At 42.2% G+C, this 288,358-nt stretch overlaps 1 protein-coding gene and 2 long non-coding RNA genes across 7 annotated transcripts; all 3 read right to left on the minus strand.

The window, feature by feature from the left end:
* Window positions 1-11,622: 11,622 nt before the first annotated feature.
* On the minus strand, window positions 11,623-152,680 carry ZFAT (zinc finger and AT-hook domain containing). 5 transcript variants are annotated; one of them, XM_075085876.1, is made up of 17 exons: window positions 152,411-152,680; window positions 135,670-135,845; window positions 92,788-92,958; window positions 86,818-87,066; window positions 75,671-75,844; window positions 65,339-65,489; window positions 63,599-65,067; window positions 62,203-62,435; window positions 51,936-52,023; window positions 47,883-48,032; window positions 45,796-45,969; window positions 41,275-41,363; window positions 38,327-38,465; window positions 29,779-29,897; window positions 27,948-28,074; window positions 25,691-25,821; window positions 11,623-12,855 (listed from the first exon to the last, which is right to left on the minus strand). In XM_075085876.1, the coding sequence occupies exons 2-17, from the start codon at window positions 135,680-135,682 to the stop codon at window positions 12,616-12,618; spliced, it is 3,717 nt and encodes a 1,238-aa protein (XP_074941977.1). In that variant the 5' UTR covers window positions 135,683-135,845; window positions 152,411-152,680; the 3' UTR covers window positions 11,623-12,615. The 5 variants fall into 5 exon arrangements, with proteins under 5 accessions (XP_074941977.1, XP_074941976.1, XP_074941979.1 ...); XM_075085875.1 differs by lacking the exons at window positions 135,670-135,845; window positions 152,411-152,680 and adding exons at window positions 107,545-107,647; window positions 107,772-107,863; XM_075085878.1 differs by lacking the exons at window positions 135,670-135,845; window positions 152,411-152,680 and adding an exon at window positions 107,301-107,380.
* Window positions 111,817-130,463, minus strand: LOC142053778 (uncharacterized). Its single transcript, XR_012659318.1, has 3 exons — window positions 123,892-130,463; window positions 116,746-116,896; window positions 111,817-115,177 (listed from the first exon to the last, which is right to left on the minus strand). It is a non-coding gene; the product is annotated as an uncharacterized LOC142053778 (long non-coding RNA).
* LOC142053775 (uncharacterized) lies at window positions 143,182-151,949 on the minus strand. The gene is made up of 3 exons (XR_012659317.1): window positions 151,578-151,949; window positions 145,949-146,036; window positions 143,182-145,579 (listed from the first exon to the last, which is right to left on the minus strand). It is a non-coding gene; the product is annotated as an uncharacterized LOC142053775 (long non-coding RNA).
* Window positions 152,681-288,358: the final 135,678 nt, after the last annotated feature.

Raw genomic sequence — 288,358 nt, forward strand, 5'->3', positions numbered from 1 at the left:
CAGAATTCAAGCCTTTCAAGAGAGATCTCTGCCACATTAATATGTTCCCCACATCACCACCACAAAGTGGCTCTACCCACTGTAATACGCTGCAGTCAGAAGAAATGGCTCATACCTCAGGTTCACTAGATGGTCAATTAAATCAAGCTGATAAAGCAGATGAATTCAGCCAATGGACAAATTAAGCGGCACAGAAGGTATTGTTGCCAAGGTAGAAATGTAACACAGAGAGCAGATGCAGAGACGCTGCTGTACTCCCAGGGAGTGCTGTGCTGGCCAAAGCAACAAAACGCTACCAGAAATTAATGGCAATACGGCCTCCATGCTGAACAAGAAAGCCGTGCCATGAAATGCATGGCCCAAACATTGTGCTTGATACAAGTAAAAATGAGAGAGAGGGAGACATTATTCAAACGGTAATCCAGCAGGTAAGAGTTTACCATCTTTTATGAAGAGTTGATCACTGTAAAAAGGTTCCCAATGAGAGAAGAAATTAATTGCAGTCAGTGTTGCTGCCGTATAGGCAGAAAGGTCACCAAGGGTCTGGAGCAGGAGCTGCACAGATTGAAGTTTCTATTACACAGTGTTAGACGGAAATGCAGAATAATTACTTTTGCAAGCTTGCGAAGGATTAAACAGATTTAACTGGGATGAACCTAGCTACAGCCCACTGCATCAGCTGTGTGACAGTAATTAATATGCAGATTAGAAAAAAAAATTAAATAGAGTAATTTACTTTGCTTTAAGGCAGTATCTTCCTTTCAAAATTTCAGCAACATCTCAGGCCTTAGCATAGATGGATAGTGTGGAAGATGTCTTCCAATGCTCAAAGTTCTTAATTTACAGAGGAGTCAATTTTCCAGGCTTCTCGTTAATGTCGGACAACTTAATTTGGGACTTAAAATTGAAGCTTTAGTTTTACACTACAAATTTAAAAAGTGTTTAGGAAAAAAAATGTTCAAATTACCTACAAATACGCATAATGAAGTTGGGATAGATGTACTTGCTTTGGCTTGTATTTTGTTATTTGTGCTTTGCAGCTACATAAAGGCCACAGAGAGCATTAGACGTGCTTAAATTGTCAAGCTAATAATTCCCAAATATTCATACTGATGTAGCACTCACAAGCCCATCACGCACTAGAGTCCAACTGCTTTATTCAGTCTGTCAGTCAGACCCAAAACCGCATGGGCAGAGCTGGGGTGGTTCTAACAGGGCCCATCAGCAGTCCCAGACAAGGCACGGTGATGAATCAGGTCCAGGATTCACCTAGGGAACGCGGTGAGGAACCGCAGGAGACTGCACAGGAGGCACGGCTGCAGACAAAGCTGCAGTGTAGGTCTGAGGCCCATCCACGGGACGGGGGCAGAGGCCGGACTGGAGACAAGCTACCTACAGCCAAGATCCAAGGTCCTTTTAGGAAATGAGGCCAGACACGTCTCCAAAACATCCATGACATTTTCAGTGTTGATCCCAGCTTCCAAAATACTTCAGTTGCCTGTTGGTTTTCTGCTATACGGACTTAATAGGCGTACTGTTATACCAGTCACGACGTAGGCACGTACTCTTGAGACCCATATTAAGAAAGGAGAAACCAAGGCTGGAAGCCCAGGTTGTGTTACGTACTGCTTGATTTTCAAAAACTTCAGAGGGCATGCAAAGTACTCCTCACCTCTGCTGACCAGACCTGGGCATTTAGCTCTGGGCAATCTCCAAGATCATCATCCTATGAATTTCCTTTTTAAGATTACTAAAAATTCATTTTCAGTCAAAAAAGGAATTGCATCCTTATTTAAGTTGTAGCTACCTGTCACTAACTAAACACAGATATTTCTTTAGCCTCTACTATTTTTTTCTTAGAAAGGACAGAGAAGGATGGCAAGAACAATTCAGAAGGATTGTGGGACTTTGCAGTCAGCAGACAACCTTATTATAAAGACAGCTTCACAAGTTTTGTGTAACTGAATGTGAGAGAGTTACGTCTAGGGAGAAATGCTTTATTATTAGTTGTACATTTCTGCTAGGATAACGTACGTTACCGGTGAGATTTTTAAACTCTCTCTGACTGGCCTGATTTCTTAGAAGCTCACCCCTGCCTACACTACGAAAACAAAAACCATCACGAGGACACGTGGCTCAGAACACACGGCAGCATGCCGGGATCTTTGCTGCCGTTGCCTGCGTGGAGAGCTGTTGCAATGTTCTGTTTTATGCAAATAAGACTTGACCTTTGGATGCTGAGAAACTGGCAGTGCAGCTCTTCAGCAAGTCCTGAGCAACTCTTCTGCATCTATTTTTACAGCAGTTTCATCTCGTATTCCAGCTATTGCAAGAGTCCCCCAGCCACCTGTGCCAGGAGCGCCGCAATTACTACCCAGCTCCCACCTCGACCCACCGTGCGGTTGGATGTTTACTTAGTGGCGATGAGCCCCCAAGATCATCGGCATTGGAGAATTAGTTCTGTTGTTTTTGTGCTGATGCTTTATGATCTCTCCATATGCATAGCTAATTTTGTTTTTAACCACACTAGCTGTTCCTCTCAATCTCTAAAACCTCCTGAGAAGCGGTATAATCCCATTGGTTCCCATTGCCATGATCCATGCTCCTAATACATGCAATTACTACATGCATAATTGCCAGCTCACATAGGCTCAATTATTAGTTGCTAAATCAGGTATTTAACAAGTCCGTCTAAATCACTGGGAGGGTAATTTAAACTCAATTTCATATACCCTTGTGGTGTCAGCCTCAGCAAAATGGTTTAGGTTCACTGTAAATCACAGAGTAACCAAGTCTTAGTGCCTTCTGTTTTATAAGCAGGATCTATCGTCTCAGAAGAAGTAAAATCCTTTAACACAGAGAATCCTTTTACATTTCTGGTATGTGGATAAAGCACACTGCTTTGAACAAAGGTTGAAAAATGGACCAAGCTAAGCATTCAGCATAACAAAAGAGCATCAAGAGATCTGAAAGCAGAGCAAAAGTGGCAAGGCACATTCTTCTGAATATATAGCACAAGGGAATAAGCATGAATGTCCAATTCAGATGGATCTTGGCTCAGCTTGGAAATACACAATTAAATGACAATCTGGCTTTATGCTGAGCTGTGATGTAGGACATCTAGCATGGAAACCTTATTGATGCCTCGCAGCACTCGGTGCCCTGAAGTCTTTGTGAACCAACTTAAGCATAAAGTACAGACACTAACTGCTAGCGAACTAGGCAGTGCGAAGAGAGAAGAAAGTAAAAAAGTTTGTAGCTTAAGACAATACACTTTCATTACTTCAAGGGGTGAGCAGAGGGGAAGAAGCCCTGGTGGCTTACCTATATAGATAGCATAAATACAGAATTTTGCTGCTAAACAATCAATATTTTTAAATCAAGACAGACGTACTTCTCTCTTGCAACATTACAAATTTGGGCTTTCCAAGACTATCTCTTAGATGTGAGCAAGCTGTGTTTACACTTGCCTTGGTGTTACACTCCTACCTTGGTATCTACTAACATCTACCACTAGATACCCTCAGCTGCCTCCCTGAGGTTGCCCCGTAGCTCTGTGAGCAGAGGGCTTGGGTGAAACTCTCCAATATGCTTCAAGGGGAGTGTATGGGATTAAGTTAATGCTTCGAGAAAATTAGAGGGCTCCTACATTTTTCTGCTACTTTTCTGCTGTCAAAGCTATCGAGTAACCTCTAGCAAATGAAGAGAACAGCAGCTGAGGACCATACTGTCTTTTTAGTGACCACCTCTAGGTTCAAAAGTTGACATCTGTCTGGCACTTCAGTAAATAATTTTGGTAGTTTCAACTGCTACTGTCCCCCAGCTGTTTTCTGACCTCACAAATCTATGCCCCCAGAGATATGGGGTAAATTTGGGTTTGTCCTGTGCAGGGACAGGAGTTGGACTTGATGATCCTGGTGGGTCCCTTCCAACTCAGGACACTCGATGTTTTAAAACAGCACAGCTATGCCAGAACAACTTACAAGTACTACGATTTGTAGTAAAAAGTTTTTGCGCTGTGGCAGTGCCCAGAAGGTCAAGTCAACACCCAAACAGAAATGGAAAGCAGCTCCACACTCGTGGGACTGTGCTCTAAATTGACACGGCTTCACATGCAATTCATTATTTAAAGATTTAAAATGCAGCCTGAACAGCTAAAACCAAACTCCAAAAAGAATGTCACTGTCTAGGCTAACTTTGTGGCAAGTGAAGGATGGCTGCTTCTGCTCAATAAATGGATCAACCTTTGATCAAAGAGTAAGAGGTATGCACAGAACAACTCCAGAGTTAAAGGCAGGCGATAAATCATCCAGGCTTTTTATATCAGTTGGAGAATTATAATATACTGAGCATCACTCTTACCCTATTTCTGTTGAGCCATGAACGGGCTCTTGCTGTAATGAGACAACAAAAGCCACAATGTGAAAACAACAATGATTATTTTTTTTTCATTAAATTTGGGTGTCTACTACAAGTCCTGAGCTTGTTACATGATGAAAACTGATAATATGATCACAAAAAAGGAAGTTTCTTTATCCGTCTTCCATTCCTTTTCTAGTCCGAAGTTCTTACAGTTGCACTAATATTATTTACGTCCCACTCTGATTCCAGACCCACTCATGAAGAGTGCTCTCATCAGCATCATGTTCTCTTTAAATCATTTTTTGTTTAATTCCAATTCTGGCAGCTTGGACTGGATGGTTCTAACACAAAATATCTCTGTACTGGATGTTAGCTTGCAGACAGAATAATCTAAAAAGCCAACTATCCGACACTTGCCATCACCAAAATTGTAAGACGTATTTTCAGAGAAGAAAAGGCGTACCAGAGAACTTGCATCGCAACAGCCACGTTAACTTTCCCACTGATCAACTGATGTGTTATTCAACTACTCCGAGGATGACCTAAATTCAGGCTCCACATGGTTGCCTGAAGTTTTGTTGTTTCACTAAAAACTGACATGCTACTTCATTCCCAATTTCATGGAGAGTTTTTGAGTTGGACCTTTTCTACTGTATCTTGGATTTGACAAGCTATCTAGCACCAAAAGAGTCTGTACTCTCTTTTTAATACTCCAAGCCCATTCAGCTTTCAGCTTCCAGAAAGTATTTTCACTCCTAATAGTAGTAGCAAAATAAATGCTCTCAAGGCTAATCAAAAAGGGGAACCATTTCCAAAACAAATTGTAAAAACATTGACTAGCGCTGCAATCCAGTGGGGTAGTTTGTTCTTTATTCGTTGCTAGCCCATAAAGAACATTATAAATGAATTTTCATATGTGTTCCTGTAAAATACACTTACAGTGTATTGCATTTGGGTGCACGACACAAAACGATCCCTTATTTTCCAGAAGATAACATTCACAGAATCACAGAATGGTAGGGGCTGGGGGGGACCTCTGGAGACCACCTTGTCCAAACCCCCACTTGAGCAGCCACACCTAGAGCAGATCTTTCAACTGAAGAAAAAAACATAACAAAGCCTGTTCTATGAATTCCTACTAATTGTTTGATTTCATTCCAAAACACTGAAGACCTTTTGATCCCTTGTAATTTACTTAGGCTGATAAAGTCATTTCCATCTTTTCAGAAAAAATATATAGCATTTAAAAAATCAGGCAGAGCTCTGTGCAATGTATTGACTGTCGTTTCCCTCTTCATCCACTTTTAGCAAACAAGACTATAAAAAGTATTTTTAGAGAAAATAAAAAGGTCATTTATAGCATTGTCAAAGACATTTATTTTCTGTGTTTGTATTTTACTGGCAACCACTACTCACTTCAAGTCTTGCACTGGACCTTTCATGAAGAGTAAGTGGCATAAGAATGAGAGAATATAAGTGACAATTCTGCTCTTATTTAACATCCCATCAATGCCCATCCCATCAATTCCTTCAGAGTAAGCTCTGACAAGCACCCTTCTTAGGTGTGGCTCTGAATATAAAACAGGTCTTATGCCATTTTGTCCTCCTTTGTTGTTATTAAATGCCCAGAAATCTGTAGTGTAAGAGAATCCTTTGAGGTCAGCTGCCCTGTTCTTCCCACAGGCCCAGTCCTAATGTCTGGCTATATTTTACTCAATGCAATAATACAGCAACTCAAGAAAAGAAGTTTCTACTATTTCAGGTACTACCTTTCAAGCTAATAGTTCTCCCCAACAGTATGTTAATAGTGTTATTTGGCCTAATATTTCTTTTGCTCATTGACATCACATCTTTTCATGTTCTTCTATCACACTAAGCCCTGCCTGCTCTCCTCTGGTTAAATCCTTAAATATTGTTGATCACTGAACACATGGGCACTTGGCATCAGTCACCTGGTCAACCTACGTAAACCCAATTCAAGAGAGGGGAACGTGCAAAGAACATTTTCAGTAATCCTTATCTCCAATTTCTTCCTGTGTTGGTTTCTGAGGTGTTGTAGGCTGATATGGAACCAGCTGAACTCGGCAGAAAAAACCTCACTGAGTTTAAAAAAAAAAAAAAGCCAAATCCAGTTACACCAAGCTCTACTAAGTGTAGCCTTCCCCTGAAGAAACTATGGCCTGGGGAGAGCCCAGGCGGGAGCAGGGGGTCCCTGAAGGGCTGCAGCCCGGGGAAGGGCCCGCGCTGGAGCAGGGAGGGGTGTGAGGAGGGAGGGGCGGCCGAGAGGGGCTGGGATGGGCTGACCGCAGCCCCCATCCCCACCCCTGTCCCGTCGGGGTGGGGAGAGGAGTCGGGAGCATGGGAGCAGTGTGTGCGCTTAAGAGAGAGACTTTTTTTATTAGAACTAGAATAACTATTGCCATCCCTTTCCTTCATCCAAACAACTTACAAATTAATTTATTAGGCACCTTAAACTTCATTTAGAGAGCAGAGAGAGGAAAATAGGTAGCTGCACTAAAACAAGCAAACAACTCTTGAACTTGTCGGCTGAGGTCCCCTCCTGCACATGGTGCCATCAGATCAGGAATATACTGCCTGGCTGGAGTCACTTGCCAACCAGATGCTGCTGCAGCTGCAGTAGTCTTTCCAGCATTCTTATGTCAAACTTTAGCTTTACTGCAACCGAGGGCTCAGCTGACAAATACCTGTCATAGCCGATGGCTTTCTATCAACGTGGCAAGTCATTCCCATAAGCATCAACACATTCTGTGCTCTAAAACATTCTGCTGGTTAATCTGAGAAAAGGCGATCAGGGTGGTCATTGGCAGCTCATTCTGAGAAAGAAAAAGTCATTCTGGGATGGTGAGTTTGCACTGTGCTCTGCTTTGTACAGGACTGGAAGGAATTATGTTTACATATAAGCAGAGTTTTTTTATCCATTAGTATTTACCAAGAAACACGTGACGGCTTCCTTCCTCTGCCTCAACCTTCTCAAAGATTGTCAGAGAGGAACACAACAGACTTTAACAGAATTTTTTGTTAGGAACATACAAGAAGGGCTCTGTAATTTGCACTGTCCTTTGAAACATGTGGCACTGCTTTTAATCACTTAAAGCCCAATACAGGTAAGTAGAGAACAGGAACACATGAAAGATTGTCTAACCAATTACCTGTACCTTGTGGAATTATAGCAGAGATTAATATGATACTGCATATTTATGTCACAATATTAAGTTTGATGCTCTCAGGATGTGCCAAAATACATCTCTGTGACTGAGTGAACATGAAAGTCTTCCAAGATGAAAAGCTGTTCTCATTTCAATAGGAAAAAAAAAGGCAAATGGAGTAGCGCTGCTGTTGATGGAAATGATGTCCGGTAACGATGGGAAAGCTGAAAATGCAAATTGAGAAGCTGTCAAGCCATGTGCAGTACAACTCAGTAACCTCATTGTCATCATATTACAAAAGGGAAAAGAACACCTGCAGTTTATCACATTATGAGCAAAGACTCTATTATTAGCATTACCTAAAGAAATCACATTTTTGCTAATGATGCATTCTGCAAATGAGTTCATGTCTTTCCCTGCTTGAATTTTCAGATACAGCTCGAACGTACCTACAGAAAGCAGGCACTGTAACCTGGTGTAAAAAAAACCAAACCCCACAAACCACAAAGCAAACTATAACAATCCATACTATGATTTTCTGTACGCTATCTGTTTCACTCAGCTCTGCTATGTGCACTCTGATAAGTCATTATTTTCAGATCAAAAAAAATTAGAAAATAAAAATCAATATTCCTTTCGATTCCACAGTTGCACAGTCCTCAGTTGAACCACTCTGTTCTTAGAGAAATACAACTCCACATTTAAGCATGACAAGACAAGACAGACGTGCAGTCTTCTAAGGAGTAAGACTGGTTGATATTCCTCCTACCTCCATAAAAAATTAGGTGTGACTTTGGAAGAAAGTTCTCCCAAAGTGGTTAGTCTCAAGTATTCAGTATGCTTTTATCCCAAGAGTTTCATCTTCAGAAGGGCCAGGTACTTAAAACTTCCTCACTGGGTGAATTTTCACATCTCCATTGACTTTACTGAAGCCTTAACAACCTGGAAAGCCTCCTTCATAGGCAGGCATGAAGAGTTCAAGCCAAAAGGATTCTGCAGTTGAACACAGCTCCAAAAGGTTCCCTCACGTGCCAAACTCTCTGCCCACCTGGATCTTAAAACATTTATTTGAACATTTCAATATCTTGCAATGTTATTGCTGCTACTTTATTCCTCTCTCTGCTGTGCTAACAGTACTTGCTTATTCCCGAGATGCAGGGGGTTGTGTTATGTGTTTTGCTTTGGTTTTTTAAGTTTTTAAAGCACATGTCCATGTTGCGAGCAAATTTATCAGAATGTGAAAGCATTTTTCTTTTCCTTTATTAAGACTGAATGGATTAAGTGCCATGTTCTGCATGGCAGCACTAGGGTGCTGTATGCACTCAGAACTTTATAACTTCAGAAGGAATTTATTAAAACATTTTGAAAATCTCAGGCTTGCATCAATGTAACTTCTGTATTCTTGTTTGAAAACATGCCATTAAAAGCATTCATTTCAAGTATATATACTCATGGAGTGTAATTCCTTATTATAGCAGGAACAACTGGTCTAACACAATGATAACCTCTGTAGCACTCGTCTCTAGCTGTGATTTGATACAACCCAAAATTTGAGGTAAAACAGCAAAGTAGAAGTATGCAGTTCCTTTCTCTCTTCATCCCACGGATTTTGCAGAGAAGTGATACAGATCCGGTACAAAACATCTGGTAGTGCAGCTTCATGTAAGTCAGGATGCTACACCGGCGGGTTAAAGTCACTAGCATCAAGAAACGGAGCTGGGATCGAGAGGGACCACGGCCAGCCACAGAAGTCAAACCACATTAGAAAGAAAGGCAGATCCCATCTTCTCTACTCAGGAAAGAGAAGTTACCCTCTGTGGATATAACAACCTAGCGACATAAAAAATTTTGGAACCTCCATTTCCCAGAGCCTCTCCTCTGCCTTTTGCCCTACGAGGTCCAAATTTTCCCCTTGGTGTACAGATGCTTATACCATTCTGTGACATGCGGTCCTTCCAGAACTGGTGTCCCTAGTTAGTTTCTATAAGACCTTTCAAAGAAGTCAGCTCCAAGCGTCATAACCTTACCTTCCATTAAATCAGACTCTGGGGCCACTAAAATTATTTGCAGCTTCATTTTTTCATTTTTTAAAACCTTTGCAGATTCCAAGACCCATCTCCCCTCTGTGCTCAACACTTTCCCAGAGACATTTCATGTGTTCTTAGCTGTGCAGATCAGTTAGACCATCGCTTACTCGATTTATGCATGCATTAGCTTTTAGAGAGTAATATTTGCCAAGCGTTAGCCTCAAGCCAGCATACTCCTCAGGTGTCAAAGAAAGAGGGAAAAACAGAAGATCATATAGTGTAGCAAATGCTAATGAAAATCACCAGTGAGTGGGAAGAATGTATCATCTTCAGAAACAGAATCTACTTGACTAACTTTAAACTGTAACTGCTTGTCTCCACTGAACTGAAAAGGTCACTTAACCCTCAGAAAAGATTAATTGGATAAAAGGAGTTGAATCTACGCTCAAAACAATCTGTGCTGTTTAGGTGATAACAGACGCAGAACTTGCCAAGCAAAAGATCTAATTCTTACCTTTTTGGTTGTTCCAAATCCAGACAAAAGACAACTGTGGCCTCTCAAAACAAGCGCCTGGTATAAACAAAGCCCTCTTTGTTTTCTTTATGCTTCTGAAAAAATGCAAGTCTTTGGACATTCACTTTGCAAAGTACAATGGCTTACATTAAAGAGGAAGTACGTATCTCCTTGTACTATTACAGATGTTGTATATTCTAGAAAGGAGAAAATGTATTAATTATGGAGGCAGGCAATCAATGTGCGGTACTCGAAACGGCTGAAAGTCCTTCCTGACTCTCACCTCCATTACCTTGCACCTTACACTTCCCAACCATTGCATTTCCAAGCAGAGTTGGGAAAAAACCTGGAACTTAAGAAAAGACCTGAATTGAAAAGTAGTTTTTTAAAATAGAAGAAAAATAATACAGAAAAGTCACTAAAATGTTTATGCTTTAGTGTAGGAAAATGTGATATAACTGGTCAATTATAAATCAAGCCTTAAATTACAGCAGGTATGCACGGCCGCGACGTAGGGGAATTAAAATAAACAAAAAACCAAAATCAAAACCCTTCCTCCAAGTACAGACACACCTCTCAGACAGAAGTACTGACTCTATCCGTAAACAATTTACTTAAGAATTCTTGAGGAATGCCTAGCAGGACACTCTTCCATTTTCCCCCCGTAGTCAGATAATAATACATTGTTGAACTGATTCAGAAAGGTTTTACGTTAAGAACTTAGCTGTTACCACATATAATCATGGTGCTCTTCCAAATGTAGTTTTAACAGCAAGTGGCCCATGAATATTTCAATAAACTCTAAGAAAACTTTCTGAGACTCCTTTCTTCTCTTTTAGAAAATGCAAAGCATTATTCTTGCAAATCAACACTTCATTTTAACCAGGACTTAGAGAAACAGAGTTTCTTATGGAGATTAATCAAGTTGATACATTCGGTGCATCAGTTTCTATCATCTTGCCAATGCTATTAAACACTTCACAGCTCACTCCAGGGCAGTTTACTGAACATATAAGAAATCAACACCGACATCTGTGACCAGCTCCAGCTTGTTACAGAAAAGGTCTTAGCAGAAAAGGTCTCCATCCTACAAACGTAACATCCCTGGGGCTTCTTGTGCACTATCAAGATTAAGCCAGAGGAAACATAGCTACCACCGAAGTAAAACGATTTCCAGTTCTTTTCCACTAACAAATTTAAATTCCCTACCACCACAGTCAAGGGGGAAGCTACCAGTACCTGTCTGCACCCTGACTTTCATTGCACTAACAGACACTAACAGAACCCAGCACACTTCGAAGAGGCAGAGAGCCGACTCACTACATTACACTAACTTAGTCAAAAGCTTTTTTCCACTTTTCTACCCAGAACACCCATAAATACGTTCACACAGAAAGGTCTGTCTAGACTTCGTTATGCTACTTTCTTGATTAGAGACTACTGCCTGGAGGAATAACTTCTCAGAGTCAATGCAAAACAGTGTTTTTTTACTTAGCTGTGAAAGGGAAGCCAACACTTAAGAAATTAGAGCGGTAGAAGAAAAATATGACAATTTTGTTATTAATTAATAACTTTTATAGCTCAAATTTAAAAATATTAAATCAGAAACAATTCAAGATTCATGAAGAAAAATCTGAAACTATATACATGCATAATTAAGAATATCTAGATTCTGGTCAATATTTACTTAAGTTTTTTGTACAAGTTCTTTCACACAATCATATTTACAAGCATGTCTTTAAAACATATGAACATACATCTCTCATAGCATTTACAAATAATTTGAATATAATTTTTTTTTTCGGAAAAACAAAAGAATACTTCATTGATTTGACAGATTTGGTTTCATCATATGGTACTGGTCAGGTATTTACCCAGTGGGATGGGAAGAGTTATCATTATTCAATTATCTAAATAACAGTCACCCTGCTGGTACCCAGAATTATAACATATGGCTTTAAATACCTCCCAAACTCAGAGGATCATCTCACAAGTACAAACTACAGGCCATCTGTGGTATGTTTCTAACTGAAGTCTTGAGCCTTTTTGGGGGGTTAGATCCACAACTTGGCAAACACATTGTAAGCATGTACTCAGAAATCAGAAGCTCTTCTAATTAAGAAAAAACAACTCTGCTTCCAGTCAAGTCAAGCACATATTAAGTATGTATAAAATGGGCTATATGGGCTTTTCTAGACATTTTAGCTACCTTTATAGATGTTTTATTATTGTGGGATAACACAGTTTTGAACAGACAATATTTGTGGGGATTTACAAGAATCAAGTGAGAGATCTTCTAAGAAGGGGAAGAATACGTTTTCCTCAAAATATGAACACTTTTAGGAAAAGAAAAGTCTGAGGAGGTTTTGTACATACTACGTCTAAGTTACTGATACAATCCAACCAGTCAGATCACTATCTAGTAAAAAGGTCTCGCGTCACAAATTAACTGAAAATTTGTCAGCTTGCTTGCTTTTGCTAGGAAACAAACCCCAAACTTTTGGCTTTGGCAAATCAAGTAGCCACCTCCTTTGTACACTGTTCTCTAGAGCTCCTGCACCGATTGTTCCACAGTTTGTTCTTCTACAGGCTGCATAGCTTCCTGAACGTAAACTATGAATTCTGAAGCCTCTCCACCCTGCGTATAGACAGTCACCGTCTCAATTCCCTCCACTTCATCTGATGAGACTACCAGGTGATGCTGTTCAGACAGCTCCACTGAAGCCTGCTGCAGTGTCTCTTGAATCATCAAAGTGTGATTGGCTGATTGCTCCTCTTCTTTTACCTGCAGGGAAATTGAAGGGGTTACAGAAATTTCACCTTTCCAATAAACACCTGGTATTGCGATGATTAATGAAAACACAGCACGGAAATTAGAAATCAGGTAGTTTTGAAAGAAAATGCCAGTTTTACACAGAATTTGTAGTGAACACTTTTGATTAATACGTGTATAGCTAGACTGAATACTGAAAGCAGTAATACAGCATCTCAGTTATATGCACAGAGAGCTGCAAAGTTCCAGGAACATAGGTCCTGGGAGACAGCTTTAATCTCTCAGCAGTCATTCATTCAAAACCGCTCTCATTTGAATAAATCTGAAGTCAAACAATTCCTCTAGCAGCACTGAGGTGAGAATCCATCAAAAACCACATGAAAAAACATCTACTGTACCCATTTCATTCTTTTTCTTCTATTTTTTTTTCCTAGCCAACTGAGTGCTCACAGAAGTAAAACTTTCATTGTAAACCTCAATGGCCTTTTATTAGAAAACTGTGAAATGTAAATATTACTGAAATAGATCCCCAAGACCTACTGTTTTTGAGGCAGCAATTTTTACATTATTGGAAGGATAGTGACAACTGAAAATAACAGAATTTTTACTTAACGTTTTGCTTCCTGTCAAAAAGAAAAAAAAACCCAACACAATTTGGTGTCAAATTCCAAAGAGTTCAAACGGCTGTCAATTACTAAAATACAGTTCTTACTAGAATTCAAGGACAATTCTTCATTCTTTACCAGATCCATACAAAATTCCTATGCACAGTACTGCAGGCCAGTAACAAGACATCAGAAAACTGTAAGTCATGTGGAGGAAATGCATTCTCTCAAGTGCCAGTGATAAAAGAATGTACTTTTGAGGAGAGCATAGAATTTCCTGATCTGAAAAAGGCATCTGTTAGGTGTTTTCAGTACAATACCACTCTCTGTGTCCACTGAAGAGAGCTGGGATTTTTTCTGGATCATCAATGCCAACCCACCAGCAACCGCAACACGCAGTTAATCAAATCCTCTCTTCCTTCTCTTTTCAGAAAATAGGTTGGTTTTGTTAAGGCCTGTTTCTCTTTCATTTAGGCTTAGCCAATGTTTTATGAACTAAGCTTCTGGAGATAAATCATGTTTATTTCTCACTGTAAGAAAGTAGCTGACTGAATTTGTAGGAGGTCACATTCTCTGTAACAAATACTTTTTTCATATCATCAAGTGCATCTATAAATTGTCCACTTACACAAACAGCACGGAACGAAGACAGAATTGCTGGCTCACCTACATCTCACGATGGAAAGCAAAACTCCAGGGTATTTCCAATAACTGTACAAAGTGTAATAATAAGAAGAGAACAAAAGACTCATAGATACCAAATGACTGGATCTCAGTGTACCCTTGTATCTCAGAGCAGTATATGGTGTGCTCTTGGCAGCACTGAGCTCGTAAGTGATTTTGAAAAGAATAGGTCAAACCTGGCAGATTCCAAAGCGTGGAATCTGAATTATGTAAATTAGAAAGGGGCTATTTTTTTTAATTAGAAGTTGATTCAAAAGTTCTGCAATTCTCATGCATACAACATTGTTTTGTAAAGAGTAGCATTAGAACAATCAAGTTCAAGAGAATATAATTAAGATCAGTATTGCTGCTTAAGAGGGGAGCAGGGGCAGAAGGGAAGAACTACAGCGAAGCTTTCATGTGCGTGTTTGACTCCTTAGAGGCCAGCAAGGAGAAAAAGAAGTTCTATATATTTGTTTTCCTGATGGTCTGTTCTAATTTCATTTTTTCCCCCTAAGCAACCATTGCCATTGTTGTACACTGATTGTTTTAAAACTTTTTTATTCCACGTTTAAATTATCTGTCAGATGAGGATTTCAGAGATGCATAAACCCCTTAGGATTTCGTATCACTTTGGACTTTCACTCAATTCATCAGGCTATACAAAGCTTTTTCTTGAAGAATAACAAGTATGTTCAGGTGTTAAATTATTCAGAGGTCCCAGAGTCAGTACACCTCTAATATATTGATGAAATATATGTGGATTTGATCTGGTGAAAGATTTAACATCTCAAGAGAATCTCGCCATTGTCATTGACCTACTGCACAGGATTCAGATTATAGGGATAAAACTACAGGAATGGGCTGAAGTCCCTTCCACGTTCTGTGTTTTTTACCAAGCAGATCTGAACATTTTAAATGGAAGTTACTTTAAAGAGCTCCTGCTGAAGTTCAACCTCAACATCCTACAGAAGCGGGAGATGCTGGATGCTTGTCTTGACAATAGAGTTTGCAACCACCCTCAGAAAAAACTAGTTTATGTCGTCACAAAATATGGGTTTCACCAAAGTACCCTTTAGTAAATGGAAGCTTGAGCCTCTCTTCGAAAAGCAAGGACCTAAATCAAGAAAAGGCAGACAGCACTGTTAACTTTCTGCTCTTGTTCTCTTGCTCCTTCCCGCACACCCTTTTTTTCTTTTTAATTATTAAAGAAACGCAAAGTCCTACTGAAAACAATAGGAACTTTGTGAATCTATACACAGCACTCCCTTTTTGTAACTGTTCTCTCCTCTTTCCTGAGGCTACCTGCTCCAGTGTCAGCTCCTGTGTGAAAGGAAAGGACATACACAGTTCTGCTAATGAAGATCATAACAGGCAGTCAAGTCTAATTACTAGTGAATGCAGACACGAAGCTGCAGTTAAAAATGTTAGGTAATTAAAATCTCACAGCTTGTTACGAATCAGCTCAAAATTACAGCCCTTGATGCTAGAGATCTTCAAACAAATACCCAAATAGGGGTGTCTAAAATTTGGCCTTTTATTTATGCAATGTACGCTAACTTCTGTGTTAGCGCACTATCCGTAATCCTCTGACAACGTGCCTCAGCCAGAAAAATTACACTACATTCGCTAAGGGCTGCAAGAATGCACAACACAGTCTGAGATGAATCTTGTACAGTCTCACTTTAGTCACTCTAAATCAAAATCCATAAATAATTTTAAATATAGTTTTGTGAGCGTACATAAATAACAAAGAAAGGAAAATAAATAAAGCACAGTTGACACGAAAATGAAATGAAACCAGAACCTCATTCAATCCAATAGCAGCAATCTAATACTTGTTCAGTTTTATGTGCTTTTGAAATGAAAATGGCCAATAAAGAAAGTTAATTTAACCTCCCTACCTGACTTTATTGATGTGGTTTTATTACCCTTGTCATGCAGGGTAAAGAAGACTAATGCCATTATTTCTGGTGTTTCTAGCTTCCAGTATCTTTTTTGGACAGCTATCTGTAATCCCTTTAGTTTGACAAATCACCACATTATTTTGGATATTTACATTTCAAATCAGTTCAATGTTTACATGCTGCTGCTTGGTTCCTATTAGATTGTTCCACAGGGAACAATCTCAAAACATTAATTTACATCCCTCAAATTGATGAAACAGTGGGACAGCTGCCATCAGAACGAATGAAGTCACTACACTCAATTCTTTTTATTGGCATCTGAAATCTTTTGAAGAGTAGCATCCAAGACCTCTTTTCTGTTTGAGAGCCAGCTGAAAAGCATCTGGCTGCTTATCCCTTGCTAAAGAATGACAGCAAGAAGCTGAAGCCACACACAGCTGGCGTATTAAATTAATTGGGTACCTGCATAAATATTCTTTACCAGCTAAATGTGTGTCTCACAAAAGCCAATGGGCCTTGCACCCCCATGGCTTCATAAGAAGCTCAACATTTCTAAATTATAGACGTTCTTAATTTAAATATCCGAGGACCATTCAAATACATGTAAGTGACATTAAAAATGGGTATCTCTTAGAGGAATCTCTTCCTCTCAAAACAAGCAAGTCTTTTTTAATTTGAGAGAAATTAATTCAAACCATTAAGGAAAATATACTTCTTCCCTTCCCTGAAAAGGAGTAAAAAAAGATATTTGCAGTAAAATGCTAAAGCTGCTTTCTTATTCTAGAGCTCATCCTGAGAAATAATGAATATCTTCAATTTTCTTTGAAGTCAGCAGGAGTTGCAGGTCCATAGTGTTTAAACCAGTCTTGGTGAGCTTGACCCAAAAACCTCTACAGAATCTCTCCCTTGATTTCAGACTGAGTGCTGCCTTTCCATTTACCATGAAGAAGAAAAGTTAATCACAGAGATCTTGCAGGATCTCAAAACCCTACACTAGATTACAGATGCCCCTATTTATATCCTAAATATATCGCAAGAAAATATACAAAATATGTACAGAAAGGATTAAAAGGAAAAGTGAATACAATGCATTCTAGATCACAAAGACCACCTGGATTTGTGATGTGCCCTTACGTTGGTGTCTACAAATCTGTCTCTACCATTTTGTTCAGTGCCATTTCAGTAATTTGAACTCTCTCAGTTCTAGTTTACATGTAGATTTATTGTGTGAAAAACACTGTAATTTGATCACATGAACCTCTGTAATGAGGTACAGAAGAAAGACAATCTGGTGCACAATAGTTTCAGAATAATAAGAGACTTGAATATGAAAGACTTGCTTTGCATAAAATATAAAACCCTAGCTAGCAAACAGATCTTCATACTAGCGATGTAGATTTTTAATAAGTCTTAGCAACTGGCTGGTTGAATATATCCTGACAGAGAGACTGGCATCTTCACTCATCTGGCAAAATACTGTATGACCAATTTCTTTCTGAGAAAGTACGGTAACATTGCCATCATTTCGAGAGCTCTAACAGGACAATAATCTTGCTATAAGGTTTTATCTATATGTTACACAGATGACAAGAACTCCACAGTGGCTGAGAAAATGGGGCCATCTGCCCCAGCTGAAACTTTCTTTTGCTGTACCATCACCTTAAGCATCAAATCCCTCCATGTCCTAAAGCAACTGCAAACCTGACAATCAACCTATATATAACTCCATGTATTGGCAAATTTTCTAGATGAACACCAGCACCCACATCATGTAGGTACTAATCAGAGCCAGACTGAAATACAAGATGAGCTGCTGAAGCACAATGTGCAGTAGCCTTTGACATGACAGCCATGCTGATATTATTAGATATTTATTTTTGAGGATGTGTTACAGTATAAAATTCTGTTCTGTGATCAGCTTCAAGCTGATGTGTAATCTTTGCTGTGCATTGCTACAGCTGTCACTGTGAAGAAAGTGACTGTTACCATGGTAGGATTTTACTGGAGCCTGAAGTGATCACAGAATAGAAGGATGAAAGGAACTAAAATAAAGGGTGAAATGCACGGAAATCCAGTGTTTCCTTTAGCCTGATAAAGATCTGCTTAGTTAGTGAAACAGTTGATATACTTACTCTTCAGAGCAAATTATGTAGAAGTCGAGGTTGAAAACAGGTTGCTATGCTTTTCAGGAATAGCATTAACCCTACACTCCAAGCTACAGAGGTAGTAAGAATATCAGTCCTGCCTCTTATTTCTGAACGGGAGAAAGAAAGAATGAGTTCAGCAGCCAATTGCTGCTCTTTATTGTTCATATTAATGCAGTGTTTTGGACCAGGACTTGGATTCTGTGAGGTGTGCTACACAGAAAAAGTATTTTATGCCCCAAAGGCCTTATAATTTCAATATAAAACAAGAGACAGTAGCAGACAGAAAAAAGGGAGGTGGTGGCGTACAACATAAATGAGACAGTGGTAGTTTTGTGAGACAGGCATCCGTATCAATATACCAATAGCCTAACCGCACATAACTACTGTCATCCTATTTTTGAAGATTAATTGAGAGAAGACAGTGAGGTATAAATAACTCTTCACTAAAAATCCACGTAACTAAGCACAATACGGAAGGAGGCATTAAGAAACTTCTTTGAAAAAAGTAATGAGTAATTAAATCTTCATGGACTGAGCAAAGGTAGGAGTCAAAAATTTTTACAGCTAATGGGAAATGTGACACTAAGTCAGGCAGGAGTAAAAAGCCTTGGAAATTAAAACAAGCTTTTGTGTGATGTGGCAAAAAAGGAACATCAAGCGAACAGAATAAGAGAGGGTGATGTCAAGGGGGGCAGAGAAAAGTAATCTTTGAATTTCTCTGAAAGAATACAAAAGGGGAAAAACGTAATCTGTGAGTGTCAGGAAAAAGACTATCAGAGTTAACTGTAGCATAAAATAACGATGGCTTGGACAACCATTTTAGCTAAGTGGTTGAAATAAGAGACCATATAAAAGTCATCATGCAGAACAAGTCAGCACTGTTTAGCTAATCACCTGCATGCAAGGCCCAAGAATCCTATCTGAAAGGGCCATCAGCTTTCTGGCTTGAATAACAGGAAAGACATCCCATAGGGTTGAAGAACAAAGTGAGCTACTTATGAACAGTTGTACAGAAAGACTGATATCATCGTCTTAGTGTTTAATGATAATTATTAGTGATTAATACAATCATCTTAGCCATCTTCGGAGTGAGCTTGAAGTGATGGCTCTAGAGAACAGGAAAACTTTAGAGGATAGATGCAATCTTTACTTGGGACAGGAGAAGACTGTCTAGAGTGGCGGTGTAATTTTGCAAACAGATGCAAAACAAGTTAAGTGTCTGTGTATTACTTAGTTACTGGCTTTTTGACTTAAGCTTTTACATGCTCATGTGCTACATGTAAGGTGGCATAAAACTGTCTGTTTGCAGTGCTCACCCAGATATATCGTTCAGAAGAATTACAAACTAAGGAAAAGAACAGGAGTGGCATGGTGAACAAGACCATGGGCACAGGTTAGTTGGTTTTCTGGGGTGCTGGTTTCATTTTGTTAGAACAAAGGCCACCGGCTCTGCTCTCTAGCAGTTCTCTGCATACAAGGCAGTCAGCGTTTGCACTGATGAAGATCTCAGTGGCTTGCTCAGACAGCAAAAATAATACCGAGGAAAAGATTTGAAGTGTTACACAATCATCTGCTGATATGTTTCTCACATCAGGACAATAACCTCTGGTCCAGTATGACACACAAAATGTATTACAGGCCTAAACGTGGCAAATTAGCAGCACATTTTTCTATCAGTATCTAAATGGAAAAAAATCTGAAAAACAGATAACATGCAACCAAATTTAACTGGTTACTATAGTGTACTGATCTGAAACTTTGGTTGAGACTAAGAATCCAAAAATCTACTGCTCTGGTTCAGTAATTTGAGGCAAAAAGAAAAAGCCAGATTTGGACAAAGAACTGTACATAGTTTCTATCTTTTGTTTCAAAGAGATTTGGTATAAGTAATACACTGCATTTACCAAAAATACATTAATTAAAACAGAAAGTATCTTGTTACCGTTACACATTCCTGCTAAGAAGCACTGGAAATGGAAGAGCAACAACTCTGACAAAAACTAGAGCTGACGGACACAGACCAAGAAGGGGCAACTCTTCTGATGATCGGGTCATTGCACCGAGGGATTCAGGAAATAAGCTTTTAAGCTTTCAGTGATGTTCATACTGTGAAACCAAGAAAATGCACTTTGAATGTTGTCTCGCTGGAGAAAAACTTAGATACATGACACATTGAAAGAAACCCCTCTTCAAAACGTAAGACAAAAGGGGCTCTCATTTCTGAGGGAGATGTTTCTTCATCAGAAACTCTGTATTTAAACCAAACAAATGTTTAACTTGGAACAAACTACTACTTCAGGATCAATGAATACCCTTATTTGATGTACATGCTAACTGAAAGAAATAACTATACATCAAGGTAGTTTGTAGTTAAATATTCTCCCCCTCTCTCTGTTCTAGTCTACATACAGATATATTGTGTGAAAAACAAGTCCTGGAACACAGACCTGCAGCCACTGTCAACCAAGGGTGGCTGTGATATTGGACTGCTCAGCCTCCAATCCTGTCTTTATATTCAGCATGTGAGCTATGGAAATAGTCCACCTATAAAATAAGGGGCTGAACAGCCTCTGCTAGCAAAATCAAAAACCAAATGAAACACTCTCCACCGTAAGGCATGAGGGCAAAAGTATATCTGTAATAGTACACAGAGAGTCAAAAGCTCAAGAAAGTGAAGTGACTTGTACTTTTCCAGTCCCTCCACCTTGCTATGTGCTCTGTTCCCACAAAACTGCTTTCTCCCCAATTTCTTGTGTTTGCCGTCCACTATGAACAATATTTCCTGCCTTTGCTAAGCATTTCTTAGCCTCTTTCCTAGTCATTCTTCAAACTTAGCACACTCTGCTGTCACTTTTTCCCCACCTTGTTTGATCTTTAAGCACTGCAGAACAACTCAAATATTATGCCATAAAGAAATATCTTCATTAGCTCTGTCAGAAGGAGATCCAGACCAGATCACCAGTAACTGAAAAGGATTCAGACTGACAAGGATACACTTCTCCTGCCATGCTGTGATCAAAGCTTCAGTGTGGATTTTTGCCAGTCTCAGATCATACTGGTAAAACCTCACATAATTAACTTTTCCTCTTGGGCATTTGGTGTGTATTACATTCCTTAGCAGCTGTTTGTTTTCATAGCTGTCTCGCAACAAGATTTCTCCCAAATTAGATACCAGAAAGAGTTTAAATTTAATAACAGGTTAGTATACTGACTCCCAGGCAAGAATGAGCTAAAGTCATTTCAGTCTCTAGACACAACCTCTGAACAGCCTCATATACATGGCACTGTCACAGCCAACAACAATTCTCATTTCCCAGTCTCAATCCAAGCTAAATAGGGCTAACTTTGCATTTTTGGCATTTAAAATCATAAGCTGAATCCCAGTTCAGGCTGGGATTGGTTATTGCTATGTTGTCAAAGTGTTTTCTTTTTATAAAATCATTCCTACGAACAAAAAAATGTAGAGTTTCCAAAGTCAAAACTGAAATTTTTTTATTTCTCAACACCCATTTCAGGAGTTGGGAGCTGTGAACAGACTCCCTGATCTTGATTTCGCCTCCTTTTTAACACGTATTCGTGATTTAAGATACTTGCTATAATTTAACAGAATAACACCTCAAACGTGGTATCCTTTCTGTCTTGTGACTTAGTAGAAAACAATTTTAAATATATACTAGTCAGACCTAGCTAATGCACTGGCCATCTTGCACTATGCTGGAAAGGACTTACGGACAAAGAGGGAGTTTGTTTCTGCAGGCAAAAGTCTTGCATTAACCTGGCGCACTACAAGAACTGCACACTGAAGGTACCTCAGCACACAGGTTAGGGGAAGTGCTAAAGCAGATACATCTGGATTCACACATAATTTTAAGGATCAAGTGTAAATGGCACTTTTATGGGTGAGAAGTAAGGAAGAGAACAGCTGTGGGAGAAAGTTCCAGGGAGGAAATGGGAGGCAAAGATAGCAATGATATAGTGCAACATTTACAGAAAAAAAAAACTTTTAAAATGTTCTAACAATTTAGGATTTTGAAGAAATTTCTTGGTGCAAATATAGAAATATGAAAGCAACTTCCAAGGGCTATCTAAAACTGAGGTATGAAGGTAAGAACGTCCTTAGAGAAAGAGGAAAGAAACCCAACATAGAAATCATAACAACTACAATAAATGTTGTTAAGGAAAAAAATGGACCCAAGCTGCTAAGCAAGGACTCAGCGAGTCCATTAAAGAACAGGAGTAGAAATTCAGTGACAGATGATGCCAATATATTGCTGACACTCTGAACGAATTTTTTGTCTCACAATCCACAAGAGAAGCTGGAGGTCACAGAAGAAAGTGTGGAATAAATTTTCCAGTAGGAAAGTGAAATATGAACATGTCTTAAGATCACTTCAAGGTTAACAATTAGGAACTCAGCATAATTAAAACCTGACAAAGTCGTAGGTACAAATGAGTGATATCCCACAGAAGGCAACTCAGTACTGAAGAAAAAAAGAAATGCTGACAGTTCTGAATAGGAGAGGATTACAGTCACGTTAATAACATTTGAAGACTTATTTCCTTCAAATTGAAAATGGGTGTGGCTGTAATTCTAAAGCAATCTTATGGGGGGAAGGCAAGGACTGGAAACTAACTAAAGGTGTGTAACAGATCAAACAGACTTTGATAAAACAATTTATACGGAAAAATAAAAGAAAAATTAAAAGTGAACTGTTTAAAAGAGAAATCATCATCTACATCTCTCCCTTGGTCCTTGCTCTGCTTCCATAAAGCCCACTAAAGGTAACTAAGCAGCCAGTCAGCTGTCAGTAGGCATGCCGCCACCTGATCCTCCCCTGGGAAATCACAGACCTGCACGCTCCTGCACACGCAAAGCGAAAAGTCACTGAGGCTACCAGAAAAGACATGAGTAGGCATTCCAGTACACGCAAGAAATATGTTAATAGAGGAATGGTGCTTCGAGCATCAAATTAAGGCATTAGTAAAATCCAGTGTAAACAGAGATAGCACGAGATTACTCGGCTTGAGGTGTACTTAAATTCTTCACTGATTTTGCTTCTGTGCAACTTCAAGCTAGGGGAAAAGGCTCTTTATATTAACAAGACTCTAAAGGGACGGGGGGCGGAAAGAAAACCAAAAAGAAAAGCAGCAAAGAAATTCTGTGCTCTGAGAATTCAATTTTTGGTTTGATATGGGAGTGGAGCTTGTAGCAGTTTGACATCAGACCAGTGAGAGCCATTGATGTATACAAGGCAAGGGAAAAAGGAGTGATCAATGCTTAGCAGCTTATAAACTGAAAAGGCTGGAAATATAGATTCAAAAGTGAGGGAGAAAATTAATTTGGAATATAAACATTTACTTACAAAAAGCTATCACCAAACTCAGTCTAACAAGGATGATGATAGATTTTAAGATGAATCATACATTGATCAGATTTAATCTGAGGACGAAGGATCACCGAATTTTTTAAATTACGTATTTTTAAAGTTTAACATTCAAATATCAAACGTAGTTTCTCCTTGGCAGCTGATACTTCAATAGTCACTTTCTCTACCTTTTAGCAAAAGGGCCTCAAAAGATGCATTTTTAAGGGAAGAACAGGTTTCAGTAACATTGACAGACAGTACAGACGAACACCAATGGCTAATACTGCATTCAACCCTTAGATAGGTCATACGTATCGCACAGCACGCATGTTGGCAGTGACTCTACTGTTAAAGTTGTTCTGAAACTGGCACATAATAGGACTAAAATGTCTCTTCTCTTTAATGACTGAATCTAGCTTCCAAATCTGGATCTGTTATTCTTCAAAAACCCCATGAACTTCTTCGGTGGTTGCTACTCAAAATACCTGTTAAACAGTGCAAATGAACATCTCAAAATGCTTTGTCTTGAAATTCTGCCTTGCCTCCCTGACATTTGGGCAGCAAGGTTAGGAATTATCCAAATACTGCCTTCACAGACTGCGACTTCCCACTTATATGGAGCTCTCATGAATTCAATGTTCACAACACTGCAAAAAAACCCTGAATTCCAAAGTTAGTTCTAGCACTCAGAATAATCAGTTTTGGTTCATTTAAATAAAAGGAGCTAGATGAGCTCCTCAGGAATTTAAGACTTCTCACATACTTTCTTCCCTCATCTATCAACCCCACTGAGTACAGAGACCCCAGTGAACAATGAACAGAACGGGAAAGGAAAAGCAGAGAGGTGTAATGAAACAGGGGGAACAAATGGAGCTTGGAGAACACTGTGAGGAGAAATGAAAAGTAACAGCAGCAAAGTTAGCGGACACCTGTAAGGAAGAAACACTGAGCAGAAGTCTTGATGTTTGCACTAAATAACCACCTCAAATTGATAATTTTTTCCTTTTACTTGCTGATTTTGTGTATCTTCTCATTCTTAATTCCTAAAGTGCTTTAGTAATACTGTACATTGCAAATATTTTTAGAGAAAACTATGCTGTACCCAACTTCAAGAAAGATATACGTACTTTAAAGTTATTTCTACCAACATCTTGCACGGTTTTGTCTCATTTTAAGAGGAACTTATATTGTCTACCACAAATTACATCACTTAATTATCAGCTGAATCCACCATTTTTCTGGAGAGGGAATTAGTGCAAAAGCCTGAAATTAACAGTCGATCTTACACTTTTTTTTTTTTTTTTTTTTTTATATTGATCTATATCTTCTGGTCTTGCACAATTTCCCTGGTAACAAGAACATTAACTACAGCTCTTCTCAACCAACTACAACTCAATTTAATTTTTCTTTATTTATCTCAAACGTGGGTGGCCACGCTGACTTTGTCTCACATAAGCAACTGCTGCAAGGAGAATCTGCAACACTCTTCTCGGAGCTGTTACACGCCTGCAGACCACTTGTGTTGCAACCCTTATTAGAAAGGCAGAGTGAACTCGGACTGAGAAGTCGTCTCAATTGTCCCCAGGGTACGTAACTTTAGGACCGCACAAATCTGTCTAACTTCAGCCACAGGACAGCAGTGCAAAGACTAACGACAATGGTTTGTCTTTGGGTATGGTCCTACCGCACTACGGCTGCAGAGCACACACAGCTGTGCACAAACAGCACCTTCTCAGACTCTTCTGTATGTGGAAGAACGCTGTGCCAAGGACCTCCTGATTCTTTTAGATGACAATAGGACTAAATGCCCACCCACAACACAGGTATGCTATTTTAAAAAGCCTGAAAACGCCTGCTAGAAAAAAAAGCTGTACTATCTCACACGCACGCATATATACGTACATATATACATGTGTATTTGGTCACTCATATTTTATATATGTGCAAAAATGTATGCATTTTTATATGTATAAACATGTATGGGTATGTGCGTGTAAACAATCATACACATAACATGTGGTCAACAATTAGTTTAGGAATAATTCTATACATGCCTTGCCCAGTGATTAAAAATTTAGCCCTTGCAAAACAATACTTATTTCACAACAAATATATGAAAATGAAATACAGCTTTTATTAGAAAAGAAGAGAGCTCTTACCTGCTTTACCACTGTCACAGTGCCAGGTGCCATGGTAACAACAGAAGCAACTGCAGTAGCATCATGGGTTTCTGAACCCAACTCAATGATTTGCTGCAGGATGTTTACAGCTGTTGGATCAAGTCTTTCACCTTATCAGAAAGACAGTAACCATAAGATCATTACAGTAAAACAGCTCTAAGGGAATGTGAATCTAAGTGCTACAGGCACTCTTTCCCCTCCTGCCTTAACCCTGACTCACAGCGCTGTTTATAAATTTCAAATAGCTCAATGACATGACACTTTAATAATAGATCTATGGCAGGAAAGTATTCACAAAACAATTTGCCCGAGGAATGCATGAATCAGCAAGTGAAGCCACATTTTCACCCCTACTGGAAAGAGATCTAAAAGAATAAATTGAATAAACAAACAGCAGGTACAACTCATAGCAGTAACTGTAAATTAGGAAGCTGCAAGACTTTACAAATCCAAATGTGTATTTGTCAGACATTCAGCTTAAACAGAACCTGAACTCTATACCTATAACCACAACAGCTATTTGGTATATTATAAGCCTGTGTTTACCATCTGTCCGGCCATCTGCAATACCTCTCAACCTAGAAGTAGTACTGTTATCACTGACACGCTGAAGGGAGAAGTTAATTGCTTGAGAGAGCTCATGCTTATCACTTTATAAGCAAGGGATCAGAACATGTTTGCCCCTTTTTTTTAAAATCCTCTTGATGTGCGTAGCCCTGCCAAAGGAAAGGCAAGTTTACAAAAAAACCCACCCCATATATAGTTGTACTCTCACACTTCTCCCAAAGTGTGAAAAGGAAAGATTTGGATGCTGGGAAATGTCTTTTGTTACGCAGGAATATGAATTCCCCCCCTATGGCCCACCATTCCCACACCGTCAGCATCAGAGATATGCCAGGAAGGGGAACAAACCGTCAGGTCGTGTTAAAGCTGCCTTATATTTGCTGTAGTCACTGCTGGAACTAGGACAAATAGAATAAAGCTCATCTCTTAACCCCAAACCCTTACAAACTGAGGCTGATACTGTAATGGGGATCTAGGTCAGATAATTTCATTTCAAAGAGAAAGTAGTTATATAGGTATATTTATATTACAAAGATAACATAGTAGTTATCTATGTAAGAAACAAGTTTATTTGAGTACTTAAAAATGTTTGCTTGCTTGAGTTTTTTTTCTATTAACTGCCTTTAGAGAAGATACGACTCTTTTTAATACCTAGAGGGAATACACAGGAAAAGTATCTCAAGTTGGACGCACTAAAAAGCAAATCGTTCTACTCTGAAAACTACAGCCTCATGCTGTACTGTTATGTACAGCATATTCCATGATCACATTTATTTTAATTTCAATATATAAAAAAGCTTAAGAAAAGTTTTCAAGAGGTTTTTACTCATTCAGAATTCCCAGTCATTCAAATAAATTAATATACAGAAATTGTCAGTAACACAATTTAATTGCAACATGCTTGGAAATTCCATTAAAAATGGGAGATTTTGAAATATATCTGTATTATGAACTATAAAGAGCACAACAGTAAACAACTGTAAAGTGCTGCCTTCTGAAAGCCAACACATGCATTTATGCGCACGTGCGCAACACGCATTTATTGTATAAGAAACCAAAACATATGAACACCTACTCTAGTCTCTCATGTTTTAACACTCTCAGAAACCTGGACAATTTTATTTTTCTTCCAGGTTTTTTTATTTCCCACTTAGCAATCATTACCAAATCCCACTCCTGCGCTTCCTCAATCTGATACATTATAGCTTACTTCATTTTGTGTACCATCAGAATTAAGTTTGTTAGCACTGTCTTGGGACCACGGTAAATGAGCTATTCCACCGTGTCACTTCTGCAGTCTGGCTGACTTAAGCAGGGAGGAAAATAGCTAGAGAATTGCCATTAGATACACACCATCTACTCTGCCAAGATAGCTGATTTCACAATATATTTAATAATACAGGCAGGAAATTCCACACACCAATAATAAAGCACAGAACAGAGTGTGGTAAGTATTAATGATGTAAGGATACAGAAATTCATAAAGAAGGGTAATGTCTCACTATTCATCCTCAAAGAAAAATACAACCCCACAGAAGTAAGTTCTGGACAACAAATTTAATAATTTTTAATAGTTTCACAGGCGATCACATATTGCTACCTATACTCAGAAGAATTAGGTATTTAGGAAAAAAGATATATTTTGTGTTCCAACCTAAAAAAGGTAACTTACCATTCTCAGGAGTATATCTCAGGTTCTGTAATGCAGCTACGGCAGCTTGAGTGCCTTGAACATCTTCTCCAGCCTCTGTGATATGGAGATACTGAGTGGATGCTTCTTCAGAAACTTCAGCAGTTAACTTGAAGACAAAACCCAACCAAGGCATGACTAATCTCACTCTCATTTTAGCAATTCAGAGAACAATGAAAATTCTGAGTTTGAAGGACTGAGTTTTGGACAACAAATATTGTAACAGGAGTTATAGAAATACTGGGTGAAACAGAATTCAAGAAGAATATTACATGGCAGTTGGGATACCCCAGTTTTCTTCTCAATTCTACTTCAAAAGTTGTTTTAAGCATGCCAAATTTTCTTGACTTCATTTTTGTTGCACCATTATTTTACAACTAGCAACAGACTTCTATTGTATCAGGGTCTAGTAAAGACCTTTTGGGCAATATTAATTTATAATGCATGTCCTTGCCGATCTGGTAAAATGCCTTTGAAGTTTGAAAATGGCATCTTGTTTTAGAAAAATTATCCTTTCCATAACTACGTTTTTCAAGACAAGCTTTATTCTATTCCTGCTGCGAGGAAACGTCTTTATTTATAGCCGTTTCAGCAATGGAGACATGTTTGCATCCTGGGTGTCCTCTTATTTTTTCAGGTTCGGGCATCTACTGTGAGAGTGTGCTGAGAATCGTTTCTGAAATGCATGTGGACACAACACCTTGAAGGACAACGTTTTAAAATGCTTGCCCTGTCTTCTTTGAATACCTGTCCATATAGAACCTACTCTGATATTTCTCAAGGATTTAACATTTTACCTGTGGATACTGAAAACCTGTTCAACAAGAACTGCAGGATGGTTCTTCCAAATGAGGCATCAGATTTGTAATGGGGGCTAGACTGCCTGAAATTTAGCACAACAGTCTTAAACTATGGAGGTCAGCCAACTGCACTTGACTTCTGGCTTCTTCCTCTCATTGAACACAAACAATAGCCCACTCAGGCATTGAAAAAGATTCAGCTTGCCAACTGTAATTTTTTAAATAAAATTGTCTTGATAATTCTGTGGTTTTCCCATAGCTTCTGCCTCTACAGTCAGCTCTGCTCTATAAAAATAACAGTTCTCATTTTAAAACAAATAGCTACACATATGGCAGCAGAGAAAAAGTGTGAAAAGCTGAGCCTTCTCAGGGTATCTGCCCTACCATACCCCAAACTGAGAAAATTCAGGTTGTTGGTTTAGTTTTATCTAACCCAGCTTCTTAGGTCTAACTTAGCTTTTCTTATGGTCCAATCTTAGCAATACTGTGATTGCCTATATACTTTGGATTGAAGCTGGAAACACAGAACAGATGACAGAAGACTTACTTATAACGGCACCATTTTCTCAGCTGATCAATTTACAAAATCAGTTTTCTAGATTCTAACCTTTTGTGGACCAAGACATAAGCTCCCTTCATTAATTCAATATAAGCGTGCAGCTTTGCACAGCTTGCGGTTAACACCAGTGAATATTTAGCATATAACAAAATGCACTAAGTTTTCCAATTTCACTTTTTTTTTTACTAAAACTTTCACCCTTTCTGCTGCAAATAGAGGATTAGAGCCCTAAGATGCAGAAATAAGCCCTTACAAAGTTGTTAATCCTACCAGATATTAAAGCAGTCACGCTTAAGTGTCATAGCAATGTATGCATTCAAAAGGGACATGAGATCACCTGACCTCCTGATTTTATATAAAGTCAAGAAAACGTTTTTGAATACTTCTTATGCTTACTTTTCTCCCTAGAATTTTTTAAAATCTTAGGGGCAAAGCCATGGCAAGTTTCCTTTACCTCCCACTTGGTCTCCCCATCATGTTCCACTAGCTTCATTCCATGCTTGTTTTTAAGATGTCTGTTGAACTCCCATTTTGTACCATAGACAAAGCTGCAAACAGGACACTTAATGCCACCTATAAGGAAACACAAATAAACCCTTGAGTTATTTTCATATAAATTCTTTTTCAAGGCAGTAAGGACCCATTTGATTTGACCCCTTTTCAACCAAGCCACATAACTGTAATTTAGCCATGCGTCCAACATAAAAAAAGGGGGGGGGGAATAAAGTAGTTGAACACTTACAGTGCTTAAAGGGAAATTTTGGATAATGGTAAGGGAAGGAGTCTGGAACAACTCATATATCTGGGAAGGCATAGCAATCCCACTCCCTGCCTGCGCGCTTCCCTTTGGTGGATGTGAAGCTGCAGGAATGCTGTTCCCGTCTCTCCCCACCTCTAAACCTCTGTCCCTGGGGAACTCCTACCACAGAGCAGTTAGAAAGAAAGAGCAGGAACAGACAACTATTTGCATTAGCCTCAGATACAGCATCATTTCTGCAATTAGGTCCCCATAATTAGTATTGGTTTCCCCTCTCAGTAGCTAGATGTTAAGGGAGATAGCCAAACTATAACAGAGAGAACGTAAGCTGCAAAATAAATAACAACTTAGCTACCGGGTGAGAACTTGTGCTTGCTTTGCTAACAAACACCATTCTAGAAGTGGTATGCATGTTAGACATCAGAGAGGGGAAAGTTTTTTCAGGGAATGACAAGTTAGACCAACCTCACCCCATTTTTTTCCTGGCCACAAGAAATACTGCAAACCGAGGGGATGCTTCAGCCTGCGCAGAATCATCCCCACAGTCATGATTCTGGTTGAAATTCACGTTTAGCAGCACCTGTGAAGACTTGTTGTAGTTTCCAATTGAGGTTTTTTGCAAGTCTGAGGGTGTCTATGAACGATGTTCTGCTTTAGGCCCACCAAAAACAAAGCCTAGCATGTTTTAAGTAATTCTAAGCTAATGCTTTTGCCCTGTAAATACTCCTTTATTTCAAATCATAGAGTACCTTAGGAACTAGTTTTAATGCCTGCTCCATTACATATCATTGCAGCTTCAACTGTAAACTGTCCAAAAATCTACAAGATGGGTCTCTGACAAGCTTCAGCCTTAAATACCAGTTCCCTGTTGCCTTACAAAGCCCTGGTGTGCTGGCCTTCAGGTCACAATACAGCACCATAGTGCACTCTACTCTTTTCAGTAAGTGCTTGGATTTTTTTTAAGTGCTTATAAACAACACTGAAGTCTTAATATTTAACATACCGAGTAGTGACACCCTTTAACAATTTTTTTAAAAAATATATCTTCTCTGAGACAGCTGTTCTAGTTTTCTCAAGATTCAAACAAACATTATTAAGTTTTTTGGCACAATATGGCCACTGTGCCAACCAGAAGAGTTAGCAATGTAATGTCATCTTCACCCAACTATCTTTGCTTTTGAGAGTTTCTACTTTTTATGTTAACATCTAAAAATGCAAACCTACATTTTCTGACTATCTTCAAAATGATGCATAGAATGAATTTAGCACAATGTTCACTGTCTGAGGATGCACCATTACAGGTAAAAAACTAAGCGTGACAAAATCATAAGCATCCAATTTTCTACACTAGATTAAACAGCTTTCACTTCTTTTTCTTACAAAAGTAATTTGGTCAAATGTCAGATCTCAGTTGCTTGTAATTATGCAAATAAGTAGTTCTCTTTCCCCCCCCCCATTGTGTAAAGCGGAACAGAAATAATCTGCGTGTGATATATTGTTGCATTAGGTGACCAGAACTCGCTCTGACATACCTAACGGCTGGGGGAGGGCGTTATGCCCCTTTAGGAACTATGCCACCAGATGGCTGTCTCCACATTATCATGGCAAATGATGACTCTTACCCATCATGTTCAAATGCCTCAAATATACCCCCATAAGATGGTTATAAGCCAAGTTCTCATTGCACATAGTCTTTTTTGAATAAGGTGATTAGAACAAGCATTCTGTTTTACAGTAATGGAAACCTACCATATGGTATTCTACCAGGTGAATAGAAATAAACTTTTTATTTTGATAAAACAAAATACAACTACACTCTAGGGTAGGGTCTTTCACTGATGCATTATCCCTCTACAATTTCCCCTTTTTGCTCTCAATATATTTTAAGTCTTCACCATTATAGCAGATGCTCAATACTCCATCTCTATACAAAACTGAAATAGTTTTCCTATCAAGGAGCTTAACACTCAACACCTCACAAAAGCAAAATACCTTCATTCAGATTAGGACAAAGATATTATCAGTTACATAAATTGAAATTAAATATTCATTTCACAGCGATCTGTAGTATTAGGAAAAAACCACTGTCGTGAAAGACAGGACACTTTTCTGCATTGGTTTGATACTGAAACTATTATAACAATACACCAGATAAATTAAAGCTGTAACTTTTGGCATTATAACTTTAACTAAAGAACAAATAATGGAAGCATAGAATTAAGCTGGTAATATATAACTCCACATCAGTGACTTGGTATGAAAGCTCAGGAAAATTAATTTCCAGATTATTCTTTGAGCAAATTGGTAAGACACAGAGGAAGTCAATGAATTACACACCTTACCTACTTTCAATACCAAACCTGATGTTTGCAACAAAATAATGCACACAAATATTATACAGCTCCACAACTTTTTTCCATGATTTCTGCCAATCACACCATTGACATGTGCTCTGCAAATTATTTATTTATTGGCCTAAAATCTCCGTAAGACAACTATTATTTGATGTTAAAAGAAAACATGTGATGATAGTGGTATAAGAGAACACAGAGGCCACAACTGGATCATCGCACATACACTGCACAAGTTGCTGCACACACACAAATACAAAATTCATCTCCCAGAGAGTGCAGAAACACGTACACAAAGCAATGGATGGCAGGGAATACCAGTGAAGAGAAAAGAAACAATTTCAGGAAAAATTTTATGTGTCTTGTCCAGCACAAAGCAAATGAAACTAAAAAAGGAAGCTATCAAATGAGCAAGTAGGCAGGGTCTCACAGAAAAACTAATAGGTAATGCATATATAATAGTCTTGTCCCCTATGCAGAATACATCCAATTCTTATTGTATTTATTTTCCTTTATTACTTTAAAACACTAAAATAAATGTCAGATCATAGACTTCCATTTAAACAAACAAACCACCCCAAAGCCCCAAAACCCCAAGCATTTCTCTGATCCTGGCTGATCCCAATTTCTAATATAAGCCCCAAAATTAAATCCTGCTGTCCGTCCCTCAAAATGGAGTTGCTCAAATGAGTATGTTCCCTCTCCCATTCTATGAATCATTCATTTATTTATAATCTCATTCTAGGAATCTTGAGTAGAGTCCAGCAGTCTATATTCATATAAATATTTCCAGTTAAGATTATTTGCAATGTCTGCAATGCAGTCAAAAACCAGTTGAGAGTAGAGACGAAAAGATGAGCAAGTGTGAGGCAATTCACTCTGGGCTCAGTGGGTAACTTAGAACAAGCAGAATACAACGGAAATAGATATAGACAGCTTTTATTAGACATTAAGCTTTGTTAGTTTCCCTTCTCACTTTTTTCCCAAACCCTTTCACTTGCTGGTTCTCCCACCTTTTCCTTTTTGTCTACATTCCTTTAATATCAAAGGACTTGTTTAATATCAGTCGGAAGGGTCTTCTTCCCCTATATAGATACATGAATAATTTTCCAAAATTGCTTTTCAGACCTATGAATATGGTAAGTGGAAACTTGATAGAGGCTAGTCAGGCAACAAGTTGCAATTGCGAGTGCAAGCAGGTCAGAAACACATACCCTGTCATACTGCATAAGTTTTCCACAATGATCTGTGTGTGCTGTGTGACCCAGATACAAAAGATCATCTCATTCCAAAATCAGGAAAATTTTTATTAACTTCAGTAGGACTCACATTTATCAACTCCAAATGCAAATCCTAATTAACTCAAGTCTCCCACAAGGAGCAGGTTTTTTCCCTAGTAAGATGCCAAGGCACTGAGAAAAACTGACATTTCTACAGTATGGTAAGAAATCTGCAGGTCTTGTGTTTTTATTTTGAGCCCACGTGTAAGATCCAAGGGATGCAACATAGAGCAGCAAATGGAGCTGGCAAAGGAGGTTGCATGTGGGAAAAGTGCACCTTCTAACATAGCTTTCTTCATGGCAGAGTCCTGATAAAAGGCACTGACCTCACAGCCACTGCACGGATTTGAAGCCCCTTTACTGCTCTAAAACTCCACACAGCAGGTGAACACATAGAAAGCAGGCACAGCACTTGTGGGCACAAGGAATATAAATGCTGTATAAGGAAGGGAAGAGAAAGAAGGATGCAGAGATGGAAAGAACAGAATAGAATATTTCAGCTGGAAGGGACCTACAATGATCATCTAGTCCAACTGCCTGACCACTTCAGGGCTGACCAAAAGTTAAAGCATGTTATTAAGGGCATTGTCCAAACGCCTCTTAAACACTGTCAGGCTTGGGGCATTGACCACCTCCCTAGGAAGCCTGTTGCAGTGTTTGGCCACCCTCTTGGTAAAGAAATGCTTCCTAACGTCTAGCCTAAACCTCCCCTGCTATCCCTGGTATCACTGGATACCAGGGAGGAGAGATCAGCACCTCCCTCCCCGGCTCCCCTCCTCAGGAAGTGTAGAGAGCAATGAGGCGGCCCCTTGGCCTCCTTTTCTCCAAACTAGACAAGGCCAAAGTCCTTACCCGCTCCTCACAGGACATGCCTTCCAGCCCTGTCACCAGCCTTGCTGCCCTCCTCTGTACACATTCAAGGACCTTTACGTGCTTCTTAAATTGTGGGGCCCAGAGCTGCACGCAGTACTCCGGGTGAGGCTGCGCCAGCGCTGAACACAGCGGGATGGTCACCTCTCGACCGGCTGGTGATACTGTTTGATGCACCCCAGGATGCGGTTTGCCCTCTTGGCTGCCAGGGCACACTGCTGACTCCTACGGAGCCTGCTGTCGACCAGCACCCCCAGATCCCTTCCTGCAGGGCTGCCCTCCAGCCACTGCTCTCCCAGTTTAGACTTGTGCCCGGCATTACGCCGTCACAGGGGCAGAATCCAGCATTTGGACTTGGTATATTTCATCCCATTAATCATTGCCCAATGCTCCCATGTGGTGGACAAAGCTCGTCCACCACAACACAAATTACAGGCTGTTCTCTCTCATCTCACTCTAATGTCTTCATTATAAAACTACTGCATTCTCAACAACTTTACAGGCTTTTTGTTTCAGAAGTGCATTTATCTGGATCCCAAAGGGGAAGGAAAACTTAACTAGCATATGATTTATTTTATTTGTTCAAAAAGCTATAAATATGATCCTTAATTTCATATTAACAGAATTTAATCTCAGGTACCTCTTCTAAGACTGATTATGGACAAATAATGCCTCACAGTGCTCAGATATTTAAAAAGTTAAACAAAGCTCCCCATAGTGCACAATTCTGCCTTCACCAGCATGACTACATGATCATAGAACCATTATGGACGGAAAAGACCTCTAGGATCAATCAAATACAACTGTCAACCCAACACCACCATGACTCCTAAACCATGTCCCCAAGTGCCACATCTATGTGTTTTCTGAACACCTCCAGGGATGGTGACTCTAACCACCTCCCTGGGTAGCCTGTGCCAATGCCTGACCACTCTTTCTGTAAAGAAATTTTCCCTAATATCCAATCTAAACCTCCCCTGACGCAGCTTGAGGCTGTTTCCTCTCATCCTATCACTTGTTACTTGGGAGAAGAGACCAACACCCACCTCACTACAGCCTCCTTTCAGGTTGTTGTAGAGCACGATAAGGTCTCCCCTCAGCCTCCTCTTCTCCAGGCTAAACAACCCCAGCTCCCTCAGCCGCTCCTCAGAAGACTTGTTCTCTAGACCCTTCACCAGATTCGTTGCCCTTCTCTGGACACGCTCCAGCAACTCCATGTCCTTCTTGTAGTGAGGGGCCCAAAACTGAACACAGTATTTGAGGTGCGGCCTCACCAGTGCTGAGCACGGGCATGATCACTGCCCTGCTCCTGCTGGCCACACTATTCCTGATACCAGCCGGATGCTGTTGGCCTTCTTGGTCACCTGGGCACACTCCTGGCTCATGTTCAGCTGGCTGTTGACCAGCATCCCCCGGTCCTTTTTCTCTGGGCAGCTTTCCAGCCACTCTTCCCCAAGCCTGTAGCGTTGCATGGGGTTGTTGTGACCCAAGTGCAGGACCCGGCACTTGGCCTTGTTGAACCTCATACAATTGGCCTTGGCCCATTAATCCCAGCTGTCCAGGTCCCTCTGCAGAGCCTTCCTGCCCTCAGGCAGATCAACACTCTTGCCCAACTTGGTGTTGTCTGCAAATTTTCTGAGGGTCCACTCGATCCCCTCATCCAGATCATTGATAAAGATACTAAACAGAGCTGGCCCCAACACTGAGCCCTGGGAACACCACTCGTGACTGGCCACCAACCGGATTTAGCTCTGTTCACAAGTCTCTAGGCTCAGCCATCCAGCCAGTTTTTTACCCAGCCAAGAGCACACCTGTCTTAGCCATGAGCTGCCAGCTTCTCTAGAATGCTGTGGGAGACAGTGTTAATAGGCTTCAAGTACTGACAAAGCATATATGACCTCTTTAAACTGCAAGTTCCCCAACAACTTTCACTGTCTGTGAAAATAATAATAAAATTCTACTATACATTCCTACCCTGAAATTTGTATACAAAGATCTACTTTTTAAATTATTCCTGGTTGTTTGACAAAAAGGAAACAAAGAAATGCCATATAAAAATAACACAGGCTCAAACTCCTTAATGTAGTATACATTTCTCCATTATAGTGCAAACATCAAGATCTCAGACTTTGAGTGCCTTTCTGTGTGTCATGATTTCAGTATTATTTTATCATGGATTAATGCCTTTAATAGATAAACGTTCTGTGTTACATGAATAATTTGGAAATACTATTTAGAAATAATGTCATCTTAGAAGAATTATATTTAATTCATTATCTAATACAACAACATTTTGGTCTCTATTCTTCTGCAGCAAAACCAGAAATTTTGAATATCCCAAAAGATATTATAATAAGACTGGTAGTTTCAATCAAAAAAAAAAAAAAGGAAAGAAAAAAAGAAAACACTTTCTAACAGTATCAGAAACACAGGAAGGAACTCAACTCTGCCAACCATTAAAATATTTTCAACACAATTTAATATTTAATTTGGCTTTCCCCTCTTCTTCCCTACTTCCCCCCACACAAGGCACTAGCAATGAAGGAGCTTTGCACCAAAAAAGGTATCTGACTGTGTACTGAATTGTTTGCTTTGGTTCGCTTGCCCGGTGTGCAACAGCAAAGCTACTCAGGGGAGTCAGACAGCCTGTACATGTTCCCTTTGCTAGCACCCAGACACTGCAGGGAATGAGTTGCTATTTGTGATACCTGTATCAAGCAGGAATAAGGCATCTAGTGACAGTGACCATCTTTTCAGAAGGATACAGGACTTCATCTGGGATGAAATTTATAAACGAAACAGCCAGGAATATCACTTTTTATGCTACTATATAAATATGGCAAAACCTACTACAATCTGATTTTCTCTCCCCCCTGGCATTCCATTAGCTCTGACACTTAATCTTGAATTTTTGATCCTCCCCAAAACCCTTTTTGCCTTTACTTAGTTTATCTGTGACAACAATTTCTCTAATTGACCAGGTGTATATATCTAATTAGTTTTATTTATCTTTGTGTGGTAGGACTATAAGTTTTACACAGACAGCAGTAACAAGCAGTTGTTCTAGGCAGAACGAGATATTTAGGCCTCTACCACAGAAACGTGACGTAGAGAAATGCAGGCCTAGTATGACAGCCCTGAGAAGTAGAGACCCGGGATGTGGCACAGGGGAAGGCAGGCATGGAGCGATAAGAAGGACTACACAAGCTTCGCACTGAAGAACCCACAGCTATAAACAACTCAGAAATGATCAGTTAAAAATACGCAAATCCAGAGCTGGATAAAACTGGTTTTAAGGACAACAAAAATAGTGCTTAACATACATGAAGAGCACCATAAACAGTAAATTTGGATTTAAACTGCAGCTACAGACCAATGAAAAAGAAAAGCGTAAATATGTGTAAGCAAACATGTAACAACGGCCCCAATTTTTTGATTCCTTTCAACATATAGTGACACTTCCCTTACAAAAGGAAAAAAACAAATGAAAATGATAAATATGTGCAATAATGAATAGCACAAGCAAGGTAAATCAAAACTTTGGTTCATCCACCCTTAGAAACCAAGAACAAAGGACACTGAATGAAGGATAAAAGGTGGCCATTTCAGAATTACCAAAAAGTAGTAATGATTTATCACTTAATGCCCAATAAACTAAGGAACAATATCATACAAAAGTTTACCTTTACACCAAGTTTGCTTCAGCAAAAACAAACAAACAAGTCTTATATGGTGGAGATGTACCTTGTTGAATAAGGGCTTCTGCTGCAGGCTCCCCAGAACCTACATTTACATACTCTTCATTAGGATGCTTTCTGTTGTAATGCCTCTTCAGGGAACCAGATATGTTGCAGGAATAGTGGCAATGTGCACAACGGAAAGGCTAGGGGCAAAAAGGAAAACGTTAGAATGTACTTCCTGACCTCTTCAGGATACAGGTCTAGGCTGCAATGTTTTCACTCTGAGAAACCACGTTCATTTCTGGTTTAGGCATCTTCCAGGGAGACCGGCCCAAATTCAATATAAATGGAGGTTGTAACTAACTGTTACATAAAATTTGGTACTTTTTATCATGTGCAAGACACCAGGTATTCTCAACATTGTAAGATTATTACCTACTTTTCATAATTCAGTAAACTGTGTTTTCATAATTGATGATCACAGGTCTGACCACGTGGAGACTTTCTACTACAAGGGAATAACTCAGCTGTTGCAAGCTTTGGTCTGAAAAGGCGTAGTAAGAGAGCTAAAGTAACTGGAGGTACAATATGATTGTACAGACACCCTAATTTAACAGATAACCATATGTGACAGGGTTGATGTCTTCCCTTTCCCTTCCTTCTCTCTCCGACATGCTCCCAACTGCTCCCCTTTCACTGGCACTCGCATTCATCTGACCATTTGGTGACTTACGTTTTGGGAACTAAATTAATTAATTTTTAAGAACACACGACTCCCTTCAACTGACAGGGAGAGACATTTCTAAAGAAAAAAGTTTAGGAAAACAAGCATTTGTGCCTAAAGTTAGCCTTTGAGAATAACCCGACTGAAGTATGTCACAGATCTCAGGAAGCTTGGCACAACCACCAGGGTCCTGGAAAAGAACGCAGGCACTGACCAAAGTCCTGGGGGAAAAGTCAAGTACCTCAGAATGGGATGCAAAGTGTTTCATTCACAGCAACCAGGCCCACCTAAAGCTAGTCAGCAGAAAATGGTTGGTACAGAAACATTTATTAAGAAGCTGAATTTAAAGCAGGGCAATGTCTGCAGTCAGGGTCCACTGACCAGTACATTCCTGTAAGCTTGTTACTTATGACCTTCCTTCAGACTCCAAACAGCGAAAATAAGGAAGAAAAGTGGTGTTCAGATCCCCTTAACCTTGCAGTTCAGAGGGTACTCCAACGTTCAGCAATTTGATTTTTCAGAAAGGGGTACCAACTATCCTTTTCGTTTGCTGAAACGGTCTTTTTTTCAAGGAAATAATCCAGACAGACTGCTGTGTTCTTGTACCACTCTCTACATACAGAATCACAGAATCACAGAACAGCAGGGGTTGGAAGGGACCTCTGGAGATCATCTTGTCCAACCCCGCTGCTTGAGCAGGGACACCCAGAGCAGGGGGCACAGGAACGCGCGTCCAGGTGGGGTTTGAATGTCTCCAGGGAAGGGACCCCACAGCCTCCCTGGGCAGCCTGTGCTGCTGCTCTGGCACCCGCACAGGGAAGGGTTTTTTTCTTATATTCAGGTGGAACTTCCTCTGTTCCAACTTGTGCATGTCTTGTATGTTATCTGCTGTCGGATAGCAGGATTGCAAATTCATGGGACTTGGAAATCTGATGAATAAAATTATTATTAAGTTGTTTAACTACTGACATTCCTCCGAGTTTGAATGCATGCAAACGGCTGTCCCAGAAGGAGGCAACGTGTTATGAACAGTCAGTTTTTGAACTCCTTTTTACAAATACTCCTGATCGACCTATTTTAGTGTTTTGCAGTTCTCTTGATAATGCCTTGAATAGCCACACTTATATGCAGGCTGACAGAGGACTGAAAAGAGGTGCCAAGTCAACAGTTCTGATCCCGAGGTCAGAACCAGCTACATTCCAAGAACTGCATTATGAGTACACTCAGCCCGTTAGCCATTAAAGAAGGAAAATGATGCATTTTCATTTACAAAAAATCCTTTTAAAAAGATACATCCACAGCAAAACTACATACTTAAGAAAGAAAAATTATTTGTGCAAAATGTATCAACTCTTTAGACGACTTGCTTCATTTTCTTATATGCCTTGTCTTCCAAAATTTAAACCATGAATCAAAAGACTGTCTTCCTTTCTGCTTTATGGAGGTACATAGCATTGGTACTTATTAAGAAAGGCTGAAGTGTACTCTTTATAGAAGCAAAATGACTTGTTAGATAATGGAAGATGTTGTATATGAAAATAGTATGATGTTTTCAGAAAAAATATGCTCACTGCCAAGATAAAGTGCTACATTAAAATGGACATTTTCATACATACAAAATACTGGATTTTTCTGGAAAACGAAAGGATGTAATTTCTATTTCCTGAATATAACATTTCAAAATTCATTACATCAAGATGTATCATGCTGAGAACCAATGTGAAATTTAGGAATAAAACCATACTACAATTTATTAAAATAAACCATATCTCTAATCTAAACACTTCATAGAACCATTAACAATCTTCAAAACCCTTTCCAAGACATGTTTCAGATAAATGGGGTATTTTAAAATTAATTCTCTTCAATTTTCTTCAAGTATATGAACTCATCTGTAGTACATTAGACTGGCAAACTTTCAGAGAAAATTAAGGTGGGCAATGAACACTGATGTATGGGATTTGATTTCCTACTTCCCCAGAACATTTTAAGGTATATAACAGATTAATTCTCTCAGGGACTGACAGTCAAAAAATCCAATCATGTTTGTTTTATATTGCAACATACGTGTATTTTTGGCAAGTAAAGAAACTAATTACAAATTGTCCATGAACGAAAGGCCCCATCTCAAAAGACTGAATATAAAGTCAAAATTCCTGAAATATTAAAATGTTAAGATGCCATAATTCTCACCAAACAGGAAAACATGTCAGATTTAAAACCGTTGTCTGAAGTTCGATGTATTTTGAAATGACTTATCAGTAAACATGATTTCTATGCTTTCTTACCTTGAAAGAGACGTGTTGTTCCATATGACGTAGGAGCTGTGGTTTTTGGGCAGCTGTATAGTCACACACTGTACATTTAAACTGCTTTCCTGAAATGAGAGCAGAAAACGGAATAACATTTTTCAATTTAAGTTCAGAAAACTACCAATTATAATTCCTCATAAAGACAATTTCCAAAATGCTAACAATGAATGAAAACAGAAGTCTGGCACTTGCTCTGCAAAATTTTGGTTAAATAGAGCTAAGAGCAGAGTAAGGATGAAAAAAGGCTCGAGTGGCATCTTTAAATTATAAGCATTAAACAGCCTAGATGCTCCTGGGACAGTCAGTTGGGAAAGAAGAAAAAGAATCGTTATAATGCAGCCTAAGTGGAAGAAGGAAATCACAATTTGCAAAGCAGATCTGGAAACACTTAACATACAGATGATTGGTCACGTTCACATGTTTTTACCTACTTCTGTCCCAAGCACTGGATTCTTATGATTCAAATACATTTAAATTTTCTTGGGTTTTCCACTCCAAGTTTTCTTGATATATTTCTGGTAGGGTATGACATGACTGATGATTTTTACCACAAGATTTGGTTATGTGTTTAGCACTACTCTTCCAGTACTGACTCAAACTATCATAAAAGGGCTTTCTATACTGGCTTAACCATGGATATAGGGAGAAATAAAATATGCTATAGACAAAAATAAGGTTAGAATGGCAAACAATACAGAGGTTTTTTGTTTCGACCGTTCACTTCTGCAAGTTGCTTTATCAACGTCAGACTGAATGATGCCTGCTTGCCTCGTTCATCATGACATTTTGTCTTTTCTCATTGGAATCTCTGCAGTCACCTTGAGACTCCCATACGGTCACACAAGGCAAGAGAAAGCATGTACCGGAACGAGTTCACACTTTAGATGTGGTGACTTACACGCTAGTGGCTACCAAACACTAGGGATAATGAGTAGGTTCTGCAACCTGTTTTTGGAGAGTGCTGATTCATATTTCTTTCTTTTAATTGGGCACAAATTACCTCACAATGCATGGAGTTAAAGTAACTGTTGGACTTCTCCTCTTCTGCATCAACTGTTTCAAAGACCATAGAGTGGACCAGCATAAACATCGCTCTCTCAGGTACCAACCTAAGAAGTCTTTGGAAGATTTGAGACAGTCTCTGTCTCTTGAGTACTTGGCAAGCTTAAAGTCTGCATTGTAAGCAGGTCTTTTACAGATACAGTCACATAAAGTCAATGCCATTTATATTGCATTGACAAGATTATATCTGAATTTTCTTTACATGTCTGTGAATGTCTTTACATGCCTTTCTAGTCAGGCATCAATACTGCAGGTACGAACCCTCCAACCTGAAACAGCAACAATAAAGCTGAAGAACAGGAACTGGAATTTCAAGTAATGAAAGCTGATGCTCAGAACATTCAGTCTAAAATAAAGTCAATATTTTTAAGAGAGGGCATGATTAATAACTATGACACTTTGCTTAGAAATCAAATGGATGCCCTGTCATATGAAGTCTTTGAATCAAGTCTGCTTAGCCCTTCCTAAAAAGATATACTCAACTTCAGCAGAAATGTGATGCAAAATTATTAGATTAAGTTACGCCTGTACTCTGCAAGAGATTGGACTTCGTGATCCTAAGATCATTAGTCCGAGTCCTTAAGACAAGATGGTCAGATTTTGTCATGATACATTTTTAGGATTCTCTAATGGGAATGAATTCTCTCTGACATTTTTGAGAAATATCTGTTGCTGTTTGTGGCTTTGCAAAAGGTAAAACTCCCAAACATATTACCATTCTATAGGTTTCTCTTACTTTCCCGACAAAGCATTCTCTCTCCCAAATCTTTTTTTTCCTTATGATTTAAAATAACACAGTTTCCTTCCTTCTATACTCTGAGTTTCATACTCCCTTTCTCCATATTTCATCTTTAAAATTCTATCAGTCCTGCTACCTCCAGCCAAATTACAAGGTGTATTAAATACAGAAGGACATCATTCCTGTATTAAATGCCCATGGATGGCAAACTGTATTTGACTGGCGTGGAATAAGTACGTGCTAAAAACTGCTCCAAAGGCAGAAAAAAAGCAGAAGGAAGGATGGAAAAGAATCATGCAGAATATCCTGTATTATCCTGAAAAGACCAGGTTTCTTTAGATTCTGGATATTGCTTTAAAAAGTTACAAGCATTTTATACTGAGTGTGAAAGTTTCCATAAAACAGCTAAGAAAAACCTTAAGACAATTTCTGGTATCCAATTAAAATAATGAAAACCAGGTTTCCTGGTTTATTTCTCATCACTAACAGTAATGCACCTGGACTACTACAGAATTGTTTTCTATCATGCCATTCTTGAGAAGTCTGTCTTCTGAAGAAGAATAAAGCAGACAGAAAACTGCTTTATATTCCACTGGTTAAAGTGCCCTTGCAGGGCAAATATTTGAACAAAAACTGCCTGGATTCGTGAGTCAGGGAGACAAGACTCATAAAGAGCGAAACATCTTTCAAATTCATTTATTTGTGAAATAACTGAAGAACGCTAGATGTGTGCTAGTAAGAACTTTTGAAGTGCTGCCACTATAGGAAGGGACACTGGCAGCGAGAAACTGTCAGCATTCAAGAGGCTGAGAGTCCCTTGACAAATCATATACTACATTCCTGGTGACCGACGTTATCTTATTTTTCACAAGCGTTTGAAATGCATGAAGAGTTTACTGGGGTGGACTTAGTGAGGAAAATTCCTTAAGACTCCACAGACGGAGAGATTCTGTTTCCACTGGAGCCAACGGCAAAGGGCATTTTCCAAAGGTACAGGGAATTTCCTGGACGCTTTTGGAAGTGTAAAAAGCACAGCAAAAGAACCTAAGTCTTGGGTTCATTTCTATCAGTCAAAAAGGGAGGTGCATCAAAAAGGAACATGCAGTCACCTCAGTTATTGCAGAACATGATGAGAGTCTGAAGCCAGCTAAAAAAGCCTCCTGGTAATAAGACTGCCTCTAGAGCCAAGGTTTCTGTCTGACCTAGCAGTAAATGATAAAAGAATATAGTTCCTTGCATGCAATTAAATGTTTAAAACTAACTTCACACCTTTAAACCAAATCAAGACAAGGCTTGCTTCTGCACGACTACAGTGCCATTCTTAACAGTGCCAAATTTCAACTCAGCCTCAGATAAATTGCAACAATTACTTACACATGTATATATTTTATTCAAGAATTAGAGCTAACTCACAGGTAAAAACCAATTCAACTTTCATTGCTGAATTCCACTATTTGGACATGCCAGATGGTGAAAACAAAACAGAATGGTTTTGAAATGAAACCCCATGCAGGGATTTTCTAACAGCAACATAGAAAGAACCTTTTTTTTTTTTTTCTTTATAGTCTAATTGTGTTCCAAATTTCTTTTTCATTCAAATACAACCTGCCTCCTTCCCCCAGCCAGGAATCAGCTGAGGATCACTTTTGGAAAGTAAAATTGTGATTCTTGCATATGAAGTTTAGATGTATGTGCAGCAACTGCTTGTGATTGACCAAATTACTTCAAAATATTGGAAAGTACTTTTTCAATAATGAGGGATTTACTAACTCATGGTGATACTACAGCAATTTTGGTAATACTACAGTAACAATATGCGTCCTATAATATGTATCATATCAATGTAAAAGGGATCACCTCTTTCACTTATACACATGGATATAAGCATACATATAACAAATAACTATCTTTGACTCAAAGACTTCACATATATTCTGAAGCTGTAACAAAGCCTTGTGCGCTTTCTATGAAAGGGCAATGCTAATGAATATGCAAATCTAAAAAACTGGTTTAAATGAAATGGTCAGTAAAGAGTGGAACGAGGTTTCACAAGGTTGCATGATGCGAACCCTGTTGCAAAGATCAAGTCACTAAGTCATAACAAAGGTCTGTACAACTTACCCTGCTAAACCATTTACTTCAGTTTGATAATCACATAAAAATAAATTATTGCTGTATCCCAAAACTTACTATAGAAGATATTTTTCTGGATTTGCATCTTTTTTTCTGTTATCATCACAGAAATATTAAAATTACAGAGCAAACGCATGTGCTGCATGTGTGCCTGTAGAGAACACACGCTCAGGCTTGCCACTGCCTGAGGAGACCTGGGGACACAGAGCTGCAGCAGCCTTGCCTCTACTGGGCTACTCCTAACAATATTCTCACAGAAGAAAGTAATAAGAGACTTAACCACAGAACTATCTGTATTTCCAAATTTCTATTGGGATCGCATAAACGGTTATGAAGCCAACACAAAATTTCAGAAAAATCAAATATTCCAGAGACAGCTGTCTGTCACAGAAATTATTTTTGCAAAGTTTTGAATTATTTCACAAACACTGTCTCCTGAAAATGAACAAAATTTGTAAGTAGCACTTAGTGTTCAACTGAAAAATGCCTGTTAATAAGGTCCTATAGTACAGGCAGTATTTATCACCCTAAAATAAACTTGGATTTAATAAACATGCACTTACCATCAGCAGTATGAAGGAGTTTATGGCTCTTCAAAGTGCCTTTTGATTTGAACTTTTTCCCACACATATCACAAAGGTGCGTCTTCTCAGTGCTGTGACGATTCATATGGGCTTTCAAGTTACTCTTGCTGCGAGTGGCATACTCACAGAGAGAACATTTGAAGGGTTTGACACCTGAAAATCAAAAAATATACTATGAAGCAAACAAGCTGCACCTTTTGATGAGAGGGTGGACATCTGTTTGAAAGAAATATCAGATCATGTGAGCAACATGGACAATGAGGTCAACATTTCGACATTTGGATTTCTACATTTAAGAAATTTCATCTGTAGCTTCTGTGTAAATGATACTGAGCTCTTGACAGCATCATTTAACTTACTAAGAAAAGGAGGGGTTCTTTTAGAATTAAATACTTCCCTATTGAAGGCAGGTACTGAGTTTAACCAAACAAATATTAATACTTCGGTCTTGGTGTGTCCATCCTTCATTTAAGATAGAATCCAGACTGCCTAAGCTGATGCCTAGCTGGTGTACATATTAAATCTCCCTCTAAAAGTCTTCAGATAACTATCAGTCTCTATTTACTACAATAAAGAATGAAGAAACCTGTTTTAAGGAGGATTGGTTCATTAGGTACTTAATATGTAAGCTGGAGTTAAATGTGCAAAGCTGTGTTTTATTGTTAATTAGTATCAGATTTGCTAATGGCTCACGCGGTAGTACTTTTTTTCCCCCCTCATCCTCAGTAACATGCAAGCACTTACAATTTCACTTCTTTAAAACGGTCTAAAGCATGTAATAGACACACAGTATGTCATCTAGCGGAAAGTCTACAAGAACAAAGTAAATCTTTCAAAGCAAAGTTCAATAAATCTGAACTGGCAGAGTAGTTCAACAGTTTCATGAGGCTCTGGCAGTTTTAGATTGATACTCATGACCTTAAAACTAGATTTACAAGCATGAGGAATTATTGTCTACTTTAAGCAGACTCGATTGCATGCTTTGATTTGGGAATAAATTCCTATTCACCTCCTTCTCCTGCTAGTTAGGTGAGATCGGGTCCAAGCTTGCCTGGAAGAATAAACAAACTGTATCTGTGCAATACAAAAATAATTGCTCTAAGCCTACAATTTTACATTACCTAAACTCCTTAATGGAGTAAAGGCCACTGGAGACAAACACTACTATCGTACACGGGCAGGTAAGCTCATAGTTAAAGCATTCAAACAAATATCCAGTACTAGTATAAATGTCTGAATTATCTGCATGGGGACAAACACTTTGGAACCAAAATATCAGTTTGAGAGTACCAAATCCCATTATCCCCTTTATGCAGAGGGATGGCTAAAGAATGCAAAATAATGCTCAAACACCATAGGCTATCTGTTCCACAGATTACTAACTGACTAAAGAGCGTACAAGTGGTCTTCCACCTGTTATAAAAATAGAAGACTGGAGAAACACAAGACTTTACTGGGCATATATTTTAAGTTCAAGATATTTTTAACCTATGTGTTGCCGTATTACTGGAATTCCTCCCTAAAAAGTCATAGATATGATCAGCATTATCTTACGGGTTTTTCATCACCGTGTCAGCTGGCTGCCATGCTCAGCATGATTTAATTAAAATACACCCAGAATGTATATGTATACATCAAAGCAACTGGATTTCAATTTTTTTATTAATAGATTTCCAGACCAAGTATTTTTGGACAAATGTGAAAGAGCAGCAGTTATTCATGGGAAGATAAAGAAAATTACTTGCTTTAAGAGACTGAGCATGTATTTAATTCACTCCTCTTTACTCACATTTATTATAGAATACTGTATAGATGTTTATGAATGAGTTTTGGAAAAAACTGAATTAGAAACTTATTAATTTTATAAAACTTTTAAGTTGTCTATTCATGTTATAAGAGTGCAGTTCCATAAGTGATCCTCAATCTATTAAACTAACTATTTAAACTCTATGGTAGGTTATTTGATTCAGGTATAGCAATAAATTTTAAGTCCTTTTTATGTCACCAAAGCTTGTGTGGAATATAAGACTGATTATATGCCCAAAAGCTTAAAACCAGAGTTTTACCTTCATGAGCCCAAATATGACGTTGAAGGTCTGATCCATTCTTCATAAAATAAAAATCACAGTAGGGACATTTCACAGCCCGTTTTCCAATAAGTCCTTTCAGCTGAACTCTTCTGCCAAGAATCTCAGAAATAGTAGTCATTGAAACCTCTGAGAGAAATGTAAAAGATAATAAAAACCAGAAAGACATGAGGGAATTTGTTCTATAAGTAATATTGAAGAGCTAGATCCAGATTCACTCCAACTTTTTAAAAGCTCTGCTTCCCCTACTGCCACTCAGATAAGACCTCAGCAAAGAACACAAGGGCCTTTTTCCCTTTAGGGCTTCTACGATGTTCTGTCCTTTCTCTCCTGATCTGTGGACTCAGTGTCCCTAACTTTCTGGTTAAAAAAAAAAACAAAAACAAAAACATTTTAAATATAAAAATCTTGGGTGTGCCACTAGCTTAGAAATAATTTTCTAACTATGAACTTCCCCAATAAGCTAGTTTGGTGCTTTTCTCTTCAATATTTTCACAAGACTTTATTCAAGATTTCATCCCAGCTTCCAGATGCCAAGGATCTGAAGACAATCCATTTCAGCCACATCTTATCTTTCTGATCAATCTTATCATAAGAACTATTGATAATCAGCAACTTTAAAGGAAAAAACAGACTCACAGAATAAATGTGACTGGAAGGGACCTCTAAGGTCACCAGCTCCAAGCAGGGCCAACTTTGGAGTTCCACCTTCAAAGTTACATCAGGTTGCTCAAGGTCATATTCAGTCCTGTTCTGGACATATCCAAGGATGGAGATTCTACAATTTCTCTTGGCCTATTCTGGTGTTTGACCACCCCATAGTCAAAATTATTTTCCTGGTTTCTGATCAGAATCTCCTTGCAGCAGCTTCATGTCCCTTCACTGCACAGTTCCAAGAAGATACTGGTTCTGTCCTCTTTTTGATCTCCTGTTAGATAGTGGAGGACAGCAACTAAGATTCCTCCCCTAGCCTTCACTTACTCAGGCTAAACACACTTGACTCTCTACATTTTTCCATCATACAATCTAATGTTTTAGTTGTCACAGTGAAAAAGCTCAGAATAATGAAGTTTTAATTTAAGCGTCCCAAACACACATAATGAAAACATTGCCAAATGGTTTTAAAACCCAAATCCAATTACTCAATCATTTCAGATTAATAAAATGCTAAATATCACAACTCGATGAAAGTACAGGACTTGTGCAATATAAACATTAAGACATGAGAGCTGACGACTTATGCTCAAAATCTTACAAAATTTGAAAGTTACAGTCTAAACTTAGATTTTTACCAAATATGAACTGTCATACCTAGTCTCCTGATGATTGGTCCCAGAATGGTATCAAAAATCCTGCCTGAATTCATACACACAAGGAAAACAACCTCAAAAGGGAAAGGTAAAAGCTCATGAACTGAGCAGAGATATATTCTGAAGTACCCGAGAAAGAAAAATACAGGCACAAGTCTGAACCCTCATCTGCCTTCTATGGCTTAGATCCTTCTTTCATGACTGCAGGCTAGTATGTCTGCTCAGTAGGGAACTGTGAAAGCTGATGCCTCTCAGGACTATTAACAAATATAATATTAAATCAGACAGTGCACAAAAAGGTAGATAATTCTGAGAGCTGGGACCAGAATGCAGGATGACTCCTTCACTGCTGAGTACCCAAATCATTTGGCAATAAAGCCAAGCTCTCTTATCTCTTTGGTTTGAAACACTGCTCTACCAAAGCCTACAGAGATTTTTGTCCCACTGCCTTCATGGGACCAGAATTCAACTCCTATTCTCTGCAAACCTAGAAGAGGAAGGAATACTGTTTTACTATTTTATTTCATACTTTCTACTTGATGAAATAGAAGAGACAAAAGAAGGGTCATGCTGAATGATATTAAGAAAGGAAGGAGAAAGGAGCTCCAAAAATAGCAGTTTAATGATAAATATGAAAGTGTTTCAGTTTAAATTAATTTTTGATATGTCGTTTTAAAATTCAATTCCTTTTAACAGTATCCGTTTTTCCTTTCATCTTTATTCTTTTCCATTTACATTCTTAAAAACAATTGCACTCATTCCACTGCATTACTTCATAGCTTATGTCATCACACCGCTCACATTTATTTGGCTTGTAATTAAGTATGTTGTATGAATAAAGGATTTCCTCCTGATTACAAGGACAGCATGCACAGGAAAAAGATTTGTGCATTAATTCTCTTCCATATATTGAAACGGTGTTGCTGCATAACTACTGCATAGGTATATCTTAGATGTAGTATTTCTTTAGTACCATGGAGATATACCTAATAAATCTGGTATTTTCCTTCCAAGTTCTATTCGCCTGCGATGTATGAATTAAAAATGAGGACACAAAATAACAGGCTGTGCACGTTTTCTTTTTTAGCCTTACCTCTACTGTAACCCAGAGCTTAAAAGAACCCACTTTCCTGGATCAAAAAATTTACACTATACTTCTAAAGGGATTCAAATACCAAATGAATTGTTCAAAAGTATTTAAATGCATGAGTTTACTGCATCAGGGCTCCAGAGTTAACTGGTATTTCTGGACCCCAGACACAGCAAACACTAATAATTCAGCAGTCAATGGACCAACAGCAACCTGTAGGGACACAGTATATAACATACTGCTAGTTCACAGATCACATTATTTAGGGAGGCCTCCTATACTCCCTGGCTGAGACAGCACAAAGGCTTTACAGGCACAGCTCCTGAGATTCAATTTCTATGCTTCCTGGGTGACATACCTCCTGACTACAGTATAGCACAGAAGCCTTTCCTCATCTCAATTTGCTGCATCAGACATGTCCCCTGATGTATGACAAGCCCTCCAACCACACTGTTGTAGAGTGGTCTGCAAATAAAGAGGTTTGGTAACTAAAGAGCTGAAGTGGGAGTTACTCTGAAATTAAAGTGAAGGAAACTGTTTAAAACACGGGTCTAGCACTATCTAGTGGCAGTAGGAAGACAAGAAACTACTGCTTTACCCACTATGTTTTATTTCTGAAAAAGACAAGTTATATAATTTTAACTAGATTTATTCCTCCCCAAGCTCAGTTTAAGCATGGCCAGTATTTTCTTTCTTAATATCAAATTATGTCAGGTGATAAGTTACAAGTTACACTGTAGGTAAGTTTAATTAAAATATGTTGGCCAATGCGATCAACTCTCCTTCAGCCACAACAGCAGTGGGCCTTTCTAGCCACATAACCCAGATGCTGAGGAGGAAAGTATGGACACACCAATGAGTGAGATTTAAAGCAGTCCCTGCACCAGTCACTTGAGCACTTCGGCACTGAATTCCAAAGATTTGAGAAAGGATTGTTTTCTCAGGCACAGCACATTGACTTACCGCATTCATTTTATGTCGTGCTTGCACTGATAAACCAGGGCACTAGAATGCACAGTATAGACAGAGTTTGAATGAACTGCAGTATTTAGCTTGGATCCAGCCAGGCTTGTCGGCTGCAGTTTAATACTGGCCATACTATATCACAACTTGTTCTAGTATGAGCCTTGCTGCAGACTTCAGTGAGCCCTGGAGGTAAAGCCTAGCCACAAAGTAACTGAGGAGACCTAGAGTCAGCTCAGGGACCTCTGCATTCCTGTCAATTACCTACAGACAAATAACGTGCAATAAATCCATTTCTGTCAGTTTATGTGTGGCCAATGGGGATTTTATGTCTTATGGTTGTTACAGGATGTCTATATGCCTAATGCCAAACTCCCCAGTGCTTAATTTGAATTCACCTTGGTCTTCTTTTGGAAGTGAGCTCTTTGCCACATGAAGGCCGATTTCTTAGCACAATTACCTGATACACTCCACAACACACAAGCTCAAACAATAACTTTTTTCACTCTAAATTCTAATATCTGCAAACCCAATGCAATTCTTACTCTAAAACAGTTAAACTAGACATAGACTCTTCTTCTTTGGAATGTAATCACATTACACTGCTCACTCTAAACCTTTATCCATTTATTGCAATAGACTGAGAAATTTTCCTTGATTTTTTCTTACCAGGGTGATTTGTCTTGATGTGCGATTTTATAAGTCGATCTTCAGAAAATGACTTCTCACAAACAGGACAGGAATAACTCTTTTTATCCTTAAGCGAGAAAGAAAGAAAGGAAGAGATTGCATTATCAGTCCTCTGGTGTAATCACTATAGTCATTACTCAGTAATACATGGTTCCCAACGAAGTTATAATTGAAGGTTCAGTTTTTAGGGAAAAAAAATGAAGATATTAATAGTGAAATAAGTGAAGGAGAAATCTTAAAATACTCTAAGCACATCATTAATCCTCATGAATGAAGGGCAGCAAGTTACAGCACATGAGAATACGCACAATAAATGTAAGCATTATCTTCTGACTGACTCTTTAGAGAATCAAGAGTCAAAAGATCAAGTCACACAACAGAAGAAAATGTATTTGATATAAGCAGTAATATTCAGGTTTTTTCCATTTTTTTCACAAGTCCACCCTTCTGAAACCTATGGACCAGATCTCATTATTCTGAAGACATCCACCAGTATGTGTATTTAAAACACTACTTAATGGCCTGAAATTGAGAAGAGTTAACAATGACAGCCGCCATTACTTACCCAGTGCCTACATTTCTAACTACAGCATTTTATGTATTACCAATGAAGTATTATTCTACTATTTTGATTTAAAAACTTACTGACTACTCTGGCTTTTAACAGTGTCCCTAACATTACAAAAGATTTAACACCCTTAAACAAGTTGAACTGGACAGTTTTGACGCAATTTCTTCCTACATGCAGTTCTAGTGTAACTGTAATTTTATTGTTTTTAAAAATGCATCTAAGTCCACGTTAAAATGTAGGAATTTTCTCCATTAATTGGTAAATTACCCCATTTAAAATAACCTTTGCTGCTTATTATATAAATTGAAGAAGTTGTTCTTTACAGAAGCACCAGCTGACACAACAGACTGGATGCTTGCATTGGGTTTGTATGGCAAGGTTTTCATAGCAGGGGTCTGCAGGGGTGGTTTCTGTGAGGAGCTGCTAGAAGCTTCCCCTACGTCTGGTAAAGCCAATGCCAGCCGGCTGCAAGACAGACCCGCCGCTGGCCAAGGCCGAGCCCATCAGTGACAGTGGCAGTGCCTCTGGGATAATGTATTTAAGAAGGAGGGGGGAACCGAGCAATTGCAGCCAGAGACAGGAGTGAGAATATGTGTGAGGAATGACTTGCAGACACCAAGGTCAGTGAAGAAGGAAGGCAAGGAGGTGCTCCAGGTGCCAGGGCAGAGATTCCCTGCAGCCCGTGGTGAAGACCATGGTGAGGCAGGCTGGCCCCTGCAGCCCATGGAGGTTAGAGTGCAGCAGGTATCCACCTGCAGCCCGTGGAGGACCCCACACCAGAGCAGGTGGATGCCCAAAGGAGGCTGTGACCCCGTGGGATTTGATTTGATCGGCAATAAATTAAGCTAATCTCCCCAAGTTTTGCCTGTAACAGTAACTGGTGAGTGATCTCCCTTCTTTACCTCAACCACAAGCCTTTCATTATACTTTCTCTCCCCTGTCCAGCTGAGGAGAAAGAATGATAGAGTGGCTTTTTGGTGGGACCCTAGCGCCAACCCACCACAATGCTCAATCTAATGAGTGGGCTATCTACTCACTTCTGCACTGACCAGATTAACATACGACTGGAGTACCAAAACAGCACATGGAGTGAAGTCTAGCTAGTCTTGACAACTAGGCAGATATAACCAGATAACATATTTTCTGGTGGGAGATGTGTACCTACCAAACCACTGAGGGATCACTGTAAAAGGCAAGCTGAAGCCACAAAACAGATATTTCACTAGTTATTTCAGGAGGACAAAAAAACTTCCTGAAGCGCGTGGAAGGAAGATTACTGTATCAAAAAAGAGACAGATCACTATGTTACAGAAGAGAAATTTGGAGGTAACAGGAGAATAAGGGTCCTGGACTCTATCAGTTTCCGACCTGAGACTAAACAGCATCTCTGAAGAGTGAGAAAAAATGTTCAAGGAGGTTATTATTGTCTATATGCTACACTTATACATCTATAAATGTACATATCTCTTACCAGAAAAGCAATACTTGATTTGTTTTCATGGCAAACAGATTTTGGAATATGATGCAGGTATTTGCATTCAGTATCATGAACCTCTGAGAAGGAAATCCCTATGTTGAAGTACCTACAAGTTAAAACCAGAAGTAGCCCTAGAACTCATGGGCTGAAATAGCAATAAATAATTTCATGACAGTAAGATGTGGGATATGAAGGCCTCATTGCTATTAATGTGGCAATGGCACAAGAAGAATTCTGCCTGTGCTGTCAGAAGGTCATTTGGTCCTGAGAGAAAACCTACACAAGGGAGTGGGGATGGCAGCTTCTAAAGGATTACACCCTGAGTAAAGCAAAGACAGTACCTTCACAGAATCCCAGAATGGCAGGGGTTGGAAGGGACCTCTAGAGGTCATCTTGTCCAACCCCCCTGCTTGAGCAGGCACCCCCAGAGCAGGGGCACAGGAATGCGTCCAGGCGGGGTTTGAATGTCTCCAGGGAAGGAGACTCCACAGCCTCCCTGGGCACCCTGTGCCGCTGCTCTGGCACCCGCACAGGAAAGGAGTTTTTTCTCACATTTAGGTGGAACTTGCTGTGTTCCAACTTGTGCCCATTGCCCCTTGTCCTCTTGTTGGGCACCACTGAAAAGAGTCTAGTCCCATCCTCTTGACACCCACCCTTCAGATGTTCAAGATCCCCCCTCAGTCTTCTCCAGTCTAAACGAACCCAGGTCTCTCAACCTTTCCTCATAAGGGAGATGCTCCAGTCCCCTGATCATAGCTCTCTGCTGGACTCTCTCCTGTAGTTCCCTGTCTTTCTTAAACTGCGGAGTCAAAACTGGACACAGCGCTCCAGATGTGGTCTCACTAGGGCAGAGTAGAGGGGGAGGATAACATCTCTCGATCTGCTGGCCACACTGCTTTTAATGCATCCCAGGATACTGTTGGCCTTCTTGGCCACAAGGGCACAGTGCTGGCTCAGTGATTGAGTTAGGGCAGCCACCATTTTGGACCCTGAGAATCTCAAGTGAAGAAGGAAGAGCAGAGAATACTAGCTGGTTTTTGGAAGAAGAGATTCAAGGACCCTACAATGCTGACAAAATCTCCTTGAGAAAGAGCTGTTGATTGGCAGAATTAGGGTCTCTCAAATCATATAACCTATTATCCCTAAACCTGCTACTGATGATTTTGGACTTCTGCCTGAACACGTTACTCAAATGAAAACTGGTAGATTAATTCTAAGAAAACTCTATAGCACTGTTTGCACCTTTTCAAAGACTGGGTTGCAGAATCACATTCATAATTCGGCACATATAAGGAAAACATCGGCACAGTATTATTTAGGGGCTGTTGAGGGGTCACCTGAAATTTGCGGACAGATCTGTCTGTTCCTCAAACTTGCCATATAACTGGTTTCAAAATATACAATAAATGAAGAAAAAAAATTAGTATACTTTTAATGTACAGTTGGGGGCTGCTGGTCTTTAATACTCCTTGTATTAAGTACTTCTTAGTGTGCCCAGAACACTGAGACAAATACACCTTCTGTTTCATAAAATTAAATAGGGAAAAAAAAAAAAAAAGAAACCCAACACTCCACTCCACACAGACTACTTTAGGTAAAATGCTATAATTGTGATAACTTTACATTCTTGCTAATACTCTTCAGGATGCCAAGGCTGTAAGCCTATTCTTGAGAGAAAAAATAAAAATCATCAACAAGTACATCAAGAACTACAGAGCAACACGAAAGTATGGGCACCAAGAAAACATCCTTCTGCATGACGATGGTAGCAAAATATTTCAATAACTAAATAATCCAAACAGCATTCCTCAAGCAGTTAGAAGGTTATCTATACCAAGTTCTGCAGTAAATGATCTTCAAAAGTGGTACCTTTTGTAGTGTAGCAAACAGATTGCGCTTCCGAGCACTGAGTCCTTTCAAAGTGTATCTGTCAAGCTCCAGTCTCTCACAGAAAGCATCCATCTGAAGCCAAGCCTTCCACTGTTGTTTGACCAGGTTGGCGCCACGGACTTTTGGAGCTTACATTATTAGTTTTGAATGTTTAAGTGTACTTCTGTCACTGCACTGAGAGCTTGTGACAGTGCTAGTCCTTCAGTGTAATCCCATCACCCTCAAAATGAGGCTTTAAGAAATCCTCTGTTGCAAATGATGCATTTCAGAGCACCCAGGTCACAACACAGAGCCCCAGAGAAAGTCTTCCCCACCACAGCTCTAGCTCTTCAGAGTGCCCTTGTCATAGGCGATGACAGAGGCACTTTGAAGGACTTAGGCTGAGGTTGTAGTAATACCTTCATCACATTCTCAGTGTGCAAGTTTTCCTCTGGTAAGAATAAAAGCTATTTATCCTATGCCTTATCAGACTGCCTACCTTTTAAATGCCTTTGAGGTTTTATTTGAAGGACACAAACAGAAGCCAAGTATCAAGAGACCTGGATCTACCTTTGTTAGAGACCAGCTCCATAGTCCAATCAGCTACTTAAATTTCAAAGTCATTTCCACACTTCCTGAGATTTGCTTAATCCCCCTATTAGCCAATTTGAGAAAAATATAAGAAACTTAAAGTAATTCCAAAATAGTTAGCTTTCTGACTGAAAGTACTGTTCACATTCCACGAATGAAGGACGAATTACGTCCAAAAATATTCTTAAACCTGGTGAAAAAAACAGTCTAATACTATCAGAGAATTTTCTTGTTTATGCTACGTTTAATTATAAAATAAGGCCATTTACATAGGGATCACAATGCCTTTCTCTTTATATAAATGAATCAAAATTATGCTAAGAAAGCATCAGCTATATTGCATTACCAATTTATAGCTCTCTGAAGAGAATTTTGTTTCTATGAGGCATGTGTTTCAAGATAATTCAATGGGTAGGTATACTAGTATAGAGCCAAGAAAAGTAAAATGAAAAGCCTCTGCATATGTAGCATTTAAAGCAACAGACCGCTATGAAGATTATTTAATGAATCACACAGCACTAAATATGACCTACACTGCAAAACATCAGAAGCATTACCAGCTGTCTATTGCACTCGTCCGTAAAGAGACATCCAGATGACACAAGTATCTCCTATGAAAATACATAGAATACATATGATCATATATTATATGATCTATATGGCAATTCTGCTACTAATTTCAAAAGAGACCATGTGAACTCCTGACTGCTTTGTTTGATTGATTTCATTAACAGTGTAAAATTAAGACCAAATTAGACAAATATGTCATAGAAATCAACAATGCATTCCCCTCCTCTTAGTAGTAGTGACATGATTCTATGAGCAGGAAATAAAACAAAGCTTTACTAAATATTGGTACTCTGAGAGCATTTCCAGTGAAAGTCCCCACAACCCAATTAACACAGCATTCAACTGTATAATTTCGTAGAGGAATAGAGAGCCAAAGCCTGTTCCTGCACCCACACAGTTCAACAGAAATTTAATTTCTAAGGCCTATGGGAACAGAATTAGGGCCCTGAGTTACACTTCTGAGGAGTGAAGACATCCAGACACCTTCACCACAGTTGTCGTGATATTCAAATCAAAATTTGCAGGAAAGTTTTCTGAATTAAGCTGATGTCCTATTAAAACGCAACTTAGTGGCTATGCACACATGTGAAGGAGGCTACAGAAAAATTTGCAACTGGCTAGACAGACTTCTATGAAGTCTGGCAAGCAGTAGAAATCACAGCTCACAATATGACAAGCACCTGCATACAGTACTGTTTAAGCATTTTCTTATTAAATAACCACTAATAAAAATGAATGGCTAGCTGGCATTCAATATGCACGCAAGGACCAAGAACAAAAGCCATTTTCCAACTGAGTGCTTGATCATAGATTTTTCCATTAATTCCTTCCCTTTCCTGTACCTTGCATTCTTGACTACATCGTGGCACTGCTCCAGAGGCAAAGGTATCACAGTGACGGTCTGAAGATGAACACTCTTCAGGAAGGGGAAATAAGCAATCAGAGCTCAAGTATCTCGCTTCCTACCGAAAGCTCTAACTATGCCATTACACGAAAGGTCAGCAGCATAATGAAATTTCTAAGCATCCTTCCAAAAACAAGAATCATTTACATGCTGAAAAGTACATGAAAGCACATGTAGGCTCCTAAGAGCAAGTGCTGGTTCTGGGTCTGAACTCCGTTTTTACAGAGATGCATATCTTGCAGTGCCTATTACATATACAGATTTAACACCAAGAATTGTCATAAACCACTAGTCAAGCCTTAGAGGTAAAAGACAGGTACTGAAAATCAGAGAATATATGCAAAATTTTGGTTTTAAATCAAGCCAAGACCCAATTACCAGACTTCAAAAGTAAATCTTAGAATCACAGAATGTTGTGAGTTGGAAGGGACCCACAAGGATCATCAAGTCCAACTCCTGTCCCTGCACAGGACAGCCCCAAATTCACACCATGTCTCTGAGGGCCGTGTCCAAGTGCTTTTTGAATATCGCCAGGCTGGTGCCATGATGCCTCCCTGGGGAGCCTGTTCCAGGGCTCCACTACCCTCTGGGGGAAGAACCTCCTCCTAATGCCCAGCCTAACCCTCCCCTGGCACATCTCCCTGCCATTCCCTTGGGTCCTGTTGTTGGTCACCAGAGAGAAGAGATCAGTGCCTATCCCTCCTCCTCCCCTTGGGAGGAAGCTGCAGACTGCGATGAGGTCTGCCCTCAGCCTCCTCTGCTCCAGGCTGATCAAACCAAGGGACTTTAGCAGCTCCTCGTATGGCTTCCCCTCTAAACCCTTCACCAAGTTCATGGCCCTCCCCTGGACACTCTCTGGTAGCTTTGTACCCTTAACGTCCTGTGGCGCCCAAACCTGCCCACAGCACTCGAGGTGAGGCCGCCCCAGCGCGGAGCAGAGCGGGACAATCCCCTCCCTCGCCCGGCTGCAGCGCAGGGCTTGATGCCCCCCAGGCCACGGCTGGCCCTCTTGGCTGCCAGGGCACGCTGGTGGCTCACGTTCAACTTCCATCGACCAGAACCCCCAGGTCCCTCTGCAGAGCTGCTCTCCAGCCTCTCGTTCCCCCGCCTGTCTGTACAGCCAGGGCTGACGTGCCCCAGGTGTAAAATCTGGCACTTGCCCTGGTTAAACTCCATACGGCTGGTGATGGCCCAGCTCTCCAGTCTGTCCAGATCCCTCGGCAGGGCCTCTCTGCCCTCGAGAGCGTCATCGGCAAACTTAATTAGAATTCCTTCCAGTCCTGCATCCAGGTCATTAACAAAGAGATTAAAGAGTACTGGCCCCAAGATGGATCCCTGTGGAACCCCGCTAGTGACTGGCTGCCAGCCCCATGTAACCCCTTACTGTGACCCTTTGAGCCTGATCTTCCCTGCCCCATCTTCCCTATAACAATGATGTGTAGCCAATACTGAGGCAACAGGCAGCATGCACAGCTTCCACCATCATCCCCCAGGGAATAAACAATCCCAAACTCAGTGCAAGACTTGGATGGTGCAAAGAGAATAAAATGGCAGTATAGTGTGCAACAGGGATGAACATTAAGCTGCTTTTTAATAACCATCATTTATCTTGTTCACCAAATATGACAGGGATCCAGTTGAAAAGCATCCAGCAACAACGTAACAGAAGACAGGCATTCATACAAGGAACTGAACTGAGATTTTTATATCATCTATCTCTAGGGAAGCTTTAATTTTATTAAGAATTGATTTTGCAAACTGAAATTAACATTAAAGTAGCTTTCCACATTTAACTGTGCATAGTTTGTTAAAGTACTATATTTTGGAATGAGTTGTCCTGTTCAGTGAGGTATTCAGTAAGTAAAAACACCAAGCAGTGGGCACTGGCCAATATGAGAACTGGCAAGTTCAGTTACTGAGTAAATTCTAATACATGAATTTTTCAATCCATTTAAATACTCTAATATATTTGACAGTAAGCATAGTTCTGAAAGATCTCACTGTCACACTGTTTTTAAATATGAAATGCATTTTCTCGGTTCTGTTTAGTACCATGAAAATGATCCTCCTGGTGGGAGCTGTCAGACATTCATCACTCTTGAAAAACAGGTACTTAGGTAAGGATATGGGATATCTAATTTTAGGCTCTTTTTTCTTAAGTAGTCTCAAATATCATTCACACAGATTTTTGCTGTCAGATGGACATCGTAAGTATAATAAACTCAAAAGCAGCCCAGAAGTATGTCTATTATGTGAGCTTTCTGCACATTTCATAACAAATTCAGATTCTGTTTAAAATACTACAGAGTCAGGGAGCAAAAGGGGGAAAAATGTTCCCTTTTGCGTCACTTGTTTTGTTTTGTTATTTAAAGCTGTCCTGCAGTTACAAAAGATGAGTACTTAACAAGAGTAGGAGGAGAAGTGCTCCGTTCTGTTATAAACACCTTTCAGGTAACTTCAGCTGTTGGAAACATTGGTCAAGATCCTGCCTGCTGACTACAGAAGATGACCTGAAACCACTAGGCACTGTATATTAACAGCTTTTTAAAGTAGCTATGCAGAAAGTGTCCACATCTGAGGGAAAATTAATATAAATCCTTAATTCAAGCATCACATTTCACTAGGAAAAGGAAGTGTAGCAACAATATCATAGGACTAAGTGTGTAATGATGTTGCTTTCTCATGTGATTAGGAAGAATCTGTGGTGCATAGTATCAAGGGTGTGTAAGATTTATTTATAAGATAATGCCACCAAAAACCATAATATTGTGTAAAGAATGAAAAAAGGCCCATCTGTGTGAATACTTCCTTGTTCCTAAAGGATAGGAGAGTGACTGTTGCAATTAACTGGTATTCCCTCATGTGTGGGAATAAGAATAAAAATAAATTCAGGAGAAGGGTAAATCACCTTTAGGAAGTATTTTACTGTATAAATTATTAAAAACTCGAATTGCAGGGGCGTAGTTCATGCCAATTTTCTGGCATTATCAGTCAAGAATGTTTAATTACAAATCACATGCTTGTCATTTTATGAAATCCTAAATTGTACTTTATTCAATACCAGCATCTGCATATAAAATCGTATGAGGTCATACGTTCCACCTAAGCACTGCAGATGGCCTTCAGGAAGACTACAGCAAAAGCAGACTAAATTCATTATTCTGGGAAGCAGGCACTTGCCAAACATCCGTTTCTGGAGGTCAGTTTGGAATGGGAAGGAACTTACCTGTGTTCATACACTGTGTGAGTGTATGCACATTACAACCTCTCTGGGCATACACAAGCCTAGAATGTCCTGGATCAACTACACTGTGCAAGCAGAAAGGATCCTGCCACATGGCAGGAAAAGAAGGCAACACTGATGTAAAATAAATAATTGTTTTTTCTTAAACTTCCAAGAAAAACATGTAAATAATTTCACTTCTAAAAAAGTATCTTAATCAACAATGAAAAATAAAATCTCCTTCCTTAGCTTTAAAATATTTCTTATTCTGAACACCTTAATATATTTTTTAAAACGTACTTTTGAAACAAATGCAAGCGGCATTCATATCGAAAACATTTTTCCTCCACAGATTATTCATGTGATAACGTTGGATCAGAGCAAGATCACAAAGCAGCGTCCTGCACAAAGAGGGCTTCCAGTCAGGCATGCAGCCCCTTCCATACTCTCGAAGAAAACACGCAGCAGGGCACGTTGCGGAAGTAGACCGGACCTGTTTTTAACACAATGGAATTTAGAGCGGGAAAGCTTACTGAATAAGATAGGAGCCTTTAAAAAAAGATCTCTTCATCCTTGTAACCACAACAGAACCTGATAGATATTCAAAGAGATTGGCTGCAACCAGTTGGAGCTATCTGGAAAAAAAAAATTATTTTCAACGATTTAGATTTCTGCCTGTACTAATTAAACAAGGAACATATTTTCATTTTACCACAATCATCTATTTATGAAGGAAGGGAATCCAGCTGCAAGAAATGAAGTAAAGTAACAATAGTACCAGACGTCATTTTACTCTCTCAAGATCCAAAGAATCTCAGAATACTGGGAAAACCAAAGGGAGAAAATGGATATATTCTACTGAAAAATACTACGAGAGGGACCAAATACCTAGTTGCTGTAACTCATGTATTGCCTGCATAGAAGTATGCAGAGAGCGCTCAGGTAAGAACCCTCACCTGTGTCTTCAAACATTGCCACACAATTCCAAACATGACGACGACACTGAATTTAGGCAATGATACTGTTTCGTTTGTTACTTACCAGCTCTGTGTGAACTTTAAGATGTGCCTGGAGCTTGTATTTATCTGGAGTAGAGTAGTCACAATGTTCTGTGGGACATTTCAGCAAAATATTGCTGTGTTTCTGAATGACGTGACGCTTCAGGCAGTTTTTGGTGATGGAAGAATAATTGCACTGGGAGCAGTAATATAAATGTTCTCGAGTGTGTGTACGAACGTGCATGTCATAATGCACTTGGTACCAAAACAGCTTGCCTGAAAATAAAATTAGACATGAAGAAAGTAATTTCTAAACAATTGTTAGTGAAAATTCCAATACCCAGTTTTCCTGTCGGGCAAAATACAGTCCGAATCCTGACCCTTTTGTCTTTAATAAAAACTTGTCCTAAGGACCCTTCACTACTGAAAATATGTTTACAAAACCACTTTTGACTAAAAAGATTGTGTGTCATATGTCCTGAAACAGACTAACAAGGGCAACTTTAATGCATACCAATGATGTTTTTCCTAATAAGAAGTCCTTAAAATCTGTTCTATAGAAGGAACTGTACACTAAGAGATTGTTGATATCTTTTTTACTTCCTTTTGTGTTATTCCTCCCTGAAAGCCTTTCTGACATAGTGGCACCTAAAAGAAGCAGCGCATAGCAATTCATCTAATGTACACTGTTAAGGTGTTTCAAAAACTTTTTTTTTGGTCCAAATTTTGATTCCTTTCCCTTCTCAAGAATGAAGGCTACAAAATAAATCCCAAATAGTTTCCTTTCCAGCTATGCAAACACAAAAATTTTCAGCTAGAATAAATGGGAACGGTGTATTCTTCCCACTGTCATAAACTCAGAATACCAATTACAAACAGAACAGTCTTGATCTGGTACTGTGTAATGAAAATTTTCATCTCAAACACTGACTGAGAACGAGTCACAAAATAAATGCCAGCATATGTATCTATTGTATAGAATGCATATTATCATACGTCCGTCCATACTATATGAAAAAGACTCTGAATTTTATACTAAGCTGATAATGAAGCTTAAGCATTAAAGCATGGACTGACTAATGCTGATCACATGCCTACATCTGCTGTGTTTGGCCCTAGTGAAAGTTATGAGGTGGGGAGAGGCATGTGGACAGAAATAATCTAATTCAATCAAATTTCACATCAACAGAAAATTGAGCCTAGCAAGGCATTGCTATGCTGTATTTTCCACTAGTGGGGTTTTTTTTTTGAGATTTGAGTCATTTCACACTGTTTACACAGCCTGAAATAAATCTCACTGAACCCCAGAATCCATACTGAACCACAGAATTAATACTGATACAAAGATACACAAATATATCAAAAACTAAACCAGTGGAGCAGGAAAAAGATAGCCCACTGTATCACATTAAAAAAACCATCATTCTACTACTCCTTACCACAATATTCACATTCCAAGTCTCCATAAACTTTCCTTATCCTCTCACACAACTCCGTGTTCATTTGTCGCTTCTGCAAGCTATCCAAGATCTGCATAAAGGCAACAGCTCCACTCCCGCTGTCTGATGCAGCTGCATTAGAAGCGGCTGCCTGTGAACCGATGGCTGCGTTAGCTTCTGGTGCAGGCAAAGGGTTTGTGGTTTCTGCTGAACTCGGAATTGGTGGATTGCTTGTTTCTGATTCACTGGAAGGAACAGATTGATTTCTCTCTTCGGAGACCGAAAGGTTCTCAGTCACTGCATTGCTTTGATTTGGATTTAAACTTTTGTCTTCAGACAGCAAAAGCTGAACTTCTTCACCCTGCTCAGTTACAGAGCTGCAGTGATTAACTTCCTCCTCATTTGCAGCAGAAATTTTTAACTCATCAGAACCAGAAGCACCATTTTTCAGCAGAAAGCAATCTGACGCTACACAGGATTGAATGTTTGGGACTGCTACATCTGTTGTCTGACACAGCGTCTCTGTTACATTCTCCACCGGAGGATTTTCAAGTTCTAACAAAGGGACTGTATCGATTTTTAAGTCACCGTTGTGTTGACCATTATGGTTTACATCTGCAGCTGTTGATTCACCTTTACAAGCAGATGACTGTGGTGTGTTACTAGCATCAGCACTCATGATAGTCAATTCATCTGCACTTTGTGTTAGCTCTTCGCCAAGGGCTTCTGGCTGGATATCGCCTCCTGGCTCCAGAAGGCAGAAACTTTGATTGATAGAACTGTTAAAAACAGAAGCCTCATGCAAATCTGCGTGCACGTCTTTGATGTGAGCACGGAGTCTTACAGAACTGACAAATTTCTTCAGGCACACAGAACACACATAAACAAATGGGTGTTTTCTCACATGAAGTTCAAGGGCTTGGTATTTAGTGGCTCCATGACCACAGAGCTCACAAGCAAAGGGCCTTTCATCGCCATGAACAAGCATGTGACGGTCTCGATCGAGTTCATTTTTGAATTTGCGTTCGCAAATATGGCAGTCATAAAGAAGTTGTCTTTTGCCTTCTCGTGTCATCAAGCGAAGTTCATCAAAAACATCTTTCACTTTTTTATCTTGAAGGTCATGTGTTTCCTTGATGTGCTTGATCAAATTTTTAACATCTGAGTATTTCTTTTTGCAGAAGCGACAGTGCTGCTTGATTTTCTTGTGAACTCTTTCAATATGGACTTTGAGATGGCCTTTGCTGAGACAAGTGAACGTACAATAATCGCAGCTAAACTTTTCCCCTGTATGTTTCCGCATGTGAACGTTAAGGTTGGCTTTGATTGCGCTGGCATAACTGCAGTATGAACACTTGTAAGGTTTTTCATTTGTATGGATCCTCAGATGTGCTTGGAGGGAGTGCTTAAATTTGAACACCTTGTTACAGTATTCACATGTAAAAATCTTCAGCTGAGTTGGACCCAACCTAAAAAGAAACCAAACCAGATATATTTACAATATCGAAACTCAGTGACGTAATATGTCAAAATTTCCCTAGATATTAAAACTGGACAGAAATGTTTAATTTATTTAAAAAATGTATTCTCCACAGGTTTTTTGAATTCTATAACTTATGCACAGATTATTTTCAGCTGTTCCTTCATTGAAAAGGCTCAGAAAATATTTCAGTTTCATGAAAATGGTTAGAGAAACATTTAAGTCATATTTTGCATTAATATGAAGTTCTTCAAAATTACCTGCTAGATTTCATTGCCTGTTCATATGGAGTTTGCTGAATGGCATATTCTTGATATCCTCTTCGCTGTGATGGGTCTTGAACTGCTGTCTCTGGAGTTGTGGGTTCACTTTCTTGTGGAGCAGCCTCAACAGGAACAATTTTTGTGGCTCCTAAAAGCACGAGAAAAAAAAAGCTCATTAAAAATGTCATACTAAAACGTGCATCATCTAAAATATACAAGTGTAAAAACCCCATTAAACTCTAATCATTAGCTCAACTATTTTAGTTTCTGTTAAATTCATGAGCATAAAATGGTGGCTACACTTCCAGAAGCCATTAGAACTTACACCGCAGATCTGCTTAAGTAACACGCCAGGACTGCTGGTTCTGAGGGTTATTCATGGTGCTTGATGCCTACTGCTACAAGACCCTATATCCAAACACTTCTACCTTTAAAAAGCTGCAACTTTTCAAAATGTAATTTAATTTTTTTTTGCTTCTGCCTCATACTACATCCTTTGAAAACTTCAGCCAGGATTTTTAATCAGTTCCACAAATAAGGCTGGGGAAAACACGCTGTTTAGTCTATATTTAAAAGTCTGAACACCTTTTCCTTAAACAGATCTTTTATTACTTATATTTTGGGGCATGCTGCCATCCCCTCAGAATATAATAATATGCTCCATGTGCACTTCTCAATCTCTGTTAGAAGCCGAAGTAAAGGGGCTCTACTAAATGCAGTAAGATCAGATTCAATCCTTCAGAGCTTTACCGTTAATTGAGGCAAAAATATGCTTATTTTGAGATGTGGTTGAGCTGAGATTATTTAGCTGGGTGTTCCTCATTTTCTGAACAGTGACAGCAAAAACTTAATGCTGGGCATCCATAGTTGCCATTGAAGGTAATGAAAATCCATATAATATTAATTTACACTGAAAAAAAAACCACAAAGCCTCACGTATATGAAACCAAGCACCCATTAGTGATTGATCCCCTTCTTTTTAACTTCTTTGTCTGTCTGTAACTCATCCACCCACATGTTCAATGGGAATGCTATTATCTTCCAAAGTTGAAATTATGATATCTATTTGTATATTTATGGATTTATTCACATATCTATTACAATTATATAAATATTTGTGAAAACTTCATATTCTAACAAGTACCACAGAAAAATATTTGAAAAAAATAAATTTTGTTTTCTGGTCTGATACTGGAAAGTGAATAGTAAAGGAGGGACCATTTACTGAATAACAAAAAGAACACAAGACACAGAATATGCAGTAGTAGATGAACACCCATCCATCCTAGGAAAAAAGTATTACAGGACCTATAATTAAATACTGTTCTATCAAATACTGGGGACAAGGAAGCGAGAGAGGTTGCACATGAAAATATCTTTGAATTAGAGTTAATAACTTCCGGGAAAACTGAAATTTGGTAATTTTCCATTTATTTTCTTTTTCTTGGATATTACATTAGTATCTGATCTCATTTCAATTCACCTGATTAGAAGCTATGGGGGAAAAAAAAAGTACAATACACCTTTATGACAGAGGAAAGCATTTACAATACAATACAATACAAGAATCAAAAATATCTGGGACACCAAAGTCTGGAAAGAGCCTAGAAAGCAAAAGACAGAGTCAACATACTCAAGGTATTTTTAGCAGATTCTCACTGTTATTCATATATGAGTATATATAACATGAAACACCTGAATAGAAAGAAGAAAGTTCAAAGAATGATGCATGAGCTATTCCTTCAAGAAAAGGATAAAATTAATTCTTGTTCCACTCAAAAAGCATGTTCCTGAAGATATTATTTACAAAATATATGCAGGATTAACATAAAGTCTCTGAAACAACAAGAACAACAGAGCTAAATCACAGAGAGTACACCGTCCAAAGAAAATTAGCTGGTTAGCGAATTACTAAATCTTGTTTCCCAAACAAAAAACCTTTCAGCCTGCAGACTAGCAAAAGCATCAGGAAAAAGGCAGGTAGAGTATACGGGAAAAATCATTAACAAGTAGGGGTTACCCAAAAATATGTGTGAAAGACTTAGGGACAGTAAGTTAAGGAAAGCAGTGCTGTACACAAGACTAGGGAGAAAGAGGGAGATCCTGTGGGACCTTCAGAGTTACTGAAAGTGAGGAGTAAAGATATTTTAAAAAGAGGCCACTTGGAATTATGTAAGGCTATTGAAGCTTCTTGTATCAGATGGGACGTCAGCCAACTCTGTAAATGAACAGACTGTAATAGCTCTGTTGCTCACTGAACTGCCTGGATCTAAAAATGGCTTTTTTGACTACTGTTTTTTACCAATGCTTTCAGTTCCTTACTGAAGGTGCTGCCAGTTGATCAGAACTGATATACCAAGTTTTCAACCTAAATGTTACCAGAACATTATCGCTTCCATTCTTCCTGTCCCTCCCTCTCCCACAGACGCCAGGCTGCCCAACCGGACTGCATCTCCCAGATTGCACCATTAGTAGACCAGTGAGAGGAGCTTGTAGTTACAGTCCAGGAGATGTGGTTCAGTTGATGGGTTCAGCATAAATAGACATTAGACGCCAGACCAGTGTTCCCATACTTTAATATTTTTAAAACAAAAGCAAATTCTTCTATATTTAGAACAACCCAGTTAAAAGAAAATAGATCTTCGACTGCCCTATATGCATGGCTACCTTTCTCAGGCCTCCCATTTCCTGAATGTCAGACAAAGATCCTCCTTAAATGCTCTGCACTAAAGCTCCTCTGTGCCCTTCTGCCTTTCAGAACATTCAAGCATTTCCTGAAAACACTGTTGAACTGTTTAATAGACTTTTGTGTTACCAGTATAAAATTTTAATCATCTAAATTAGGTGGAATAGATAAGTACTAACTCACCAGGATTTTGCAAACTCAGAGTGGACAGAACACTCCAGGTCATCCTAACACTACCAGCTACATTCCCCATGCAATTAATGAGAGCCAAATATTGTAAAAACCTAAAGAAGATCCAATTCTTCGAATGTACTGACGGAGTACTTGCTCACAGTGGGCCACCACAGCCCCTCATGTTAGGTAGTTACTTCCTACCCTTAGAAGATACGGAAGCATTAAGAAATATTAGATGCCTCCATCCGCTTGGGATGCTGCCTAAGTATGGGCTACTAATGGTCCAGTAGCCACAACAATCACAGCTATATCATAAATTAATTGCTAATGCATATGCCCAGAAAGTGAGAAACTTGTTTTCTAGGCTCTACCCAACCTAGCAGGTAATGAACCCACATGTCCACATCCCAAGAGAATGCCTTCAATATCCATGTCTCTAAATGCAGCCACAGGCTAGGGAAAAGTGTAAGAACAAGGCAAACAGACAAAAGATCTACTTTTCTATTAAAAATATCATAAGCCAGTATGGAAGGTAAAAGTTTTCTAAACTGTTTCCCTGGACAATCACTTCAAGAAGTCAGAATATACAAATATCAGGGGGGAAAAAGAGGTCAACTGTACTGATCATTTAGTTCAAAAAAATCCTTCCTCCAGCACTATTATGTTTCTATTTTAAATGCAGAATGGACTTTAGTTTACTAGACTTTATTTATGCCTTTTGCTTTCCTCTTTTCAGTCAATATCATCTGTTCTAAGCAAATCTGCTTTAAGAGTAATAAGATTTGTGTTCCTCATTACATTCTGAAGGCAACTTCTACTGATAAGCATTACCCAGCATGCCTTATCTCTGGCTCAAACTCAGTGATGGCCTCTTATCTCTTACAGTCTGTCCATTAGAAAAGTATCTTGCCCTTCACTATAGAACTCTCCGATACTTATCAACAGCCTAAAAGGTAATCACAATGGAAGGAATTATCAGGAATGGATCAGAAATAAAACAGGAGACACAATCAACCAAATTCATACTAAAATCTAACTAAATCCCGTGAACTTCAAGTATGGACAACAAGAAGGACATAGAAGAACTAGAAAACAATAACAAAGACAAAATCAGACTATTTTGTTTGGAAAAGGGACACATATCTCAGAGACCTTCAGCTTGGAAGCGAGATAAACAAAAGAGGAATATCAGAAAGATCTCTAAAATTAGCAACACAGAAAGAAGTGCGAATAGTCATTCTGTATCTCATAAGCCATGAATAAAGAGCAGTTCGAAGAAATAAGCAGTCAGCACGCTTAAAACAAAACAAAAGAATGTGCACTTCCACCCTGTGTGTAATTAAATTATGGAACAATTACTGCACGATGCTACAGAGACTGAAAACAAATGTATTCAAGAAAGGATTTAGACAAATTAATAGATATGTATTAAATATGATGATCCAGATGCAACTACCAGCTCAATGGCTGTCAAAATCTGGGAGGCTTTACATAACATGTTTCTTATTTACCTCTTATAGAGATGCTGCAAGCTGCCTTTGGAGATGACTGATCCAACTAGATCAATCTTTAAGCTATGGATCTTTTTTCTTTTTAAGTTTAAACCCCCCCCCCATTATAATGTAGATACCTTGGTCTGTAAAGGTGAAATAATTTGTTAAGAGTATGAAGTGAATACTTGTTTCTTACAATCTCTTTTTGAGCAAACATATTTTTTCCATTTCTAGAATATCCTATGGAATGTGCTCCAAACGCATATGACCCCTGCTAAGACAGTTCTGAAAGTGAAACCAACAGAAACTAACCCTACCCCGAACCCTCAATTTTCCCCATGCAAACCCACCCCTCACCCCCAAAATAAAGCTTAAAAAAAAGCAGAACCTTCTAATATTTTTATAGGTTAGCTCACAAAGAGGTTAAACACATTTTAACTCGGACAAAGAAACAGAATCACAGACCTCTGTTTGGTGGGATGAAGATTACTACCCCTTTCAACAGAGCTGGACGTTAGACTGGCTGAGCTAAATCAATCTGTAACCCCATGGTAATATAGATACCTGCTCACATTCAGAGGGGAAAGCTTTAATTTTCCTAACCTTGCTGATTTCCACATTTGCTTTAAATTAACATAAGGTTAGCTTCTCTTCTCTAGCCCTCTACTCTACATGTTCTGTTGCCTCAGAAGTGCCAGCACAGGAGTTTATGAGGATGAAGACGATCAGCGAATGGATCTGGCTAAAATTTACACCATATATACATACATCCTTCCTTTTCCTACATTTATATATATATAAATACATCCTACATATATATATGTGTGTGTGTGTATATATATATGTGTATATATATACACATATATATATAAATACATCCTACATATATATACATACATCCTACATTTACACCATACACACATACATTCTTCTGCAAATCCATAATTAGTTTTCTATTGTGTTTTACCACAACAGTAAACATGTACAATGCTCCAAAGGACAGGAACTTGTGGCCAGGGGGTGGGATGGGAGGACAGCATTGCCCCTGGGACAGCAGTCTGTATGTACTGGGCTTAACCGCTTAAGCCACTCAGCTCCTTTGAAAAGGGGCAGCCTCAGTCCTCCTCCTTTCCCCTGAAGAGAATGAATGAGACTCATTTTGTCACCACTTTCCCACTTTCCAAAACTGTGCAGCCTCAATGTGAGACAGTTCAGCAAGCACAACTGGTAGAAAAAGAACGTCTCTGACAGAGGAAATGAGTATGTGTATGTGCATGTGCACACGTACGTGTATTTATTTTGCCAGTTTTTTGAATCAGTTTACCACAGGCTGACACAAGCACTACTGCTGGTGCAGGAAATGGGAAGTGAACTGGGAAATAAGAGACCAGCAGGAAAGCTCCCTTGGCAATAGTCTGATATTGAACCTATTCAGGTGTGTCATAAATGCACAACCATCATTCCGTGAGCTACAAAAAATGTCATCTTCAACAGAAAAGTCTGTTATCGGTTTAACAGAAAAGACTGTCATCAGTTACATTAAGTCAGTCCCAAAAAAGTAAACAAAACATTCTTCCACTTCTTCCCCACTTCCCAAAATTTCGATGGGAGAAGGAACCAAGTGTTCATAAATTACAGCACAGGGTACAGCAGCAGCAGAACACAGCTGGCCTTTTACAGAAAGTGGTTCCTCAGTGGAAATTGGGGAGAGAAAAACCTGCACAGCGTTGTATTAAGAATTTGTAGGAAAAAAAATCCAACTCCTTTAGATATCAGAAAATAATTAGCATCAGGAATTCAAATACTTTGTTATTTTTGTATTATCTTGAGCTCTACCAAAAACCCGAAGAATTCCACCACTGACCATTTTTACAAGAACTTAAACCAACTCCCCCAGTTAAAAGCTGAGTCTTTAAAATATTGCAGGATTCAAACAAAACAACAATTAAATGTTCAAAGTAGAACCTCTCCTTAATCAAACTAATTGAGCATGAATAATACATTGGTTTTAGAAGCCTTGATAATATACCAGAATTTAAACATGAGAAATAAAATACATAAAAAACCCGGAAGACTGAATATTTGGCAGAGTTTACTCACTCGTTCTTAAAAATAGATGATGAACAAAAGTATCTGCCATTCACAACAAAGTATTTTTAGATGTGCATATAATTGTAGTTGTTCATTCTCATTCTTAATTGCAATGCTTACAAAAAACTGCACTGTTTAATCTGATACGAGGCGTGTGTGTTCAGGAACACAGCACTCCCCCTCTTCAAGGTCTTTGGGTCCCTCCAGTTGTAGAACCACAGAATGGTTTGAGACACCTTCCACTGGACCAGGTTGCTCAAAGCCCCATCCAAACTGGCCTTGAACGTTTCCAGGGAGGGGACATCCACAGCTTCTCTGGGCAACCTGTGCCAGTGCCTCACCACCCTCAGAGTGAAGAATTTCTTCCTTATATCTGGTCTGAACTTACCCCCTTTCAGTTTAAAACTGTTACCCCTTGTCCTATTACTGCAATCCCTGATAAAAAGTCCCTCCCCATCTTTCCTGTAAGGCCTCCTTAAGTACAGAAAGGCCACAATAAGGTCTCCCTGCAGCCTTCTCTTCTCCAGGTTGAACAACCCCAACTCTCTCAGCCTGGCCTCGTAGGAGAGGTGCTCCAGCCCTCGGATCATTTTTGTGCCCTCCTCTGGACCCGCTCCAACAAGTCCATGCCCTTCCTGTGCTGGGGGCTCCAGAGCTGGACGCAGCCCTGCAGGTGGGGTCTCACCAGAGCGGAGCAGAGGGGCAGAATCCCCTCCCTCGCCCTGCTGGCCGCGCTGCTTTTGGTGCAGCCCAGGGTAAGGTTGGCCTTCTGGGCTGTAAGCGCACATTGTTGGCTCATGTCCAGCTTTTCATCTACCAGTACCCCCAAGGCCTTCTCCACGGGGCTGCTCTCAACCCACGCCATGTTTGCAACCCAGGTGCAGGACCTTGCACTTGCCCTTGTTGAACTTCACGAGGGTCACATAGACTCACCTCTCTAGCCTGTCAAAGTACTTCAACACCTGCACAGAAAAATAATCTCCCACTTTTAATTCAAACTGTATTTACTCTGTGGCTTAATGCAAGCTTTCACATTTCTAAAGCTGTAAACCTACTACCTTTCATATGTCTCCCAAGTAAACATTACAGAAAAAGAACATGGGGAAAAAATCAATGTTGTCTGACTGTTCTTTCTGGGAAGTTAAAAACTAACTGATCTGTTTGTTCAAACAGATTTTGAAGAGATCAATTTAGCAATAATGTACTGAACACATGATATAAAGCAGCGTCCCAAACCTAAACAGTGCATAGCAAAACCAGAGCAAACTGTTAATGTAATACTCCTAAAAGCATCTTTGATTTAAGAAAGGAGACAGAGTCTGAATATTTCCTCTACACTGTGGATAAAATAGAACTAATTCTTAAAGCCTTCTCTATTTTCCCAATTGACAGAATACTTATCTGACATCTTCAACAGGATTTTACTGCACTGGACATGAAAAGGGCTATTTCCATGCATCTTCAAAGCAAGAAAACAGGTGGCTACAGAATGCTAATGCTTGCAGAAAGATGACTAAGTTTTGATAGTGCTCAAGCACTTTTAAACTTTATTTTCAACGTAACTTTAGAGATGTTCCAGCACAGAGAAAGCAGGGAAGAAGGGAGAAATGTTTTATCTATTTATACTCTTCAACAGCAGTCTATAGCAATAACTCTCCTCTTCAGCACATGATAGGTCTCAAGAGAAATGGAATAAAAGACTATGAAAGATCTTTATAAAAACTCCAGACGTTGAAGTATTATTGAGGAAGGGGAACAGCCTAAGAATTGCTAATGACATTAAAATATATTTAGATCATGGAAATTAATGAAAAAATAGAAGGAAAAGCAATGAAAAATAAAACATGACTGTATTAAATTGAATCTTTTTCTTTTGAATCTTCAAAGAGCTAACCACCCTTATAATCTCTTCCAGAATTTCCAAAAACCTGGAAAGTAGGATAATAATTCTTAACTATCTTAATAAAAATTACTTTTTTGTTACACATATTCTAGCTGGGAACTTGAACGTAATAAGATTACTAATTGCCAACCAAATAAATGAGAGGACCTTCAAAACCAGCTGCGTATTGACCATAAATGCTTTGGTTCATTAAAGCCTTTTGAATATAACATGCACTGTGCACAAATAGCTCCAAAGTTTAAGTATTATGAGTCACTCAAAAAGCATATGTGTGAAGAAAACCCAAAGTTTTTGTTGTCCGAGGAAAAATTTTACTAGGTAGTAATTAAGGCACCACTCTCCTCTAGATTTTAATTTCCTTTCATGCATCACGTTTACTACATTTTCTCCACTACCTGTATTTACTATTATTTCATTTGCCTCTTTAGACTAGTTTCCTAAGAAAGTGGGTCTTTGATTGCACTGCCTACCATGTCTTTCCTTCCCTTCTTGAAAATTCTTCTAGTCCTTGCCAGAAATGTAAAGAACTCAAAGACAAAAATTCTTACAAGGTTCATAAAATTTAGCACCTGGAGAGAGGAGACCCCAATTACAGCTCTTCCCAAAAGCCCCATGGAAGGGAGGGTGCATGTATAAATCCATAAACTAACACCTATATGAACTCATTTACTAACACCTACGTGAGCCCCTTAACCAAGCCGCGGCGTGTTCCCCTTTGCCCAGACAAAGGCGTGGAGGACATGAGGGGAGCCTCACGTACGGCCGTGAGGGGAATGGGCAACCAGGGTCGGGGAGAAGTGACGTGTGGTGGGAAAGAGGCAGAGAGGTGGGAGAGACAGTGGGAAAATGTCTCTCTCACATGAGAGAACGGCACCTGTGGTTAGTGAAATGAAGAGGCACAGACCTCAAAACCGCCCTGAAGCCAGGCTTCCACACTTCCAGTGCTCACCAGTCTCTTGCACCTTCCCCCGTATTTACAATATTGCAAGAGCAAATTTTTAACAGAGCAGTGTGAGTCCAAACCCCGTGTGATATCTCTCAAACAATAATTTGAAGATGTTTTTCATTTCCCTTCTAAGCACACAGGATATTTGTAGGTGAGCTCGCCCAGCTTCCTCTACCATCACCACTAGAAATGCATTTTAGCGAAGTCCTAGCATATCACAGATCTCAATATCAAATGATATTAAAGAACAACACAGAAAATCCAGCTAGCTTCCAACCCACAACAATAAAATCAATAAATACATGCTAGCTGTTCTTAGCAAAACAAATATTCAGAAATGTTACCAATAACAAAGAGGAGAACAATAAAGCTACAAAGCTGAAAATAATGCACAAAACTATGAAAAAGGATTCTGTCAGTCAGGTGAGTGACTGGTTCACACAAACAGGCAAATGCAAGTCCAATTCTAAAACAAATACTTTGAAATTATTCCAAAATCCTTTGATGAAAAGGCACTATAAAAATTTATGGATGAAGAATCCTTTAATCTTCATATAGGAACCTTACCTAATTTTCAAATATATCTGTCAAACTATTTGTATGAATAAATGTTAAGTTATATATACACTATGTTGTTTTGTGTTTTCATAATTAAATTTACATTTATCAAAAATATACACACAAATCAAGAGCTGAAATAAATATATTCCAGAGGAAAAATACTTTCCTTTTCTTTGGTCACTGATTTTTTCAGTTTCTTCTTTATAACTATGCACAGACTAAACATAACTGATGTTAATGCACATAACTACACCCAGGGCCAGCATTTGTCACACCTATGAAAAAATGTGATGGTAGTTCTAAAATTACGTAGCTGCCAGATGCAGACATTCTGTATCAAGGTAACCAAATGATACTAAATATTTTTTCAGATAATAAATATCCTAAGCCTTTCACTCTTAGACCAATGACTATTTTATACAGCGTCAGCATGGACAAAACCAAGCTTGATTATATAATCGGTGATTCTGATTACCTGGAATGGCTTCATGGGCTGTCAAAACCACACTTATAATAGGATTTTTAGCTCCGGAAACCTGTTCAGTCTCCTTAGTTGAGGGAGTTTTCTCTGTTTTCTGAACTCTGGGCCTCTTTGGAGTTTTTTCTCGCTCATCTTCCTTCCTGTCAAGGTCAACGTCAGAATCATTACCTAAAGAGCAAACATCAAAAAGAATGTAACCATGTACAAAAAGTAACACAGACACTAACACTACAAGAAAGAATCAGGAGAAAATTGTTGCTGCTGTAGAAAGAAATACGTGTTATCAAAACAAGACGTGCTGCGTGAGTCCCTAAAGTAGAACTTTTTTCCCCTCTAATAAAACTAGTGTGATACTTATACAAATAGAGAAAACAGACAAAATAAAGAAGAAATCAAAATTTTAAAAACGGACTCTCGGCAACGTTTGTGTTTCTAAATTGTCTTGACATTATTGTGGATTTTTGTGAAAATTCCACATACTTTGTAGAATTCCTTATGATTTCACCATTAATGAACAAACTACTTCTCTCCCTTCCCTGTGTAATTGTTCTGATGACTTTAGGATTATTTCTCTTAGTAAAAGATTTGTTATCCATCTTATTTAATGGAAAGTCTTCCAAGAAGCTCTCTGGATTAGGCTCTTGTCACCCAATGTTACTCTGAATCAACAGCTAGAAACATACTTTTTCAGTGTCGATTCAAAAAGAATTAAGGTTCAGAACAGTTCTTTGGTTCAACCCAATTCCTGACATGTAACTCTTCACTTTGAAGGCCTGCGCTTCTAAATCATCCCCTAACTGTTGCTGTTCAGAATATCTTCAGCCTCTTAAACTGGACCTGTTAACTAGAAAGCAACGCAATAGCTGTACTGAAAACACCCATCTGAAATAAGAATGAATGATCAGTAATCAGGCAAGGTATTCCTTGAAGCTATTTCTTCTTTAAAGCAAATGAGGAACTTCTTACTGAATTTAAAAAAAGAATAAAAACAGAGGGTTGCAAGTTTATACCAACAAAATTTCTTTATATTAGATGAAGTGGTAGAAAATGCAGGCTAGAGAAAACAATCTTGGCAAATTAAGGCATTATGCAAACGTTCCAAAGGTAATAAGTAAGGAAAGCAAAAACTGATGGAAGAAAGAAAATTATAAATAAACCCAGTGAATTTCAGATTTTTTGCTTCCTGAATATCAAGCAGCTGACACGGTCTCCAGAATAAGTCACTCAATGTATATTCATAACATGCTGTAGCTGTTCTACTGAGATAGTGAAATAATATATAAATAAAACCTAGTAACAGCAAAGCTGTGGTGTGTCTAGAGCGTTTATGGCATGCAAATAGCAAAAGCAGTGGAAAGATATGCCACATGAAAATAGCCGTGTTTTAATTCCAGTAATATTTTGTAAATATTCAAACAGGTCTGGCTCCTATGGCCTTACCTTATTGGAAGAAGGGGTTAAAGAGCGCTGGCTGTTCCTTAAATAAAATGAAGGGCACCAGCACAAACCAAAGTATCATAGTTAGGACTGATCAAGTAACTAGCACCTGGATAAACTGCAAGCCCTTTACTAGATACCAAACCAGAAGGAAACAGGATATGTAGCAATTTTAGATTTCTCAGGCATACTGAGGCAGACGTGTACAGTGACAGCTGTTAATGACTTGACGCTAATTTGTAAATCTGAAATTCATATTTACAATACCTAGAACGAGCAACAACCACATAGTAAACCAAATTCAAACATGGGCAGCAAGCCATCTTTCCATGGAGTCATGTTAGCAATGGCTTTTGCCCCAGCTTCTAGAGTACAGAAAATTATGCTCTGTCTTGAGAACCCCCTGCTTTTTAGTGCCTGCTAATGATTTCTTCACTTTTATTACATAAATTCCCTGATATATGCCTTTTCTCAACTACCTTTTTCTCTGTAGATTTCTGTGATTTTGGAAAATCTTGCTGCTTTATATAGGTATAAAGAGTCTCATTATGCCCCCATTAAACTCCTTAATATAGTTGTAAATTATTGACTGATATTGAAACCATGTAATTCTAACACAAACATTTCTCTGCAACACTTAAGAGGGATATTTCAGTATAAAGAAATATCCCCTTTGATCAGAATCTGCTTGTGCAATGTTTTCTTTTGGTGGGATGAAGAACGGTAGAAGGAAACAAATTCATTTTTCCACATTTCTTTCATGAAACAGCCTCTATTAGTTTATTATGAACAATAAAACAAATCATCACAAATTTCAAAACAGGACCAGGCCACCAACAGAAGAAAGCCTGGTCATAAAGAACCAAAATAGACAAAGAATGTAAGCAGTTTATTAGATTGTTTCCCTGAGGCTACTTCACATACTGTTAAACAACAAAATACAAAATTTAATTTGGTTAATTTCTCTGCTTTTGTTCAGTGGACAGTAAGAGTTAGTGATAGTTTTAGGGGGAAAAAAAAAAAGACTTGATATACCCATGGAAAAAACTCTAAGTAATTTTTTGTATGTTTTTGCTAACAGAAATGCAGAACTATAGAATCACAGAATCACAGAATGGCAGGGGTTGGAAGGGACCTCTGGAGATCATCTTGTCCAACACCCCTGCTTGAGCAGGCACACCCAGAGCAGGGGGCAGAGGAACGCGTCCAGGCGGGGTTTGAATGTCTCCAGGGAAGGGACTCCACATCCTCCCTGGGCAGCCTGTGCCACTGCTCTGGCACCCGCACAGGAAAGGAGTTTTTTCTCATACTCAGGTGGATCTTCCTGTGTTCCAACATGTGCCCATTGACCCTTGGCCTGTCGTTGGACACCACTGAAAAGAGTCTAGTCCCATCTTCTTGACACCCACCCTTCAGATGTTCGTAAGCATTGACAAGATCCCCCCTTAGTCTTCTCTTCTCCAGTCTAAACAAACCCAGGTCTCTCAGCCTTTCCTCACAAGGGAGATGCTCCAGTCCCCTGATCATCTTTGTAGCTCTCCGCTTGATTTGCTCAAGCAGTTCCATGTCCTTCTTAAAGTGTGGGGCGCAAAACTGGACACAGTACTCCACATGAGGTCTCACTAGGGCAGAGTAGAGGGGGAGGATAACCTCCCTCAATCTGCTGGCCACACTCCTTTTAATGCAGCCCAGGATACTGTTGGCCTTCTTGGCCACAAGGGCACATTGCTGGGTCAGGATCACCTCGCTGCCCACCAGCACTCCCAGGTCCTTCTCAACAGAGCCGCTCTCCAGCAGGTCAGCCCCCAGCCTGTACTGGTGCCTGGGGTTGTTCCTCCCCAGGGGCAGGACCTTGCACTTGCTCTTGTTGAATTTCATGAGGTTCCCCTCGGCCCAGCTCTCCAGCCTGTCCAGGTCTCATTGAAAGGAAAGCTGTGATTAGGACAACAGACTTTTCCATTTTGCTTGGGATCACATAATGAATTCCTAGTAGGCATATGAATAGAATCCAAACACCCTACATCTAAATCCTCCTTTCTAGCCATTACAAAGTAAGAGTTAGTCAGTTTGATGAGGAAATAAAGGGGTTAAAACCAAAAGGAAAAAAAATCATTGTCTTTTCATGTTACTCTGTAATTGAATTAACTTCTGTGTACTGGAATTCGACTAAAAACCAGAAAAAGGACAAAAATTGTGAACCACAGAGTTCAGTTGGTTAGTGATCCACACTAATGAATAACTATTTTCTTTCCCAATGTGTCTCTAATCAGGCAGACCAGTTTGCTAGCTCCTTCAGTTCAACCAAGGGTAAAAGCTGTGGAAAACAACAGACCTGATACAATAAATATAGCTGACTATGACTCTCTGCTTTCAAAACAGAACCCCAAAAAACCTATTTAAAAAGAGATTTTAAGATAATATACCGAATTGTAAAATAAAAAGGTTTCTTTATTAAAATGTTGCCATTTCATACGTACAGAAACCTTGTACACAAGTGCTTAGCACTAATTATGACGAATATGGCCATGAAAAATAATTTCTTAATATACACAAAGCTTGTAAGTACTTCAAACGAAGGACTGAATCTCCCACCTTCTCAATACGAGCTGAGAACATCCAGCAACTAACAGCACTATGTTCAAGATCTGCAAAGATGCAAGGAAGGTAGTGAGTGCTATGCAAATTTTGTTAACACAAAAAAAGCCCATGCACATATTAGCCAAAAGAGAGAAAATTCAACTGATTTACTGATAACAGCTTCAACTACCACTAAATATTTGTATGAACACACTCAACACTCACACAACACATTAAAAAAAAAAGTCTCTCTTCTCTACAGAGTGGTGAAGTCAGGTTCTAATACTTAAACATTACAATTTTTTCACTAATCTGATGCATGTTGACGGCAGTAGCCCCATTCTTCCCCTTTCTGAGAGGAACAAGCACCTTCCAGAAGCCTTTTGTTGATGAGGAGCACCCGGAGCTGCACACGTTGCCAATACCTTTTACTACAAACATCACTATTTCACAGTTTGTATGTAACCTGAGACTTTTAAAAAAAAGAGAAACAAACAAAAAAAAAAACACCAAAAAACCACCAAAACTAACACTCTCCCTCAAATCATCAAACAAACAAACAAAAACCTTAACTCTCAGTGAGAGCTGCTTTCTTCCTGAACTCTCTACACCAAAAAACCCTGAACTAGAAGGTGTGCTTTAGGAAAGAACAGAGAGGGAGACAAAAGTATGTTTTAATGAAAAACAAGAGCTTCAGCTTTGACCACAGGGCTCAAACTGCCTTTCCATAATATAGGACCACCTCGTCAGTAATTTAGTTGTCTTCTTGGAAAAAATCTACTTAACCGTCACTACTGAGGATTAGAGAGTCAAAAGAAGTGCTTTGCCTCTCACAGCCAGGACAGTTCATCTGTACAATACAACAACTCTTGTTGTATTATAAGGGAACATCCATAACTGTTTTTAAGATGATTTAGAAGAAAATGGAGTATATGCAACTTAGAAGAGCTAAGCAAAGTTTCTCCAAGCTGCAAGGGTCTTTGCTTGCTCCTAAACAGATTTATTTAGACAAACTGCCTCACTTTGCATCTCCCTTGCTAAGCAGTCAGCTTAGCACTTTGTCAGCTGGCACTTCGATTCAACAGATGAATAAACTAACCTCCTCTATCTAGCGACATGCATTTTAAATGCCTGCTTCTGTTTGTGCAAGAAATACAACGCTGTGCCTGTGCCTTCTAACACGTTTAAGGAATGGTCCTGTCTGTGTTGATGAGTAAAGCTACTGTCAACTCTGAATGAATCACTGCTTTCAGAGTCCCATCGAACTAGATTGTTCATCTGTCCCATGATTCTATCTGAGTCGTTAATTGAAGGTACTGCTCTCTGCATTCGTAATTGGATGTACAACATTTTGCAGGCACAGCTACATATCCCTAACTGGCATGTTTTTAAACTGCTCTTCGTTCAGATTATTATTTTTTTATCCCCTAAACAATGCTGGTATTTCATAGTAGCAAGTGAGTAGCTTGGGGGAAAAAAGTAAACTGGCCATTCAGAATGAACACATGCAACTGCTTCTTCCTGCAGACTGACGTACTACTCACAGAAATAATTCATTTAAATTAGAATCCACTTGATGGCAAAAACATTTTAAACTAAGGCCAGAAGTGCCTTCCTTAACAATTATGCAGGCTCCCAATTCACTAGGAATGAATGGTTCACTCCAGAGAAGAGAATCTGGGCTGTCCACAGCTCTAGTCCATCTTCCACCCAAATCCCATTCCCCAGCTATCAAATGTCCTCTCATACCTGCCAGCGATTCAGGTATGCTGCAGTGTGGGACATGGATGGTGGTCAAAATAATTACCTGTTGCGTATCTCCCAAAACAAGCAAGTTTGGAGGCAGCTGCAGGGGAACAGCCAAAATCCCCAAACCCATTCCATCCCAGTGGTGGGGACTGACCAGCTCCATTTTCTGCCTGGGAGCAGAGACAGTGAAGACACGTGGCTGTTCAGGAAGAATCTCAACTTGCCTAGTTTTGTCTTAGGACAAAAAGACCAGATGGCAGTACCTCCAGCCAGCCAGACCCAAATCATTGGCCAAAACTGCCAATTTGGTTTAACCAAATAAAATGAGAAATAGGCGTACACACAGCTGTGCTTAAACCACAGCAACTTTCTTAGGCAAAGAAGGCCTCTATTAAAAAAATGTATTTCCTAAGCATGTACATGGGGGACTGTAAGCACAACGGACATTTTTTAGTGCTGTGCAAGAAACTAACACACTTTTTTCTTGCTGTTTTCGTGAATGGACCCACAAGGTGAAGGCAATCATTGTGCATCAAAGGATTAAATCAGATACACCAAGGATGTCAGGAACCAGTAAGGCTTGGTGACTCCTGAAAGAGTGAGAGAACTATCAATGAGTCACTGATCTCTCAGAGGTCAATGTGGATCACTAATCACAGAAGCAAAGAACAGCAGAGGCCCATTACATCCACCAATTATTTCTCTGACCAATACATATTGCAGTTTCAATACAGTTTTATAGTGATTTATTCATTGTAATTTTTAAACGTCCAATATGATAAGGATTTCAACACTTCACTTGTCGGTCTATAAAAGAGAGCAAAACATTTTATTACTTGGAAACCTTTCCTAATATTTCAACTTCAGCTCAATACTTATACAACGTTTCTCTCAGTAAAGAATACCACACAGAATAACAATATATACCTTTTCAATATTTATACGTTTAGCATATTTTAGCAACAGCTAAAACACTGGTGTGTTATCAGCATTATTTTGGTCACAAATCTAAAACACCACATCATGAGCTGCTACTAAGAAAATTAACTCAGTCCCGGCCAGACCCAGGGCTAAGTGAACATATACTTTATTGTTAATCAGATGTCCACACAGTGCTAAATTTTGCAAGAAATTAAAAACATAACAAAGTAGTAAAAAAAAAAGTACAGAAAAATCACAAAAGCATTAGAAAAACAGATAAAAGTGATTTCAAGTTGGAAAGACATGGATAAAAGGGTGGGGAAAAACACCCAGTATGTATTAGGTAAGAGGTCAGATACTAAGGGAGAAAAACTTGCAGTCAAAGCTCCTTATGATCTTTAGCCATTTACTCACAACTACTGTGTCTGAAATGAGAAAGAAGATATTGCAACTGTGGAAGGTTCAAAGACCCTCAATAAAATTCTCCATCTGGGTCTTAGAATTTCAGCAAAGGAGAAATCTCATTAAATTAGAAGTTTCAGTACTCCTTTTCTCATACACACTGAAATAAGTGTCATTTCAAGACATTTTTGTCTCAGGGACAGTTTACTCTAGAAAATGTTGGTATCAACCACATCTAGTCACATAACTGAAACATCTGTTGAACATTATACACACATAAAATAAATACCTGGTGTAATACTTGCAGTGCTATGTGCCGAGACACCACTCCCGGCGCATGATATATTTAGATTCAACACCATTTGATGACAATGAAGCTACAAAAAGATCTCTCAACAGTCAGTAACTGATGACAGAATAACCTGGAATTAAACCAGATTAAGGCACCCACAAACTATGTTTCTAAATTGCCATTATAGACAAAGCTCTAGTTAATACAATTAGCGGAGCCTACAAGCTATTTAGCTAACCCTATGTTCTCCACCAGCTCCCCTAAAGTACTGACTTGATCTTTGCAGAGTATAATTAAAGCTTAGAAAACCTAGTGCATAAGCACATACATGCAGACGGGTGCTAGTCTGGAACAGACACCCACCTACAGTGACAATAAATGAAAAGCAAAGCACATAAAGAAAAAAACTTTACTGACAAAACAACGGGCTCTAAACTGGCTCTTACAACACAGGAAAGATCCAGCTGTCTGCCTGAATAGTTCCCTGAAAACGTAAGTCCAATACTCGGCAGTAGTCAGAAAAGCAAACATAATCTGAGGAATAATTAAGAAAAGAGTAGAACAGAAAAGAAAGATTAAAAAATTATGCCATGGTGTAAACCAGAGATGCTGTTGTGTCTTGAACACCCCTTGCAGTTCTGGTCCTCCACCTCAGAACAGAGTTGCTGAGAAGAATAAGACTGATCACATGCATAAGCAATTTCCATATAGTCTAGTTAGTCTGCTGCTTAAGACTCATACAGGGTAAGAATAATCTTAATGCAAATACGAAGATTTCTAAATTATTAACATTATGCAAGAGGTTAATACAGCATTATTATTCACTATTTCCCACAGTTATAAAGCAAGGCGGCACCCAATGATATGAGCAACGTTGGGTTTAAGAAACAAGCAAAAGTAGCAGTATTTTACAACCTATGTAATAATGCTCTGTCGTGGTTTAGCCCCAGTCGGCAGCTAAGCACCATGCAGCCACTCGCTCACTCCCCCCACCGCTGTGGGACAGGGGAGAGAATCTGCAGAGCAAAAGCAAGAAAGCTCGTGGGTTGAGATAAGAACAGTTTAATAATTGAAATAAAATAGTAATAATGGTAATAATGATGACAATAATAATAATAATAATTAATAATAATAACAACAACAACAACAACAACAACAATAATAATAGGAAAATATCGAAAGAGAAATGAAACCCAGGGAAGAGAAAAAAAAACACAAGTGATGCAACCGCTCACCACCCACCGACCAATGACACCGGTCCCTGAACCGTGACTGCCTCTTCCCCCAGCCAACTCTCCCAGTTAACATACTGGGCATGACGTCATATGATATGGAATATCCCTTTGGCCAGTTTGGATCAGCCCTCTTGGCCGTGCCCTCTCCCCTCCCAGCTTCTTGGGCATCCGGCAGAGCATGGGAGGCTGAAAAGGTCCTTGACTAGCATGACCACAACATCGGTGAGTTATCAACATTATTCTCACATTAAATCCAAACCACAGCACTGTACCAGCTACAGTGAAGAAAATTAACTCCATCCCAGCTAAAACCATGACACGCTCTTAAACACATTAACACAGAACATCCTGAAAACTGGAAACCAGGCAGCTTTGTAACCCACTTAATTTATTTAAGAGTTTAACAGCTGCTAATGATACAGGTGAAACCTCTAGTTCACGGGCTGTCAACAACTTTGACAACTAAGAATCTTGGTGCACTTGTCCAAGTATTATTGGTTTTAAATTATGAACAGGTCCTCATGAAATTACATGAGCAGGTAAAAAGCACATTTACAATTTCATTATTTGCTTGCCTTTTCAATTTTAGACTTTTCTGTTCACATTTAGAAGGTTCATCCATCATCCTCAAAACTTTCTTCATAACAGAATTTGAGTACGGTAACAATTCAACAGCTCGAATTTTAAAGAACATGTTTTCTGAGCTGGTAAAGCAACACAGGTATGACAAACAATCCTAGGCATAGACCCTATTGATCTTGTCCACTCCTCGGAAAGTTTTGAACTACTCTATGTTATCACATTTTCTGAAAGGATAATAATAATAATATGCATGCTACTTCTAGCTATGTATTCAGAAACTGAAAAGTTGCCCCAAAGTAATTCATATGGTAAAGTCAGAAGTGAAACGTTTTCATGTGACGGGACAGTAACCAGTCGATGGTTGAAGACTGAATTTCCCAGATGTGTTCCAAGGAAGAATTATCCCTTCAGGACAAAACCAGCCCCCAATACCTTCACAGTTTGCAGCCGAGGTAGGAAGCTTTGGGAGACATTCTAACTGCACCGGTCGCCAACAACTGAAAGCCCTTGTTATTTGCTGCTCAAGAATGACTTATTTTGCGTGATTGCTTTGCTTTTGTCAGAGAATAAATAAAAAATGTTCCATTTGCCCCAAATTGCGGCTGTTTTCTTTTCAAAGAAGGAAAAGGTTGAGCAATTTACTTTGAAAAATCTGCCAGTGTGTTTTGCAGCAAGACAGACCTAGATAGGATTTAGGAGCTCTAATGAGCAAACTGGTCAAGAACAGTTAATTTGAGTTTATACTCTGATTTCAGATTTCATTTTGAAAGGCATTAGAAAAGGCAACCAAAATAATGCAAATGTTAACTGCATACCTAGCACATACAAAAAGCAAAGGGCAGGGACACTGTGAAGTCAGGGATGAGACAGCTGGAGTGAAGGTCACTATATATCGCTGAAAAATCTTAACACTGATGATAGTAAAAAAATAACCAGGTACTTCATCAAAGCAAGAGTTTCTGTGCTCTGTCAACATATTCTAAGTCCATTTTCATTATTCTTTGCCACAGAAGTTAAATTCTACATCTCACGGAAAGTAAATTAGTTATAATTGTTGCGTACCATAATGACAGACAGGACACAAAATGGTAATAGAAAACTGGAGAAAAATCAATGGCAAATTTTGTCTACAAGTAGAATCAGCAGGCTATCGTGATACCAATTATAGCAAAAGCAAAAACCTGATTTTAAGGCAAACACAAAACTCACATAAAGTTAGATAACTTGGACAAATGTATTATTTGTACGCTTGTGACATTCTCCTTTGAGCAAAGTTAAATAGGCAGTTGGACTAGATGATCGTTGTAGGTCCCTTCCCAATTGTTCTTTTCTATTCGATTCTAAAACTTGGAGAGGTTGAATATATTCAAATCAACCTTAAAGCTGAATTTAAACAATGAACTCTCATACTCCAAAAACATTCATTCCCATAAAGTTCTGTAAAATTGAAGGGGGGAAGGGGGGAGTTTAGCATTACTTTTTATACAGTAAAACAAGCTGTCCAGAAAAGCAGTCTTTAAATCTATCACAAGACCAGGACAGAATCTAGGTGTCCCAAGTCACATGATAAAAACACCTCTACAGGATTATCCTTCCTCACCTACGTGTGATACCTGCCTATGTGGCCCACCCCACTTCTCACTGGAAAACTGTAATCCTCTTTGTGAGAAACAGAACAGTTGCTTATGCAAAAGAAGCATTTCAGGGAGTTTAAGATCATCATTAGTGCAATAAGCATTTTAACCTTTTTGAAAAGAATTAAAAATACCTGGTCTAATATTATTCTCGGTTTTGCTTCAACACGCTTTGTATGTTAAAAGAAACAGACAATTCAATTCCATTTAAAATTAACACTGGGGATTATGAGTTATTACCAATCAGGTTAGAAGATGGAAATACACTGTTTTACAAGATGCTTCATGTATTTTTGTTGGATATTTTCTTACCTCCATCTCCTTCTTCCTCTCCTTCATTCAAAACAATAATGCAGATATGTTTCCTCAGCTGACGTGTGTTGGAGAACTTCCGACTGCACTTCCTACATTCCAAGCTGCCTGGTGAGACTTCAGCCAGTTCTGGTCCTTCTTCTGTCCCAGGCAGAGTTTCTTCACTTGGAACAGGGTTATTTTCTGCCACATCTTCATCCACACAGAACTTCTTAGTAGACCCTTTTGGTCTGCCCCTTTTCCTCTTCACTACATGAAGAAAAGAAAGTTGAAGTTAAAAAGAAGCTATAATTAAATTCCACGGCTAATTAGCTAATATCCATCTGGTCTTTGAAAAACAGGAATAGTAAATGAAGTTCAAGAGAGAATCCCTAAAGCTTAAAAAAGCTTAGCTTCACAAAAACTTATTTTTAAGGAATGGTATTTGTTGGCATTTCTGCTGGCTGCAAAGCAATCACAGCATTTGTGTTACTGAAATCCGCAGATGTCAAAATGGCACAGTTTTACAGAAATTACACTGCAAGAACTCTTTAATACTGTGGTATAACTGTATCAGGAGAATTTACAGCGGTTCTCAAATATTTAAAAAGGCTTGGTGGCAACCGCTGGGCAGCTACCTACACAGGAACAGGAGGACTCATATGGGCAACTGATGTATCGCCAGAACTTCTGAGGCTTATGACAGTCATTTCATTTCCTTGCTCCTTGTTTTCCTCCTTCCAGGACAAAACATATCTCAATCTACTTTGAATTAGCAATGCCAGGATTAAGTTTTTAACAATGCACGTGACCATAAAGTCCAGCTGTCTCTCTCTGCCCAGCTTGCCACCAGCTACCCATTCACACTCCATTGGACCAATCGCAGTTCAAAGCACCACCTGAGATTAAGAAAACACAGTAACTGAAGCATACACTGTCATTCATCTGTTAGCACATAACCAAGTCTATCAGAAACATCATCGCTTGGCTAGAAAAAAAGAATTTGCTTAACTGTTAAAAATAAAGTAGCATATTAAATAAATTTAGAAAAACACCAAACACTTATTCCAAGGATGATTAGGAAGAAGTTTTAAATTTGCCATTAAAAAGATTTTAAAAGTAAAATCCTGTTCCCCCATGAACATCTTAGTTGTTTCTGGGAATTTTACACTCATCACAGAATCACTGACCCCCATCTTTACACTGACTGGTATTGGATGCACAATGGCAATATTCTGGGAAGACGTCCTGTGCTGTGCTATGTGATTATGTATGCAGACATAAAAAAGGTACTTCAGAAAGAAAAAAATTACACAAACTATATAAGCCTATTTTTATACTGTTCCTTCACAGGAAGCATTCACATAAGCTTCTCCAAATTGGTCCATTTAATAATCAATTGTCTCAAAAATGTTCATAACATGAGTAGCAGAGAACATTTCCATTTATGAGGCCTTCATGTTATTGTAGAGAATTATATTTAATTAACCCCTTGAAGTTTAGCTACGCAAAACGTGTGTGTGTGTATATACATATAACCAAATTCTACTGAGGCCTGCCATAGTTCCCATAAATTACTTGTCTGGGAGCATGCTACTTAAAAATAGAGGTCCACAGCCAGACCTCCAGAACACTAGGTCCTAGACGACCTTTTTTTAAAGCTTATTTTTTAAATAAATAAAGTTGAATAAAAGTAAGCTTAAAAATAAAATAGAAATAAATTCACTGTTAAGCATCTTTAACTCTTTATAGATTAGACTGTAGACCATGCAGATCATGGCACGCCAGCACTATGGATTCCATTGGGCTTAGTGATGCTCAGTACAGTGTTTGCCTCAAAACCAAGCTTTACCAAAATTGATTAAGGAAGGACAACACCCTCAAAGGGTAGGATTTTTCAAAGTTACTTTATTGTATAGAGGAAAATGCAATAAATTGGTTAGACTGAAAGTACATAATAGATTTTTCTCCTCTGGTTTTCTACCCCTCAGCCTTAACTCAAGTACATTTATAAAGTTACACATGTACAAAACATCTTCCATAAACCATTTTAATGTTATAATGGGGCAAGTATCTCTGACTCTGGAAGAGTAGGAGATGTAAGTGATCTCTATGAAATGGCCCTTCTTCTCCAAACCTGTGTGAGTAGCTCAACACAGTCACCTCACTGTTAGCTGTAGCACGATTCAAACAAAAAGTTTGTCAGAAGTCACAAAACACTTGTGCAAGTGTTCACCTAAACGGCCTGAACAAATTTTAATGGCTATGGCAGCATGAATCCTTCCTCAAATGTCAGTATAGAAAGTTTATATTTTACTTAATCAATTACAAAGGCATATGGCTGTATTCACAATCTTCTGCACCAGGTGTCATACAAATATACACAAATAAATCTCATCCACATCCTTCTGTTGTTACCATTATGCGTACACATCACAGCACCTAGGAAGACCTCTTATCCCCCAAGCCCGAATGCACGCTCTAGCTGCATCCTGTGTTCAAGTAAGGATAAGGCAGATGCATATGCCACATTTTTAAGTGTCCTTAATGAGTTAAACTCCTTGGAGAATACGACGATACCCAGATTCTAACTTTCTTCCAGGTTTCATAATCAATAGATCAGGCCTGGAGACTGTGCTGCAGAGAGCATGTATCCCATAATGCAGATATCGCCTAAAATAAACAATCCATCAGTGAATATTACTATTAACAGATGAAGCTAGGGCCATCGATGCTGTCCCTCAAACCATTGCCAATCTGACTAAGCATAAGCAAGAAAAGGCAGAGAGTTTTGACAAGCACTTTGAAGGAGACGGAGATCATTATGAAAAGTTATGAAAGGAAAGCCTATGCAAAAGTGGAGCAGGAGTGACTACAGTTATCAAGTTACACTTGATAAAAAAATTCTAACATCATCCTACCAAAATGACAAATCAACTCTAACTTTGGGAAAGTGGTGTGACTAAATAAAATTCAGCAGAGAGCTCTGCCAATAAAATTACGTTAGAGTAATGTCACCTATTACTTGCCTAGCATTTTCACAGTACTTATAAAATAATTAATTTATTACTCAGGCGGAACACAGAGCTCCATTAACAACTCGGCATTCACTTGTCTATACCAGCTCTGGAGTAGCTACAGCCTTACAGCCTTTACCAATACTTGGAAGAGAAACTATGTTTTCAAAGGACAAAAAGATGTTCATTTATCAGCCAACGAGTACTAAAAGGAAGTTGTAATTTCTAGACTGTCATTCATCGATCACTTCTCCTTCTAGTGACAATAATGAATTACTACAAGGAAGGGTCTACTGACAAAAAATGTTATATTATAAACCTTGAAAGTTTTACCTGCTGCAGATTGCATATCAGGAGGGGAAAAATGATGCCTTTTTAAATTCCTATATTCAACTGTGAAATACTTTCTTTTTTTTAAACAGAACACAGAAAATAATTGAATAGGACCTTCAGAACAGACTACCATCTTCTCCAGTTAATCTGTGTGATGGAAAAGAAGATATATTAGAGTATATCTATAATACGAGTTGAAATCTATGTGAAAGTAATTTACCTCAACATTCTTACGGACAGCAGAAGGCAAGGAGTTGGGCTACATAATCTCAAAAAGGTGGCATCATATGATCATATCAGATGACAAAAAGTATTCATGAAGAATAATGAAAAAAGGTAACTTATGAATACAAAACATATGAATGTTGTATTTTATTTAATCAGACTTGCAAAGTTATTTTCTTAAAAGCTGTGTATGTCTAATTTCTGCTGTTTCAGATCATAACAGTAACTACATACTAGTCTCATAAATGTACAAATGCATGCTTATCATACAACACAGAAAGTGCAGACAGTCTCTGATGCAAATGCAAGACGTTTACAGAAGAGCCTTTCTACTAAAGAGAATATGTTACAAAGTACTAGTCTCACTGTGCTCAGAAATACAGTTTAATGAAGGGCTAAAAGGAACAAAGATTTAAGAAAGGAAGATGCATTCTGCATGCCTGGGAAATTCATTCTGTGCGATTGAAATAAAATTAGAATGGCATTTTGAAGCTTGATGTAGATCTGATATTTATTATCTTCTTCTGATGCGCTATTAATTTTAGGCATTGTGTGAACTAATAACCTGGTGCAATTCTGCCTCACCAACCACCTGCCAAGACAGCACCAATGTTGAATACTATATGGCCATTATTAGAAATATCTTTTTATGTTGCTGAAGTTAATATAACTGTTGAATTACTGCTGGTAAATAAGTTGAGAAATATCAAATGCTAATGTTAATGATTAAAAAGTTTAAAAATTTTAAAACTTTAAAAACTCTAATATCATGCTTAAAAGAGTATTTTAAAATCCAGAAATCATGATGATTAGAAAACCCTAGTAGTTGTGTTAAATAAGAGGTTTGCCAATAGTATAAATCCATTGCTCAGTAAGGGTCTAAAAGAAGATAAAATTATGAAATCTGAATTATTTTGAAGCCATTACTAATATTACAAGGGATTGCAATTCTAACTAGTTAGAAATAGAATGAATGTTAACTTCTTCCACTTCAGAGTAAAATTGTTCTGTATAACTAATTCAACCTTTGGCTACCAGATTGCTTTGTTTACTAGTGCCAGTATGAAAGCAGTTAGAAATCATGAATCATGCCATTTCCTTTTTGAAATAGAACTATTAATATAATCTGAGACACAACAAGGAACAAGTTAGACAACTCAAAGCACACCACCATTCCTAAGCCTCAAGAGCCCCATCCACAGGGTCCTGGTTGCTCTCCACAGCTAGTGCAAAATCTTTGGGTTGAGCTCAAAGGGTCACAGTAAGGGGTTACATGGGGCTGGCAGCCAGTCACTAGCGGGGTTCCACAGGGATCCATCTTGGGGCCAGTACTCTTTAATCTCTTTGTTAATGACCTGGATGCAGGACTGGAAGGAATTCTAATTAAGTTTGCCGATGACGCTCTCGAGGGCAGAGAGGCCCTGCCGAGGGATCTGGACAGACTGGAGAGCTGGGCCATCACCAGCCGTATGGAGTTTAACCAGGGCAAGTGCCAGATTTTGCACCTGGGGCACGTCAGCCCTGGCTGTACAGACAGGCGGGGGAACAAGAGGCTGGAGAGCAGCTCTGCAGAGGGACCTGGGGGTTCTGGTCGATGGAAGTTGAACATGAGCCACCAGTGCGCCCTGGCAGCCAAGAGGGCCAGCCGTGGCCTGGGGGGCATCAAGCCCTGCGCTGCAGCCGGGCGAGGGAGGGGATTGTCCCGCTCTGCTCCGCGCTGGGGCGGCCTCACCTCGAGTGCTGTGGGCAGGTTTGGGTGCCACAGGACATTAAGGGTACAAAGCTACCAGAGAGTGTCCAGGGGAGGGCCATGAACTTGGTGAAGGGTTTAGAGGGGAAGCCATAGGAGGAGCGGCTAAAGGCACTTGGTTTGATCAGCCTGGAGCAGAGGAGGCTGAGGGCAGACCTCATCGCAGTCTGCAGCTTCCTCCCAAGGGGAGGAGGAGGGACAGGCACTGATCTCTTCTCTCTGGTGACCAACAACAGGACCCAAGGGAATGGCAGGGAGATGTGCCAGGGGAGGGTTAGGCTGGGTATTAGGAAAAGGTTCTTCCCCCAGAGGGCGGTGGAGCACTGGAACAGGCTCCCAGGGAGGCAGTCATGGCACCAGCCTGGCGATATTCAAAAAGCACTTGGACACGGCCCTCAGAGACATGGTGTGAATTTGGGGCTGTCCTGTGCAGGGACAGGAGTTGGACTTGATGATCCTTGTGGGTCCCTTCCAACTCAGGACATTCTGTGATTCTACGATATACCCTGCACTGAATGAAATCCAGGTTGGCAATGTACAATGACCATTATAGAAACAAGCTATGTAAATCGCTCTATACATGAAGCAGAATCATCATACCACAGGTTTTATTAAAAAACTGAATTACTGTTTGAAAATTACATTCCTCTCAATTTATTCATGTACCTTCTCCATCTTTGTTTATGTTTGTGGGTACTGTTAGAGGTTGGAGCGGAATAATGATGTCATCTGCAGTGGTCCCTTCTTCTGTATGTTTCTCAGAGACATGAGACAGTAGTTCTGATTGATTTGGTGAAAATAAGTTACAAAGCTTGCACATGAAGATGGAATTGATCCCTGAAAAATAAGTTTAAAAAGAAGAATTAATATTCCCAAGTTTTACACGTAGCCACTGGTTATTGAGACTTCAGTTTAGTTAACACAGCAACTGTCAGTTAATGTAATACACTTAACAGATAGTAATGACCTGAAATAAAGATTGTTACACCATTAAATTAATACATTTGTAGTAAATCCCTAATTGAATTAATTGAAGAAGTGGTTAAACTTCTACCCAGATCCTCACAGGGCAAAAAGGTTCTTCTGGCTCTGATCCTAGTAGTAACAAGACCCAAAAGGAAGCAGGATAGATTTAGACCTTTTTTTTTCCTTCTACCCTCAGACAACGTTACAATTTCGTATTTTTTCAAACATCTGATAATATTATATAAAACACTAAGTCTTTGTGCAGGTTTGATGTGTATCACATTGGGATAAATGCAAAATATTTTACCCTTCACAAATTAGCTCTAAAATACAGAGAAGCTGGGCCTCCAATACTGATTTCTGTTTGCGGACCTCGCTGTTCTTTCCTACGTGTACTTAACCTCTCTACTTACCTCACCTAAGGAAGCCTAATTCTCTATTGATCTGTGTAAGTGTTGGAAACAAAGGTCTGAAAGAATTAAATACCATAAAAGATAAAAGGAAACTTTTCCTTCACTACAGTAACGTTTGTTGGAAAATAAATATATTTTAAAACAAATGTATGCTTTGATGTGTCATTTTTGCCATAGCATGTTACCATGAGCATACACTGTGAGCTAAAAATGTTATGTGCTTGGTTTCAGGGGTCATTATCCTTAGATGTGGCTCTGCCACTAATGAGAGTGGGGAGGAAGGTCAAAACATCTCAGGCAATGTAGAACACAAAATGTTGCCTCGTGACAGTCACAGCTATGCAATCACATCACCTTCCTTTCTTCTTCCAGCCATTCTCTTCAGAGCTGTACAAATACAATGTTTTTTTCTTCTTTTATCCCAATATTTGAGAAAAAATATCAGGCCTCATCTTGACCCATCTACATGGAGAAAAATGGGCAGGAATAGGAGGAAGATTTAAGGAGAGGACTTTGCTTTCTAAAGCTGCTGTGATTTGTTTTAATGGTTTGATTTTTCAACGGTCCCTGTGCCCTTCAGTGTCCAATGAAACCTAACAACAACCAGGAACCCATTTTAACACCACGCTTGTTCTTCAGCTACATATATAGACACCTGGACCAGAGACTGGTTTCAATTGCTCCTCTCATATGTGAGGGACATACGCTCACTGAAATCAACCTGGAACAACCAATATGATTTGAGGTACAAACCAAACCACAGATTAGCCGGGTAAGTACAAATATATTCAAAGAAATTAAGCGATACTTTGTGAACTTTGGGATGGCTCTGCGGGGAAGAGAACAGGGAAGCTGTATTTTGGGACCTGTTTTCAAAACAATCCCAAGCGAAGATCACTACCCCTGTTCAACACCATTCCCCTCCCTTTGTGACACACTAATAAGGTTCACCCCACTCAAGAAAAATCTATCTTTAAGGTGTTCTGAATGTTAAGAACAGCAGAGCTGGCTCTTACAGTTATTTGCACCTGAAACTGTAACAAAAGCATCCTCATCTTCAGAAATAATACAACTGCCTCAAAAATAAAAGGCAGAGTATGCCTTCATCTATTTTAAAATACCTCTGAAAAACAACTCCAATACTGTTCCTGCTGGCTGAAATACTCTATAGCACACACACGAGCAGCTATGCAAAATGTGTAATATGCTCAACCTGTTCTTAGGAGCTCGGTAGGGTTCCTTCTGAGGCATTCTGCTGTCTTGAGCACACACGTGTCTATTTTGATTGCAGTATGTTTATAATGAAGTGTTCCTTTGCATCAGTTCCTTTGAACTAGTTCTGCTCTAGTTAGTATTATTGTTTGATTTAAAAAAAAAATTAATGAAGTCTGTTATTGACCCAGCAGATGACAACTGTTCTCTCTAAATGTAAACACACATTTAAGATTCAAACTACAAAACCTCTGAGCATTTACCCAAAGGTTTAACTAACACGGAACATTGAAACATCAGGATTTAGCTGACACTTCTGGTTTGAGCTTCTATTTGCCGCTGTTTCTGCTTCCTGACCTGCTAGTTGGTTTCCCTAAAAGTTCAGGCTCACTGTTTTCTGTCGCCTGTCTTCTCCTTCAACAGCTGTAATTGTTGCTCACACACCATTTATCTCTCACTGCTCCCCGTGAGGACTTGGAGGGGCAGAAGAGCAAGAAGAATCCCCAAAAGTGCCTGATTACACAAACCCTTGTTCAAAGTCTTTCCAAAAACTACTCAGGATTCACACAAAGCGATAAAACCATGGGAAACCATCAAACAGAAGTAAAGCTGGAACAAAACCAGAAGTGAACAGACCAGGTGACAGGGAACTGTGTGAGTGTCAGCGAAGGTGCAGAAAGCATCAAGAGAATATGCAGGCGATGCATGTGCTTTGCTCAGAGGTGAAAGCAAAACTGCGTAAAGAAAATGACTGAAAATGGAGATCACAAAGCAGAGAATAAACTGTGCGATCATGGGCCTCAACAACTAGTTTAGGAGTAAGTAAACGATAATTGATTAACCAGTTGCTAATTAGGTGGTGTAGCAATAGAGCAATGAATTATAGTCAATTAAGTGTAAAAATCAAATAAGCAATAAGTTAATTAACTATGCAGGGAATCAATGATTAATTAGTGAATAATTAATTATTTAGGAAATCAACAGAGCAATTAATTAGACAGCAATTAAATATGCAGAGAAAGAAAGGAGCAGTAATCAAGTATGCAGGTAAACAAACAACAGGAATTTCAGCCAAAACCAATTTGGAACCTTCCATTTGCTAAACACGCTCTGTGTTAATTCGTTACCTTCAGTTTGCCCATATAAACTGTTCTAAGCGTACATCTAAATAAATAATACCATTTATTTCTTCTAAAATGGAGAAGTGGCAAATTAAGCTATAACGTAAGCGAAGCTATTTCAACTTTTTCTTTTTAATTCTTCCAAAGATCTTCGGGTATTTCTTAATTGGCCAATTATTTTTCTTTATACAAAACATGTCTACAGCAGGGGGAGATTAACAAATGGGTTACTAAAAACAAAGAGAAAATTGCAGACTAGGAAGTAGGCTCCCTTATTCCCAATCCCTTTCAAAAAGCATAAAACAGTACCTGTCCTGTTTCACTTTAACGTTGGAGTGGGGAAGACAGAAAGGGGGAGAAAGAAGTACTTATATTAGAAAAATCACTGAAATCAACAGTATTTAAGGGAATCAGGTAATATATTACTGTCATATATATTTTCAATTATTGTATGACAAAACCTAGTCCAGAGTTCATTTTAACTAATCATAGAACGGTTTGGGTTGAAGGGACCTTTGAAGGTCATCTAGCCCAACCTCCCTGCAGTGAGCAGGGACACCTTCAACTAGATCAAGTTGCTCAGAGCCCCGTCCAACCTGGCCTTGAAGGTTTCCAGGGATGGGGCATCCACCACCTCTCTGGGCAACCTGGGACAGTGCCCCACCACCCTCATAGTAAAAAATTTCTTCCTTATATCGAGTCTAAATCTACCCTCCTTTACTATAAAACCATTACCCCTTGTCCTGTCACAACAGGCCTTATTACAAAGTTTGTCCCCATATTTCTTATAAGCTCTTCTTAAGTACCGAAAAGCCACAATAAGGTCTCCCCGCAGCCTTCTCTTCTCCAGGTTGAACAACCCCAACTCTCTCAGCCTGGCCTCGTAGGAGAGGTGCTCCAGCCCTTGGATCATTTTTGTGCCCTCCTCTGGACCCGCTCCAACAGGTCCATGCCCTTCCTGTGCTGGGGGCTCCAGAGCTGGACGCAGCCCTGCAGGTGGGCTCTCACCAGAGCGGAGCAGAGGGGCAGAATCCCCTCCCTCGCCCTGCTGGCCGCGCTGCTTTTGGTGCAGCCCAGGGTAAGGTTGGCCTTCTGGGCTGTAAGCGCACATTGTTGGCTCATGTCCAGCTTTTCATCTACCAGTACCCCCAAGAGTTTCTCCACAGGGCTGCTCTCAATCCCTTCAGCCCCCAGCCTGTTTTGATACTGGGAGTTGCCTCAGCCCAGGTGCAGGACCTTGCACCTGGCCTTGTTGAAACTCATGAGGTTCTTCCAGGCCTACCTTTCCAACTCTCTGGATGACATCTTGTCCTTCTGGCGTGTCAACTGCACCGCTCAGCTTTGTGTCATCTGCAAACTTGCTGAGGGTAGACATGATTCCGTTGCCTAAGTCACTGATTAAAATGTTAAACAGCACTGATTGCGGTACGGACTCCTGAGGGGCACCACTCGTCACCAGGAATCAATCAAAAACTTTAATTTTACATAAAAGGTAGGCTAGGGGTTGGGTATTGTTTTGTTTTATTTTTTAAATAACTGTTATCACAAGAAACACAAAGCAAGGAGACAAATCTGAATTTATATGCCATAAATCATTCTAATGCACCCAAAACTTTTCACCACTCTTTTCAATGCAGGCAATAGTTAAAAATTTCCATGACAGTCTTTGAAGTCCTGCAGTTGTTAATAGGAACCAGACCTCTGTAGTTAAAAACAAAAATAAAAATTCACTGGATATCTACTGGCCTGTGGGATAACGGAGTTGATAGTACACATACTTATGCACCTGGCCAACCTTCCTACAATACATAGCAATAAAATTCAGAATATTAATAACTACTTTTTTCCTTCTAAACCTACAACACACCTGAAATAAACCTTGCTGCCTCATCACCATCAAATCCTTAACAAGAACTTTCTGCAATTAAAAATCTTACATGTCATTCTTAGACTACTACTTTTGTTGGGGTTTTTCTTTTTTTTATTATTTGTGATTGTATTACAGACAATTAGTAATGCTAATGGTGGAAGTGAAAAAAAGAATAAAGTATATTAAATGTAAAAGATTTCCTGCCATCTTCAGCATATGCAATATCATCTTTATTCTCAGTTTAGTAACTCCGTTATCTCTTCAGTTATACTAGTGTTTGTTTCCAATTCTTCCCCCCTTATTATGCATTTTTAACCCTTCCCTTGCTGTTTCCTGCATATCTTACATCATGCTCTGTACCAGACTCTCTCTTCTCTCTCCCTGTTCCTTACTACGCACTTCCAAGCTTTCAACATAACTACTCACATTAACTTGCACTTCTGTTTCCAACCTCCCTTCTCCTTGCAGGTACAAGAACTTTGCCGCTCTCTGTTGAGACCTTGTAGGAATCCAACAGTGCTTGTTCTTCGCTTAAAATCTTAAAGGTAAACATATCTTCCAGGTTGCACAAGATCTAGACACGTCAGAAGTAAAGCTACTGCAGTCTTCATTGGGCGTATTATACCGCACGGCTACTGACGCTGTCTTACCGAATCCTGCCAGAGACTCAGATTAGTAAGAAGCTTATCTTTATTTCCAGGGTTTACACCCAGTTACACGACAGAGAAAACCACCATGTCTCTTTCCAGCAGTACTTCTTCCTGTAAAGACACAATTTAAGCCACTGATTTGCCACTGTCTACTCCAGCACAACAGCTAGAGGATCTCCAGGTACTTAGCCACAGATGTGGTTCCTCGCACGCTTGATCCTAAACTCCCTTTGCTTCTATCCTGTCTACAAGCATATCAAGGTTTGCAAAGAAAGGCCTTATGGTAGTATCAGTTTCTTTACATAACTTGCTAGAATTATTAGAAACACAAACACATGCCTTTGGCTCAGAATCTCGTCCTTGGGACTATTCTCCTTCTGCCAGTTCCACAATACCGGCTCCTTCTCCAGAGCCCGGCTGCATTTCCAATTTGTTGCGAGTCACTTAACTCCCTGCTCCAGTTCCCTGGGCAGCTCGCCAAGAGCTAATGGGGAACGGTGCAGCTCCATTGCTTCACCTGACGTGCAGGTCCACAGGACTGCTCACTCTTCACTAAGGTTTTCCAACTCTGGAGTAAGTCATGCCATAGCACACAGCCTTTGTTGCCAATTCAAGTATTAGGTTAAAAGGTTGTTTTGGTTTTTTTACATACTCTATATGAAAGCCCTTAAAAGCAACTGTATGAAAGTCCATCTTCTGTTGTGCATCAAGATGTACAGCCAGGAAACAGAACACCGTGAGACAAGAATGAGATTAAAAACATCAACAAATGAAACAACAAATAAGATTTAGTCTTATCATTTATAAAGGTATGTGGAAGGTGAGTCTGCTTCATTAAGGCTATCTGATCAAGGATATTTTCAATGCAAAGGAGGTGAATAAATTAATTGGATAAATGATGAACAATAACACACAGAGACACAAACCTGGTAAACAAGAGATAACAGACAATGCCAAGGTCCAAAAGTCTACATTACCAATAGATGGGACACCAAGAAACTACAGGCGCAGCTTTGAGAGGACCACCTGGTCTGTGTAACTGGTAAGAAAAGGGAAACAAGAGCAACAGGAAGATTTGAAATACTTCTGGAGCCATCTGTGGGGTTATGTGTATTTGGTTTCCATGACAAGGTTTTGCTAATGGAGGGGAGGCTGCAGGGGTGGCTTGTCTGAGAAGGCACCAGGAGCTGCCCCTGTGCCAGACAGAGCCAGTTCCAGCTGGCTCCAAGACGGACCCACCACTGCCCAAAGCTGAGTCCATCAGAGATGTTGGTAGTGTCTCCGTGACAATGTATTTAAGAAAGGATAAAAAACATCGTGCAGCAGATGGGAGAAAGGCGTGAGAATATGTGAGAGAAATAGCCCTGCAGACACCAGGTGGTGACAGAGCAGTGGCACAGGCTGCCCAGAGAGGCTGTGGAGTCTCCTTCCCCGGAGACATTCAAAGCCCACCTGGATGCGTTCCTGTGCCCCCTGCTCTGGGTGTGCCTGCTCAAGCAGGGGGGTTGGACAGGATGATCTCCAGAGGTCCCTTCCAACTCTAACCCGTTCTGGGATTCTGTGACACCAAGGTCAGCGAAGGAGGAGCAGGAGGAGGTGCTCCAGGTGCAAGAGCAGAGATTCCCCTGCAGCCCGTGGTGAAGACCACGGTGAGGCAGGCTGGCCCCCTGCAGCCCATGGAGGTACATGGTGCAGCAGATATCCACCTGCAGCACATGGAGGACCCCAAGCCCGAGCAGATGGATGTGCCTGAAGGAGGCTGCAACACACAGAGAGGAGCCCATGCAGAAGCAAGCTCCTGATAAGAGCTGCAACCCGTGGAGAGAGGAACCCACGCTGGAACAGGTTTGCTGGCAGGACTTGTGACCCCATGGGGGACCCACACCAGGTCAGTCTATTCCTGAAGGACTGCACCCCATGGAAGGGACCCACATTGGAGCAGTTTGTCAAGGACTGTCTCCTGTGGGAGGGACCCCACGCTGGAGCAGGGGAAGAGTATGAGGAGGAAGGAGCAGCCAAGACAAAGTGGTCCCAGCTGACCACAGTCCCCCTTCACCATCCCCACCTCCAGCCACCGGAATGGGACCACCGCGTGTCCCAGGCGCAGCTCCCGGGGAACGGGGGTGAGTGAAGAGAGTAAGGGGCTCAGCAGCTGGAGTGGGACCGCGGGTCACAGACTCTGTGCCTGGTGCCAGCTGCTACGCAGGGGGACCAAGTGTCTGCATCTTCCCCAAACCTGGTGCGTGGGTGTGGTGTCCTATCAGATGGACAGAGGGGCCGTGCGGTACCTGGGGGACCCATGAATGTGCCTCCACTTGTGAACCTAGAGTGCTGCAGTGTGCCTTCACCAGTGACTCTCTATCTCTACCTCTCTTTAGGAGGGCTTGGCTGTCTCTACTCATATTTTATGAGAGTCCTGTATGAAGGTGCTGCTGAAGGCAGGACCTCCCATGCTGGTGTCTCGTGTGTGTGGTGTGTACAGAGCGTCTCAGGGATTCATGCTCAGCTTTGCTGCTGGCTGAAACTGCAAGAGGAAAGGCAGCAGCCATGTCCATCAGCCCACCACACAGACTCCCCCCAGGATACCCCCCAGAATGCTGTTTCTGATCTTTCTCCAACAAGTTTTACTTCCTTAAGGTATGCTACTTTCAAATCTCCAAGCTCGCACCTATAAAAACAGATATGCTCAAAGACAAAGGAAAAACAAATCCTACAGTCCCACCTAAATATGTCTCAGCACTGGACTACATTCAGAGATAACTGCCTAAAATCCAGCACTAATTTCAAAATATTCCTAAGATAATTAGTTATTCTTATACAAACTCCCTAACACTTTAACAATGCCTAGAACTAGCTAACACAAATGGTAGAATTCAATCAGAAACAAATTGTTTGTACCAGCAGAGCATAGCACTGCATTGCTGTTCAATAAGCTTATTTAAAAAAAAATATATATGTATTTATGTTGCTTCAGTACCCGAGTTCCTCACTGTCTTGCCACTGCTCTCCGCCTGCACTATGTTATCTGGAAATCTGCAATTACTAGATCACTGCTCGATTAACTACAAGCTGTCTTTATTCAGTGGAGTTAAATTTTCCATTATAATGCCAAACAATGTAATAATACGCTAACATGAGAATTACTGAGAAAATACACGGGTTTCTGTTCAAGTCTCAAGGGCAATAAAAAGTGGGCACACTTCTTCCAATAAAACTAAAGAACTCTTCATACACAGGTGCTGAGTGTGTGAGATATTGAAGTGTCTAAGAACAATAAAACAAGACTTCTCTTTGGAAGCTTTTTTAGGTAGAAGTATTGAAACAATGCGATAACAGTTAATATGAGAGCAACATGTAAAAAGCCAGCAATTGGTGTTTCATACAAGCAGTATTATTTCTCAGCAAAAATGGTTTGAACTGAACATGAAAGAACTGGCACACACAGTAGAATGAATTATGATATCCTACACTAATGTCAAAAGCATTAAAAATATTTTTCTTAGACATCAGATCTTATTCCTCTGGGCATGTTACAGACTTTTTCATTTTCAATGCTACTTCAAATATAGGAAATATTCAAAAACATGTTATAAAGTATCTCTGATTTTTATTGCTTCACTGGAGGGACACTTTGTTTTTGTTGGGATTTTTACTTAAAATGTACTTTAATCTGTTTAAAAAAGAAAACATTTTTAAAGATACTGTGAAATGTACAATTATGCATTTTTAATACCTTCAAGTAATCAGTACTATTTAATCATTTCAGTAAAGTGTAAATAACTGCCAGCTGCATTTTTCTATTTTACAAAAAAGGATCTTTAAGTGTGTGTAAGTTCTCATTACACACACTTTAACCTCAGGAGGCTATATTTAGGCATAGGTTTATTCCCTAGGCCTCTTCCTTGACTTTATAACATTTGAGTTATTTTAGTAAAGACACTGGTACAAACTGATTTTATTTCGCTTTATTCGGCAGAATAAAAAAATTTAAATAAATCAGTATTTGTTTCTTGCTATTTTTTGTATTTTGATTAATTTATAAATTAATATGCAGGATTATGGCATATCTCCAAATCAAACACATTATCCTCATTAAGTGTTAAAAAGAAAAAAGTGTGTAAAACCTGCCGCTATTTGCTACCACTGAGGCAGCTGCATCACAAGCATCCCATGTTCAGAACTAACAAACCAACTGTACTAAACGCAGCAGGCCAGAGACTCTAGAAAGCTATTTTAGTGCCTCCTTCATCTGAATTTGAGATCAGGACGATTTAATTATCGTTAGTTAAATGTCACAACCATTTTTTTATTTAACAGTAATAAAGTAAGTTATGTCAATGTTGATATAAGATGTACTCCTGCAAAAACTAAAAGACGATACTAAAATCAATACCACTTAATATGGTTTTATGGAAAACCTAATCATATACATTCAACATTTTTTCTAACAAAGCCACAAGTTTAGTTTACAAGGTAAACTACATCTATAGATGCTCTTGGACACCTCAGAAAGGTTCACAGTATATAAGATTAAATTACACTGAAGTTTGTGAATGTTTCTGATTAAGAAATAAACTGCATTTAAAAATCTATACAATACAAATATACTAGGACAGGGAAAACAAAAGCAGGGGGAAAAAAAACACTAGCTGAGGTGCTTGGGACATGAATGCATGCCGGTGCTGTTGTGAGCAGAATTAAGCTAATAGTTTCGTGTATACCTAAGGGAACATTACAGGTTGAGAAAAAATACAGAGGAGCAACAGGCTCCTTCCAACCCAAAAATTAAGAGATTATGAAAATGTTTTTATATTAAGGACTGAAGGATAGGTGACAAGTGCAAAAGGTCACAAAGAGCAAGGTGATTCATCTTGCAGTATAAAATAATGAAGACTATTTTCAAATGAAGGATGACACCCAAGTTAGCAAAATTCTAACAGGAAACAACAAAGAAGAGTTGAAACAAATTGTTGGGTTTGTTTTCCGTTTCTTTGAGTTGCTTTTAAAAAGATAAATCTACATATTACTACAATAATGCAAGAAGCCTAATAAGGTGTCAAAACCAGAACGCCTAGCTGTAGACAAGGATTATTAACAGACATGCATTCGAACAATTTTCTGAGAAATATGGTTGTAATGACAGTGGGACAGTGCCACCTCAAAATATTGAGGACAAAGTAGGATGCATTGTTTGTGGAGCAATGCCATCTGTTAGAAGCAGCTTAGGGTCAAATCTGATTAACAGGCTTTTTTAGCAAGTAACAGAATCCCTGAGGAGTGAGGAGTGAAATGCTCACATTGTACAGAAAAGCACAGTGTTAGGACCACGTTAGCAATAGTCTGACCACAGGTAAGAATGACTGTGACACACTGAAGGGCACAAAAGAGGTTACAAAGACAAACAACAACTGTAGGCTTCAATTACCCGTATGCAAATTGGGAAATGTCAGGTCAGGACAGGATGATGCCAAGATTAAATGTTTAGACACCATTAGTGACTGCTTCACCCAGCAAGCAGTCAGGGAAACCACATGAGGAGAAACAGTTCTTGACATTATCAGAAGTAAAACACAGGACCACAATCAAAATTACACATTCTGTGATTAAAGCAGCACTCAAAAATCCTTTAAAAGAGTGATAAGAGCCACACGTTTGTGTTTAACTTCAACAATGTGAACTATATAAAGACAAAAAGCATCCTTAACAAAAAAAAAACCAAACAAACACAAAAAGGACTAAAAAGGTTTCAAGAGGAGTTAAATCCATGAAAGCAGCATGGAGGCTGTGTAAAAGCATCATATTTGACGCTAATGATCAAGGAAGATTCTAGAAAGGGGAAGAAAAAAACCTAGCACAGCTAAATAGCAATGAAAGGAAGCTTTAGTAGAAGAAACCATCTGTATAAAAGTTAAAGTTTTGTCAAACAAGGAACACAAAAAAGACTGGAAATTGTGACAAATGTAAAAACACACCAAGGTGGGTCACTGAGGATAATTTTATCAACTTGAAAAATAAAAAGCAGAACATAGCATTTTTTTAAAAACACCTCAACAGTAACAGGCGTGAGAGCCTGTAGTAAAAAGTAATCTGTGTATGGAGAGGCCCATCAAAGAAGGTGAGCCTGTAGCAAAAGAAGCTTTTCAATTTGCTGCCGCTCTGTAAGGGTTTGGAGAGGTTTTCTGTGAGAGATCTCTCAATTCTGGCAAACACTTTAAAAACAGCCTGAAAACAAAGCTAAACTGCACTACTCAAAACCAAAACCTTACAAATATAATAGAGAGTCCTATAAAAAAAAAAAAAGGTCCTATAACACATAGATCTATAAAAACCAGAAAAGATTACTGCTGCGAAAGTCCATACTGGGCTTCCATCTTTGGATATTGTTCCTCTACTTGAAAAACTAAAAAACTAAAGTAATATTAATAATTAAAAAACAATCCTTAAAAGATACAACGATAAGGACAATCAACAACATGGCACAGGTCCATACAAGAAGCAGTTAAATACATCTGAATTTTTCTGCCTGGGAAGGATGGAGCTGGGGGGTGGAGTAAAGGCAAAGTGTAAGATGAAGAACTATGAAATCGTGCGTGTCATGGAGGAGTTGACCCGCAATGATCCCTCTGAAACCACTGCCCGCTCTTTTCAGTTGATCTCTCCCCACACTGGAAGAAGCTGAGAACATGGAAGGAGGCAGTTCTTCATATAACTGTAAGATGGGAACACATCCACTTGGAGTTAAAATTCTTGGAAGGGAAGTCCATCAAGAACTCGTGAGTGGGAAGACACTATCTGGGGCTCAGCAAGCCCGTAAGAAGGCCTAAGGACGTATTCTGGACAAATACTACTGTGTGCTTGCCCTGGTCTTGCACTTCTCTATTTAGACACCCACCATGAGTCACTGTTAGAGACACAATGTGTCAGGATGCCACAAAATTAAGGTCCAGATAATATATGCTTTCTTACGTTCCTTCTAAGTCACAACAGCAGCACACAATACAGACTTTAACACAGCTCAGTTACTGCAGCATTCAAATATTACAGCATTTCACCAATATCACACAGTACCTCTAAAAATCTCCATTATATTTGACATAAAGACATCACTATCTCCAATACAGAGGTAGCAAAACAGACTAATAACAGGCTACATCAATGGGTTGGATCAATTTTAGGTCGTTAACCTGAGTTACGGGAAGACTAAGTACCCAGATTACATTGACTTGCTCCAGATTGTCTAAGATATTACCAGAAACCAGAGCCTGCCTCACGCCCCAACAGAAGGGCACAAGGCTCTTCTCCCTCTTCTTCCTCTGAAGCACGTTCTCACACTCTCACTATAACTAAACATACTGTATTTAACTTGGCTGTTGAAAGAAACTTGAATTTAGAGCTACTGAAATTTAGCTAATGAAAGCAAATAAAAGCATATGGATTTTTTTTCTTTTACACACGTCAGCTTTACGAACATTCCTGGAAAAAGTTGAAGTTCTTCAAAAGAAGACACTGCCTACACACGCTTATCTCAGCTAGAACATACAAAATTCAGAACTGGATGAAAAATGATGTTCTAGTAACTGCAAAATTGATGTATCTACAGCAGTTTAGAATAATCAGGTTATTAAACATATAAAAAACCGTATCTTTCCATCATAAAAAAAAGCAGCGCCTTAATATATACACTTAGAGTAAGACTTTGGGTTTTTTTCATGTTGTAAGACCGCCCTCATGTGGCTAAATGCAACACTGTTGAAGTGACCACTAAAACACACCGTCAGACAGCGTGGTAAAGCCTAAGCCACACCACCAGTTACGGAAAACACCGGGCACCTCTCAAATAAGCACGAACTATGTGATCAGCCATCGGCATCAGGGTGCCCCGGCTGCAATGCTCTGAACCTGACTTCTGGAAGCACACTTAGCCGAAATGTATCTGGCAGATACAGCCAGATGCAACATCGGACATACTGGACACTCGTGGCAGTTCTGGGTTCAATTACCCTCAGAACATTTTTTTATTAAGACAAATATGCTTGAATAAATACGGATTTATTAGCGGCAGTAGTAGTAACAGTAATAAGAGAATTAATTTCTTATCTAAAGTTGGATCGGAAAATATGAGGGAGTCCTGGAATGCTTTTACAATAGTACTTAAATAACACAGCACCTGTTATTCTGCTAGATAGATACAAGCTTCCTCCTGATAGCGCTGTCCTCTTTAGCATAAAATTCTGTTTAAGCTGTAAACTTGTTGTCTGTAAACACGCCATAGGACAGCCAGAAATAATTTAGGATTTTAAGAATTAAAATGTCATCTCTGGGAACGACAACCAAAAGCCAAATCTGAGTGTGAAGGATAATTAACTAGCTCTAAATTATTGCAACATCGCTTCACAAACTCGTACTGCGAAGAACACGCGGGGACTGTGACATGCCGAAACCACACGCGCAATATTACCGTGGCTGCCACGTCTGTCTAACTTTACTTACGCGTGTAATCCCCGTGAAAGCCAGGCCAACATAAGGCACGTAAGGACTGAGATGACAGCGCAGTGGAAGCATCTAACTTTAACTTATCTCCCTCCTGCAGCTCAACTCAGGCTCTTAAGCTAAAACTATTTACACAAGCTGTCAAGGGAAAGCACGAGCGTTTTAAATCCAGATGTGCACTGCATTAACACGAACAGCAGGCAGCCCGGCAGCTGCTCCCTCCCGGGCGCTCCCCGACCCGCTCCCGAGAAGTCCGGGCTCCCCGGGGCCGCCCCAGCCCCTGGCGCCCCCCAGGCACCCCTCGGCGGGACACGGCGCCCTCCCCGGCGGGGAACGCGCGCAGCGGAGGCCACGCCGCCTCCCCTCAGGCACGGGGCGACTCCGGCCCTCCTCAGCCCCGCCGGGGGCGGCCTAAGCCCCGGCAGACGTCCGGCGCGCCTGGCGGGCATGCCCTCACCGCCTCCCGCGCCCGCCAGCGACGACGCCGTGATGGCGAGGCCGGGGTCGCGGCGGCCGGCCCGCCTGCCGGGGACTACTTCCCTTGCGGATGGAGCGGGAAGCAAGGCACCTGCCGGAACTACTTTTCCCCCACCAGCCCGGGCGCGCCGCACCCGCCGTAAGCGGATCCGTGCGCGCTCCCCCGCCCTCCCGGCCCGCCGCCCTCGGCCGGTCCCGCGCCGGTCCCGCGCCGCCCCGCTCACCTGCAGCCGCAGCCTCCATGACCGCGGCGGGACGGGACGGGGCGGCACGGGGCGGGTCGGTGGGGCGGGGGGTGGCGGCAGGGAGCCAAGCGGCGCGGCCTGGCTGGAAAAGGGGAGGGGGAGGAAAGGGAAAAACAAAAAAAAAATCACTCCTGCGGCGGCGGGCCGGGCTCAGGTGGCCGCGCCGGGGCCCCGCGCGCCTCCCCCTTTGGCGAGGAAAATATTACTTTAACGGGCGGGGGCGGCGGGGCGAGACAGGCCGGGCGGCGCGTTATGGCGAATCTGCCGCGTCCGACACGGCGGCTTCTTCCTCAGCGGCGTCGCACAGAGAGCGCGAGGGCAGCGAGGGGGCGGGGCGCACGCACCGCCCAGCGGCTGAGCCGCGGCCGTTGGGCGGCGCCTGCGCAGTTGCGGTGTTCGCGTCCTTCCCCTCACGGCGCCGCGGGACCGCCTGGGGCCGGGTGTTCGGGGCTGGGAGCCCGTGGGTCGGGGCTTCGGTGCATGGAGGCGGGCGAGAGCCGTCCAGTCACCGGCCTGGCCGCCGCTGGCCCCAGGCTCGTCCCGCTGGGGTGAGCTCTCCGTGCCCCGGCCGGGAGCAGTCCTTTCCCGCGCCGGGACCCTGAGGAGGGTGGGTCTGCGACCGTTCGCACTGACACAGCCCTGCCCTGCTAAAGTCGTTTTCATTTATCACCGATGATAGAAAACGTCGTGATGAACCTGGTACATCTGCATATTTACTACAAGATAATTGGACAAGCTCAGAGGAAAATACAATTCCCACCATATTTATAAGCCCATAAGCAAACATTGATGACTTGTTCAGAGAATATTTAGCCTCGTGCCTAAGACCATGAATTTTATAAGTTTGTTTTTGAAAAGTCTTATATTTGCCTTGGAAAGCAGTATACCAACTTGCATCAGTAGCTTGGTGAATCACATAATCTTTTGATCCAGCTCCCAAGTTATGAATTTGGTACTATTCACTTTTTTTTTTTCAATAGAAGCCTGAAGACAGGTACTTCAGCAACATGGCATAACTAGTGCCACTGGAATACTCATAAACACCCACTTCTGCCTCAAGTTTTTGTGTTTTACTTCTACATTAACAATCACTGAATACCAGTTTTATCGCATTCACTCTTAAATCATCATAAATGCTGCATGTATTCAATATTAATGACTTTAGTGTTTAATTCCATAATGTCTGTTGCTGTAGTTAATTTCAGTACAAATGACTGTAGGAATCTCATTATCCTTCCTAAACATTAACAGCATTTTTTTTTTTGACACACTGCAGATGTACTCAATTAAGTGTAAAGAGTAAAAACTGTGAAAACAAGAATTCATTTCAGTATTAATTACAGTAATAAACCTAAATAATTTCCTGTTGTAAGAGAAATAATGCATACATATTCATGAAGAAATAGCCTATGAAAATATTTTTTAAACATCCATGCTTATATCTCACTGTGACGAGTAAAAGCCAGCCACAGGCAGAAGGCCACAAAGCCTGTATCTTTCTTAGTCCAACAAAACAGTTTTTAATCTAGAAAATAACTATGCGATGATTCACATGATCAAGTCCTGAGCCCCAGACCCGGTGCACCACAGCTCTCAGACAGAGCCGCCCCTGCCCTCGCTGAGGCGTCTGACCACTTCTGCCCTGCTCACTGTGATGTTACCAGTGCCTCACCAGTTACCAGTTACCCTACCAGCCCCAAGGGCAACGTGGTGATCCTCCTGCCCTGGTGGAAGCAGCCTCTCGCCTCCACCCCGTCTCAGAAAGCGGTGGGGGCTCACGTCTGCAATTTTCCGCTTTTATTTTCTAGCCTTCTCTGCCAGATGCTGAAATAATGAGGAGCTTTAGCCTAACAGCCGGCCTCACAGATTTTCCCCATACTTTATTCTTGGAAGAGTCTTTTAGCCTGGACAGAAACATCCATCACATATAGGAGCTCACTTGAGCAAACGCCCTTGCATCAGATATAAAAGACGACAGAGAACAAAGTGCATCCCTGTGGCCAGGAGGAAGGTGGGTCCCTGTCACTCAGCTCACCGGGACCTACGGGAAGCTGCAGTCAAGGACCCAGCGGGGTGGGAGCGTGGAGCTTTCTGACAGAAACACGAGGGTCATTACAAATGGAAGCGTGAGCGTTGGGAGCAGAAGGAGCCAAAGAAGGGCACTGGTACCGCAGCACCTCTGTGCCAGCCCCTCAGCATGCTCAGGTCAGGAAAGCAGAGGGCTGGCAGCGCCCAGAAAAGACACAAAGCAGTAAATGCGCAATAAAGATGGAAGGACGTGCATGCTCAGACATTTGCCCCCTGTGAAAGGAAGGGATTGTGCTCTTTTTAGGACATGAGTAATATTCATCCTTACCTTGGCATTGAAAGAACATTCTCTGGTCCTTGAGTCACCAAGCCTCACTACAGCAAGTAGGGTGGACTCTTCTGCCAAAAAAACATACTCATCCTGAATCTTTCACACAGAACCCCTGGTTGAGCATCAGTACGACACGTGGTGCGTTAGTTTTTACATACAGTTGTTTCACACAGTTCTGCTTTGCACAATCGCAAGCCTGTGTAAAAGGCCACGCTAATGAAGGCTTGTTTTTACCAAAGATGAAAAAATCAGAGCTGGAATCTCTGAGCTTTGGTGTCTGGCCTAGTCAAAATGCTCTGGGAGCTCTGTCTGTTGGAGGTCAGAAGAGAGGGAGAAAAGCTGTCACTGCTGGAGTGCCTGGCCAGGTCACAGAGGCAGAATAAAGCCAACTCTTTACAACTCTGGATCACTGTTTCCACAGCTTAAACAAAAATACCCTCAAGTTCTGCCAGAAATTCCACCACGTGCCGTCATAGTAAAACCCACATAACTCATCCCCGGCATGAGTTCAGATGAGTTCATACAGAGCGGCTGATCTGGCTGACGGGGTAACTAGCATCCGGGGTAAGTGCCCTCTCAAAGTGGACAACAGAAGATGCCAGGACACAACAGAGTTTCAGTGGTGTCTTCTGCAAACAGAGGAGTGACAGTATTTGTGGATATTGAGTCAGGCTGCTAAAGGCAATACGGCCTCTACACACTCCTTCCTTCCCTCGCCTCAGGAGGGAATCTGATCCTCTCCCCCACCTGGCTTGTGTCTGGCCGCTCGCAGGTAAGCTCCTGCACACACACGTGTTCATCAAACACAGCTACCAGCCCCCTCTCTGCATTCCACTGAGCAGTTCCTTGCTCTAGCCTCCATGTCTAGCCAGTATCAGCTGACTTCCCCTTAACCAACTCTCCTATAATAATAATGAAAAACCCTACAGAGTGCTGGAGAACACAAAGGTCACATACAGAGCAAGTATTGCGTAGGGCTTCAGCCTGCTTCTGGAGCTGGAATCCACGATGAGAGCGCAGATGCCCTTATTGTGGGCACAGCAGGTACCGGCTCCTCCTCCCAGTTATGTGGTTTGGCTTTATTCAACAAACAATAGGAACAGCACGTTACTGAAAATGTGTTTTCTGGGGTGTGAAACCAAGTGTGGTCTGCTTCACTGTTCAATCCAAGCGTCCCACAGAATTAAGTTGTAAAATCAATAAAATTTGGGATGAGTAGTGCCTTGTACAGCTCTCATTGCCCTTTGGTTTTGCATAAGCTGTTTCTGGGAATCTTCAACCCCGCAGTCACAGACCGCATTCGTGTAGGATCTCCGACGCATTTAGCATTGTTGATGGACCTGACCTGGATGTCAGCGAGGGCTACGCAGCAAAGGGGCCTGGCTATAGAATGAGGCTCTGCCTCAATGGTTACAGAAGCTGGAAAATACTAAGAAGAAAACATGAGGTTTAGCGAAGGGAAAGTAGGAATAGATTTTTCAGGAGAGAAATAAATTTCTCAAAGTATTCATTTCAAAATCATCATTTATGATTTAGAGAGACTGTTCATTAACTGCGTCATCCTCCTTCCGTGGTTGCTCACCAGGGCATCTTGCAGTGTGCTTTGAAATGTACCATGTATTTCTGTAGCTGAAATTTTTAAGCATCTGTGTTTAAATATAATAATTGCTTTTAAACCCCATCACCCTAGATGTCTTATATTGAACATATAAAATTAAGGAAACTTTTTACCCTCCACTTCAATGCATTGCCTTCCCTTTTTCCCCCCACAAGCATTTTGTGAAAAGCTGTTTTCTGATGAAGAAGCAAATCAACAGAAATGTCCCATAAGCACCCACAAGAGAGTTAATTAAGCCACAAGGAGGATGCGAAGCTCTATATAGGACACACACCAAGCACTGTGTAATCGCCTAAATGAAGCAGTAGTCCTGTGAGAGAATCTAATAAATTATGTGATCACAGACCTAAGGATCTGTAACAAACAATATCAGCAAGAGGATAAACACAGAAGGACACCGGCAGCCTTGACTTTGACACTTAATGAGCTTCCAGTGCTTCATTTTCCAACCTTACTGATTTGTATCATACCGGTATATTTAAGAAAAAAATCCTTTAGCATTTTATGAAGTCAAATGGATAAAACATTCTAACAGATGTGCAGAACTCAGATATGACAAACCAAATACTGTAATAGATTAAAAAAAAATCTTCAATTTTGTGTACGCTTGCTGTGGAATTGAAGAAACCAACCCAAAACATCTGTTGGGGTTCTTTATTCATACAAGGAATGCTGCAGTAGATACACACTTTGCTGCACGTGAGACAGTCTGAGTCCATCACCTTTGCCTCCAACTCAGGGACCTGTATCGCCACGTAGGGAACGGGTTTTGTTTATTTTAAAACTAAAAGGACCATTGTTTATTTAATGAGAGCAAAGACTAAAGTTTGGTCAGTAATTAAGTAGTTCTTCCTGGGATCTGCAAGTTGTTTTCCACTAAGGGAAAACTCTAGCCATGTTTACAGCTGTGGTGGTGTTCAGCAGTGTCCCTTTAAGGCAGATTCTGGGAGAGGACATGAAGCGGAGCATTCTCAAAGTATTTTAAATATATAATTTAGGGTATACCAGGTATATAATTTAATGTTTATTTTTAAAAAATCTGAATAAAAACATGGATTCCTCCAAAGAGAAACTCAAAGCACTATATTAAACAAAAGCATTAGGTGCTTAAAGCAACTTCACCTTCTTGTGAATAATACTCCCCCTTATCCCCATTCCACCAGTTTGATCATCTGTGTGGCAGAAGTCAGACCACCACACTGCAGGTCGAAGAGGTGTCTTCAATGCTATTCAGCACAGATTTTTTTACCTCGCTTTTATTTTCTCATCAATTTCAAAGAGAAAACAACTCCAGGTGATGCTGTGCACTTTTGGAAGCCCTGCTTAACAACGCAAAGGAGGTGAATGCTCAGAAGTTATAGGAGGTTGTTTTGCAACTAGCTTTATGCTTAAGACAAGTTGTCATTGCTTTACTGTAAACGCTTAAATAATTTTTTTTTGTATCTGTCTGGAGTAACTGTATCTGTAATTTTTATCTGCTATTTTTAATGTGGAGTTCTGTGTTTAGGACTGCATAATTGCTGTTTTCTTGTTACAGAACATTAACTTTATTGCTTCCAGTAATAACTTTATAATGAAAATGCTAATAAAAATGGGGCAGTGCAAACTGCACATTTACAAATCTCTCCAGAGCTTAGTATGAGGCTTATCATAATTCTCGCCATCTCAGGATTCTATAGTCTACAGATACTGGTTACGCTGCACAGTTAATTTAAAAATTATCTCCTGCAGGCCTGAAAGGCAACAATTATAAATAACTTCAGAAAAAAAATATATACGTACTAAAATCACTTCTAATAAACAGATTCTGGCTTTCTCAGTGTAGCAATATAATAATTGGAGGACTTAGAAATACCCTGTATTAATCACATTTCTGCTTGCAGGTTTATACTGTTTAATCCTATTACAACAGTACAGCGCGTTTTTCCGCTGCGAGGTGATGTCAGACAATCCGGAGATGGCAGCACAGCTGGAACACTGCGCAGATTTCAGTGGTGGTTTTGCTTGTTCTTTTAAGGACTTTGATTGGGGATTGCGTTCTCGTACAGGCTCCTGGGAGACAAGAAATGATATTTAAAAAATGAAAGTTAAGAAGAAATGTTATGTGCTGTTCCTTTAGTCTAGTACAAAATGAATGCCGTGCAGCTGGGCTGAGATAGAAGCGTATGTGAGGAAGCAAACTTTGCCAGAAGCTTTTAAAAATGTAGCACTATCAAAATAGAAGATTAATTTTATTTGTGATGTATTAAAAAAATATACAGTGCAACATCCAAACAGCACCCTGATTTCATTCTCTTCACCTCAAAAAAAAGGTGTGCCAAATAGAAAAAGTAATTCCGAGTACGAATAGCACATTCTCAATACCACTAAGAGACAGTGGAACTGAAAAAGGCACAGAGACAGGTGTAGAAGACGGACATCTTTGTTACCGTATTCCCGCTGGGAAAGTTGCCACAGCTCTCCCTGAACCGCGAGCTATTTATAGGAGAGCAGAGAGGAAAAACAGCACCAACCATGCTGGCTTTGATTTAACTCTACAGTAGGAATCTGACAGCCAAGATTTACCCAAACTGCAAACCGTACAAATTTGACAGTTCCTACGTGATTTGTATGATTTCGATTTGATTCGCCATTGCATCATGTTTGGCTTCAGCAGACTGCTGCTCCGTTCTTAATCCTCATCAGTTTTCTGCAAGATTAGCTTGTCATTAAATACTTTGTACCTCCCTCCTAGGAAAGTGGGAATCACCACCACTCCCTACCTAAATAATTTTAGTTCCTCCAATTAAATAATACATATATATATTTTTTACATGCACACCCAAGTACCCACATACACTTTATTTGTGCTACTAAAATGCACATATCAGACTTTATCTACCACTGGTGGTTTTTTCCCCCCCCAGTAACCTTAAATAGAACATGATACGCCTTCATCTACCCATCCAGCTCAGTGGGTAAGGCAACCATAAGTTTGTTCAGAACTCACTGCTTCCTTACTAAAAATGTTTTAAAATTACAAGAAACAGTACACATGCATTACTGTATCCCAGAGAAGGAAAAGGGAATAGTAATAGGGATTTCCTCATAAACAAGTAAGAGGTGGTTAGTCTCTCCTGTTTACAGAAAGACGACCTTTTCCAGTAAAAAAATATCACTGTCAGTTATAAACTCTGACAGCTGTCTGTCAACTACATGGAACTGAATATTTTTAAAATCAAAGACATCTGCTTCTCATACAAAATCACCACAGAATTCAGGCAGTCTGAAAGCGCAACATTCACTATCCCTATTCTTTTAACTACATTTTTTACATAAGATGGTAATTAAGGAAAGAATTTCCCATTCCTGGGGATCAGAGATGGCACCTTTCCGTGTCCTCAGCTCATGGGCAACTCCCGACCCACTTTCATTAGCATTTGAAGTCAACTTCAAGCAGTAGCGACTGAGACAGGGGCACACTTTCCTCTCCTGGCTCTGTATGGACAAGTATGCTAATATATGGGAAAGAAACCTGCAGCTGAATTCTTCAGAGCCTGTCTGCCCACAGCTTCTCAGGGTCTTCAGAAGCGTCCAGACTTCCCCACTGACTGCAGAAGGAGAACGATGGGACTGCTGCGACCATCTAAACAACACTGTAAAGGAACGTGTGCCCACTTATGAAACAAGGTAAAAAAAAGTTGAAGCATCTAACTTGGTGCAGTGTCGGTATCGTTGATTTGTTCATTAGTCTTTGCATATTACATTGCAGCTTCCGCAATTATGACAGCCTAATAATTCAGTCTTTGACATAGTTAATACTGATGACAGAAAAAAAATCCTTAAAAAGGGAAAAAGCTAAAAATCCTTTTCCAGAGTAATATTGCTTGACTGTCAAAAAGTCCTATCCCCACTTATTCCTCCTTGTAAAGAGCAAAGAACGGAAACACATGCACTGCAGGGTGTTTGGGGATATCTTAACCAAGACCTCTCCATCTCTCTTACAGATGAGTTTTGAAGGTAGTATGGAGATTAAAACATTTTGTGGTGTAAGGAAAATTTACAGTTTTCCTAAAATCACAAACATTGCTCATCTTTTGAATACTCCACCTACTAAAATGTAACGACAACACTGGACTGGACTGTCTACAGGAGGTCTGCGTAATGGAAGATGACTTCATTTCTCATCTCCACCTAGAGGCTCCAGTTAAATTCCTTACTTGGTATGAGCTGTTTGAATTTCCTTTTTTATTCCTCCTCCAGTTCAAGCTAGTATCCTGAGGTGTCGTGCTGTAGTATCTCAAAACCAAGCAACCGTGTGTTCTACCTGGGATTGTTCTCTTGGCCGTGCTACCAGCGTTTTCCTGGTCCAAGAATGATGGTTTTTTTCCCCCTCCTCCCCGATACAAATTAAACACACTCAAGTTTTTAACTCCAGTGCTCTAATGACATAATTGCTTAGATTGGAAAGTAAAAGATAGGTTTTGTAGCTTTCACACCAGAATATTTTGCTTATTTTTGGGGTGTTCTTCAGGTCATTTTCTGTTTTAACAATCAGTGAAAAATTAAGCTTTAAAGGTTTAGCTATATTTCTTTCTGCCTCACTTCTCTTTCTCTGAAAGAGCAGCACAGTTGCACAATATGTGAAGTGCCGTCCCTAAAAACCATCTGCTTAGTCTGCGTTCATTAGTACATCACATCAAGGGCTTGGGGTTTTTTGGGGGGTTTATTTTTGTAACACAGACACCGTTATTTAAACATCTAAAAAATACATGAGTTCAGTTTTCATGTTCATACAGGGAAGCCATGCTAATAAATTAGTCATCCCTGTCATATCTCAGCTGTCAATTTTACAAAACTTGTTTATGATTAAACCCACTTGTGTTGTGTACACTGCACGTGCTTTACATGACTGTTTACATTTGCTCATATTTAGTATCTCCAAATATCTTCTGAACCATAACTGAAGCCTGTTTTTAATCTCATTCATATTAATGTAAGACAGAAGAAAATACCTTAGAAATCAGCAAAGTCACCCAGATGTAATGGAATTTAATGGAGTCAGAATCTGGCCGTCAGTCACAACTACTACTGAGTGATTAAACACTCTCAAGTCAGCACTACTGTTCTGCTCTAAAAACAACCATCAAGTCTAATTAATAGACATGAGCTATCACTGAGATCAAGGCATTGGGAGCCATTAGTTTAGTGTGACCTCACTTACCTATTTTTCTAGCAGAAAAGCTGCAGCTCAAACAAAAGGATTTTACGACCTCCCATCTGGATGGAGGAACTTTGTCCTAGGACCAGCAGAACCTTCATGTACCTTGCGGTTCCATGCAGAGGCCGTGTCTGCAAGGGCTTCAGGACCGAAGCTGTCGGTGAGAGGTCAGAGCTTGGCACAGCGCAAACCTCCATGTGCCCACAGTCACACAGAAACAAGCACTTCAGCCCTCTCCCTGCCTCCTGAGAGGCAAGGAGAGCTGCTCATCCCGATCACTGGGCAAGCCCAGGTACTGATCTTTTGGCCGTAAGGGCAAACTGAAGCCTGCCATGCATGGCTTTGGGGAAGGCTTGGAATATCACTGTATCTCCCTCTCCCCTTTCCCCCAAAGGAGCTGGATGCCTACCTAAAGGCTCCCAGCCTGGCAATGAAGGTCTGTAGCCCTCCCTGTTCTACCTTGTCTGCCTTTCCCACCCGCTTCCTAGCCCCTCTGACACACACTTCCTTCCTTCCCCTGACAATCAGCTTGGAACTGTGGAAACTCAACTTCTCCCATCTACAAGCCCATACAGATCCCTCAACAACCCTTCTCGATAACCTCTCGTAAAATACATATAATGCCAGAGAGATTGTCCCGTTCCTCCAGGAGGGAAGCAGCACCACCAGCAGCAGTCCAGCAGAACACTGTAACATGGCTGCAGAAGGTATTGTCCTCATTCACCGAGGTGTATCAGAGCAACAGCAGGCAGCTGAGTGTCTCCCCCAGTCCCTCTACGTTAAGGTACGATGATGACTACAGCTGTGGACATCCCCAAGCTTTCTTTTGGAATGTGCAGAATTGGTTCCTTCCAGAACAGTCATCCCTAAGTTTTAAGATCATTTTGCTTTGGGATCACAGAATCACAGAATGGCAGGGGTTGGAAGGGACCTCTGGAGGTCATCTTGTCCAATCCCCTGCTCGAGCAGGCAGACGCAGAGCAGGGGGCACAGGAACACGTCCAGGTGAGGTTTGAATGTCTCCAGGGAAGGGACTCCACAGCCTCCCTGGGCAGCCTGTGCCACTGCTCTGGCACCTACATAGGAAAGATCTTTTTTTCTCATATTGAGGTGGAACTTCCCGTGTTCCAACTTGTGCCCATTGCCCCTTGGCCTGTCATCGGGAGCCACTGAAAAAAGTCCGGTCCCATCCTCCTGACATATTTATAGGTATTGATGAAACCCCCCCTCTGTCTTCCCTTCTCTAGGCTGAACAAACCCAGGTGTCTCAGCCTTTCCTCATAAGGGAGATGCTCCAGCCCCCAGTCATCTTGGTAGCTTCACCTTCTGCTGACCCACCAAGTGGGCTCCTCCTGCTGCCCTAGAGCCCTCTAACACCGCCCAAGCAATGCCACTATTGCACCCCCCAGGCACCAGAAACCCCCCCACCATCACCCCCAGGCATGCAACACATACCCGTTTCCTGACCTGGGAATGCTACTCCAGTGAGCTACAGCACAGCCCCCTGGTGTCAGACACTTCCTAAAAGCCAATGAGGGGTCACACACCCACGTATGTGTCTTATGATGGGGCACTACACAGGTGATGGAAGAGATCCACAGTCAACTGCTACGTAGTGCGGATCCAGCCAGCCTAGAGGGCACAGCCCTGAGTGTGGGGGGTGCAATATTTTGGGTGGTATAGGAGAGCCAGGGGGAAGGAATCACTCCCTGGGACAAGTGTATTTATCAGCATAGATACAGCCTATATGTTGGACAGATCCAAGTCTTTGCCTATGTCTTATATACAGGAGGAAACTTTTCTATCCCTAAACCAAAAGCCATAAAACTCCTCCTAACCTTAAACAACAGTTGAGATGCACAAAATGTAATTGCTTGCTTGCAAAATAAAAAAAGTATTTATTAGAAGAGGTATGAGGTTTAATTAAAATACTTCTAATTACTGCTTCATCAGCTGAAGTAGTAACTAAGCTAACCTTCTCATCAGCGTAGCCCTAGAAGAACCTTACCCTCACTAGATCTTGATCTGTTTTACCGCCACTAATATACACAGTCTTTATGGTACAATACCTTAACCTTACACTTTAAGCAGTCAAAATAAATAGAAAAAACTTTAAGATTTGTATGGAAACTAACTGTGATCTGTTCAACATGCAATAGGATGTTCTAGCCTTAAAAAAATAAAGCTGAAAAGCTACATTGAGAACTTCACGCTTACCATGAAACACAATCCAAGATTAAATATTTATTGTCTGCTATGAAAAAATTGAAAGGGCTGAACAAAATTTGTTTCCTGAATTCACTGGTTAAAAATAGGAACTTTTAAGTGCAGTCGCAAAACCTCAAAAATGTTCAGAAAGGAGCAAAAAATTTAGAAATCTGGGAAATGTGTGATGCACCAAAAGCCTACAGAAGACCAATCGATTTAGCTGATCAAGAGGCAAATAATCATAACAGAGGACTTACATGGAAAAGATTCCTCACAACTTTTCAGCTTAGTTTTCGCTGTTTTTCTAATAGGAGGAAGCCAGAGATAAACATAAATGTATATTTACTAGTGGGAGATCTCATAGCTGCTACAATTCCTGCAGAACAGCAAAAGGGCTATCTCAGAGCAGCACCTGGCCCTGATGAAAAACCCAACCTTATGAGATCTGACACAAGGAGAGTTTTAATGAAGGTTTCCAAGGGTAACGAGTTCATTTTTAACAGATGTTCAGAAGGAGCAACTCCAAACAGCAGCTGTGCTCAGGACAGTGGCAGTAAATAGATGACATTATACAGATGGGCTGCTTGTGTGTGTTGTCACATCATGATTTACTAGAAAATAAATATAGAGTTTCAGTTCGGGCATGGAGCTTTTTTTTTGGGGGGGGGGGGGGGGGGGGGAGAGGGGTGACAACAGGGGACATTTTTGCCACGTTTTTTAGTATCTTAGTTTAAAAGAAATGGGCAAACAGTCTACCATTGGGTTTTTTTTAGTCTACTTATATTCAATATATTTCAAGTAAAATCAGATCCCATTTTTGCTTCCAAAAATCAGTTTATAGTATGGTCAAATATTGATTATTAGATATCTTGAAGAAATGAAGTTTTATTCCATTTTACAGTGAAGAGACATATTACTTGTTCTCTCCCCACCAACTCTGTGTTTAACTCTTGCTAGCCAAAGAAAGGTTAACTAGCAAAAAAAATTTCTCAGCACTAAAGTTACCAAGGGTGCAATTTAAACTATTCCTACAAAGTATTTAAAATCCTTACAAAATGTTAAAGTGCTCTTGTAACATTGAGAATAAATTAGGAGCAAGTTTCCCCGCACTCCTGCATTTGCAAGTCAGCTGAGTAGGTCTGTGTCAGTGTACATGATTAACGTGGTGATGCTGACGGTTGGACTTGATGATCTTAGAGGTCTTTTCCAACCTTAATGATTCTATGTCTAATGTACTTAAAACCAAAAGTGATAAAACAATCCTCAGAATACTTCCTTTTGCTTAATATTTTGTTATATGTCTGTCATAGAAGTCATAACGCCACCACACATCGGCAAAACTTCAAGTGGCAGAAGATAAAATTTTCCATGTAGCATGTTGATTTTGTAAAATACTATTTTCAGGGCTACTTAAGCACCTAATTACTTTATAAACCTTGAGAATTTGGGATATTCTCACCCAGTTCACTTTCATCTTTTTTTTATATATATATATATATATATATATATGGGTTTTTACTCAAAAAGTTTGGATTCTTATGCTGTGTGAAAGTCTTCCTGTTCTACATAATATGAAGGCTGATCGCCACGTGTCCAGAAACCCCTGAGCTCAGGCTCGGTCCTGTGTAATGTTTGTTATAACAATTCACTTGTCAGAGATGGGCAGTTTATTTTCACAATATCATTGAAGCTTCTGGGCCTTCACAGAAGCGTTCTCCGTATTAGAGGATTTGGTGAATCCTCTTCCCCCGGACAACACCATCTGTCGGACTTGCCTGGTATCTTTCCACACCTAAGAAAACACCGAAGTTATGAAGCCCCTAGAAGATACCCTTGTCAAATACCCTGAGCTGCAACCAGCCCTGACAATGCGAATGCCTTAAAGCATAAACCAGTACAATATTCCCTTCTCCACGTTTACACCTCAGGGTGAAGAACAGGCTCCGGTTAAAGCAGTGAAAAATTATGTACCTGTTCCTGATACTAGATCTAAGCAAAGGGAGCCTGAACTTACTCAACCCTTAGAGATCACGGCAGTCTCACAGCGGCCCTTCAAAACTGCATTCAGACAGCTGCCTCTAACAAATTTAGCTGCCAAGCAGAAAAGTTACTTCCTACGGAAGAAACAAAAAAGGAGAGAGATCCTTGTGAATATATCTGGATCCTTGTGAACACTATCCAATGAACCTGGTTCACTGGATAATCCCTTCTTCTGCTTACTGTCTACAAATAAGGTTTGTCCTGTAGAAACTCTGGCAAAAAAAGGACCTTCGTGCCCCTGTCCATTGAACTTGGAGGATTTGCTCCTCCCTTTACTGTATTCTCAAACTAAGGCCACCAGAGACACTATCCCTGATTTTGCCTTACTGTCACTTGCTTCCCTGTTCTCTTTCTTTGGGAGGAAGAACTCTTCCTTTATTTCTGAGGAGACAAGTAGGAGTCAAACACCAAGAATTCCTTTACTGCAATTAAAGGAACTGTGTTTCCTTCTGCTTCCTGAAAGGAACCAGCTGGAACGCTCTACAATTTCTAAGTCTGGACAAAGCTCTGAACCTTAATTTTGTGAGTAGATTAAAAAAAAAATTAAAGGAACAATACTATACCTCACAAAATAAATATAGATTTGTCATAACCATGTTGTTCTGTTTGCTTGCAGTGTCTTTTAAACATGGCAATCTAGAAAGTCCCAAAACCTCTGATCCTAACAATGAGAGCGCCGAAGTGTTTTTTTTTTTTCTTGGAAAAGATTGACAGGGTCCAGTTAAAAAAATTCAAAAGCCTAGCAATTCTCATTTTCCAACACTCAGTTGGAACTTTATATGGCAAAATTCAGCAAAACTAAAGACATCTCTGCATTTTAATGTCATCCCAAGAAGTTAAGACAAAACCAAAAGTCCGGTCCAGCTCTCCCTGGAGTGTAAACTGGCTCCAACAGCTTTGTTTATGTACATACTATAAACCCCACTTACGCGTAACTCCCTTGTAGAAAACAAGAATTTCTCACATTATTGAAAACGCAGAGCAGATATATTAACCTAAGTGAAGCATCTTCCGAATGTTCCCAGAAAACAAGTCTCTACACATTTAAAAATGACAGGTTTGGTGGGCTTTGGAAGGTTTTTTCTTTGTTTTGCTTTGCTTGCAGGTTTGGGTTTTTTTTTAATGGGAGGGTGTCTTTGATTTTTAATCAGCTTTAGCAAATAAAAATGGGAAGCAGCAGTAAATTTAAGATACAAAGAATACTTGAATTCTCTGAAAGAGAACAGGTTACTTCAGTTAAGACAGGCATCATTGGATATTCTTCCCCTTTTTCAGCTTTCCCAAGAGTTATGAAGCACTTTTTCAGTTTGTAGCTCAGCCGTACCTGCTGCTCTGCCTTCAGTGAACGCGGTGTGTTGAAGCAGAAGCCAGCAGATGTTCTCACGGCCTCGGCCTCTAGCACCAACACCACGCACGCACTAGTGCCTCTGACCTGAACACTCTACATTAAAGTACCCTTTTTCCCCGGCCTCCCCAGGAAGATTCCTCCTCCTGATAAGGTCCGGTTTGCTTCTTGCTTTCCTGCCACTATCCCATTAACACTAGCTTTTTCATAGACTGTAATTTATGCAGGAAGGGCTGGGGGGTGTTTCTGTGTTTAACAGCAGAAGGAGGGTTCCGTTAACGCTTCTCTGAAGGCCACCGTATGAAATTTGCGTCTCCGGCTGACAGGGGTAGGCCAGTGAAACCCCTGGCATGTGATGCAGCTGAGAGGCGCCTGCGCCTGGAGAACCAGAGTAGCCACAAAAGTGGAAACACTGGGTGTATGTAATGGCTGCACTGCAGGGAGGAGGAAGGAAGCACCCCACGATAGCTACAGCAGACAGTTTAATAGACAGACTTCATATGTAGTGGGTATAAGAGATCGTATTTCACAACATGACACTCAGCTATAACATTTCCATTGACTATTAATACTAAATAAGGAGAGATTTGCTAGCTTACAAATTCCTTAAAGTATGAAACATCTCCAAAAATAGGATTATTAACATATCCCATTTTCTACCAGTTAGTAGGCAGTCAATTCAACTGATTTATAAATATTTGAAGAAATTTATTAAAAAATGCATTAAGCTACACATTTAATGTCTATGTTTTCAGCATGTTTTCCATAACCTTAGATAAACGGAGTTCCGTTCACAAAGCATCTTTCACCCCTGCCACCTCCCTTTCTTTCCCATCAAAGATAAAGCTTGCGTAAAGCTTGGAAAAATAATTTTCCACTTTATTAAAAAGGCAGATTTTTAAGATAAAGCCATATTGTTTACAGGAAATTATTTCTCCTCTGAGAAAGCGATGTTATCAGCCAACAAATGATCCAGACTGACATAAATTACATTTCCTTCGTTCTGCTTACAGGGCCCATGCACTGTTTCATGGGTCAGGCTTTCCTCTCTTAGGAACACACACGTTGGAGGTCTGCTGTTCCTTAACACGGGGAAAAACACCCCACACCATGTAACTTCGAGCTTTCCTGCACTGTCTGAAGAGACTTCAGCATCAGCGTTGACTCTTAATACTCAACTACAATAGAAACACGTGGATTCAACAGTGATTCACGCATGTTCTGTGGAAGTTTTAAGTTGTTTTTACACCCTTATTCACCACGCACAGAACCCTATAAAACAGGAACTAAGCTGGTTAGAACTGGCAGAGCTGGGTAAGAGGGAGTGCACCGACTTACGGGAAGAGCAATCTTCGCGAACGCCGCAGCAGACAAGAACGGTGGGTATCAATGTACTTTTAAATAAGCATTTGGATTTTTAGCACAAGACAAAAACAGGAGGAATTAAACAGAATAGTACATATGTGTTTTCAAAAATTGCCATGAAAAAAACATTAACTGTGCCTGTGCGTTTTTCAGGAAGAAATTTAATTTTTGACTAACGCAAGGTGACTTACCGTTGCTGCAATACCTATGCAACACTCCCGATCTTGTAAGTCATGCACACTGTATCCTTTTCCCGGCTATTTATCCAATTTTGTTTTATGCTGTCACTGGCGCCATGGGATTATGACTTATCTGTTTAAAAAGCACCAACGCAATGGAAGAAAAAAGCGAACGTGATTTAACAGAGCTTCAAATTCTGCAGCGTTATTTTATGCTTGGAATCTTTTGAACATGTATTCCAGGTTAGAAGTTTAACTTCTGTTTTAATTTAGCACACACTAGAATGACAAACATTACCCAATAAATACAGCTGAGGAGAACGAGTACAAGAATTAGTCTATTTAATTCTCAAATTAAGACTTTCACAGAAACTAAAACAAGTTAGCGGCTTACGCAGTTACAACCCCCGCGCGTGCAGCCCAGCACACGGATGGATGCACACAGGCACAACGCTCATTCTCCTATCAAATCCTCACTAAAAGCCCCAAACACCCCCAACAGTTTGGCTTACCTTTAGAAATTTCAGCTCACGATACTGGTCCTGACACCTTCCCGTGAGTGTCTTGTCTCCCTTAGGAGGGGCCAAAACTACTTGAAATTGTTTTGACGAGAATGTCATTATAACCTACTCTACCGCCCGTTTATCCAAGGAGTGGCTAAATGAAATTTAAGTCCCTAAACCTGAAACCAGGTTTGCAAATCCCAAATATTAAAAATAAATTAATTAAATTTCAAGCTTCAATAGGCTTTTTGTTTTTACTAATTTTAACATTTTACTCCTACTTCATTTCTTAGTGTCCCATCAAAACCAGCCACAACTGTTCTCTCTACAATAAAAATAGTAAGACTCTAGTTTTGGTCATGGTTGTGTTTCCGCAATACGAGTTCTAGATCTCAAATGCATTTAAAACAAGCCTGCTGAAACACCAAATACACATACACATCTGTTCAGATCATCTCCTCACTATTCACGCTACCAGTTAGGTCCAGATAGAAGCAGTTGCTCAAAAGATAAATCTTTGTACCTTTTGCTTGGCGATAATGTTTATTTGAGGATTTTTTCCTTGCCATCAAACCTTTTTTTTCAATCACTGCACAATCCCACGGCTACATGCGGCGCCACAGAATACACCAAGCAAGGGAACAGGTCCAGACTGAGAAAGAGCAGCGAGTGCATTTCACTGCCCTCTCAGTGATGTAATACAGCGATGTGCACACACTGCACGTCCTTTATATGAGCAAGGGTAGAAATCCTTAATTAAACAGGCCAAGAGCATCTGCCAACGTTAATCACCACCCAAGAGCAGAGCTGCAACACGGTACAGTTTCACAGGTTATGTCCTCCTCACCTCTGCCCGCCTCCTCGGCGCTTCTGCCCTGCTGTCAGAACCTGACGCTCCCAGAGCACGGCAACTCACAGCAGGACGCTTTTCCAGAATGAAGAGACACACCGGCACCCTCCAGTGAGGTTCTCTCAGACATAGTTAGGGATGCCACAAGGCATCTAACTCCGGGGAACAGAACAGAAAGACATGCCGGTTCTTTTCCAGAGGTAACCTTTTCTAACTACACAATCTCTCCTCAGAAGGACAACTCGCACCCCTCACACTTCCACGGTTCACACCAACTGGAAAAGTCAATGCATTAAACAGATGCACTAAATCAAAAACCACTAGAACTTTTTAGGTAGACTCCTACACACAGTAAATACATGCTCGTGCTGCGGTGGTCACACACTAGACCACTGCGTACGTACAGAATTTGATGCATTTACTTGAATGCAATTGTTTGCAGTGCCATATATTACCTGCAACCTGCCCACAAGGACTTCTGCAAGTTAAAAAGGCCTCTTTCATTCTTCCACTTATAAAAATATTTTGAGTTCTTTTTGAGCAGTTAAATTTGGTACTTAATATTCTCCAAATGCTGGAGCCATGCTTCACCTAACGCATCCATCACTAGTAGGAACAGGAGATAAGACACGATGTAAGAAGAGCTACACAGAAAGCGAAAGATGCTCATCTCCCTCCTTCCTCTCCTATCCAGGTCCTCCCCATCAGAGTGAGACGTTTCTCATTTTGTTAGATATAAAGGGCAATAGAAATGGTTAAATCTTTGTAGTCTTACTACTTTAATGAACTGTTGGTTTGATTTGTTGGTTTGTTTTTTTTAGCATCATGCAATGTATCTATTCCTCCTCTGTCAACAGGCAAGGAGATAACAAGTCATAAATCACTGCTGCAATTGAGAATTGAACATTCAATATACGATTCTGGATTATTTCTCTATCATCAGGGTATCAGAAGTTACTTTTCAAGCAAAGATGTATTATCACAGTTTATTTGCAATTAGAAAAAGATACAGATACCATCACTTAAAGACTGCTTCACAATAAACACGTAGGCCTTTATACAGCAAACATAAATCATGAGTTGAATATTAAGACATTTCTGTAAATACATACTACTGCCACAGAAATTAGAGTATTGACAACACAATAAGCTTATTTGAATACTACTGAAAAATAGTATTCCGTTCTTGCCAATGTCACTTGATCATTGAGGAAAGCTGCCTTTCCAAGTCAGTTGAAGTAAACATCCACCCCCCAGCCCCACCACTTGTTATAGCTGAGTGTAGGATGTTTACAGGAACTAAAAATTAGCTTAACAATATAAATACAGCATTGCCTTTCAAGATATCCAAAAATGAATCTGCACAGACATACCTCAATATGTGAGCTACGATTTGTACAACTCTAAGGCACATGCAACGCTTATTAAGCCTTACTAACGTTATGAAGGTGGAACAGATTTTTAACATTTAATCTGCTAAATATCAGGACACGGTAATACACATGTACAGTCCCTGACACTGTAGAGGTACAAGAAGGAAAGCAGGAGAATAGTTTCTCACAGCCCATGGAGGTCAGCATTTTGTTACACTTACCTGCCAAGGTCCTTGGTGCTCAAAGCAGACACCTTCTAGAAATCTCAAATTCAAATCATTTTCAAAACAGAAACTCAACACCAAAATATGTGGGAGATTAACAGGGTGGTACAAACCGGGTAACAGCCCTCAAAGGCGTCCATCTCAAACTGTTTATGCAAAAATAAACCTTTGTGGTGAACATTTCAGATTCCTTCGGGTCCTAAATTTTACAGCTTTTGTTGCTACTTATGTACGTCTCCCTATTTGTGTTGTTTTTTCTTAAACTAATTCCCATTCCTCCTCCAGATCTCTTCCACAGTACTGCTATTATTTCCATCTTTTTCATTCTTGTTTTCCTCCACATGGATTTCGCTACTCAGAAATACAAGCCATTGTAACAGCAAGAGAGTGGAACGCTATTACTTTAGCTGCAACATCTTATCTTAGATTTTACAGGTATGTTTAAGGTCTACAGTCTCAAACAAACAAGATCTCAGCAGTCTGGGAAAAACATACTTCAATGAACTCAATCAGCCAAGAGGCCAAGCCTCAGCCTTCTCAAAGCTCTTGTCTGAACAGGTGTTTTGCAGATTTACTGGGGGAGGAACCACAGCTGCAGTTTATCTCATACACAGAGGAGGGGCAGAAGCCCTCCAAATGTTTAACAGTTGTTCTTTGTATGAAGAAAAAACAGGAGCTCAAGCATTTCTGCTGAACTCGGCTGCAAGTTCACAGCAAGGGAAGACTGGCTTTACAGAGGTCGGTCTAAAGTCACTGGGGACTTTGATGTATTGTTTTTAAGCGGTCATAAAAACCTCTCAGAGGAAACCCACAGGCAACTAATCCAGGCCCCGAACACTAGTCTTCACAGGCACTCTGCTTGCTCGGCAAGCAAAGACCTTTGTGTGCCTCCCTAGCTTCCGTCCCCAAAGGTAACTGCATGTTGCACCTGCACGCACAGCGTATGACAGCCACTCAAAGTTACTGTGTGCCCAGTTTCGCTGCTGGCCTCTGGACCACCAACCCGGTATTTTCCTCTACTTCAAGATTAGTGCACTGCAACACAGCAGAGACCAATCCATGACTCTGTATGATACAAACAATAGTCACAAGCCTCACATGAACGAGATGGGTAACCTGCTTGTCCATCACCAGGCTGACCTGTCACGTCTGCCTCTTCCATTCCCAAAACTCACTGTTGTAATCGTGGCCCTCTGCTGCCTAATTCTGCAGCAGTGGCTTCAACTCCTCCCCGCCACCAGCAGAGCCGCACAGCCAGCACCGCAAGTTCCCATCCTCCCTTCCCAGCAGTCCCAGTACTGCCAGCTCACCTGGAATGACAGCATAAACATGCACTTGGACAACACTTTAAGAGACCCCACCTTCTTCAGCTGCAAACTGCAGCCATGTTTGAGACATATTAAGATGTTCAGCACTTTGTATTTCATGTATAGAAAATGGAGATCTTTGTATTTCAAACACTTGCAAATAAACCTCAAACAAAAATGCAGAGTGTTTTAAAAACGTATTTATTTCCTGCAGTTACAAGCCACTTCAGTTTTTCTCATGTGAAGACATAAGACAGCTGTGTTTGAGTACACGCATTAGATACTTGTACAATATAAATGTACGCAGGAGTAAAATTCCACAAGACGGGACTGACAAACTGCACGTGAGCTAAGCTTATATAAAAGGCATTGTTGTTATCTGCCATGTGGAAAGGCCAAGACAGTGCTAACAAAAATGTCTACCAGATTAATTGTGAGATAACATGTTTACTTTGATCATTCAGAGAAGTTTGTTAACAGAGAACACTTCCTTTTTTCTAAGACCAAATACTATATAGAACCAGGAAATGCTAAATAAATACAGCAAAGAAAGCTTGGAAAACAACTACCAGCAGCTTTTTTTTTTTTTTTAAGAACTCAAGATCTGTAGATTCTGCTTCAAAGTCCTTTTTATAAATACACCTACATGAATTATCAAGTCAAACAGCCAATATCTAAAAACCCCTCTGATTTTAACGGAGATCGTATTAAGCGTACAATTTGCTTTAAAAACAAATCTGTAGAGGTGCTAAGCAATGGATTGGATCGATAAGAGAGTGACCTCCTGCCACCACACGTGTTCCTGTGTTGCCAGACAGAGCACCCAGGCCACAGAAACAAAACAGTTATGGTCACGGGACCGTGACAGAACAACGGCTGTCCTTGGTTCGCATTTGGCCATTCACTGCCTGCTTTAAAATCATTACCTTTCTAACGCTCGTTAGGATATCTTGGTCCTGGGGAAGCTAGACTAATAGTTTATCAGAATTGAAAGAGAAAATAATTCAATTTAAGTATCTGTATCTTTGGACATAATCTTGCTTTATAGAATCACTATGGCAAAGTTGAACAAATAATACCAAGGTTTACTACACTATCAAATAAACAGTTTAAGTGTTAGGGAATAAAAAGATAACATTTTGGGAGGGGGAAAGAATGGAGAGCTAAAATAGTGCAAGAATATTTTCTGTCGTAGCAGCAGAAGTTACTTGCAGAGGCCATTCCTTTAAAAACAGAAGGCTAGAGAGAAACAAAGGGGAAAAGAAATCCCTGGCAAGATCCAGGAAACAGCATGTGCGGTTCCCACTCTGAGAAAAGTGGGAAGCGCTGAAGCGTTTTTGCAGGTAGCTGTCCCTGTCGGCGTGATTGCTTTAAGTTATTTTAGAACTGAATCAGTGAAGAGTTAATTCTGAAGTGGTACTTTCAAAAGCTGTTATTTACATGAAATATAAACCTTTGTAGTGCCATGGTGGGGGGCAGCACAAACCAAGACGAGGATACCACAGACAAGTGTGTACGCTCTGCATTGTTAGTGCAAAAATACCTCCTGTGTCATATTTTTTTAAGCTTTATTTTGGCCTGGGTTATATCCAGCTTCCAAACAATTGGAGCACCACCCACTCGTAAGGGGACTCAGAACGTGAATTTCAGAAAAGCCAACAAAAAGCAAGGCACATCAGATGAAATGCCTGCGAAGTATTTGACAGCATTTATAGTAATTTTTCCTAAGAGTCATAAGGAACAGAGGCTGCTAAAACAGACAATTCAAAAAGCAAGTCTGGTTTATGGATAATTGTACAAGAAATTAACCACCACTTGCCGTTATGTTCCAGGGAAGCATAATTCCCTAGCTCATACCACAAAGCAGCGAAGAACACTGGTTTGAGTGATATGTATGCAACTGCTTTCTGTCTCCATTTCGGACTGGATTTCAAGAAGCCACACCTACACTGTTAATAACAATCAGGTTAATTCATTGGAAGGCAATTCAACGGTGTCTGTAGCAAGTGTTAGATACATGTATGAGCATATGTATTTATGACAGCTTTTCCTTCTGATGTTGTCCAAGAATAGCCAGGTGCAGCAAACATCTGACTGAAAGCTAGAACGGCTACAGCTTCCAGTCGGGGATGTTTACAGCAACAGACTACTACACATCACTGCAACTGTCCAACAGTACGGAGCAGCCGGGCACCTTCAGGGGAGGGGAAATAAAAAAAGACAAGATTTAAGACAAGCTTCTGTTACATTCCAACCATTAATTGTTCAGCTAATTCTGAAGAAAACCTTATTTTCACATTCAGTAACAAAATACAGTTCTAGATTCTCAACTTACATTAAATCAACAAAGTTTCTAAATACAACATATTGGAACACAAATTCTCAATTTTCAGTATATATTTTAAGACCTCTTCAAGTTCAAATGTATTTTCATTTATATATATTCTATATTTATATATAAATATATGTTCTATTTATACATTTAAAATATATTTAAATACGAAAGTTTGTTTTTTTTTTAAGAACCCTGGACTTTCCTTGCCCATACCCTCATTCCTGGAGCTCCCAAAACCAAACGGACTTCCACTTTGAACATACTATGAATTTTGCACATAGCTATCCTTTCATGATTATGTGTATTTTAAAATAAAGCTATATGCAGAATTAAAGACGGTAGCAAACCAAGCCATGTTCATTATGAAGAAAATATCAGAAACAGAAATTTGACAGAACTCTGAATTTACTTTCAGTGTCAGAATCCCACCTGATCAGTTTAAAGCTCTATTACAACCAACTAATTAAAGAAAACCCCTACCCAAACCCACGTATCTTTGGGTGAGTGTTAAAGGAGAGAGGCAGGGTGGGAGGGAAGAGTAGTACCAGCCTCAGAACAGAACCATTTTACGTCCCGTCTTCAACAACTTACTATCAAAACTCCCACAAGACGGCATTCTGTTCTGCAACAATTAATTTCCTCCAAGTTAAAAGAACCTTTACAATATTAAAAATTAATATTTACAATGCATAACACTTAGAGGAAATAATTTAATTTAAAACCAAGTAATTTATTAAGTGAATTGCCCTGAGTCAGTTATTGCATATTCTCCTAACGCTCAGATTCCATGCTGTTGTGCACAGAGGTAACCCAAAAGTCAAAATTCAAAGGACACCTGCGGTGCTCCTGCTGTTGCTGAAGCTCCCCCCGTCCTTTGCGATGGACGTGGAGGGTCTAAAACTGCTATCAGCGGTTTGTTGTGGTTTGTTGTTTTTTTTTTAAACCGTATCATTCTGGCTTAATCATATTCAAATAATACTTATATCCTTCATTTTGTAGTTTATAGTGGAATGTCCTTCTCCTACTAACAGAGCTGAAAGCAGATTGATTAGTCGCATTTAGCAGTCTTCGTCCCTTCAGAAATAGAAGAATTTTGCAAGTAGAAAGTTTTCTACTGCCAGATTATATGTAGGCTTCAGCAATTTAAGGTTGCTTGTTCTGGGGGTTCTGTTTAGGCCTCCACAGCAGCTCGTAAAAAAAAAAAGAAATTATGACAAGGAGTTTAAAAGTGAAAAAAACCCTACAGTATTCAAGATTTCTCAGTTACAGAAATCCAATCACATCCAGTTTTCAAATAAAGGGTTCCTCCTGAAACATGAAAACTTGTTAGTAGTAAGCGAATTTTGTTATTACAGCAGTACGCCAAGATTAACAAGGAAGCTGCATGCAGTCGCTATGGATACCATGCTGACCTTCATTATTTTTGAGAATAAATAGTTAAAGAGCCAGTGGTCATTTGCAACAAAGGCCTCTTCAGGCTGTTCCAAAACTAAAAATTCCTATTTTACATTGGAAAGAAATAGGCTGTTTCATGCAGAGGTAGGCACATGGTATTCGACTAATTAAGCTGCTGAGCATTAAGTTTCAGTGAACCATTCCTCATACTGCCTTCCTTTAACACTTCTTAAGGATTAACGAAGGTTACTACAATGTCACCTGCCCAAAGAGAACAAACTCCCCACAACCAACTTTTGTTTTATCATGTAAAACATCACAAAATAGCCAATATACATGACAAGGAAGTCTCTCCCTGCTTTGTCAAACTCACTGTCAACTACAAATACTTACACAGCATCTTACGAATCGATTATATTTGTATAAAAGGACTTAACATTTTCATTTCCAAATGTGGTGTTAGAGAAGGTAGAGGCATTACAGATGACTGTGTACAACGACATGCTGGAAAGATACAACTTCTGTAAGAGTTCAGTCAAAATTGAAGCTGCATATTTATTAAAAAGTATCTTCAGCTATTCTCCCAAACACTTTTTTTAAACAGAAGTAGACAACATGCTCTAGCTTCTGCTGAAGGCACTGCCCTCTCATTTTCATAAACCTCAAAAGCACTGAAAACCAACAGGATTTATTCTAATGTCATCACAAATTAATATTGGCTGTTGGCTTCCATTAATGCCTTTAACTGATTTTAAGAACAGCAATAAAGTTACCATTCTTTGAAGTAAGAAATCCCCTCCTAAGGCCACGTACAGAGAACATACAGAACAAGGTTAATCTTTAAGACTATATGAAGTGCTTCTGACACAAGAAATTTACCTCGCTGTCATTTTCCAACAGCAGCGTATGACCACCTGCCCAGGAACTGTTCTTCACCCATCAATACCCGAGAGTAACAAAAAAGGTTTAATACACCACCATCACGATACCTAACATTTGTGTTCATTCAGTTTCCAAAGCAAAGCCATGCAGGCCACAGAGATTTACTGCCATTTTCCCAAGCCTCAAGCATTATTTTACCATTCACACTGAACTTTTACCGCACCTTACACGAGCACCTTGAGCAAAGAGTTCAACAAGACAGGAGGAAGGGGGGGAGGAAGGAGAACGGACAAGGGTGAGGAGACAAGCAGCCAAAGAGGGCTTCTTCCTTCTCTCTCCTCCACATCTTAAGACATCCTGACTCTACAACCAGCACGACCACTATAATTCATGGAATCTGAAGCCTCAGTTGTCACACAGAAACAGTTAAATATAAATGGAGTCCAAGGAGTCAGTCTGTGCGTGCTCGTGTGTGTATTTTGGAGTCAACGTCCTGTCAATCAGTCCATCTACCCGTCAGAGCAGTTTAGCCACAGATGCCTGATGCAAGGAAAAAGATGACCAGAACTGACAGAGAGAGACAGATGCTCACTTTTGCTATTTTTAAGTCATGCATATTGACCAGAACAGAATTGAGAATTGAACATCAAATCCTAACTATAAAAGGGATTCTTGAACTGCACACAAATTTAACAAGTAGTGGGAAGAACTTCACAGTGGAAGTCAACAGCCAGCATTCACTAATTTCCTAGTAGTTAAATCTGGATTTTAAAATTCTATAACATAGTATAGTCATTTTAAAGACTAATGCTACATGAATGGATATGCTCTCAATATGCTCTTTTCTCCCTCCCTTACAAACTCCTCTTATGTATAAATCTAGGCAAAAAAAAAATATAAAACCAAACATTTAACAGATTCTTTCCCCTTTTACCTTATAATAATATACCAAATATACCAAACAATTTAAATACAAACCAGTTCCTCTGATACAATAGTTAAGTAGCCAGAACAGATTTTATATTAGAAGTCCCTATTTTTATTTTTTTGCCCTTTTCTTTGGTGGGGGAAGGAGGGATCAGGGAGGGGAGAACAATTCCTTTCACTAGACAGTTTACTTCTAAACTAAATGCTCAAAGACATTTACCCAACTCTGAATTATTAAGTGATTAAATTCTCACCATTTTTATACATTTTAAAATAGCCCTACAGTTCACAAGCATTTTTATTTCACTTTCAGGGATCACAAAGAATAAATGAAGCTATTTGCCGTGGGTCAAAGAGTGTGCCTGACTCAGCATTACATTTTAAGAACTGTAGCTTGCAGCTCACACATAACCCAAATCACATCATCTCCTATAGCACTTAGGCAGTGAATCAGATGGGCGTTACTGCCTTGAATATTGATTGTACATTGTAGTGAGCTCCTAACACCCACAGAGAGCTCACTGTAGCACTACAAGTGGTTCATGCATGATGAATTATGATGAAGTAGGAAGTGTACATATGTAGTTTTAACATCACATTTCCTGTGTATTTTCAGGAAAGCGCACACTCTGCTTCTTTTGATCACTAATACACGTGTAGTACAACAAGCAGTTCTGGTACAAGAGGGAGCAGGGTTTTTCAAAATTGGGCCATGAATTCTAAAACAATGAAAAGAGACCGAATCTAACACTACCAATTCTAAAGAGAAAAATGTCTTACTATTTTAAAAATGTATGGAAAAGCATGAAAGTAGAATATTACTAACATAGCTGAGACCAAATTTAAGTGAAGGCTGGATGCATATGCCATATATAACCATTTCAGAAACACAAACACCTGGAAGTCTGTGTTGGAAAATAATATTCTTATCTGACAAAAGGAGACCTAAGGGGGGTGAACTACAGAAAAAAGGTGATGGTGGGAGCCAAAATAAAGTTCAGATTCAAAAGGAGCTCTGCCCAATTGCCCCACATCTGAGTCTGAACAAAGTTAGAACAAAATAATAAATTTAGTCTGCTATGCCTAAGAACGATGTCAGCAATTAGACATCCCCCTCCCCACCACCACAGTCTGGTATTTCTCAGGCTGAGCAACACAGCTCGGCCTGAAGAAACCGCATGTTTACTTATGGAATACTATCTGGGCTCTCCATTAGGTGGAGTAATATACCCAAGTTGTTCAGCCACATGAAGTTTTTATTTCAGGTAACTTGGGAAGTTCTGCAGTAATCGGTCATCTCCACAGTCACCCCAGGGGACAGGAAGCTGCTAATCAACAATCATTTTGCTTTAAAATTGAACTAAAACCACCCAAAAATTCATCTACCTCACTAAACATAATGAATTACCCTCATAAAAATCCCAACCAAGAGGTTAACCTGCAATCAAGAACAGAGGCAGAAAGAAAGAACATTAGCACCCTTAATTGTATTTCTTTCCCTCAGAGCAGATATTCAGCAGTTTATACTGCTAGATGATACATACGAACAGGCACTGCTATTTTTGCTTTTTCAGATTTTAAACTTTTCTAGCAGGATAGCTACATCGCAGTGCATTGACCATAAGAGAAAACTGAGCAACTAGAACTACAGACTTGGGAGAAACATGAATACTCTGAACGTATTAGGCCAGATTTCACATACAGATTCGATCCCTTTCCTTATGTTCCCATAAATGTAACTCCTCCTTCAGTTTTGCCAAGAAATTTTGATTATACAACTCAGTGGGTTTAACATATAACTCAATACTGCTGTCCACAGTACAGTTCTAGTGTTATAGTTTCACCTATTTACCTTTCTCTTACAGGAAAGGAATTTTTGCTTCATTCCTGGTAAAGAGCTACACTGAAAGTAGATTGTTTAATCTGGGGTAGATTCTTGGGAGATACTTAATCAGAAACTATTAAAATAAGCACTTTAAATATTTTACAGCTACCTCTACATGACATGTCTCCATGTCATCCTCAAGAGTATTCCAACTCGTGCCCAGAGTCTGCCTTTTCTTCTTTCAAGGTAGCTGGTGTCTCTGGTCCAAGGTGACAGAGCTGCCTGTAGAAAATGAGCTCTTTTCAAAGGCATCCTTTAAGTGTAAGATTCAGAAGATCCTCCAATCTGAAAAATACAAAGAAAGTTCACACTGTTGAATATACAATAACTGATCTGATCACTCTCTTAAAGAGTGGAAGACAGAAGCAAGAGGACAAAGCCACAACCCTAACGCTTGACAAGAAACAGAAACAAAGAATACATTTAATAGATGTTCTTTGCAGTAGTATGAGCTCTACCCACAAAAAATAACCTAAATACAAATAGTTCAGTCTTTACTATTTCCAGTAACAAGTTTCCCAAAATGCTGAGTCTGCAGGCACGGAAGGTTTCAAATATGGCCCAGCATGAACGGAAAAACATCCCTGAAAGACTGAGACCAAAAAAAGCTGTGTGTCATTTGTTAGGCTATGTTGTTTTGTTGGGGGTTGGTTTTGCAGGTTTTGTTGTTGTTGTTGTTGTTTTGGGTGGTGGGTTTTTTTTTTTGAGTGGGTATCAATTAAGTCTGGTGTAGCAGACTCGAATCAAAGACACATTTAGCACACTCCTTCACTTAATGACTTTTCACTCGCATTTGCAATTAAAATTCTCTGGTGATATCAGCTGCCAACAATAGTCCTTTGTAACACTATGATGGAAACAAGTTGAGAATTGCAAAAAGGCATTCATACCACCAAGCCCCTTTGCTTACCTTTGCTGAACAAGGACACATTTGGATAGCTGCTAACAGCAGCAGTCCAACAATTAAGTCTCCACCATATTGCTAGATGGCTGGAGAAGCCGGCAAGGGCCAGGGCACCAAGAGATCTACCGGCCATAAAACATAAATGTTCCTATTTTAAAGGTAATCCTGTGTGAACGTATTCCAATCCTTGCAAACAAGTACAGTCACAAATATGACAAATCCTGGCATTCTCACACTTAATTTTGGTAATCAGAGTCTAGAGACTGTTACTGCAGCCTGTAGATTTTGGTGAAAGTCGTGTTGCAAAAACATATTTCCCCTGCTGTATGAAGTGAGCTCAACTCCTCCATTGCAATTAAATCCTGAAGGATATCAGACCGAGAAGTGATCTGTACACCGGTATCAATCCTAACCTTGCTCCCAGAGCATATACAGATTTTTTTAATTACTTCAAAAGAAAATAAGCTGAACCCAGCAAGCATGCAAGTCATGGACAACAGATAAGTGCATGGCACTTGGTTTTACAAAGCGCCTTTGTCCTTATGCACAAGTTTAAAAAGTTAATTATTTGTTTTGCAATAATGCCCAAGAGACCCATTCTTTAAAGTACACATATACAGCCTGATTCCACAAAGGAAACAGTCCACACTAGAACGGCATGCAGTCATGGCACCCGCTTCAGGAACAACCTCAAAAACAACAAAAAACATAGAACATAAAAAGAAGTAATACAAAAGACCTTTAAACTAGTCTCAGAATGATTATCTCTATTTAAAATGTAGATTTCACCAAGTTCTTTTCAGAAAATAATTTTCAGGATTTACTGACAGTAACTGGAAACAGACATAACGCACTGGCAAAACAGATAATTTTGAAACCTTATTCCATATTCTCAAATCAATCCTAAATAGGGTGAGACGAACATACTTAGAAAATTACTACTTTCACAGCCCCTCTCTCAAACAACATTTCCTCTAGAATCAAGCCACCTCATTCAATAATTTATATTACAACAAAAATTAAAATAGACTTTCCTAGTCTGTAAATATGCCAGGAGTATATCTGACAAATTTGAGTCATGTTTCCCTACTTGGAGCATTGTAACAGTTAGCATTTAGTAATTGAACTAGAGAAGAGACACGGCATTAATTTTTTTTTTTTAAGACAGAAATTACTTTTAGCAGTTTTTTTCTTAAATCATGAAAATAATCTTTTTCTACTGACTGTTAAAAATTTTGTTTACCAGCTACCAAATGCATTAGTTGTCTTCTGCTAGTTTCTATACAGAATTCCCAGTATCATCTAGAAAAAAGTGTTGTTGCATTCACAGAAAGTTCATGAGAAGCACAAAACCCACCATACTCATGTCTGAGAAAGTCAAAAGAGGAGGTACAGAGTACCACCAACTTCTGGCAGACACATGGAGCACATCTACTTGAAAGTAATTTTTAAAGGTGTGGATGAAAAGTTAATAATGAAAAGTTAAAGGCTTCTCAAAGGCAGACAGTACCCAACCCACCCCACATGAAGAGCTGGGGGCTACTGTGATGAAGGCTGAACGGCACACGTAACATACCTTGACTTTACTATGGCTTCCAAGACAGCCTCCCGAACAGTCTCACCTGGGAGCGGAGGAAGCCCGAGCTCAATGAACAGAAGGGGAGCTGAGGTGGGAAACTGGCTGCATCTGTCACACACAGCAGCAACCAACGGCTGAACATTCAGCTGGAAGCTGGCAAGGGAGGACCCCGAGGGCCAACACAGGGCTCCAAGCACACTCATCACCAACCAGGAAGATGCCACGGCCTCCACCCTCAGCTAACTAGCAGCTGGTGGTAAAGTGGAGGTGGGCAGAGAAGCAGAGGGGGCTGACACTGTCAGTGGCAGTGCTTCTACCAACAGGCAGACCGTGATAAACCCAAGCACAGGGCCAAAAGAAACCTCATCAGGTTCAAGAGGGAAAAGGGCAAAGCTCTGCACCCAGGGTAGAAGAACCCCACGTATCCGCACAGGTTGGGGAGAGCTGGCTGAGTAACAGCCCTCCTGGAAAGGGCGCAGGGGCTGGGGCAGCAGGCGGCTGCAACAGGAGCCGTCCTCTCACTGCAGGACAGGCAAACCACAGATGGGACTGCGGGGAAGCGATGTTGTCCCTTCTCTGCCTGCCACTGGCAAAGCCACCCTGCAGACACTGCATGCTCAGGTGAGGACCTCCACTTCAAGGCAATGCTGAGGAACCATGGAGGGTCCAGCCCTGGGCTACCAAGGTGGTCAAAGACCTCAAGGGGATCACCCACAGGGAGAGGGGTTGAGGGAGATGGGCCCTTTTTCTCTGGCAAGGAGAAGGCTGGGGACCAACTAAGAGCTCTCCACAGCTACCAAGATGGGAACTATCAAACCCCAAATGCTTTCTCAGCACTGGCAGACAGGATAAGAAAGAGCAATGGCCACAAAAGGCAGCACAAAGTTCAGGAGGGTGGTGAAGCCCAGGAACAGTGTTCCCAGAGAGGCTATGAATTCCCTGTTACTGGGGATTTTCATGCTTCATAGGATAAAGCCATGGCTGACCCCACCAAGTGCTAGTTAGAGCCCTGCTTTGAACAAGTGGTTTGACCAGAGACCTCCAGAAGTCTCTTCTGACCATTATACTTGCAACTCCATGATCTCATTAATTCCTGAAATACACTTCCAGCAACTGTAGCCTTGTTTATATAATTATCCTCAGACATGACGAGGTCAATAAGTCTTTGGAAAAAGAATTATCCATAGATGACATCAGTACAGTCTTTCCTATAAATAGGCAGGTGTTATCAATAGACTACAGTGCTAGCAGCTCCAACAGTTGTGAAGTCACAAATACTTAATGTTAACACTATTTTATTCAGCTGGTGTCAAATATTTTGAAAAAATGAGCTACAGAGAAAATAGAAATTGAATATCTATGCCTGCTGAATTTAAATATGCTGCCAAACTCTATCTCATGGTCACCTTTGTAGATCACTCAATGTTCTTCCAGAAAAAAAAAAACCACACACCTTCAAGATTATCATTTATGCCAGTATCTTGAAGACCAGGCAATACGCAAGATATTGCCACTTAGCTTGCTTGTAGAAGCCTTGAAAAAGGCAGTAGAATGTCTCCCACAACAATCTTGAACATGAAATTTTAAAAATGTCACTCAAGCAATACACAATGATGCCCTACATTTTAGACTAGACTACAGATTTTACGTGTCTATTTTTCCCTAGCAAGTCTCAGTTTTGTTTCCCCCCAGTATTAAATATAGCTTTTCAAATCATAATAAACTAAGTACACAAGATGGACAGTATGACCCATCACACTACAAATGCAGAGCTTTAGTGATAATCAGGATTAAACCAATTACAGTAAACAGTTTGGGAGTAACTTAGGAGTAGAAGGACTGGTTCCTATAACTCACTCCTAGGGCCACACAGATTAAGCAACAATTCAATGCAACAGACAAAACAGCTCAGTGAAGGGGAAATCTAGGTCATTCACCTGATGTTATAATCCTGCTTTTTGGGTACTTTTGGTCCAGTGAACCTTGAATTATCTCATACTGTCACTGAGTTTCAAAATAAGAATGAAAGGTACTCAATTTAATTGATAAGACTAGTAGCTAAAATGAACTCTCTTCCTTGGACTGGAATTTTTCACACCTTTTGGTAAATTACCCAAATTTATTATTAAAATTAATGTATTAATTAAAAAACCCACCAACCAAGAAAAAAAAAAATCTATGTCTTAGGGGAGAAAAGACAGGGTCATCAGCAAAGAATGCCATTATCCAGCCTGTAGTGATAGGCATTCTGGAGATAAAGCACAGGCGTTCCAGAAGTAATCCTGAAGCAATTTTTATTAGCTGTATTTTAAGACACAGAACCTAAACACAAATTTTATGCATGCCTGCAAAACACGGAGTAACACATGAATGCAACAATTACATGCAGCTGACATCTTCGTCACACCTCAAAGAGAAAACAACTGCGCAATAAGAACATCATTTAGTGCAATTTAGTATTGCTTCGTAATTATCTTAATGAGGGAGGCTGTTGTGCAATGATCATTCTGAAAACATGAAAAGAATACTCACACCACAGAGCCTGACTGCTGGTGCACTTTCAGCATGTTTACATTGAACATAGTCAGAGCATTGTAGCAGAAGCCCTGCTCTCTGTCTTCCAGCTGAGGGATTCCTGCTTCCTCCACTGTTACAGGACTTTTATAATTTCATGAAGCAAGTTACTTGGACAACCACTATATTAGCTGCAAACTAATCCTGAGGGGAAAAAAAAAAGATCAGTTTTCTGCTGCAGCAGGTAGCTGGTCTCAGTTACCGGATGGCAGTACAGTCCTTCAGACCGAAAAGAAGGTAGTACTGTATGGGGCAGGACTACCTGTATCCGTGACAATATAGTGTTAAATCAATTAGGTGAATTGTTTAACCACAACAGGAACCTTTCCCCAAGGGCCCCCCAGAAAAAGATAGCAATACTTAAGACCTCTGGCATCAACCTTCTGAGCAGGGAATGCTAATGTGAACGAGCTGTATATTTCAAAGGCACAGTAGCTTTACTACTTCCACGTCTTGCAACAGGAACCTGACATTTGAAAAAAACACAGCAGAGGAACACCACTTTCACTCTGCATCAAAGCTCACCCCAACTGCAAGTATGAAAACTGTGCTTCAGCATTTTCTGTTAAGGCTGCATGTTCCCACAGAGCTGTTCCCACAGACACCTACGGCAAACACAGCCAGCAGACCCCACCTCCTCCGAAATCAACTGAGCAGGACTTACATGGCAATCACTTCTCCTAAATGCTGGAGGGACTCAGGAGTCTGTCTTGTGTTACCGATGCTCCACCTGCTGGTATGCGGGCAGCACAGATCAGTCCCGAAAGCATCCTGACCTCGGAGAGGCGAAGACAAGCCAAAAAAACCCACCCAAAAATAAACAAAAATGTTTCTGAGTAGTCAGAAGCATCTAAAGCACCTAAGGCAAAGCCTTCCCTGAAGAACCTGGCAGTATAACACGTTGCTGAACACTAATATTCCTGAAAAGTATTTATGAAAACCTCCAACCAAGGATGTGGTTCGAACCCCCTTCGGTGGCTGGCCGGCTACTCACCCATTAACATTAGTTACTTCATTAGGTCAAGGGTATAGCTCTGCAGAAAAGTTTGCCTGAGAGATGCAAGCCAAGCCCAGAAGTGGAGCTTCCACACAAACACATCATTAAGTCTGGAATTTCTACATTATAAATTCGATTTTATCAGGATTTTAAAGTGAACTTCACTAGTGCCCAAAATAAAATCTCATTAAGCCAGGCATCTCCCCAAAACAAATGAGCCGAAAAAAAATTAAAGCTGCCCACCTCATTTCACATTTACATATGAAAAATAAAGTGTTTACAAAAATAACAAATACGCAAACATGTGGCTCTCCATAAGAATCCTGCCATACTCGGTGCATGAACCAGATTATGTTCCCTGAAAGAGGTTTGAAGAGAAAGTATGCTGTAGTCCTTAAGACTTATTTCACCTGTTGAAAGAGCTGAAAGGCATCTTCATTCAGCTTTCCACAAGGGCTATCACCTGTTTCAATTGCTTTTTTTCATCCAAAGAAACCAGGAGAGGCAACCAAAGAAAACTCCAGGGTGTTTGGAGATGGACTTAGCTTGTCAGTCAGCTGTTTTCCTCAACCTCTTCTATGTTGTCCCACACTTGCAGGTAAACAACTTACTGAAAGCCCTTTTCACAGACACCCACTACTTCTATTCTTTGTCTAAGTGACCAACTGCAAAATCTCAGTCAGGTTTGCAGAACCGTATGTCAAGCAGAGGTCAGTGGAGACCATATTAGCTCAAGAGAAACGTCGTAAAAACATCAAGAAATTCCTTTAAGGAATCAATTCAATTTAAAAAGAAATAATGTGCAGTTTGTAATCTTCTTCCAATATGAAGAATTATTACCTAACTGGTATTAAAATAATAAGCATCAGCCACAGCGTCTTCAGAACAAATGTGTTCTGTGAAAATAGTTAAATAGAAGTTAACCTGTACAGCGGGACCAATGAAGGTACACTTAAGGAAATGCTGAAAGTACAGGCTTCCACTCATTGTATAAAATAAAGTACAAACAACAGACCAAAACTCACTGTCCCTCCACAAAGCCATAAAAAGTCAGCTGCCTTAGGCTCCACTTAAACACAAGAAAGAGTATCACAGTTGGCAATATTAGTCAAGCTCCATATGCAAATGAAATATCACATTTAATCTTTCAAATTCCAACTTAACTACAACACTATTTAAAAGTAGAACTCCTCACACTAATTACATTCTCCAACTTAAAGCAGTAACTTAGAAGACAGGAAACATCACAGATTTATCAATAACCTGTACACCACAGTGCTTCTGTCTCCAGTGAACTGAAAGTCCTATCTGTGCAAAGATAACCAGACAGCTAAAATAACGTCTTGATTCTGCAGGGGATGAAGAATTACTAAAGCAGAAAGCCACATAGTTCAGATTAACAGCATATTATAAACTGTCTAAACTAATAAGGAAAAATCTGCAATAATAGATTTGTAGAATACCAGTAAATTGACAGAAAACCAGTATTTACCTTTTCATTTAAGGCAGGTGACTTAAATATTCCCCTTTTCACAAAAAATAATTAATGATTAACAGTCTTTGAGAATTGCAGCAGAGGTTTTGTTTTATTGGGCTGGCTGGTATTTTAGGAGAAATTTAAAAGTAATACAACGCATAAAGCAATTCAAGCTGTGTAAATAAAGATCTTCTGGCTTATATGTAAAATAAGAAACAAGTCAGGTATCACTCACCGCAACAATAAGGAACTTCACATTGAGATTTGTGTTGTGTAAGAAAGAGCAACAAGTAAACCAGTCCTTCTCCCCGATACTGTGGTGTGCAACTTCACATTATTACACAGCATCACTGCTTCAATCAGTTTGTTAGAACCAAGGAATGTTTAAGTGCATAGATTCATTTTACTTTCCTGAGATTTTACTACTTCTAGTTAATATTTCGCATAACCTGACTTTTAGGTGAACCACCAGCTTAGCAGTTCTTGATCCAACTAGCGTGTTTACCAAGACAAGTCATTTAGTCACCATATGCAAAGTGAAAAAAACTCACTGTAAAATTTTTATTAGGCTTGTGAACTCAAAGCAGTCATACAGGCTGAAATCAATGAAAACTACAAGACCAGACAATCATGTCTAATCATATAATACCTGACGATATCAACTACATTTAATTTGTAATTAATAACATTAAAAGCATTGGATCAGATGCAGCAACTCATTTTTCAAGTAACAGTAATTGAAGAAAAAAACCAAAGGAGATGGAAGAGTCAAAACAGACAGATATGTATTTTAAGCAAAGAAAATATCACAAGTTTCCTTGTTAAAGAATGTCTTGTACCACAGCTGCTTCAAGTTTTGAACATGGCACACTGTTTGCTGATATAGTTTTCTGCTATAAAGGCTAGAGAAGCAGCATACCAATCTTCATAAAGCTCCAGAAGTCACCTTAACTTTCCTTGATATTTCCTTGAAATACTCCCTTGATATATTCAGAACAGACGAGGGACAGGTTGCAGAAGAACTAGCTTCCCTGATACCAGAACATTCACCATGTTCCAGTGACCTGAAAGTGCCTGATCCTGCCAGCAGGCAGCTTAGCTACCCCACTGCAAAGGGCCATGTGAAAATGAAGATGTCCTTGACCTACAGGTAGATGAGAGAGTTAGGCTCATAGAACCACCGCCAAGAAAAACATTCCTAAAAACACTGCCTTTCTCTTATTAGGATAAAGAGCACACCTGTCAAACTACTATTAAAAATTAGTTAGCTGTAGTATTTCTTGTCTTATCATAATTTGATGGAAAAAAATGTGTTTACTTATCCTATAAGTGAGTGCAATATTGATTGCTCTTAAAGTTTTACTGGTTAAGATTACTGAGCAATAATTTAAGATAAGCAAAACTCCAACAGAAGTAGATTGAGGGGCAATGATGAGAAAGAATATTTATTTATAAGCACGAGCCACATATAATCAGATCATTTAGTTACAAAGCTTATCAGCAGTGCTAATAATATATCCCACATGGTCTCTATAAAAAGCTAAAGATACTCTCACAAAACATCAGGTGAACAGTACACACTAAGCATATGAGTATGTTGTAAGAATGCATGTTAAAATACTGATGCATATCAAATATGGACCAGTGAGCCAGCACGATGAATGTGGATAAAAAGAGAAAGAAACAGTCTAAGCACAAAGGTGCCCATTTCCAGGAAGAGCCATGAACAACACAGCTTTTGCGCCCCCAGTCAGAGCACTAGTCAGGATGAGGCAAAAGAACGGAAGATGTCATGGAAAACTCACAGCAATTTAAGTTGAAAACTTAATCAAAGCTAACACTGACTCTCCAGGTCGTACAGCTGAGACATGCCTTAGAAATTCTAGGTAACAAGAGCTATACAGCCAGACAGGTCTTCATTTGCTTAAACCAGAACAAGATTTTTCAGTCTGTTCTACTTTTACCCTTTTGTTTCCAATTTCTATCTTATTAAATAATCCTGCCCTCTATTTTACTATTCTGTTTGCCTGGAACTGAGGATATGGGGAAAGGAGACAGTTTGGTGAAGGTTAAAAAATAGAAGAAAAACTCTGCGCCAGCAGCCCTGAGCAGTCTGTACCCTGGGATACAAGGTTAGGAAGCTCACGCATTAAGGAGCATTTTTCTGCCAAGCTGCAGAGGGTGAGCAGGGCATCTTCCGCTGCCAAGCATCAGCTTCGGGACATCGTGCTTTCCAGAAGGTGCCAATTTGAGCCTTTTCTGTAAGTTATCAACAGTTCACAACATACCTCACCACTCACCCAAAACTGTGAACTCACGCTGTGATTTCTGTGTATCAATGTACTCTGTTAGTGCGCTGAACACTCCAAATGATGAACTGAGCAGTTTAAGATAACACATTTGGAAAGAGCTCAGTCTTCAGGAATACTTAGAAACATTTTCAACACAGAAGAATAACAACCCTGCATTTGGCTGAACCGTGCTGTATCTGCAGAGAAAACAATGAAGTGAATGAAGAAAGTCCTCGGAGGCTCATATGACATTTTGATTTATTATACCGAAGATAAGCCTCCGACATTCAGTCCCCACACAGCTCTGACACAGCAAAAGATTTGTTTTGGACTAACTCATTTTATTTCTATATTCTTTATAGAATATGGCCACATTCTTACAAAGTCCACTAATACCTCTTTATCTAACATCATGTCGATTCAGTGTGAAACGTAAGAATTAAGTAGCCTTTCAGTAGTTTAGCTTTCCCATCCCCACAGGATTCAACATGCCCTGAGACATGAAACAATCTTATCTAGGGCACTTCTCGTGAATATTTTAATCTTTTTGCCTTTATCTTTCTAACCTTGATTTCTGCAGAAACGTAGACCTATTTCCCCTCAACCTTCTTGTGCCATTAAAACTCTCTTCTGGCGTTGTTCAGACTGAGGCATCTAAGAAGACAGTACACAGGAGCAAACTGATATTACCGAAGGGTAACTTCAGGCATAGAAAACTTATCTGTACTAGATAAACTCTAAACTACAAGGTAGGCTGTGCTGCTTCTCAGCAAGCGCCAGCTCAGACAAGGCAATGCCTCTCTATTGGGTAGTAGGGCATTCCACTGCTGTTGTAACTTATGGAACTCCCTAAAAAAGACAAAAGCAGCAACATTTTGAAACAAATATGAACAGGAAAGACTGAGATTGCTATTGTACTGACAAAGTTACCAATAGGCTGATCAACAGGATCTCAATACACACTCTTCCATGTGTATGCCTTATTATAAATCGATATTATAACCTTTTCAAAGCAAAAATCAGTGGGGGAGGAGTTTTTCCATTTCTGGACTTTTTTGTGGGTGGGGTATAATCCTTAGCATTGTGTTAGCTGTTACAGGATCAGTCAGTCATCAGTACAACCATCCCTTTGTTCTTCTTTACATTCATTACTCCAGTAGTGCTTCCAAGCAATAATCTGGAAAAGATCACTGAGCCAGGCAATGAACAGTTAAGCCAGACAGCTACCCAAAATGTTTTCAAACAAACTAGATAAAATAAATTATGTAAACAAGTTATCACAAATACATCTTGCTACTTTCCAGACCATTTCAGGGGAAGAAAACCCCAATCAGCCAAACCAACAAACAAAAACTACTGACACACAGCACATTCGTATTATCCAGGCACTAAGATTTTAGATAATTTAAATATTATTCCATGTTATGCACGCCAAAGATCTGAATGAACTTGCAGGTGAAGTCTATAAAACAGTTTTTTTTTTTTAAGGCTCTCCAGTCCAGACAGTTCTGAAAGCAGTGACCTTCCTACTCAACCCAGAAGTTCCCTCTGACAACGGCAGGCATGCTTTCACCATTACAGACGTTTCCAGCTACAAGATCTTTACCTCTCTGTTCCACAGATCACAACCAGAAAAATCCCCATCATGTTACCTAAACCAGAAATGCAAGCAGCATGCAAGCAGCAGACTTACTTGCACAGTCTATTCAGCTTGTTCTCAATCTGATTATTCACCTGTTTTGTACTGGCTGCCATCTGCCCACTCTTCCTCCTGTCTGTCTCCAACACAGACTTTGTGCCATCTCATAAGCCTTTTTTTTCCCCTCCTTTTTAGCACCTTCCTGCACACTTCTTCCAGGTCACTGATACATACAGTGAACAGACTTAATTGCAAGATTGCTCCCTGGGGCTCCCCAGTCATTACATTTCAGATGTACTCCAATGGAGAGAAGGTATTGCCATGTAACATTTTAAAAAAACTATATACTTATTTCCTGTCTTTAAATGTATTTATATATGTAAAATACGTATGCAGATAAATTCTACATAGTAAATATGTAGATAAATACATTGACATACATATTTAAGACAGGAAATAGATTCAAGACCAAGTCAGCCACTACTCATGCTTATTTTCCCATCTGAACTGCAGCACGAGCACTCATCACCAGTACATACACACAAGAGTAAGCACGCAGGTATTTTTATTCTAGGCAAACAATCCACTGCTTCATGGACCTTGACAGTTGTCTATTAATTCTATGGCTACTAGAGCCAAATCTTATCATGTGTTGAAAAGGACACTAGGATTAATTATGTAGTTTCAATCTGGCCCTTTTATTAGTATCAGGAATGTTCGTTTCCTAAGTTGTACATGACAGTCGCTTAAAGCTCCATCTGGCTTTTTTGATTTATACCAGGAACTTCTGTGCTAAGAGTTCATGAATATATTAACTGCATTGATTTTTTTTCTCCCCTCTCCTAAATGGGGAAATAAGAAGTTTTCAACAAAACGCTTCAGTACAAACGAACCTGTAAATGCCTGTTAGCATTTCGAAATTTAAGAAGTAACAAAGAAAGACTCTATGCTTCCTTACATAAGGAGGGTTTGTTTAAAAAAAATATGTAGAAAAATAAATCCAAAAGAGCCTTTGCTTTACTCTGTCTGCCACTGACCTTTAGACCTGACACCCACTGCATCCTGTGGGAAACTTTTTCCAAGAGCCAACTTACTTATAAATATTTTAGCAGATTTAAGCATCCAGACTACATTTTATTTGCCTACGTCTACAGAATGAAAAGGCTACTGAATAATTACAACATACATGTGGATTCACATATATATCTGTAAAGTAATAAAATATAATGGAATCTTGAATACGCTACATGTAGGTGCTTTTGAAGTATTTTTTTTAAATGAGGTTTACTTCTACAACTGCTACAAATGCTCTAAAAAGTGCACTGCTACATTGCTGTCCATTTTCCTGCATATGGTTTTAAAACAGATTTGCATATCCTCCAAAAACAACAAAAGCACTAGAAAAAGCCATTGCATTCCTAGATTTGTGTGATAAAAGCAATACTGATAATTCAATTCCCCTCTCGAAATGAAAATTCAAGTCCCTCTTAGATGTTTTGCCAATAAATTTCCTTAAACTCTGCAAGAACAGCTCACTTACAGGAATTTGTTTAGCTTTCAAGTGTCAAAGCACTGCACCTGTTCCTTTTCAGATAACCAGTCTCCTTGCCCAACCTTATATTCCCCTTGTTTCTCCATTACAATAAGAGATCATTTCGTGCAGCATGGAACAGATCACTTGTTGAAAGTCACAGGAAAGATTTCTTCCTTACTTCCACTTGTACCATCACGTACACGACTGCGCTACATCGGTGCGCATAAGGAAACGTTCCAGCTGTTCAAAACAAGACATGGAGCCAGACAAGGACAACCAAGTTCACCAGACAGGTAATCAGGAATTTAGCTCCCCCACACTGCTAGAGCACTAACAAAAGAAACTACAGTATATTTAAGAAAATTTTTTTTTTTAACCAGAACATCAGATACTGTTCAAAAGTGCCCGATTTACTTAGACTATAAACATTGTGTTAATACAGGATTTTATGCCAGCAAGTTTCAGCTAGATTTAGCAAGCATGAAGAACAAAAGGAATGTTTGTTTTTGAATGCTTATAATGGAGGGTTTGCTTCAGTTTCACCCATCAAGTGACAGTATCGTCATTAAGCATGACTAAACGCTAACTACAAGAACAAGTTTAAAGCTTCAGTATCTGAAGGCACAATTCCTCTCCAAGACCTTGTAACAAGAAATACACTGTAACAGTATATAAAAGCCTTTTTTTTTTTTTCAGTCTTAATATTATCGAAGCTTCTGTTGAAACTTTAGTCCTTTGGTTTTTATGGTTGATTTATCACCAAACATCAAAATTGCATTAGTGGTCCATCTATGTATGATACAGATCAAAGCGTCTGTCCAGTAAAACCTCTCTCTCACGATTATCTCCACAGCCACATTACTTCACGGTGGTTACCGTTCCCATTACGGAAAGGAGCAGGAGGATGAGCTGCGTCTCACTCCAAGTTACTCCTCTGATGTCTCCTAGGAGGACAGTATTATGCTCCCGGCATAGATCTCTTTGGCATGCTCTAAGAAATTTGCATGTAGACATTTGAGACAACAAGCAACCAGTACCTATTCAGCTCTCAAAACCTACAGTAAGATAACGCCAATGAATTTTCATGCATGAGAACAGCAGGACAGGATGTACAGTGCAGGCTTACATAAGACACAAGGCACTACTGCGAACCAACAGAAGTGAATAGCATAAATGGCTCAAAAATGCTGATGTCACTCGTATATGTTTGGGCTGCACTGGCTTTCCATATGCCAAGTTTCTCTGATCCTAAAACTGGCCTTTCTAACTGTCTGTGAAGCCTCAGTTTGCTCTGTTTTACCAAGATCTCAAGAAAGAACTTGCTTTCAAAAGCCCAGTTTCTTCCTAACAGTAAGATGACAGATAAAGAATAAAATCCAAGAAGACTCTACATTTACTGTAGCACTTATAAGCAAGAATCTAAAGAGATCAGAAAATGTAACAGAGAACTGGAAAAGCATGTGATTATGTACACAAATACTTGCTCCTAATACTTACTGAAAAAATAGTTCAAGCACAACTTATCTGTATTAAAATATGACCTCTGCAAACCTGCTAAGGTCAATGAGACTTAGCGTAGTTACTCAGCAAGCCCTGCTTGCGTAAATTAGAGACGCCTAAGGGTAGCTATGAAACCAGGTATTTGATTTTTCCAGGGCACCTACATATTATGAACTAACAATGAATTACCATTTTACCAGAGCAGCTTCCAGTTTTGTTAATGGGCTGGGGGTAGAGGGGGAAGGACACAAACTGAACAAATGCGCTGTGCTTACCTTATGTGTTACCTTCAACACATAAAAGCTTTCCTATTTAATGTTAAAACTGATTATGGAAGTTTCGTATTAACTTGAGTAGACAAGTGAGAAACTATGATCAAATTACTTTAAAAAAAACCCTAAGATATTAGTCAAATAGTGCTTCTTCCTGGTGTAGCCTTCCACAATAGATGGGGGGATAGTCTAGCTGCACAAGTTAGTATAAAGCAAAACTGCAAAGAGGGAAAGCTTGGCTCACTCCGGTCAGTGTTCACAGCAGCAGCAGCAACTCCCAGCTCTGCGCCGAGCTGCTTTCACCTGTTACCGCAGTGGCTGCACGCCACTTCAGAGCAGCCTGTGAACCACGCCAGGAAACTCCTTCACAGTCCTCGGAGTCCTCTATTGAAGTTTTCGCTTATGGCATACTTAGGGTATTTGATTTTCTGTAGACAGCATCATATAAGGTGAGAGGGAAAATACGGTTCCTAAAATGGAACTACTCAGGTTGATGTTTTATTACGCATGTAAGGAACTTATCGTGACTCCCTTCAGTATTTTCTTGCAAATACACAGGCACCCTGAGACAGCATCAAGTTAATGCAACAACCCAGCCCTGGCAAGCACAACTAAATTGTATCACAGCAAATTACAAAACAATGCCAGAAGCAATTTCTTCATCATACCAAGTATATCTGAACACCTCTCTTCCAATTCCCTACCAAACCACCAAATTTAACGCCACGTAGCTCAGAGAGGTCAACTAGCAGAGATAATCAGCACACATTAGAAGAGCCAATGTTTCCTTGGCAGTGGAGGAGAACATCAGCTTTGTTCTACGCAAAGAGAAAAAAACAACAAACTATTTGCACTGTGGAATGGCAGCTCTTTGAAAGCATATTAGAGCACACTCTTCATAAAAATATGAAGTATAAGGTGAACACACAGTGCAGATGATACAATATCACAGGTTATGAAATGACTTTTTGAGCAAGCACCTGCTTCCATCGAAGTGTAGCTACTACAGGAAAATTCTGCAAGCAGAACACTCACATCCTGCCTACAGCCCCTACACTACTATAGTAGAAATACCACTATCTACCTGTTACTACTACAGCAGATAAGCATTTTACAGTCCTTAGTATATTTATTAACAGGATATTTTTTGAAAGCACCACTATTCCTGACTCATAAGCAAATGGAGGACAGACGGAGAAAGACTGATCCAAGGTCACAGAGTAAGTCTCTGGTAAAATAAGAAACTTCACCTGGTTTCTTTCTATTAGCGAGTCATTGCTGCTCCTCCAAATATTTATTTGAGCACGAAGAGACAGCAGACTGCCTGTGGCATTCAAACTCTACATACTAATAGCAGATTCACTCCAGGGTTTTCTTAACCAAAAAAAAAACCCAAAACAAAACATACCCAAGGGCCTTGTTCTGTACTATCACAGAATCCTACTTCGGCACTGGGCTGCTGTGGGAAGAAAAAGGATGCGTGTATCTATACGTGCATTTTATTAGGAAGTCTGCCTCGTTTGTGATCCAGCTCTCACACTAAAGAAAAAGACAGTCCTTGAATAGTTTCACTCCGTCATGCTACAGACCACCGGGCAAGGGCAAAGTGCAGGGAGGAAGGGACAGTGCACCCGGGAGACACGTTGTACAGAGCCGGGGGCCGGGGCGGGGGGCAGGAGCCCCGACAGCCCACCGTGGGGCGGGGGGCAATTCTGTTTCCCGGTCAGTGGGGTCAAACGGCGAGGGGGAGACGGACACACACACACACGGACCGACAGACACACGGTCCCCGCGGGCTGCGCGGAGGGAAAGGGACCCGCCGGCCCGAGGGGTGCGGGGGCGGTGAGGGGTGCGGGGCTCCCTCCCCGCCAGAGCCCCGGCCCGCCCCGCAGAGTGCGGGGGACGGCGTGGGGGCCCCTCCACGGGCTCTCCCGCACCGCGGCCGGCGGCGGGCTGCGAGACGCCCCCCCGCGCCCCGGGCACCCCCCGCTCCAGAGCCCCCTCGCCGCCCCAGCCCACGACCTGATCCCGCCCCCGCCCGCCTCCGCAGCGGGGAGCCCCGCCGGGCGCCGCTCGCCCGTACCTGTGAGGGGAGGCGGCGGCGGGGGACGGCCGTGGGGGCCGGAGGGGCTGCCCCGGAGGGGGCTGTCGCGCCTCGCCTCGCCCGGCCCCGGCACGGCCCCCCGCTGGCGGCCGCCGCCCTCGCTCAGCCGGCGGGTCCCGCGGAGCCGCCCGGCCCGGCTCGGCCTAGGCTCGGCCCAGGCTCGGCCCGGCCCAGGCTCGGCCCGGCCCAGCCCGGCCCGGCCGCTCCTCCTCGCCTTTAGTTTGACCTTTTCCGTGTCTCCGCTCGCTGTCCCCGACACACTTTGACGTCACTCCCATGGCAACCAATCCCCGCCCCCTCCCACCTCGCGCGCGCGCTGCCCGCCCCCAGCACCCCCTCCTCCCCCCCGCCTTCTGCCCGCACGCACGCACGCCCGCACGCAGGCAGGCATGCGCGCACGCGCCGCCGGGAGAGGAGGGGCCGCCTCGCTCCTGGCCAATGAGCGTGCGCCGAGGCGCTCCCACCCCGTCCCCTACGGCGGCGCGCGCCCTCAGCGTGCCGGGTGGGCGGGGCGCGCGGGGCGCGTGGAGTGCGTGGTGCGCGTGCTGTATATTCTTCGCCGGGTGGGTGGAGTGACGTGTGCGTGGTGCATGTGGTGCCTGGGTTGCTCCGAGCATGGCCTGTGCGGTGTTGGGCGTGTGGTGCCCATCGCGTATATGGTGACTGGGGCGTGTAGGGTGTGCACTGAGCGCATGGTGCACACCGCACGGAGTGCGTGGGCTTTATGGACCACGTTGCACACTGGATGGATGGGTGGTGAGCTGCGCACATCGCTCATGTTGTACCCTGCGCTGCGGCCGCCACCAGCTTGTGGTTCACCACTTTGACCCCGCGAGCCCTAGAAATGGTCGTCAGCGATGCAGGAGGGAGGGTCAGCAGTGGAGCACGTGGGAAATCATTGCGTGGGGGATGTTGCAGTGGGAGCAGAGGCGAAGGGACGTGGAGCAGGGGCGGGAGGAATGCTGAGCATGGCTGCTGCAGAGCCAAGGGCGGAGCAGTGTGTCAGAGCGAAGGCCTCTAGTCATTCAGTGGAAACGTCAGGGTGAAAGAGGGAGGACGTGTTCTTTATCACTCCTCAGTGGCGTGAATCCTTCCCCCCTCTCCAGAGGGAGAAAGGAAACGATCAGGGCTGGAGCATCTCCCTTATGAGGAAAGGGTGAGAGACCTGGGTTTGTTCAGCCTGGAGAAGGGAAGGCTGAGGGGGGATTTCATCAATGCTTACAAATATCTGAAGGGTGGGTGTCAAGACGATGGGACTGTGCGCTTTTCAATAGTGCCCAGTGACAGGCCAAGGGGCGATGGGCACAACCTGGATCACAGGAAGTTCCTCCTCAATATGAGGAAAAACAACTTCCCTGTGCGGGTGCCAGAGCAGGGGCACAGGCTGCCCAGGGAGGTTGTGGAGTCCCTTCCCTGGAGACATTCAAACCCCACCTGGACGCGTTCCTGTGCCCCCTGCTCTGGGTGTGCCTGCTCAAGCAGGGGGGTTGGACGAGATGATCTCCAGAGGTCCCTTCCAACCCCTGGCATTCTGTGATTCTGTGATTCTGTCAAATCTTAACACACGGGTTTAAGCGCTGCCTTTTCTCTGCACACACATGCACAAGCCAGGCTCGTGCCGTCAGTTTGCCAGCTCCTTTCCATCTCCAGAGTTCTGCCTCACCCCACAGCGCTTCAGCATTCCCCGAGGACCAAGCAGCTTCCCCACGCTTGCAGCACGTCCCCATCATTTGGGGAGCACGTGGGCAATTGCATTTACTTTCACCAAAATACTTGGCACAGATATCAGATGTGTAATATGTGTAACATATGGAAGGCTGTGTATCTCAATGCCTCAGTAATTTTTTTATGTGTAAGTGCTTTGCTTCAAACACTGTCAGCTGCAAAAAGTTATGCGCGCACAGCGTGCAGCTTGCGTGAGGTCCGTGTATCGGGCTCTTCGGGTTTATACCTTGATCCACGAAAGGTGTATGCATTAGCAATACGTTATACGTTGCAGGCTCCAAGTTGAGACAAGTATGCAGACATTATATTTCAAAGCACTATCAATTAGCGATTACACTGTGTTTTTCATCTACCCTACATGCAGAACACACTGCATGCTTTATATGTGCCACATTTCTGTCAGAGCTCCAGAACGACAGCGTCAAGCGATTTTTAATCAGAAATATTAATTCAGAAATACGATTCAATATTCATCAGGAACGCATACTGAGATGTATTCACCAGACCCTTCCTGGAGGTGGGTAAAAGGGCACAGATACAGATTCTCTGCCTTTGAAACGCGTACCTTTCTCCCAGAGTATTAACAAACCAGTTTAAATTCTATCACGGCAAGACCAGGATCTGCACTGCGAATTCATACGTGGCCTGTGTCTTCCTCATTTGAAGGCAGAGATCTAATAAGGAAGTTATTTTAAAGAGAGCTGTTTAACAATCACTGGAGTTGTGACATGGCTCATTCCTCATCAGCCCAGCTGGATTTAGTGATGTATTACCGGCTGCCAGCAAAACACACAGATTGGGGGATATTCAGAGTAGGAGCATTTGGGTGGAAGATGGCTCTTGCATAGGTGCAGCCTGGTGTGCGCGGGGCCAGGTGTGCGCGGGGCCTGGTGTGCGCTGGGCCAGGTGTGCGCGGGGCCAGGTGTGCACTGGGCTATGTGTGCGCGGGGCCAGGTGTGCGCGGGGCCAGGTGGGCGCGGGGCCAGGTGTGCGCGGGGCTATGTGTGTGCGGGGCCAGGTGTGCGCGGGGCCAGGTGTGCGCGGGGCCAGGTGTGTGCGGGGCCAGGTGTGCGCGGGGCCAGGTGTGCACGGGGCCAGGTGGGCGTGGGGCCAGGTGTGCGCGGGGCCAGGTGTGCGCGAGGCCAGGTGTGTGCGGGGCTATGTGTGCGCGGGGCCAGGTGTGCGCGGGGCCAGGTGTGCGCGGGGCTATGTGTGCGCGAGGCCAGGTGTGCGCGAGGCCAGGTGTGTGCAGGGCCAGGTGTGTGCAGGGCCAGGTGTGTGCGGGGCTATGTGTGCGCAGGGCCAGGTGGGCGCGGGGCCAGGTGGGCGCGGGGCCAGGTGTGTGCGGGGCCAGGTGTGCGCGGGGCCAGGTGTGTGCGGGGCCAGGTGTGCGCGGGGCCAGGTGTGTGCAGGGCCAGGTGTGTGCAGGGCCAGGTGTGTGCTGGGCTATGTGTGCGTGGGGCCAGGTGTGCGCGAGGCCAGGTGTGCGCGAGGCCAGGTGTGTGCAGGGCCAGGTGTGTGCAGGGCCAGGTGTGTGCAGGGCTATTTGTGCGCGGGGCCAGGTGTGTGCGGGGCCAGGTGTGCGCGGGGCCAGGTGTGCGCGGGGCCAGGTGTGCGCGGGGCCAGGTGTGTGCAGGGCCAGGTGTGCGCTGGGCTATGTGTGCGCGAGGCCAGGTGTGCGCGAGGCCAGGTGTGCGCGAGGCTATGTGTGTGCAGGGCCAGGTGTGTGCAGGGCTATGTGTGTGCGGGGCCAGGTGTGCGCGGGGCCAGGTGTGCGCGAGGCCAGGTGTGTGCAGGGCCAGGTGTGTGCAGGGCTATGTGTGTGCGGGGCCAGGTGTGCGCGGGGCCAGGTGTGCGCGGGGCCAGGTGTGTGCAGGGCCAGGTGTGTGCGGGGCCAGGTGTGCGCGGGGCCAGGTGTGCGCGGGGCCAGGTGTGTGCAGGGCCAGGTGTGTGCAGGGCCAGGTGTGCGCTGGGCTATGTGTGCGCGAGGCCAGGTGTGCGCGAGGCCAGGTGTGCGCGAGGCCAGGTGTGTGCAGGGCCAGGTGTGTGCAGGGCTATGTGTGTGCGGGGCCAGGTGTGCGCGGGGCCAGGTGTGCGCGAGGCCAGGTGTGTGCAGGGCCAGGTGTGTGCAGGGCTATGTGTGCGCGGGGCCAGGTGTGCGCGGGGCCAGGTGTGCACGAGGCCAGGTGTGTGCGGGGCTATGTGTGCGCTGGGTCAGGTGGGCACAGGGCCAGGTGTGCGCGAGGCCAGGTGTGTGCAGGGCTATGTGTGCGCGGGGCCAGGTGTGCGCGAGGCCAGGTGTGTGCAGGGCCAGGTGTGTGCAGGGCTATGTGTGCGCTGGGTCAGGTGGGCACGGGGCCAGGTGTGCGCGAGGCCAGGTGTGTGCAGGGCTATGTGTGCGCGGGGCCAGGTGTGTGCAGGGCTATGTGTGCGCGGGGCCAGGTGTGCGCGAGGCCAGGTGGGCGCTGGGTCTGGTGCTGTCCCGCCCAGTGAGGGTAACGCCAGCCTGTCCCGGGCAGCCTGTGCAGAAGCTGCTGGCTTTGCACAGTGGTTCTGGTAGGTCGCAGCCCCACTGGAGCTTGCTTTTTGATGTCTTTTTTTCTTTCCAGTCTCCAAACTGCAAGCCTGACTGTGGCTGCTTGCAGGGCTACGAAGGGGATGAGTTTGTCCAGTCAGCAGCAACCAGGAGCGACCTTATTCTAACATAACAGGCAACCACCGGGGCCAATGTGACTCTCAGCCACCGCGGTCTGCGTATTAAGACTCCAGGACTTGGACCTTCATACTTGTAATGCTGGAAAACTGCAGCATCTGTGTTACTGATCCCCCAACAAAACCTCTCTTGAGGCAAATCGGGGAAGACTTTGAACTGCAAACTCCTGGGAAGGGCATAAATGAAAATTCCACCAGGGATACGTCAATCAACACGTCCCCAGGGAAGTCGTTTCCTCCCTGTACATCTCCTGCTGTCCCCCAGTTAGGCGAGGAGAGTACTTCCTTTTCTCCTGGGGCATCAAACGGTGTAACCAGTGCTTGTGTGCCATATATTGGGGCAGATAAATACAGTCCTCAGCATGAGTAATTTCATATCAAATCCACTTATTTGGCATTTTTATCCATGAGATCTTAAAAAATGCTGAGATAAGCCTGTAATGACTAATTGGACGTGACAAAGAGGCGATGGCGCAACAATGTAGGTGAGGGAGGAGATGGAGAAATGAATCCTGAGGAAGAATCTGGCACTCGCAAGGCATGAGAGAGCCAGAGCTCATCGGTTCAAATAGAATCTCCCAGAAAAGGAGCGGGGCGGGGGGGGAAATCAATGTCTCTCCTTCTTGCACAGACAATACTGGACTCCCGCGCCTGATTTCCATGAGAAAGGCTACTTCTGGCATTGACATTCTGTGGCATCATGTCCCCGCCACAGACCTCCTCCTCAATGCGAGGCTGAAAGAGGAGGGGAGGAATAAACTGTGCTTTGCAAAAGGGCTGGAGCTGCCAAAGAGGCCCATGGAAAGCGAATTGTGCAATGAGGGAAAACAGGGAGAGAGGACCCCTGCTCACAGACGCGGTGAAATGCCTGCCAAAAATAAGTGGGAGGAGGGCTAAGAGGCATTTGATGCATTCATACAGGCGTCGAGTGAGTGCTAGTTTAGAGCGAAATTGTTGACAAGGACACTGGTATAGGGTTGATTTTGAATAGTGAAGCCGTTCCTTCATATGCATAACATGCATAAGCGCTGCTGATTTCAAATCCCGGCTCACACAGAGTTTTTATGAGTACTTTTCATTCTTAGATCTTGGAGGGCTTTACAAAGAAAAGCTATAAATAAGACAGATGGGAGAATGAGGAATAGAGAGGGGCTTTTAAAGGGCTATAGATTGTTTAAGGGTTTCTGTGTATAAGAACTGGATAAGAACTGTCATTTTACTGAATATAAAATATTTTGCAATGACACACTGTGCCAAATTGTGCATAGATATTTATGTTATTAAGGGAAAGTTTTGTCGTGCTGTGTACAAATTGCGTCTAGCTAAGCTTTTAGAAAATACAAAAAGAAAAGCATTTAATGTTAGATTTTAACATAGTGTATGAATGTTTTAGGCACTTTTAAATTGAACAGATCAAAGCCTTTTATTCCTAAATGCCAGAAATCCAGTGATATTTGTGTAACTATGTAATTTGACCTGTCTGTTTTACATGTTCCCAAGGGTTTATTATAGGCAGCTTTCAAATTAAGTGGGCTGGAACATTCGATGCTCTCTTCCCTGGTTTTCAAAGCCTGTGCAGAGCCCATACTGTGTGACTGACACTGCTGTTAAAGTGGTACCATTTTAGTTTTAGCACAAGGTACACAGCGTGGCGAAGGAATGGATGCTACCCTGGTCCTGACTCCGGCTCTGCCACTCCGAGGCAGCCATTTCATGCCTGCCTCCTTCATCTTTCCCCTCTGCGTAACTGGGTACAATATTTTCTTATCCTCCAAGGTGTCACAAAGCTTAATTAACCTTGAGAAAAGGAACGGGTAAATTGCAAACGACAGGGACAGAGTGGGGAAGGCTCTGGCAGTTTAAGCGTTTCCATGTTCACAGCCACCTGTGTGGGGCTGTTTTACCCCCGATGCTCCGCAGCGCCGCGAACTTGGCAAGCTTGGGAGAGTCTCAAATACTTTCCTTGTGTTTGAAATAACATTATTATATAACTGGGAGGCAGCCATAGGCTGATGGCTCAGTTAGCGTTTTACGCTGCAATCCTTTCACCCAACGGTGACCTTGTAACCGGATAATAAAAGCCATCTTCCACTCACAGCTGCACCTGTGCTGCCACCGTTTACATCGCAATAGCACTTAGAGGCCCATTGTATAAGGCACAGAGAAACTGTCTCTGTCAGGAACAGACTGAAAGTGGGAGGGGAAGCAGTAACAGAAGCAAAATGTTTGTCTGAAGGTCATATATCTGAAAAGTAGCTCCGGCAGAAGAAAAACTCAGGTCTCCCAAGTCCCAGTACTATACCCCGTGAACAATGGCTGTTAGGGAAAAAAGGACATACTTACTTCTAGGAATATAAATATAAAATGCTGGGAGATGACAATGTCTGCAGCAGGGTCTGTCCTTTGTTTATTATTCTGGCTGTAGAGGTGCTTGTCTGGTAGTTTTGGGGTTTGTTCTTTGTGGGATTTTTTTTTTTTTTTTTTAGACACTTCAGGCAAATATTAAATTGCAATTAAATTGTTAATGCCTTCATGAGAGGCATGATTTTATCTGAAGTACATTATGATTTTCCTAATAACAGACCCAAAGGATCAACATTTGTCTTTCAGATTATTCTTTGTTTGAAAAGTTAATTGTTCCTGAAGTAATGCTTGCTGGTTTTGCAGTGGTCTTTTGTAGATCATGAAACAATGATTCTTCAAGTCACATCATCCTGCTTTCTATCCGTGTGTTTCTATGTCACTATCAGCTCTGCTTTGGCTTGATCTAACCAGATGGTATCTCACAAGATGCTAGACATGAATATTTCATACGATTTAGAAACTGTTTTGCCTCACTCTTCAGCGGTAAAATGTGTTGATTTAAGACTCTCCGCAACTTGAGATACTTTCTGGCACAGTGCCGTAACTCAGGCCAAAGACAGCTGAGCATTGTTGTCCTCTCACAATGTGGGAAGCAGAGGATGTTTTGGACCGCTGGAAAAATGGAGCCAAAATTTTCCTTTAGAGAAAAAACAGCATTTGTCAGGCAGCAATCTTCCACTCTAGCTGTACTTAGGTTACATTTTCTGCACATAATGTGGAAAGTCAGAGGCATTAGATCAATGCAATTTTTGGTCCATCAAATCAGCAGCCAAGTTAATCTCACATCTCTGAGCCAGTGAAGCCTTTGTTTTCATTCAAAGTTTGTCTTATTTCAGTTTAGGCCATTTGTAACACTTTTCTTATTTACAGTATCAAAGTCTTCAGCCACTGTATCCTGTGATATAAATCAATTAACAGTCACCTACCTTTATCATTTTTCACTCAGACTTTGCTTTTGCTCCTCTTTGGAGACAGGAGTGTTTGCTTTTTTTCTAGGTCTGTGTTGTTCTTCATGGATAATCAATATCGAGTTGCAGGTGCTGCACTGAAGCTCTGGAGCTTGCAAAACCAGCTTATTGGGTTTCTTCTGCCACACATGAACATTTTTATTTTAGCTTCTCGGGGGTGATCCAGCTCCAGATTAAGACCCACAGAGCTTGATTCGGTTTCCCGCAAGTAGAACTTCAGTGCCATTTAAGATGTCCTAGAGGATTCTGCCTAACCTCCAGCCCCTGCTTCAGGAGGCCAAAAGTCCACTGTAGATCCTGTGTAATTTCTGCCAGTCCCGTAAATACATCTGAGATACCCTGGGGCATCTCCAATGACACTTGACACTTGCAGATCAATTGCTTACATGTTAGTCTGTGTGTGTGGGCATCTACCTCTGAGCTGCATGGCTAAATTCCCATTAGAGTCAGTAGAGGATAGAGAGTGTCCAGTTGACCAGAGCTTAAGTGTCCACTTGAGGGTATATATATGTCATGCTGCTCTGCTTGACTTCCAGATGACACATTTTTCAGTGCAGGATGTGTTTTGCTCTTTAGTGAGCATGCTGGCAACTGATTTAAATACCTTCCACACACCAGACAACGGCCACACATAGAAGGAGCCATGTAGTAAGGGACTGGGGATCTGGGACTTTTTTTCTGGCTGGAAGGCTGACACCTCAAAAAGGAAGGCAAATTTGCAAGTAAAAATTCTCCTTAACACAGCTGTGCTTCTTCTCTGTCCCCAACACATGCAATGTATATCTGCTCTTCTTTAATTTATGTTCTCCATTGTACTGTACTTGTGTTAGGCACACACACCACACAGAACCTGGTAGGTATAGATTCCCATGTAATACCAATTTGCAGGTAAGTAGTATCAACCCCTCTTCAGGAAGACGTGGGAGGCAAGCAGTGAATGGTGGTGGAAGAAGAGCTGGGAGTTGAAGTCAGAGATCCAGGATGATGGGGAAGATCAAGCAGGTGTAGCACAGGGCAGAAGGAAATAAATAAGGGGGAAGTGTGAGACGGATGGGAGAACATGGAGATAAAGGAGAAGAGGGAATAACAGGTATGCTGCTTCAGAGGCGTGCTGGAAAAAATAAAGGATAAAGCACAAAAGAAGGCGTTGGTCCTTTGGCTGGACTACAGTGTCTCCCCAGGACACCAGGGGAACAAAGAAGGAACAGTGTTGTGATTAACAAGAAATTTGTGAAAGCAAAGGAGAACAGTTAGGCTGTGTTTACTAAAGCAATTGCAAGAGCAGTGTCATTTTGCCCTGATGGCAGAACAGAGTGGCGGGGTGCAGCTTCCCTGCCCTCCAGCACACCGGCCCCGCAGGGCCAGAGGCAGAGCTCCTGGGTGACTGAGTCCCATCACTTGCTATTACAAAGACACATGATCTGGTTCAAAACCTGTCAGAAAAATAGTTTGGATGTCACCCCTCAACACACTGCAGCTATTAGTCAGCCTTAGGACATCCCTAATCAGCTGGTTAGAAATCTTCTGGACTAATTCTTTCCTGAGCCAATTTATACCACTTGTTTTTGCACCAGAAATGGCTTTTCACTTAAATAGTTCTCCCCAGTGTTTCGCTCCCTGCTGTATTTATAGAAAGCAGTCATGTTCCCTTGCAGCCACTCTCCTGCCAGACTAAACAAGACTAGTTATGAAACAGGACATTATAAAATAGACTCTCCATTCCCATGGTCCTTCAAAAAGCCCTTCCTTTCACCTAGTCCACACTGAATTTGTCTTTTCTGACCTTGGTCAGTCAGATGCAATCCCAGTTTTTCAGAGTCTGGATGGATGGCAGCATTTGCTTGGGACCATAGCTGCACACCACAGGTCTCCGAGACCTGCTTTCAGCCTTGCCAGTAATTAGGCACTTACGGCATCCATAGCGGCTATCAGTCATGGTCCCTACATCCCACTTCTGCTCCTCCCAGTGGAGTACTTGAGGGGATATGGGTTTTCAGACTCAGCCATTCCCCCCAGCAGAGGCAGGACTCTGCAGATGCCCTTACTAGTGGTAACTTGCCTCCAGGGACGCAGTGGTTCCCACTCGTCCTCGCTTCTAGACGTACAGAAACACTTTGCACAAGACAAGTTGGATTCATACTTGTATTTAAGATGGAAGGTCTCCTCTCTGGCTTAGTTTTGGATCTGCCACCTGTGTCCAAACCCCAAAAGTCTGGAGTGCACAGGGAAAAGATGCTGCCACGCAGCTGAGCAGCACTGCTGGTGCTCTGCGAGAGATCCCAGGCCCCACCAGCCCTCCAGCAATTGTAGGAACACAGCAGTAGTTGCTCAGCTATATACCTTTGCTGTAAGGAGGATTCTCTGCTATACTTGCCTTGAAAAGACAGCCATGGGATTTTTTCTAAAAAGCAGAACAAAACAAAACAAGTGTTCAATATAAAGAAGGCGTGATCCCGCAGGTCATCTATCGTTATGATCTCATGAACTTTCTTTATACCACTTTTATCTTAATTGCAGTTTTTCCTGAAGAGGACTTAACCATCAAACTCCTTATTCCAAACATGGGGACTCTTTTGCAGTCACTGCAAATATTCTGCCTGACTTATATTAATTTCCATACTTATCAACACTAGTCAGCCACATTTTTGTTTCATAGCTACTACAGCCACAGAATCATTGAAGTGTAATGGTCAGAAGAGACTTCTGGAGGTCTCTGGTCCAACCACTTGTTTAAAGCAGGGCTCTAACTAGCACTTGGTGGGGTCAGCCATGGCTTTATCCTACAAAGCATAAAAACCCCCAAGGACAGGGAATTCATAGCCTCTCTGGGAACACTGTTCCTGGGCTTCACCACCCTCCTGAACTTTGTGCTGCCTTTTGTGGCCATTGCTCTTTCTTATCCTGTCTGCCAGTGCTGAGAAAGCATTTGGGGTTTGATAGTTCCCATCTTGGTAGCTGTGGAGAGCTCTTAGATGGTCCCCAGCCTTCTCCTTGCCAGAGAAAACGGGCCCATCTCCCTCAACCCCTCTCCCTGTGGGTGATGCCCTTGAGGTCTTTGACCACCTTGGTAGCCCAGGGCTGGACCCTCCATGGTTCCTCAGCATCGCCTTGAAGTGGGGGTCCTCACCTGAGCATGCGGTGTCTGCAGGGTGGCTTTGCCAGTGGCAGGCAGAGAAGGGACAAGATCGCTTCCCCGCAGTCCCATCTGTGGTTTGCCTGTCCTGCAGTGAGAGGACGGCTCCTGTTGCAGCCGCCTGCTGCCCCAGCCCCTGCGCCCTTTCCAGGAGGGCTGTTACTCAGCCAGCTCTCCCCAGCCTGTGCGGATACGTGGGGTTCTTCTACCCTGGGTGCAGAGCTTTGCCCTTTTCCCTCTTGAACCTGATGAGGTTTCTTTTGGCCCTGTGCTTGGGTTTATCACGGTCTGCCTGTTGGTAGAAGCACTGCCACTGACAGTGTCAGCCCCCTCTGCTTCTCTGCCCACCTCCACTTTACCACCAGCTGCTAGTTAGCGGAGGGTGGAGGCCGTGGCATCTTCCTGGTTGGTGATGAGTGTGCTTGGAGCCCTGTGTTGGCCCTCGGGGTCCTCCCTTGCCAGCTTCCAGCTGAATGTTCAGCCGTTGGTTGCTGCTGTGTGTGACAGAGATGCAGCCAGTTTCCCACCTCAGCTCCCCTTCTGTTCATTGAGCTCGGGCTTCCTCTGCTCCCAGGTGAGACTGTTCGGGAGGCTGTCTTGGAAGATGACTTTAACACTTTAACTAATCTTTAACACTGAAGTCTCTCACCCTGATGTGGCCACACCTTAGCTGGGTGTGGTGGGTTAACTTTGGCCAACAGCCAACACCGCTTCCGCTCCTCTCTCACTCCCCCTCTTTAGTAGAACAGGGGGAGAAGTCTGAGAGAAAGAAAGGATGACGACTTCCCAATTGCCATCATGGGCAAACCAGACTCAATGTGGGAAAAATTAATTTAATTAATTGCCATTTAAACATATTTGGCTATTGAGAAAAAAAGGCAAACATTAAACTGACACCTTCCTACCACTCCCCCTTCCCCCACTCCCACCTTCACCCCTTCCCTCCCGACCCGTCTCCCCAGACTCCTCTCCCCACCCCGAGGGGCGCAGGGGTGGGGATGGGGGCTGCGGGCCGCCCCTCCCTCCTCACACCCCTCCCTGCTCCCGCGCGGGCCCTGCCCCGGGCTGCAGCCCTTCAGGGACCCCCTGCTCCCGCCTGGGCTCTCCACGGCCGCAGCCCCCGCAGGAAATATCCCCCGGCTGCGGCGTGGGGCCCTCCCCGGGCTGCAGGCGGGGTCTCTGCTCCGGCGGGGCCTCTGCAGGGCTGCGGGGGGTCCCTGCTCCGGGCCTGCACCACCTCCTGCCCTCCTCCCCCTGCTCCTCCGGCCTGGGGGTGCCTCTGCTGCTGCTCCCTCCTCGGCTTCCTCCTCCTGTGCCGTGTTTTGCCTTTGGCCCTTTCTGAAGCCCGTTTCCCCCCGGCGCCCCCAGCTCGGCTGAGGGGCTCGGCTGTGCCCTGCCGTGGGGCCGCTGGAGCCGGCCGGGACCGGCTGTGCCCGGCGCGGGGCAGCCCCGGCCTCTCCTCACAGGGACCACCCCTGCAGCCCTGCTGCCAACACCTGGATGTGGCCAAACCCTGCCAAAAGTGACATGCTGGGCTGTTTGCCTTTCATCAAAGCTGCCCTTAGCTCATCATGTGAGTCTGGTCAGGCAAGATCTGCCCTTGAGAAGTTTTCATTGACTATTTCACAAGTGGAGAGCATACAGAGGAAAACTTACTTAGAAAATCTTTAACACTGAAGTCTCTCACCCAGAACATCCAATTTTCTCTATTTTAAAAATTGATTTTCTAATTTGTCTTCTAATAAAAACAAACTCTTCATAGTCAACTCTGTTTTTGTGGTTTGGTGTGCTCACTTTGAGGACACTTTGCAAGTGGATCTGCACTAAGGCTTTGGCTCCGCTCTGGTCCTGTTGCAGAGCATCAAACCTGCCATCACATCTCACCCTTGTCACACCTCTGCTCTCCTGCTACACATGCCAGAAGGATTTGGCTGGAGATCATTATAGCCTTTGCTCACTTCTGATTCCCCTCCACAGTACAGAGTCATATGTCTTACTGAAAACTGAAAAAAAAATGTTCTTTCTGGTTTTCGACTGTAATTAGATTATCTTTAGTTATTACTCCACTCTCTCTGCTGAGTAGATATGCTTTTACCCTCTTCTTTTTTTAATTAAAAGACTAGAAATCTTTTACTGTGATGTATCTTTTGTCTTGCTATGTTAACTTTTATCTCTAATGTTTTCCTAGACCAGAACAACATCTGTGTACACCACGGAGGCCATGGTTCCCATCATTTTTTGATGAATGGACCTCTACCATCCTTCAGCATTCCTCGCAGAACACCATGCACCACTACTACCTAAAAATTAATTGGAAACATTATTTGAAACATTGCTTAATGTAGCTCCAGAGACTGGCTGTGAATTAATTACTATGGCTAACTGTACCCCATCCAAATTTCTTCTGAAAACCCTCAGGTGCTGAGGACAGACTGGATGGGAGTGATCCAGAGGGAGTGATCCAGCCCCAGCAACTGAGCTGTGGTCCTGAAGCGCCATGTGTGATGCTCTGTTTTACTGTATCAGACCCCTGCTAATGGGGATATATCAAATATACAAAACTTTTTGGCATCAGCCATTTCCCCAAAGGCTCTTTCTTTTGTAGGAAGTGGTTCATATTCCTTCGTTTACCTACTTGGATAATTATTTCAGATCTCTGCAAGCATTGTGTTGGTTTTTCTACAGTGATCAGTGAGGCAAAATCTACAAAATAAAAAACATTGGGGTCATTATCTTGCTCAGGGCTGACTGGCATTGTTGGCTACCGTTACATTTTTAAACTTCAACCATCTGAAATAGGATGGCCTCATCCAGACTGCACCAGCTCTTGCATGGTGTGCAGGAATCGTTTGGGAAAAAGCTATCTGGCTGAGATAAAACCATCATCACTCTTCTCACATTGTAAGATAGGGAGGATTCAGCCCAGCGTCCAGGAACGTTCCCTGCATTGTTCCATCCATTTGTATGGGTGTAACCTGCATGGCAGCTCTGCTGATTTATGGTAAAATAAATTATGTCTTTAAAAAACAGGAGAAGGGAGGACCCACAACTGTAAATCAAACTTTGCAGATCTGGTACTTGGAAGGATATTGAAATTAATTATTTTCTCATCCCTAGAGGATAATAAGCCTATGAGAAGCAGCCAACATGGATTTGTTAAAAATAAAGCATATCACATTAATTCAGTTTAGTTCTTTAACCCAGTGGATAAAGGCAAAACAGTTTTGTCTTGGCTGTAGTAAAATTCTTAGCAAAGCCCTGTAAAATGCCCTTACTGACAAAGAAAACTGGTCTAGATGAGCGCTGCTTAACCCAGACGATACCCCACATCAACAGACAAAGTCCAGCACATCAAGTCCCTGAGGCCACTTTCTGTGATGAGGCATGAGGAAGCCTCCACCAGCTGGAGGAAGACATGTGCTAAAATGTCTGATGAGGAGGAACATCCTCGTTCAGAGGAAATTGCTATGAGGCGGAGAGCACAACTGCCTGAAAAAGTCATGTGCAGAGAGGATGTATGAATTATTGACTTTCCACCACTGAGGTCATTTGGCTGACAGGTCTGCCCCAATTCCAGAATGGTTGGGTGTTCTTGTTGCCCAGTTTCCTGGTGATATAGAGCGTACTCTTATACAATTTGCAGAAGATAACATTCTGGGAAGATATGCGAGTGTTTTGGAAGACAGTGTCAGAATTCAAGTAACTGTGATAACTTTGAGAAATAGCCTATAACTGATAAAGTAAAATTCAATAACAGCGAATGCAAAGTGTTTCACCTTTGAAAGAAAAATGAAGTGCAAAAAAACACCAAAATGGTGAACATGGTCTATGCCCCAGTAGTGTAAAAAAAGAGTACAGGGTTGTATTAGACCAGAGGCTGAATATAAGCTAGCAGATAAGATGCTGTTGAGCCATTCTCGTGTATGTCACATGTAAGAGATGAAAGGCTATTATTCCACTCTATTTAGCAGGGGCAAGACCTTTCCTGGGGTATGTGTCCCGTTTTGGGCACGCACACTTTAAGAAGTAGAGTGTGCGTATGTGCGTGCATACATCTGTGTATATAGGGGAGAGCTCAGCAAGAGCCACAGGAGCGCTAAGAGATTTAGACAGCATGACCTATGAAGAAAAGGTGACCAAAGGGGGGTTGCTTAGTTTAATAAAGACAGCATTAAACGTGGATGTGGAAACAGGCTTCAGAGAACAGTGCTAAAAAGGGGAAACTCACCATTTGTTCACCAAACTGAGGACAGGACTAAAAAGGCATTTGTTATACGCTAAGAGCAACCTTGCTAGGACGTTAGGAAACACTTAGCAATTAGGAGGACAGTTTACATTTTGGGACACGTTACTGGGAAGGCTAGGAAAGCGCAGGACAGGGGTGGCAGGCATCTTTGGAGGGTGTAGGTACCTTTCATCACACCATGGAGTGAGCAAGTGGTGCGGTTTGAGTTCCCCTCTGACTCTGCAGTTCCTGAGAAAGGAGCCTGCCCATTTCCCTGCTTCCTGTCAGCCTCCACAACCCGGCAGGAGACATTTCCAGTGGCTACAAACAGGAGGTGGTTTTGGGTGTTTTTGATGTCTGTTCTCTGTTCTGATCCCTTAGGATATTCTTAAACTTTCGATTGAATTCACATTGATAATGTTTTTAAAGCAAGAATTGCTACAAATGACAATTTTTAAAAATTATTTTTATTTTTTTTACCGAATATTTAGTTCAGTCATTTCCAAGAGTTGCGATAAATTGTGACTCTATGGTTAAGTTTGCACTATGTTGCCCTTTAGTATTGCATGCCACCATCACAGTAATAACTTTATCTTCCTTGCTGGTGCCCAGTGTAACACTATATTTATGCCTTCCAAATCCTTTCTGCCTTCCCTTATTACCACATTCACTCTCTGGAAGCTGGCCAGATCCACAGCCGCAGGCCAAGGGGATCAGACAGGGTGAGGGAACAGAAAAACAGTGTTTTCTCTGCAGTCCTACACTCTCAGGTAGGAGCTGCCTGGTCAGCAACAGTTTTTCTGAGGAGGTCTCGCAAGCACAAAGGAGCTTGGCAAGGCAGAGGTGGGTGGCTGGAGAAGCAGAAGGAGGCCTGAAGGACAGATGCACCTCACACCATTTCCCCAGCCTAAAGAAAAGGCAATGAGAAGTGAATGCACAACCTGCCTCTCCCTAATTTTAGACCCCCTCTGGCAGATACACTATATTTTCAGGGTTTGCCTATTCTTACTGCGTTATATTTTTTTATTGTTTTTAATCAAAAGACAGGGAAAAACATACAACAGCAACGACCAAAAAGCAATCAAAACAGTATCTAGAAGAAAGGGCAGCCATTTCTTGCTTCGGGATATTCTTCTCCAAAATCTCTCAGCTCCTCCACCCTCCTACACTGATTAGCTGTTCTCCCCCATGTCTGAAATTACGTTAATCTGTTGGCACAGTCATTTTGGGCATGATGAGTTTTGAAACTACAGTTTTAAAGCCAAGAAAAGCCCTATCAACTCATGCCCAAGAAATCAAGAGTTGTCAAAACAAACATTGCTATTTTCTGAACTGCCTCAATCTCCACCTTCTTGTGTTTGTTTCCTCTGTGCCCTGCAGGAGAGTAGAAGTGGTCAACAGGCTATGGTCAACAGGCACGTGACCTTCCCAACCTGAGCTTTGTTTAAGCCTGACGTGAAGGGAATGTGACCTTTGCAAGTCATTTGTGGCATCCTGCCGTTGGCGTTAAGCTTTGCAATAGTTGCCCTAATCCCGACTTGTTGCTCAGTCACAGCCTGTCATGCCCTGTGTGTGTGTGTGTGTGTTAAGTGATGTGCATACTAGTGCTGCTGCATGAGTGCTCAGGGCAGATACAAGCAGACATGGATGCATCACACCCGCAGATCTTAGAGATACCTTTTCATTATGTCATAGATTGAAAAGCCAGTCAATGTGATCTCAAGCTATACAAGACCCTCGCTCGTTGCAGTGTACCCAAGATTTGTCTCATTTAAAAAGCTTATGAAATATATTTTACCTGTGTTTTCCTTCCTACGGTATACTGGACGTGGAATAGCAGTCCTGTATTGCACTGCACTCTTTTTTTTGCAGCAAAGTTGCTTTGTACACTTTAGCTTATTAATGAATGCAGCTCTTCAGGAGCACAGGGGGAGACGTTTGCATGTCTTTGAGGCAATTATCCAAAACCTGTATGAGATGGCTTAAGCTCCGTGTAATTCAGAAACTAAGAGGGAGCCCTTATGCATACTCCAAATTACGAGATTTTGACTTCTAAGGTATTTTTAAAATTCATCAGGTCTATGTCTGAGCAAAAAGTTCATAAACTTTCTGGGAATGCCTGCAAAGGAGCAGCCAGTACAGGAAGGGGTACTGAAGCTTGGAGGAGCCAAGGATGCTCATGCCAGGGATGCTCATAGAAGTAATGGCTTGGAGGATTCAGAAACTGATGGTCGATGAGGTTGACCACCTGGCACATGAGCTTGGATGAGGTGCCCAGCTTGGTGACAGGTGGTTTTCTTCCTGAGCATTAGCTCTGTCAGCACAAACCCATTAATCAGTTTTAAATAAATGTCACTGTAAATACAGAAACTGGCCTGAATCCGGCAAAGTGCTAAGTACTTCCATCCCTTTTTCAATGAAGCTGGAGTTGCAGGTGGTCTGTCTTTTTGAGAATATGCTGCTATTCTGTGAAGAAGCAGAAAGAAACTGTAAAAGGCTGTAAAAAGCCTAAGTTTTTCCTAAAGAACATCTGACCTTGTGAAAGGAAAGTTATAGTCTCTCTTGCCTTTGTTAATGGTGTTGTAAAGCTGGTATTTAAATAGTGTTTTCTCCTTTACAATTCAGGGAAAATATAAAAACTAAAAAGGCACAGATAAAAACACCTACATTTTCTAGTAACCTCCTCCCCGTCTCAGAAAAATCCCCAACCAAACCAACCAAACCAACCAAGGAAACGAAGAAAACCAGGGCTGCTAGCTCACTGATGTAACAGTGAAAAAAATCAGGCTTACAGAGAAATTTCTTGTTATTTTCAGTACTGCTCGGTATGTCATTTTTGTGGAGCACTGTGTTCTGGTGGTGCCCTGCTGATGTGGTAACAGGAGCGATCTATGAGCATTGCCGTTATAAACCTCCTTTTTATAACCTGGATGTGCACATTTGCTGTTAGTTGGTATTTGTTATAAAAACATTAATTTTTCTTTTTAATTTCTAAAGTAGAAAAATATAAAAGAATTCAGAAAGCAAAAAAGAAAGGCAGTTTTAAAAAAGAGAGAAGAACCTACAAATTACAACATTGCTGATTATTTTTACAGTAATAGCTGTAAGTTCTATTTCTATTGCAGAGGTGCCCATATACTCTGAAGAATTAGGTACTATGCAAACACTTGAATTTTTTTTAGTGGACCTAGTGCTGGCAGAAGGTGTTGGACTGAAAGCCTTATGAATTCTTATTTATTATTTTTTTGTCTTTGATAGTGACCTAGTATCTGTCTGAGATTTGGCTTTTATTTTGATAGATGTTGTACATGTACTCAATTACCTCTGCTGTGAAAAGCACTTTAACGCATGCTTACTTTTAAAAGGGAGCTGAGAGCACTTTTGCGGAGCAGGGAACAAGCCTCATCACATAAAACATATAAAGCACATATTTCTTGCAAAGCCGTACTGTAGAGGTGCAGCGGAAATATCTGAGCAGCCTCCAGATGTGCTGCTGTGTTTTCATGGCGCTGAAGACATGGGCTGTTTGCCCAGATGTTGGAAGCAGCACAGCCATGTTAGTGCAAAACTTACCGCACTAATCTGCAGGTACTCCATGGAGCTACCTAGCTTGGGTGGACCTCCAAGCTGGTGAGACCATGCAGCTGCTAGGCTCCAACTCAGCGAGGAGTTTTTTAGTTTGGCTCTGTCTTGCACAAGGAGGATCTACTCTTTCAGCCTAAGGCTAAAATCCTACATATTGCATTTGGGTTGGGCTGCTACACCTGTGCAAAGCCCCCATGGAGTTTACGGCCTCTGTACTGCCTCATGAAGGAGCAGGTGTCCTGCTGGTGATCCCAAAAATGCAGGGTAGGGAAAAAGCACACTTTGTTCTCCATTTTATGGAGATCATCATTTGGGTATTGGTACCACACTAAGTGGCTTGGCCAGGACCACACAGGGTTACAGGGCACAGACAGAGCTGGAACCCAGGGTCATACACACAACCATGTTTCTGACACAGTTAGTAGCTGATCCCAGGCTCCTTCATTTGTAGTCCGGTGCCTTGCACAGGATTTGGTTTGTCCAGAATCCCTCTTGAACAGATGGCTTAATATAGTCTAAGTGCTTTTTCCTGCCCTCAACTAAGCTTGTCTGCAGAGTCAGCCTGTGATATAGTTGAGGATAAAAGCAAACAAAGGAACTGAAGGACCTCTAAATTTAGTAATATACAGTTTATCCCCTTCTCACTATCGAGTCTTGGGCACCACGCTCTCAAATTTAATTTTTACTTTTGTTTTCTTAGATTAATCATTATGTCTCAGACTGGATCTAATCACATTCGTACTAACTCTTTGGTTGGATGCAGCATGCCCAGACAAAGCATATTGCACTCTTTTTTCATGATGAGTCACGCACACTGCTCATGTAGATTCGCATTTAAGCCTCCCTGTCTCATGATGCATTGTGCTGCCTCTAAAGACTAAGTGAGCAGTAACTTTCATTAAAAAAAAATCATAAATATATTTTACTACTTGGACTTAGTGCAAACGCACAACTGACTCATTGGCTCAATGGATGTAATTGCTCTCAAGGAGCCTTTATGGTCTATTGTTTCAATTATAAGTGAATTACATAGTCCCCAAGTACTTACTCACTCTGCTTTCAAGGAGAGTGAAAAGACCAAGTCAAAGCAGGAAATCAGACAAAAAGGACATAATTTTATTGAAACTCTTCACCTTCTGAGTGAGGAAGGGAAATGCATCAAGCACAGTCCAAGCCATTCAAGAATGACATATTTTAACCATCTGAAACCATTACAAGATCTAAACTGTATAAAATCAGATGCTGAGAGAGGAAGGCAAAAATCAAACGTAATATATGCACACAGAGAAGACAAAGTTCATGAGGGATAAGGCAAGGAATAGAATGAAATTATCTTCCTTCCTGTGATAAGTGACTACGCAAAGCAAAAAGGAAGAAAAACCAAGGATCAGGATTAGATCTCTGAGAAGCTGAATTGTATTTTGAAGGAAATTTTGTTGTTTTTCCTAAGTAGAAAAGACTTCTAGGTTCTGCAGCTTTCAGCACCACACGCTCGCTGTCGGCAATCGTGACATTCTTCAAGAAACTATAGCAAATGCTAAAATTGGGCAGGAGAACCACAGGTACGGTATTACTCTGTACAATAAGATCTCCAGATGACAGTCCTTCCAAGACAAAGGACGACATATGGCAATGCTTTAGTGACAACTTTGAATGAGTTTATCATAGATAAGAGAATGGAAATAGTCTACGTTAATAGAACAATGCATGAACAACAAGCAAAGGTATTCTGCGTATTTCCTCTATGAAGTATCTGAGGAGGGAAGGTAGTATAATAGTTCCAAATTTACACATAAAAATATTGGTGTTTTTAATTTATAAGCTGTGAATACTTAAGTGAATGCCTTGGGATTTTGGTTCAAAAGATCTTCACAAGTTTAATTTTCTGGGAGAGAATCAACAGCTTTGGTCCAGTGTACAGGACCCTCTGAAAAATCCAACATTCAGCTGGGATCAAGAAGAGAATATCAGTGGAAATGTTCAAGTATAGCAGGGCTGTGTGCACTGCCAACATCCCACAGCCACAAAACAGGAAAGAATTATACAGGGTGGTTTTTGGTGTTGATGAAAGTGGTCCATAACTGCTTGAAAGGGGAGTGAAATGTTTGTTTTCTTGTCATTTGGTGACTGGTTTGGAGGCTCTGCACTTTGGTTGTGGTCTGTCTCTGGGTGTTTAAGTTGTGGACATGATTCCTGAGGAAGTTCCTGGTGGAGGTTTTCTTTGCCCAGAGGAAGGATTGAGAGAACTGATGAAAGAGATTACAGGGAAGCAAGTGGGGAAAACACAGTGTCCAGAGATGGAAGCAACAATGAGGGAAGGCTGTACAGACAACTCAAGAGTTTGCAGACTCCTGCTGAACAGGAGAGCCAGGAGCTGCTCAGGAGCGGCAACTACACAAGCATAAAGTTCAGTCAAAGAGGCAAACCCAAGCAGGAAAACATGGATAGACAGACTTGGTGCCTGAAAGGAACAGCAAGGAAGCACACTGTGTCCTGCCAAAAGTGGAGAAGAGACAACATCAACCATAATCAGACACCAAGACCTAGAGTAAGAATGTGATACACAGAAAAAAATGAGAGCTGCTGATCAGGAAGCCACACAAAAATTATCCTGCTCAGCCTGCTTTTGGTCACAGCTGATCAACAAGAGAATACAGGTCCCTTCCAACCTGCGATTCTGGATACTTAGGACAGGAATACTTAGACATGTAGCACACAGTGCCACATGAAGGCTTGCTGGGAAGCATCTTGAGGGAGCTGGGACTTTTGTTGGACAGTTGTGGACTTCTTCCTGGTTTTGAGGTCCCTTCTCTGTCATCCGGGGCACATGCATGCAAGTGATCCTCTGGCAGCACCTGCTGGATTGGGTCTGAGAGAAAACAGGTGGGAGAAATCCTGCTTTTGGAAGGATGCTCTGCTAAGCCATGCTGGGTCTGGGGAAGTTTTTGGCGGTACAGAAGTGTCCCTGCAGCCTCCTGGAAGACTGTAAACTCAAACAGCAAGGCTCACCAAATTTAGGCATCTTTGACATCTGGTTGTAACTGATCAGGACTACTGGGAACCACACTTTGGATTTTGGGCAAGGCCATTTTTGGGCTCTGGACAGTGAAACATGGTCTGAAACTTATACTGCCAAGGACATGTGTGTGATAAGAGCTCCTTCCCTTTATCTTTGCCCCTGATTTTAGGTGGCTATATTGAGCTGAAGCCCCACAGTAGGCACTTTCATCTTTGATTGCCTTCCAGTCCTGAGGGACTGCTAAGCAACTCTCTGCAAGGGCTCCAGTTCTGCATTGCTTCACTTCCATGCCGAGGCAGTGCACCAGGTTACTGCTTCGCGGCTGTCTGCTACCTCTGTCCTATCAACTGAAACCATCCAGGGACCACACTTCGGTCCTGAAGGCAAGTGTCCTGGCAACGCTAATACAGATAAACATCTGCACACTCCTTCAAAACGGGGACACATCCAGCTTGCCAACCAGAAACCCTCCAGGGTTCAGTGCCCAGCTGATCTCTGACATTTCCCTCCTTCTGGGGCTCTCCCTGGGTCATGTCACCATCACCACCATTAAAGATGTTATAATTTCTAATGTACTCGTTTCTCCATCTGCTGGGTTACTGTCAGGGACTTTCCTATGTATAATGCCCAGCTGGGACTCCCTTCGCTAGCACCGTACCATAACTTAGAGGTGATATCACTTTTCCAGAGTTGCAGTGTCATATGTCCTTTAGGTCACATCTCGTGAAACCAGCGCAGCTTGCAACCATCAGCACCTAGAGCCCAGAGTGGTGCTGAGCTTTTCCTTTGCCCGTATCTGTCTCTTCATGCATCCTTAAGTCCCGAGGGACTTTGTTACTTTGTGGGGTGTACCTTTGGTTTTTTGCTGGACAAAATGTCAGCAGATTACATTTATTTTTCTCTGGGGCTGTACCAAAATTTAAAAGCACTAAATACAGCTCAGAGTCTGAATCTCTTTTTTTAGCATTATTATTATTATTTTAATCCCATTCTTTGCTACCCATGGGACTAGCGACGATGGAAACTTGAATGGCCGAATTTAAACCACACACAATGCTAAAATTCAGATTCAGACACTTGTGGTGTGCAGGACGTAGCCATGTCAGCTATACCCTGTCTAGCAAACTGACTCAGTGTGCAAGGTCACCTCTTATCTGTAGCATCTTCTGGTAGAATTAATTTAGGGAATTATCTAGGACAGGTACATTGTTTCCTCTTGTCAATAGAGGGAAATCTATGCCTATCTAGCTTCTGGAGGCCTGTGTTTGCTACACTATCAACACAGGCTCTTTGAGCTGACTTCTGGTTCAAGTCACATACCTCAAACGCTTTTATTTCATTGCTTTTTATTTGCCACTTCTCTGGCAGGGTTTTTTATCTTGTTTGATCACTGCGTGATCTTTTTTTTAATTTCAAAAGTTTTCACTAACAATAGGGGTTCCCATCCCCTTCCTCCCCGCTGGCATAGCCAAACTCCAGCTCTAGACTCTGTGCAGGTTTTGCTGCAATCTGAACCCCCAAGCTGTGTCACCTGTGAAGGGGTGGGGTCGGCACTTCATCCCAGGAGAAAGGACAGTGCCTCCTGAATGAAGAAATTCTGTTTGCTTCAGGGAGCCAGACCTAAGGCATGATACTTTTCACTGTATTTCCTGGTAACTTGGCCAGGTATTTGCCTTTTCCATGTGCTAACATGCATGGACTCCATTTTCAGGTGTCTAATAGCCCTGTTTGGACCCTTTTCCCATAAGCTCACCCAACCAGGCACTGTTTGTGAGGAACTGGAGACCCCTTCCCTGTCCTGTGTCCCAGGGCACCCCCAAATACATCCTGCCTTCCTAATGGGATGAGCCTTGGGCGCGCAGCATCCTCCCACCCCACTATCCCTCTTGCTCACGGGATGAGACCTGCATGAGTGGGCCAGAGGGGTGTTGCACAGCTGAGGACCAGAGCTGCAACTGGTGCAGCTCCCCACCAGGTACCCTGCATCGGTCTGGGGGTGTTTTTGAAACTCCCAGCGTGCAGGCTGGTGCCCACGCAGCAACGAGCTGCTCCTTTCCTCTGACGTGTTGCTGTAACACAGTATAAGACACCCAGGACTGACTGGGGTGGGGAGTGGTGGTGGGTGTAAGTTTTTCTCAGACACCAAATATTTCCTGGAATAAATAGGTGGACGTAAGCCAGGGTAGACAGATTTCAGGTGACTGCTGGGATATATGCAAATTGTACAAGAGAATAAAAGCAGATCCAAGCAAGTATGTAAGGGAATAATGAGATGCAGAATAATTCTTTATAACAATAGAATTAGAATGATAGCATAATTTAGAGCATAATTATTCTAAATAAAAGTTTTATTCTAAATACAGGTTTGAATAATAAACCTAAATAATTCTGCAAAAAATGGCAAGAGAGTGACAGCTGGGATTTATAGCCAACATGACTGGAAGCAGTTTTTCAGAATGATTTTGGATAAAGAAAAGGGATTTGAATAAAGATCTCTTACTTCTACCTGACCCTAGAATAATCTCCCATCCTCTTTCCAGACTTCTACATAAAATACAACACAAAATTGTCCAGATCACTAGATGTCTAAGTGGTGGTTTATTCTTTGATAAGCCACTGGGCTGTGCTATTTCTCTACGTTTTAAGGTTTCATTTCTCATATACCAGCTTCCAACATGTTCAGAAGGATGACTACTGCTAGTGGCAGATTTAAATTGCACAGTGTCATAAGAATCTGGTCAATAATTAATGCTGCAATAACAAATAATGAGCTGAATTTTAGCTCAGTTGTAATTTTTGTTTTCTTTGTGTACCTGTAAATGCATACAGTAAACCAATTTCTATTGGATCAAAATAGTTTTCAGGCACATTAAAAGTATCTAGTGATGCAGATTACTTGTAGCTGAATGCTGCATTCCAGCTACCAGCTTCTTTGCAACCAGATGCTCTGTTCTCCATAGGTAAATGGAAAATTAAAAATAAATAAATAATAAGAAAGGCGTAGCTTCACTCCATATTTTTGCCTGTTTTTTTAGAGTTGTCTCTTGCAATTCATCTAAATCAGTGAGCATCCAGGTTCATCTCTGTATTGCATGGGCTTGGTTTTTAAAGGTGTTGCTCCAGAAAAGTGTGCATCAGCCAATATACTAAAACATTAATAATATTTTAGACAGAGCAAAAAGATCAAGCAAGTGGAAGTAACCCACTCCTCTCTGACAGCCTGCTTGGTCCTTTTGATGTCCAAGGCAGCACTGTGTATTGATTTTTTCTTCTTTTTTTTTTTTTTTATTTTCAGTGGTGGAGCTGCAGTGCAAGGTGATAAACATTCCCTGTCTGTGCTCACTGGGCTTTAACCTTTGTCAGCCACTGAGTCCCAGATTTTGTTCCAGGATAAAATCTTGGAAATTCTGTGTATGATTTACAAGAAAGAATTATTTACTTGCCAATATACTCTCTTTCTCCATTTTCTTGTTTTCCACAATTCTAAAATACTTATGAAGTCTTCTTATTAGGCTTGACTGTGGCAGCATTAAATCAGAAACTAAACTTCACATTCTTGAAATACAACTTTGAGGAGCATAATGCCTCTGGTATTATTCTGTGTGTTTTATATTGTGGCAAGGCTACTAATCATGGACTGAGATCTCATCATGCAAAGTACTGTAAGACACAAAACCAGGCAGTAACGGCCAAGATCTTACAGTATCTAAGTAGTTTACTGGGGCACTTTGTGTTGTGATTAGCACATCTGCTACAGGATCAAGACATTCAATAGGTTAGACACCATCTTGCATGAGGTCCCAAATAGCACTAGCTGAAATAAGCGCCTAAGTGCTTTTTCAGTCTGGCAGCTAGTCCAGGGCTGTTAAAAAGTGAAAATGTCCTGGTGGTCTCCGCAGCGTGTGGTGTGATCTCAGACCAGACCTCACTGGACACAAGTTCACCCCAGCTGGCAGTGTCTCAAGAGGTCACAGACTCCATGGCCAAGGAATGACCCATCCTAAGTAGTATTTCTACCTAGTCTGATTTGAGGCATGACAGGGGAATAACATTTGAAAACTTGGTTTTGTGCTGTAGAGGTTACGCAGCCACTTGAGGTTCCAAAACTGTCAATCTATTATCTCTCGGGAACATTAGATTTGCTGTAATATCTTGCAAATGGCTTTAATTTTAATGCACAGCTTGAGCTATAATTAGTTAACAAGTCTCCCTTGAGCCAGCTATGTCAATGATTACTAATTTTTAGTAGCATATTTATAGAACTGGACACTAAGATATATGCAGTTCCTCATCTTTTTACGGCTGTCCTGGAGCATGTAATTATTTTACTGGATCTAGGGATGTAGCTGAAAATAATTCTCTAAATATATTATTAATAACACAGTAACCATTAAAATAAATTTTAAAATAACTCACCTTTTTTCCATTAGGAATATTTATTCACTGTTTACTTTCTGCAGGGTCTGGTCAGTGGAGTATGAGATTCAGAGCTTTCTTTGTAGTTATTTTCACATTCTGGTTCTCCAGGACTATTATAATCAGGCTGCAAACATACCTTTCAGAGTATGACTGTTTTCACTGTGCTTTTGGCTTTTGCTTGAATCACGTATTTCTAGATATTTTTGCATAGGCTTGATTTTGATCTTTGGTGCCAAATATGGCCTGATAAAATAGTGATTTGATGCCTTTTAGAGACACTTGTTTGGCTATGTCTTTGGAGACCTGGAAGAGAGGGGTTGCCTCTAGGAGCAGATGCAGTGGATGGAGGGAGGTGTGTTTTTCTCCTGGGGGTGGAAACATCCTGGTGCACATCAGTTTGTGAAAAATCCCTCCCTGCAGGGTCACCTCCTCACCCTGTGAAAGAGGCTTTAGCATCCTTCACACATGGTCATTAGCTTTCTCCCTCTAACAAGATTTCTAGGGGGTCGACTGCACTCACCAAGGCTGTTGTACCGAGGGATGTGGCCCTTGGAAGTGCATCACCCTGAGCTGCCAACAGGAAAGTGGCTTATTATCAACCTGCCTCTCTCTTCCAGATAGGTAAAAAGCCTGATCCTCTGTTGTAATCCTTTCTCACCCTTTCCTGAAAATAAATTAGATATTTCAGTGCCACAGGGTCTGCCAGTAAGGTCTGATCCTACCACCTGAAAGGACACTAGCTACTTTTAGCCTTTGGCTTGCCATTTCGCCATGGTTCCCCTTCCACTCCGTACCAGGGCACTGTGGGACTGCAGCTGTCACACACCCAGATGTGGCCTTGCCCTACAGAAACCATCTGTTCCCTCTGTGGTATCACTTGGTGACATCCCAAATATCTCAGGCAACTGGCAGATTCCAGCTGATCTACTAATTTCCTAGGAATAAATACCCTGGTTGATGGTGTAGCAGAAGGTGATGAAATAAACTCTTGGATGCTGATTTCACAGGTGCCCTGAAACATATTGCAGTGAAGGGCAAGAAAAGAGTTTCCAGGCACTTTTTAATGCATCACAGTCAGATGTGTGCTACTTAGCTTGCAGCTTTTATTCCCAGTGAGTGCTTTTCAATGCCCTTGCCCAACAAGTGCAAACTTCTCCTCTCTTAACCCAGCCATCTCCTCATAAAATGATGGTTCTAACTTGGAAACAAACTTGAGTAACTCTCATAAACAGAGCCTGTGTGAGCGCATTTTGTGAAGAATACACAATGTGAGTCAGAGCAAGGTGGAAAAGCAGGGGGTTTGCAGGATGACCAAGTATAGGCATAGATCTACCTGGACTTGTGCAAAATATTTGACAGTGTTCCACATGACATCCTTGTCTCTAAATTGGAGAGACATGGATTTGACTCAGTGGATAAGGAATTAGCTGGATGGTCACACTCAAAGCGTTGTGGTCAATGGCTTGATGTCCAAGTGGAGACCAGTCATGACTGACATTCCTCAGGGGTCAGTATTGGGGCTGGTGCCATTTAACATCTTTATCAGTGACGTGGACAGTGGCATTGAGTGCACCCTCAGCAAGTTTGCTGACAACACCAAGCTGTGTAGTGCAGCCGACACACTGGAGGGAAGGGATGCCACCCAGAGGGACCTGGAGAGGCTTCAGAGGTGGGCCCATGTGAACCTCATGAAGTTTAACAAGACCAAGTACAAGATCCTGCATATGAGTGAGGGCAATCCCAAGCACAAATACAGGCTGGGTGGAAAATGGATTGAGAGCAGCCCTGAGGAGGAGGCCTTGGGGGTGCTGGTTGTGAGAAGGTTATCATGAGCTGGCAATGTGTGCTCACAGCCCAGAAAGCCAACCATATCCTGGGCTGCATCACAAGAAGCGTGACCAGCAGGCTGAGGGAGGTGAGCCTACCCATTTACTCCACCCTCCTGAGACCCCACCTGCAGCACTGCATCCAGCTCTGGTGCCCCCAACATAAGGAGGACATGGACCTGTAGGAACAAGTCCAGAGGAGGCCACAAAGATGATCCGAGGGCTGGAGCACCTCTCCTATGAAGACAGGCTGAGAGAGTTGGGGTTGTTCAGCCTGGAGAAGAGAAGGCTGCGGGAAGACCCTATAGCAGCCTTCAGGTACCTGAAGGGGGCCTACAAGGAAGCTAGAGAGGGATAAAAGTCCTGTCACTACAAGGGCATGTAGTGACAGGACAAGGGGTAGTGGCTTTAAACTGAAAGAGACTAGATTTAGATTCAATATAAGGAAGAAATTTTTCACTGTGAGGATGCTGAGGCACTGGATCAGGTTGCCCAGAGAAGCTGTGGATGCCCCATTCCTGGAAATGTTCAAGGCGAGGTTGGATGGGGGTTTGAGCAACCAGGTCCAGTGGAAGGTGTCCCTGCCCATGGCAGGGGGGTTGGACCCAGATGATCTTTAAGGTCCCTTCAACCAAACCATTCTCCAATTTTATGATTCCATGTTGGATGCTTAAAAGAGGACGTCACTGTCAGAGAATCTCCACTTTAAAGTGCAGTTATCATCTGGAAAGTGTAAAAGTGACATCCTGGTATGCCGCATTTATTCCTCCTCCACAATTTCTATTCCAAATTCACTCAGTCTTCAAGTCAATACCATGTTTTTTTCTCTGACTGCCAGCACAGCTAGCTCAGCCTGTTACCTGAGAGTCAAGCTGTGTTCTTTCTGCTTATTAAAACATTGCCAACTGCAAAGCTTCTGGAATCAGACATTAACTGGCAATACTGTGGGAGAGGCAGGAGAGCTGAGCGCGACATGCCTAGCACATCCCTAGATACAGGAAAGAGAGAGAGCAAAGAACCAAGCGGTCCTTAAACTCAGCACATATGCCTCAGGAGGCCCACAGAGAACATGTATTTACAGCACCTCGGTGCCATTTTTATGCAGTTACTTTTCTGACTATGGCTGCATTTCATGATGGAGCAGCTACATAGGGAGCCAAAGAGCCCCTTGCTCAAGTCCTAGCTGTGCCAGATTTCCAAAGGATTCTTTATAGAGAAAACAGGTGAAAAAAACATGCAGCCATTATCAGAAAAACTATTGACTTGCTCTGTCATCTCTAAACTGCAGCACCTCCTGCAGCATGTAAACCTGGCCAAGGTGCACGTACTTCTTTTCTTATATGGTATGTGTTTAGTTGCTGAGATAGTTTAAACAGTATCTTCACAAAGGGATTAAGAATTCTGGGTAAAAGGAGGAAATGAGAAATGATGAGTGAACAAAAACTTTAAATAGTTCAGAGCTTGTACTGGAATCAGAAGAGCATCGCAAAGTCCACATGCTTATCTGGAGCTTAGCCAAAGTGTACGAACTCCTAGTTTCTGAAAATGCAGGCAGGAGCTCTCATGAGGTCTCTCAGGCGCCACTGCTGCTCATCCCATCTGGAAACACCGCAGGCATGAGTCCTCACTGCTTTGCGCCCCGTGTAACCACTTATCTCTGCAAAGCCTGAAAGCAAAGAAGGTGCAAAATGCTAAAGGATTACAGCGTTTCTGTACCTTCTTTCACACACAGGCACAGAAAAGGATAATGAACTGTTCAGAGCTGCTCAGTCTGGTTCTCATCCCAGCAGCTTTACTGATGTCTAAACACCTGCTTTCCCCAAGGGCAATATGGCTACTGAAGGCAGCAGATGAGCTGCCTTAAACAACTTTGTCTTGGTTTAAGTCCAAAATATAGAGGATTAGGGAGCCTTTTGGGATCTTAATTTCTCCCAGCTGGAGACTGCACAGCTAACAGGTCCACTGCCTGGAAAATTATAATCTGATAGACTAGACTAGACTAGACTAGATTAGAACAGACTAATCTACTTCAGTTGGACGGGACCTACAGCGATCATCTAGTCCAACTGCCTGACCACTTCAGGGCTGACCAAAAGTTAAAGCATGTTATTAAGGGCATTGTCCAAATGCCTCTTAAACACTGTCAGGCTTGGGGCATTGACCACCTCCCTAGGAAGCCTGTTGCAGTGTTTGATCACCCTCTCGGTAAAGAAATGCTTCCCAATGTCCAGCCTAAACCTCCCCTGGTGCAGCTTTGAGCCACTCCCTGCTATCCCTGGTATCACTGGATACCAGGGAGGAGAGATCAGCACCTCCCTCCCCGGCTCCCCTCCTCAGGAAGTGTAGAGAGCAATGAGGCGGCCCCTCGGCCTCCTTTTCTCCAAACTAGACAAGGCCAAAGTCCTTACCCGCTCCTCACAGGACATGCCTTCCAGCCCTGTCACCAGCCTTGCTGCCCTCCTCTGTACACATTCAAGGACCTTTACGTGCTTCTTAAATTGTGGGGCCCAGAGCTGCACGCAGTACTCCGGGTGAGGCTGCGCCAGCGCTGAACACAGCGGGATGGTCACCTCTCGACCGGCTGGTGATACTGTTTGATGCACCCCAGGATGCGGTTTGCCCTCTTGGCTGCCAGGGCACACTGCTGACTCCTACGGAGCCTGCTGTCGACCAGCACCCCCAGATCCCTTCCTGCAGGGCTGCCCTCCAGCCACTGCTCTCCCAGTTTAGACTTGTGCCCGGCATTACGCCGTCACAGGGGCAGAATCAGACACTTGAACTTGTTACATTTCATCCTGTTGATGATTGCCCAATGCTCCATTTTATCTTGATCCCTCTACAAGGCCTCTTGCCCCTCAGGAGAGTCAACAGCACCTAGCACCTCCCAGTTTGGTATCATCAGCAAAATTGCTAACGGTGCATTTAACTCCTACATCCAGTTCACGGATATATATGTTGAACAGAACCGGCCCTGGAACTGAGCCCTGAGGAATATCGCTGGTGACTGGTCACCAGTGTGATAACTAAATCTTCTACCAGTTTGTTGGTCTCAAAAGGAAAGTCAGAGTTTGTGCACAGAGGATGTGGTCCCTGACTACTCACTGTGGGTTGCCACTAGCTGTGGCATCGTGCAAACTGGCTGTATGAGTCAGTTACTGTAGCGGCTGTCTTTGGGCCAAACTTGAAAGAAGGTTAATGGGGCTTAAGTAGTTACCGTGTGTCAGCTGATTTGCAGTAAGTGTCCATGTCCCTGAATCACAGAACCACAGACTGTTTGAGGTTGGATGAGACCTGTGGAGGTCACCTGGTCCAAACCCCCTGCTCAGGCAGGGCCACCTACAGCCGGTTGCCCAGGACCATGCCCAGATGGCTTTTGAGGATCACAAAGCCATCCCTGGACAACCTGTGACAGTGCTCGGCCACCCTCCCAGTAAAAAAGTGTTTCCTGATGTTCAGAGGGAACCTCCTGTGTTTCAGTTTGTGCCCATTGCCTCTGGTCCTGTGAGTTAAAGAGGTTGTATGTAATAACCTGCAGTGAAACAAGCAGATGGAAGCTAATTCATGTATTTCATTCTAGTGCCCCACTGAAGTGTGCAGCACAGGACAGTCCCTGGCAAAATCTTTGGTTTGTTTCAAGGAAAGAAAGATGTGAGTCTTGCAGCTCACGCTGAGACATGCTCAGCACTATCAGGCACTTGCGGGTGCAGGGTTTGGCACTGGACCTGTCTGTAATTCCAAAGGTGTGAAACATTACCTTCAGTCATTTTGACAAGCATTTTTCTTCCAGAACTTAGTCTTCAGACCCACGAATCTCAGCAGCAAGTGCCAAACAAATCTTTAAAATTGGGCAGTGGGTAGGACTTGCTGCTTTTAATTTTTTTCTAAACTTTGCTGAGGTCCTGTTCCTTAAATAGCTGCTATGTCTACCTCATTTCCCACCCCCATATTACCAGTTGTTATTTATTTAATGTAATTAATGTAATTAATTAATTAATATTATTTGTTTCTTGTCACCTGAACGGTGAAAGATAATAGCCTTGCCACTGTGATGCAGTACTAACTCCAGGCACCAGCCCTGGTGATGTCATGGCTATATCACAGCAGCCAGAGCATTGGTGGTGGCCTTGGCCCAGGATGGGTGTAAAAACGGCTGCTCCAGACCAGGCTGGCAGCCAGGTGATCAAGGGCTGAGAGGGGAGGGCAGGGGAAGGATGGGCAGAGGCTGCCCACGGCGGTGGAGGGTGGCTGCTACTCCTCTGTTGCTTCTCCTGCTATTATAGCTGGATGCCTGGATAGGGACGTGACCAGACCATGGCCTCCTGTCCTCAGTCTCCTCCAGTGCTCAGTCAAAGAGCTGTCAGTGTGCTACACGACAGATAAGACAGCCCCAACCTATACCCGATTTTAGGTCTTACAGGGAGCTGGAAGCTCCTTCCAGCTATGACAAAGCAGAATGAAGTCCCAGTTGTTGAAGAGGTGGCAGTCACTGACCTGCTCCTTCTCCTGGATGTTCACAAGTCCATGGGGCCGGATGGGATCCACCCAAGGATACTGATGGAGCTGGCAGAGGAGCTCGCCAAGCCACTGTCCATCATTTACCAGCAGTCCTGGTCAACCGGGGAGGTCCCAGATGACTGGAAACTAGTGAATGTGATGCCCCTCTACAAGAAGGGTCAGAAGGAGGATCTGGGGAACTAAAGGCCTGTCAGCCTGACCTCAGTACCAGGAAAGGTCATGGAGCAGATCATCTTGAATACCATTACATAGCACATGTGGGACAACCAGGGGATCAGGCTCAGCCAGCATGGTTTTATGAAAGGGAGGTCCTGCCTCACTCACCCGGTCTCCTTCTGTGATAAGGTGACCTGCTTAGTGGATGAGGGAAAGGCTGTGGATGTTGTCTGCCTAGACTTCAGTAAAGCCTTTGACACCCTTTCCCACAGCATTCTCCTGGAGAAGCTGGCTGCTCACGGCTTGGACTCTGTGCTGGGTTAAGAACTGGCTGGACGGCCGAGCCCAGAGAGTGGTGGTGAATGGAGTCAAATCCAGCTGGCGGCCAGTCATGAGTGGTGTTCCCCAGGGCTCGGTGTTGGAGCTGGTCCTGTTCCATATCTTCATTGATGATCTGGATGAGGGGATTGAGTGCACTGTCAATAAGTTTGCAGATGACACCAAGCTGGGTGGAAGTGTTGATCTGATGGAGGGTAGGAAGGCCCTACAGAGGGACCTGGACAGGCTGGATTGTTGGGCTGGATCCAATGGTATGAGATTCAACAAGGCCAAGTGCCAGGTCCTGCACTTGGGTCACAACAGCCCCATGCAACGCTACAGGCTTCGGGAAGAGTGGCTGGAGATCTGCCCAGAGAAAAAGGACCTGGGGGTGTTGGCTGACAACCAGCTGAACATGAGCCAGCAGCGTGCCCAAGAAGTGTGGCCAAGAAGGCCAACAGCATCCTGGCTTGTATCAGGAATAGTGTGGCCAGCAGGAGCAGGGAAGTGATTGTGTCCCTGTACTTGATCCTGGTGAGGCCGCACCTCGAGTACTGTGTGCAGTTTTGGGCCCCTCTCTACAAGAAGGACATCGAGTTGCTGGAGTGTGTCCAGAGAAGGGCAACGAATCTGGTGAAGAGAACAAGTCTTACGAGGAGCGGCTGAGGGAGCTGGGGGGAGAAGAGGAGGCTGAGGGGAGACCTCATCGCTCTCTACAACTACCTGAAAGGAGGTTGTAGCAAGGTGGGGGTCAGTCTCTTCTCCCAGGTAACAGGCGATAGGACAAGAGGAAATGGCCTCAAGCTGCGCCAGGGGAAGTTTAGGTTGGATATTAGGAAAAACTTCTTCACTGGAAGGTTTGTCAGGCATTGGAACAGGCTGCCCAGGGAGGTGGTGGAGTCTCCATCCCTGGAGGTATTTAAAAGAAGGGTAGATGTGGTGCTTGAGGATATGGTTTAGTGGTGGACTTGGCAGTGATAGGTTAGCGGTTGGACTTGATGATCTTAAGGGTCTTTTCCAATCTTAACAATTCTGTGATTCTATGATCCTTTTCCCCCAGGTAGCCAAGAGCTGACCACACATGAGCTCCTGGCACCAGCCCTAGTCCCCAGGTCACAGCAGGGAAAACACTGGTGGTGGCCGACGTTGCAGTGGCATTGGTGGCATGGTTGGCCCAGGCCGGGTATCTCCTGTCACAGGGAGACGCGGGATGTACAGCCTTGCCATGAGGCTGGGAGAGCCCCGAGCAGGGAGGCAGGGGCTTACTGTGGCAATAGGGGGTGTCTGCTCTCTTCTTTGATGCTCCTGTCTTTGACAGCTACATCCCCAGATAGGGACGCACCTGTCCTCTCCTTCCTCTACCACTCACCTAGAGACTGTTGCAGCCTTCTGCAAGGACATTGACCTAAAGATAAGGAAACTCATAAACCCTAGTCTGTACCCTGTTATGGTCCTACAGCTCCCTGTGGACAAAGGGAGCTCTGCGCCACCCACTGCCTCTATACCCCTTCATGGTCCTACAGGCAGCTGGAAGTTCTACATAGCCATGGAGAAAGGGAGCTCCACACCGCCCACCATCTCTGTGTGAAACTTATCTCAAAATAAAGTTTGAGATTAACATTCTTCTTATTTGTGCTGTCATTTTGGGGAAACCTTTTGGGACCTTTCCTTTTGCATAAATGTTGCATGAGCCTCAATATCTTAGGAAAAGAGCCCCAATTGGCAGGCTCTTCTAGACAGACCATGTCTTTGACTGCAAGGACTCACCTTTCAATAGCTCCTGGCACATGCCCTTTTTCAATTTTTGGAAACATGCTCCAGTCTTTCACCTTCATTCCAATTCTCCTTTCGGGTAGCAGCTTTCATTACCTGATAGCAAAACTGCTTTTCCTCGCATAGGGCCAGAGTCCCTGCCCTGCCTTTCTCACTAAACAAAAAGCATGAAACAAAAGGGAATGGCAAAAGAGCATCACATAACTCCGTTTTCCCCAATGCATTCCCCTTCAGCTGCAGAAGGATAAGAGAACAGTGTTCTTCTGCACTAGAAATGCTGGAAAAAAGGCAGGTTGGCTTCTCTGTGATTAAAATAGCCACCTTGCAATCACGAATAGCCAGTGGCAATGACATACGCTTTCGAGGACACCCTGGCAGCTCAGCGTGGAAGCTTCGAGTGTGCCCTTTCATCCCGGACATTTGGTGCCTGCAGTACACCCGTTTGTACAAACCTCTCATTACATTAGTTTTCTCATACCTTCACAGAAAATGCAGGAAAACATCAACACAGCAGTGACACCCTTTGCGGGGGGACAGCCTCTCGGGTTTGAGCTCTTGGGCTCAGACCTAGTTATGATGCCGCTTGTTGCGTGCGGGACATCAGTGAGCGGGTAGGCGGCGGCACTCAGCAGTTTTGGTCTGCTTTGAGGCACAGCAGCCACCTGACTCTTCCAATGTGCTTTTTCAACTGATGCCCTGATCACCCGCTGCATTCCTGGCCAGGAAGCCCCTAGGCTCCCCACCAATCCTCTTCCTATACCCTTTGGGAAGTCTGCCTGAAGATAGGAAATGGGCAGGCTGCTTTGTTCTTGCATGAATCCAGACCAAAAAAGTACTTACTTACATGAGGAAGCACTGGAGTAGAACTGGAACAACATGTCCAGGGCATAACTGTTCCTTGCTATCAGCTGGCAGGGTTTCCAAAGGCTGCAAATTCACACTTTCCACCACACTGAGCTGGATGGTGCATCTCAGCGCACAGGAGGTCAAGAAGTATTTGTTTGCTAAATGAGTCATGAAAGAAGATGATGAATGGAAAAATAATCACAGGGCTCAATAATGCATCTGATTGATAGGTCAAAAGCAAAGAATATAGAAACAAATACAAACAAACAGACGGATGAGGCTCAAGACCCTGATATCCTGCTGTGGACGGCAGCAGAATTAGCCTTCTGGGGATGACTGTAAGTGGTGTGTGGAAATTTAAGTACTGCCTGTACTTAGTGAGCAATTCATGGGAGGTAATACTGCACAAGGAGGACTATAAGCATCCGAGCAGCCCTTTCCAGAATGCAGCCCTGCTGCTAAAGGCTTAACAAGAAGAGTCAAAACAGAACAACAAATAGAATATAAGGGCAATGACAAAATGCTGGCACCACCCCTGACTGCTGTTTTTCTTCCTGGCTGCACAGGTGATGGAGCAGGATGTTAGCACCAAACATTTGTATCAGGGTCCTCTCCTCCCAAAGCCACGTACCTGTGCGTTAAGAGAACTAATCCAAATCCAAGCTCTGCCTCTCTGAAAACGAGTCACTAGAAGGCAGCATGCCTTGCTGGGTACCGCCTCTGCAAAATGGTAAATTAGGCTAAGTTTGATGCTATGGATATGCTGATGTTGAGGACCTCGGAGGATTCTCTCCTTCCCAGCTCTGACATTTCAGGAGCTTTATGAAGAGAGAGAAATCCAGTTTGAATTCTTCACCTTCATGGGATAAAGAGTCCAGCTTCCCTCCTGAATACCACTGGAGGATGATGACAGGATTCATTATGCTGATAGTGCTTGGGTCAGTGCTGATTTTAGACCCAGGTCTGGGCTCTGAATGTTGTTGCCTGCAAAATCGGGCCAGTGAGAAAGATATGGAGGCGTAAAACTGCTTATTTAAATGATAATGCTCTACCGCAGTTGAGGGTCTGGCTTAACCCCTCTGATGAACAGAGTTACTTGAGAATCAGACACTTTCCTTTATGGTCTATTATTTTTTTATTTTCGGTCTCATGCACTCCATATATAAAGGTATCTGTCTTCCTATGAAGGAAGTGAAAAGATTAATTTGTTAAGTCAAATATTCATGACTCCCAGAGAAGGGAGAGGAAGTCACCTGAAGATCATTTATCACGGGCAAGTAGCTGAGGTTCCTCTGGAAAAAAGTATAACTGCAAATCTGTGACACAGAGGATTTCTGACAAGGGGTGAGTCATCTCCTGTCCTGCCTGTCACACACCTGGAATTAAGATCACTGATGGGTAACAACCCTGTCACATGGGCTCATTTTCCACGATTTCAGTGGCTGCCGTTACAAATCTTGGGGTCAGATTATCCGGGGAAGATTCCAGAGCATCCCTATAATGGCTTTGATAAGGCATTATGATAAGGTAGGGGATTAAAAGACCTCGTGTCCTCCTGGGGAAAACCAGGCAACTTTGCAAAGTCAAAAGGACTGTGCTGATCTACACTGGCACAACAGCTGGTCTTAAGAGTGCTTTACAGGGGGATTTTCCATTTGGCTTAAACTAGGAAGGTAAACTAATTACGTGAATGAATGTTTCCGTCTGCGGCAATATCAACCACTTGAATGCATTTAGCCAATGAACTATTAAGTACAGTATATCTTTAGCATCACAGGAGACAATAACTTAACTTGTGTGACAGCTAATCATTGCTACCTCAGCTCTGCCCGCTCAGTCCCTTTGAGTGGAGTTACACCCACTCATAATCAAGCCATTCATGCTCAGTCATGCATACAGCCATCTCCAAACAGACACAGTCCTACTAATCACCACCTCTACTCTCACTTAGGCTGCCATTTGAAGTATGATTCAATACTAAAATGGATCTCGGCAGCACAAGCAGCCTGTCTTGTACTCCCTCTCATTTAATGTGGCAGTTCCCTACGCTAATCATTCATCTGGTGCGGAGAGTAACCCTGTCATTGCAAACACTGATCACCGTAACATGAACTGTCTGCAGCGCTATTGCATAAGGCCAGTCTATGATGAGCTTTAAAAAGGTGATGCGAAAAGGGTGTAGATTTTCGGAGGCATTTAAATGTCTTATGAAAACAACACGCGCCAGTAGGAATAGACAGTTTTCAAAGATTCATCTTGAATTTTTAAATTCATAGGTAACATTTTGGGATGCTCTGGCAGATTGGCTCTTAGCTCAGTGCTGGCCCTAGAGAGCTCAGGCTGATGCCATGCAAAGTCACCTGTACGCCTCCACGTCCCAAATCTCTGAGCTTCAGGCAGCTGCATGGCTATTACCTTGCACCAGTGCTTGAAACAGGTTTGCATGATGCTTTCAGGGCAAAGACGACCAAGTCTCCTCCAACAGCATTTCCCAATATTGTTTGTGCCTTCTGGCCCAGGAGGGAGAAAGGACATAGAAATAATCACCAGAGCTTTAAAAAATAATTTCCTCCTCCTTTCACATATTCAGGCATCTCTCTTCTTCCCCCTCCACAGTCCATGGCCCAAGCCCTACTTTTTTTTCTGCGGGCTGAGAAGCATTTTCGTCTTTTATTTTAGGCTGGAGTAAAGTTTTTGTGCAGGACTGGCCATCCTGTCTCTGACGAGTAACTGTAGCTCAGCACTGAAGCTGTTTTCTCAATGTGTCTCCTTGGACATTGACATTGTTGCCTGAAATTCCCAAAGCTTGTTGGTGACAAAGATAGTAACGTCCTGGATGTGCTAGTGAAATATTTGGAATTTTTTCAAAGTTACTCTTAGATGTTTCTATTTAAGTGGTTTTCGCTTTTCCTTGGTCATGTCTGTACAGGGACAATCAGGAAACTTGATTTAAATTAACTAAAGGCAAGAGTTTAAAGTGAATTAGCTAAATTGCATTAAACCTCCCATTTCACAATTAAAGTGGCATTAATATGACTTAGCCTTGGAAGAGAAGTAAACCAAATCAAATCAAAGCCATTTTAATTCTGACAGTTCCCACAAAGGGCTTTAATTAATGCAGTTTAACTAATCCACTTAAAAATTCAGATCAACTTTTCTGAGTAGCTTCACGTAAACAAGCTTTTACAACTGCTCTGCACTGAAATGATTTAGCTTGGTTGGATATTTTTCCTTCATAAGGTAAACCTGTACAAGACTCACTCTGGTGGAAGTCCCGCTATGGAGGCTTGCACTTTGGTAACTGCATCAACTGGGAAAGTTGCACGAATATAAATCCAGGCTAGTTTAGCTCTTTGTAATGCCTACCAGCTCCAAGCTGCTCTGCTTTCATGCCATCACAAACACACACGCACAAAAAAAGGTTACCTCATCAATTTAGGAAGGAAAGAGAAAGTGACGGTGTGCAGTCTCTTTTCCCTCCTTCGGTTAGTGCGGAGGTCAGCTATGTTGGTAAGTAGCTGGTAGAATTTGCATTGTGCCCTTACACAGTCCTTATACTGTATGCCGGCTGGCTGCAATCGGGCCGGGATTTATTTTAGGTGAGATGAAACTTACATTAGCACAAAATTAATTTGCTTCAATGGGACTCAGAATGGTGTAAGTTAGAGCATATTACAGTGATTTTATTTTTTTTTCTTTCTCTTCCTTTTTTTCTTTTTCCCACACACCTTATATTTGGCTAGTGTCAGTTCTGGCTGGGGTCACAGCAAAGGACATGGCTTACAAACAACAAAAAATCACAGACAATATTGGCAAAGGAAAAAGAAAAAAGACTTATTTCAGCCAAAACAGACATTTAGACAATTTGAAGTATATCTCATCAGTGTGCACATCAGTCTGGCCCATTAAATAGTACATCCTTTAATTCCTTCTGCCTTTATGAACAATTCCCTTTGTAGCTAAAATGCTTGATGAAGGTAGTGCAGCCTCTTTTTTAGCAGGAGTACAGATGTCTGACTTTCCCAATTAGCTGAAAGTCCTTCAGGGGGTTCCCGAGGCACATAGCATTCCTTGGCTGGTGACCCTCATTCCCTGTTCCACTTTACCCTGGCAGGGACATAAAAATTCAGCCTTTCCACTGGAGTTTCTTCACTTTTCCCAAAACTTGCCAGTCTGCCAGCTTGAAACATCATCCCCTTTTTTGGGGCGAGTAATGTGGCTATTCCAAAGCGCCCTTAAAATTGCACAGATCCCCAGACCAGTCTGTGCTGTGCTACCCCTTCTCCCCCAGTCCTCCTGGATCATGTCTGATGGTCCCTGCCTGGGTCCAGGCCAGGGCAGGCACTCTGACTGCAGTTAGCAGAGCTCTCACTTTTCGTCACATTTATTAGGCTGTACCTTTGTGAGAGAGTCCTCCAAAATAACTCAAGCAACTGCAATGTACACAAATAAAATATTCCCAGTGAAAAAAAGTGTCAGCATCACCTCCACTGGATCAAAAGTCATGTCAGAGAAGATATCAAAGCATGAAAATCCGCTTGCATAAAAAAGCCAAAAGCCTGAAGCCATCCCAACCACCTTCAAACAAGCTGGGAGCCGGCACACAGAGCTGCTACACAGCAGTGGTGGATCAAGAGGTAACGCAGTTTCCAGCCAAACTCCTTCAGCTGTTGCCATCTTCTCCCAGAGTTGTTTTCAAACTGTGCAAAGTATAACTTTTTGGGGAAAAAAAACCCCATTGCACAGTGTTGGAAATCCTACTTGATTCAAAGACTCGGCTCCTGTCAGGTATAGTTTCCTTTAGGGCAGCAGAAGCAGGAGTCATGTTATCCCAGTCAGAGGGAACTGTTTTCTGCCCAGATTTTGCAGGTGTGGGGAGCAGCTGGCTCCAGGGATGGGTAATGGGGTACCAGAGGCCTCCAGCTCAACATCATTAGCTCAGGTGCCACCTGGGCAGGAGGAACCCGCATGTTGCTCAGTCTGATGGAGCCTGTCATTTATTCACAGGAGCACCTGCCACACGCAAGATGTTTTCCAAGCCCTTAAAAAGCATGATTTTTTTTTTCCCCTAAAGAATTTGCAATCTAATAGACAAGTTGCACTTTAGGCATCTTTGAAACAATTTTCTGTGGAACCAATTTGATTCACTACATGTGACACAGCACCGAAGGCTGTTAAGTCCCCCGCAGGGCTGCAGAAGGCCTCGGCAGAGCGGTGTTATTCACAGGCAGCAGCTCAGCAGTGGATGCCTGCAAGCTGCGTTTCACAGCTGGGGGAGAAGCGATGGGTGTCTGCTTGGGTTCGCCAGGCTGCTCATCCCAGTGCTCGATGTCCTCAGTGCAGAGGTGGCCACACATGAGCAGAGGTGGCCCAAGGGACCGAACATCTCCAGCGCTTCTGGGTGCTGCTGCTCATCGATAGATTTGGCCTCACTGCCTTCCTGCTGCGACAGGCACTGCATATTTCTGTCACATGCAGTTGTCTCTTCTGTCAGTTTTCTAAAAGGGTGAGAGCTCATCCTCTCGCTGCAGCAAGACAGCCTCTCTGTGCAAGCGTGAATCAACCTTCTCCTGGAGGCTCTGCCCTCATGAAATGAGACCCAGAGGGTCATGGATGAAGTGGGGACCAGCTTATAACATGTTCCTGCACTTAGTGACCAGCTGGGGAAAAAAAAAAGAATTCTGCTGTTTGCATTTTTGCAGTTGAATATTTATCTTCTGTAATTTTTTTTTTCTTAGCTGTTAATGCAGGAGGATAATTTGTAGGAAAACCATGGGGTTTCTGATCACATACTTACACCAGGTGTTCTGTGTGTGGAGCACAGTGCCTGTGCAGAAGTCCTTTAGCAGTTCTGCAAAACACATCTTCTGCTGCCCCGTAACAAAGACAACATCATGTGTGCCCTCCTTGCAATTTCTCTCTTCCCAGTAGGGATGTGAGGAAACACAAAGACTGAACGAGGGGAGATAACTAACCCGTGTCACTTACAGGACAGAGAGCTTTCCTCAGTCCTGCCCATCTGGTGTCCCTGCTAAATTTTGTTCTTCACCCACTAAGGCATTTAAGAGTGTTTCATTCTATGAAAATCCCATTGTTTCTGGTTCTGGAACTTAACAGTGAAAAAGTTAAATCTAACGTTTCTACAAAGTTGATTCTTTGGTGCTGTTGGAAGGGAGAAACAGTATTTGTCACCGATGTTGCATATGATTAGTGTTGGTACATTATTTCCTCGGGGATGTAGGTGCCTCCATGACTGTGCCGTGCACTATTTCAGTCCCTTCCTATAGTCCTCTGCACCTTCACAAACCTGGCCAGCTGCTTCTCTTACTTTTGCAAAGCACACAGACTAAGCAGCTTATGTACTTCTGAAATGGGAACTCAGCGTGTTTTTTCACAGTTTATCTTGTAGCCTGAAGGACGCTGTTTCTTTGCACTTGTTGTTGGTTTTCCCTGCCTTACTGTGCCTGGCCAGTATGTCTCCGAGTTTATCTGTCTGTGCTGAGAGCTGCGGTCTCTTTTGTATTAGTTTATTTCCCTCTGTGTAAGCACACATTATAGTCTGTTTTCCTCTTATTACTTAAAGTTGCTCATCTGTTTATACCATCTGCAACACACTATGTCTGCAGTATCAAGCTACTACTATTCTTACAATATGTGAGACCCTCTGAATATCTCTTGATCTTTGTAAACTAGAGTCTTGCTTTGATCTGCTATAATTTTGCAATAATTTTTCTTTAGAGACAAATGAAGCTGATAGTCATAATGTTAAGTTTGAGAAATCTTATATAAAGGAATGTGAATTTTTACATGTGTGAATAATGGAAACAGTATGCCTGATAATCCCACTGCTGATAACCTGTCTCCTATACAGCATTACTAGTCAGCAAGTGAAGCCAAACTGCTGAGGAGAGAGTGACACTATTGGAAAGCTTAATTTTGAATTTCAAACTCTGAAGTCTAAATTCTACTTAACATTATTTATAGGACGTTATTATGTGATTTACAAATATACAGACTATTGCCAGTTATTCATGAAAACCAGACTTCCACTTAATCCGTATGAATAGTTGGCTGAATGGCAATACTTGGGTTTTGGGTTTCTTTATATTTGTTATTTCTCCATACGAAAAAAGATATTCCAACATTCCAATCACAGACTGAGAACAGTGTCAAATAGCTCTGTCATGGATAAAGCAAATATGAGCGGTACCCAAACAGCCCTGAATTTGGGATTTTGTCCAGAACTATTTAGTAAGTTCTTCTAAAAACCATAATAGAGTGTGCAGGCATGCATGTGAAAGTGTGATTTCTGAACATAGGCACACTTATCAAAAACATTTTCAGTGAATAATCCTTGTAGTCTCTTAAAAAAAACTCCTTATTGATGCCTATGGAGAGAAAAAAACATTAACTGAGAAATATTTGGGAAGGCATGGGGGAAGCAATGCTTGTACAAGCGGAAATTTTTACTGTCTGGTTACAGTGCTCAGGTACTGAGCACTGGTGAAAAACCTTGACAGTGTCTTTACATTGATCTCATTCGGGCAGTGTAATCTGGGGGGAGAGGATCAACCTAAAATAAGATGGTTTCTTTTTTCTTTGTGATCAAAAACTTTCATTTAGATTGAAATAGGTATTTTGTTCAACCTGAAATAGATCATATTGCTTGGAGGCCTATTTTGTTTTTTTTTTTTTAAAAAAGGGAAACCTAGATCCAAAAAAGCAAGGAGGAAAAACAGACCAAGCTTGAGGTGATCTGAGACAGCTGCCTTCAGATCTCTTCTCTACTGGATCAGAGAAATTTAAAACCAGCCCAAAGTGTGGGTTACGGAAGAAGCGATGGAAGTGAGTTCACTTTGGTGAGTGGCCTCATCACTGGGTGAAAGTTATCCTGGCTTTGTTCCAGCGAATACTGCTGTCAAGAGCTGAGATGCAGTGAGCTGCGCTCAAGAAGAGCCTGCGGTTGGGTGTGAGGGAATTCTCTGGGAGCAGGAAAATGCAGACATGGAGCCCTGTTTTGACTGAGGTAGGGAGGCCAGCTGAAGGAACAGGGAGAACATAACTGCCCCCACAGCAACTTCCATTTTTTTTGCATGGATCAGTGTGGGGAGAGTTCAAATACTTGAGAAATCTGAAATAAAATATCACAGCTCCAGGTGAAACTAGCTCAGCCTTTGTCTTGTTCTGACTCACTGTATTCAGCTCAAATTTCTAAATGCTTTTGCATCAGATTGGAACTGTCTCTGAAAACACTTGTCCAGCTGCAAACTAGTCTTTTCCGCTCCTGATTTCTCTCACTCCATTCTGTGGTTACGTTTGGCTGTTTCCGTCTTCTATTCTTGCACTGACCTATCAGTATTTTTTTCAGCAGCCTCTAAAGAAAAATAAGATAAAGATGGAGCCCTGTCGAGACGCCCACTCTAATCCATCGCCGAGGCAGGGCTCTTTGTGTGCAGCCTAGCCAAATGGCTGGGTTGCCCTTTTCCTATGAGCCTGAACCAGATCCCATCCTCCCCTAGGGGGTGGGATGATGCAAACACAAAGGCTTGGATGCTTGCACAAGCAAGTGGGAGAGAGAGTATAATATTTCCTTCCAATTCTCCAAGCCGTTGGGCAGCTGGGAGCCAGGAAACCAAGCCTTGTGCTCCAGCATGCGAGCAGCACAGGCATGCCGGAGCTCAACGGCACAACAGCTGGGGGCTGGCAGCTGCTCTGCAGGCAGCATCTGCTGTGCGTCAGAAAAGGAGGTGGGAGAATCAGCACTAACCCCCTGGAAGGGCTGTGCCTATTTCTTCTTCCCCTGGTCCTATTCAAGCATCATCCCCATGTCCCTTGGCTCTGGGCACTGTAAAGGAAGAGCCCCATGTCCTTCTGGTGGGTCCTCAGCTGCCGTCTCTTCCCACATCTGTTGGCACGTGAGAACAAATGATGGGGGGAGCCACACTGTGCCTCAAGTTGAGTCTCTGCAGACCAGCGGGGTGGGTGTTAAATTCTATGAGGAGCTTTGTTTTCATTTCCCTTCAGTTCCCTCAGGTCTGGAGAACTCTGAATAATGAATGTGGTGTTTACAAGCTGGCTGAATTAAGCAGCATTCAGCTCAATTAGGGGGATGGTTATTCAGGGAAGAAATCAATGTGTACATCGGGTATGTGGTCCAAAGTGTGGTGTGGGAGAAGGTGGGCAAAGACTTGCCTGCAGACAGCAAGGCAAGTATCCATGTGTCCTCTGGGTAACCGAATATGCCCACAGCCTGGCAGATATTTCCCCTGTGCTTGCACAGATCTCTGAAGTGGCTTTTTACAGCACCATTTGTCAGCATTCAGTAGCTTGCCGCTTGGTCCCAAGTTAAGATTTATTATTTGTATTACAATATCACTTAAGCATCCTGCCTTGGCTGAGCTGGGACCTACCTGGACCTTAAAGATGATCCTAAAGTAAACTTATAAGGTTAGGCTGAGTTTCTCTCATTTTTATGTGCATTAAGAAAATGAGGCTGTGGTATTTGCTATCTTCCAGCTGAGCATTTGTGACCTCAGAGGCATTTCAGGTTGACAGGAGCAGGAAATTTCCATTTCCTCCATGAGCCTGAATGGCAAACAAAACCCCAAAAGTTTATTGCCAAACATCTAGATTTTCCCCTATTTATAGCAGTAGAATAGATGGATACCCAGGCCTCATTTCCTACTGTTTGTGTGGTAAGGCCTTAGATAAGTTATTTCACTTTCCTGCACCTTACTTTCCCTAATAGTAGATTGCAGAAAATGGTAGCATTTGTAGGGTGTTTAAATAACTACAGATAAGTGGAAATCCTAAGTGTGAAAATCACAGTGTAAGCTTTTGGGGAGGCAGAGACTCAGCCTCTCCCTGTGCAGCATCAGTACAATGGGATCCTGAGGCAGGTCTAAACACTAGAGCATTTGAAATGAAGGTGCGTGTTCACAGTCTTCATCTCTCCTTTTTCCTCCCAGGATTTGACTGTTTTTCTAAATATTTTAAGTTCTCTTTTTCCTCCTGAAGCTCTTGTGCATTTTGATTTTCATTAATAGTTTTGTATTAGCTTTCATCTTCCTGCTAATCTGCTGTTTTTAGCCTTGGAGGTCAGTTTTCAGTCCCTGGCACATTCTTAAATTTTCAAAGATACTGGAGAACGTAAAGCTTGTGAGAGCAGCCCTGATGACACTGGTAGAAACACTCAAGTGCCCAAGTAAGGAATAAATTTAAGAGCCTTGTTGAACAGAATTAAATCTGGAATAATGCTACAAAAGTAGTGCAAGTTGTCTAGATTTATACTGGGTGTTTGGAAGCAACCAGGACTTAATTTATTTCACTGGAAGCACCTCTAACACCTTAATAGATAGGTGCTCTGTTGTATAAATGCCGTTAATGAGGATGATTTGAGACTTCCTATACACTGTACTTTTGCAGGTTTACTGTAAGATATTGCAGTTGTAGCAGAAATTGCAGAAAGCACCATGTCCCCACGGTACATTATGTGCAGCACTTCCCAGTGGCAGTAAATGTTCTGGCTTAATCAAAAAGATCACATTTCTTTCTATTACTACCTGCCTAGAGAAGCTAGAATAACTTTTGGCCAAGGAATACATTAGTTTAAATCTTAAATTTCAGAACTAAATTACACAAAGACTTGCAGATATGATTCATATGTCCCCTATTACTTCCAATCTCTTTCTTTTTCACCTGTTAACTTAAATTTGTGTGAGAACTGTAGTGCCACCGGTAGCAATGGCGCTGCTCTGGCACGGGCACACACAGCGTGCAGGCATCCCCACTGCGCTGGCACTTTGCTCCCCAGCCTTAGCCCAGCCCAGCCACCTCGCTGGTCACCTCCTCCCGTTGGAGGTCATTTAGCTAAACCATTCCTAGCAAATTGTCTGCTCAGCCAGAGTCACTCTTGTAGTTCTTGCAAATTATCCTCAGGCAGCCATAACTGTAGATTTAAATCACTGTGTTCTGCTATTTGTAAAGTTCATGAAGAGATTTCTGTGGGCATTTGTTGGCCTTTGGGCTCTCCCTAACCTGATCGCTGCAGGCACATCTTTCAGCAGTTCTGTCTCTACCTACTGTGATGCGTGAGCGTCCCAGTTTGGTAAAGTGGGGATAACGCTGGTTACCCACCCACCGCACACACCTGTCATGAAGATTTATGAAGTGATATTTCCAAAGTGTAAAACATTATTTATGCCAGGCGCTGTGATCTATCAATAACAAATGGGATAAACACTGAGTAGTTAAATATTTAAAGCACAGCCTTTGGAACTGGGACATCTGTGACCTTTTCCAGCTCTCCTAATGGCTTCCTGCCTGTCCCTGAATGAGACGCTTCCCCATTCCTGCCATTCCTCTCCCCCCAGCTTTTATACAATGCATCTATTTAGCTGTGAACTCTTCTGGTGAGCAGTGCCCTGATGAGGTGCTGGCTGAAAGGCAAGGTCAGTGGGTCCTGGATGCTCATGAGAGGCCCTCAAGGCTTTGGATGGAACATTTCAGCCCAGTCTGAATCCAGGGGTGGAAAGGAAAAGCAGCTCTTCCACCAGCCACCTTCAGTTTTATTGCAGCTCTAAACTTTCCTGTTATTGTCTGTTCCCAATATTACATCCACTGTGTAGCTCGGTATGCCAGGGCTGGTTTTGGGTGTCACTGTATCACACCTCTAGGAAACATCTGGCACAAGGCAGTGATAGCTCTATGAAGTGCAATGGCCTAAGACAGAGGAGATAGCTGGAAATAGGCTATTTAAGCATCCCTTCTGCTCTTAAACTCTGATTTGGTGAACAGAAAACAAATATGCATTCCTATAGGCTTGACAATAAGCCTTTTCACCTTTTAAGAGAAACCTGATGTTGACTTTTCTTCCTGGTTGGTGCATTTCCCCTGATTCCAGAGCTCAGGTGTGCAGATATATAGTGGGTACCTGCCCAGTTTGCATCATACCAAAATATTGATAGAAAAATTGTGGCAGACATATACCAGAACAGTTCCTTAAATAGAATGGTGGTCATAGATCTAGTCAAACTGAGGCGGTAATCCCTGCTCCAACTATGAGAGATCGCTAGCTGGCTCTCATGGTTTATATCATGCCCAGCTGTAGGTCTTGAGAACTGACACATCTTTAGTGGAACCTCCTATTTCTCCATGGAAAACATCCTCATTTAGTCATTTACTCATGCAAGTACTTTCCTTGCCCTGGAAGTGCGTCTTAGTCTGGTGTCCACTTATTTGACTGTGATCCAGTGGAATACTCAACACAGACATCTTTTATAAATCACATCCAAGGCACTTTCATGGTAATATTCCTTGAAGGTCCACAACGTAGAGTACACTTTGTCCTTGGATTCTTGGTACCAGCTTCTGACTCAACTGCAATGTGCATATTTTAAGCTGGAGTATTTTTTTCTGCAGTACTTAATGTTCGGAGAGAGTTTAATCAAGAAACATGAGTAATTGGCATTAACATTCACTTCTGAGCAAGAGAACAGCTTTGATAGCATCTATACTCATTAGACTTTTCGCTCCAAACACTGTTCATTACAGTGAGCACTCTTTGTATTGGCTTTTGCTTTGTAAACACAGCACAGATTCTGCTCAGCACAGAAGTATGCCTTGAACAAACACTCTGTGGCCACACAAAAGTAAAAAGCTTTAACTGTTGAAAAGAAACAAGTGGAGCACTGGAAGTGCTTTGAGAAAATGTCTAAGCACTCTGCAAGATGACATAAAAACCTGCAATGGCAGGACACAAGATTTATTTACTAGCTGCCTAATTAGTATGAATAGGATTGATTTTGGTCACATACTGAAATGAATCCTTGGGAAAGCTCAAGATTCAACTTAAGAGGCCTGATAAAAGTTTGTTGGGGTACACTTATGGAACCAGGACCACTTTAGGCAGCGCAGGAGCATGAACCATGCCAGCAGTGAGACGGGAGTGAGCTAGACAGGCCTTGGTACTTCGCATTTCTGCCTGCTTATGTAAAAGTCCTGAACGGCAAATGGGTACTGATCCAAAAAGTGACTGTATCAGCCTTTCGGCACTGCACTCCCTGTCCTCCTACCACCGGAATTAGTACAGGTGAGAACCATTTAAGCCCTTTACAGTCTCTGTTTATATTTTTAAATGCAACTTAACTATAGATGTATGAATAAGCACTTCCTCTGTTCACTGTGGAAAAGAAGCATAGAGAGTAATGCTGATTTTCAGCTAGCTTATAAAATAACAATAAGAATATTGTGTTACTGTAATATCTAAAATGGCCCTAGGGCAGAAGATAGGAAGTGTGTTCTGTGTCAATTCTCCCCTTCACTCCCTGATTTAATTTGCACCCAAATCAAGTAGTTCAAAGTCTCAATTTGTTTAATGAGTTGACTTGACAAATAGATCATTTTCTCTTTTAGCAATTACTCTGAAAACGTGAGTCAGCAGGAGCCCTGATTTTCATATCTATCAATACAAACAGATTGGGGATCTTGTTCTACTGTGCTATTATACTTAACGTTTTCACAATTTTAAAGCATTTTTCAGGTAATGTGCCTCCATTATCTCAAGTAATGCTAACTATGCCATGTTGAGTGAAGTACAGAAACGGCAATTGCTTTATGCCAGTGTTTGAGGATAACATGCCAGTGCAAGAACTCTTGGATCCCAGTTGCCTGCTGTGACCATTTGACCTGAGATTTTACTCATTGCTGCACCATATAGGGTGATTTACAGTAGCCAAATAATTTCAAAGAGCTTCAGCCTCTCTACTTGGTCCATGGCTTCCTGGGTATGGAATAGCGAAGAGCCAGAAAATCCTAAGGACCACTGCTCATTTAGGAACCTCCATTAGAAAAATGCTGCCTTAGGAGCACCTTTCTAATGCCAGTATCATAAGAAATTTGCCTCGTCAGGCTCTTCATCCTGCACATAGCAATGTAGCCCAAGGAATAGAGCCTTGTTTGGTTTTGGCCAAAGTTTCCTCTCACTGAACTAAATGTGAAATTTGCCATGATGAAGAATATAGTAGTTGAGTGTCCTTGGCCAGCAGTTTCTCAGTCACCTTTACCCAGATAAAATGTTTTTGCTCTTTCCAACCATGCATTCTTCTAGCCTGTAGCCCAGGAAAAAGGCTTAGATGAAATCAAATCATCTTTCTCCTTTGCTGGGCTCAAGGCTGACCTGGGAGGCTGGCTCAGCACGAAAGAGCCCTGCCCCCTGCTATGTAAAGGTGAAAGTGCTGCCAAGACTCACCTCTGACTCTTATTTCCTATCTCCTGCTCTTTCCCATCATCGCAGCTGCCATGAGACATTTGTGGTATAACACTTGCAGTAAGTCCATGCCAGGCCAGACCATCTTGATGCCATTTTCCTATCGCCCAGCAGCAACAGTATTGAAGGGACTATAGCCCATAGGATAGACATTTACCAGATGCTGGTGGCCATGGTATCCTTTCCCTTTATGCTGCAAACATCACTTCTCAAAAAGTAGTAACAGCCTAGTACTGTTATTACCATTGCTGTTGCTTCACAGTAACAGCAACAAAACATGGGTTGCTCCAGCCACATAACTTGCATTTCTCATTGCCTCTTTCCTGCTTTTTCTTTACTACTTCTAAGCTTTGTTCACTTCTTTCTTAGATATCCAGCAGGATCTTATGCTAGAGTAACAATCCTCGCTCAGTAGCATACACCACCTCACTGCTGTTAGGAGGTGGGAGCATGAACGTGACCAGTTATGGCAGTGTGGCTGATGTGCTGTGAAGCCCTATCCAAACATAACTCATGGAAACTGGCCTGTGGGACTACACCCCAAGACTGTAGCTGTGGTTCTTGCAGAGTGTGGCGGGACAAGTCTGTCGAGGGAATAGAAAGTGAGGTAGTATGAGCAAGAACAGGAGGGTGATAGAGCTCTGATGGGCCAGAAAAAAGAATGAACTTGAGGAAAGAGTGTGAGGGCAGAACAAGGAGGAAAGGTTAGAGATAAGAGCATAAATATGGGCAGGAAGGAGCAACACAAGGCCTTAACGATGGAATTAGAACTATGATGAAAAGGGTTAAGGACTGTCAGGAAATAGATACACAGTCTGAATGGTAATGGGTAAGGAGCTTTAGCTGCAGCATTGTGAATGTTAAGGAGGGGTGGAAAATAGGCAGCAGAGAGTTTGCAGTAATCCAGTTAGCCAGAAGGGACCTTGACTCAGCTCCTCAGACCTCAGAAGCTCATTGGAGCAAGGTGGGATGCTCATGAGAACAGGCTTTCTTGGGGGATTCAAGAGGCTTTCCAATGGAAATAGCATAGAAAGACCTTTGCACAGTAGATTTTTGTCCCTGATGGCTTCACTTCTAGCTGGAAATGGAATGTGAAACAAAAATAAATATTTCTTTTCCTCCAGCAATCCTCAATCATTGAAATATTGAGTCCGTGAGTTTGGTTCAATCAATGCTGGTCTGGTCAAACTTGTCACTTATAGTCAAAAATGTGTGTATGCTGGAAGAGAAAACAAGACCAGAAAAAATATACACTATTGACAATGACCTTTGAGCAAAAGAGGATTTTGTTTATGTTACCCTCGTGTATTTTAAACCTCCTAGATCAAAGTTCACAGTAGCAGTCAGAACTAAGTTTGGAGACCTTAGTTCACAGTAGGGAGCTTGAATAAAAGACCTGATTTGTCAGAAGTTCAGAGGACTGACTTCCCATGAAAGCAGTGGAAATATCCAGTAGTGAGTGTCTTCCAAAATAAAGTTTTAATTAATTGTGACACTTTTTCTGATCCCGGGGTCTTTGACATTTCTCCTGTAATGTCTTGGACCTTTCAGTTTGGTTTTCTAGGAGATGAACAATGACCCCGAGTCTGGTGTGTTCCAACTGTTTGTCACTGGATCTGGGAAAAAAGTGGCCCAAAATGATGCAGCATTTTCTTCTTTTTCTTAGCTGAGGGGAATAACCTTAAGAAGAAAGAAATCCTCTGTTTATTCATGGATTTCATTCTAAACAGAAAAAGCAGTGAAGATATCTGGTGTAGCTGAAACTATGTATAATACAGCACATCTACCCAAGACTAAACACTGGCTCATACTAAGAAAAATAGTTTTGAAGATTATGTGAAACCATACTGTCTGCTGATACCTGGTATCAGGTACCTCCTGCTGATGTCTGGTATCACAGAATCACAGAATGTCCTGAGTTGGAAGGGACCTGCAAGGAACCTTCCCTGAGTGTGTCACAGTAGATATTTAACTCTGGGCGTCTGACTCTGAAAAAGTCAGCATAGTTTTTTTTAATGTTGATTAGCTCCATTTTGGCTAAAAGAACCAATTTCACTAAGGGAGAGATGGAGAAATATTGCATACCAGCATGATAACCTTGTGTGACAGCATAGTCATGATAAATACGCTATACATCTAGAAGTTCAGTCTGATACGTAGTCTGGACCAAAGGGTTCTCTCGCAATGTGATGATCTATTGTATTGCCCAGCCAACTGGAGTGGCATTAAAATGAATTATACCAGGCTCCTGGTTTGGAAATTGTCTAGTCCATTATTTTTTAAGAACAGATTTTGTAAAGGGCAGAAGGAACCTTGAAGAGAGAGAATGAATTGGAAACAAATTGTAACTGTGACATTCTGCCCTCTTTCCTTTCCTTGCCATTTTTGGCAATTAGGGCATTATTTCCTCTTTCCTGTCAAGGACTGTTAGGGTTTGAAAAAGGCTTTTCAGTCTTTTGCCTTTGTTCTGATTTGCAGAAAAGGAAGAAAAGAGTTGTTTATTCTTCCATGCCTGCACAGCTATCTCTGTGTTTCCTTTTTCTTGTTATATGTCCTTTCCTTGTTTTCTGATACAGTTTCATAAAATGAATATAAGAGATGGAGCAATACGTTGCTGGGGCTAAATCCTTAGTATTTTGCAACTCTTTCATGATGCCACAGACCATGGTTTGCTGTACTGTTGAACCAGTCTCTACGATCACACTTTTCTGTGTTTCTATAAAAATCACATTTCTGCATGTTCTTGTTCTTCCATCTGACTCACGTGTGAGATAGTCTTCAAGCTGCCCTATCATTCTCAGGCTATTAGGTAAGGAAAATGTTATTTTCTTTTATTTTCTTTTTCTTTTTTTTGTTTTAATTTTCTTTTTTTTAAATCTCTGCTAATTTTAAATATCCTACTGATATTGTTGTACATTTCCAGTTGTGTAGCATCCACAGCTTTTGTATTTCTGCTGTACCTAGAAAAATTTTCAGCACCACCATAAACATGCAACATGAGTTCTTTTGTAATAGCTAGTGGTTTCACGATATCACAGAATCACAGAATGGCAGGGGTTGGAAGGAACCTCTGGAGATCATCTCGTCCAACCCCCCTGCTTGAGCAGGCACACCCAGAGCAGGGGGCACAGGAACGCGTCCAGGCGGGGTTTGAATGTCTCCAGGGAAGGGACTCCACAACCTCCCTGGGCAGCCTGTGCCCCTGCTCTGGCACCCGCACAGGGAAGGGGTTTTTTCTCATACTCAGGTGGAACTTCCTGTGTTCCAACTAGTACCTGTCGCCCTTTGGCCACACTTTATATATTTATAGGTATTGATGAAATCCCTCCTCAGTCTTCCCTTCTCCAGGCTGAACAAACCCAGGTCTCTCAGGCTTTCCTCATACGAGAGATGCTCCAGTCCCCTGATCATAGCTCTCTGCTGGACTCTCTCCTGTAGTTCCCTGACTTTCGTGAACTGGGGGGCCCAGAACTGGACTCAGCACTCCAAGTGTGGTCTCACTAGGGCAGAGCAGAGGGGGAGGATAACATCCCTTGACCTGCTGGCCACAATCCTTTTAATGCAGCCCAGGATACTGTTGGCCTTCTTGGCCACAAGGGCACAGTGCTGGCTCAGGGTCAGCTTGCTGTCCACCAGCACTCCCAGGTCCTTCTCAGCAGAGCTGCTTTCCAGTAGTTCAGCCCCCACCCTGTACTGGTGCCTGGGGTTGTTCCTCCCCAGGTGCAGGACCGTGCACTTGCTCTTGTTGAATTTCATGAGGTTCCCCCTGCCCCACCTCTCCAGCCTGTCCAGGTCTCGCTGGACGGCAGCACAGCCTGCTGGTGTATCAGCCACTCCTCCCAGCTTGTGTCATCAGCCAACTTGCTGAGGTTACACTCTGTCCCTTCATCCAGGTCATTGATGAATATGTTGAACAGGATTGGACCCAGCACAGACCCCTGGGGAACACCACTAGTGACAGGCCTCCAACCAGACTCTGCTCCATTCATCACAACCCTCTGAGTTCTGCTGTTCATGGAGTTCTCAATCCACCTCACTGTCCCCTCATCCAACCCACACTTGCATAGCTTGCCTGTCAGGATGCTATGGGAGACAGCGTTGAAAACCTTGCTGAAGTCAAGATAGACAACATCCACTGCTCTCCCTTCATCAACCCAGCCAGTCACGCCATCATAAAAGGCTATAACAGGTTGGTCAAGCATGATCGCCCCTTGGTGAATCCATGTTGACTGTTTCTGACAACCTTGTTGTCCTCTACATGCCTGGAGATGACCTCCAGAATGAACTGCTCCATCACTTTTCCAGGGATGGAGGTGAGGATGACTCGCCTATAGTTTCCCAGGTCCTTCTTCTTGCATTTAAGACTGGAGTGACACTGGCTACTCTCCAGTGCTCAGGCACCTCTCCTGTCCTCCATTACCTTTCAAAGATGATGGAGAGTGGCTTAGCGATGGCATCCACCAGCTCCCTCAGCACTTATGGGTGCATCCCATTGGGGCCCATGGATTTGTGAGGATCCAGTGTGCCCAAGTGATCTCTAACAGAGTTGTCCTCAACCAAGGGGAAGTCTTCCTTTCTCCAGATTTTCTCTCACCTCTGGGGGCTGAGATCACCAATATCAGATAGGATGATCCCCAGAAAGACATACTGATTTTGGCTTAGCCAAGATATCCAGTAAGACAATGTAATTTTGATCCATTTTAGCCTTTCTAACCCTGCAAACCTCGATCTTTCCCACACAGAGCACATGTACAGGTGCTGAGTGGTATTGTGTGAATTCAGAGATTCACAGCATTATCAGGTTGCCATTGGTGTCCTTATCTGCCCCTCACATCCATTTGGAAACTGAGCTCTTACAGGCACTCACTTTGCATTTGGATTTTCTGGCCTTCAGAAAATGTGCAATTTAGTATGAAACCTAGACAGACCAGGTGCTCGTCGTTGGTGAATCACCCTCAATCTTGGATATGCAAAATTGTTTAGTAGCTTATTGAGTTTAAAGGTGGAGGGCACTGGCGTATTTTTCATCTGAATTCAGATGAAAAGTCAACATACAGTTGGCTTTGGATGTGTTAATCAGATATCCAGGACAGTTGCTCAGGTCAACATGGCTTTGATTTTGCATGAAGTCCCTACAACTGAAGTCCTAATTTTGGACTGTGATGCCTAAGTCACCTGCAAGGAATAAGATTTTATCTGATCATGGGTTGGTTGCTCATTTTGACAGATGTTAATGTTTCGATAATTGCTAAAAATATTGGTAGAAGTACCTTTTTCTGATAGTTCATATTGCTGTCTGCACCATTGGCTCTGATTCTCTCATGGTTTTGTGTAAACTTTTCAGTGCACAATCCCTATAGAGTGATGATCAATTTGTGTAATTTAATAATTACAAATAATTACATACTTCGGATTTTTCCAGTGTCATGAGCAGCTGCTGATGGATCTACAGGCATAGAGTGTCTGTTCATGGCCTCCCAAGGCTCTCTTGGAACTGCTCAGTGATGTCAAGCACTTAAACAGCAGGGACTTTCTGGGAACAGTCCAGCTTGCTCTGGTATTAGGAGCCATTTAGCAAATGGTGATAACTAATTTAATTAAGATCAGATGCTAATGCCACTTGTGAAGATGATACCGTATGGACACAGGCCTACTCTTCTTTGGCTCTGAAGCATCCTTCTCTGATTTTTGAGTGCCATGACATACATGAACTAACATGCTGACAGCAATGCACAATAAATGCTTGGAGTATTCAGATATTTGTCATTCAACCAAAGTGTTTTATCTAATCAGCTGTCAGATGTTGTCGAGACCAGCAGTTTTATCATTCTTGAAAGAATTAATCAAATGATTAATTTTCTGAAATTTTTGTCTCTTACTGTGTAATTTACACTTTGGGTCTAATTTACACACTTCGGGTGCTCAAAGATTGGTCTGCACTGATAGTGTATGTCTACTTTTTGTCAGTCAGTAGAGGGGTTCTGACTAATTGTTGGTGCTTTTCTGCTGTTGTGCATTATGTCTACACATTCTACGGAGCATGACTTCCATCTTCTGTCAGTTTCAAGAAAAAGTATCCTCACTCAATAAGTTACTTTGTAGGTCAAGAAAATCCTGTTTGTATTTCCTATGTCCAACACTTTGGACAATTTCCAGCTAAACCATGGAGCTCATTGCCACAGGATAGTGTGGATACTAAAAGTTTACATGTTTTTAGAAGGCATTAGACAGATTCATGGGACATATTGTAATCATAGAATCATAGAATCACAAATGGTTTAGTGCCTCACCACTCTCATAATAAAATTATTTTTCCTTATTTTTATAGTAGCAAACCTTTTTCAATGAAGCATTTAATTGTGAAGAGAAAAAGGGTTCCTGTTCGGAGTGTAAAACCCATCTAGCAAAACCTCAGCACTGGAGCTAGGGCCACATGCCACTAACCTTCTTCGGTCCTTCAGCAGCAAGTAACACATTGGAGAAAGTTGTTCTCTCCTCTAAAGGATCTCAGCAACAAATCACTGAGGACTGCTAGCTGTGTATGCACATAACAATCAAGAAAGCATCTAACCAGAGAATTATTATGCGTGGTTTCAACCTCTACACATCTCTCCCGTGTTCACAGAACTGTGGGGGAATGTTTGAGAAACCAGTGGATAAAATGCATTTTTGTTCTCTTTCTCTTGTTTTTTGATGATGAAAAGATAGGAAAAACCTTATTGTGGAAGTAGAACTTGTGAATTTGTCTCTCATAACTATGGTGGAGAACTCCTTGGAGGGCCAGAGCCAGGTATTTACAAATTTGAAATAATGGGGCATTGACTCAATCACACAATAGATATACACTCAGTTAACAAAATAAGAAAGAATTCTTGGTTAAAAACCTATTTGCAGGGAGTCAGATCTATTTCAATATTATGTCTAGATTCTGTCAGTTCTTCCTTTATTACAAGCAAAGACAAGACTTCATGGGATTTTGAATTTACAGTATATCAACAAGAATATTTTAAAGCTTTCTGATGCAGAGACAAGGCAAAATTTATAACTCTCCACCTTTTCTCACTCTGGAGTTACCTGTAAGCAGTCATGCAGAGAATAGAAAATGAAAACTGAGTGTTTTTCATAGATATTCATATATAACAGGACCCCAGCAGAAATGCTTACATTGCCATCCCTGTCAGATTCTATGAAACCACAAATCCTGCTAAATACCTAATATCACAACTAAAGACGTACCTAGAGTTGCAAACTGTCAGTTATTTATAAAAGGCCTCTTATCAGGACCAGCACTGACAATAATATCTGCAAATGTCGAGAAGCCCTCCGATGTCAAACAAGAAATCACCACCCAGCTGTGTGATAAGAGTAAGTGCCAGGTGATAAGTCTACAAGCAAAACATAAGAGGATAAACAACAGCTACCACCCGGACACCAAGGGGGAACCTGACCAGAGAAAAAACTTGTGAGCAAAATGGTACAGTTATTGTTAAGCCTGATCCTGTTGTCAATGCAGCATCCATAGCTGATAGGGAACATCAGGAGCCTACCTAGAGGTGTTAGCAGCATTTCTGTTACTTCTGTCTATACATCGTCAGACAGAATGGTCTGTTTTAGTTGTGAGTCACTGCTGGTAATCTTTACAGCTACCATTTCAACTGATGCTTAGAGACAAGTCACAATGGGTAGAAATATTAGAAGTGTGGGCATACTTTGAGTCTACTCCATGATCCAAATTGTCTTCAGTCATGACTGACAAAAAAGAGTACAATAATCGATATCAGGCCTTTGTCATCAACAGCATTGCTAGACAGAAAAAGGGTCCAGAGGAGGGCCACAAAAATGATCCGAGGGCGGGAGCGCCTCTACTACTAGCACAGGCTGAGAGAGTTGGGGTTGTTCAGCGTGGAGAAGAGAAGGCTCCAGGTAGACCTTATTGTGGCTTTCCAGTACCTGAAGGGGGACTATAGGGTAGATGGGGACAGTCTCTTTAGCAAGGCCTGTTGTGACAGGACAAAGGGTAGTGGCTTTAAACTAAAGGAGGGTAGATTTAGACTGGATATAAGGAAAAGATTTTTTACTATGAGGGTGGTGAGGCACTGACACATGTTTCCCAGAGAGGTGGTAGATGACCCATCCCTGGAAACCTTCAAGGTGAGGCTGGACGGGGCTCTGAGCAACCTGATCTAGTTGAAGCTGTCCCTGCTCACTGCAGGGGGGTTGGACCAGATGACCTCTAAAGGTTCCTTCCACCCAAACTATTCTCTGATTCTATTCTATGTTTCTGTTCTAAAAATGGTACACTAGAAACTATGGTCAAGGCAAAGAAAAAGCACAGCTTAGATAACTAATCAATGAGCAGGCATCCATCTTCATTTACAGAACATGTAAACACCGTGAGAGCATAATATGGCTAAAAGGATTGAGGAGAAACTGAGGCAATATAGTATCAGATAAGAGTAGGAGTCTACATAAGATGTTCCTTGAAATCCCACATCCCCAGTTCTAGAATTATTGTCCTTTTTGCAGTCAGAGTTTCCAGGCTCACCAGTTTTCAGACCATGAGATTTAACAACAGAGCACAGTGTGGTTTTTTTTATATGCAACCTTCAAGGATTTTTTAAAAATAAAAACAGTGCTTAGCCCCACCAGAGAGCAAAGCTGTCACTGTGTGGCAAATTGTTCAAATCTGTTACAAGAAAATGAACCCCTGCCATAAGTAATGGGGAGACAACAGGTATGTATTAAAGCAAGGAGAATGGTTGGTTGGAGGGCGGGAACAAATGAAGCATATTCGGCAATGTGATGCTTTAATTTTTAAAATAAATCTGGGATTAAGTCTTTTCAGAAGAATAGCACTACAACAGTAAAGTGAAACAGAGAACTGCAGTGCTTAGCCCTGGAAGATGAGAGATGTATAAACAAAATCCCTAACATTCACAACAAGAAAGATATGGCAGTAAATTTCTAGATGAGTCTAGTATGTTGCTGTCAAAAACTCTGATGGCATTTGATGCAGTAAATGAGACTGGAAGGTAAATTAAGAGTCAACATTTGCCCTGGGGCTACTGACAAGAAGATGTAAGCTGATGGTCATCAGGATCCTCTGCTGGTGGAAGAACATGTCTTAGGACATGTTGAAATTGAATTATCATTGGATAAATTGAGTTGTAAGAAATTAGTGTTCATGTGTGCAGTTCTTTGAACTGAAAGAGCAGACACCTTGTTAGGAGAAAGGAATGAAAATCTGTGGTGTGTTTCTGAGTAGGCAAGAGCTCCATCTTTGGGAATAGGGTCCTAAGATTTTCCTTACAAAACCAAAGCGCTTAGTGTTAGAAAACAAATTCTGATCTAGTGAACATGGAGAAACGTGAATATGCAGGAAGATTTTTGAGTACTATGTATACAAGCCATCGAAGGAACTGCCTCAACTTGCCCAAATATCTGTTGCTGCTCCAAAACAGTTTCTGTAAGATCTGTACATTAGAATAACAGGCAGAGGTGGCACTTCTCTTACAGAGCAGGTGGCCAAAATCCTCCAGACTCCTAACTGTCACAATCTCATTTCTGGTTCATAAAAAACATCTTTCATCTTTGTTTTACAAAGCTTTCAGATATTAGTTTCAGAGCTTTGTTAAACTGGGATGTATTGGTGACACAACATAAGGAGAATTGCAAAGCTCCTTTATTTTTCTGAGCAATTGTTTATGGGTAAAAATCTGCAAAGACAAGTATCTTTGTTTTTGTGTCACTGTGTACTTGAGTCAGAAATTGTAAATCAGATTTTGATCCTCTCTCTCTATATATACACATGTATATATTTATACATTTATACATTTAAAATTTATATTTATAATATGTGAAGACCATTTCCTCTACCTGGTGAATGTTTTATTTACAAAAATTGATTTAGTACTGAATGAAAAAGTATGACCTCTATTTTTCTCTTTGTTCTTCGTTCAGGGGAACACTACTGATTTCAGTAGGTGTTGCCTCTCATTAAAACTAGTGAGTGTAACAGAACAGCCTTTACAAGTAAGGAGTCTAGAATAGCAAGCTAAAATCACCCAAACACATTTACTCTTCAAGCTAGGATTTAAAAGTCCTAAGAACCTTATTTATGTAATTTTTATTTCCCTTTAACCCCTTGGCAATAGCTGGTAGGACTTCTGCCATAAGCACTAATGAATTTTGCATTGAATTCTGACTCCTGGCATTTAGGGCTTAATAAAATCTTCTTTTCCTTTATCTGGAAGATTCCTTTTCTGCTAATTGGTGTCAACATCAATCAAGATCAGAGGTGCAACAACACTAGTTTAAAGGCCTTTTGCTCATCTGCTTTATACCCCAAGTAATATGGAGCTTTAGGCAGCTTACACATAAAAGTGGCAATAAATGTCCTTTCACTCCAAAATGCACAAAATCTTGGAAACTTCGAAAGATTGTATTGTTGCAACAAATTAAAAGCTGCTTCGAGAGGTCTGTCAGTTACATATGTGGCATTTTAAGTGTGTGTGGCTGTGCTAAATATTTTGCATAGCTCTAGAAGATCTTCCTCCAGACCTTCAGAATTGTGGGTGACACTGGGGAGTTCTTTAGAGGAAGCTCCCCTGGAAGATGAGGGCTGGGTGACAGCTCCCTGCATTTGCATGCCTAGTGTTGTATGCAATAGGCATATTCAAGGCAATTTACATTGCTTGTGCAAATTCAACAGATCATTGAAACCTGTGCTTGACTGGGGGCAAGAGTAGAAGTCGGAAGTTTGGTTCTAGATGCAGGTGATGGGTAGCACCTTGTTTCCATGTGAGGTGATTGCCCCTTGCTCTGTGCAAGTCTGGAGATCTTGGGTCCCACTGAACTTGGAGTTTACCTAGGTCATAAGCAAGATCCAGGCAATCAGCAGCCCCAGGTGAGTCCCTGCAGCAAGTGTTTGATGATGCACCAAGTATCGTACCTGTTGGTGAGGAAGTGGCTCCTGAGCCAGCCAGCTCCCGCTGTCCCTGGAGGAACTTGGAGAAGGGAGCAGCAGCCCATCAGAATCAGTTGTAGGGTTGCAACAAGTGCTCCTGCTGTCATGTGGCCATTCAGGATACTGTTTTTTGTCTAGACAAGCCATGAAAGGATGATGTCAAGGATAAAACCGGGACACTACGGGGCTGCCCATTACACACAGACTCTGTCTAAACACTGATCATGTCCTTCCTGTCCTGCAACAAGCAACAGAAAAGTATAATAATTACAGTGGCAAAGGACCATAGCCCCTACCCCTTACAGTAATGAGGGGTAGTTGAGTGTGTGCACAGACCGAGTCAAGGACTGGAGGAGTGGATTGGGAAGGGTGGTTTGTAAATAATGGCTTTTAGTAATGACCAGAACTTGTGTACCTGCCCAATGACTCATGGGAAGTGACTGATAACTTCAGACCACGTGCCTGTCCCCAGGCCACCCTCAGCCCCAGCAGACTCACAGCAGAGTCACCACAATAAAGAAGCAAAGGGTAAAGGAATGATGGCCGTGACTTTCTGAGAGCAGATCACTTGGTGACCAGGGCTGCACATATCTGCTGATTATTCCCATGGGTAGTAAGATTTAATTGTGTGAAACTACTGACCCTTCATTGCCTGATGTACCTTCTTGATCCTTCTTGAGGTGGCTCCTCACCACCATGAGAGCAGCCAGGACTGTTTCAAAGGATGCAGCAACCCCAGCTGGGGGATCCCCACTTCCACCTCTCTCAGTGCAGGAACCTGCAGTGCAGAGTTGAGATGGTATGTGTAGATCCTAATGCCTCAGTAAGACCAGAAGAAAGCTTTGCATAAGACTGATGAGTCTTGCTCTGTCCTCCACTTGGTTGATGTATTACTTAGTAAAATGTAAGTGAAGAAAAAGATTACCCTTTTACACACCAAATCAAAGCCAGAGTGGATGTATTTGCACCCCGTAATATTTTTCTTCAAAAGAAGGGTGAATGACATGCAGGGTATTCCCTTCCTTTCCCATGGCTAGGCTGGAGAAAAGTGCTCTCATTCAAAGAAGTACTATAAGACTGAAGTCAATGCTGACAGAGGACCAGGGGCAACAGGCAGCGAATTCCCAGTCCTCCCATGATACCTTGTGGCTCATGCTTCTGCACAGCTCACTGAGCTGTAGCGTTAGGGTAGTTTGATCTTGCTGCCCAGCAAAGCATAAAATGAAAGAGTGGGGAGCTTCCTGGTACTTGCTTTCTTAGGTGTAATGGTGTCCATAATGGAAGAATACACATGGAAAGGACAAACATATACATAGAATCACAGAATCATTTAGGTTGGAAAAGACCTGTAAAATCATTGAGTCTAACTGCTAACCTAGTACTGCCAAGTCCACCACTAAACCATGTCCCTAAGTGCCACATCCACACATCTTTTAAATACCTCCAGGGATGGAGATTCAACCACTTCCCTGGGCAGCCTGTTCCAACGCCTGACAACCCTTTCGGTGAAGACATTTTTCCTTGAGGCCATTTCCTCTCGTCATATCGCTTGTTACTTGGGAGAAGAGACCAACACCCACCTCACTACAGCCTCCTTTCAGGCAATTGTAAAGAGCAATAAGGTCTCCCCTCAGCCTCCGCTTCTCCAGGCTAAACACCCCCAGTTCCCTCAGCCGCTCCTCATAAGACTTGCTCTTCAGACCCTTCACCAGATCCGTTGCCCTTCTCTGAACACACTCCAGCAACTCCATGTCTTTCCTGTACTGAGGGGCCCAAAACTACACACAGTATTCAAGGTGTGGCCTCACCAGTGCTGAGTACAGGGGCACCATCACTGCCCTGCTCCTGCTGGCCACACTATTCCTGATACAAGCCAGGATGCTGTTGGCCTTCTTGGCCACCTGGGCACACAGCTGGCTCGTGTTCTGCCGCTGTCAACCAACACCCCCAGGTCCTTCTCCACCAGGCACTTTCCATCCACTCTTCCCCAAGCCTGGAGCGTTGCATGGGGTTGTTGCGACCAAAGTGCAGTACCCAGCACTGAGCCTTGCTGAACCTCATAAAATTGGCCTGGGCCCATTGATCCAGCCTATCCAGGTCCCTCTGCAGAACCTTCCTACCCTCAAGCAGATCAACGCTCCTTCTTACCTTGGTGTCATCTACGAACTTACTGAGGGTGCACTCGATCCCGTCATACAGATCATTGATAAATATATTAAACAGGACCGTCCCCAGCACTGAGCCCTGGGGAACACCACTTGTGAATGGCCGCCAACTGGATTTAGCTCTGTTCACAACTCTCTGGGCCCAGCCACCCAGCCAGTTTTTTACCCAGTGAAGAGCACACCCATCGAAGCCATGAGCAGCCAGTTTCTCCAGGAGAATGCTGTGGGAAAGGGTGTCAAAGGCTTTACTAATGTCTAGGCAGACAACATCCACAGCCTTTCCCTCATCCACTAAGTGGGTCATGTGCTCATAGAAGGAGATGAGGTGAGTCAAGCAGGACCTGCCTTTCATGAAGCCATGCTGGCTGGGCCTGATCACCTGGTTGTCCTGTATGTGCTGCGTGATGGCACTCAGGGTGCTCTGCTCCATAACCTTCCCCGGCACTGAGGTCAGACTGACAGACTTGTAGTTCCCTGGATCCTCTTCCCGGCCCTTCTTGTGTTTGCTAACCTCCAGTCAACTGGGACCTCCCCAGTTAGGCAGGACTGCTCATAAAAGATTGAAAGTGGCTTCCAGCAGCTCCCTCAATACCCTTGGGTGAATCTCATCAGACCCCATAAACTTGTGTGTGTCTATGTGGTGTTGCAGATTGCTAACCATTTCCCCATGCATTATGGGGGCTTCATTCTGCTCCCCATCCCTGTCTTCCAGCTCAGGGGACTTTGTACCCTGAGAACAACTGGTCCTACTATTAAAGACAGAGACAAAGAAGGCATCAAGTACCTCAGCCTTTTCCTCATTCTTTGTCACTATGTTTCCTCGCACATCTAAGGAAGGACGGAGATTCTCCTTAGCCCTCCTTTTGCTGCTAATGTATTTACAGAAACATTTTTTATTATCTTTTATGGCAGTAGTGAGATTAAGTTCTAGCTGAGCTTTGGCCCTTCTAATTTTCACCACACATAACCTCACAACATCCTTGTAGTCCTCCCGAGTTGCTAGCCCCTTCTTCCAAAGGTCATAAACTCTCTTTTTTTCCCCTGAGCTCCAGCCGAAGCTTTCTGTTCAGCCAGGCTGGTCATCTTCCCCACTGGCTCATCTTTTGGCACATGCGGATGGCCTGCTCCTTGCACCTTTAAGACTTCCTTCTTGAAGAATGTCCAGCCTTCCTGGACTCCTTTGCCCTTCAGGCCTGCCTCCCAGGGGACTCTGTCAACCAGCTTCCTAAACAGACCAAAGTCTGTCCTCCAGAAGTCCAAGGTAGCAGTTCTGCTGACCCCACTCCTCACTTCTATGAGAATCAAAAACCCTATCATTTTGTGATCACTGTGCCCAAGATGGCATCCAACCCTTGATCAAAACCCCCAAATTCTGCTGGTGACACCATCCTTGGAGACAGGTATATCTGCTGGGTCTTCCTGTTTCCTCCCTCATCATTCCCTGCAACTGGAAGAACACAGAAGAACAGTGCTTGTGCTCTTTTGATTGCCTTTGGACTTATTGCAACTTCATTTCTGCCTACATGAAAAGCAATAATAGATAATAATCTGAGGGCCTTATCATGGTGGGAAGCTTTCTCATCACATCTTTAACCCGGGCCCCAGGGAGGCAGCAGACTTCCCTAAGAAGTGGGACTGGTTGGCATATTTGGCCTTTTGTTCTCTGCAGAAGAGAGTCTCCTATGACAATGACCCATCTTTTTTTCTTTATGAAAGTGGCTTTGACGCAGGGTGTAGGCCTACTTAACCTTGGTGACACCTCCAACCTAGATGAACCATTGTCCTCATCATTGTTTGGTACCACTTGCAGGGCCTCGTACCTATTATGCAAAGGCACCTGGGAAGGTGGGGGAGTCATGGAGGAGACGCGCCTGCTGCGATGGGCGGTAACTTGCCACCATTTCCCCCCATCCCTTAAGTCCCTGTGCTCAGCCAGGGGCAGAGGGGATGGGGGATCCTCCCTAACATGCATCCTCTCTGCCTGCCGGGCCTGTGCCAGGGAAGGCAGGGTGCGGTTCCAGCAGTCCGTCTCTCTCCCGCTCTCCCTGACACCCCTCGGCCTACTCGCCTCCTCCCGGAGCTCTGTCGGCAGTGAGGAGCTCCCCTACCCGGGCGCAGCTCCCCCAGGTGTGCTGGCTGCTGCCGCCCGGTACCGGCACACGGGCAGGGCACACCCTGCAGCCGGACACCTGGGCGGCAGCGTGTTCCCCCCCGGAGCTCCGTCTGGGGAGCTGCGTCAGTCGTGGTGGGTGCAGAGCCTGGAGAGGCCATGGCCTTTGGCCGGGTGGGTGCCATTGCTCCCTGCTTGAGCTGGCAGACTTACGGTGCCCTTCCTGCACGCCCTGCTGCGTGAACTGCCCTACCACGTCCTGGTCACTAGTGCTCCCTAAGGGCTTCTTTTATAGGTGTGGGGGCGCTTGGCCACCGTTGCTCCTGGCCCCACCCAGATATCACCAGCCACTGTGATGTGAGCTGTGGGTTCCTGGAAGGTCTCTCCACTCCCCCCAGGTTCCCCTGATTCAGGAAACCCCCCTGTGCACCACGCCAGAGCATTCTGCTTGCACCGGAGCTTGGCCGAGCAACTCAAGCCTCGAAATGCCTGCTAAGAAATTAATTTTACCTTCCACATTCAGCTCAAAGTTAATAGTCAGATGGGTTAAAATATAGTGTTAGACTCATTGAAATCCACAGCCTGAGACAACTACCATGATCAGGTCACTCTGAGAGAGTATGGAGATTTCACTGAGGACCTAATTAATTACCTCAAGTGGATCACTTTTATCAAGCTGGACAGGGACATGATCTTGGACTTTCCTAGGCTGGGATTTCAGGAAACATTCCAGAACTGCAGGATTCATAGTGACACCCACCAAATCTCTAACAACTCTTTCTTTCAGCTGGTGTAGAAGAGACCAGGATGATATTTGCCTTGTGTTTTGAAGAGAGGTCTTAGCAACCTGTTACGTTATTCTTAGTAACAATCCTCTAACAAAACGGAGATATGGTGAAATAGTCCTTCTTGTCTATGATGAGATGCTCCACTGAATGCTTCTGCCCCAGTGCCTTCAGTGTTGGCAACACCCCAGTGTGCTCCCTTGTTCCTGGGGTCAGTGCAGCGCTGGATGATGCCAAAAGCAGCCTAACTAGTGAGTAAGCAGAGGATTTTATCCTCGTGGGCTCTCAACCAGGTAACTTTCTCTAGAAGAATGTCTTTTGATGCTACTTCATTACATGGTGCAATACAAGGCTGCCCCTGGTCAATAGACCAATGGCAAATCTTTTCGTGTCCCATAGGCCATTGTGCATTTTGAGTAATAGCTGCCTGGGGAGCAAGTTAATGCCAGGAGCGAGCATTGTTTGCTGTAACTCACATGAATAGCTATGAACAGAAAGGCTGAATGTTGCGATGACAACACATCAATAAGCAAAGCCACTTTCTCCACCTTTTGACATGAATTACCTGTCTTGGATACTGCACTATAATCAGCACTTGCATTGCCAGGAGGAAAATAAAGGCCAGTTTGACCTTCTGGAGCAACAGGATCTGTTTTCCTGGACAGATGAGAGAGTCATTAGTCTGGAAAGTTACTTGGACTGTCAGTAACCTGCTCACTGTATGATGCACTGCCTTGGCTGAGCCACACCTCAGTATTTAATTTATACCTTTTGCATAGGGTGAGTTCCTTAGGGACTGCTAGCATAAATGCATCTGCCAGCATGACGGCTGAGCAGCCTGGAGGACAAATCTATACAACAACACGTGAACTCAGTGCAGATTCAAAAGTGAGCTCTTTGGGGTGGGTCAGTGGGTTGCAGAGGGAGAGAATTGGGAGGAGTAGCCTTGCTGGGATTGCCAACATCCCTCCTGAACAACCTGGCTGTGATGTTGCTGGTACTGGGGCTGCTGGACCACTGCAAGGAAGCAGATATGACAGCAGTGGGACTGCTTCTGTGTTAGAGGAGCACTCATATCACTAGGCAAGACAAAACGGACTGTTTTGTCTCCTGTTCACCTTCTAGGCAGATCAGTGCAGTCCTTAGTGCTGCTTTTAGCTATTTCCCTCTTCATTTCACACATATTTCAAACAAACAGGGATGACAAAAGTATGCAATTTATTGTAACACCCAATGCTGGTAATTTTGCAGGATCTGAGGCCAGCTGAACAATATGCTGCTGACCTTAAATTGCTCATTCCCCTTTGCTGTTAAGTAAAAGAATAAATCAATTGGTAATTCCTTTCTCTCACCATACCTCCTCTCCCTCCTCCTTTTTTAAAGCCAGACATCAGTCCTTTTTATTCAGTCAGGACAATGCAACTAGTGAGAAGAAAACCTTAGTACCATACCAATATGTTTAGTTTCTTTTATAGTGTTAATTAGGTGTCAAAGGTATGCTTAGTGCCCTCTGAGAAAGGCAGGATGCTAACCCAGGAAGCTCAGATAATTGTATTGTCAAATTTATTTGTTTATTAAAATAGGGTGGGTTTTTTTTGCTGTAGAGGACTTAGCCCCTCCTCTAAAAAACAAACTAATCAGGGGATTGCTGGATGCCATGGTATGCCATTGTCTAATAATTGCAGAGTTACCTGCTGCTATATCTTGTCTGAGCAATGTGTGCTCAGAGGAGCTGGGAGAGATGTAAAACCATTTTAATCCTTTGTAGTTCTTGCCTGAAGTTCTTGACTAGCAGGATATTAGAACAAAATGGGAAAGGCTTTTTTTTTAATACATGCAAAATACGAACAAGGTACTCCTGCTGCTGTTGAACATGTTCTTCAGTAAGTGCAGCTTAATTTACATTTGGAGGTAGCTCAGAGGAACTAGTTCTTTCTTTCATATATACACATATAGTTCCTGAAATGCAGTGCACCTTTAGTGCTTCAAAGTGAAATGGCAGGCAGGAAAAGGGGCTGGCTAATGGCAAAAAGCCACACCATATATGTCTGAAGTCTCCTATGAGCTAAAGAATGTAATAATCTGTGCATGCATGTATAGGCATGTATATATATATGTTTTTTTACTGCATCATGACCACACTGCCTGTCAAGAGTGTGTCTGGCAGTATCTGTAAAGTGGGACCCCTGAAGTGTGTTTCCTTATCTCTCAGCTTCTTGTCCAAGGTAGTGAGCCTGTGCAGGGGCAGGAGGCTGTCCTGCCCGACTTGCTGTGCACAGGACAAAAGGTACATAGGCAGGCAGGCACTTTATCTGAGCTATCCATCTGGGAGCAGAAATAGGATTTCTTACCAGCACAGAAAACCATTTTAATAGTACGAAATAACTCACAGGGAATTAAATTATAAATGTATATGCTGCCCTGAGGGTATGTCAGTTTGTATCACAGAATATCCATAACCATTCACTTTTGTGCTGTTGAGCGGGGGAGGCCAGTTAAGCTGCTCTGTGGCAGATGAACCGTTAATATCTGAGGCACCCTGTAATAGGAGGAGGCACGAGGGCACTATATCAATTCATTGTAATGCAATGAAATATGAACCGCAGCAAAAACAGAAAAAAATCTGTTTCAGTGAATAATCACATTTTGGAATGTTTTTTCCTGGTGGTGGAAATTTAATAAAACAACTGGAAGTCATCACGAAACAATATAGTATTTTCTGACTAAGGAAGAAGATTTTTGGCTAGTTCAGAAAATCTGAATATCATTCTCAGCTCTGTTTCAGACAAGCCGTGTCACAGAGGCCAGCCATGATTCAGTTTCTCAACAGGCTGATTCCTTTTGTCAGACTTTCTTTTGCTTACGATAGGGGCTTCAGGGCTAGTTAGGCCTTTGATTTCACTCGATATGGCAGTACCTATGGTCTTCTGAGCCTGTTATTCTGAAAGATGGACAATCAACAATAAAAACGAGACAATATGTGCCAGCAGAACAGTGTTGTGAAGCACAGCCACATGGCCAGTTGTCCTTGATATCCCGCTGAAGTAGCTGGCTAGTGAATTACCCCTGCTGATTAACCTAAAGCATTGCTGGTGAAAATGTTTTCTGTCACATCGTTCTGCAGAGTCTTTTGCTGAAATTAATTTTACAAGACCAACATCCAGCATTTTATTTGTTTTAAATTTATCTGTCATGAATTCTGCAAAGTTCCCCCTCACTTCCCTTCTTCAGTGGTTTTGCCCCCTCCTACTATAAGACAGAGTGGATTCAAGAAATCATTTAGTTTTCGGTGGTTTAAGACTTGTCATCCTGTGCTTTATGACTTAGAATAGGTCTTGCTAAGAGAAGAAACTACTGGGCTTATTCTCCGTTCAGACTGACAGCAGGATAGACAGGTGTCATCTCATGATGACATTTAAGGTGGACGAGCCCCATGAGTGAGGGGGTTCAGTCTGGACTAATCAGTGTCAACCCTGATGAAGATTATTTTTGTCAACTTTATGCATTCCTCTGAGACATCACTTTATAATAACAGGAAGACTGTAATTTAAATGGTTGTGGGGGATGGGTGGCTGAATTATTCATTCTTTACAGATCGCAAACTATCGAAACCCAAAAGTGGCCGACATACAGTATCTTCTCTCTTCTGTTCCCACCTTTGCTGCCCTGAAACACAAAGGGGGTACTATGGCTCCTTCAGTTAGTCTGCAGAGATGGAAAAGTAGCGTCTTCCCCTTTTATTTAAGGAAGATGCTTCACTGCTGAGACTTTCCCAGTCACTCTAATTGGTCATCTTTCAGAGCTTTGATTTTAATAAGAAATAGTGAGCTGCATTTTGCAGTGAGCCTAAGCAAAAAGATGCTGAAGTTTATTGTAGCACAGATCTCAAAAACACTGAAATAAAGACTTGTGCAGGCAATTTGCAATGGCTTCTGCTATTTAAATGCAAATGTGTATACAGAGCTTTGTTCTAGATACCAGCCATTTGATATACCTTGACTTTTGTCCCTGCCTTTAGATACCTGAGTTTCTTTCTGAGATGCACCTTCCTTTAAGAAAAACAAAACAAACCAACCAAACAAACAAAAAACCAAAAAAGCTCTAGCCTGTATGTCTAAAGTCAAGAGCACCTGTGCAGCTCAGCATCTGTAAAAATGTGTTTCATCCAGGCTGCTCCATCACCTTATCCAGCAGCCACTGGCTGCTGCTGGGGCAGAGAGGCTTATATAGGGGAATACACTGGCCATGGCATACCAAACACAGTTACCACAGCAGCACCCCTCTTTTTTTACCCTCTCTCTTCCTCTAGGAATCTTGAATGTGTTTAAATATTAAAGCTGGACACATCTCAGTGTATCCCCTGCGGAGTCTTTCTACTGAAAACATCCAAAATCCAATAAAATTAGCTGGACCTTTTGATGTCTGTAAAGTGGCTGCTCACTGAGGCAGCTGGTCTGGGAGTCCAATATCAGACTTCTATAAAAATATCTACAGAGCATTTCCAATAGTGCTGATATCTGTAATCTCCTTGTTAGGTGTTCCATTCTGCTCACTAGCATAACCTTTATTTAAAAAAGGATATTGAGGAGGGTTTGTTTGCTTTATTCCCACTTCAATGTAGCATTGATTTACCTTGTGTCTTAGAGAAACCACTTAACCAAAAAAATACTTTAAACTTACACAAATCTATTCACTTCCTAGGCAAAAATTTTGATAGTAGTCTCTAAAACAGGTTTTGTTTCGTCTTTACTAAGGAGGAAAAGTGGTTTCTGTGTCAACAGGGTGAAAATTCAGAAATTCTAGTGTTCAGGTTTTTGCCTTAGTAATGCTGCTGCACTCCCATCTCCCTACAAAAACAAACAGAAGGACAACAGACTCTCCAGGTACTTTTCATGACCGCGCACCCAAGAACAGTTGGGAAGAACAGCAACCTCAGAGCCCTTTAGGATTAAGTTAACATGCAAAATAAGCTTATGTGCTTTGCTTTACAAAGCACACCATTTCCATGCTCTCAAATCAGGGCTGGTAAAATAGTAGGACAAGACCTCAGCTCCTGCAGAAATATTTATACCTCCATTTAATTTTCACATCAGGCACAAATGCTATTCATGAAGATTAAAAATAGGAGTCAGAAGACAATAGGGGTTCTCAGCCAAATTAGTATTGTCTGTCAGAAAGAACAGACTCTTTCAGCAGCCGCCACATTAACCATTGGCCTAAGTCAGTTTTCCATTGAGTAGCAGGCGCTTTTCCAATTTTCTAATACATAATATTGCCTTGGCAAAGAGTAAATGGGATCTGGTGCCAGGACACTTCTATCTAGAGCATACTTTTACTCCTTGCTGTATTTGCAGAAATTCCAGGTACACATCATTAATCACAAAGCGTGTCCTATTCTTGAATTATTTAATACAATATTGGAGCAGTTCTGAATTATTTAAAGCAATACGCGAAAGGTTCTCTGTGATATACATGCAGAGATTATTAAGAACCTTGCTAAACAGTTTTAAATTGCCAGAACCTAATATCGACTCCCCATGTTCCACAGCCCTAACTCAAGGAGGGAAAGAAGGAGCATATTCCTGTCCAATAGCCTCCTGATTTACCCTAAAATTTACTGCATTATAAATAAGTGAAGTGATTTTAATCTCTCTCATCAGAAGCTGCTCAAAACATGACAGACAAAAAGAAAAGTCCCAATACATTGTAATTTGGTAATAGAGGAGAATGGCAAAGCCAAAAGGTTTATCTGATCCTCCTGAACCTGTGAACCAGGCATAGAAATAACAGGGAAACAGATTGTCTTCCAAAGTGCTTTTTGATCTTTTTTTCTGGAGAGACCAGGAATTAAAGAGTATCTTTTATAATGAATCTGTGGTCATTCTTCCAGATCCATTAATGGTAAAAAACATTCCTTGGGACTACTTAAGAAGTTCATTCAGCTCCTTAGTCACACCCAGAATGGCTGGACCACTGCCAGGCTGCTCTTCCGTGGGCACTATGCTCCCCAGCTGCAAAGTTCAGTCTCATGAACAGTCTCTACAATGCTACTGCTTCTGCCGTGCACGCAGGTGCTCTCAGATACTTCCTGAAAAGATCTTTCTGTTGTGTTGTTGCAGTGTTCAATTCCATTCAGACCACCAGATTATGGACAGAAGAGGTGATAGACTCTCCTCAGCACCCTGTTTCCATAACCAAGCACAAGACCGGACAGCCCATGAATCCTTGAAATCGGCCTTGTCTGCCTCATATCAGTCAAATGGCAAGATAGGTAAGTGATGGTGTCTAGCCCCACAGCAGATTTCCCACCTGTGTGTACTGAAACACTCAGGCTACGTCTGTGATTTCCCACCCAGAAACATCAGCTGGATCACCAGGAGATCAGCACAAAGGGTGCTCCAGGAAGCAAATAACAAAGATGGGCAGCAAAATGAGACTTGAATGTAGCTTCATAAGTAGTTCAACCCACTCCTAAACAGCAGTTTAGATGCAGACTTTGCAGCAGTGACCTTGTTTTTGGGTGATAGCTATGCTTTCCTACTGAAATGGTCCTGCTCTTCCCACTCACCACAGAGATAGGCTGGGGGAGACTCTTTTTACAATATAAAAGGGAGAAGTGGCAGCCGAGAAATTCTTAGCATCAAAAGATTCAGCTTCCACATCCTTGCTCCTCCTCTTCCTCCTCTTCTGTTACACAGTCATTTGCTAGGAAAGACAGGGACTAATGCTTTAAAGGTCCTTGAGGAAATGCATATAGAATTAGGACCCTATGGAAATGAATATGCCAGGTGATCTTAATCAGAGCTGCTGTCTCAGTTTGCCTATGCATTCAGGCAGATTAGTAGATACACTCAGGTTATTTTCTTGAAACATTTCTTCCCAGCCAAGCAGATGGACTGAAATTTCCTAATGAATCTTTCCCTTCAACTCGACAGAGAGAAGCTGAGATTCTCCTCCAGTCGCGGGACTGCAGGAGCTGCAGCTTTATGTGCAAGTGTGCCTATCCATCCTTTAGCCTGGACCAACAGGGACATCTACATTAAGGGGTCATTTTCAATACGAATATTATTTTCTGTCTGTTTCTGAGTAATTTTTCTCTTAGAAAAGCCTCGTCAGTATTCCCTGAAAATTATGTAGCTTTCTCCCCATTGTTAGCCTTAAAATATTGCAATTAAGTGGTGAAGAAGGGTAGAAGAGGGATTACTGGCATGTATTTTTTTAGCCAAGTAATCACAATGGAAGCATTCACCTTTCCACTCATTTCAAGATGGCCATGAACTTATTATATAGCCAGCTCTAACACACCAGGATAATATATGACAGTGAATCATCTTAGTTTATTCATTCAGCTTGCCCTATGAGTTTACAAGGGCTTAAAATCTATTTGCTTTTCACCTCGTTTAGCCTTGATTTAAAGGTGTGACAGCACATAAGCGGATGCTATACTTCAGTGTCTCTCTATATGGAGTAAAGCATATCATACATTGTTGCTGATGTTTCTGCCCTAGTATGTATGTGGGGGTATGACTCCATGTGTGTAAGGGACAAAGGCACACAGCGCTGTGCCTGAGCAGGAGACAGGCACAAAACATCTGGGATTTTGCCCGCTCTGTGGCCAGCGGTTTGGTTATTGGAGAAATGAGGGCCAGGCAGTGCCACCGCACCTCTGCCCTGAGTGCTGCTGGGACTGTGCACTGTATCAGGAGGCCCTGCCTCAGGGAGAGCTTGTATTTCTACACCTAGAAAAGGTACAGAATTGTTCTGGAACAGATGGTAGGATCTGGGGGACAGTTCCACCCAGTGCTTCATGCTTCCACTGGTTTGGAGCATGCCCATTTTTGATAATTTCTGTTACAATGTCATATAAAAGAACATGCTCTCCTTCCCTTCTCCCCCAAGCTTTGCTGGTGCTGAACCAAGTAGATTTTGCCCTGTGCACTTTCCAGCCATTCATTCAATGCCATGTTCTTTTTACTTCATGCACATCCAAAATTACATCATAAAAGTCAAACAACCAGTGCCTTATCTGTACTGCAGACGGTATAATCACACCACAAGTACAGCTGGCTTGTATTTCTTTCTTTCCTTTTTCAGTTTTCCCCATAATATTGAATTTAAACAGTTTTAATACAATTTTAAAACCAGATGACATGTTCAGCGGTCATCACTTTATGTCTCGACTGTTGAAAAAAGGCTTTATGAATATATTATTTTTGTTTCATGGATATCCATTCTCATTACTTTATTCTTTTGAAATCAGTTTTGTGTTTGTAGAACTTAAGAGCTTGCCCTTAATCTTAACATCCTTATAAAGATTTTCAATCAGTCACCTATGTTAATCCAGAGCCCACAATATCCACCATAAAATTGTTTTAAGGGCAATGTAGACTTTCAAAGGCAAACATACCACAAAATATTTTTTACTCATATTTTTCTCAACTTTTGGATAATTTTAATTGTCTGCTTTTTTGAAAGAAATGTGTCTGGTTTGATTTTTTTTTTAATGCAACATTTTTCCTGCAGAGCATTCTTTGAGGTACACAAAAACAACAATACAGAGATACCCATCTTCTTGTGCCATTATCATGGTATTTCAAGACTTCTTTGAATTATTCGTGGTGCTGTAAGGATTAGAAGGCTCTCAGTTTGCACAACAGGCTCTTTCATTTAATTCAGACACAGCTACTGCTGTTTATTAAATGCTTTCAACGAGATGGCACCATCACAAAGAAGCAAAAGGCTGCCCAGTTCTTATTGTCACTGCAAATTTCGCATCCCACTGCAGCTCGGGGTCTGTTATCTTTTGCAGCATTGCTTGTTTTGCTAGGTGAAATATTTTGGGTAAAATTCTGACATCTTATTCACATCCTGCAATGACTACTTCTTCCACTGAAATCAGTAAGACTACTCAAAGGGTGAAAAGTTACATCATATGTTAGAAGTAGGCAGAATTCTACCCCTCAGAATCTATCTACATTTCTTTTCCTTTTAGTTTGCTTGACAAGCTTTATTAGAACACACATAAACCAGCACTCCCCTCCAGCCCACATGAACATGCTGCTGTTAGCAGGAAAGTGGGATTCAAAACAAAACTGTAACCCATCTAAAGTAAAAGATGGAGAAATAGAAAGGGAAACAATTACAAAAGAGCCACTAATTAAGTTATCAACAATCTGCAAAATCCATATGAAGCAATTATTTGTTGAAAAGCAAGGAAGGAAATTGCACTGCAGTCATTTCCACAGTGTCATTCAAAATGGAAAAATAGTTAGGGGTGGGAAGTCTGACAAATTTATGGTGACCTGCAGCTTTTATTTGATTCTTTATTAATAACAAAAGTAATATTAGGATAAATATTCTAACAGGCACATTTACTTGTCTAAGCTGAGAAGCTGCTATTACGGTTTTGTCCAAAGCAAATGTGCCGAGAAAAGACACTACACATTGAACCCGTGTATAGTGGCACTGCTGATGTCCCTCAAGGACCCTTCTTTGACTTTTACAACTTCTTCCTCTGCTCTCATATCTGAATGATTTTCTCCAACAAATCACAATACTTCTCTACAAAATGTTGTAGCCCAAATCCAGTCAACCTTGCAGACGCCAAGGCCCAAGAGACTAGAAATCCACAGCAGAGCTGCAGACTTCCCACATGCCACTCTCAGTGTATGTGTTCACAGGAAATTGTAGGGATTTTTTTACCCTTTTTACCCTTCTGCCCTTTTCTCAGGTGAGCTGGAAGGGTGAAGAAAGCGGTTCAGGGACCTGAGCAGAGAGGATATAAGACAGTCTGGTCTGGGGATCCATGTGATTCTGTTCACTTGAAGATATGCAGAAAAAAATAAACCATGGATCTCTTAATTTTTATTTATTTATTTATTTATTTATTTATGCATGTATCTTTTTTTTAATTACTATTTTAATGGGGACATGTCACATTATTAATGCAGTGGGAGATAAAACTTCCGAACTCCAGCAGATAACTGGGTACAGGTTTGCATGGTACTGTGCTCTGTTTTGCAATATGGATGTGACAGATGGAAGAGCTACTGCAGACCTTGTGTGTACTCCTTCAGTAGAGTGAACAGGAATGTTTTAAATACTGAGAGCCATATAACATTTAGCCATCTCTCCTAACCCTAATCAGGATAGGTTTAGTCTACAGGAGGGGACTGGAGGAGCTCTGATCCCTTCTGACCAGGCTGATAGCCCTGATAAACTCATACCTCCCACTTAAGTGCCTGTTCTCCTCACTGGTCACAACACTTGGATTTAGAAGTTTGTTTTGTGCTAGTAAAGCCTCTGATATAGCTGTGGTTAATGACTATGTCTCCCAAGCCTGGCTACAGTATAAATAAATAAGAGTGAGCAATGAGGATGTGGCTGAAGCCAAGAAAGCTGATGAAATGGAAGGTTTTGGTGTTCAGGCATTAGCACAAGAAAGTTGAAGATGTGCATCTAGTTGCTGTCACAGACTTCCAGAAACAGAGGATGGGTTCCATGTGGCAGGATCCTGGTGAATGTAGTTAAGATCAATGACTAATCATGGGTTGTGCTCAAATAGTTGCAGTCCACAGCTCTATGTCCAAGTGGAGACCAGTCATGAGTGGCATTCCTCAGGGGTCAGTATGGGGGCTGGTGCCATTTAACATGTTTATCGGTGACATGGACAATGGCATTGAGTGCATCCTCAGGAAGTCTACCAATGACATCAAGCTGTGTGGTGCAGTCGACACACTGGAGGGAAGGGATGCTATCTAGAGGTACCTGGACAGGCTTCAGAGGTGGGCCCATGTGAACCTCATGAAGTTTAACAAGGCCAAGTACAAGATCCTGCACATGGGTCACAGAGAATCACAGAATCACAGAATGGTTAGGGTTGGAAGGGACCTCTGGAGATCATCTCGTCCAACCCCCCTGCTTGAGCAGGCACACCCAGAGCAGGGGGCACAGGAACACGTCCAGGCAGGGTTTGAATGTCTCCAGGGAAGGGACCCCACAGCCTCCCTGGGCAGCCTGTGCCACTGCTCTGGCACCTACACAGGAAAGAAGTTTTTCCTCATCTTCAGGTGGAATATGAGGAAAATCATGCCAAATCCCTCATGAATACCTATCTCAGGTCCAATATCTGTAAGGAACAGCTAGTAATGGCAAATGGTTATGAGAAACTGCAACTTGCAATTTCGTCCTTTAACATATTTTTCTCATATTGAGGTGGAACTTCCTGTGTTCCAACATGTGCCCATTGCCCCTTGGCCTGTCATTGGGCACTATTGAAAAGAGCCCAGTCCCATCATCCTGACACCCACCCTTTAAATATATATAGGTATTGATGAGATTCCCCCTCAGCCTTCTCTTCTCCAGGCTGAACTAAACCCAAGTCTCTCAGCCTTTCCTCATAAGGGAGATGCTCCAGTCGCCTGATCATCTTGGTAGCTGTCTGCTGGACTTGCTCAAGCAGTTCCACGTCCTTCTTAAAGTGTGGGGCCCAAAACTGGACACAGCACTCCAAATGTGGTCTCACTAGGTAAGAGTAGAGAGGGAGGAAAACATCTCTCGACCTGCTGGCCACGCTCCTTTTAATGCATCCCAGGATACTGTTGGCCTTCTTGGCCACAAGGGCATGTTGCTGGCTCAGCAATGTTCAATCCCAAGCACAAATACAGGCTGGGTGGAAAATGGATTGAGAGCAGCCCTGAGGAGGAGGCCTTGGGGGTGTTGGTTGATGAGAAGATTAACATGAGCTGGCAATGTGTGCTCACAGCCCAGAAAGCCAACCATATTCTGAGCTGCATCACAAGAAGCGTGACCAGCAGGCTGAGGGAGGTGAGCCTACCCATTTACTCCACCCTCCTGAGACCCCACCTGCAGCACTGCATCCAGCTCTGGTGCCCCCAACATAAGGAGGACATGGACCTGTAGGAACAAGTCCAGAGGAGGCCACAAAGATGATCCGAGGGCTGGAGCACCTCTCCTATGAAGACAGGCTGAGAGAGTTGGGGTTGTTCAGCCTGGAGAAGAGAAGGCTGCGGGAAGACCCTATAGCAGCCTTCAGGTACCTGAAGGGGGCCTAAAAGAAAGCTAGAAAGGGACTTTTTACAAGGGCATGTAGTGACAGGACAAGGGGTAGTGGCTTTAAACTGAAAGAGACTAGATTTAGATTCAATATAAGGAAGAAATTTTTCACTGTGAGGATGCTGAGGCACTGGATCAGGTTGCCCAGAGAAGCTGTGGATGCCCCATTCCTGGAAATGTTCAAGGCGAGGTTGGATGGGGGTTTGAGCAACCAGGTCCAGTGGAAGGTGTCCCTGCCCATGGCAGGGAGGTTGGACCCAGATGATCTTTAAAGGTCCCTTCCAACCCAAAACATTCTCTGATTCTGTGATCACTTTAATGAATCTGGCCTCAAATCACACTGGGAAATTTTGCACATTGTGTCTCAGTACTTCAGATTCCTTTACAGAAAGCAGGGAGGGTAAAATTTCCCTTTTCCAATTCTTTGTTTCTTCTCCAGTAAGCACGTTGGGGCAGGACCGTGTTTGTTTATCACCTACAACACTAATGACCTGTACTCGGATGCAGTGTTTAGATGAAGTTGTAATGAGAGTCATGACAACAGATTTGCTTTTCAGCTTCTTGATTATGTACTGCTATAAATCTAATACAAGCAAGCTCTGTTATGGAAGTGGGGCTCTGTTTTCTGTTGCTGGTCAGAATCCAGAAATGTAGAGTCATGGCAAGAAGTTAATAACAAAGAACAGGTTAATTGAACTCTGGAATTGTTTTGACTAGGACTTATTCAAGTTCAGAGCAATGGTTTTGTCAGTACTTTTTTTAACTGGACTAATTAATCCATCCCTTTCTGGAAAACCTATTGTATTGTGTCATTCAGCATGAGAGCACAGCAGTGTTTTTCATGATCTATATAATAATCAGTGTTTCTACCAGTTTGTCTTTCACATAGCAAAGATGTGCATTCCCAAGGTGCCAGATGTTTACACCCCCAAGTAGGTGAAATGTAGTAGAAAAGGATGTCATTTTGATGACTGTTTTTATGGCATATTCCTACCAGTGCTTATTCGAGCATCTGGGATGACAGTAGTAAATAATGCTTAGTACTCTTATAGCATAGTACATGTTCAAAATGAAATTTTAGTAGTAGTAGGTTTAGAGATGTCTGAAAAAGTTAACGAGTACTGAAGGGAGAAAGTTAACCCTTGGCTGTGATAAAACCATGGCAAGCCAAGAAGTGCTCACTGGGGAGTGACTCTTTCTCATTTAGAAAAATAATAAAAATGCTTCCATGAGTAGGTAAAATTAGGCATATAAAGGGACTCCAGGGAAATTATTTTCTGGGGAAGAAGTAATTGTTTAATTTCTCTCTACAGTTCTAACTTAACATCTGATCTGGGTAAATATATACATTCAAGAGAGATCTTAGTAAAAACTAATAGTTATTTTACTTATCTGTGAGAATTAAGATACTTGTGATCCAGCCTGACATTTCAGTGCTGTTGAGATACTGCAGAGGTGGAGGACTTCATAGTTTTCTTTTCCTGGTATTTCAGAACAGAATGAAATTTCAGACTGGAGATGTCTTGGTCTGAAGACCATATTCATAAGACAAGGTCTAATGCAGTTTTGAGGAAATACAAATAATACTTGAGTCAATGTTGATGTTTGACACCTAAAAGGTACAAAGGAAAAACCATACCATCAATATTTTGGATTTTAGTTGTTTAAATGTGTTAGTATTCTGTCACAGTAACAATCATTCACTCGCGTTCCCTAACCCCCTCCTGGCACAGGATGCTGGATGCCAGATGCTAAGCCCTTTTTCCCCACACTATGCAATGTAGAACTCTGTTCTAAAATCTACCCTGATAGAGAAAAATTAGTTGTAAACCAGTAGAATTAAGCACAACATGTTAAATATACATTTTGGAACATAAGACATGAAAAGATAAATATTAAAAGTCATCCCAATAATAGCAATGCATAAGATATCTGATGATTCCCAGATTATTTTTAGAAAGCAATGCATTGCTGCAGCGTGCGACTGAAATATCACCCAGTGAGACTCCAGCATAATTAAGCAATGATTAATCAATACTTAACTAAAGAAATTAAGCTCAGGAGAAACAATTAATTGAAGCTAAGTGAACTTTGACAGCTCATATTAAACTAAAGCTCTAATTAACACAAGCATTGTGCATCCTTTAAATGGAGGGACGTGCAGACTTCAGGTGCTGAGGCTGGGGAGTTACTCTGCAGATTTCTCGACGATGAGGAGCCACTGATGGAAAGCTTCACTTCAAGGCTTCAAAAGGAGAAGCTGGTTTTTCTTCAGGTGTCTAAGATGCCATTTGTTGATGAATCTAAGACCTGGCACTAAAGGTGACTATCTGGAGGAACAAGTGCAGTGCCTCCTGGTAGGTTTCGCAGCCTGGCCCCAGGTACTTCAGGCTCATATAATGGTGGATCAAGCTGCTGGATGACATGGGGGGGAACTGCCTTAAACCCATGCCATTGCCAATCTCCACAGTGCCAAGATGCCTTGGCCTTTTGCATCACTGAAGGTCTTCAGCTCCACATCCTTCCCCTGGCTGCTGGAGCAGTGTTTCCTGGAGCCTCTGGGATGTCTTTCCCCCTCCTTGTTGTTCTCACACTATTGTTTCCCTGCTGCTGTTCTCATGGCCTTGCCCATGAAGCCTCCAACAGTGACTTTACAGTGGTTTCTCATGGGAAGATGATTACCATCAGTGTGAGACTCACCCCTTCTTCCCCTCTTCTGGTGGTGTTGTTGCAGCTCCTTGTTCGTCTTCAGGGACCCAGGAACATGTCTGCAGCATCGAGCAGCAGGCAGTGCCAGCCCTGAGCTGAGCATGCACTGGTTGGCACAAACAGCTCTGTACACATGAGCAGCAAAAGGGAAATGTGTGGGGTGTCAGTGCCCAGGTGTTGGTATGGGGCTGCAGGGGCGGTCCCTGTGAGGAGAGGCCGGGGCTGCCCCGTGCCGGGCACAGCCGGTCCCGGCCGGCTCCAGCGGCCCCACGGCAGGGCACAGCCGAGCCCCTCAGCCGAGCTGGGGGCGCCGGGGGGAAACGGGCTTCAGAAAGGGCCAAAGGCAAAACACGGCACAGGAGGAGGAAGCCGAGGAGGGAGCAGCAGCAGAGGCACCCCCAGGCCGGAGGAGGGGCAGGAGGAGGGCAGGAGGCGGTGCAGGCCCGGAGCAGGGACCCCCCGCAGCCCTGCAGAGGCCCCGCCGGAGCAGAGACCCCGCCTGCAGCCCGGGGAGGGCCCCACGCCGCAGCCGGGGGATATTTCCTGCGGGGGCTGCGGCCGTGGAGAGCCCAGGCGGGAGCAGGGGGTCCCTGAAGGGCTGCAGCCCGGGGCAGGGCCCGCGCGGGAGCAGGGAGGGGTGTGAGGAGGGAGGGGCGGCCGAGAGGGGCCGGGATGGACTAATTGTAACACTTTTCTCTTTCCTCTTTCTCTCTCTCTTCTCTACTCGCATGTTTTTATATTCGCCCAAAACTAGCTTTTACCTTTAGGGCTGATGGACACCATCAGCTATGGACCCAACTAATAAACCTTCATCCATGTCTCAATTTTGGACTCAATGATCATTGTTGGTCCCTTCCAACTCATGACATTCTATGATACCTTTAGTGCAAACCTTTATCATTGAAACACAGAGTTGGTTAGCTGGTCTAATCTTCATGAAAAGATCGATTTATAATCTGGAAGACATTCCTGTTGGAAGAGAGAAGATTGCAGGGAAGAGAGGAGCTCTAAGCTGCCACTGTTGTCTCTTGGCTTTCACGAGCCGAAATGGCACTGGTACTGTGTAAAGTAATGCAGCCATGTCTGTCAAGCCCAGACTGATGATGAGTTTTGGGCTCTGAACCCAACTCCATCAGTCCAAACAGTAGGCTTTTTTCTAACACTCTTCATTGCTAGTGATGCATGCCAGGGAACAATCACATGTTATCAGGCAGGAGAGGTGCTTGGAGGCTGGTATCGCTCCACTCGGGGCTGAGTTGCTAACAGTTGTCTCTTCCACATGCCCAGCGCCAGGAAGACACATACTTGCAACCTCGAAGGCCATCCCTGACACCAAAGATTGTGATGCCCAGCAAGAGGAGCAGCACCGAACATTATATGTCAGCACTTAGGGTAATGTACAACACAGAGATGCACCCTTGGGGTCTTGTAAGGGGCAGGAATGGGGGTTAGAACTTGATCTCAGGCCCGCTCACCTGAGGGCACTATCCCTCTAGAGATCAGAGCCTTTCCTTGCTGGTTTTAGAGACACTGGGGAGTTGCACAAGTCTGAGAACACAAAGGGAAAAAAAGCGGGGGGGGGGGGGGGGGAGTGGGGGGAGGAAAAGAGAGAGATGATAGGCCAATGGCTTAATTGCTCAGTTAATTGCTTTGCCTCTGGTGCTCCCATCCCTGAGGAGAAAGGCCCTGAGGGTTATTCCAGTTGGTGCTAGTTCCCCTCAATGATGAGCAATTATCTCTCAGGCAGTGACTGCCAAGTGTGGATGTCTCAAGCCAGCTCCATTTGTAATGATGGATAGGCATGAAGTTGAATTTCATCCCTGGAATTAGCACTCAAATTAGGAGCTGACATACCCTGATCTGCGTGGATTTGGCCTGATGTTGCAACAGTGCAAATGTCAAGGCCTATCACACCGAAGGTTCAGGTCCTGAGCCCAACTCCACTGCTGGAGCCCATCCAAAAACCCTTGTTGGACACTTACAGGTCTGATTTTCCTCTTGCTGAGCCCTCTACAAGATTGCTGTGGCCATGGAAGTATTCTGGGTGCTCTGTATGGAGGTGGCATAATTTCTCTACTCTCATCAACCAAACCTGGGCTAATCTGATCCTGTGAGTGCCATGCTTCAGATGGATGGAGGAGCACTTGGAGTTAGGTTACACACAGCTGGTGGAGATAAGGTAGTGGTCTGCTGCTTTGAGACCACAAAGGTGGAAGAGCAAGCTGAGAACTTGCACTGCTTTTGCTCTTTGAGTAGAGAAATATCTCGGAGCTGCAGTTGTGCCAGGGTCCCCATTCTGGTACCCTGCGCTGTGGGGGAAGGAAGAGGTTTGTTTTGCAGGAAATTCCAAATCCAAATGAGATGGAGGAGAAAAGCAAAGTAAAAAACCCACCCCTCCCCCCAAAAAAAGTATGCAAGGGGTGAAAGTGACTTGACTGTGGACCGCAGTAAGGCAACAGCAGGGTGAGGAAGCACACTACTGCTGTGCTGTTCCCATTACAGGACACTGCCTTCTCATTAAGAGTGCCTGACCAGGTGTATGACGTGTAAAATACATGTGGGTGAGTTTTCCGAAGCAGCTATATAAATGCATTATTGTTGTGCTCCTACCTGACGTATTTCCTCCTCTTTGTTCACTAAGTGGTGGAAGCTGTCTTTGACTCATCAATTAAACCCAAGAGTGATGATTTCCAGAGGTATTGTGACTTAGGGAAAGAAATTCATCCTTAGGCTAAAGGACAAAGTGCAAGGTCTGAGTGTTATTTGAATGGCTCATGAGCATGAGCTGGCTCTTTTGCCAAAGTGAAAATCACCGTTTGCTAACATAGGAAATATCCTGCTTTCTTCTGCTTTCCCCAGTCTGTTCATGATGATGAATCTCTTTCCTCTTGCTCCCCATTATTTCTGTAAATGAGAATATGCTGTAACATAGCTGAGGTTGGGCTAATTAAATCAGCTCTTTCTTATCTCATTGATCTGCATTTTAAAGCTGAGCTGATTAAGGATGGGAGACTGTATTTGATTAGATATGTTTTTGCCAGTTAGTTACATCAAAGGGTAGATTACAGGAGAGCAGAGGAGCTGAACTTACTTGGCTACTGTTCCTCATGTTTCTTAAAAGGAAAGAAAAATAACGTGAAATAAAAAACAAACCCCAAGATGTATTTTTTACCCACGTTTTTTCACAGCAAATGACAATGCCTTTATTTTATCTCCTGGAAAAATTTAATAAAAGATACATGAAACTATGAGACAGAGAAATCGTTTCCATAGGCTGTGCAATGCTATGGACAGTGCCTTTACTATCATCAGGCAGAAAGCGTGCTAAAACAAAAATTGCTTCTTTGTATTATGGGTGGTACCAACAGAGTCATTCAACACCCCGGACCAAATCCTTACCTGGCCTGGCAGCCAGGGGAAAGGCTTAGAGCAGGACCCCAGGCTGGTCCTCTGCATGGGCAGCTTACACAACTGGTGTGCAGTTTTTGTGGCATTCCCAACTTGTATGTCTGTATATATTATTAAAGAAAATATTATGCTAGTGTCACTACCTGATAAAGCTCTTCATTAAGGTCCTTCATTAAGCAAACTTTTTTGATAGCTCCAAGGATGCCTCATCCTCAGGTCAGAGAAGGCTGTCTCAGGGGACGGGGAGGTAGGGAAAAGGACAGAGGGTAGAAGCTCCTAACTTCATTTCTCTTTCTCTGTGAGTTTTCCAGGAAGACTCACTGCCATATTTTGCATGACAAATTTGAAGATGGCAAGGAGACCAGCTCTGATGTGACCTCCTGTGTTTCACCACCATGCAGCCAACAGAATAGCTCCTAATTTCTCCTCAGTAAGGTTTGGACTGAACTGGTCACCCTACTGGTTCAGTGACTTCAAGAATAAAGTCACTGTTGAACTATACTAGGAGATGGGGCATAGCCTCTTAGACCTCCATCCTCCAGACCACCCTAGAGGGAGGCTGTGCTGCATTTCTCAGAGTGACTGTAGGGAGGTTCCTCCTTTTTGTCACCTTTGTACCCATACATCATCATACACGGTGCTTTAACTCAGGCTTCACCCATGGTCCTGACCTGAACTAAAATGGTAACTGGTAGAAGCAGTTTGTTGCACTCATTGCCTGCAGCCTGATGATGGTCTAGTGACTCATTTTGTCAGTGGCTTAAACAGCTCCTTTGGAAGAGCTCGTTGTGAGTGAGTGTCAGGATAGTTCCATTCATCGCTTGGCTCTGAGGTCAAGCAATCAGAACAGGAGTTACAGACAGTAGAGAGAATCCCATAGATCTGGCACGTTCATTTGGAAAGGCAGCATAGCTGTGACAAAACATGGGGTAGGAGAAGAGAAGTGAGTTTTAGTCCTGGAGTAATACTATGCAATATTATTCTTTATTAATGCAATGTAATAAGTAAGCAGGGAGGAGAGAAGACTAAAGGAATTTTTAATTTCAGCTTCCTGAAGAAAGAGACCATGGTTAGGAATAAGACACAGACAGCCACATTAACCATTGTCCCTAGATCAGCCCAGTGCACTTTTCTGAATACCAAAAGCAACTGCAGGAATGAATTTGTCTCTGGCCGCAGCCCTCCTTCCCCCATTTTACTTGAAAGGTTCATGTGAGAGGATTGCAAATATGCAACCAGGTAGAAACTCTGGCAAGCTTCATGCTTTCTACTCAAGAGCAGTAATAGATGAGGATGACAGGCTAATTGCAGGAACATATTTGTTAAAAACAACACCCTAGATATCAAGACCTGTAAGTCCAGAAACAGCTTTAGACCTAGTCCTTAAAATGTGATCAAAAGATGCTGAAAACTAAACTATGCATAAGCTCTAACCACCACACAAAATACAGAGTAAGAATGGTCAGTTCATCTGTCATGGGATTTCTGTAATATCTGATCTGGAGAGAAATAAAGCTAACTGTTTTCAGTTCATGGCTTATTATTCTTCATTTGTTTCACAAGTAAGGTGGTGCAAGGGCTTATTTATTTACTATGAAGAAATACAGATATTTATCCTTAAATGAGAATTAAAGAAATGGTCTGCAAGAGATTAATCAGTGTGCCGTGATGAGATTTGATAAACATGAGGTGCATGTAGGAATTATTTTTCTATTTTTGCAGTGGCTCTATCTGCCTACATTACTGCTCAAAGCGATAATAGCAGCTCTAGTGGCATTACTATTAAAATCTATGACATTTCCCTTCAACCAGAAGAATCCTTCAAGAAATGGCAAAGATGAGGAATGCAACTCCAAAGATAATGGGTCTCCTTCCAGAAGAGACTCTACAGTGATGTGGATTGAGTCTGGCTGATCAGCAGAGCTCAGAGGGTTGTGATGAATGGAGCAGAGTCTGGCTGGAGGCCTGTCACTAGTGGTGTTCCCCAGGGGTCTGTGCTGGGTGCAGTCCTGTTCAACATATTCATCAATGACATGGATGATGGGACAGAGTGTAACCTCAGCAAGTTGGCTGATGACACCAAGCTGGGAGGAGTGGCTGATACACCAGCAGGCTGTGCTGCCATCCAGCGAGACCTGGACAGGCTGGAGAGCTGGGCTGAGGGGAACCTCATGATATTCAACAAGAGCAAGTGCACGGTCCTGCACCTGGGGAGGAACAACCCCAGGCACCAGTACAGGGTGGGGGCTGAACTACTGGAAAGCGGCTCTTTTGAGAAGGACCTGGGAGTGCTGGTGGGCAGCAAGTTGACCCTGAGCCAGCAGTGTGCCCTTGTGGCCAAGAAGGCCAACAGTATCCTGGGCTGCATTAAAAGGATTGTGGCCAGCAGGTCAAGGGATGTTATCCTCCCCCTCTGCTCTGCCCTAGTGAGACCACACTTGGAGTGCTGAGTCCAGTTCTGGGCCCCCCAGTTCACAAAAGTCAGGGAACTACAGGAGAGAGTCCAGCAGAGAGCTATGATCAGGGGACTGGAGCATCTCTTGTATGAGGAAAGGCTGAGAGACCTGGGTTTGTTCAGCCTGGAGAAGGGAAGACTGAGGAGGGATCTTATCAATCCTAATAAATATCTGAAGGGTGGGTGTAAGGAGGATGGGGCCAGACTCTTCTCAGTAGTGCCCAATGACAGGACAAGGGGCAATGGGCACAAGTTGGAACACAGGAAGTTCCGATTAAACACGAGAAAAAACTTCTTTCCTTTGAGGGTGACAAAGCAGTGGAAGAGGCTGCCCAGAGAGGATGTGGAGTCTCCTTCTCCAGAAATATTCAAAATGCCTGGATGCATTCCTGTGTCCCTGCTCAAGCTGGGGGTTTGGAGAAGATGATCTCGAGAGGTCCCTTCCAACCCCTACCATTCTGTGATTCTCTGAAGACTGTGATTGCTGTCAGGGGTCGCGTAAGTTAGAAGCAACTCAATGTGCTTACTTCTTCAAAGAGGTGGATTTCACATAGCTTGTTTTGTTTTCATGTGTCAGGCAATGGGAGTTGTGAAAAAAGTGGTCAGGGTGCTGGTTTCAGAATTTGCCCTTAGTTGTGCATTTACTTTCTTCATGTAAAGTGAGCAAGACTTTGCATTTTTTGATGACTAGGTAGTCATCCACCTCTGTAGATGCATCAATTAAAATATTTATTAAAATGCCAATTTGTCTCTGAAGCCAATATCTAATCACCTAGCTGAGCTTTCCTTGTTAGATGCCAATTCCACGTGGAATTTAATTTATAAGTAAACAAATATTCACTTTTATTAACTATATGACAGCAGAACTGATCCCATTTCAAATCTACTTATGTTTGTCAGCAGCCTTCAACGGCCTCCATTAAACCCAAATTAAAGGCTTATGATATTCAGTTCTCATATTTTTCTGAACACCAGTTTAACTTCTGGCCCAAAGCAGTCCAACAGTGACTGCTGAACTAGCTCTGAGCTAATGTTTCATTTAAAAGACCTGTTTCAAGAACATACCTACTTTGATTCATTAGTTTCCTTTGTGAGGCAATATAGGAGATATCTGTTTAAGAGACACTGCAATGGTGAAAATAATAGTGTCTGAGTAGTACTGGGGGTGGAGCTGACAGTGTGTATTGAGGAGGCAATTAAGTGAAACTTGTTTGTTACAAAAAGTTTGTAAAGGTTGCATATTTTTTTTTAATTTCAGGCATTGATGGAAATAGTTGTTCTCCTGAATTCAAGGCTGTTATTTTGACCAGGTTTGTAAAGTCTGTTCAACACGAACTATGTATACATGTTTACATAAAAGTGAGGAGGCCACTAGCTGATTCCTTTCCCTAAATGTGATTGAATGTAGTGTGGCATTTCTAAGGCACTCTTTTCCTGAAGAAGATTTTGGCCAGGAGCTGTTAGGAAAAAAGATCTTCTTCAGTTATTGTCCTTGATTTCTGGGCTTGTGGATATTCTTTGCCGAGGGTTCAGGAGTTAAATTCAAGCCAGAGCTCATGAAGTCAAAGTTTCTTGGCTAATGAGTGCTGAATGCTCACTCAAATTTCAAGGGGAGCAAAGAAGAGGAGAAAAAGGAATTTCCCCCAAATTTTTTTTATCCCTGATGGATACTGAGCTTTGAGCAGGACTAAATAAAACGCAGACGTCCCTTCCAATCTATCTTTTTCTATGATCTTTAATCTATTTTGAGAAAGCATTTTTTTTCATGAGAAGAAATAAGGGTAAACCCAGAATACCCTGCCATAATCTGGTGAGGGCTCTTTTGGTTAGAAGAGGCACAGGCAAAAATGAAGATCTGAATGTGAGTTTTCCATGTCACAGGTTAACAGCTGTTCCCTCCTGCCCCAACACACACATCCCACCCGTTTTCCCACAAAAACCTCCAGAACTGACAAATGAAGAATTCTAAATAAGATGATACTTTGAAAGAAATAATCCTACAAAGGTCTTTTAGCAATGCTCTGTGCAATATTTTTTTCTCTATCTTGTCTATAAGAAAGTTCAAAAATATATTCCTTCTTTTTTTTCTTTTTAGCAAAGTATAATTTTAGAAATCTCCAGCAGTTGTAGCAGAAGGGCCATGCCTATGTGTCTGTCTTTGTGTAATATGGAATTCCTGTCCCAAGTCTCCTCTCTGTCTAGTTGACACCAAGACACAGTCTGGTGGACAAGCTTTGTGCATAGATAAGTACCCCACAGAAAAGCTGAGACTTCATACCATCCATGGCTGCTGGATAGAGACATCTGTGTGCCCACCCATCTGTGTCTTCAGCAAATTTCGCCTAGATGGATGAACTCATTTTCATGAATGAGATGTCAATCAAAAGCTTAGGAAATGGATGCAATGCTGCACTGGTTCTAAAAGTCTCCCTGATCAAAGTAAAAGGGAACTACCTTGAAGGTGCTTGTAATCAATAGGGCATTATCATACACACTAAAGCTATGTTCTTACACCTTTTGCTGGGTGCTGTACAAACAGAAGTGCCTGCCGCACTGTTGCAGGAAAGACCCTGAGCTCCCAGCAACTGCCTGCATGATCATAGTTACCTCCCAGACCCCCAGGAGTGAAGGGCTCACACCTCATGGGAGAACACTGCATTGCAATGCAGGCTGCTGCCCTTCCCCTACTGAAGGACCTCCAGCCACTGCAGGTGAGATTCCACTTTGTCCCCATCCTTACGCGTGCACTGCCCTCTACCTTTGCCTTTAATAAGCCTCTTGTTAGGAGAGCTTTTCACATTTGAGTGAGCACACTGAGCCAGTCTGAGATACAGAAAGCAGTGATTGTATCTCAGGAGCCTCTTTCAAGGCTACAGGATAAACAAACTCTGGTAGCAAGCAAAGAAGAAACTATTGTGAATATTCCCCTCATAGAATCACAGAATCACAGAATGGCAGGGGTTGGAAGGGACCTCTGGAGATCATCTTGTCCAACCCCCTGCTTGAGCAGGCACACCCAGAGCAGGGGGCACAGGAACGCATCCAGGTGGGGTTTGAATGTCTCCAGGGAAGGGACCCCACAGCCTCCCTGGGCAGCCTGTGCCACTGCTCTGGCACCCGCACAGGGAAGGAGTTTTTCCTCATCTTCAGGTGGAATATGAGGAAAATCATGCCAAATCCCTCATGAATGTCTATCTCAGGTCCAATATCTGTAAGGAACAGCTAGTAATGGCAAATGGTTATGAGAAACTGCAACTTGCATTTTGGTCCTTTAACATATTTAATTCTTAAATTGATTTTGGAAGAGAACGAATATTTAAGCAGGAGACGATGCTTTTCAGTTTAGCGAATCTTCCTTGAAGGGTTGTATGAGGATTAAAAGTTAATACTACTCTTTTAAAATATATAGTCTCATTACTACCAATCCTACCGTAACTGAAATATCACACAATTTACATTCGCTGGGATAACGTACAGCACAACAATTTGTGGCTACTTTAACAATCTAAGAAACTCAAATTGCAAAAATCAGCAGCTAACACTGCACACCGGATAAAATAAGCAATAAAACCAGAGTGAAAACATTTAAATGGCAGGCAAAGCATACTGTAAAAAAACTCCGTGAAAATAAAAGTCTTTGAGCTCCTGTGAGTGATAATGGGTTTTAAAGTCTTAATGCTGATACCTTGGCTAACAGGGCGATGGCCCTTGAAAGCATAGGTCAGCTTTCCACCTGTCTAACATCATGTGTCCAGCCAATTCTTGTCCTTTATTTCCCTGGTGTTGTAAAGCTGATGAGGGACAGAAGCTGATTGAAGACTGTAGCGCCCAGTTTTTCAAAGACCAAATGTTATTTAATGTTCAGCTGGAAATCTGTGTGCGGATTTGAGCCTGGACTAGTACTTCAATAATTGCTCTGGTTGTTATGTTTACCCAGAAAGAGGTCAATCCAAGGGTTGTGTTAGACTCCGAAGTCAATTAGGGTAGCATTAAAGCAGATTTTGTTTATCAGTGTAGTTATAAAATTATTTTTTTGTTTTCTTCCAGCCTGTTGGTCTATCTAAAGTGTGACAAGGGATGTTACTTAACAACAGCCGGAGGCCTTTGAGGGAACAAAGGCTGACTGATTAGGCTTAACTTGTAATTTTCTGATGAATTCTTTTGAACAAAAAGTAATTCAGGCATGTGGTTAATGATAGTTTTGAAAGACACAATGGGAAATATGGGGAAAGTTAGAGTTTTATTAGGGTTATAGATTAAAAAATAGGAGATTAGAAATAGGCTGGAAGGGTGGGTAGAGAGTGATTTAAAAATAATACAAATGTTATAAAATAAGCCACAGTTGCTTTGCTTTTTACAAGGCATCTTTATGTGTACAGTAATGAAAAATCCTGCTTCAACTTGTTTAGGAAGTAGTAAAATCATGTGTGAAATGGGTTTTGTGTTCTATGAAAATCTAAGGTTCCAACAACTGACCTTTGCTAAAACAGAATTAACAATGTGCAAAATTTCACACAAAAAAATCAGAGGAAAACACAGACAAAAATAGGATTTCCCTCTGAAATAAGAAGCCTAGGTTACAAACACCAGATTTATCCTCAGGAGAAGGACTGGGACTCCCCAGATCAGAGCAATTTCTCCTAATATATTCTTCAAGGAAACCTGATTGTTACCATCACAGGGTTTTGCTTTTGATTAATTATAATTTCCCAATGAAATACAGTTTTGCTTGTTGCCTATGTTGAGTCTGAGCAGGGTGGTGGGGGTGTGAGTAATGGTGGCATGCCATCACCACAGCAGCCTTCATGAGGAGTCTGCCAGAGCGTCATGCAAACTAACCGATGTCTGCTACATAGAAGTGGAAGGCATGATCGGTGCAAAGAAGACTGAAATATCATACAGGGGAACTGAAACAATCATAAGTGCTGAAGAAGCAGCAGCGGGATGAAATTTGGCAGTTCAAAATGCAAAGTCACACGATTTGGGCCAATAAGGAGTTTTGCAGTGGCTGGGGACATGACTTGGCAGGAGAAAGAGGTAGACACAGCAAATGATCACAGGAAAACTGATCATAGTGTCAAAACATAAGCCGGTATTGTATCAGGGAAGATGTTTTCATTGGGGAAGAGCAAAGAATTCAAGAACCCTCTACTAGCCTCTGAAAACTCACCTGGAATACTGACTGCCATTTTATGCTTCTGCAAGAGTCATTCACTCAAACTGGGTCAGATTCAGTGAAAAACTATTAATTATTATAAGAAAAGCCATAAAGAATCAGAATAAAGGCATATGTGGTGCATTAGCCTCTTTCTGATGGTGATCAAGAGTAAAAGCTTAACAAAGAGTATAAAGATGGTATTAGCATGTATAATAGTTCCCCAAAACACTGTCAGTCTTCAGCAAATTTCAATTTAAAGGCTTCCTGAGCAAGAGGTGTTATCTTTGCATTTAATATCTTCAGATGACTTTTTCCTCTACTGGATTTCCTCCCATACGTTCTTTTGCTCACTTTGCTTACAGTTTGCTTTCTGAACCAATGTGAACTTTCAGCATCTCTGTGGCAGAGGGGACTTCTGCAGTCACAAGATGTGGGAAAACCATCACTTTTTGCTTCTTTAGAAAGTGATCCTTGTTATTTCCACTGATGTCACTAATTCTTGTTTTTAAGAAGACAGTGAACCATCACTCCCTGTTCATTACTTTCTCCCTACCAGTGATCTGGGAAATGGAAGTACCTGTCTTACACCAAGACAGCTTGGCTTGTTAATTTTAACACAATTAAGGATGAGAGAACATGAATGCAATCTATAAACGGGCACTGGGCTACACACCAGTGAGGAGTAAGAATGGTTTCAGCTAAAGAAAACTTTTGTCCAGAGAACAAAAGAATATTGAGAATAAATAAATTTCAGTTGAGAAGTAGAAGAAAGTTTTTAGCCATGAGGACAGTGAGACTCTGAGATATTCTCCTGGTCATGGGTTGGCTTTGATTGAGCTATAATTGTACAAACACATCTTTTATTTTTGAAGAAAACATCTTCACTTTTTCCTAGGAGCCTAGGAGATCAATTGCATCAGGTGTGTTAAATTTGCATGAATGGAAATGGCTTGGCTAGCATCACTTTAGGGTGCCTTTGAGCCTCTTGTCTGAATAGTTGTGACCCATTTATAAGAGGATCAAGCATGGCCTTCTACTCATGTCTGCAGAGGTATTTGAATGAATGACCTGGATGCTTTAACCACTCAGACACCCCTCTCCTTGGCAGGGCTGGAGGGAATCCTGAATGATTTAAAGGTAGAGCATGCAATTAATCAATGAAAATAGTCATACAGCATGATGGCAGAGGACCCCACTTGGTGAGCTGGGAAGGCTCTTCCCATTCCCTGCCCTATTTTGGGGGGTGAAAAAGTAGTTTTAAGTACCCACTCAATTCCTGTCACTGCAGGACTATAATTTAACACTATATCTCCCCCCACAATATTTTATCCCCTTTAGCTCTAAAAACCTCCTCCAACAGAGTATGGTTCCAACACTTCCCCCAGAGGACTCTGCTCTCCTGTCTAATAAATTTCACAGTTAGGAAGCTTTCTTTGATGCTTTGTCACTCACAGCCACATAAGAATGGATAAGGAGCTGGCTTCAGACGTCAGAGATGAAGGGTACTTATGTACATGGGAATAGTCCCGAAAGGAGTGAGATGAAGGACTACTGCAAATATCACCAGCATGGTTAACTTTTGCTCACCTTATATAGCAGGGATCTAGCAAGAAATGTGAAGGTGTGAATTTCAGCACTTATGAAAATGCCAGATTTACAGCCTCAAATAGCAGTGTCTTCTGCCTCTCCACAAAACAAATATAGCAGGATGTCCACTGTGAGAGTTTTCTCACAAGTAGGCATCAGCCTGAAGGTAAAAAATGGTGAATAGGCAGCTGAAGTTGGGGAGAAGTGGTCTTTCATCCTCTGACCTACAGACATTGAAGCAGGGTCACCAGTTTATTGCACTGTTGACATTTGACACAGATCAAATGAAAACACTTGGTGTTATTGATATGGGTTCATTTTAACATGGCAATGGAAGATTTCCTTTCCAATTACCAGTCACCGAAATCACCCTGTCACCTGTCAGTGGCTTTAAAAACAATGTCATAGAAGGTGATTTGGGCTGAGATGTGATCTATATAATATTTATTATAATGAGATATATGGGTTTCGGTCACTTAGTGCATCTTGCAGTAGCTGCTAGATGGGTTAAAGACCAAATTACTGAATCTTAATGGCATACATAGTTCTTGCACAGTATTTTTATTGCTAATTACTTGGTGGCATTATACGCACATAAAATAAGACCAATATGGACATGGCTTTTGGGCTGCCAGTTCGGACCTCTCCTGTGTAGCTCTTTACCTTGTCAGTGGAGGTGAATCACTAGTTGAAGCAAGATCCAAACTGAAGCTGGTGTGTTTAATTACCCTTGAAAAATGGAAAGGTCAAAATAGGACAGGACTGACAAAGGCAATTCAGCCTCTGGATGGAGTCCAAGCTTCAGTCCTAACAGTCTTTCCCTTTTTTCTTCTTTTGGAGGAGTCTACCCTTAAGTGTAGTTATAAGAAGACATTCACACTTCATTTTTCTGTAGTTCTTTTTCTCCTTCTGTCCTTTGTTCTCTCCTTCTTTGCCTCTTCCCCTGATCCCTCTTTCTTCCTCCCTCCCTTTCCTCTTCTCTCTCTTCCTCCTCCTCTCTCTTGTTCTTTTTTCTTCCACGTGAGAACTTAGAATATTCTATTCTATTCTATTCTATTCTATTCTATTCTATTCTATTCTATTCTATTCTATTCTATTCTATTCTATTCTATTCTATTCCTCTCCGTTCCATGCTATGGTATTCCTGCCCATTTTCTGTATCTACAACTTTCCTAATAGGCCTAGTGTCAGAGTCCAGAGTGGGTTCACTCTCTTTGGGGCCAGGGGCCATAGGGCTCCTTCTGGGGCAGCAGGGCAGAATCTCATAGCTAGGGCCCATCTGACCCCCCCCCCATCCAGGACCAGGGCAGGCTTGGGGAGCAGCCAGGGGAAGCCCCGGCCCTGAGTATCAAGCACCTCCCTGGTGACGGGAATGAGCTACATCCAGGCTGGGATGTCAGCCTTTGGGTGGAGTGTCAGGATCAGGTGCAGTGAGGAGATCTGGGGTGAGAGCCTGAGATGGCCAGGCAGGGCCATGGGCTGGTGCTGAGCTGGCCCCCGGACCCAGCAGCCAGACCCCCCCAGTGTGGGAGGGCTCTTATAGTCCTGCCACATATTCATCACACAGATATTATATATGGACACACACACACGTACAATCTATGCATTATAACACTTTGCATATGCACATCTGGTGCATAAATACACACACACACAGAAGCACATTGACAGAATCAATTAAAAGCTCTCTGTGAAACTCTCAAGCTTTGCTGATCATAAATCACAGAAATCTGATATCTTTTTATCTCAAGTCAAAGATTCTCAGTCTCCTTTATAGCAATCAATACACTGGGATTGTCTCACAAAGTCCATGGATTTTTATTCCAAAGATCTGACAGGACAATAACTGTACGACTCTGACCCATGTAAGAGGCTTTGTGTAATGCATGTGTAAGACTGCTTGTATTATATCTATAATTCATTTGCAGCTCAATCTCTTGGGGGAACGGGGAGAATCATGGCAGCTGTTTAACAACCCACAGTTACAACAGAAAGTAAAGGGAGCTACAATTCAGCTGAAACATCATGTAAAGATTGTGCTCACTGGGCCAGGGAATCTGGACTAACATTCCTATTTTTGTGAGAAGTGTTGGGGGATTTTTAATGACTGATCCTTGACTTTACAGCTCAGTCAGAAATACAATAGCCATAATAACATACTGTAGTGACAGTATTCTTACAACTACAAAGCTTTAAGGATGTACAAAAGGAAAAGTTAGTGTAGAAAAGTAATATCATTTATGAGACCAACAGAGACACCTGGAGAAAAGGAGACAAGCTTTCAGGCACAAAGACTTTTCTGCAACTCTCAAACAGAGAAAATAGATGTGAAGCTAAGTAGGACAAGGTGTAATTGCTCTGAGTTTAACATCACATTAGTTGTTTGAGAGAAAAGGTGGCTGATGAAGGTGAGCTCCTATGGGACGGAGAGGGATGGGCTATTACTGCCCCTGTAACTGTGTGGGCAGCAGGACGTGGTACATGCAGAAAACAGCAGTGCCGAGCCATGTCCAGTAAATACAAGGGTGTAGTTTAAACTAAGAGATTTCTGCAACACATAGCCCCTACTGCTCTTTCTTAGCTCTGCATCCCCTCATTCCCTCAGATACAGCCCTTTGGGGGGACAGGGTCTTTCTCTTTTTTTTCTCTTTTTTTTTTTTTCTTTTTTTTTTTCTAAATACTGATCTTTTCAGCCTTCCAGTGCATGAGCATAGAGCAGAAAATACCAGCTTTAAGTTGCAAGATATTGTGAAACTTGTGTGTGGAAATAGGATTGTTGCATCTATGGATGCAGTCAACAAATCATTCAATTTTTCTGTTGTCAGCAACATTGGAACCCACTTGAGGGAGCTGGGAAATCAATTGTATTGAGGCTCAGCTCTTTCAAGCAAAATGAGTAAAAAAAGAAAGATTGTAAGGATAAACTTAGAAGGACCATTCCAAGATTATTTGCCCTCTCCCCTTAATCAAGACTGGCAAACATTTCTTAAAAATGCCACATGTTTCTGAGTGATAAATATTTAGACTGGACAGAAAAAGCTTCAGGGAAATTTTTCTTAGCATTCTGTCATGTTAAAAAATGAAAATTCATTGGAAATTGGTGACAAAGGCCAGAAAAGATTTAATAAAATGGAAAGGTCTGAGAAGCCAACTCCCCAGTGTTGTTTGTTTGTTTTTTTAACACAACTGAGTTAGTCAATCTTAGGGTGCCTTTGTGGAGCTATAATCAGAGAAAACTGCTGTTATCCAATAGGCCCCCTTTTCTTTTAAAATTTATCACTTCTTTAAAAACAAACAAACAAACAAACAAACAAATGCAAACTGTTTTGAAGATGACATGGAACCAAAATGATCAAAGTTTTGTGTATCAGACTTCCCATGAAGTGTATATGATCCTTTGAGTGGATTCTTTACTCCAGTCTTCAGTAGACACCCACCCAAGGCTGCGTGTCTTTCTGAAAGGCATCCTCAGGTTCATCAATGCCTACCTCCTGCTGTGTTATCCAGGTGTCCTCTTCTGGAAATGAAAGGGAGCCAAATCAATGACTTCCCCCCTGCTTCATTGCTGGGTGTGTGTATGCACACACCACAGACTGCCTGTGGCATGCAGAAGATCCAGGACAACCTCAACGTGTACCATTTTTTGGACACATGTGGGTAGACAGCAGCTGGGCACCTCCTTGCGTGCTCCCTGCCTGAGACTCAGAGAATTACAGGATGAGGGGGGAATGTGTGTGTCAGGAAGATGCTGCTCCTTCCAGACCTATCCATACAGAACAGGACATGCAGAAAACTGCTGCAGGTGTGGTGGATGATGAGTTCAATGTGAATCTGCAACATGTCCTTGCAGCAAAAGCCAGCCGCACAGGGAGCAAGAAAGTAGCCAGTAGGTCAAGGGAAAGGGTTATTCTTTTTTATTTGACACTTGCAAGACACCATCGAGAGTCCAGTATGGGCACCAGCATAGGCACAAAAAATGCATTGACATACTGGGGTGAGTCTAGCAGAGGGGTACCATGTGGGTCAGCGGCTGGGGCACAGCACATGGCAGGACAGGCTGAGAGAAGTGGGTTTGCTCAGCCTGAGGAAGGAAAGGCTATCTAACTATGTAATGGGAGGGTGTGTAGAGAAGACACAGATAGATTCTTTTTAAAGATGCACAGCCATAGAAAAAGGAAACAAATTCTACTTGCAACACAGGAAATGCTGACGCAGTGTAGGGGGTCAGGGGAATCACAATGAGAGTGGTCAATACGGGTCCCAGAAATACAGTGGGATCTCAATCCTTTGAGATATCCAAAACTCGACTGAAGAAGGCTTGGAGTAACCTGCTCTTCCTGGACTTTCTTTGAGCAGGAGGTTGGACTAGAAAACTCCAGAGGTGCCTTCCAAACTGCCTTTTCCTTCAGTCCTGTGATACAGCCCTCTCCCAAGTGACACTACTGAAGATCCAGCTGTGGACTGCTTCCCAACTGCAGTTTTTCCTGGATGTCAATGTTTTCACCATATGATAAGAGAAGAAAGAATGGTGGACACAGGACAGGGTGTACTTTCAGAAATAAATCTTGTATCTGCAGCTTGATCCCTATGCATGTCTAAGGAGACCTCGTGAAAGTTGATGGCTAGGAGGGAGTCATAGCATGGAACTGGCTGAGACATGAGTTGTTCAGTTCAGAGCTGGAATCCTGGTGGGGATTTCTGTATATCTGAAACTCAAATGAGTCAAAGATTCACCACAATGGGGCCTAAGTCAACCCCACAATACTTGCCCCAGGCAAAACCAGACCTTTCATTTTTTAGATAGATCCCCTCAAATGTGTTTGTGTTGCAATGGCTCAGTGAGTTACAGCAAGTCAGCTGAATGGGCATTGCTGACCCTGCTCTGACTGCAAGGTAAACTGCTTTGATACTTATGGTGGTTTAGCTTAGGTGTTTCACCTTTTTGTTGGTCTGGGTCTGCACACAGTCACTTATGGGAGTTTAGCTGACAAACTGTAACCCATTAAAGCCCTGTGAAGTAGATCATATGCTTCTATCCAAAGAGAAAGAAAATGAAACAGTTAAACTCAGTGCTCTGCAGGAGCAGAAAGGAATAGGGAGTGACACAGAGCATGTTTCTAATTGGCTCTAAAAATACTACTTGCTCTAGGTCTTGGATGTTGTATGCTCATAGAGGAAGCAGTAAAACTAGAAAATGTAACACTTATGAACTAAGTCATGAAATAGCTTTCACAGGAGAAGAGGTGACCTAGACTACTAATCACCAACTTGGAAAAGAGGTAGTTGCAGGGTTGGTGAGATAGAAAATGAATAGGGCTAGGTGGACCTCTGGCCTTAGGCAGTAGTAGGGCTGTTTTTATGGTCTTACTGACCACACTGAACACTGTTCTCCGCATGCTTTCTGGTTCACACCCATGAAACTGAGAGCAGAATCAGGTTATTTCTGTTTTGTTGTACTTGTCTGAGCCTGAGCTCTGCCTTGAGTCCTTTACAAGTTTTCCACCTGCCTTTGCTGGACCCCAGGGAAACAGATGGCTGTCTGCCAGCCTCTGTCACCAGCACATACAAAGACAACATTTGCAAGACAAAACGACCAGCGTAAGATTTCTCTGTAAAGAAGAAAAGGGTGCTTTATTAAAGGTCTGTTCTGCATCTAAGAGGTTAATAAACATTCACTGAGACTCATCAATGTCAAGACTAAAACCAAACAGGAACATGGCAATCTCTCTTTTGTAAAGGAACTTGTCGAAATAACTGCCTAAGCCTGCCCTCTGTTTATTAAAACGGCTTCGGAAATCTCTAAATCCATTTATCCTGAGGATTATCATCATCTGGTTTCCAGACAACATTCTCATTTCCTCCAGTGAGGTTTTTTGATACCTTAGGCCATTAGCTGTGGTATTGATCTTTCCTTAATACGTGAGATTTCCTACAGCAAAGGCAGCTCTGCATCTAAAAAACCCCAAGCCAAACCTGTTTTATCTGAGTAGCCAGAATAGCATTTTGTTAAGAGACAAAATTTAACATTCTTTGGCTTTTGTTTATAATAAATGTATCACAGCAGGCTTTGAATACATCCTCTGTGCAACAGACTGAGCCTGTTATCAGCCACTTGGGGAAATCCTGTTCCAGAGACAAAAGCTTGTAAGCTTGTGACATGCCAGTCCTTCAGTTGCTAGTGCTATGGCTTGACCCTGGGGAAAGAGATAATGGGCAGCACTTGGGAGTGCAGCCTCCAAAATTCTACCTGGCCCTTCTTACCCCAAAATCCACCTTTCTGACAAATCCTGTGCAACATTCCACAGAAAATTAGTACCGAATACATTATTATTCATCCAACATTACCTGATGGGGCTAGTCAGGATGGTGCCTCTGAAATACAAATTTAAGGAATAAACCTTGAGCAAAGGTCTGATAAAAGAAATCAGCACAACTTTGCTCCTTGTTTCCTGCTTTACAGTCCTGTTTCCCCTTTTTTCTTTCACTTACTAGGCAACGTTGAAAGTCCACAGTTTGTCCTCCATTTAATGAAGACAGTCCAGTAACTTTGGGAAGAGGGAGATGGAGGCACCTGGGAAAAGGAGGCCAGAGCATTTGGACCATTAGCAGCTTAGACAGGTGGGAAACTACTGCCTCTTCTGAACTAATCAGAGCTTGTTCAAAAGCTTATGTTTCTAAGAAAATGTTTCCCCTGTAGCTGTAAGCCCAGGGGCAGAAAGCAAAGAGTTAAATTCATTAACCTCAACAGCTGGGATGAACAAGCTTTCATTCAGCCAGGCTCTCTATATAAATAAGGCTGGTGAACCTTCCCCGTGACTTTGAGCAAGTCTCTCTCTGTGCCAAACATAAACCAGACCCAGACCCATGTTGAGTTAATGCAAGGAGGGAGGCTCCTCCAAACATTGAAAAAAAAAAAAAAGATTGACTAAAAGTGCTTATCATGGAATAGGAAAAAAATATTGCTAGCATTTGCTTCCTGCTACTTTGGACTTCTTTTGGTGCTTGAAGTATAATGTTCAGCAGTCACAGAGAAATATGGTTTAAAATTTCTATGCAAACATCAGAAGAGCCCTTCAACATATGAAAGTCTTAATTAACACCAAAGAGAAGTCATTATGGTAAAAAAATTCAAATTCAGGTGCCTTAAGTAAGAATAAGTATATACTTTATCAATTTTTCAGTATGTCTGGGCACCTGCAGATAACATTTAAGATGAGCTCATTACAGGAACCTAAATATGGATTAAAGGATTAGTTTTAGACATTACATTGTGAAAAGTTTAGCTTATGTAACTTACCAGGGCCACATGGCAAGTTGCTGGATTTCTCCTTAAATAGGAGGCGGGATGCAGCAGAGGTTCCAGGTTTATCCTCCTTGTTTGCCATGAACTGCTTCCTCCAGAAATCCAACAGAGGATGAAAAAAACCATAGGACTTAGTTTCCTTTCTTAAGTTTCTTCTCAATTGTATTAAAACTTAGGAGTAATCCTGCAGTAAAAACCAAACAAAAACCTCAATAACAACAACAACAACAAAATATTGCCAAACAAAACAGTCATTTTAGGCCATAGATGCTCAGTCTGCAAACACCTCCACCTCTTGATGACATTATCATGTTCAGCTGCTATTTAGCCCTCTGAATTTGTAACTCTCTCTTCCTTTTCCCTTTCTGCAAGGCCTTAAGCTCTGCCAGCAAAATGAGTCCTGTGAACAACTCCCTAACTCAAACAGTAAAAATAGGTGATTAGAGTTATTTTAGCTAGCTTTGGTTGAAGAGGATATAACAGTGCTGAAATGGGGGTGGAGAGGAAGTAATTTTTGGCTAGGAACAGTAACAGCTTCGACATACAGAAGAGAAAATTTGGAAGACGACACGGGTTTTATGAGAAGAACATACTGAGTTCAACCTTACAGCCCTCAAACTAATTACCCTGAGATAAAGCAAGTGGATTTTAACTTTATATATGGTGAAGATAACCTAGTAGTGATCTCACACTAAATGTTATAGCAACCATTCAGCACTAGAGCTCAGCCAAACAAGCAATGTTCTTTCACATGCAGTTTCACGTGGCAAATCACGTATTAAATACCTATGCTTTTCTTAATTAAATATTTCTGGCTTCCCTCTCCTTTTCCCAAATCATGCCAGTAAAAACTTTGCTCTTTTAGAACTACATCTAGTTATATGCAATATCAGTCAGGGTCAGAGTTCTTCCTTTGCTGTTATTTTGAGCCCGTTTGCAAAACAGGAGCTGCACAAAATGTCAGCTCACTTGTGGCCTGTGAAGGCTGTACTCAAGAAGCACTTCAAAGAGGCAGCTTGGGGGAAGTTCATTCTCAACTCACTGTGGGGGCCTATATGATTCACAGAGTCCCTGTCGGCGCTGGCGACAGCTATGTGGCCAGAGCTGTGCACGTCTGTATGGGAAATAAAGCTCTAAGATTTCACACAGATTAAGAGTTCCTACCTCAGGCAAGGTTTGGATACCTGTTATAAAATCAAAGCAGTTTGTATCCCCTTTCTTATGCAAATAATATAATCAGGAGGCTGGAGTAGAAAATGTGGTCAGTAAGACCTTCCCCATCATACTTACCTGCTTCTGGCATTGAGTAGTCTGTGAAAATGTTACAGCAGAACCCCAGAAAGTTCTTTTTATAATAACCTAGAATAAACATCTTCAGAATTAGTACAGTGAAAATCAGAAGAGATAGGGTAGAGTCATGTTCCTTTGAAATATATGATTCCATTAAGATAAAATATAATATTTATAGAAATTAGATGAGCTAATGAGAATTTAGTTTTGTAAAAAAATCATAAAATGTCAATGATATGAGGGCAAAATTTCCTCTCTTTTTTTGGAACCAAAATTTCCGAAAGGAAATATTTTTGAAAGAAAAAAAGTAGATGAAAATAATTTATGACACATAATAAAGCTGCTGAAATAAAATAATTTTGATTTTCTGGCTAAAAAAGAGCCTTTGGATCACCCTAAAGCAATCTGTTTTTGTGGGAAGAGGGAAATTTGCTTGCAGTGAGAATATCTACTTTATTTTGTATCAATTTGAAGTAAATTTTATTACTGAAATTCCTCACGGACAAGAAGTATTCCCTTAACATAGACCTGTGTTAGATGGACAAGGGTGGTGGTCCTGTGAAGGCTGCAAAGGAAAGGTTATTTCCGGTGGATAAATTCTGCAGTTTCTTTGGTGCTCCTCTGCGATTAGGGACCCTGAGTAATGAGTGGAGATGACTTGTCTTGAAAAGCTGATGAGGTTGTCACTGCCAGCTCCCTCCCCCCTCTGCCCTACTTCACCCTCATCCCACTCATCAATACCTGAACTACTCTTCAAGCAGCTCCAGGACTACAGGGCAGAATTTTAAGGAAAATAAAGTTGGCGATGAGTTTCCATAAAATGTAATGCTGATGGCTGCAGTGATGAGGAAGCCTAATGGATGAGCAGCTCAGATGTCTTGCTGTGAAGGGCAGAGGGGGCTGCCAGAGGCAGGACTTTGTCTATTGGAATCTTAATTGCCAGATTTCAGAACTGCATATAAAAATGCAAACCCTGATGCTGCCCCTGGCAGCTTCTTAGAGTTGGTCCGATTCACACCAGCTTACAACACACTGAAGAAAAGCTTTGAAGAGCAGGGAATGATGGTCTTACAGGGAACAGGATCAAAACAGGTAAGGTTTAGGAGTGAGATCTATAAATTAACTGTAAATTTCAATAGCTACTGTAGCAAAGATGAGGCAATAAAAGCAAGTGGTAGCTAAGGAGTTAACTGTGGATCCCATATGGCATATGTCCATTCTGTTAGCAGCAGACTAGGACTGAATTCTGCTTAGACAGCCAGAGAGAAAATGTAGGGAATGGCACTGAGGGCAGTGAATGGAAATTCCCATCTTTTTTGGTGACTTTACACCGCCTATGTGCAAGTCACAAACATTTCTATGCATTGGTTTGCCTGACTATGAAATATACAGTAAAACTGAGCCAAGTGTGGCTGCAGCACTATGGCAGAACCTGAGACAGGACCTTGCACACATCAGGGAGTGTGAGTTTGTAGTAGCACAGCTTTTGGAAACCCAGAGTTGGAAGATAACTCTGTTTTGTAGACAGCAACTTGCTTGAAATCCTCAACTAGAAAATATTACTTGACAAATCTATAGTATTTTTGTAGCTTCTGAGGGCTGTAAAAAAAATTTAATTTCTTTAGCTAGGCAAGATGCAAGGCTAAGTGAGGTTTTGGAAGCAGAGTTTGTCCAGAGAGGTTGTGCATTCTCCATCCGTGGAAGTTTCCAAGGCTTGACCCAATAAAGCCCCAAGCAACCTCCTCTGATCCTGCTTTGAGTAGGAAGTTGGGTTAAAGAGCTCCTGAGGTATTTTATAGACCGAATTATCTTATGATCCTATCTTTATTTTCCAGTATCAATTAAAGCAAAACAATTCCAAATTATGAGAAAGAGAATTTATGCAGATGACTTACTGGTCCCTTAGTATGGCTAATGAGTGCAGAAGCATAAAAGATCCCCCCCATCCTCTAGAAGATCTAGGAGATGGATCTGAAGAGGCCATGCCTTATACTCTGGGAATGACCCTTGAGGGGTTAGCAGGTATCAGTCCCCGCTTAGTGCACTGATACAAGAGACAAGGCTTTTTACTGTGCTTGTCACACCTCCCCTACACACTCCCTTCTGCCATTTGTAACTCTTGCGTGAGACGCAGCAAAGTCTTCATTTCACCTCCTTGTCAATATTTATTGTGCATGTGTAATTTGAAGGTTTTAAGATAATGAAATAAAATTCTTGCCTGCATTCATCAAGCCCGATATGTCTGCAGCATACAAATTGAATACAGAACGACGTAAAACTACCATAGGAGACAGTGAAATAGATCAACCTTTGTGTAATTGAATGAACAAATTCTCAGTCATAGCAGTGATGCCAGTGGGCAAAAGGGACTGTGGCCTCCAAGGTCCCTCAGCAAAACCCTTTTCTGGCAATTATATGGCTTCAAAGTTGGCAAATGCCAAAGATTCATCAGCAAACGATCTATGTTTTCACACTGCTACATAAAACCTGTAAGATGCTTGTGGAAAATGTCATTTTAAGGAATGTGTCCATTTAAAGGAGCAGCTCTTATAAGTGAAGATAGTTTTAGGTTTTAGGATCAGAAATGGTCTGCTATGCTTGAACTGCAAGTAGTGACTTATGGTTACTGCCTGGAAAATGTAGTTCACCTGAAAATTATTGTCTTAAGATTGCTTAAGTATTACTGGCTAATGTGAACTCAGTCTTGATTAAGGCAGTTTTAAGGAGGTGCATTGCAAGGTATAGAGTTTTAAAGGAAAACTGTTCTCCCAGAGATGTTCATGTATTTTTTATAATCAGTCAGATGTTCCTTCTCCCCCCAACATTATTTTGATAGTGATGAATTAATTTACATAAATTATTAGATATTGAGTGGGGAGAAAGAGTGAGAGAAAGAAAGGAGGGGAAGTGTCTTGGGCAATTCCTCTGGGGTCAGTGGGGGAGGCTACCAGAAGGGAGTTGAAAATTGGGACGATTTAAATTAGTCATTGGTAACTGAGAAAGTAGAACAATACCCTAGACACATAGTGAAATGCAGAGGCAAAGGGAAAGAAATCTCTGGATAACTGTACAGATACAAAGATGTTCCTGGGCCTGCAATAGGAGAGATTTCTCAAGTCCATAGCAGCTCAAAGCATGTAGCTGATTTAAGGGGAAAGAGAAACAAAAGTGAAAGTTTTATTATTATTTTCATGTATTAGCCAAAACACGGGAAGGTATCTTACCTACCACAGATCGGAACAAATGAACTCCTACAGGGACCAAGGGAACCATTTTAAACAATTCAGTTTGATTGCAGGTGTCTACATCCCAGGCGAATTTGTAGTCTTGGGGCTGAAGTCTTACTCGTGCTCTAGAGAAATGGGAGAGAAGCCAAACACATCAGTGTCACATTGAAACCAGGGCCCTAGGGAAGCAATCCCTCCTGAGAAACTCCCACTGGATGCTGGTACTGTGAATCACGTGTGATTTATACTTGCGCTCTGATTACAGCTAGTGGGGAATTATTTTTAGCTTTCCATTCAGAAATGAAAATCCATCAGAAATGCTTTCCTTCACCTGCTCCCTGACACCCCCCCTGCCCCCACGAATTTAGATGCTTCAGTGGAGCAGATCTCAGATAACTTTTCTGAGCAAAACTGGAGAAACAGAGAACCATCTAGAATAAGCAAGAGAGTAATGATGTCAGCTGGAAACTAAGTTTAAAGGTACCTCACAGTCCAGTACTGTAAGCAGGCAAATGAAAAACTGAACCGAAATTCTGCCTATGCCCAGATTGGCCCATTGGTTATTCTGGTTAATGCAGTATTGGGTTGTGTCACCATGGGCAGCTGACTGCTGCTGATCAGTCAAGAAGTGCTCTGAAAGGCTAGCAGTGTTGTAGCCCATTGCTTTTCTGCAGACTCTCTCCTAGCCAGTTCCCAGCTGGAATCTCCTGATTTGCTTATATCTTTTTTTACTCAGAGTTTGACTTCAAACAACCCCACCACCGCCTGGCCCCCACCCCAAAATAAAAAAGAAGAAGCAGGGGGACTGGGGGTACTCTAGGTCAACACAGAGACTCAGTAATTCACAGATTTATAGTTTCTCCCTCTGGCAATTCCTTCCCAAACACCCAAGAGGACATGAAAACCACTAAGTGCCTTAATCCTGTCTTTGTATTTAGGACCCCTTTAGCAAGGCTTTACATTGCAACTGGGATATTTTGCAATTTTTATCCCCTTCTGCCTGTTGCTTGATTGTGGCTGTAAAAGAGACGACAAAGGGCTTGCATTTGACTTCTAACTTCACCTCTGCTGTGTGTAATCAGTGATGTTTTTCAGGCAGAAAGAACACGGGTAAAGTCTCATGTTTGCCTTTTGTTCCACATGAAAGGACATCACACATCCTGTTGTTCATCAGTCAAGGTTATTCCTCTTGGCTGCCTGCCTGCTTCTCCCATTACTTGTGCCTTAAACTGTGCCTTATTCACTTTTCTGTAGCTTAATGTGCCCCTGGTTTCCTTGCTTACCCCAGGCTTGCCATGGCGGCAGTGGGGAATGTTAGCAGCGGGCATGGTGTTTTCTAGTTATCCATACTTCTGACGCCCTCTGTCTTGCCTGATTTTGGCAAAACAGAAATGTCACATCTGTACATACGTGACCTTAGTTTAGGCTTAGGGGTCATACAAGTATTAAAATTAACAGTCTGAGTCAGAAGGTAGGACCAAGATGTGAGTGTGTAGTCAGCAATTGTGCTCTTGGAAGTGCCACCCTCCCAAACCCACGGTGGTTTGGCACTGCAGAAGAGGACCATGAGAACTCTCCTCCAGGAGGGAATATAATTTTGAAGTCCAATATTGTTCCAAGTCAGAATGAAACCCAACAAAAATATTGATAATCTCCATGAATGAAAAGTTCAGGGAGAAATGAAATACTTCTTGAGAACACAGCAGCTTCGTTCAGACTTCCCTTTTTTTAATATACTGTGTGTATACAATACATATCCTTTTTTAATCTTTTTTTTTTTTTTTTTTCCTTTTGGTCAGAACTATGCACAGAATGAGAAATGAAAATCCCTTTTTTCAAATGTCAGAAATGGGACAGACTGACACTGCTGTCACACCTCTCCCCTTCTACTCCTCCTCACCTCTTCCCAGTTCTTCCACACGAAATCTCAGCAAAAATAGATGAGATTTTTCCATATGTGAAGTAAGCGATAAAAGCACCCACGCCAGGCTCTGATGAAATCTACCATCATCCCTATCTGACATGGCATTGCCAAGCAAGGTGATTGATCTGTAGGGTCTATCTTACAGTGACAAGCACAAAATTGTGAGAGCTGGCTACCAACCAGAAAATGTACTGGTAGACTTAAAGCAATGTTTCAGCAAGTGCTAAAGTTCTTAGACCTGGGGGCCTGTTATCAACTGCATCTTTGTGTCATTGCTGTTTGGCTTCACAGGGATAGTGGTGAGACACCTCAGAGTCTAGGGGCTGTACCTGTCTCAGGGTATGTTTGTGCTGAAGTTTGATGCTTGAGAAGGTGCATGGGAAGAACCACCTGTGTAGCAATCGTGCTGGTGGAATGAGTTGCTGTTCCACAGCTAAGCATCAATTGGGAAAACTGTCATAGTTCTGCACTGCAGAGGTCCCAGTTTGAATGCACTTTTAAATGCAAAGGATTAACTAATAGTGCAATAGTTCTTTGTGTGCCTGAAGTTAGTCTTCACATAGGGCTGCCATTTTTCCATCAGGGCTTCTCAGAGAGAAATGAGCGAACACAGGTTGTGTAGTGTATGTACAGTCAGCCCATCTGTTGCATCCTGGAAGTGTGAGCCTTGTAGTGCGAGTGCCCAAGCAGAGCGGTTTGCCATACTTATTCTTGGGTTTTCCTGGATGAAAATCTGTGCAAACACAGTGGGTGCCCTGCAAACACATATGGAGTGAAAACTACCACCTCTAGGAAGCATTAGTCATGCTGGACACACGCTGTAGGGGTGTTCAGCACATATATTGTGGTCATACTCAGAATCTGCCCTGAGTCTACACAGCCAGCAACACCCTACCTGATAGAGTGACTAGATATCCAGCGTCACAGATTATCTTCTCAGCTCCAGATCAGCTGGGCTGTTGAGATAACTTCCATCAGCCTAAATGTTGGAAAAACTCTAATAAACACCAATGACATGTAAGAAGCTCTGCAGAGATGCAGGAGTGTCATGAGGGTTCAAGGAGAGCTCATGAGTACAACAAACCAGTGGGTTCCCTCTGTGCTTATACTAAACCCCTTGTTCACTCTTGTCAGATTCTCCTCTGAGAATCTGTATTGCATTTTCACCATTATCTCCTCTTTCTGTGATTGCTGCTCACTCCTTTTCCTTCTTGTCTATCCCATCGTCTTCCCCCAGATTGCTTCTGTTTCCCACCTTACCATCCCTTCACGTGTCCCTTACTACATCTCCTCTTCCTACTGTCTCTCTCCTGGGCTGGAAACCAGGCAGCAGATTTAATTTCCTCTGGATAACTCCATCCAGAACAGCTTTGGGCATTCTAAATCCTGGGATGTGATGCAAAACCACTGGACTTCACAAAGTCTGTGCTGATCCCTTAGACCTCCCTATCTTGAGGTCAGTGTCTCACTGAGCTTTGTCTCAATAAGGAGGTGTGCCTTGCTGGTTAGGAAATGCTGGCCTGTGATAATATATTTGAGACAGATTGTCCGAGGGACAATCTGTGTCCCTCTGTGTTGAGGGAACCACTTTGGGAATGGGCTTGCCTCCCTGCCTAATGCAAGCTTATCCTGCTGTCCCAGACACCCTGGGGAGGGCAGTGTGAACAGAAAGAAGCAAGAGTTTCTTCATGGACATCTTGGGAGGCTGTGGTTGGAAAAATGGATCTGCTGATCTGTTCCACTAGACATTTGTGGAGGTCATGTAAGATGGACTTATCTGCCAGTGGAGGAGGCCTTTTCTGACGTGAAGTTGTTCTCAAAGCCTTTCAGAAGCAGGTTTTCCCATTGATTTATAGCATGAGCCAGGGACAGATCTGCCACTGAACTGTTATTGTCACTTTGCTCAGCACTCTGCTACCATGCCATGGAGTTTCTTCACACTTGTGTCCGTGTAATAACACTTGCTTTTCTCCCTTGCTTTCAAGGCTGTGATGGCTGATGTATACACACTTCTTCAAATCACCTGTTTCAAGAGGCATCACCTGACAATTACAAAGGCATCTATTTCCATGGGAAGTAACAGAACTGCCCTGAGTGTTTACTGTAACCTTTTGGTTTCTGGCAATCTGTCAGTATCTGTCTAGAGGGTAAATTGGTTCAGTATATTTTTTATCTTTTGTTAAAAGGTAACTCTTTTACTCAAAACATCACTGCATTGTCTGTGCCTGAACATTTACATCCTCAGTGCCAGATGATGGAATTTCCAGAACTTATTCCATTACTTCCTTAATAAGAAAAGAAAATTTTCAAGACAGAAAATGTGACTTTTTAAGTTTTTTAAGGTCTCCCAGGGAATTTGGGGTGGTTTCTCTGCTGCCAGAGGGCAAAGCTCAGTTTCTATATCTGCAATCAGACACATGAGGATAAACCAGCTTACTAACAGGACTGTGAACTTGCAGAAGGAAGAAAATACACACAAAGGCCACACAGCCAAACCACAACAGAGCCAGGACTGTGCGCAGGGGATGATTTCACTAGAGGTTTTTCATCTGGTGGGGCACAGAAAAAGAAAATTTGGATTCTGGAACTCTGCTACTGACTTTGCCAGAAAATCACAGTGAGATGCCAAGACAAAAACATGAACCCACTTGCAAAAAACCTGCATCTCATATAGGTTTTTTGCTGTGTTTTTCTTCCGAGCAACTGTTACTGTGATGTACTAACATGATTGCTGCATTCGGTGTGACAACAGCTTCTCATGTGAGTAAGCATGAGTAGGCGCAATGTTTAATTTTTCTGTGACCGTACAACGTTTAACAAACCTTGTAGTGCAGTGAGCAGGAAGAGTTAGCTTTACTCAGTGTTCTGAGATATTTTGGTGCAGGCTGCTGTGCTACAAAGGGTAGGTTTATAGTGTGCACCTTTTCTAAGAAGATGCTATTATTTACCTGTTGGATTTAAAAAGACCCCCATTAGAAACAGCATGCAGGCACTGTAATGTCAGACTCTCATCATTTCTAGTACCTGTCATTGTTAATCAAATGGTAAAAGTTATTTTGAGAGTCCTAACAGCCACTGGAGTCTAGCTGTCCTTCCCCATCCCTACCTCTCACCCCCTGCTTCTTTACTCCATTTGCAATGCAAAGAAGAAAGTGTTTGGTGACGTAAGAACAGGTATGAAGGTTGGGTGGAACTGACAGCTCTTAGCAATGAAGTACCTCCATCAGTGGGGATTATGGGAGAGTAGGGACAGCAGGAAAGGGAAAGATGAAGTGATCCTATTTATAAATGTATTCCCCCACTCCCTGCCTGTACCATGCAGATATCTCAGCAGCGCAGATGGATCTGCATACTGATGAAGACATGGGGCATCTATGAAAAATGCTGGATCTGGCTGAGCTCCCTGCAGGCACAGGGTCTGCTTTCTCTTCTGTTAGAGCCCAACACACTCACATTTTTCAAAGCTTGGACATGCATGCCAGGTTTTGGTGCTGCTTTTGTGGCTTTGCCTCTGCCTAAGAGCAAAGCTCAGTTTCCACTTCAGCAATCAGATAAAAGAGTGCAACGCAATTGAACAAGAGGCTGAATGAACAAGCAAAAGGTAACTTCAAATCAGCGCATTAAAAGGCAATGTGAATAGGGGGAAATTAGTATCTCTGCAAAAAGGCCATGTAGAATTACCAGCCAGAATGCCTAGAGAAAGCCAGCTCTGTCAAATATAAGAGATCAGCTTGCTGAGGTGCCTGGAGTATTTTAGAGAAAAATCTGGGCAATTCCTCAAAGCCTAGGCATTGTGCTACACCAGCACTGTGAGAAACGTAGCGGAGTTACTGTGGTTTCTTTCACAATGTGTACATCTGACAGTGCCATATGAATATCAGCGAAGTGGCACAATACCCCGTGGAGGTAGGTATGAGAAATCACATCTTTTTGTTACAGACATCAAAAAGCCAATATAGTCAAGGTTCTTTGGTTCTAATGTACCGAACAGACAATGCTTCCTCTGGAGACAGTGGGAGATGTGGGTGTCCAGCGTGCTCCAATACCAGGCCCTCAGTAACTGGCCTGAGATCACACTGCAAAACAGTGACAGATCTGTTCAGAGCTCAGGACTTACGACTCTCAGGCCACCTGGTCTTCCTCCGAGATAATCGTACCCTATAGTCTTATGCCAAAGTGTTTGGAGAAGGCAAATGACTGGAAAGGGTAAGGTCTGTGTTCATAGTCTATGAATTTACTTAATTAAAGATCAAAGGGTGCCACTTGAAGTTTTTGGGGACTGGGATGAAAAACATTATGTCTGAAAAAGTGCTAACCTCTCAAGGGTCCTTCTTTAATACGCTAGCACAGATAGAATGATCTCCTGGAGGCCAGGGCTACTGTGATCCTTGATGAGCTCCCTGTATATGTAAGCTTCCCTTCATTTTCTTTCTTACCCTTGATAGCCCTAGTGCCCTTTCCAAAATGGGTCTTATGCCAGTTCCTGCTGAACAAATTTCTGTGTTGTAAGAAACATTGTCACAGCTGACTGCAGTGAGCCAGACAGAAGCCAAAGACCTGGAGACTCAGAAATCTCCTAGGAAATCTTCCTGGAAAGGAGAAAAAGTTACACTACAGTAATCCCAAGTAGAAATGTTGGGTCTGCCTGGCTCATCTGTTGACCCCAGCTGTCAGAGCTGCAAGCTGCTTTCAACTCCGCATGCAAGGAAGGACACCTGCTAAAGCAGGGGAGCACCACACACCTGAGGTCCCTCCTTTCCATCCCTGATGCTGGCTTACTTTGAGCTACCTTCTCAGGGCAGACACATGGCTAACATAGCAACATTCCCATCTTGAGTGGCTCCCAGGAACCACAAGAGCAAATCTACTTTTGTTTGTAAAGCAAGCCACTTGAAATACCATCCAAAAAGATCTCAAGAAAGGTTTTGATCTTTCCTTCCAAGCGTGGACCAGACGTTGTTGCCAGCACAGACTGTTCAGCCCGATCAGCATGATAGATACTCCTGCAAGGAATACAATTTTAGCTGTTTTAGTACATATCTGCTTCACCATCTGCTATTTGCTGGCATGAATGTGTACTATAAGAAGACTTAGGTTCAAGGGAAATAAAAAGGCCTCACCAACCCTTTAGAGTTTCAAGTTCATTCTAGGGTTCAGATTTTGGTTTGTTTTAAACATCAGATGTTCTCACACAATGCACAGTATGTCTTCTGTGCTTATGTTCTTATGATCTCTTTTTTTTTTTTGTGAGCATTGCTATTGCTAGAGATCTTCAAAAAAGGGTACTGTTCTTACAATAAGCACTAGAAACTCAGTTAACTTGGTAGGATAGTCTATACAAGGTGTAGAAGACCTTCTCAAGATGAGTAGGAGAGTTTCCAGATGATGTGCTTGAAAGAATCTTACTGTATTCTTGACCAGGAGTTTAGTCTTTCTTCTCTCACTAAGATTTTCTGTCCCAGTTAACCTGAGACAACTAAAGGGGGACCTGAACAGAAAACCATCCACAGGAATATGAGAGACGTCAAATAGCCTCATCCCTCCCTGAAAGTAATAACACAGAAGTTTGGTGTGCAGTATTAGTGAGAAATATTTGTACAGTTCTTTGAAGTTAGGAAGCACTATATAAATGCTAAGTATTATTAACTACATGAATCAGTCATCTTCAGAGAAATCTAAAGACGGGAGAGCAGTCTCTTCCTTTCTTAATGATAACCAACTCCCAAAGTTATTAATAAAAAAAATACTTTTAAAAATAGATCAAATGATTTTCCCATCCCGTGATAATCCCTCTGATTGCCCCCATGTTTCAATTCACTGTATCATCTGAGAGATCAAAGGATGTGTCTGAAGCTGGCAAGCCAATCCCACAAAGAAGAAAACCTTCTTCTGCTGTAGATAAACAAAATACAATTTCCAGATAACATCACGGTGTTGATCAAAATAGCTGCTTTTCCAATTAGATTTCAAAGAATTCTTAATTGTTATTGATTTAATCTGGAGATGTGCAGATTTTTCCAGTCAGGAACCTGTTTCACAGGGAGCTTATTACCCCGGGGATTTCAGTTACAGACAGGTTTTAGTAAGCAGCAACAGCCTGGCTGTCAGGCAGGTGACAATAAAAAGGGAATCTGTCCAGATACAGGAGACAGTGCTATTTGTGTTTCTGTTTCCTGCAATAATTTAGAATATGTAGCCTTATCCATTCTCAAACGGCAACAGACCTCACATCTGCATAAAGGCACTTGCCTTTAAATTGTAATAGTCAGACTGCTTAAATACAAAACTATCTACCTTAGCTATCTACCTAGTTATCACCTCAGTGTTTCCTTCTGTTTTTAAACTTACTAATTCAAATCATGGGGGTCTGCCTTGAAACTTCTCCTTCTGTTCACAGATCAGATGCCCATGTTCAGCGTATATATATATATGTATATTTGTAGTTTACTGTGCAATAAATAAATAAATACGTAGAGGATTCTGTAATGTCTGCTGAGCTGCCATTTCAAAGTCAGGTAAAACAGAAGGGTGTGGGAAGAAGGGAGGGAAGTGCGGACTCCTGTCAAGCAGCAATAAGAGGAAGAATGAAAAATAGCCCCCCTAAGAAAATTGTTCTGTCCCAGGCAAATGACAGTGGAAGGATTTCTAATCCTTTGGTAAAGTGACAGTGGGGGCTTTAATGCTGTCAGGTAGGTATGACAGTGTCAGGAAGAGTGACTCAGGAAAGGTGAGTCAGAGCCAGGTGCCGTCAGGAGAATAAGTGTCCAACTCATGAGCAAGATTGGGCTCGGTGCCTTCTTGCAAGGCAGCTGCACTACAGCTTGACAGCAAAGCACAGCTGTCTGGGCACACCACATCCTGCATGGACCATGATGGGGTGCTCTGCCAGGTGGAGAACGTGCTATCAAAAAGAGTGGAGAGGGCCTGGGTGAGAGTCACAAGTAACACCAGGAAAAAAGATTAAGCCTGGTTCTACTGGGGCAAAAAATGAAAAAGGGCTTGAAGAAGCCTGGAAAACAATGAATGATGTGGAGACTGAGAAACACACCTTCCTGTATGTTTTAGAGCCCTGCACTGGCCTCAGGACACCTGAGTTCCTCTTCAGCTAGATTTACTGCCACCACGCACCATGGAGGCAGAGAGCTGATCAGTTAATTCTAAAACGAAAGACTGAAAGGGATATAAATCTTTTCCACTGGGGCAAAAACCAACCTTCAACTTTATGAGTTATTTCCAGTGATGCTGCATTTCTAGGGCCCACGCAGGAATGCAGTGCCTGGACGGCTATCCAAACCATCTACACTCTAAATTAATGTGAAAGGTGAATTTTATGTATGGGGTTGATATGAAAAGCCCAGGAGTAAGGGAAAGTCCCATTGCTAAGAGTTTGAAAGGACTAGAAACCCATAGGAGACCCTTTCCATTTTGTATTTCTATCTCCCAGAGGCTCTCAGAATGACCAGAATCTTTGGATCCCTGTGATCAGAATCTATTTTATCCAGACACTGTACATTCAGGCTGAACTTGTTCAGAAGAAAAAGGATGGTTATGAACTAATTCCCAGCTCTATCTTCCAAGCAACTTCATCTAACTACAACAGGCTTTTTCTCCAAAACCGAGGTTTCTAAACAGTGTTATTAAACATCAGCTGTCTATTTAATAATGTAGAAAATAAGTGATCCTGTAGGCAACTAAGCCAAAACCACATCTGCTAAATTCAAGGTTACATTTAGGTTAAGTTTAGCCTAATCTCAAAAGCGATCATGTTTTCTCCATCATCCTACAGGGAAATGGTCTTTCATTAATAAAAGATATTGTAAAGGACATGTCCATTAGATGACAACATTAGGGGGCAGTACTCAGCTAGCAACCAGTCCTATCAGTTCATCGAACAGCTGTGTTTATATGGGGTTGTTTGTAAAATTTATGCTTGAGTTTGTTTTAACCTTACTTTATTGCTACTGGAAAAACAATACATCTTTTTCCATTACGAGTCATCAAGTGCCACATTAAAATCCAGCAGGAGGAGTGAAACTTCCCATGCCCCTTCTCTCCACAGATTGCTGATTATATGTATATATATTTTTGTAAACAAAAATCCCCTGCATGGTCTGAGATGCCTTCTTCGCTCTGAGTTGCCAGAACTGTATTGCATCCATCCAGGTTCTTATTTTACTTTTTCCCTGTGACTGCATGCCTTATCTTTTCACAGGAGAGTGGATGTCCCATTTCTCAGTCCCCTGGCCAGGTAAGGCACATCATGACCCATTCGTAGCAGGCAAACAAAATCCACACAGTTCTGTAGGGTGGGCACCTTTGGCCTTTCTCGGTATCCCTTCAGTGGGTAGATAGACCAAACACATTATTTCAAGCATCTTCTCCCTCTTCTGGACCGCAGTCCATCCCTCTGTTTATAAGTTCTCCTTCCTGTCTTCCTGCAAAGGAACATCACTTCCTCCTCTACATTTTGTTTTTCTGCCCCACTCTTGAGTCCACTGCAGAAACCAAATCTGCAGTTTAGGAGGACAGCCTTGTGTGACCTTTCCCCACTCTGTTCTGGAAGCTTAATCCCATTCCCTTCTGAGACTGATCTGAGCTCCAGCTCTTCCAAATCCTCCCAGTAATCCAAGCCTTTCCTTCCTTGGTTGCCTTATTCCTGCCAGAGACATCTTCTGTTGCAGCAACCAGATTACCGGGTATGATACCATGGGAGTGTCGCCCTGTCCTCCATGTGAAGCTCAGTGTTCTGACTGAGCTCCTCTTGACTCTAGGTCCACTAACATCTGCCATCACAGCTGTAGTTCAGCACCCCCAGCATTACCTTCTGCGGTACACCTAGCTTTCATGCGGTGGTTTTCCATGTGCATCCTACCCTGAGAATCAGGAGTCCTAGCACAATTCAGATGACCTGGCCTGTTGTCAGTGGCTTCGCCATTACTACACATCATCTCCTGGATCGATGCCCTCCTAAGAAATACAGCCATTCTTGGCATTGTCTCTTACAGGCTGAATGCCAATGTATAACACACTCAGTCCTGCCACTGTGTCATCATTGCCTCTTCCTGGCCCTGTCCTGAGTCTCTGCAAAATGGTAATCTTCAAGAATGTGCTCCATGTGTCCTTTCTTTGGATCTTGCTTGTTTCCCTTTCTTTACCACCATCCCAATTCAAGATTCCTCAGTCCTACCTGCCTCCCTGATACTCCTTGAGCCAGTTCACAAAATATTGGGGATGAAAATGGGGAGAAAAATCCCAAGGAAACTGACTGTTTTTCCTTGCCTCACGGTATTGTGGCATGTTGTATTCATGACGCCTTGCTCATCCATTTACACACATGAGCAGGAGCTTCCATTTACAGAGAAATTGAGGTCAAAAAGCTCGCTTGGTTTACTAAATGTCAAAAGCAGGTGTGGAAGTAGCAGCAATTCTCCAAATACCCTGCCCGGTCCATATACACTCCACCTTGGAGCTGGCCATTTTAATTAATAGCTGTGCAGATTTGCAGCCACTGATGACAACTATTTCCTCACACAGCATGTATTCAGCCTACACGTGCCACAAGAGTTCAAAGAGCTAGACGCTGGAGACGGATTTTTAAATACAATTCTTAAAGCTGCCAGCCCAAAACCAGCTGGGGTTATACTAAAGTTGCCTCAAGCCTCTGGATGTGAACATAGCAGGAATGGGCTGAGGAAGAGCCATCCTCACCCTACCTAGCATCGCCTTCTGCAGCAGCTATTTAGTGCTGCAGGAGGGACACCAGGTGTGATTAACTGAAGCTGGAAGCCTTTACACCAAATCCTGTCTCCCGAACGCTTCCTCAGTTTGTTGCATCTCTGCAACCATGGCAGGTACATTGATCTGGCTGGCAGACTAAGGTCCGGTAGCTCAGTTTTACATAGATGAACTGTAATTTCAGTAATAGGTCGTTTAAATAATATTGTGTCACTTTTATATCTCGCCTCCCTTTCCTGTGAATGCAAGTGCCTGTCTCCTTTTGGCAGGTGGAGATATTTTTTTTTCTCCTTTTTCCCACAAAAACTTTGCCTGAAGGACATCAGGAGTCATAATAGTGGTTGGTGCTTTCATGAGATCCTTGCAGATTACGGCTAAATGGAATGGTGCTGTAATGTGATTACCTCCCCACTCTTGTTCCTGCTGGGCCATGTAATGGCATGGCAGGGCTCTCTGCTGGGATTAGAGCCAGTCAGACTTGAAATTGACTTGCCTTGGGGGCCATCAAGCAAATTTAAATGGCTACTTCAAGATTCTGCCTGCCACTGAGCCATTTCTTCAGCGGATTAGCAAAATGAATGAAATACGGAGACAGGAAGGCACTAAAAACTATGCCATTAGGCATACATGCTCTCTTTCCCCTTCTTTCTGATTTTGCTCTAAACAGTAATTCTAGTTCCTTTTAATTTCTCTCTGTGTTCTGCTTCATGCCAGAAATGGGAAGGGAGATCAGTACAGAAAAGCTGCAACCTAACCTTCACTGAGCTCCAGGTGGGCGGGGGGGGGAAGGGGAGGAGGACTTGCCCTTCCCTTTCATTCATTTTCCCTAGGGATAGAGGCTCTTCTAGAGAGAATTCAGAGTATATAAACTTGTTTTCTACCTGGAGTCACCCTCGGGTGCAATTCCCCCTGCAAGGCTAAAGCTGAGCAGTGGGAAGGAATGACTGTCCCCTACTGCTCCTGTGATCAGGCTCTTCCCTGCTGTCACAGCCTCAGGGAGCACCTGTTCCCTCCCTCCTGTGCTTGCATTGCACTGGGACGGGGTCTTGATTCCCTTTGCACTGTAACCTCCTGATTGTCAGGAGACTATAAAAGTCTCAACTGTGAGATGGAAGTCTGGGTAAAAACAGGTTCTCTGGCTCTACAAGAACCCATCTGAGGTGAAGGCTTATTGTAGCAGATTCTCCCCAGTTGTCTTGAACTTGGTCTCTGAGGAGGATTCATATCTACTCCCTTGTCATCCAGTGCTCTTCAGAAGCTCCAGCTCTACTTAAATTCCTTTGCTTTTCAGATTATGTGGATGGGGTGTTTAGGTACTCCCATGAATAGAAATGTTTTCCCATCTCAGACCCCAAGAAAGCTGACTAGTTTGCTCTTTGCCTATTTACAGAAAGACATTCATGAGATGTGACTTTGAATACTGCAGTTACACCACAACTTTCCTTGGCAGCTCAGCCCAGTCTATTTCTCAACTGTTTTCTTAATATTCTGTCTAAAAATTTCCCTGATGCAGCTGAAGTTTAATTACTTCTTTCTCTATCATTGCTGACTAATGATAATAATTGTTTCCTGTCCTCTGGTGCAACATTCTTTTCTTTATCTGCAGACAGTTATTGTGTCTCCCCTTGGTATTCTTTCCTCTATTTTGAAATTGCCTAGAAGCACAGTCCTTTTTCTTGTCTAGCTGCTAAATAAATCCAGAAATACAGCAGCGAGAGTGAAGCCTGGATGGTGGGGGGGACATGCAGGTGGGATGATCCAGGAAACGAGCATTGGCAGAGTTTTGCTCTGCAGCAGGTCACATTGACAGCTCTTTAACAACTTACCCGAAAGGAACTGATGGTGTCAGCTGAGGTACTAATGGACTAAATTCTACATTATAGATACTGGTAATTACTGTCATTACAGAATCAAAAAATCACAGAATGGTAGGGGTTGGAAGGAACCTGTGGACATCATCTCATCCAACCGCCCTGCTTGCCCAGGCACACCCAGAGCAGGGGGCACAGGAACGCGTCCAGGTGTGTTTGAATGTCTCCAGGGAAGGGACTCCACAGCCTCCCTGGGCAGCCTGTGCCCCTGCTCTGGCACCCTCAAAGGAAAAGTTTTTTCTCATACTCAGGTGGAACTTCCTGTGTTCCAACTTGTGCCCATTGACCCTTGGCCTGTCATTGCGCACCACTGAGAAGAGTCCGGCCCCACCCTCCTTACACCCACCCTTCAGATATTTATTAGGATTGATAAGATCCCCCCATAGTCTTCCCTTCTCCAGGCTGAACAAAGCCAGGTCTCTCAGCCTTTTCTCATACAAGAGATGCTCCAGTCGCCTGATCATCTTCATAGCTCTCTGCTGGACTCTTTCCTGTAGTTCCCTGACTTTCGTGAACTGGGGGGCCCAGAACTGGACTCAGCACTCCAAGTGTGGTCTCACTAGGGCAGAGCAGAGGGAGAGGATAACATCCCTTGACCTGCTGGCCACAATCCTTTTAATGCAGCCCAGGATACTGTTGGCCTTCCTAGCTACAAGGGCACATTGCTGGCTCAGGGTCAACTTGCTGCCCACCAGCACTCCCAGGTCCTTCTCAGCAGAGCCACTTTCCAGTAGTTCAGCCCCCAGCCTGTACTGGTGCCTGGGGTTGTTCCTCCCCAGGTGCAGGACCTTGCACTTGCTCTTGTTGAGTTTCATGAGGTTCCCCTCGGCCCAGCTCTCCAGCCTGTCCAGGTCTCACTGGACGGCAGCACAGCCTGCTGGTGTATCAGCCACTCCTCCCAGCTTGGTGTCATCAGTGAACTTGCTGAGGTTACACTCTGTCCCTTCGTCCAGGTCATTGATGTGTATGTTGAACAGGATTGGACCCAGCACAGACCCCTGGGGAACACCACTAGTGACAGGCCTCCAGCCAGACTCTGCCCCATTGATCACGACCCTCTGAGTTCTGTTGTTGAGCCAGTTCTCAGTCCACCTCACTGTCCTCTCATCCAACCCACATTTCCTTAGCTTGCCTGTGAAGAAGCTATGGGAGACAGCGTTGAAAACCTTGCTAAAGTCAAGATAGACAACATCCACTGCTCACCCTTCATCCACCCAGCCAGTCACGCCATCATAAAAGGCTATAACAGGTTGGTCAAGCATGATCGCCCCTTGGTGAATCCATGTTGACTGTTTCTGACAACCTTGTTGTCCTCTACATGCCTGGAGATGACCTCCAGGATGAACTGCTCCATCACTTTTCCAGGGATGGAGGTGAGGATGACTCGCCTATAGTTTCCCATGTCCTCCTTCTTGCATTTTTTTAAGACTGGCGTGACACTGGCTACTCTCCAGTGCTCAGGCACCTCTCCTGTCCTCCATGACCTTTCAAAGATGATGGAGAGTGGCTTAGCGATGGCATCCACCAGCTCCCTCAGCACTCATGGGTGCATCCCATTGGGGCCCATGGATTGTGAGGATCCAGTGTACCTAAGTGATCTCTAACACAATTCTCCTCAGCCAAGGGTAGGATAATAACAGAAGTTCAGGCCTGAGTGGCTATAGAGATTGACACACCATTTTACCTCTAGAAAGTCTCTTTCCAAAAATGGAAGGAAGGAGCCACTGTTTCCATTTTTAGAGATGCAAAGTCAAGAGATGCAGGGAGTTGCCTTAGGTCACAGAGTCAGGATGAAGAAATATCTCTAACTCCCAAGTCCCAGGCAGTGGGACTAACAACTAAATCATGTTGTTTAAGTATTCACAATTTCCTTTAGCATAATAAAACTCTAATTATCTTCAGAGGCACAGGATGAGTACTCCAAGGCTTAGACAAGACTATTCACATGATTAAAACTCCAAATGTGGTTTTAAGCATTTTGCTGGCTAAGGGGCTTGTTTTTTCAGGCAAATCTGCAGTCAAAATCAGCATCCACAGAGAAACTCAGCCAGTGTGTTACGGTTCTGTCAGTGATTAGACTATACACACTCTATTTTTCCCCAAATCATTTTTATGAACGAACTTTTTATCAAATGCAAAGGTGTTTTTCTGCTTCAGGGAAAAAAAAAAGAATTAGAGCTCCATGGGAAGAAAGAGACAGATTTTGTTATCTGCTAATAGTGTGCATGGGACTTCTTGAAAATATCTGTAAATAGGTCTTCATTTAGATAGCAAGGCTGGCTACAAATAAAACTCCTAAAAGATTCTTTCAAACATAGTGTCTTATTTTTTACTGAGAAGATACACCTGAAATTTAAATGCCTCTCAAGCAGAGTTCTTCATTCTGGTGACTTATATAGAAATTGCTTCCAAGTCCCACCTCCAGACACCAAAGACTTTTGGGAAAGAAGTGTGAAAACTGGCATCGTTTGGGAAAGGTGGAGGTTACTTCACTCAGAGCAGAGGTAGCATGGTTCATTGGATAAGGCATTGAACTGAGACTGTGGAGTTTCTGCTGGTTGACTTGCTGTTCTCACCTTTCTCCTGTTGTGTACTTAGATTAAAATTGTATTGACGCACAGACTTCCACTCAGTAAGCATTTCTGTATCACCTAAAACTATATTGTTCCTGATTTTAACAGACACTTCTGCATGCACTAAAAATAAAATAAAATAAAATAAAATAAAATAAATAAAAAAGAGTAAGCCATGACTGTCTTAACTATTTGTTTATAATTTTTCTGCCACTGTCAGTTTTTTCACTGTGTACCTTGTCTGTAGGTAGATATCTGATAAAGACAGACCTTGTTCAAATCAGCTGAGATACTAATTTAAGATAAGAACTGGCAGAAAGTAAAAATGCAGAGGGGAAACAGGTATAAACATGGTAGTTGTACTGGGTCTGGCTTGGATGAAGTTAACGTTCTTCATAGCAGCCTGTATGGGGCTGTGTTTTGGTTTTGTGACTAAAACAGTGTTGAGAACACACTGATGTTTTAGTTACTGCTGAGCAGGGCTTACACAGAGTCAAGGTCTTTTCTGCTTCTCCCACCGCCCCACCAGTGAGTGGGCTGGGGGTGCACAAGGAGCTGGGAGGGGACATGGCTGGGACAGCTGACCCCAATTGACCAAGGGGATATTCCACACTATATGGTTGTAGTGAGGTGGGTGTTGGTCTCTTCTCCCAGGTCACTAGCGATAGAACAAGAGGAAATGGCTTCAAGCTGCATCAAGGGAGGTTTAGATTGGATATTAGGAAAAATTTCTTTACTGAAAGAGTGGTCAGGCACTGGCACAGGCTGCCCAGAGAGGTGGTGGAGGCACCATCCCTGGGGGTGTTCAAAATACATGTAGATGTGGCACGGGCATGGTTTAGGAGACATGGTAGTATTGGGTTGATGGTTGGACTTGATAATCCTAGAGGTCTTTTCCAACCTTAATGATTCTATGATTCTATGTCATGCTCAACAATAAAAGCTGGGGAAAATAAGGAGGAAGAGGGGGACATTTGTGGTTATGGCATTTTGTCTTCCCAAGTAACCATTACATGTGATGAAGCCCTGCTTTAGTAAGTGGTTGGACATCTGCTGGATGATGGGAAGTAATGAATGTATTACTTATTTTGCTTTGCTTGCACACAGCTTTGTTTCACTTATGAATTTGTCTGTATCTCGGCTCATGAGATACATGACTTTTGCTCTTCAGATCCTCTGCCTGGGTCCCGCTGGAAGGGAAGTGAGGGAGCGGCTGTGTGGGTGCTTGTCTGCTGGCTAGGGACAACTCACCACAGTAGTAAGCACCAGACATCCAACTAGTTAACAACTGTTAACTTTAGCTTTAAAGATCTCATGGCAAATTATTTCCACCACCACTCAATGACCAGCCACATCTCATATTTTGGATCAAGACGATGCAGCACCTGTGGACAATTACCAGGATAAAAGCAGAAGGTAGTAAGAATAACAAGGCTAACCCTGTGGTTTGTTACACCAACCATGAAGGGCAGCTGGTTGGCGAACCAGAGTGATGTTTTGTCTGCATAGGATGGGATAGGGGAAAGGAACAGACAAAAGAAAATCAGTTTCTGCTCAATGCACAAACCCAAGTAGTTTTCTCACCTACCAGCAGGTTAATTGCAGCTCATTATTGCTGTGAGGATAGAGGTGGTTGCACAGATGAATGGGGTGAGACAGCAGTAGCTTACTCAGGCTAAAATTATGAAGTCTCTGCCTTTGGGAAGAGAAAGTCTCTCTAGCAGGTGTCCTTGCCTGCATTGTGAATAAAAAAAATATAACAAATATAACTTTTTTTTTGTGTGTGTGTGTGTGAGCAATGGCAGTACATTTCAGCCAAGGTTAATTGATGTCCATCTTTTGTATTATGTAAAAATGACATATATTTTGATTTTTTTCAGTATTGTCCTTTATCTCAATTTGGAAAGTTTATCTCCCCTGCTTCTCTAAAGGCAAACCAAAGGATGAACAACCTCAGGAGACTGGAGATAGTGACCTTGAAAATACTGAGATGGCTTGGCTAAGCACGTAAATGCAATGAGGCTGCACTAATTCTTGTCCAGGTGTCTGGGAGGCAAAGAACAATATAACTCAATATAACTAAGCCATGGGAGATGGGGTCAGGGGAGGAAGGAGAGCGTTTTCACAACACTCTGTGTTTGGCTGAGTGGTGATGGTGGACACCACCAATTCCACAGCACTGTGCTGTTCCTCTGTGTGTCTGTGCTGTCTGTCACCTGGTTCTAATCCATGAGAGGTGGCCAAGTGCAATGTTGCTTTACCTAGCTTTTGTGTTCATAACAGTTTTGGAGATATGGGGTAATTTTAAAAACCACATAGACAAATTTTCTCCCAGGAAATGAGATCCACTGCTTGAAGTAACCTTTACCAGTCATTGTGCCTTTCCATGTTTCAGGCTGTATCGTTTTATGCTGCTGTTGCTAGATCAATCCAACATGGAAGTCTGGACCACCTGAGACTGTATCTATGTACAGCTCTTTTTAATTATGTCTACATGAATCCCAGCGTAGGTGTCTATTCTGACTTAAGAATATCTTATTTTAATGTAGCCTGAATGTGTTCCTTGTTGACTAACCTAAACCAAAATAAACCCTTTCTTAAGCCACAAAAGACTGCTTATTATTTTATAGTTAACTTCACTGAAGATATTTTATCTCAAATTAAAAATTGTTGAGGTGGTTTGGAAAAAAGTCTTTATGACCAAACCAGTTAATGGAAAGCATATTGAACTATAGCCAGGGCTCTGCTGAAAGCAATTCAGTTAGTTTATATTTAACCCACTTCTGAAATCTAAGCCAGGCCCAAAGCTAGCTGTTAAAAGTTATCTTCAAAATGCTGCCTTCTGCCCTATTGCTGTCTTCATGTGCATAAACCCAGTGTTCATGTTTGACTCTATAGGAGACTTCTTTTCCCTACAGTTGCTCAGGGTCCAGCAAAGGAACAGGTGCAATCTCATCTGTTATTGAGATTACAGTAGAAAGGCTCGTTACTCCAACTGCTCCCTTATCTATCCTTTTTCCTTCTTCTGCTCCTGGGCTTAATTGATATTCAGAGGGTCAAATAACCCTGGACATTTGTTTAGGAGCAAATTGCAAGTGATATTGTAGAAGATCATCTACCACTCCGTACATACTGTATTCTTATCTCTTAAAATTACTGTTTTCTGTCAGCATTGTAGGAAACATGAAAGTTTTGATCACATGCATCCAGAAAAGTGAGGCTCAGATTTAACTTCCATTGTTTGGAGATACTGAGGTAAAGCAGGATAAAAATCTGATTTTACTTTACATACTATCTGTGTTTACACAATAATCTTGGGTTATATCCTTAACTTCTGTCGGTCTTGATGGACAGATCTGGATGCCTTTCCCAAACTAAACTCAGAAAAGGAATGCCAAAGAATGGTACTTCACAATCTACAGCTGGCCAGGAGGAGTTTCTGCTTCATCTCTGCATGTTATCTACAAGTGTGTCGGCATTGAGCCTGGATCAGCCTGTGACTGCACTAGCTGAGAGCGGGGAGCGGGGAGGTGGAGAGTTCAGCCTTGCTTGGGTGGGAAAGGAGGCTGTTGTGATCCAGAGTATGAGGCATCAGAGAGGTCAAGCACTGGGCAAACTTGTTCACATGGAACACCTCTAGGCTTCCAGTCCCCAGGTCATTTTTTCCTTTACTGCTAGTTATAGAGGATGGAAAGCCCTGTGCGTGTCTGTCTTGAAAAAATACTTAAGTTGGGCATGGAGTGATGCATTCCTCCACTTGGCCTTTAGTTTGATAAGTAGTCCATTCTAAAATGATGGTTATGAAGTAAGATGCACAGAAAGTCATTCACAGATCAGTCATAATGACCTAAAAGTGGGAGTCCTCACTTTTTGGTGGCATTGTGTGCAGAGACAGATTCTACCTTGGAGGTCTTTCTGGTGAACATTCCTCTGACTGAGATCATGACTCAGAATAAGCTACAAGACAAAAGGGACAAGTTGGTAGTGATGCCACTGGAGCAGAATTAACAAAGTGAAGCTTGATGACGGTGAGTTAAAGAGGTGGAATACCTGGGGTGTTTGTAAATGAGCTGTTGGGACACAGAGTTGCAATTAGGACCTATTAAAAGAAGATGCTTCCAATTCATTGCATACAGTTAATGTAGTTTTGGGTACTGAATCCCTCCACCACTGTCAGTGTGTAATACATCCTCCCTTTAGAGGAACTTGAATTACTTTCCAAATGGTTTGTCCAATTTCAGATGAAAATTGTGTTTCAGACAATAGCACAGCAGTGTCTCCAGGATGAGAGTTGTTCTCTTCTATTTAGAAAATTAATGGCTTGTTTTGTTCAAACACTCTCTGTCTTCTCCGCATGCTGATAATCTATTCTGAGTTATATTTAATGGTAAAAAAGCTGCAGCAGCTGAAGCCAGTCTCAAGGTGAACTATCTTCCCATTTAGAAAATAGAACAACTGTCTTTCAATTGAGATACAAAATGAGAGGCCCTGACCAGTTGTGTTTGTTGAAGACTGGCTCGGCAGAGCTACCTGAGAAAACAATGGTCCATTTGCTTGCCTTTGGCCTGAAATTCCTGTTGCAGACTCAAACTTGGAAAGTTCTTTGCTTCTTTTCCAGAGCTTTTGTGTACTTTTTGTAGCCTTGTTAAAACAGCTGCTGTTTGCTGCAAAGGCAACAACATTTTGATGGTGGGTGCAGATGAACCTAGAAAGAGAAAATATAGAAAGACTGCTGTCAGAAAGGGAATACAGTGTCATTGTTTTACCATATGTCAGAAATGTTAAGATTGGTACCAAAATCTTCCAGCTGGAGAAATGAGGCAGACATGGGAGTTGTTCAAGGAAAAAAATGAATCTCCAAGAGAGGACATTTTTTCTAGTTTCAGAGGAAAACTAGATTTGCTAGCTTTGGTGATATCATGCATCCTACTAACCACACCATTTGGAAAGCTGAGGAAGGCAACACTCATTATACGGACTTCTGAGGTATCCCATCTTCAAAACAAAGTCTATCAAAGCTAGATTTTCAGAAGAGCTCCTTTTTAGCTACTTCAATAAGTGAGTAGAATTCCAGGGGAATTGCAGCTTCCCAGGAGCTGAACACCATTGAACATGCATGCTGAGCACCACTGAAAACTGGTCCCAAATACAAACTATGTCTTTTTAAAATACTATATTACTAGGAGAGACAAGTAACTTGGTAAATAAAGAGCTAAAGCGTTTTTTATTCTCCTTGTGCACAAGGCTATCCATTCCTCCCTGAGGAAAGGGAGAGACTAACTGTGAGCTCAACTGTCTCTGAGGTACTTGAGATAATTGTGGTACATCTGGTTTGATTTGGAAATGGAATTAGAGTGTTCTTTTTTGCTCTTCTAATTAATCAGGGTTGAATGTCTATATTCGCAGCTCCTTCAATTAGTTCTCTACAGATCGGCCCCCACCCAATCTATTAAATTCTGGGATTTGTGTTGGAGCAAAAGCGCTGTACAGATGCAAAGCTCTCAGCTAAATTACTTCTCTCAAAAGTTGCATTTCGGGAGTTGAGGAAAGCAAAATAGAACACTTGCCAGGGTTTGATAATTGCAGTCCAACTGTTTCCTTCCTCCCTTCAAACCAAACCATGCAAGAAGTCAAGCAAGCCATACACTGTCTGTGGTGTTTCTGTTTGATGTACAAGTTCCCCCACCACCACGCCTTGGCAACAAGGAAGACCAAAGGGAGTCTACAGCAGAGTTTCAAATAGCCAAAGCCTAATGAGTGTAAAATTAAAAAAAAAAAATCAACAAAAATCCTAAACAAAAAACCCAAACGCTTGCTCCAGCTGTTCAAGTAGTAAAATATGCAATTCTGAAGTAGTGTAAACAAAGTGCAAGTCAAACACAGAAAAGTTCAAAAGAATTCTGTAGAAAAAAAGCAGCAAGAAAAGCACACACTGGAGACACAGTCCTTGGTAAGGTGGTGGGGACTTAAACATGCTCAGTCCAGTCACAGCTATGGAAACACAGCTGAATGCAAGGATATTGGTGTCTCCACTTGCCCCCGTACAGCAGCAATTTTTATTCCATGCAGTTCAGGTCTTGGTGGTCAGCCTCCCCACAGACTCCTCACAAAGCATAGCAGGTTGACTCACTCGCATGCTTTTTAGCAGCAATATTATTCTCAAAGCCTGTCCTTCCTCCCTCCTTTTCTCTGAAATTTTTGCATCATTTAAGTGAAGAATTTGAAACTGATTATATACGTGACAAATCAGTCTCGCCAGCTATGAAGCCTGGGCTGGGAAGTCAGGAGCAGGTTAGTCAGTTGTTAAAGCTATTATTGTTCATTTTGACCAGCTTTTTCTGGTGCAGGCCTATTGGCTAAAGTACCTAGAGGCATTTATCCTTTTATGTATATATTTAGTACTGTCACTAAGAGGAGATATTTATAGGAGTAGACTAGTCTTTCGAGCCTCCAGGCAGTATTTCACAGAGGAGAACTTGGAACAAAAGTTTATGAACTTTCTGACTCACAGCCATCACTTTCAGCTTCACAAAGCCACTTTCCCTTGCATTTTGAAACTTGTGACTCAAGTTTTGTAGTTGTTTCATTAGAAGAGCTTCTTGTCTTGCTTTCAGAAAGTCTTTCGTAAGTTAGAGGGATTTGAAGACCAAAGGGTGTATACCCATGAAATATCAGAGTTAAGAGAGAACAGGGTTTGACCAGTGAGAGGGTACTGGAGACTCCATTTTTTAGCATGACCTGCTTGCCAAAGTCCACGTTCCCTATACACTGCAATGCCGTATTTTCCTGAGGATGTCGTGACAGAAAGCTGTTCTAGCTCTGGCGCCTCAGGCAAATTCCCAGGCTTGTACAGGACTGAGGGAAGATTTCTGCTTGTCACTGCACATATGGTAATGCTTCCCATTCAATGCAACTCAAAGTGAGTTCACTCGGATGAGTGTACACCACATCCTTTCCCCTTGGCTCAGCAGAAAATTCATCAAATGCCATATGCATGAAGCTGCTGTAGGAAGTGCCACAGCTCTGAGGAACCCAGTGCTGGTCCTGTTTGGAGTCAGACAGTTATGCTATGGATTGTTGAAAGGCATGAGAGGAGAAAAGAGAAAGGAAAATGGAAACACTTCTTTTACCATCCTTGGAAGCCATTCTGCAATGGGAAAGTGCACAAACTCCCCAACACAAACAGCTGTGTCTTAATGGAGGCACTTCGCAGTCATCATTCACCTGAGGCTTCTGGCTGCTCTGAGGTGGATTTTGTAGTTTTCTAAGTTCAGTTACGACAGAATAGTCTAGAAACAAGGGAGCAGGCTTGACAGCTTCCTGGGATTTTTATTTTAGTGTGTTTATTTTTCAAGAAGGTGTTCTTGGTTATCAGCAGGAAATAGATTGCACAAACAGCTTTTCATTAAGGGTGCTTGACCGTAGCCCTGAGCCACAATGGATGTTCAAAGAATTGAATGAGTTTCCCAGCGCATCTGTGAGCTGCAAGGGAGGCGTGTGTAGGCTTTCACGCTGAAGCCTCTGATTAAAGCAACTTCTACGCAAAGTGAAAATGCAGCCTCCTTTTGTGAAGAGCAATTCCGGGCACTGTTAGGTAAATTGCTAGGTGCGCACTTACTATGGGGACAGAGATGGAAAGGGAAGGGGGACATAAGCACTGCAGCAGAAGTGAAGAAGCTTCTTGAAGGTTAGTGGTGAACAAAAGACATTATAAATGTCAGATATTTTTGTGAAACCTTAATCAATGTGATGTTATCTCACCTGTGTTCCTGCCCCTCTTTGCCATGTCTAGAGAGTAGAAGCCAGATAAAGGGAATTGATGCACCACAACTGAGAGTAAGGGAAATTTTACTGGTAAAGTACCAGCAGGATATAATTATAAGGATGATCCCTCCAAGACTCTTGTTTTCATGTCCAGGTCAGGAAGATGTGCTGGGAATACAAAGGGTGTTTCCTTTCACGTCTGATTTATCTGATAGGTCTTGCTCAGCCATAGATACAGCTTAAATACTCTTCTCTGGTGTTGCAAGAAGTGCTCTGCCCCTCTTAGGGCAGTGGAAATTGTTCAGTGAATGCCTGGAAGCTCTTTCCAGGACAAACCTTCACTTCTTCCAACTTCAAATGAGAGAAAGGAGACAGCAAATGTAGGCCTACTTGTGATAGAACAGGGGAGGAAAGACAGAAGGAGACATTTGGGGCCTTAGCTAATTTCCTTATTTTAAATCAGGACAGCTGTTGATTGCATGGTCCTTATCCCACCATCCTGCCTCAGAAGAGGAAGGCACTCCTGCCAGGATGATGATACAGAGGGTGCCAGGATAAGGTGATGGCTGGGGAGGCACCAGTCTGGGGAAGGTACCAGGCTCCCAAGGGAAGGATAAAAATGAGTGAAAGAAGGAAAAGAGAAGAGGCATTAGTTTGCCTTGATCCCCTAGTCTTCATCAGCTTCTGAAGAGGAATCCTTATTAGTCGGTGAAATCTCTGTGATCTAGAGTGAGAGCAGAGGGCGTAAGCCTCATCCAAGGCCTTTCCTCTCCGTAAGTCCAGAGGGAATTGACTATCACTGAAGGCAGTGTCTGAGCTTTGTTTTGATCATGTAGATTGTTACTCCATGTCCTAGAAAATTGTAGCATTACTGCTACTTAGCTAATTGTCAGTAGGGAAGTGAAAAAGGGTTTATGGTGAAACAAAGTGGCTCACAAAGTTGGCATGAGTAAAAAGTGCTTCTATAAATGGCATTTCTATATCAATTTCCACAGCCTTTGTAGCAGGGGTCTTAACAGCATTTTGTTTGCTTTTTGTGGGCCTTGTACATGTCCTCTCTTCTCCTGAGATACACCAGGGCACTGAGTTGCACACTGAGAAACAATTTCTCCAACAAGAGATTCTTAAGTACATTTTTCCCTGCAGAATCCACAGCGAGAAACAAGACCGGTGCTTGCTGGAAAATAAGTTTTGCTGCCCTATTTCTGCATTTTCACACACCTAACAATCACCTTTATAATAAGAGCTGTGTGATTCTGTTCTTTTGGGCATCTTTTCAGGAAGGGTTTCTTCCTTCAGAAGTACCCCACTGGCTTATCTACTTTTCTGATTACTGGGTGGAATGGTTTTCCTCTGAGGATGACACAGTGACCTTGGAAAATATTTATGATCACCAAACAAAGGCAGAAGGTGTGATGAAGAAACAGAAGTGAGGAGAAAATAATAATTTGAATTTTTGCCTTAGGAATGGCTGGAGAAGTGTCAATTTGGTCTCCTCTCTCTCAAAGTATTGTGGCAGCACAAGGACCTCGTGGTCCTCAGCACAAGAGAAAATTCCTGCCTCACAGTGCTAACTAGATGCATGCATGTCTGAAAGATTTGATGTACCAGATTTGGTGTGTTTTCCCTGTTCTTTTCCCTAAGGAGCACTATCTTGCTGACATTACAAACAAGCAGACAGTACATGTATACAAAGCAGGGAAGAAACGAAAACAGGATGTTAAAAGAATCATGTTGTAATGAGACTTTTCTGCTTTACAATGGTATTAACAGTGTGTTCCTGGCTCTGACTTTCAAGTACAGCTGAAATGCTTTGTCTTGGATTGGTGAATATTGTTTAGAATGGCTGCGTGATATTCTTGTTCTTCAAAATTTCTGAACTTGCCATATCTGAGAGTAGATCATGTGAATGGGATTAATAGCTCTCACTCTCTCTGAAAATTCTTCAATGGTGGTTTATGAGGCTTACCTCTTCTGACCAATGATTACCTGGACAGATAAAAGACAGTTGTTTAACCTCTTCCTCCAAAAAGCTACTCAAAAAGTTAAATCACTGGGAATCAATTTCTTTTACAACTTTTATATATTTCAGAAAATTCTTTTAAACATGAAATGTCATTATATTATCTATGGCATCTTTCCAAATGTCACTTTGGCATAAATGAAGTCAAATATGGGAAAGAATACTCCCAACTAAAGCCTTTGTTTCCCCAGACTTTGGGTGACCTCTGTGTGGGAAGGTTTCACTGTGCAGTGTACGCACACAGGCAGGTGGGAGCTAGTTCTGGCAGAGTTTCAAACAGCTTGGGCTGAAGCTGACTCTGGGATGGAGGCTGTGTAGTCACGTGGGTGGCAAAACTCTTAGCAAAGCTGGGTATCTTGGGTACAACACTGAGCTAACACAGTTGCCTGACGTCGGAAGGGCTGTATATCCAGACAGCAGGTACACTGGGTAACACAGACCCTTTGGGCTGAGGTAAGGGGATCAAGTGGCAATGAGGCTGCCTCAAGTTCCTACCCAGCAGATAGGAAGGCAGCAGTTCTGACGTGTTTAGCAGATGCCTGCTGATATGCTGTGTTTATGCAGTTATTTCAGCTCATGTTGAATCTCGAAAATAAGATCCATTCAAAACAGAATTTGTTGTTGCTGCACCTTTCTGAAAAAACAGATCCGGGGGCTCAGAAATTTCCATCGTATCATCAGCCTATGTGCTTCAGCCAGCTTCTGAAGCTACACTATTCAGAGGGCTAAAGACTTAAATATGTTGGAACACACAACCCGCTAGTGAAAGCCATTGGAAGGCACAAGTCACACATAAATTGGTTACGCCTATCATGCTGGTGGTGTTATCCAAAACGGGGATCTTTACAACCTGCCTCTGGAGCACAGCAACTCCAGATTGTTCTCAAGTGGCACTGGCATCTCACAAAGGCTCCAGACTGCAACACAGTGCTTCACATCGGTAGAAAGAAGGGTTTTGATAGATTTTTTCTCTTCCTCTTCCAACGTCATTGGAGAAAGCAAAAATGAGACCTACTGTAGGCCAAAACCTATTGTGTCAGACTCTGGAATACTACTGCACTGCATGCTGTGAAGAAGTCATGAGGCATTGCTGTAACTGTCTCCCTGTGGCGTATGTACTTGCTGGAGAATTTTTTTTTCACTTACATGAATCGATCATGTTAATTTATAAGCTGCAAAGATGCCTTTTATCTTCCTTGGGTGCTACAGCCTTTTGTTTCTGATACCACTGCTTCCTGAATCTCTGAGCTATGCTAGCTTTCTCCTTCAAGGAAGGGGAATAGGGAAAATACTCCCTCACAGTTCCTGGGCCAATAGCATTAATGAGAGAAGTATTTTCAGGTCAGGGATCACACCTCATGCTGCTATTTTATTGCCCTATGTGAATTCCTTACACTCTTTCACAGGGGCCAGCAGCATTTCCAGGCTTTGGACTGTTCTTTGTCAAAACTATCCCCACTGTAACTCTTACATAAGCCTGTCACTCCAAGCCCCCCCGTCCCAGCTGTTGCTTCCCTCTTTTCTATAGGTCTTGCCATACTCAGGGCTTATCAAACACATGTCCAAACTTCTACCCACTTCTGGGCTGCATGCCAGCGATTCTACAGCTCATTTCTCTTCTGTTTGGCTTTGCTATTGCCTGCAGTCAGGTGTGTTCTCTAGGAAAAGAGGGGAGAAGAGGAGCAGGCTGGGACTTTGTGGAAAACCTTGCTTGCTCTTTCTGTCTGAGGTATTTGGCAGCATCTTTTTTGCTAACCTGAGCCCTGGCAGCAAGAGCAGAACACCTTTGTGCTGTTTTGCCTGTGCCTTGAATCAAATCTGGCTTAATACCACTCCGTGGGCATCTTGGACTTTGAGTTAAGAAGTAACTGGAAATGTACCACATACGGGGGGACAGAGCTGTCAACTTCTTTTTACTACTAGGAATTGAGGTGCAATCCAGCAACACTAAGATCACCACTCTCTTCCCCTGGAACTGAAGTAACGTCCCGCCCATGCAGAAGAAACTGTTTCTCATCTTTCCTAGAGCCAGGAGCTGAAGGCATGAAATCACAGGCACTATCGTATTGAATATATATGTTACAGAGGAACCCATGTCCACTGGGATCTGTACCACCATATTAAAAACTGAAGTCTGAGATCGAACCCTGAACTTTATATCGTAACACTCATGTTGACATCAAAGTTGCTGTCACTGAAACTTGGTGGGACAAATCCCATGACTGGAATGTGGCTGTTGATGGCTACAGGCTGTTCAGAAAGGACAGGTGAGGAAGGAGGGGAGAAGGTGTTGCTCTTTACATCAAGAAGTCAATACAGTGTGAAGAGCTGTCCCTGAAGAATAATCACAAGCAGGTTGAAAGCTTATGGGTAAGAATCAGAGAGAGGGGCAACAAAGGGAACCTTGTGGTTGGTGTCTACTACAGGCTGCTTGATCAAGGGGAGCCTAATGACAAAGCCTTCTTTCTCCAACTCCAGGATGCTTCACACTCGCAGGCTCTTGTCCTACTAGGAGACTTCAACTACCCTGACATCTGCTGGAAAAGTAGCATGGCAAGCTGCAGGCAATCAAGGAGATTCCTGGAATGCATTGAGAATAACTTCTTGAGCCAGGTAACAGACAGCCCTACCTGAGGGGATGCAATACTGGACCTGATGGTCACCAATGCAAGTGAACTCATCGGTGACATCAAAATTGGAAGCAGCCTGGGCTGCAGCGATCACTATTTGGTGGAGTTCACACTCCTGAGGGATATGGGAAAAGCAAGGAGTATAGTCAGGACCCTAAACTTTAGGAAAGCAGACTTTCAGCTCTTCGAGGAGTTGGGCAGCAGGACCGCCTGGGAAAAGGACCTCAGGGACAAGGGAACAGAATAGAGCTGGCAGACGTTTAAGGACGCGTTCCATACTGCACAAGAGCTCTTAGTTCCCAGGTGTAAGAAATCAGGCAGGAAGGGAGGAGACTGGCATGCCTGAGTTGAGCCCTGCTGGTCAAACCGAAGAGCAAGAGGGAACTGCCCAGGCAGTGGAAGCAGGGACAGGTATCCTGGGAAGAGTGTAGGGACACTGCCTGGTTGTGTAGGGATGGGGTCAGGAGGGCCAAGACACGGCGGGAGTGGGATTTGGCGAGGGATACAAAGAATAACAAGAAGGGCTTCTACAGGTACCTCAACCAGAAAAGGAAAGTTAAAGAAAGCATACTCTCCGATGAACAATAATGGTGGCCTAATATCAACAGATGAGGAGAAGGCTGAGGTACTGAAAAACATTTTTGTCACAGTCTTCACTGGTAACCTCTCTCCTCACCCCTCCCAAGTAAAGGGACCTGCAGGATGGAGACCAGGGGGATAAAGCCCCTCCCACTGTAAGGGAAGATCAGGTTTGTGATCACCTGAGGAACCTGGATATACACAAGTCTATGGACCTGATGAGACGCATCCCAGAGTCTTGAAGGAATTGGCTGAGTAGTTGCCAAGGCACTCGCCATGACATTTGAAAAGTCATGGCGGTCAGGTGAAGTCCCTGGGGACTGGAAGAAGGGAGACATTGTGTCCATCTTTAAAAAGGTTGGAAAGGAGGACCTGGGGAACTACCGACCTGTCAGCCTCACCTCTGTGCCAGGGAAGATCATGGAACAGATCCTCCTAGAGGCTGGGCTAAGGCACATGGAGGACAGGGAGGTGATTCGAGGCAGCCAGCTTGGCTTCACCAAGGGCAAGTGCTGCCTGACCAACCTAGTGGGCTTCTCTGATGGAGTGACCACATCAGTGGACAAGGGAAGAGCTACAGATATAATCTATCTGGACTTTTGAAAACTTTCAACACAGTCCCCCACAGCATCCTTATCTCTAAACTGCAGAGATCCAGATTTGATGGGTGGACTGTTCGGTGGATGAGAAATTGATTGGATGGTCACATCCAGAGGGTAGTGGTCAAAAGCTCAATGTGCACATGCAGACCGGTGACAAGTGGTGTCCCTCAGAGATCCGTACTGGGACTGGAACTGTTTAATATCTTCATCAATGACTGAGACAGGTGAGATCCCACCTGCAGCACTACATGCAGCTCTGGAGCCCTCAGCACAGGAAGGACATGGACCAGTTGGAGCGGGTCCAGAGGAGGCCACAAAAAACCTGAGGGCTGCAGCACGTCTCCTGTGAGGACAGGCTGAGAGAGTTGGGGTTGTTCAGCCTGGAGAAGAGAAGGCTACAGGGAGACCTTATTGTGGCCTTTCGGTACTTCAAGAGGGACTATTGGAAGGATGGGGGCAACCTCTTTAGCAAGGCCTGTTGTGACAGGACAAGGGGTGATGGTTTTAAAGTAAAGGAGGGTAGATTTAGACTGGATGTAAGGAAAAGATTTTTTACAATGAGGGTGGTGAGGCACTGGCACATGTTGCCCAGAGAGGTGGTTGATGCCCCATTCCTGAAAACCTTCAAGGCCAGGTTGGACGGGGCTCTGAGCAACCTGATCTAGTTGAAGGTGTCCCTGCTCACTGCAGGGTGGTTGGGCTAGATGACCTTTAAAGGTTCCTTCCAACCCAAACCATTCTATGATTCTATGAACACCATGGACTGCATTTGGCCGCTCAGGCTATGCCTTGCACACTGTTGATAAAGGCCATCTTGCCCTGAATGGGGCTACAGCCAGGTATGCTGGAGGGACTGGAACAGCTAGATGCTAGATCTCATTCTTATGCAATCTATGTACAGCAGCGTCTTTCATCCTCACCCTTAACTTCTGTTTGCTCAATGAAAGCAGCACGTAGGCAAATAACATTTTGCATTTTAAAAGAGTTTTAATTTGTAGCTGTTTGCAAAGTATGCATCAAGGCTAATGAATAGTCACTCCATTCTCGAGGATACACAGGAACAACTGACTAAAATTAGCATTAATTAGCTGAATTACAGTAACACCAAGAGGCTTCAACTGAGCTTGGGGTCTTGCTG

This window comes from Phalacrocorax aristotelis, chromosome 2 (assembly GCF_949628215.1).
Source record: "Phalacrocorax aristotelis chromosome 2, bGulAri2.1, whole genome shotgun sequence".
Classification (NCBI taxonomy): domain Eukaryota; kingdom Metazoa; phylum Chordata; class Aves; order Suliformes; family Phalacrocoracidae; genus Phalacrocorax; species Phalacrocorax aristotelis.

What these genes read in the sequence shown, in the direction of transcription:
- ZFAT (XM_075085875.1), bottom strand. An exon ending in CTTGGAATGTGAATATTGTG is followed by an intron (nt 62,436 to 63,598) that starts GTAAGGAGTAGT and finishes TTTTATTTTCAG; the next exon opens with GCAAGCTGTTTTGGTACCAA. An exon ending in GAGATATACTCCTGAGAATG is followed by an intron (nt 25,822 to 27,947) that starts GTAAGTTACCTT and finishes CTTTCTGATAAG; the next exon opens with GTGAAAGACTTGATCCAACA.